Genomic DNA, 232,865 nt, shown 5'->3' on the forward strand with positions numbered 1-232,865 from the left:
TGTTACGTATGGGGCTGCATAGCTGCTGACCCCTGTCCACCGCCAAAAGTGCCAACAGTGGGCACACCGGGTGCGTGTGCGTCACTTGCCTGAGGAACACATGTGGAAGTTACTTTGACACACACCACATAACCAAGCATTGTTGCAAAGCATCTGTGGGATCTGCTGAACAAACAAGTCCGATCCATGGAGGCCCCAACTCACAACTTACAGGACTGAAAGGATATGCTGCTAACATCTTGGTGCCAGATACCACAGCACACCTTCAGGGGTCTAGTGGAGTCCATGCCTCAACAGGTCAGGGCTTTTTTGACAGTAAAAGGAGGACCAACACAATATTAGGAAGTTGGTCATAATGTTATGCCTGATCGGTGTAGTGCATACTTTTTAATGGTCACAAAGCAAGTTTAAATTAAAAATGTAGTACCTACTGACAGTATGCGATTTCAGACACAATGTATGAGATTTTTGTTAAGTGTGATCATTTAGAAAAGTAAAGTAATGGCACACCTCTCCTCAACCATCACTAATTTATCTAAAACAGGCATTATGCATTATTGGTCACACTTTATTTTAAGGCACAATTCTTGCTATTAACAAACTATTAACTACGACTTTTGCCCCAATGAACTCCTAATTTGCTGCTTATTAATAGTTAGTCAGGTAGTTGTTACATTTTGGTATTGGGTAGGATTAGGGATGTAGAATATGGTCATGCAGAATATGTGCTTTATAAGTACTAATAAACAACCAATATGTTAATAATAGTCATGCTTATAAGAAACTAGTTAACAGTGAAAATCGGTCCCCATACTAAAGTGTTACCGCATGATCTTATCTCTAGTATTAAATTAGTACACTTTACTGAAAGACTTATTCATTGCACTTGTCATATACTAAAATATACATTATAAACACAAGTCTATAAAATGTATGTTTTGTTCTTTACATTGTAATGATCTGAAGCTCATTAGCCTTTACTAGAATTTGTGTTCTGTCTTCTGTGGCACCAAAAAAGGCATTTGCCTGAAACCACAAGCCTTGTATTAAAAGCATGGATGAAAAAAGACTAATTGCAAAAAATAAAATAAAAAAATAAAATAAATCACACTCTGTGTGTTCTATCTGCCCTTGGATAACATGAATGACTTTAAACGTCATGAAGTTATTTATCTCTATCTGGATGGTCTCACTCTTGTGAATACACCCCTTAATAAATCCTATTAATGTGGTGTGCAAATTGCTTCGCTTCTTGGTGTGAGAAACAATAGAAGTGGAATCCATATATTTGATGAGAGCAATTAACTAAATAAGCAGTACCATAAATCTGCAGTGACTCCATTAAAGCCATTATGGGGTATAAATCAAAATGTCTATAGGTAATGACACCATAACATAGAAAAAGCATGTGCAAGATCATTGAAATGTTATTCATCGTCATGAAAAACGACTTTGCACATTTCGTCTAATTACCGCAAAAGCTCATACACTTCTGTTAAGATTTTCATGTGTGTCCCTATGATGTCATCAAATATCAACAATACTAATTGTAAGTGTTTTGAGTGTCATGCTCACTTGCTTTGTGAACTAATTCGAGCTGGAAGTCTTAAATCCTAGCACATAGATGCCTAGGTCATTTTAGTATTTAATTAGATAATGTATTAGCAAACACATGAATGTTACATTTGGACTATACTTTGAATTAAGGTGCCTTGGCGATCACAAATCACTTTTACAGCTCCGATGATATGATTTAGCTCTTCATTTGGATACAGATCTTGCTGCTAATCAGGTTAAGATTAGGATTTAGAACAGTTTATCACTTTTGACCAATGGTTAGCATGAATGTGTATGCATGTTAGTATTTTGCTAGAATGGGCTAAATGACTTTGGCGTTTGTCCTAGATTCACTGGCTACGTCTTTTCTTATCTCCTGGACCAGATCTTGATGATTCATCCACTGGACTGTGAGTCTGGTAGGCCTTTGTCAAGCTGGGTTAGAGCTGGTGCCAAAACTAGATAAGAATCAACCAGAAACCACATTCCAAAAACCAGCTTTGTTACCTTTGATCAGTCCAGTGTGGTCTGGTATCATTTTTACTTTTGACTCACAGACACTGGCCAAGTGCTTTCCTTATCACCTTTTTGCCTTATCACCTTCGTCATCTACTGTATCCTTCCCCAGAACTGAATTCTACAGCGCATGCAATTCATGGGAAGTTGGACTGTATAGGTCAAGACGCAGATTCCTCAAGCGATCATCACGTTTTGATCAAAGTCTACAAACCTTTGTAGATTCAAACTCAAATGAGCCAAACTCAACAGCCTATTGTAAACAGAATTTCTCAAATAAAAGTTAGTTAACAAAAGTCACCAAGTCAAAGTAGTTCATTCCTTGCATGGCAACAGCTTTGTGCGTCCGGGCTTCTCTTGTATTAAAAGTACACATGACAGGCGGCAAAATCGCGAGAAAAGCTGGATGTACACCAGCAACTACACATTATTTAAGAGTATTCTATTAGTTAGGGTATTGATATAGGATCTGTTGTTGTCAAGCAAGTTTCATCTCTTATATATTGTCCCTCATAAGCAGTAGTACAACAACCCTATTAGCAAGCTTAATTGTTATATACCAGTTTGACATAGAACAAAAATAGAAAAGTTTTGTCAAAATACTCCCTCACCTTGCTTGTCTTCCAAGTGGACGTTTCTCACTCCATATAATGTATTCATTTTTAAATGTAACATTAACATGAGAGTAATGCAAACATAGCCTTTGTAAAACTGTTAAAGCAAAACATAAATGTGCCAAATAAATAAAATAATGTAAATGACTTTATTTCCAATGTCGACTAACAGCAGCAGTATTGTTTAGTCAATTAGTCCAAGTAGTTTTTCTTGAAGCTTTCATTTATATAGTAGCACTGTTCTAGATGATTGTCATATAATGTTAACTTAACCACTAAAAACATAAAAATGACAACAACATACACTATTCACAACCATAAAACATGGCATGACCTATCTAACATCAACCACAACCAGCACATACATCATCATAGGCTAGGTAAAAGATGACAGATGACATTTCTAAAATTCTCCAAAAGTACTGATTTCAATCAGATGAAGATCATTCCAAAGCATGCACACCAAAACATTTTAGACCTCAGGATGACTAGAAAATTCTGGTTTGATATTCGTAAAGTCCTTGTTGGCATCAGTAATTTAGTAATATGGAAGGATGCTAGCCCATGCAAACCATAAAAAAAGTAAAATAAGTAGTATAAAAATATATTGTATTCTTTAATTGGGACCAGTAAAGTGCTGACAGAACTTGCCAGAACAGTATTTTGAACAGCATGGCGCTAAGAAAGAGTAGACTGACTTGACTTTTGCTTTCCTTCTAAACAGCAAATGGTCATACTTTGTTTAGCCTACCACAATTGACAGCAAATGGACTAGAAAAGAAAAGTCCTCTGAACTTCAACAACAGTTATATAATATTCAGTCTGGTACTTATTTCGTTTTATTTAATTTGCAAAATAAAATGATCACTTTCATTATCGCTTAATCTGAATGTTACTGTGCGTTGCTATGTACACTATATAGTTATCATTATAGTTATCATTGATGGTGTGAACGGGACTTTAGGCGGAGATTATTTCAGAATTGATGCCATATCACTAGCAAAATGGCATTAGTTATCATTGAAAAGTAACTGCACAACCTTTGTACAGGAGTTCATTTGTGTGGTGAAATAGTTTGATCCAGGCCTTATTACATCCCACTCGGAAATGTACCAATATAAGGTTACATCATCAGTAAACCTTGACATATGAAAACCTTTCCTAATTGATTTGCTTTTGCTCTTTATTTCTCATTTGTCAATGTAACTGACTTCTTGATTGGTGAGCAAACAATTCTCAGTGTTCTCAGTCCCACAGGCAAGACTGATTCTGCTCTTCAGACACTTACGAGCATAGCTCTGGTGACTACGGTGGTGTTAACAATACGGGAGGACAGACTGTCGAAAGTGGATGAAACTCAATGAGCAAATAATTACATAACATTTGACAGCAAACACTGGCAGCTGTAATGTGGTGTGCTGATGGTTCCATGAATCATCTGCTAATCTGGACAAATGGTGGAAAGGTGGAGCTTATCAATTTATTTAGTGGTGCATGCTAAGCAAGCATATCTGTTATCATTGACCAAATGTAAAGTTAGGGGTTTCTTTTAAACTCTGTGACTTCTGGGAAGAAATTGATTTCCACTGAGTCTCTAAATCAGCTGAGAGAATAAGACATTTGGGTCAATGACATGACGCTGGAGCAATTCATTTTTCTCAAAACTTAATGAATTATAATTCATAATTCATATTTGTAAAACAAAAATAAAATAATTATATAATAAAATAAAAATTATATAATAAAAAATAGAACAATATATATATATATATATATATATATATATATATATATATATATATATATCTTAAGACAAACATTACATGCCACTGAATTGAAACCTTTCTTGAAAATATATTTTTAACAATCAGGATGTTTTAGAAAAAAAATTAAACCACATGAAACCAACATACAAAGAGTACATTTCTAAAAACTACTAAGAACTGCACAGCGGTTTTAAACCATTGTTTAAAAGATATATATATATATTTTTTTTTTAATCTAATCTTGGACACAATTTTTTTTATTGACCCATCTAACAACCTTTGTGAAAAACCTGAATGGTATTTTATGAATTTACTTTTAACGTGTACAGAATTTCTGAAGGGGCATATAGATTTTTAAAAACAAGTGGAAACATGCAAGTAAGCATGTGCTTTTTTCATCCAAAGCAATCAAAACAACAAATAACAGATGTGTCTGTGGCTCCCTTACTTTTTATTGCATGGAGTTGGAAATCACCTTACTTCCAAGGCCCTGTATTGTGTGGTAGTAGCCAAAGCTTTACAGTGCTAAGTCCTCTTATTCACAACACACACAGATGTAATCAAAGTTCATCTTTTTAAATAAAATCTTGGCAATACGCAACTGGCTTTGTTAATACAGTGTGTGTGTGTGTGTGTGTGTGTGTGTGTGTGTGTGTGTGTATAGTTATACAGATAAATATCTGTAGTAACATTAATCCTCAAATCTGTAGATACTGTCAACAAGATATTATTGGATTGAGTATTTCGAATACTTAATCTGAATATTTTAAAAACATACCTATTTTAAATGAAAATTATTGTTTACAAAATTACATTGAACAGCCCAACCTTACCATCATTCCAGAATAACATTTAATTAGCGGTGCTTGCTAGGGCAAGCATCGCTATGGCTGTTACTCACTTAGGGCTAGACATTTGAACAAGCCTTGTCCTACATTGTTTGTGGTACAGACATGAATGATGCTATGACACAAATGAGTGTGCTATTGTGACTTACTCACAATTTTCACCTTGTAAATGATAAAATGACCAAGACATATCTGAAGGCCAGTAGGGTGGGCACTTTTGACTGACCAAGTCACGTATGGAAGCAACCTCACTGAACACCCTGCCAATACTCTAGTAAGGTTTTCACATATGAGCGTCACTTATTTTTTTGCATTATTTAGTTTTTTTTTAATTATCCTGACATCATTCTGTGATTTGGTGGACTAAGGAGTGCATTACTTGTAATTTTCACTTTGTGGCACATAACGAGAAGCTCACAATGAGTAAATAATCATTACTTTATTATAATGATTACTTTAACAGCATGACACTTGGCAGATAGATTTTTTTACTTGACTTGACTTGACTTTGCCCTCAACTCTTGACGATCCCAATGGTTCTGAAAAAAGTGAACTTTGACTAGTGACACATTTTTTTAGCTTCTGACAATGTCTTCAAGTATTTTGCAATAAGATAAAAACAAATGGAGACTTTACTGAAATCTCCTTCTACTCAGATTATTCTGCTGAGAAAAAAAAAAAGGTCTTTGTAATCTTGCATGTGTCTCCTTTACAGCTTCTTAGAAGAGGTCTTAACAATGTCTCACACTGTTTAGATACAGTCATGGCCAAAAATATCTGCACCCTTGGTAAATACACTGAACAAAATTATAAACGCAACACTTTTGTTTTTGCCCCCATTTTTCATGAGCTGAACTCAAAGATCTAACACTTTTTCTATGTACACAAAAGGCCTATTTCTCTCAAATATTGTTCACAAATCTGTCTAAATCTGTGTTAGTGAGCACTTTTCCTTTGCCGAGATAATCCATCCACCTCACAGGTGTGGCATATCAAGATGTTGATTAGACAGCATGATTATTGCACAGGTGTGCCTTAGGCTGGCCACAATAAAAGGCCACTCTAAAATGTGCAGTTTTATCACACAGCACAATGCCACAGATGTCGCAAATTTTGAGGGAGCGTGCAATTGGCATGCTGACTGCAGGAATGTCCACCAGAGCTGTTGCCCGTGAATTGAATGATCATTTCTCTACCATAAGCCGTCTCCAAAGGCGTTTCAGAGAATTTGGCAGTACATCCAACCGGCCTCACAACCGCAGACCACGTGTAACCACACCAGCCCAGGACCTCCACATCCAGCATCTTCATTCTCCAAGAAGGCACAACAGCGCCTACACTTCCTCCGCCGGCTAAAAAAAAAGAGCAAGCCTCCCTCCACCCATCCTCACCACTTTCTACAGGGGAACCATTGAGAGTGTGCTGACCAGCTGCATCACTGTCTGGTATGGGAACTGTACTGCAGCAGACCGCAAGACCCTACAGCGGACAGTGAACACAGCTGCAAAGATCATCGGTGCCCCTCCATCCTGGACATTTTCCTTACACGATGCTCCAGCAAAGCCAAAAGTATTGTGAAGGACTCCACCCATCCCTCCCACAGTCTCTTCCAGCTTCTACCATCAGGAAGACAGTACCGGAGCATCAGAGCCCGCTCTGCCAGACTGCTCAACAGCTTTTTCCCCCAGGCTGTGAGAGCCCTGAACTCAAATCACCCCGCCCCTCTCTGAAACCCCATACAAACCCCTCCTGACCCCCCAGGACCCCTGTCTAATCAGCATCTTGATATGCCACACCTGTGAGGTGGATGGAGTATCTCGGCAAAGGAAAAATGCTCACTAACACAGATTTAGACAGATTTGTGAACAATATTTGAGAGAAACAGGCCTTTTGTGTACATAGAAAAAGTCTTAGATCTTTGAGTTCAGCTCATGAAAAATGGGGGCAAAAACAAAAGTGCTGCATTTATAATTTTGTTCACTATATGATCAAAGAAGGCTGTGAAAATTAATCTGCATTGTTAATCCTTTTGATCTTTTATTTAAAAAATTCACACAAATCTAACCTTTCATTGGATAATAAGAATTTAAAATGGGAAATATCATTATGAAATAAATGTTTTTCTCAAATACATGTTGGACACAATTATTGGCACGCCTAGAAATTCTTACGAGTAAAATATCTTTGAAGTACATTCCCATTCATATTCACAATTTTGAGCACTCCAGGGTGATTATGAACATGAAATTATCCAGCCATGGCTTCATGTTTCACAGAAATATAATTAGGAAGGAAAACAAAGCCCAAATTCCCTTAATCATCCATCACAATGAGAAAAACCAAAGAATATATTTCTGATGTGCAGCAAAAGATAATTGAGCTCCACAAATTAGTGAAGTGGCTTTAAGAAAAGAGCTAGAGCAGTGAAAATTCCCATTTCCACCATCAGGGCAATAATTAAGAATTTCCAATCAACTTAAAATGTTACGAAACTGCCTGGAAGAGAACGTGTGTCTGTATCGTCCTAATGCACGGTGAGAAGGAGAGTTTGAGTGACTAAAGACTCTCGAAGGACCACAGCTGGAGAATTGCAGAAAATAGTTGAGTCTCGGGGTCAGAAAACCTTAAAAAATTAATTGTCAAACAGCACCTACATCACCACATGTTGTTTGGGAGGGTTTCAAGAAAAATTTTCCTAGCTCATCCAAAAACAAACACCAGCATATTCAGTTATCAGACCCGACTGGAACTTCAAATGGGACTGGCTTCTATGGTCAGACGAAACTAAAAAATTAGCATTTTAGCAGCAAACACTCAAGATGGGTTTGGTGAACACAGGGATAAAAAGTACTCCATGTGTACAATGAAATATACTGCTGTATTTTTGATGTTGTGGGCCTATATTTCTGTTGGAGGTCCTGGACATCTTGTTTAGACACATGGCATCATGGATTCTATCAAATACTAACAGATAAAAATTAAATAAGTGACTGACTCTGTTAGAAATCTTATAATGGGCCATGTTTGGATCTTCCAACCGTACAATAATCCAAACACAAACCTCAAAAACAACACAAAAATGGGTCACTGAGCACAAAACCAAGCTTCTGCTATGGCCATTCCAGTCCTCTGACCTGAACCCTATAGAAAATGAGTGGGGTGAACTGAAGAGAAGAAGCACCAACATGGAGCTGGGAATCTAAAGAGTCTGGAGTGATTCTGGATAAAGGATTGCTCTCTGATCTCTTGTCAGGTGTTCTCTAACCTCATCAGGCATTATAGGAGAACATTTAGAGCTGTTAAAATGGCAAATGGAGGTTTCAAAAAGTACTGAATAAAAGGGTGAAATCATAGTCTGTTAAGTAAACTGTTTCTAGTCTTTCTGCAGAGAAGTTCACTGAAGACCAGTAAAAGCAGGATCCAGATTAAGGCCATCTTTACATAGTCACTTTCTTAAACTGTCACAGAACTGAAACCAGACCACATCACAATCTCGCACCCATCTGCCTCACTCCTCTTTCCATGGAAAGCATCAGCTCATAATCCAGAATTATGTGGCATTGCACACATCTTTGTAAACAGAGAAAACAACATAAATCAAGGAAAGTGAAAGTCATTTGACAGTCAGTGTCCATGTAGTCAAAACATAGCTAAACAATGATCATAATATCAGATTATCTAGATTTCTGCTCACCCATGCAGAAGCCACCGCCACCGTGCTAGTGTGGTTGTGTTCTGAGTGGCTTTGTAGTATGTTGCTTTGCAGTTACTTAGCATTCTGGGTAGTTGCTATGGTCTCTTAGATGGTTGCTTATTGGTCAGTCAAAAGAGCCCACTCTAAACTCAGATATTTAGGTGTTGTTTCATCGTTCCTCATATGGTTGATGGTTGCATGGGCATTGTTAAGGTATTTTGAGTGGTTTTGTTGCAATCATAAGTCCAATAACTTGCAACGGTAATAGCACAACTCTACTCAAGAAGACAATATAAGGTAATATTCATGTCTGCAGGACTAATGGTGTGGTATGTAAGTTAATTGCCAAAGTTTAGTTAGGAGTATTTTGAAAACTGAGTATGAGCAATAGTAATAATGATGCATGCCTTCTTTCGAAACCAGCATGTTTTTAAAGTTATCTGGTTTGATCTCTGCAAGACTGGTACACTGGAAAATGTTTACCTAGCCAGAGAAAGCAAACATAGTTGACTGTCATGTGTTCTGTGTTGTTCTAAGCAGGAGAAATATGTTGATACAGTTGCTCTGTCTTAGCGACCTCCAGCCTTCAAAGGCCTTGCCTGTTCCTTGAACAGTTTGTTCCAAGAGGCCAAAAGTCAATCAAGAAGCAGAGCACTGGGAAAAAGTGGGTAAGGGAGGAAGAAAAATAATTACTACATATTCAACCCCTGCTTTCCCTCTTTTCTTCCTTTCCATTTCCATCTTGGCACTGAAAGCTGTGGCTCTTGCCAAATACAGCTAATGTGTGTGAAGCATGAATGGTCACACTCAGTGCAGAGTCTTGCCGTGCACTTAATATAGCTGTTCTCCCCATAAATGACTAATTTCCTCTGACAAACTCTAGTGTGCTTTGCCTTTCTGTTCTCTCTACATGCATGCTGAACGCTGAGTGACTCGGTGATGTCATTGCTGCTCCACCCAGCGTCCCTTTGCTTGCAGTTCTGGCAGGAGAAACCGGTTTTACTGCAATTTTATATAATTCTGTGGTCACATCATTCAAGAATGCACAAAAAGGGCTGACTGGGGACATGAGCTAATGATGGTATAGCATTCAACAGCCTCTGAATACACCCTGAATAAATAAAAGCTGCAGCATGTTCATTTCACAAAATGAAATAATCTCTTTCATGCTAAGCAAATATTGCAGTTGGTTACACGAAAGTTAACATGTGATGTAAGAATGCATCAAAGAATTTCATTGTATTACAATCTATAGAACACATTTTAACATATACTGTGCCTCAATGACACGTGGCTCTCTTGTATCTGAAAAAATAAAAAGCACCATATTGCCACCTAGAGGTTGTATTTTGAAAATGATTACATAAGCCCATTTTGAGGAGACATGATAGCTATAAAAATATATAGGTATATATATATATATAAAGCCAACAATTAATGTTAAATACTACACATCTCCCTAAACGTTTTTCATATAAGAAACAAAGGCCTATATGCAGCAACAGCAATAATGGCGTTAAGATATTGAAAGAAATTAGTTATAATCACCTCTGTTACTCCCCTGCTGAAAAATTAATCATGTTATCCCACTGTATCTCAGTTAAGAGCACACTGAGGAACTCCATGGATCACCCTAACTCTTTTATGTATTTCATTTTCATGTATTTCAGTGCATTTACATGCATTACACCTCTTCAAATAATTTAAGATAAGAAGAAAATTGCATATTCCTTCCTGTGCAGCAGACTCTTTAGCAAGACCTCAAGCCATATCTAAAAGGCCACTGCTCATGGCAATCAGGTGACAATTGCAGAAATTAGGGGGACAGTCTGTTCACTTGACCTTTTCTGTGGAGAACATTATAGAGATATATGAGCAGGACAACAGCAATGCGAAGGTCATGGCAATTTGCATACCCTCTTAACGTCATGACTTCCATCTGGAGCCTGTACTAAACTAATAACATATTCAACACATGATTCACCTTGTAGGAATAAAAATAAACTTTGTTTTATAAACTAGACGAATTGGCAGTGAGATTGTGGACAGAAGGTTTACGTAGGCCTACCTTTTAAATTTATTAGTCGTCAGCTAATATCCCCACGATGATCTTATTTTTCAATCAACTGTGATTTGAAACCTGATTGACAAAAATGTATAAAGCTCATTATAAATAGATTTAAAAATAAATAAATAAACAAACAAATAAAAAAAGATCATTCATACTAAAATATTAACAGGCATGCTTCATCTTATAAGGTAATCACAGCAGTGCTGGTATTCAGGCCAACAGTTGGATTGTGAGTGTGCTTCTTATACAACAGCTCAATAAACAAAAGAAGTTAAGTATCTTACATTTACACACAACTTTGCCTGTTACTTTTTGCTCCCCCAAAAGCAGATGAATAAATTATTCAAAGACTCACTAAGTCAGTCACGTGTCCTCACACTGCGTAACGATATAATTTATATTTAAAAACACAGTTGAATTCCTACCACTGTATGGGAGGCGCTAACACAGCTAAGCGGAGTGAAACAAACATTGAGAAGTTTTGGACTTTTTATATTGCACTCCTTGAGTAATTAAAAACAAACAAAAAAATAAAAATAAAAAAAAATTAAAGGAGAAACTCAATAAAACAATTTAACGTAAACGTTTCTCTTACTCAGGCAAAAAAATAATGAATATAATATTTTGGTAATAACAGCACAACAGCACAACACTACCGAATTGCAAAACAATTGAAAAGTAAAAAAAAAATTAAAGTCGCAAAAAAAAATAAATAATAATAATAATAATAATTCAGATGACATATAAAATGATCTGTTAAAGATAAAAAATTTCAAAAAAACACAATTAGAAACAGATTTTTTATGTATAACATAAATAGTATTAACTGTAAAAGTGAGTTTATACTAAACGGTGCTAGGAACAAGACTTTTATTTTGAAAGCCGTCACAGATGGAAGCCATATGTAGGGAAATGTTCACGTCACTTCAACTACAACCTCACTTCATAATGTTGCTGCTAGCTAGTGAAAACAGATGATTTTTATTAAATATGTATTTCGAAAATCAACGGTTTTTATTTCAGGCTTCGGCGCTGTGGGTCAGCAATACATGAGCGATTTTAGCACCCCCAAAGAGCCTTCAGTTGTGCGGTTATTGTCGGTTTCAGCTATCTAAATAGGCTAGCACAGAAAGACACAACAGCTTTTGTTTCTCAGTGATGAGCTCCTAAATGGATAAACAGTGAAAGATTATAACACGCACAAAGACATAAACGCACAAATAAGAAGCATGGATGAAAAATACAGTAGTAATGTCATCTCAGGTGGGAAGCTGGGACGAGTTGAGGTTCCAAATGCCAGGTAAGACAAGAGTCTGTAAATATCACCCTAAATACTCATAAATAACAAGTACTGTGGCAGTACTATGTTACAGTGATGTTATGAGGTGGTGATATCAAGTTACTTTGATATATACTGTAGCACTGTCTTGTGTGTTAACTGTATTTATAAACCATGGTACCTCAAAAATAATGTGACTTTACCATCATGTTAATGTACAAAATATAGTATTGCCTGGATAACGTTTACAGTACTTACATTTTATAGAGTCTATTCAAAGTCTTCCGAGATAACTTTCAAAGGTGTAGTTTTACACTACCATGGTGATAATACTCTGATAATTTAAATGTGCATTAGAAATGAGGGATTATCAATTGCTTATGGAATTACTTTGTTTGGCAGGGTGCTTCAAAAACTACGCTGGTTTTACCATACTGCCATGTTTTAAAAATTTACTGGTTTGCTGATGTGGTAAACCAATAGATGGCTTACTGAAAAGTACTATAGTATTCTTTAAATTCCTTCATGCATTGTATGATTTCAAAGTACTTTAATATTACTGTGATGCATCACAGACAATGTACCATGGTATAGCCACAGCACTTTATTGTAAGATATGTGCTTTGCCTTGTTTTGTTTACCACATTTAGAGAAAACTTTAAGAATACCATGATGGTAGTTTCCAAAATCAGTGGTATGCAGTGGGTTTCATGCTATTTTTATGGTACCGTTGTAGTTTTTGGTAAGAGCCGCACAATTTTGTTTGTCTGTTTTTACTTTTCTTCTTTAACTGAATGTTTTGTTTTCTTATTTCCAGACTGACGCGGTACATAGTATTACTCTACTTTACCAAGCTTCTGAAGGCTTTTGGGATGTTTGAGTCATATGATCTCCTCAAAGTTGTGCATATTGTACAGTTTCTCTTTATTTTGAAAATGGGGTAAGGAATGACATCACATAATGAATATACAGTATATGTCATGATTGTTTATTTACAGTATTTGGTAGTATAAATACCTCCTCTTTTCTGCTTAGGTGTGCGGTGATACTGGTTTTCTTTCAAAAGCCATTTTCATCTGGAAAAATGATCCCCAAGAGACAGGTAGAATGTTCTTCTCATTCTAGGTTAAATGGCTCAGTTTTGAAGTTAAGGGTTAGTTCAGGGTTAAGGGTTAAGGGTTACTCGCCCTCATAACTCTTTTGTTCATCTTCGAATTACAAATGAAAATATTTTTAATATTCTCTCATCCTTTTAGTCCATCCATTGAAAGTCCACAAAACCCAAACTTTCACACATTAAAAAGTACAAAAAACATTGTAAGATTGATCCATATTAAGTAGTATAATCCAAGTCTTCTGAACGAATATGATCACTTTATAGAGATGACCTGATTGAATTAAAGCTTTTATATTCATATAGCTCAACCGTACTTGATTGACGTACAAGAACAAACCTCATTGATTTTTGTGCAGTCTTAAAATGCTCTAAAAATGCTAAGCAAGCACATTTAAGGGTTTTACATGCTGTGTGATAAATCTTGGTTCAAATCAAAAGGCCTCATGGAACAGCTTACCTCTTCACATTAGCTCTTGTGCCACTCTTAATGCATTTAAATCTCATTTAATTTTTTTATCACTTGCATTTTACTTCATTTTTGATGTATTTTATGCTTGGTTTAATAACTCTAGGTTGTATGAATGTGTTAGATCCTGCTATGTAAAGCACTTTGTGTTGTTTTTAAATGCGTTATATAAATGTGATCCATTGGTTGATTGGTATTACTTTTACAACGTTTTATGAATATTTTGAAGCGTCAAAGTTTTGGTTGTTCCAAAGAAAAAAAAAATCTTGTCATGACATACCCTCCTCAGCCTCTGAAAAAGCTTTTCTTTTCAATTTAATACCATTTAATGTTTATTGTATTAATTGTTACAGCAAAAATGGCATGTAATTCCCATTCTGGTTCAAAATGTTATGGAATAAGATGGATTGAAAATGCCATTTCATGTGGATTTTGTGCCTATTGTGAACATGTTTAACTTCTGATTTCAGTGGATTAGAATCCTCAAGCATGCTGTCATGAGCTGTGTCATCTCCCTTTTGGGTTTTTTTGGGTTGACACTCTGTGGACCACTCAGGTATGTCTTTGGGCTAAATCTAAAAAAAAAATCATCTTCCTCCCTTTGTCCTGCTATTCAACAAGCATTTGGGCTAAACAGATGTGATTTCTTTCAGGACCCTTTTGCTGTTTGAGCATAGTGATCTGGTGGTGATCTCTCTCCTCAGTGTTCTCTTCACCAGCTCTGGAGGGGGACCTTCTAAGGTCAGAACTCTAGAGAAATCAGAAGAACCAACTGAAAACTCAGCTCTTCCGTCAGCACCTAACCACATCCTGTTGAAAAAAAGAAATGAAACAAATTCATCTTCCCTTTAACTATTCCTTAATCCCTCTCTTTTCTAGTTTATACTATTCTAAACAATATGTGAAACTGTATTTCTAGTGCTTCTCGTGTTTATTGCCTCTTTGTGATGAATCGCTTGTATTCCTCAGTTGTTAGTCGCTTTGTATAAAAGCATCTGCTAAATGAATAAATGTAAATGTAGAATGTTTCATATATTCCAGCTGACACATTTCCCTGTGCTCTTTTTTTTCTAGACAAGGGGTGCTGCTTTCTTCATAATTGCTGTGATCTGCCTTTTGCTCTTTGATAATGATGATCTCATGGCAAAGATGGCAGAGCACCGTATCCTTTAAGGACCAGAAATGTGTTTACTGTTGTTATTATATTAAGGTGAAATTTGTAATTTTTTGACACCATGCAGGCAAAATGTCAAAAATAATTGTTGTTTTCAGATGAAAATGAAAGTCATGTCAGAGGTGGAACAAGTTATTACATTTTAATGAGCATTTTACTATTTGGAATGGAATTTACAGTTGAACTGTTCACAATGCCATCATGAGTGTTTATTTGGTAGGGGTGTAACAATCCTCTCTAGTCACGATTTGGTTCAATACGCGATACTGATCTCACAATACAATACTCTCACAGTACTTTTCAAACAAAGCCAAAATAGAGTTAAAGTGGTTGCTTTTAAATTATTACTTCTAATATATATAAAAAGTTTACAACATTTGGTATTACATCCTGAACTTGATGACCCTGGTCCTTCTCCACCATCCACAGGGCAATGGTGACACCAGAACAGAAAAATTCATGATTCTGCTTAGCTAAAATTACAGAATTTAATACACACATGCTTGCACTCTGTCCCAGACTACATGCGTTTTAAAAGTTTGTAGTATTGCATTTATTGAATAATGTATTTAATTGATTTATTTCCCATAATTAATGCTAAATGAAATCTGTCTAAACTTTAATTTTGGATGAACTTCACACACTATATAGAGAGAGGGAGAGTCACCCTCACAGTACATATTGTTGCATTTTTATATTGCAATATATTGTTACACCTCTAGTATTTGTCCATTTTTACTTGTTATGTGGTGTTATCTACAACTGTATACTCCTCAACTCTTATTTCTTATAGCCGAGGGACACCATGACAGTGCTCTTACCCATGCACTGTACACAGGAATTGCATTTTTAGGTGTGGCGGACCACAAGGTGTGTTTTTGATTTTGATTTTTAAGCTTTAAATGCTGTTCCTGAGTGTTGTGTCATTGTTTACTGCAGTACAGACTCATTTTCTCACTGATATTTGCTCAGATGAAGGATCTGCAAGATGATATGGTGATTAACTTTCGTTTTCTGAGCAGGGTGGAGTGGTTCTTCTGGTTCTAGCTCTGTGCCTGAAGGTGGCCTTCAACACAGCATCTAGAAAATTATCAGTGGAGATTGGGGGCGCAAAACGCCTATATGCATTATCTAACCTGGTGTCCGCTGTAGTTCTACTGCCCTGGGTCATAGTGCTGTCTGCAACCACTGAGGTAAGAACCAGCAGAAGCTTTCTTTCTAATGCAGTGGTTTTAGTTCTGTTTCTCGCATGAGAAAGACTGCAGCCTTTAAATGTGTTCATTTTGTAATTTATGTTTTAAGTTTATTTGATCAACTTTTTTTGGTGTACACTAGTATGACCTCATAAACAGACATGGACTTAAAGCCACAAAACTTCAATTCTGATTTCAGTGGGAAATCAGTGTACCATATTTAATTATATTGAACTCATTATGAACATTTTAAATGATACAGACAGTTCTGTAAATTGTTGATCTTTTTAAAAATGAAAATCCTCAGAGTAAGGTGGAATCCTGGTCTGGCCTCATCTTGCCGTTCGCCATGATCATCTTCTCTGTGATGATACTGGACTTTTACGTGGAGTCCATCTGCACGGCAAAGCTGGAAACCTCACGCTGCGCTCGATATGGCTCCATCTTCTTGTTTCTCAGTGGCTTGCTGCTGGCAAACTTCTGGACCCACCCACTAACCGACCAGCTCAGAGCCATTAGTAAGCCAGGCCAGCAGAGTAGCACTGAGCATGTGCTATCTGGTGGAGTGCTGGTCAGCGCCTGCTTCTTCGTTATGGGTAAGTCAATATCTCTGAAATAGACTTAATGTAAAGAATGTCTCCCATCATAGAACCAATCTGAGTTTGTGGTACAAAAATCAAAGTAAAAATTCTTATAACAGTGATATAAGTGTTTACTGTATTGTACTGTATTGACAATACTTTTTCTAACTGAATGAACCGTTTGATGTTTTCAGCTGATAGCATTCTGTCAGCCCCATCTTCAAAGGGTCAGAAGGGAACTTTGGTGGGTTATTCCCCTGAAGGAACTCCTCTGTACAACTTCATGGGAGATGCGCTCCAGCACACGTCCCAGTCTCTGCCTCGCTTCATCAAAGAATCACTCAAACAGATCCTGGAGGAATACGATTCACGGCAGATCTTCTACTTTCTATGTCTCAACCTGGTATGTTAGCTCATATTTTTATTAGATTTTGGTCAATGAGTGTAGGAGACACTCAATTTAAGTCTTTTAATGTTAATAGCTCACAATTTTTGTTATTTCTTTAAAACAAGTCATATTTACAGGACATTATTGTATGATTCAAATGTTTTAGAGTACAGAGCATTGTGGCATTGAAATGTAAACTGTCTATCAGCTTTAACTTACCTAGATTTTAATTAATGACCTATTTTAACAGTCTATATTAACTATCATGTTAATCTTGTTTCAGGCCTTCACATTTGTGGAGCTCTTCTATGGTGTGTGGACCAACAGTCTGGGGCTGATCTCTGATGGCTTCCACATGCTGTTTGACTGCTCAGCTTTGGTTCTGGGGTTGTTTGCTGCCCTCATGACCAGATGGAAAGCAACCAGGATATATTCCTATGGGTAAGGTTGTGCTAATTTGAAGAAAAATTCCATATTAGCGCTTATTTGCTATACACTTGTATCCAATTAGACTGGTTTTGTTTTGTTGACGATAAAAATACTCAAGAATACCATAGATTTTAAGGTGCAACCACATGTACTATTGCTCTGTGAAATGTCACAGACAAAATCCCATCATTCAAATGGGAATCTACCATTTCCAGATTTCATTTAAATTTCAAGTTAGTCACACTGACCAACAGAAAGCTGCTTGGTTTGAAAGTGACTTATGTGTGAGCTGAACCCATTTTAAAACACGGGCAATTGTTGACTTTGTAAATGGCTACAGAGAAAATCAAAATGACTGGGGATCTCACACTGTCAGACTTTCAAGTTGTTCCGAACTGAAACTCGCACATTGTTAGTAGATACATGACCACAGTGTGTTTTAATGCTGTACACTACCTGATATTCTGTGAAATCTGTGCAAAATGTGCAGAGTTGCTATGACCTTCTGCAACTAGTACAGACTCGGGGAAAAATTGAATTTTTGTGTATTCCAGATTTTATAGTGAAGGAGGGAGAGAATAGATAGATAGTCATTAAGACTTGGGAGTGGATTTAGTAAGCATCCACCTAGAACACATCAGTAACCACACCGTAATGTGCTAAAAGCCACTCAGAACACTTAGTTGTAGCATAGCAACGGTAACCCCATTGTGGCGGAGGGTTTTGGATCGCTTGTGGATCTCACACAAAATGTAGTTTGCTTGTGTAATTACTGTTTATTGATTTTTGTTTTCATGAACCAATTCCCCTTTTTTTTTCAAATATGATACTTGAAGTTCATCACTTTTGAAAATGTAATTGTTGTGGAGTCATGACCATAGATATATATACGTAGATGCCTCATTAGCGACTGTTTCTATGGGCCACGGTATGTTAGCCATCTGCCATTTTTGAAACGTTCTGCGAACCCTCGAACGCAAGTTGACTGTGTGCATCTACAACAGCAAGTTATACGTATGTATATCTTTGAATATTCATTGATTATGGTGAATGACGTCAAGTTGACTGTTCCAAAATGGCGGACGCATCAACGTATCTAGCATATCTATGGTCATGACTGTGTTTAATCTGTGAACAAGGAAGTGGTAGTTCTGATTCTGATTATTATCCAGTAATCATGATTGATGGAAAAGTCATGGAAACTCATTGGTGCAGGAATCCTGATTGTTGAATACGATACAACTGTGTTCTGTCATTTTAATGCTGTTAATATTACATCTTGTCTCATTTCAGGTACGGTCGTGTGGAGATCCTCTCTGGGTTTATCAATGGCCTATTCCTCATGGTCATAGCTTTTTTTGTGTTTGTGGAGTCCGTCACCAGAGTCATCGATCCACCAAACATCAACACAGACATGTTAACAGTATGTACAGCTAACCTCCAAGAAGACATTGTTGTCAGGATTGACAAAGATATTGTTGCCCATAAATGGGTTTTGGTTTAAGTTAAACAAACAAAAGTAAGGCAGAGTTAAGTTTCTCATGTGAATCCTGTCACCTCATGCTTATTCATGTTCTTAATCCATTTGTTCCTATAAAGCCGGTGTCGGTTGGTGGACTCCTCGTTAATCTGGTGGGCATCTGTGCCTTCAGTCATGCACACTCCCATGGGGCCTCCAAAGGTAGCTGCTCTGGACATGACCACGGCCACTCACACCATGGGCATGGGCACGGGCACGGAAGTGCAGAACACAGCCATGGAGGACATGGACATAGTCATGGAGGACACGGCCACTCTCACGCCCACGGGCATTCCCACGGGTCTGCTGGAGGGGGAATGAATGCTAATATGCGAGGTGGGTCTGTTTTGAGTGCATGTGTATGTATTTATTACATACATGATAGGGTTAGTTCATCCAGATGTGAGAAGTCTATAGTCATTTATCAATCCTGATGATTTTTCCTATTTCCTGTTTGCAGGAGTATTTCTGCATGTTCTTGCTGACACGCTGGGCAGTGTTGGTGTGATTATATCCACTATTCTCATCAGACAGTTTGGATGGCTGATTGCAGATCCCATTTGTTCGCTCTTTATTGCCACACTGATTTTTCTCAGTGTCATTCCTTTATTAAAGGACGCCTGTGAGGTTCTTCTCCTGAGAACGCCACCTCAGCATGAAAAGGAATTTAACTTTGCACTTGAAAAGGTATAAATAAATTTAAAAAATACACTACCGGTCAAAAGTCTGCAATAATTAAGTGTAAATACAGTAAAAACTGTAATGTTGTGAAAATAGCTATTTTCTATTTTAATATATTTTAAAATGTCTTTTATTCCTGTGATGGCAAAGCTGAATTTTCAGCAACCATTACTTCAGACTTCAGTGTCATGTTATCCTTCAGAGATCATTTTAATATACCGATGTTGTGTCAGTTATTATTGGTGCTCAATTATTAATATTGATTCTCATCATTATCAGTTTTAGAAACTGTTTTTGCTGCTTTACATTACATATTATTTAATGCTTGCTTGCTTGTCACAGATTCAGAAAATCGAAGGAGTTTTATCCTACCGTGATCCACACTTTTGGAGACATTCCGCCAGTGTTATTGCTGGAACCATCCATCTCCAACTCATGTCTGATGTAGTGGAACAGCGAGTTATTCAGCAGGTATGAATGCTACATCCTAAACATGGACTGTTTGCAAATTTACATCAATTTGTTTGGGCTTTCAAAAACTTGTATTACCATTTTGCCAAAAGGCTAGACATTTAATTAGATGTAATTTTCTTTTTCCTTTTTATGTATTGATTTATTACTTAGAATTAATGACTTTTTATATTTGGTTATTTCCAATATTTTGTTGTGGACAAAAATATCTGACCAATTTCTATTGTTTCTACTGAAATTCTTCTCAGGTGTCTGCCGTGTTGAAAGATGCCGGTGTTAATAATCTGACTATTCAGTTGGAAAAAGAAGCCTACTTTCAGCACATGTCAGGCCTAAGCACTGGATTCCACGAAGTTCTAACTATGACGCAACAGATGGAGTCCATGAAATATTATAAAGATGGCACATGTATCATGTAAACTGCTTTTTTAACACATATAAATATTAAGAAATAAAGGGACTGAAGGTGTAATTTTACTCTCCTCGTCTTTTTTTTTTTTGGTTTTTAAATGAACTTATTTTACGATGTCTACGACAGTCTTGTTCCTAACTGTTATAAACACAATAAAATATTCTATTATATTATGAACACAAATTTGCTTTTCCGTTTTTATAATAAAATGTTTTGTTAAAATGTTTTATATTACATTCTTGTGACATTCCAATAATTTCTATTGACAATCACATTTTTTTTTTTTTTTTACATCACACATAAATATAAAATTTTATTATACACTGTAATACCATGACAAAAGTTACATATCAGAGATAAATTAAGGGAGTTAGGAAAGTTGTGTTGTATGTGTGTATATATATTTTGATTTTTTTTTTGTGTGTGTGTTTTATTTTCGTTAGGGAATTTAGAGGGTATATTAAAACTAGTTATTTTTGTTAGTTATTTTGGCCTTGTCCACTCCTGAATTTGTTCCCTATGTTACTATTTTTCATTATAAATTTGTTAATAAATCTACTCTTTGTTTGATACAATTTTGGGAGTGAGCGCACATTTCGTGTTATGGCCAGGGGTGTTGAACTTAGTTCCTGGAGGGCCAGAGCCCTGCAGAGTTTAGATGCAACCCTAATTAAACACACCTGATCCAGCTAATCAAATCCTTCAGGCTTATTTGAAAGCTACATGGTATGTGTGTTGGAGCAGGGTTGGAACTAAACTCTGCAGGGCTGCGGCCCTCCAGGAACTGAGTTTGACACCCCTGCCCTAGACAATTGTAACAGAAGAAACAAAAACCTTCCATAATACCCATTTATTTTATTTTTTTTTTTTTTTTTTTGTTAGAGTAGTGTTTAAATGCAAGGTCTTTGTAACCAAGGCATTAGTCCTGATATGTGGGTTGGCTGGGAATATGTAATCATTCATTAATAATTATCACAATTTTCTAATAGCATGAATGAAGTTTATGAAGGAAACTCAGACACTGTATACATGTCTCAAACCACCACAATATATTACAATGATACAAACATAAATAGTTTTGACAGCCACATTTACAGGGCCCTGAGAATTAAAAGAATACATGACAAATGAACTGGTCAGAAAGCTAAATGTCAATGTCTAGTGTGCAACAACATATCAACAGAAGCACTTATTGTCAATAAAGTGTTTCAGTATAAGCTAATAAATGCATTAGAGTGGTATGTGCAGTTGTTTAGGTGCATGCAAATTGTATCATTGAATTATAGTAACAGTAGCAGTAAATAGTATAATCACTTAACATATTTATTAGCAAAATAATTATATTCTTCATAGAATTTTTAAGAGTAAGTAGTAATAAGTATCAAGTAGTTATAAACATAAGAGGAGTGTAAATTGGGTTCTCATTGTACTCAGTTTAAGCAATACTGTACAAATATAAATTATTTAGGAACATATTTTGTGGGGTGAACGTGTAACATTATTTAGGTAGCGAAGTTGCAGGCAGCCACCACGCTCTCCGCATCAAAAGATGGCAGTGGAAAGCACACAAACTATAGTACACTACAAGAAGAACATGTTCGACTGGTATCCCCGCCCCTGGGCGTCACGTGGTCATTAGTTGTCCTGGTAACGCATTGAAAGCAGCTGCGACTGAGCCAATCATATCTCAATGATTTTCGAACCCAGCGAATCACGTTCGAAAGAGCGACAATTTAAACCACAGTGTAGAATCAGTGTTACATCGAGCTCGCTTGAGTACAATCAATCAGTTTGTTCATCGAGTCGCAGCGGCAAGCTTCTAAAAAAAAATAAATAATGGCTCTCCGTGTCACAAGGGTAAGTTGTTTTTAGAAGGATTTAGGATATTTATGTTTAGACACAATGTATTTATTGCATGAAGCTGAAGTTCACTCTTTCTTGTTGATTTTAATTGGTGTAATCCCGGAAATGTGCCTCTTACCTCGCACGTCCTTATCTTACTGTGTTTTAACTTGTTAATAGTTCAGTAAATTACATGATATTCGAAAACTTACTGTGCAAGCTCTGCGTAAACGACGCTTAAAGGGCGTACTTTTTTTTTTTTTAAAGGGCATGTTTAGCTTGTTACTGGTCTGTGCTACTATGCTTTCCCTCCTAGTGTACCTAGTAGGTGTGAGATCAAGATGGAGTTCTTTATAATTCAAACTTGGTCCTGCTGAATCTTAAATGGCGAAATGTAGTGCGAATGTAAGTGACTAGCTAAACCAACCTACTCTTTATGCAAGATTGGTTTGTGCTCCTCTCGCAGAACACTCGCCTGGCCAGCAGCGAGAACCAGAGCGCTCTGCCCGGAAAAGCAGCTGTAGCCAACAAGCCCGGACTCAGACCCCGGGCTGCGCTGGGGGAGATTGGCAACAATCCCCAGACACGACAGGCTTTGAGGAAGAAGGTAACAGCATTCTGTCTTTTCTAGGAAGAGGATTTGAATTGTCTGTCTCTGTCTAACCCATGTTGTACTCCTTTTTAAACAGGAGGTGAAGGTTGCACCCAAGGTGGAGGTTGTGGCTGAGAAGGCACCTGTGGTTCAACAACCCAAAAAGGAGTCCCTTAAAGTTCAACATGACGTTCAGGTGAGCAGTAGATGAAGTACTTATGGGAAAGAGCAGCTTGCTAAACTGCGCTGAAGGGAGGGATCCACTGATGCTTCCCTAATACCTAACCTCCTTTGTGACCTTGTACCACAAAACCAGTCATATGGGTCAACTTTTTAAAAATTGAGATTTGTACATCTGAACGCTGAATAAATAAGCTTTCCATTGATGTATGGTTTGTTAGGATGGGACAATATTTGGGTAAACTATTTGAAAATCTGTAAACTGAGGGTGCAGAAATCAAAATGAGAATCACCTTAAGTTGTCCTAATGAAGTCATTAGCAACGCATATTACTAGTCAAATTAAACTGACTTGCAGTAGGAAGCTTTACAAGATCTTCATAGAACATTTTCTTTTTATTTTAAGTCAACTTTGCCCCATACAATGTATTGTTGGCTACTGCTACAAATATACCCGTGCTACTTATGACTGGTTGTGACCTTCTTGTATAGTAAATGGTGTCATGTCAGTTCCCAAGCATATTTCAATGGGTAGGGCTAGTGCACATTCGGTTTAAATTGAGTGTAGGTTTTTAAACCCTGCCTTCTACACTTGCCACCGTGGCTGAAGTTGCTGGTTTAAGTGCAGTCTCACTCCAATACAGCACAAGGCAAAATGCCAATCTAAAAGTAAGCGGTCACTGGCAAGTCTGCTATATTAGAATTAACTACTTTCGCTTTGTGAAACTTCCTTCTGAATGTAGGTCCTTAGGAAAACTTGCTCCCTGCTGTGTAGTTGTAGTATCAACCAGCAGGGGTCAGTGCCCACTGTTTTGTGGCTGTAGTGTTTAAATTTGTAAACCTGTCCTGAATTAAGTTCGTTTTCCAGTTCTACCTTGCATGAAGCTTCACTTGTGTGTTCTGTTTCAGATTGTGTCCGAGCCCTCCTCTCCTGTTCCCATGGAGACCTCTGGCTGTGCTTCGGATGATCTGTGTCAGGCGTTCTCTGATGTTCTGCTTGATATCAAGGATGTGGATGCAGATGACTATGATAATCCTATGCTTTGCAGTGAATACGTCAAGGACATCTATTTGTATCTGCGTCAACTTGAGGTTTGAAAAATATATGCTGTAGTTTCAGATTGTCTTATCTTGTTTTTGGCGAGGTGTTGAGGTTGGTTTATTTTGTTCTCCCCTTTTGTAGACTGAGCAAGCTGTTAAGCAGAAATATCTTGACGGAAAGGAGGTTACAGGAAATATGCGTGCAATTCTTATTGACTGGCTTGTACAAGTCCAAATTAAGTTCAGGCTGCTTCAGGAGACCATGTACATGACTGTTGCAATCATTGATCGCTTCCTTCAGGTGAGTCCCCTTCCTGTTTTGGTTTGTCATGTTGTCTTGAGCACTCCTAAATGGCCTCCACTTGTCCCTCAATCAGGATCATCCAGTTCCAAAGAAGCAGCTCCAGCTTGTTGGTGTAACAGCCATGTTCATTGCCTCAAAGTATGAAGAGATGTACCCACCAGAGATTGCAGACTTTGCCTTTGTGACTGACCGTGCCTATACTACTGGTCAGATCCGGGAGATGGAGATGAAAATCCTCAGAGCCCTCAACTTCAGTTTTGGGAAACCTCTGCCTCTACAGTTCCTTAGGAGAGCCTCCAAGATTGGAGATGTAAGCTAGTTTACCAGGCTATTTTTAGAAGCACTTCTGTTAAGTTGCATGTTCTCATGGCATTAATACCGTTGTTTTGCAGGTTACCGCAGAGCATCATACACTGGCCAAGTACTTTCTGGAGCTCACCATGGTTGACTATGATATGGTCCACTTTCCTCCCTCCCAGGTGGCTAGCGCTGCTTATGCTCTTACTCTGAAGGTCTTCAACTGTGGTGACTGGGTGAGTTATTGGGCAGTGTTTGTGGGGTGTGGCTTTTTTTTCCCCCCACCCCTCCTGACCATTCCTATTGACACTTGCAGACCCCTACTCTTCAGCATTATATGGGCTACACAGAAGATGCACTGGTTCCTGTGATGCAGCATATTGCCAGAAATGTTGTGAGAGTCAATGAGGGGCTTTCAAAGCATCTGGTAAGTGGATTCAGCCTGACACAAAGCCAGCCTGCTTGACTGCTTGGTTCAGGTAGCTATTTCTAGGAGACTTGTTAATGTGACCCCACTGAAGATTGTGCTTGCTTCTCCAGGCTGTGAAGAACAAGTACTCCAGTCAGAAGCAGATGAGAATTGCCTCAATTTCTCAACTTAAGTCATCCTTGATCAAGGACCTGGCCAAGCAGATCTCATAGTGTGGGATTGTTGAAGAGACTTAAGCACTATGTGCTGCCTTGTAAAAATTGTAACTTATGCATGCTTTTACTGTTGAGACTTTTATCACTTGTTTTACAGATTTCATCTGCACTGCCATGTTCTGAGTAAAGGACCTTTTTAAATACTGATGGATGATTCAAAGTGTTTATGCAACTTTGTACATTTGATTTTTCAAATAAACTTTTAAAACCTAAGCATGTCTTTCATAGTAGTCACTAAGTCGACTCGATTTGCAAGTTAATTGTAGGTTTTTTTTTTTTTTAAATTAAGTCCCAAATTGAAATCAGGCTGGACTTCTGAAGTAGCACTTTTGCAGCAATATCATTTAATCTTAAGAGATTATAACTGTCCTATGTTTCTTTTCTTTTTTTCCTTTTTTTGAAGTTGAGATTCATTATGCAACACTGCATTTGCCCTTGGGGTAATGATTCCCATCTCACTTCATTTTTACATACTCCCATATAAATTGGGAGTGGGATTTGGCTTCAGAGTTTATTGTTTGGTGGGTACCAGACTAGTAACACTTCATTCTCTAATGCAAAATTATAGTAATTCAATCATCCACATGGACTTTCTCTTGAGCCTGCCTTTTTTTTTTTTTTTTTTTTTGCATGACATTTTAGAAACTGTTGCCTGGGAATAACAGCATGCATGTCTTTTGCATGTTGATTTTCCTTCAAGGAATCTTATAGCCCTTTCTATTGTATCAGGAGACCCTTGTTGGGGCCTTGCTTCCTTTCAATTAGCCAAATCCAACAGCTTGTTTGGGTCTGCAAGCATATATGGCAGACTATTTTAGTTGTCGCTTTTTGTTCTAGAGAATTTCAAGGTACTCCGAAAGTGCAAACTGTTTTACAACGTAAAACTATTCCATGATTTCGACTGTTTTTAACAGTTAAAGGGAGCTCTTCGGAGACGTAGTGCACCTACTGGCCTGTAGGGGGCGACCGTTCACTTTTAATCATGTGAGACGCTTTTCTCAGACGTAAACAAGGGTCTCTTTACAATTTTATATGATTGAGTGACCACGTTTACATCACTGCTTTTTAACGTTTATTGCTTAAGTCTTTTTACGGTTTAATTGTACTGTTTAAAAACTATTTAATTCAACCTACACATTGTGAGCCCCTCGTACTGTACATACATTCAGCGTCAGTCTGAATGGACGGACCCCAAGGACATTTTATTCTATGATCAAGTCATTCATTGGAAGCCATAAGAAGCTATACTATGCTATGAAGCGGTTTCATTCAAGACCTTAATGAACATCACAGAAAATATAAACTTCTGACCAGTTTAGGGTGACTGTCTCTCTGGGTTGGCTGCATTTCCAACCGCTTAAGCATCGTTTTCTCAGTTGCTTTGGCTCAATTCTCAAATTAGATTTTGTCCCTTGAAACATCACAGTTAGATCTGTGAACAACTGTTATTCATACCAGATTTGAATTTCTTATTGAAGAAGCCTGTAATGTGTTTTGGCACATGTGAGCAAAAGATTAAGTACAATTTGCCCGATAATGAAATGTACATGGCTTGCTGATCAAAACTGATGAGCCGATTCTCATTGAAATTGTCATACTCTTCTCAACTTCTAAACCGCCTTTCGTTGTGTGAGCATCAAAATAACCCATTCAATTGTCAAAATCTATCAGATATAGGCTTCAAATATTTTTAATAAATATCTATGCGTGTAATACGTTGCAACAAAAATAAATGTGCACTATACAAACAAATGTGCATATTGATTTTTCCCAGTAAACTTTTAGCTGCTGTTGAAAACTCTATCTAAAAAGTGCAGTGTGATATAGGGCTGGGACAATAAATCGATGCAGAATCAATCCATGGATCGAATCTACATCGATTTGTCGTCCCAGCCCTATATACAATAGCATTAAGCTATACAAAAGTATGTTTTAACATACTGTAGACTGGTGGTAATTGACAGCAGCAGCAATGTAAAATGTCACAAAATAAATCGAACCATTAATTTGGCCAAACGATATTGTAATAAATGAATTGTATTACAAATCCTTACAAACCTGCTCTGACCTTATATATATGAAAAATACTCTTGTTCCAAAAACGTTCAAGTAAAGACTGCTGTCTTTATACAGCTAGTTGACTTGGGTTTTTGGCTCAAAACCACATAGGTACTTGGATACAATATTACTGATGGCAAACACTGTATGGCAGCTCATCAAAATCTCCCCTATTCAGGCACTAGGATATGCACAGCTGCCACTTCCCATATTGACTATAAGGCTTCGTTCTTTAAGAGGGAAGGGCTTATCTCCTTTGCTCCACCCTCAGTGGTTGTGCTCCTCAGGGACCGGTGATAATGAGTCTCAGTTTCTCTGGCAGGCTGCGCTGGTAAATGCAGGTCTGAGCTGAGAACTCATTCTTGCACGCTGAGGTCATGACTGGCCAGTGAGATCAGTTTACAAGACAGATTCCTTGTGAAAAGAAGAGCCATAGGGCTGCAGTTCAACAATTTAGCTCCAACACTAAAATGGATGTTTTATTGTGCACCGTTGTTTGTCTGCATAACACTATCACAATAACGTTTCCAAAGCAAAATTATCATATAAAGGAAATTCGCACAAGCACACTATACTTCACAAATTGATTTGACCCTGAAATCAGTTCTTTATAATTGTTAATGCCCAATAAAGACTCTTTAAAACTTAATTTTTTTTTTTGAAACAGTGAATAGTAATATTGCAGAGTACGATGTGTTTCTTTCTTGTTGGTCATGGATCTTTTGCCAAGAAACATAGTTCTAACCATATCCTTAATAAATATTATGCCATCATAAAACAAGGATATAGCCTAATTAATCCATAAAACTGATATTTTTGTCACACATGGCCTGGCAGTTTATGTGCACGCTCCAACACAATGGCATTTATGATCAGATGAGTCTGACTCAGGTCATATCCTGACCCTTTGACCTTGTGATTTAAAAAATATATATATTTAAGGAATAATCGGGCCATTGAATTAGTAAAGTAATAAAGCCCAAAGTCATGGGTTACGGTGAATTTAGAAAAGCTAAGGGGAGTTATTTAACACGACACAGAGCCCCCTTCATTTGAAACCACGTCTTTGCAGGACTCATTGCTTTTGTAAAAATGGCTAATCCATAATAATATATATACACAGCAACAAAAATGTATTATATACGTAAAATATATATTTTATTCTTCCACCAAGCAATGTATTTCTGATGGCAGAACGGCTTTGAGCATGGCTCAACCAATCATAGTCAAGGACAGAAATGATCCGTTTTATGCTGAAAAATGCACACCCAAGCTCGTGATGTGGCCACAAAGTGCAGCTTATACCATGCTTACCACACCTCAAAACCATTGTTTATATTTCAAGACATTTGTCCGGTTTTTGTCATTAAAATGCTCTTGTGTCCCAAGCCTCCGTTACTAATTCTAGAGGGAGTAATGGAGGCCTGAGCCATTGATATGCAGACTATGCAGTTACCTGAAAGAAATAAAAGGTAAACATTTTTATCATATGATATTTCTTTGCTTGGTCACTTGTCTTTGTTGGTTTTGGTTCATTTGCTGTTGTAAGGACTTTGATATAACAAAAATAATTTGCCCGGACGATGTTTAGCTGTAATGTAGTCAACAGACCTGGAAGTACTTCATAGTTGTGCGTTTACCGAAAAGCAATTGAACACACCTTGGAACTTCCGTCAACCAATCAGAATCAATCATTCAAAAACCCAGTGGTATAAATATTATTATTACATATTTTAACTAATATATTTTTTCATACTCAAGACCTCTAAATTTAGTGATAAATGTCTGTTGCAATGTTTAATATGAAAATAAATAGAATTTGGTTACATTTTAGGTGTCTTGTTCAGCTGATAATTACATTTTACTCCTTTTCATTGTGTTTATTCAAGCCCACTTCATGTAGGCTAGCACCTCTGACAATTTGGAATCTCAATTAAAATGTCTAAGTAATGAAATCCACTTTCCAGAGACTGCACCTTGATTATGTAATTGTAAACCATCATCCCACATTGAGTTACACCTCACATTGTCATTTAGCAAATGTTTTTATACAAAGTGATTTATAAATTAGAAACAATGCAAACAACTTATCATAAGAGGTAACAATATTCAGTATAAGCATCGAGTTCCAAGTATAAGCTAGTGCACAAATTGGAGGACAGTTAGAGGAAGTCATAAAATGTAAAAATTTATATTTATCACTTAATAAAATCACTTAAATTATCATGCAATTTACTTCTTAAATAAATTTGTCTTTTTGTGAATTTGTATCTCTCGGCCTAACTGTATGTCTCAAAATTACAACTTTGCTTTTCAAAACTGTGACTTTATTTCAACGTAATTGTGACATTTTTAAATGATTCTTAGAGGGTTTTTTTTTTTACAGAAAAACAAGATAAAAAATATGGAATAAAAAAGTTATTCCATATTTTTTCAGTGAACAGAAAACTGCAGTCTCCAGGTGAGATTGATTACTCTTTTCTCTCAATCTATAAACAGACCTCAGGAACCCATGTGAATGAGGTGCTGACACAACCATGTGGAGTGGACGGAGAGACACTAATAAGAGCACAGCTGGCATCTGGGCCGCAGTCTCTCAGAGCCTGGAAACCCATGCATAAATAAACACCGAGGCATTCATTTTCACAATTTATAGATTTTCAAGTAAAAGCTCGATGTTCTTCCTGAACTTTACAGACCTGTGCTGTTCTATGGCACATGAAGGGAATAAAGTGTTCTTTTGTGTCCAAGCCTCAGTGTTTGGTTTCTTTCAGGTGTGAACAGACATTAAGACTGCTGTGTTCAGAAGCATCATGACTGTGCAAAAGGCCCCTCAGTGTTTGATTCTGAACTTTAATATTAAATTTAACATTCATTTATGTATTATGTATATAAATCTACTCCATTGTATGCTTGTCCCAAAGACATCTGTTGTTTGAGGTATTTGTCTAAACTATTTTCTGTACTAACTGACAGGATCTATTGCATAGAGTTTAATTTTCATTTAACACGTTAGTACTTATTAGCAGGTATTTGTTTGATTTGAACATTCAGTGTGAGTAACTTGTCATGCACTATAAAAGATACCTATTATTGTGCAGACTGTTGAGGTATGCTTTTATCAGACTTTTTCACTTGCCAGATGATAAAAGAGAGCGAAAGGTGGGCTCTTGATTTGAACCAGTATGTAATCACCTAGCAACCATCCAGAAGCAGCTGCATAGCAACACGTATAACCACCTTATCAACCGCATAGCAGCATCCTAGCGTCATGCACAAGAGAATACCACTGCAATGTACATGATTAACTATGGTTTACCAATGTGTTTTTGTAAAGGTATACATGAAAACTGAGTAAGCAGTTCCAAAACCTTCATTTGGGGGAAGGAGAGCAAAGTTTATAGATCTAAATGGGTGGCATTGTATTGACTACTTTGACTCTGCAATGACCCCACGAAGAGTTGTGCAATCACGGATGTATTGTTGAATCATGGCTTGAATCATTTAGCTGCAATCCCTATATATAAACACAGATGTCTGGCACCTCTTCTTCAATGTGAGTTGAGATGTGGTAAATCATATTCTAGATCAAAATGTACAATACATTTTCCCATCTTTTGCATTTATGGTGAAGAAACATTTACTGCCGCTAAGTTAATGATAAGGAGATATAATGATGTCATAACATCACACTTCTTGGACATTAAAAAAAGTATTTAGTGATAATGACAAAGTTCTCACCAATTCTGCCTGATATTGTCGTGATTGTTGAAAAGCTGTTGTTTGTTTGTTTGGTTTTTTTCTTTTTCATTTGCTTAACACATCTCATTACTTTCATCAATCTTCAGAAAGAAGCGTTTTTTTGTTTATACTTCCATACAGTCAATTACTACTCAGGGTCACTTGGTGATCCTTGCTGTCATCTGGGTCATGTGCTATTTCCAACGTGATCTCATGGCAATTCGTACATATTTTACGAGGTTTTACACGAGGTTTAAACTCGATTTAGCAAAAATCGTAAACATTTGTACGATTGTTTTGCTAAATCATATGTAATTTAGAAGTTCCCCAATTTGTATGAATTTGTACTAATAACCTGACTTAACCCCGTCCCTAAACTTCCCCATCACTGGGATCTAGAAAAATCGTAAAAAAATAAAATAAAATTCATACAAGTGAGGTCGTACGAATTAACCACCTCGTAAAATACGTACAAATTGGTCTTGAGATGCCGTTGGCTGTTTCAGACATGATTCAAAATAATTACTACCTTTCATAAACAAAAGATCTATTCATTATTTATCAATGGATATTCTGTCTAAAGCTGCCAGCATGAATGATGCAATCCTTAATTCATGAATTAATTTTCTGAAAGACACAACATCTCAAAGTTTATTCTTATGAGCCATAAGAAAATCTCTCTCGTTTGTAAAACACCCATCTCAAAATGGACACCATAATAAAACAATCAAATTTCCTCTCCATTGTATTTTGTTTCTGTACACCCCCATTGTCTTATTTTAGACATATATGCCTTGTAACCCGATGCAGGAGCTTCTGTCACTCACACCAGCGTGATTTCATTAAAGCAGCTCAAATAATACACCAAACTCAAATGACCATGTCAAACATTTGAGGGATGGGTGCTAATTCAATTCGGTTATACCCCAGCCTTGACTTCATTTCCCAAAATGTCTTGTTTTCCCCTCACGCACACATCAGCAGCAGCACTTATTGATTGGATTCAGTCAATAAAGGCTAGTTTCCTCTATTCTGATCCTAATGCACTTAGGGAGAAGGTCCCTGCCTGCATCAATGCTGCCAGGTTATAACAGAGCTGAATGCAGAGCACATAAATTATTCAGGAGCCGTGCTTCTGCCCAGGCCTCCATTAATGATGTCACCCAACCCCATGGAGCCAGACACTGTCCCGTGGGATGTTATGCTTGATACTGCTGCTGTGGGGGTGCTGATCTATAGGACCCCAAGCCTGCTATAGATTTCCTACATGAATCAACACAAAGGAAATTCATTTCTAATAAACAATATTGCAATCACAAACAATATATCTTGTCAGGCTGTTTTTTTTTAACATTTTCCTAAATGTAAAAATTGTTTTACAGATTTTTATTTTCAAGCTTATTCTATCAAATCTCCTCATTAATTGTTGTGATTTGTCCTGGTTCTAATTTGTTGAACCTGTGTATAAGATAATGTATGGTTGTATTGACTCTCTCTTTCCAAACATATTTTGGTAACAAATTATTTGCTTTTTACTTATCTAAACAATAATAATGTTTTCTACAAGATCATTAAATTTGATTCGTCATAATGATACCTTCTATTGATGATTTGTATCAGTCTATCATTCTATACTGTTGCACAAAATATTATATAAGACACGAAGAACACTGTCATTCAGCAGATCTTGCAAGATAGTCAGACTGTCAGATGGTGGTGTAAACAGTTAACGGCAGCAGAGCTGAATGAATTGTATCTGTCAGTCTGCTTAGAGTTCTGGGAAGTCAGCTGAAGGTATTCTTCTTGGACATGGAAAATCAACATAGAAAAGACTAATATTTTGCCAGGAGCTTTTGCCACTGAATCAGAGGGCCCCTGGATCGCCAGGCAGATATTAAGAGCTCAGAACCTCCAAATTATTGGCTTGAGCAGTGATCCATGTTCTTGTTCTTTATAATCACCGGGAAACCCTGGAAAACCTTTTGAGTTGTTTCATTTTATGTGCATCCCACATGGAGTTTATTCCAGTGGTTTATTAAAAGTGTAACCATTTCTGTTGAATTGTCTTTCATACAGTCTAATTGAGCAAAATTTTAACCTGCAGAGCAAATCCTAGAAATGCCTGTTGAAACTTAAGCAGCCATGCTGTAAACAGTGTTGATTTCATTTATGCAACACATGATTTTCTGTAGAGGTTGGTCTACAGTATTGTGAATAAACACAGCTATAAACACATTTAAGAAGGAATGTTAGTAAAATAAGAGTTATTTAAAAATTATTAGAAGAGAATCGGGATATTTCTGATATCGCAGGCTGTTGCTCAATAATGTGGCGCCATATGCCCAATGAAGCTGTATAGATATTGTTTAATGGGTTTTCAATGGTGTTAGTACAATTACATTACAAATCAAGATAATGTTACATATAACCACTCATTTTAGACAGAGAAAATGCTTATTTTAGTGCATACAATCTCAAATGTATCGTTTTTTGGATTTATACCGAATGCTATGCACTATTTGTCATTATAAATGAATATGTTTGTAATGTCATTATAGGTCATTATAGTGCCAGCATATCAGAGCGTTTCCAGGAGTCCTCTGTTGAACACAGCTCTAAGCTGTTGAATACCAAAGTTATTGGTATGGCACACAGCCATCCCAATTAGAATCATTTGTACTTAGTATTCACTTAACATTAGCCGGATTTTAACAATTGTTTATTATCGCTTTCCTAGAAAGCTCTACATTTTCCTTCAAGGAGACAGACGAATAACAGAAGAATAAAATGTTTCCAGATGTCAGATTTTATTTTTTAAACTGTAAAAAGGGTATAATTACTCGGAAAAAAAAAATGTGGGGTCTTTTCCTAAGTCATTTTCAGTCATTTTACATGGACTGGTGTTTAGGTTATCTCCATACACAAACTCTTGCTGTTCTGGCATTCTTGCAAATCATTAATCTACTTTTAAACTCACAATATATATCGTTTTTTTCTTCAACAAGAGAAATCCTGAGAGAATTTAATTTTGAACACATACTGAACATTAATCATGAGTCGTCAATTTCATGAGCAATAGCAACTGCTGGAAGTGTGAGTTTAACTTTATGCAAGTGAGCAGTAATGGGATTTGGGGTTATCCAACGGCGGTGCGGACGCTGACCAACTGCCTAAGGAACACCTACTACCAACCAGAAACTTTTGTAATGCAACAATATTGTTACTTTTTGTTACCTTTTAGTGTGGCTAACTATGAATAGCTTGTTGTAATTACTTTGAATTATATGTAGCTTGACAAAGTTTCAAAGTTATTGGCTACTATATAAGGTTACTTTATAAAACACTAATATACATAATAATATCCACTACACAAAAATGTTGGTAGAATCCAGGGCTCGATTTTACAGGAGTAAGTTTTGGGGCCCCAGATTTTTTTTTTTTTTTTTTTTTTTACTGCAAAATATATCAATATCAATAGTCTATATTGTCATTCAAAATTCTATGAGTTTGGACATATTATTATTCACCTGCTAGGCTAGATACAAACTAGAGCTGGTGTAATCTTTAGCTGTCTCACAGGTTAATGATATTAATTTAATGTGCCATCATATTTAGTGCTCTGCACTTTCACAGGGCCGTGGGACACACAAATAAAGTTGACGTGTCTTACCATATAAGAAGCAGAAGCTCAATAGAATTTGCAAAAAGGTATCTGTCCTACAGCGTTTTCTGCTTTAATACTGTGGTATGCAAACATATAATTAAAAGTGAACAAAAGGGGGTGATTCCTGTTCAGTGGAATAACTCATATTGTTAAATTCATGGAAAATAGGGTAACCAGATTGCAAAACAAAATACATGGTGGACATATGGTTTAAATTTAAGGGCTCATGGTTACTTGTTTACATTTCTTTTGTAAACAAAGCTTCATACTAAACTTGTGTCGTAATATTCAATTAAAACAACATTCGCATGTTCTTCTTTGACATATACAGTGGGGCAAAAAAGTATTTAGTCAGCCACCAATTGTGCAAGTTCTCCCACTTAAAAAGATGAGAGAGGCCTGTAATTTTCATCATAGGTATACCTCAACTATGAGAGACAAAATAAGAAAAAAAAAAAAAAAGAAAATCACATTGTAGGATTTTTAAAGAATTAATTGGTAAATTCCTTGGTAAAATAAGTATTTGATCACCCACAAACAAGCAAGATTTCTGGCTCTCACAGACCTGTAACTTCTTCTTTAAGAGGCTCCTCTGTCCTCCACTCGTTACCTGTATTAATGGCATCTGTTTGAACTTGTTATCAGTATAAAAGACACCTGTCCACAACCTCAAACAGTCCAACTCCAAACTCCACCATGGCCAAGACCAAAGAGCTGTCAAAGGACACCAGAAACAAAATTGTAGACCTGCACCAGGCTGGGAAGACTGAATCTGCAATAGGTAAGCAGCTTGGTGTGAAGAAATCAACTGTGGGAGCAATTATTAGAAAATGGAAGACATACAAGACCACTGATAATCTCCTCGATCTGGGGCTCCACGCAAGATCTCACCCGTGGGGTCAAAATGATCACAAGAACTGTGAGCAAAAATCCCAGAACCACACGGGGGACCTAGTGAATGACCTGCAGAGAGCTGGGACCAAAGTAACAAAGGCTACCATCAGTAACACACTGCGGGGACTCAAATCCTGCAGTGCCAGACGTGTCCCCTGCTTAAGCCAGTACATGTCCGCCCGCCTGAAGTTTGCTAGAGAGCATTTGGATGATCCAGAAGAGGATTGGGAGAATGTCAGATGAAACCAAAATAGAACTTTTGGTAAAAACTCAACTTGTCGTGTTTGGAGGAGAAAGAATGCTGAGTTGCATCCAAAGAACACCATACCTACTGTGAAGCATGGGGTGGAAACATCATGCTTTGGGGCTGTTTTTCTGCAAAGGGACCAGGACGACTGATCCGTAAACGAAAGAATGAATGGGGCCATGTATCGTGAGATTTTGAGTGAAAACCTCCTTCCATCAGCAAGGGCATTGAAGATGAAACGTGGCTGGGTCTTTCAGCATGACAATGATCCCAAACACACCACCCGGCAACGGCGAGTGGCTTCGTAAGAAGCATTTCAAGGTCCTGGAGTCGCCTAGCCAGTCTCCAGATCTCAACCCCATCGAAAATCTTTGGAGTCCGTGTTGCCCAGCGACAGCCCCAAAACATTACTGCTCTAGAGGAGATCTGCATGCAGGAATGAGCCAAAATACCAGCAACAGTGTGTGAAAACCTTGTGAAGACTTACAGAAAACGTTTGACCTCTGTCATTGCCAACAAAGGGTATATAACAAAGTATTGAGATGAAATTTTGTTATTGACCAAATACTTATTTTCCACCATAATTTGCAAATAAATTCTTTAAAAATCCTAAAATGTGATTTTCTGGATTTTTTTTTTTTCTCATTTTGTCTCTCATAGTTGAGGTATACCTATGATGAAAATTACAGGCCTCTCTCATCTTTTTAAGTGGGAGAACTTGCACAATTGGTGGCTGACTAAATACTTTTTTGCCCCACTGTATTTGGTCGACTAAGCCTTCTCGTCAATTAATGATTAGTCAGCTGATGGGGAAATCCCTAGTTATGAAATGTAAATGATTGGCTAAAGAGATGTCTTTAATCTAGATTTAAACTGGGAGAGAGTGTCTGATCCACGAACATTATTTGGAAGGATATTTCAGTTTAGGAGTCTAGGAGCCAAATGTAAAAATGTTCCTCCTTTATAGTAGACTTTTGCAACCTTAAAGAACGGGTTGTAGCATGATAAAAGATCTGTTAAACACAGAGAAGCTAAAACGTTTAGGCCTTATAAGTAAGCAGCAATATCTTTCACAGGTACAATGAATTTCAAAGTGAACAATACATTCAACAGATGAACAATGAGGTGCAAATTTTATTTTGAAATTTGAAATTATTATGAAAAAATGCCTCTTTCTCTTCATTGAACAATGCTCTGTAAATAACTGTTCATTGGCATTCTCAGTGTAAGAATTTCCATTATCATCCTCCACTCATTATTTTGGATCTATTTTTATTGAACAAAATATGTATGACAGAAATGTTGTGTTTTCTCTTTCTCAGTCAGCATACTGAACCTCCATTTAAGGTTGCCTGTCGTCTCTTTTACCGTCTGCATTTGACAGGATTAGCATTTTAGCACAACATGCAGATAAGGGTCACTCTCGTCTGATCATGGCAGATTTTAATTAGAAAGATGCAGAAGGTTAATTCCTCTCTCAGTATACCCCCTCAGATTGAAGGTCATGCACAATTAAAATGTTCTGTAGCCTATTTGTTTCAATGCAAAAACAAGTTTTGAGAGTTAATGTAAAAATGTGCTTTATATGGTCACATGTAAATATCCAACTAGCATGGTTGGACTGAGTTTTGATTTTAGACAATAATAAAAAAAGGAAAAATGTAAATAAAAGGATCACCAGGACATGGACAGAGAAGAATTTAATTTTAAACCTCACTGATCATATCTTGTCTGAGTCTGAAGAGAATATTTTAAACAAAGGGTTATCATTTGTTCCTACTACACACATGAACCCTTTCAGACTCAAAATGGAATTGTTTACATTTTTCCATTCTTTAAAACTGAGAGACAGCAATGCAAAGGGTCTATAGCCTACTCCTTTTAAAACAAAGAGCACTTTCTGCCCTCCAATGTCTAGTGTGGGATGTTGACAATCTTCATCTAGGAAAAGTGAAACCACATTTTATTGGCTGAGAGCAACAACAACAGAATAACTAATAGTGGTTCTTCTTCTTCTTCTTTTTCTTCTTAATTAATGTGCCTTTCTTGTTGTTATCTTATAATAAACATCACCTCCCCCATGATATGCCCCATGTGTTATTAATCAGGTGAAAAAAATATATTCGTCACCTCCACTGTTGTGTTTGACCGCTAACCAATGACAGGAGACAGGAAGCACAGATTAAACGGGTCACAAATCAGCTAAATAGTTGTGAGGGCTGTAGGAAAAGTAATTGGATGTACAGAAGTGTGGCTCTAATCAAAGCCATAAGGTTAAAGCGGTTAGCCAAGAGTGTGTGAAGGAAGGGAAAGTCTGAACAAATGCTGCCAAAAAGGATAATAGATTCCTTATAACGACAAAATGATGTAGAAGGCCACAGACAAAGGTTGATTTCCCTTTTGTTGCATGGCAAAATGTGTACTCACAGAGAGTTTTCATTCACACATCATTGACTACAATTTGGAATTCTGTCCATTAATTTTGTTAAAAGATTCATACAATGAAAAATCTAACTCTCCTCATCCTTCATTGTTCTGAATAACAGGGGGAGTCCTGCCCCCAGACCCTCACTATTGGTTGAGCCAAACAAAGTATTGCTTTAAAAATGCCTGGCCACGGTGTTTACTCAGAACCACAGTGTATTAGTGATGGAAATGGACTTTTTTTTTTTTTTTTTTTCATCAGTGATACCAAAAACAAGATGGAAAATGTAATTGTTTCATAAAATAAAATCAAAGTCAATCATGTCAGCCTTTAATCTGCTTGAGATTGAGATTGATGAGATGAATCTGTCATAATATTATAATGGATAAATTAATTTAACTATGTAATAGTCAAATGTGTCACGCTTTTCCTGTAAACAACACACTTAACAATGACTATACATCTGTCCGTTTCCCAAACTGCTAATCCTATGAAAGTGGTCTTTGTAAATTATTCGCTGAAGCATAAAGAATTCAAAATGCCGTTTTACAATAGAGTACTTAATATGATGTTATTATTTCAGGAGCTTGTTTTCAAATCAACTACAGTTTTTGTTATATGTTGATACTTGTCTACGATAAAATATAAAATGTTTGGTTTCATTTTACACTTTCCCATCAGCTAAAATTAGATGCCATTTAAGTCTGAGTAAAACTGACTAAGGTTAATGAATATGGCAAGACAAAATATTGATCTTTTAAACTATGATAATAACTATGAACTATGGTAATTCAGCATACATATGACTTGTAGTACTCTCTGCATTATAAGCTAACATTGTAGAAAATATTTTAATTTGGAAAAAAAAAATACTTAATGCTAAAAACAATCACTTACCTAGTAAAAAAAATTATGGTATAAGCATTGATCACGACACCCTCAGATCCCATATTCAAATGCAACACAAATGAAAGAGAAGTATGAAAAAGGAAAATGTTAAATTAGAACAGACGAGAACAGATAAGACCTTAGTAGAATAATCTTTTCAGCATTTAATGGCATCAGCATAATTAAATAGCATCAAGTTTTACATCCTCTTTACAAGCAACACTAGATTAGAGAAGGCGAATCTGACTGCATTCTTTCCGTCGTCCCAGAAGACCTACACCTCCCAGCATGGCCGATACACTCTTCCCACCATGCACCTCATGGTGTCCCTTTTGATGATGGCGATGCTCGGGCTCAGGTCTGTTCCGACATCTCTGCGCTCTGTGCTGAGAAGGCTCTCGGGGAGACTGAGATGAGGGAGTCCTCTGTTCAGAGATGTTAGGGTCCTCAGCAGATTGGAGTCGGTCACCACGATGATCCTGGAGTTGCCTGGTCCAGATCTCAGAGAGTTCTCCTCCAAGCTCTCGCTCAAGCTTTGGAGATCTGGCTCCATGTCTTCAGCTTTGGTCATGGGGGTGGCAGCGGTTCTGAAGTAGCACTCGGACAAAAGTGCAACAGTGATGAGGACGGTACCAACGGAAAGCTTCATTCTTGATCCTGAGTGTTTCTTCAGTGGTTCAGTTGCTGTCTCCTGTGATGTCTTGCAAGCTGGTCTGATGATGGTGGTACCTTGGTCCATTTTTATAGGCCTACCGGCCATAGTCTGCAATGTGCCACGTTATCCTTAGATTCACCATTGTCTTGGTTTCTCATGAGTATATGGCTATTAACAAAAACACAAAACCTCATTGAGAACCAGATGAGACCACTGACAGAGCTCAAGTGTTTTGTTTGGTGGAAAGTTGATTAAGATTTCCTGCAACGTGGCTTGTGTTCAGCACACAGACTGCAGGGTTCCACTGAGTGGGTATCGTAAGAGGGGATGTAATTCCAGAATCCTCACACTTTGAAACAATATGAGAGGATTACAGACCTGTTGAAGAGTCCAAGTCAATAATAACTGTTTTCTCATTAGAATCACATGAAAAAGTCATCAAAAGAGGCTCTAGCTCTAGTAGCTCAAAATAAAGATCAACACCCAGCAGGAGGTTGTATTATTTAATTTGGAAAAGTGCTGCTGATTCTTGACAATGTTGCAGGTGTTTCAATTTGTATCAAGCATCATGTTAGTGCAGCCTGAATGGGGCTCCTGCTAGTAAATGCTGTATGATACAGAGAACATTCATTGTACTCTGAATAAACTCACTGAATGAACCACACTGGCTGTTCATTGAAAACATTTAACATGGCAAAGAAGGTGATTTGTAATACCTTGGTTGTTGTATTCTAGTATTCTGGTACATACAATAACTAAAGTTTTTACCACCTACTAAACAACATGACCATGGGGTGGAAATATTTTTCTTTTAAACATTTTCATTCTTAGGAGTAAGATTAATGTTTACATCACCACCTAAAAAAATATGTTTAAAAAAACAAAAAAACAATATCCAAAAAGAGCAGTTTTAGATTTTGATAACTCTTTCTTTAATCTTCAGAATTTAATCTTCCGTGTCTAATGTACCCAGTCTTTCTTTCTTCTATCTTCTGATTTTTCCCAAAGGATTTTTAAGACTTCTATATTTAAATTCCTCATTTAAAAACACAGTAGTCTCAAAATTGTTCTCAATAGGATAATCGCCTTTTTTTGTGTCAGTTGAATTCAACTTTGCTTTTTAAGACAGAAGACCTTCTTCTGGCCCTTTGACTGGCTTAGTCATTTTCTATAATCAAAGGCCATGTCACATTGTACTGTGAAAGCAGAAATGTCAAAAATAATTGGAAGCAAGGCCTCTAATAGGACATCTAACAGAACAAGAGAATCTAAAGTAAGAGATTATTCAACTGTGCAAAGTCTTGGGCTCATCTCGTTGAGAAGATGAAAGACTGCAAAATAATAAATATGCATTTTTAAGGCAAATCTTTCATATCAAGGACTACAGAAACTAACAAGTGATATTTACAGAACATCCTACAACACAAGAGAACATCTAAATGTATAATTTAGTGGCCAATTAATTATTCTTCCATTGCCCACCCCAGTAATGAAATGTATGATGATTCATATCTTCCCAATATACATCGCCCTCCCCAATAATAAAATGTATGAAATACATGATGATTCATATACTGCATAAACATTAAAGGTCAATTTAAAGTGAACCACTGTACTGTTCCTGCATAATTTCCCTTCTCTGTAGTTTGTCCGCAGTGTATCGTTTGATTATCTACCAAACAGTCATTTCCACTGAGGTGAGCAAAGAGAGCAACTGTGAAACAATAATGAGGCTTGGAACCATGGGAATAGTGTAATCACAGTTGGGATAAGAAAGGCTGGTTTCAAACAAAAGACCTGAAAGTATTCTAAACTGCTTTAGTAATATGCAAACAAGCTCATCTGGTGAGCATTAGGAACAAGGTGGGTGGATTTTACTACTAGATGGTCTGTGGGCTCTAAATGTCCTTTCCTCTTGTTTTGGGGGATTTTGAACAAGGCTGGACTCCTTGCCACCACATTTCCTCTCCCAAAGGGTGTTTCTGTACATGGCAATATGACGAAATGTACTTTCTCACTCAAAATAAATAGAGAAAAATTCATAGTAGAGTTGATTGATTGTGCAGATGTACTGTGAGGAGATATTACTTACTGGTTGTTCAAGATGCAGGAAACACATTCTCTTGAAGAAAAACTTGTAAAAAGACACTTTGAGCATCTACATTTGCATACGTTGTATGCAATTTTGTAGTATAACTACAGTGCAATTAACGTGATAACTCTTACGTTTAAACACCTGAATGATGCACTTATTTAGCTGAAAAAAGGTTAAATTAACATGCAATATTGAACACTTTGTGTAGCTTTTATTGCGGAAGGAGAGGTGCTCTCAGACTCTGATGACAATATAACCATTTAAAACTATGTTATGTAATATAAGGTATAGTTTAAGTGCATAGTGTGTCATTTGGGACACTACTACTCTTTTTGCTTGATATGTGCATGATATTTTAAGGGCCATTTACACCAAGAACAATAACAATAATGAAAACTATATGATGTCTATATTCACATCCACACAATAACAATCTATTTGTTTTAAGCAAGTGCTGCAGTTTATGTCATCTGCGCTTTAAAATCTTGAGCTCTTTAAATGGATTCCGATTGAGCTCCAACACCTGTTCCAAGCCTTCTTCCACTGATTGTGTATGGGTAACAATGCAGTGAGGAAAGAAGCAGAAATCATTTTCAACAGTCTTGAATTTAAAGCGCTGTGGGATGCTGATCTCACTTAGGACCAAAGGGTCCTAAAATCGGGAACACGCAGATGATTAACTCTGATCACAGCTGGGTTTTCTCGGACCGACTTGGGTATCGCACACTATGTTAAAAAGACTTGGGACCCAAAGTAATAGATTGGGATCTGACCTTGACCTGGGTGACTTTTTAAAAATATGGACACAAACCTGTACCCTCGGCTTCCTAGTTCCTTGGGATCTGGCTGGTCCCGTGAAGACCTCTTGTCTCGTTACTCTCTCTCACCACATAGACTGGAGACTCAGAACAAGAAGTGTCTGTTGAAATGGTACATATCCCTTTCTGGTGAGGAGGAGATTACAGTTTGGCACTTTTCCATTTCAGTTCTGTGATTGACTGCTGGCATCAGAGTGTGGAACTCATTTGCATAGTCCAAAACACACAGTTAGAAAAGTGTCCTGAAAGTTTGGCATTACTCACTTACCAAACCACTACCAGAATACCTTTGGCGATGTTCTGAATGCATAAACTCCAATCATGATGTAAAAAGATCAAATTGGTATAAATGCATTCATTTGTCCGATAACAGCCATTTTGTGTAAGATGTTATACTACACATAGCTGCCACCGAGAATGCCTATTTCACTGAATAAGTATGAAATCTGTTGTAGTTTGCATCAGTTTCAATGCATAGTTAGTATGGATTTGAATGAATCACTGTGGCCTCGCTTTGTTTCATCCAATGCTGCTGCATCCTGAGGTTCTAAGGAATTTTAATTGCGGTCACAGGCCAAAACCTTAGGAATTATTCTCTTGATGGGTGAAAGGCAGAAACGGCATGTGGACCAAATGAGAAATCCTGTCCTGCTTGACAACAGTGGTCTTCTTGCCCTCTAAAAGGTGTCTGGCCATTGTCCTAGCATCCTTATTTTATGGCATTTTGACCATTTGTTTGTGTTAGTTCACCACAATCCAATCAAAATGTAGCAAACCTTTCTCCACTGCTGCAGTCAGAGAAGGATTTGGAATGTGCTGTTCACCTGGCAACCACCCACATCACCTTAACACCAGGTTTTGCACAAGCAAAACTATTACTCACATTTTCTTCAGGATGTTTAAAAAAACTATTTATTGAACATGTTTGTAACATCTTTACTGAACATATTTTTAATCATGTAACATTTACTTTCAGACCGTTTACTTAATCTTATCTTAATTCTTTATGCTATTAAGAAGCATTATTTTAAGAGCTGTGTGTGAATAGTTTGTGCACAGATCTGATGTTTGGGCACAGTTTTGTACAACCATTATTTTAAATGACTTAAGATCCTGACTGGGTTACCCAGAACTCAATGGCAAGTCTGATTAAAGTTATACTGGCAGATGTTGATTGAGCCATGGGGATTGTTTGGGGAAAATCCTGAGTGAAAACCCTCACAGTCATCTCCTCTAAAATGTCCCTGTCCATTAACACTTGATTTAGCTTGACAAACAAATCTTACTACATGCTCTATGAGGCTCAATGTGAACTCTAATTATGAAGAGAAAGGAAAAGGAAGCAGGAAGCAGATAAACACGATGGGTCTTCCCTTGACTGTTGATGGAAAAATCAGTGAGAATGTGGAACCGAATCATGATGACAGATAACTTGCACCAATATAGAGAGAAACAAAACAACAGCACTATGATATAGCTTTCATTTACTTGAAGAAATGGAAAAATTTTCTGAAGATGAGGTTTTCACTGGCCTCAAACTCTCTATTATTTTTCTGTTTCATGAGATTATTTCTAATGCACTGAAGCTGTCTCACTAGTGCATTGTAGTGCATATCTCAAATTGTGAAGCTTACGGAGAAGAAATCTCACCTGCATCACATTTTGCATTATTCTGTCATTTTGTACCGAGTTGTGCAAGTAGTGTGTTTACAAACATCATTCTAAGATCAATTAAAACATGGTTTCCTTCACATGGAAAACAGTTAAGTCAAGTCAAGTCACCTTTATTTATATAGCGCTTTTACAATACAGATTGTGTCAAAGCACTTAACAGTATCAAATTGGAGGATAGAGTGTCAGTAATGTATAATGATAAGATTAAACACTCAATTTTCAATTTCAGTTAAAGGCATTTCATTATTGAATTCAGAGATGTCATTGTCTAGCTCAGTTTAGTTTAAATAGTATCTGTGCAATCAAATCGGCGATAATCGCTAGAAATTAAGTGTCCCCAACTGAGCAAGCCAGAGGCGACAGCGGCAAGGAACCGATCTGTGACAGAATGGAGAAAAAAACCTTGGGAGAAACCAGGCTCAGTCGGGGGTCAGTTCTCCTCTGACCAGACGAAACCCGCAGTTCAAAAGTTTATATTTCTATTTTAATTTGTTGCAATTTCTAACAATAGTAGTATTATGTAGTTAGGTATTTTATTATATTTTAGTTATTTTTGGTTGATATATCTGGGGATATGTCTCTGAGGGTCATCTGGGTGTCCTGGTCTCCGCTGACGATCAGGGCTGTAGACATCATCTCTTGGTGCTGATCCACCATCTGATCGGATACGGACTGAGAAACAGACTAGGAAAGAAACAGACAAATATTAGCGTAGATGCCATTCAACTTACGATGTAACGAGTACATCGTGTGTTATGGGGAGTGTTCGGTTCGGTTGATCTAATTAATGCAGCCTAACAACTTTAACGGATTTGAATACTAGAAGCGTATTAGTGTGTTATGTGTAAGCCAGGCTAAAGAGATGGGTCTTTAATCTAGATTTAAACTGACAGAGTGTGTCTGCCTCCCGAACAGTGTTAGGTAGACTGTTCCAGAGTTTGGGTGCTAAATAGGAATAGGATCTGCCGCCCGCAGTCGATTTTGATATTCTAGGTATTATCAAACGGCCGGAGTTTTGAGAACGCAGCGGACGTGGAGGACTAAATAAACAGTGAATGTTTCTTTATGAGAAAAAAAAAAAAAACAACGTTCAATTTGAGATAATACTACCATCCTAAAATTCAAATACATAGTGTGCACGTAAATATACTTACTTTTTTGCCTGGATCCTAGGAACCTCCTAGAACAACCGAGCAACCATATACTTCCGATAAATATTGTAACTTTATATCTGTCCTTGACCCTTTGAAGACACATTGTTTAGAACATCATTTTTTTTACACAGGCATATTGTACATATAACCAATCAAAGATATATATATATATATATATATATAAAACATTGTTTATATTAAACAGTTGCATAGTTCACATTGCTTTCAAGATTTTCTTTTAGATAGCTTCCAAATATGTTTTAATGTGAAAATCACTTTAAAATAAAATAACAAGCAATTATAATAATTTCAAATATAAATACATTTTTAAAATAAGGTCCGAATAAGAAACACCTTAACACTGCATCAGCCATTTACGTTTTGCAGGGACAAACACTATTCACATTTTCTTCTGAAAATGTAATAATCTAGTTCAAATGGCTTATTTGTCAAATAGATTTGTTAGTTGTGGAGGTTTACAGGTACTGGCCCCTGTGTATCAAGGCATGTTATGGTTACTGTTGTCAAAACAGTTCTCAGTATGTTTAAAAGAGTGCTTCTCTCATGTGTGTGTCCTGGGCAGGTGTTTGTGGGTTGGTTTTTGGTTATTTGAGGACAGCTGCAGGCCATATGCTCATAACAGAGCTGTTTCTACAACTATAAATTGAGGATGGAACAGTTGAAGAATTTTAACCATGCTCTGTTTGTCTATATCCAGCTGGACTGTAACCCTCCCTCCGGTGAACATAACTGGAGCAGGGCTCTGCAATCTGTTTAGAGATCAGATTAGCTCATGTTAACGATTGTAATGTATGTGATTTTAATTGTCTGTAATATTTGTGTCACTAGCCGCACTTGTTGTGTTTGCCTCCACCACAGTAATATTACAACACATGCTAAATGCTCGCATGGAGAATATTTCTTAAACTAAAACACAGCCAGTTTTTAGGATTCAACCAAATTCTTCTCACTCTTTGCTTTCCCTGGCACCCTGAGCACTCATAGACCGCAGCTGAAGGTGTTTGTGTGCTATAGAATCGGCCCGTTAACAGTCTTACCGCCACACCTCACCGTCCCAACCAGAGAAAAGAGTCTCCGAGGTCGTAGACTCTGCTCTGAAATGTGCACACCAGCTGACTATATCAGTAGCTGCCAAGCAAAACACAAGACCCTGGCTCAGGGGCCGGAGGAAAGGCAACTTAGCCTCACTTTGAGAGGAGACAGTGCTTCTCACATAACCTGAGCCACCACTCAGCCCACAGCAGCAGAACTTTGCTAACACAAAGAAACAGGCAGCACTGTCGTCCGAGCTGAAGTGTTATTCCAGCTAGGTAAATAATAGAGCTCCCTTCTTCGTGTGATGAATAGCGCATATCAACAGCCAAAAATTCTATTATGTTCCTGAGATCCGTGTGCAGCAGTTTGCTAAAAGCCAATGCGGATGGAAATGAGCAAACTCATTCTTTTACGTTCACATTTTATTCACTTTCTGATTATATCTGAAGAGGAAATACACAGCCGTGTCCTTTAAGGGTGAAAGAAAAAATTCTAAAGTTATAATGTTTATAAGTATGTGTTTTGATAGCTCCTAATATTTTACTGTATCGGCTGGCTTAGGGACCATGTTTATTGATATCACAATAATAAATGTGTCAATTCTGACATTTCAGAAACCATGAAATTGTAAAAATACTGTTGTAAATACAGTCCATAGTAATTTACATAGTAATGCTCTCCCTGAGAAGGTACCACAGTGGTTTAGTGAAGTAATAAAATACTTTTCCAAGTTTCAGTTTTTCCAGTTTGCTCAATAATGTTTGTGTAACCTTCATCGGTGGAATCCAGAGACTCTAAAATCAAAAAGGAGGCATATTCACAGTAAAATGCACATTCCCATTGATAGAAACCCAACGGGTTTTTGTTCAGGGCATAGGCTACATTTTACATTGGACACAAGGTGTGGACTCAACATACAACGTACAAAAGTAAACAAAACAGTCATACTTAAAATCATGTTTTTGTGGATGAAGAAAATTTTGAGGATGAAGGGATGTCACACATGCTGTCTTTTTTGGAATCTGCCTAATTTGACAATTTAATACTGATGCAGTACAATAGAGTTTAATTGGACTAATGGCCTTTGCTGTCATCACCAAAAATCTGATGAGCCTATTTTACTATCCTAACTACACTGAAAAAAGATACGTTGGGCCAAATTGCAAAATACCCTAATTTGTTAAATATGCAAATGTATTATTATTATTTCTCAAATTGTATGGTTTAGTTCAAACTGAATGTTTTGATTTCATATTAATCAAAAATCATTACTCTTTTAAAACCCAAACACATTTATACAAAGTAAAAAGATTTTATATTAATTTTAAAGATCATGCACAAGTATGTATTTAGTTGCATTTTATTATTTACATTTAGCACAGACCTGTGACCAAACTGTGATCCAGTATAAGTTCGTAGCATAGTGGCATCAGATCACATCAGCTAGAAACTAACCATGTTCCAAAACAAATATACCAGCTTAAGATGTAGTTACCAGAAAGAAACCAAATTATGAGCAGTCAATGCTAACTATGAACTGTGACTAATGGTCAAACATTGTTCTGGATGTAGTGGAAGCAGGAAGCAACAGAATCATTCACATTGCTGCTGTTGTAACAGATAATGGTTCCAAGAGTTGTATTTGGATGGGGGGCATGTCAACAATATGAACTGATGTTTTTGGAAACAAAACATTTTTGGAACAAAAATACTGTTTTGCATGGAAGACCAGCTCAGGCCCCAGCTCCAGGCCGAGACCTGAGTAGGTTGAGTCGAAACTGAGACCTGGTTATGGTCTGAATGAAGTATGAATAAGCTTTTTGGTAACACTTTAGAATACTGTTCCATCATTAATAAATAACTACACAAGAACACATGAGTATTGCAATATTATCACTCTAGTAACTACTAGTTACAAGCAACTCTGATTAATGAATTAGTAAGTAATAGTGCTTAGTCGAATGTGGTAGTTCACTATCAGCTCATCAGTAACTATTTTTTTTCATACCTCCCCAAGAACTACTGTATACAGGTTGATAATTAATATGAATAATACATAATGTATAATTCATTCTCAAGTACAGGTCATGGTAACACACTAGTAATGACTCAAGTATTACCAAATTCTTCAGAAGGAATTACTAATTATTTGGATCAGTATTCTAAAGTGAAGATCATGATAACTCCCGAGTAATGACTGAAATCATTGTAAGCTTTTGAGGTTTTTGTAAAGTACTGAATAGTATATTCAGGTGTTACTACATCCTTCTAAAGGAATTAGTAATTTTTTGGATCAGTATTCTAAAGTGAATAACATGATAACTCCCTAGTAATTACTGAAGTCACTGTGACCTTTTGAGGTTTTTGTAAGGTCCTGGTTAGTAATTCATTTTGCTAGATTTGGTATCATTTTGCTAGATTTGGTACACTTAAATCATTACTAGTGGGTTACCGTTATCTTAAATTTAGAATACTGATCCAAATAATTAGTAGTTTCTTCAGAAGGATGTAGTAACACTTGAGTCATTACTATCCAAAACCTTACATATATCTCAAAAGCTCACAATGACATCAGTCAATATTAGGAAGTTATGATGATTTTCACTTTAGAATACTGATCCAAGTAACTAGTAGTTCATTTAGAAGGATTTGGTTATGCTTGAGTCATTACTAGTGGGTTACCATGATCTTCATTTTAGAATTAATTATTCATTATGCATAATTCACATTAATTATGAACCTATATAAAGTAGTTCTTAGGAGTTCTCAGGATATATTAAATGTATCTGCAGTGTTGTAGTCCTCAAGCTTTTGAATCCATGGCAAGACCAATTCCATGAAAATGTCTTAGACAGTGTCTGAACTTGAGTACTACAACATAGCAAAAATGTCAAGTCACATTCATTTATAGTGTTTATGACATGTATTTATACAATACAGATGGTGTGAAAGCAGCTTCACAGTAATAAACAGGAAAATAACAGTGCTAATGTTGCAGAATTCAGTTCAAATGTTGGTCTCATCCAACAGTTCTCATAAGTGCAGCTGAATCAGTAGCATAACTATTAAATAACTATTCATTGTTTTAATCCCAAACAAATTTTTTGTGTTGAAAAATTGTTGAATTGACTAAAGTAATGCAATATTATTTCCACACAATTTTGTGTAGTGTTTGCTAAGGCTCAGGCTCTTAGCAGCCACAAACTGTAGAAGTACCCTGGTAATCAACCAACAAACATTAGCATCATGGTGGTAAGTTTTGCATGGACAAGCACCACTCACAATATCTTCAGAAAATGAACCTAGTAGATTATTCTTCTGTAACCAGTTATGACTGCTTATGCCCTCCTTTGACCCTCTGGTGTGTTCAGAATATTTACAACCAATGTGAGGATTAGATTCTTCAACTAAAACAGCATGTAAACTACTCATGTGGTTACTCCAGTGCACACCTCGGATCACTTCCTCCTGTCTTTTAACCTCAACGTGGTTCCTGCCACAACACATACCCCTCCACATGTCACCTTACATGACATGCTCACTCTCACCCTCTCGGCTATCTGCTATGGTTTCATCTTTGCTTCCTCCCCTAACCAGTTATCATTACTTGATGCTCACATTGCTACTGACACTCTCTGCTCCCTCTCTTCCAGGCCAGCCCGTACCAGCCCTTCTGCCCCCTGGCTATCTGATGTTCTCTGCAAGCATCGTTCTAAACTCAGGGCTGTAGAGAGGGTGTGGTGCAAATCAAAAAATCCTACTGACCCTGTGACAGCAACCAGTCTGACTTCAGAAGTGGACATTCAACCAAGACTGCCTTGCTCTCAGTTGTTGAAGCCCTAAGACTGGTTGTGGCAACTGTGTACCACAATGGAAAATGCCCCAAAAAGTTGTTTTTCTATTAAATTATGATTTTCTGCCATACACACATACAGACACATATACACATGCACACACACACTCATCGTTACAGTCACTGAAGGCCAACTCATCCTCATTGTCATCACATGGAAGAGCCAACTCTGCACACTTCCTATTGCCCTTTCAGTGAAATATTGTTGGATTCATTTTCTGAAAAGGATAAAAAAAAATTATTATTCATACATAAATACAACTATACTACAATAAACACTTCAAATAAATAAATAACTGCAATCATATTATTGATGTTAATATCTATAAAAAATCCCAAATGGGGAAATACATTACTTCAATTCCACTGTGGTACAGCATGCCATATTGCAACATTCATATTTTCCGTAGTGGTACAGCGTTGCCATGTGGCAACATTGAAATTTTCTCAATTTACAGTAAAACTATGTTAGACAATGTTGATTTGTGGATAAAAATATGTAATTTACTAACCAAAGATGATGCAAAAAAATCCCCCTTGAGAAGAGATGTTCAGAAATGAGGTTAACAGAGCAATTTCTGGAGCGCTTAAACAGGTGCCCTCCATATGAGGGTGACAGAGGGGAAAAAGTGTTTTGGAGGAACATTCAAATACTATTTTACATAACAGCACATCATTGACTACCTTAAGGCCGGCCCTTATAATTACCATATTGCAATATTTTGTATTTTTTTCAGAATGACAAGGAAATAAGTAGAAAATAATTGTTGCTATATTATGGCGACTCTGTACCATAGAGGGTTAAAAAATGGCCTGTTTGAAAAATTCCAGTCTGGTTTCCGCCCATTGCATAGTACAGAGACTGCCATGGTAAAAGCTGTCAGTGATCTGATATTACTCTCTATAGGTATTACTAGTGTCCCTTTTGTTGTTTCAGATCTTATCTCTCTGGGAGCACTCAGTCCAACTTCAAAAATTTCAGATCATACTCTTCATCTGTTACCACTGTTGTTCCTCAAGGCCCTCATTTATTTATCATTTACTTACTACTATTGGTTGTATTTTAAGGAAATATGGCATTAGTTTTCATTGCTATGCGGATGACACCCAGCTATACTTGTCCTCCAAGCCAAATTCTTCTTTCTCTCTTTTGGATTGTTTAGAAGAGATTAAATCTTGGTTTTCGTGCAACTTTCTCAAGCTGAATAGTGACAAAACAGAGGTTCTTCTTGTTGGCACTAAATCCAATTTGTCAAAATTCAATAGTTTTTCACTCTCTATTGATAATTCTATAATCTCTTCATTTTCACAGGTTAAGAGTCTATGTGTCATCCTTCCACCAGGAGGGAAAAGCTAAGGTAAAAGTCTGTGAAGTTGATTTTGTGCCTTTTTGGGATGGTACTCCAATGCACCATTCACTTGCAGAAGCTTCTGGAGGGCACATAAGTCTGAATTAGTGAATTTAGTTAAAGGGGGGCACTAACACTAGCACGACCCTCTAACACTAGCACTCTCTATTCTATTTCTATTTTGTCTATTCTATTTGTATTCTACTACTTGCTTCATTTCTATTTTAAAAAAACAATGAATGCTCTAAAACTAGCATTCTGGATTTTTTCTGTATAATAAAAATGACCCTATATAACACTAGCATTCTCGATTCTTTTTCTATTCTTTCAACTTGTTTTCTTATATTTCTTTATTTTTTTAAATGATTCTCTAACACCAACACTAACATTCACTATTCTTTTTTCTATTGTATCTACTTGTTTTCAGTTTATTTATCATTAAAAAAAAAAAAAAACAAACTTAAAGCTACGTATAATGCATTAGATGAACCGAGACTTTTTATATATTATTATATATTATATACTAATTATATATTATTGCTCTTCTTTTGATTTTGATTGCTTCTGTTGTTCTCATTTGTAAGTAGCTTTGGATAAAAGCGTCTGGTAAATGTAAATGTGAGAATGACTAAACTCATTAAAAAACAGTTTCTGTAAGTGGTGAATTTATGTGTGTATGTGTGCATCATTATACCTCTCAATGTCTGACACTGAGTGCAAAACCGCAGAGCATCTAACAGGAAGAGAGGAGGGGTTCAGGTGATGAGACTCAATCAGCTTCTGACCTGTCTGTCCATAAAGCAAAGGAAGAATTAATTAAGGTTGGCTAAATCTGATCCCAGACCAATCCTGCCAGTATGAATGACCACACATAGGACACACTGTGAATTCTGGGTGGGGAAATGTTGTCTTAAGCTCCTGGAGCAGTGAGTGTTAGAAATGGTGCAGTTTGAGAAAGTCTTACACATACTCTTTGGCTAATAGACGTGCTATTTTTAAACTGGGGCAAATAGTAATGGCGTTGTGCTTTGGGAGAACCTTGTCACTGGGAGAATCAACGTTTTGAAGCTGCTCAGTGGCCCAGAGGTAGTGATGCATTGACAGTTTTAGAGAACATGGTTTGTTGAGTATGGTAGGTGTTTGGTGAGAGAGACTTGGAAAAAAAATGACAACACCAAGTTCATGGAAATACTTTCCAATACAACATACAAAGCCCTTAAAGCTAGTTTGCATCTCCCATTACCATACATTATCAAAAGCTTCACAATACATTTCTCCTAGAAATGCCTAATATGAAAAAGGAACACTAGTTTTGATGCAACTTGGAAACAGTACTAAAGGGATCAAATAAGTATCTGCCAAGATACTGAACAAGCTGAAATTGTGGGAAAATTACTTGTGCCTATTTTGTGTCCATTTGGACTTTATTTGATTCTTATATGATCTTATTTAGCATCTCATGAGATAGGAAATGAGTGTCTTTAATTTATCTTTAATATCTGAGATAAAGTAGAAACAAAAACGAGAACTCAATGAAGTCTACACACCAATGAAAGCAAACAATTAGCACTACAATTAACCTTGTGTTTCTATATGTTTTAATTAGGGTGTCTTATTTTTTTTCCATATGAGACAGCAAGAATCAAAACCCTAAACGTATAGTCATCTGAGGAAATCTGTTTCTTTATGCTTAAGATCTTTAGAGTTGTGTCTGAGGTGGCTATAGTGAAAATGCTTCTATTTTGCATTTAATTTTAATTTTTAATGCACATCTTTAAATGATATTTTTAGCATAACGGTTAAATTTATTGAAAAAATTCTGTTTATTTTCAAGTTTAAATGAGATTTTGCACAGATTTTCATTGTGGTCTTTGAAAGTTCAGAATAAGACACTGATTTAGGGTAGAGTGTGGGAAAACGGCCCCACGGGGTAAAAGTTTGTGCTTCAGCTTCAGTGAAGGCAGCGCATTAATTTAGAGGTGATTAAACTGACTGGACCTATAGGTGTTAACTGTTTGAACGAACACCAGCCAATAAGAATCGAGTAGTAAATAGACACACCAACTGCGCTGACACTAACCACAGTCTAAGCTTTAATTACATTCAAAAATACCGTAAAAAGATATAAAATAGAACACAGTCTATGTCTGAATGACACACATCTACACCGCATGAAGTTGACTCTAACCGAATTTATGTCTCCCAATCAAACTGGTCTCAGAGTAGCCTGACGTTTTCACTCATTGATAACAGCATTTTAAGTTTCTAGACGAAGTCTACATTGAATAATTCAGACGTCACGTCATGCCTATGATTAAATAGAAATCGGCGATGAGGAAATTCCCTCATGTGGAAAAATGGCGCTTAACATTAACGTTATTCGACAGAATGCATCTGGAACCAAAATAGGAGCACAACTTGACAACAGTCAAGCAACAAACATAACTACACTAATGCACCTTCAACTAAAATGAGACCTCAAATGTAAAAATCATAAACATTTGGCCTAACGGTCCAAGTTTAAAAACACACACATTTAAATTAAGCTTACTAACAACGACGGTCAAAACAAAGTTACAAATGCCAGAAACCAATATTGTTCAGAAAATATGCATTTTACCTGTTTATTTTTGATCTACCACATCCATGAACGATTGCTGAGTGATTCCCGCCGTACAGCTGCTCCACTGTGTGCCGCCTCGAGGAGAGGTATCCTTCCGCCGCTCGGGATTTCCTCTAGTTCCAATATTTAAAATCTTTATCATAAATGTCCGTTTATTTTAACAAAGAATGTATGATGATATGATAAAATAAGTAATTCTTAAGGAAGGATGTAACTCATTTGGGACCAGATATCACCGTTGACAGTTTTTTTATTCCTGTAAAAATACTATTTAAAAATTATAAAATTACTATAAAAGTTCATCTGTTAAATAAAAATGCATATCTATAAGTTTTGATGAATTCGCGATTGTTTTTTTTATGTGAAAACAAAAACAAAATGTCTTTTAAAAAAAACCTGAACATTTAAGGTTATTCAGAGTTACAGGGTTGCCATGTTATTTTACACAGAACATGTACATTTACAGTCTATTTCTGTAATTTTATAACCCCCCCTCCCCATTTAAAAAATACAGGAAAAAAACGTAAAAAATAGTACAGAAAAATTCTGTAAAATTACAGATTTTTTTTACAGTGTACATCTAAACATAAAAAAGGGCTTATAATTGGTCTGAATTTTATAGATTCTGTGTTTTGTTTTCTTTCTCTTGGTCACTAACCTCAGTTCAACAGTCTGGAGCCCACTGGCTTGTGGTTTTGGGGACGAGTTCAGAGAAAGTACTAATACATTCAGCACAGTGTACAACATTAAGTTACTGTCTGAAAGTGACTTAACAGAATGCACCAGTTCAACTTTCTCCAAATGTTTTCCAGATTCCTGGATGCAAGTCCTATCCATCTTTTGGGGAAATGCCTGGTGACATCCCACTGAGTGATGTGAAAACTGATCCACCATACGCCAATGATTTCATGTCTCATACAGATGTAGCATGTAGAGTAGGACAGGCAGATTATTGAGCACAGATGAGGATAGACAAATGTTATAGTTTAAAGAACAAGGAGAGAAATGATCCAGTTGACATGGGCAATGGTGTCCCAATGCAACTACTCTGTTTCAAGTTGTTGTTATTCATTCATTCATTCATTCATGCTACTTGGTGAAGTGAAGGATTATAGTGAAGCATAATTTCTGGAAAAAAAAAATCTCCCTCGTCCAATTTTATAGATGTGTATAACTATTATAACTATATCTATTAAAACTATATATAATGTTTATATGTATCCTAATTACACACAACGAATACACACACACACACACACACACACACACAATTTATTTAGGTTTTCATCGTTTAAAAAAACCTGAAATAATAAAGTATAAGAACAAAGTAATGCAATAAAATGTATGCATCGTTTGAAAAGATAATTTTTCCAAGGTTGTGTAAAGTGATCTTAATGTTACAGAAAGAAAGAAAGAAAGAAAGAAAACTATTTTTTATTTATTTTTTTATTCAATTGTCCAATGGAAATCAAGTTTGTTTACGTTACCATGGTGAGACGCACAAGCAGCGCTCGCAGGGTCTGTGCAGAGTTGAGAGGTGAAAACAAAAGCACATCGACAAGTGCGATTAAGTTAGTTTAATAATTTAAGCCTCAAACTAACCCAGGCTGTTGCTTATCATACAGCAGCGTAACGCAAAAGAACGTGAGTGCAATGACTTCAGAGGTTGATGAGGAAAATAAACCGGGTGGAAGGTGTTTACTGGGAAACTGGGTTGAGGAGGTATGTTTCACACAGCATGTTTAAATGATCCTGCAGACTGCGGCTTAGCAAAGTTTTGTTTGTCATCCTGTTGGTACATCTGTAGTTGCAGTATGAACGCTTATATATTATCACACTTCACCTTTACAATGACATGTTACACTTTTCACTTTTCTTCTTTCACGCGTTTCAGAGGGCTACTGCATTGCTAGACAGGACCGGGCCTAGATCAGGTGTTCATAAGTACGGACACACAGGGATTCTTACCTTGGACGTGGCTGCTAAAGTACAGGGGATCAGTACATTCAAAGCTACTTTCAATTCTCCTAAAAGCCTTGAGGTGCGACACAAAGGTAGGTTAAAATGATACAGGTGTTAATAATAAGGATTTTATAAATTCATAAATAAACATTTGCTGAAACAGAATGATGTATTTATGTTTTTCAGCTGTTTTTAACAGATGCTTCTGTGATGCATTCTTGACAAAACTTATGTCAGCCAGTAGGGTTTACCTCTGTGATGCACGTAAATTAGCAGAACATTTGATATGTTTTAAAGACAAAAAAATAATTAGATAAAACATGTGCATAATCCACAAATGTAACACATAGTAAAAATGCAGAACTGGACTCAGGAATAGTGACGGTTCTGTCAGCTGACCTAGGGATTAAAAATGTCTTTTGCATTATTAAATTCATTTGACTTGTTGTTAATTAATAAAATTCCTTTTAGTTCTTCAGTTTATATAGTACTCCACAGAGGTCCTTTCAAATAAAAGCCCTCTGTTCTTTCTGCTGCCTAAATCGTAGTAATAAATTTCACTGTTGTTTTCATTTTAGGAAGCCGGGCTGAACTTTTGGAAAATGACCTCATCAAAAGAATAAGGTAGCTAAATAAACAAACATTTACTTTAAAGTTTAATGTTTAAGGACCTCATTGTGTGTAAAACGCGAAAGACATTTTATGATCCTCCCACATTTCTTGTTTCATGTGTCAGTAGAGGAAACAGTGGGAGAGGGGTGATGTAAGAATGTTTGTGTCATGGTTAGATTCATAGTTCAATTAAATCATTTTATTTTTTATTTATCATGCAACATTCTAATTCATTTTTTAACATAACCTTGACAACAAGTCTCAGACCTCAGACAAGTGGTTGCAATATTGTTTTTAAATTAAAAGAGAGAGAGGGAGAGAGAGAGAGAGAAAACTGAAAAAAGTGAGACAGTACCTCATACCCATAGAGCTGGTATAGGCGGGCATGAAAAGACAAATAATCTTTAATAGAAGAATTTCATTTATCAACAGCAAGTTCACATTAAACCATTTTAGCCAAACTGCTTCACTTTCTAGAAAAACAATCAGTGGATCTAAAGGTGAATGCTACTTTATTTATGCAGTTCTAACATAAAGTGCAAATATTTAATCTCATTTTAAGCATCATAATTCATTTCTTGTTTTTATATAATCCTAACATATTAAGGCTGAGTTGGCTCTTCCTCTATGTCAGATCACTGTCACTGTGAATAAATGTTAAACAGACGTGCATACATATATTTCAGTCTGTTTTGTTTCCACCATCTGTTGATTTAGAGAGACTCCTTCTGCTTCACTTAGTCATGAGTCATTACTTCATTATCTCCAGACATCATAGTGACTGTATTTTGCAATATTAAAAACCATTTTCAAGCAGATGAGCTTTATTAAACATCTAAAATCAATAACAGGATGTCAAAATTTTCTTTGAAACTTTTTGGGCCTTGAAGCAAATATGGCAGTTTGAGTACTTCTAGGCTACATGTGTCAGCTGAACAACTGCCATTGAGATGAACAGATTTCTCTCCCCAAGTATATTAGAACTCCTTGATTGAACCAACTATGCAGTTTTTTTAACATAACACTGCAATCTATTTAACAGAGATCAGATACATGCAGAGATGAACGCAGAGCCTCCGGCCCCTGAGTTGTGCTCTGTGACCAAAGCAGACTACAAGGCGGAGGGCTTTAAGTCTGTCCGCGCACCACTGACCACAGTCTGTTTCTGTTCACCGTAACCTTCAAATATAATATTATTGCTGTGACAGTACTTTTCCATATGTGTGCACTGGTGTGTGTGAATTTGTGTGTCTTTCGGCGTTAAACAGCTTGTCTCTTTCAGGATCATGATTACACAGCTGAGCAAGCCATCACATTTTGGAGTGATAACTGTCAGAAGATTCAGGTCAGCATCTACTGTGAAGTTTCAGTCAATATGTTTATTTCTTGCAGCACTGGAGTGGGTTAATGAGTAATGTTTTCTTTTTACAGGGTGTGACAGCAGTTAAAACTAAGGATCATCCATTTAAAAGAAATGCCACTTTTAGTACACCGATCGGCGAACAACTAGATCAGCTCGACGACACAGTGCTGTACCCATCAAAAAATGATGCTTTGTGACGAATGTAAAAATATCCACATTTGATCATTTCTTCTTGATCTTCTTTCATGTTATCATTTTTGTCGAGTTTATAACCAACAATAAAGTTGTGTAATGTTTTCCATGCCAAGTATGACTACTTGTTTTAATGAAGAGCAAGTGACTAGTTAATTCTTCTCTAATAAAATAAATGTACTTGTCTTTGTACTACTTTTTCACTCTGAGAGAGGAGAGCTCTAACCACTTGCTGATGCTCTGTTTCTTTGGATCAGGATGGCTTACTTTCACACGGCTGTGCTGTCAATCAGAGCTGCTCTGTCGCTGCATTCCTCTTTCATGCTTTCAGCAGGGATTAACGTTGGGTAACTATGGCAACAAGTAATTTTAGACTTCATTAATTCAGTGTTTCCCTTTGTTTTCACAAAATTTGTTTTCTCTGAGGAACTTGACAGAAAGTCTTTGACCTGGCTCGATTCCTTAACAATTTAATGTTGTTGCTTCAAGGTTAAATACATTTAAATTATAGTTTTTAAGTTGTTCATTTAGATCCATTCTGTCATGTTTTCTGTGCCTTGCCAAAATTCAGTCCCAGAACAGTGTCATTGTTTTTATACCGTCTTTCTAATGAATTACACTGACTCCCAAAGTCCTAATTTGAAACCATCAGATAGTGATTTTGACTTTTAGTTAAGTAAGCTTTTTTTGTAATGAACCATAATTATAAATTGAAGGCTACAATTATATTTCATAAAGCCCTGGCCAAGCATGTTTATTACTGAGTATATCAGTGCAAAGCTTTGGAGGATGACCTCTTGGCAACAGGACTGACTGTGACAGAGCTTGCTAGTGGGCGGTAATTAAGAATCGTGGGGGCGAGAAGCGGCTGTGAACATGAGTGCGTACACACATACACACACACATGCACTCACACACACAGATGCAGTCCACTGAAGGCACAGATGCCAAATGGATTCTTAATGATCAGACTACGACGTCATCCCTATTTACCACCAAACTGTTGAATGAGCAGTAATGATCAGGGAGTTCTTTAATGAGCAGACAGTGTATGGATTCAAAGAGAGAGTAACACTTAATGCTTTATAATATGGAAATACTGAAAATGTTGTTCTATTATTTTTTTAAACTGACGGTCATAGTCCTACATTAGTAGGAACCAACCATCAATTGGCAGCTCTCTTTCAGTAATTAGATAAAGCCATTGCTAAATACTAGATAGATAGATATACTTAGTTTAGATAGTTTTCAGTATTTTGTTCTTTTAGGTTGTGACTAATAAGATGATTGTATCTATTAAAAGTATGGATAATTTAAAAGCTGACCTGTATGAGATAAAATACAATGATGAGAAGAAACTGGAGTATTTAGCTTAAGAGTTGCAGTTAAGGGAGCTCTGAGAAAAAGTGAGATAATCAAGTGTGCAATTTTCTTTTTCTATTGTGCTAATAAGCTGCAAAGCCCATTGGGAAGGTCTGTTGAGTGAAAAAGAGCCCTTCAGGAAGGATTCATTAATATTCACAATTCTTTAGAAGAAGAGATTTTGCAAGTAATGACAACACAAGAACCTGCTTTTAATTCAGTTTATTGAACAAAATATCTTACAATGTCTTGGATATACATATATACAAATATTACATTCTGATAAAACTTCACTCTGTCCTCAGTCTTAACAACCATCATTCAATGCATTTGAACGTGTTAAGAAAATTTCAAATACACATCACAAGTCTCCAAAAATCTGAATATAGAAAGCACAAAAAATAAGAATTTCACCTGGAAAGATGTACTTAACCATCAGCACATGAAAACATATCTGTAAAAAAACAACAACACACAGCTATACAATTTTTGCAGTTTTAAAGCAGGTATGAAATATACCTGAATTGACCTCCCTCAAAAGGTTTTAAAATGTGTTGTTCCATGCAAGAGCGAGAAACCCTTTCAGACACAGAACAAATATATGAAACAGTGGCTCTGATCCTGGTGACTTCCTGTCATCAACAGTGCTCTCAGATAACATAGACATCTGTCTTCTCTCCCAGAAGCCAATATGTTCTCATTTTGCCTTTACCCTAAAAGAGGAACAGCACCGATCAATAGCATGCATCAATGAGCACTCAGACAGCTCGCTGGAGGAACTAATCAACAATGAGCAATACGCTCTTTCTTAATGAAAATCTAAATAAAATGTGACCCTGGATGACAAATCCAGTCTTAAGTGTCAATTTTTCAAATCTGAACGCTGACTAAATAAGCTTTCCATTGATGTATGGATAGGATCGGACAATATTTGGCTGAGATACAACTATTTGAAAATCTGGAATCTGAGGGTGCAAAAAAATCTAAATACTGAGAAAATCGCCTTTAAAGTTGTCCAAATGAAGTTCTTAGCAATGCATATTACTAATCAAAAATGAAGTTTTGATACATTTACGGTAAGAAATTTACAAAATATCTTCATGGAACATAATCTTTACTTAATATCCTAATGATTTTTGGCATTAAAAAAAAAACGATAATTTTGACCCATACAATGTATTTTTGGCTATTGCTACAAATATACCCCAGCGACTTAAGACTGGTTTTGTGGTCCAGGGTCACATATTAAGAATCCTGCAAAGACGGACAGTGGACAGTCCTCTATGGTGATCTAAGCATTATAAGACTCAGATTGGTATAAAAGGCCATCATCAACACAATAAAGTTCATATTTCACAGGACTTAGGTTGCATTGCATGTGGATATTTCGTCATTTGAAAATCTGAAAGTTGCTGGAAAAATATTGCCTATTCCAAAAATACTAAACGATATACAGAATTTCTATTGAAAGCATTGTGTGGAGCCAATCTTCAAGGATTCAAATAGAATCAATCAAAAATCTTCAAAAGAACTGAACAAAATCCTACTGGATGAACTAATATACTGCGGGATTTTAAATAATTGTCATTTGATATTGTTTAATCTTTATCATAATTCTATTAAGGGTTTTAAAATCATGAAAGATTGTGCTCTAAATGATCTGACTAGTAGTTTTTCTGTGTTATGTTGGAATTTTTTTTAAAGAAAATTACTCATACAAAATAGCTCACACAAACAAACTTTTTTAAACAAAAATTTTTTTAAAATAATTCATGAAAAATATTTATTCTTTCAAATTTTTACATGGTTTATCTTTTCAGAAAGCAAGCATAACTGAAACTTCCTACCTTCATCTCCACATCTCCTCGCAGCTGGAGATCGAAATAGCCAAACTCATCCAGCACCTCTTTGGTGGCTGACGACACATGTATCCTCAGAGCTGTGGAGGAAATCATAATCATAAACAGGGAGATAAAAATTGTCATTATTTACTCGACCTCAAGTTTTTTTTTTTCTGTACAATATAAAAGGACATATTTTGAAGAATGTAAAAGCTGCTAATTTCCATACAACAAAAACATACAGTGAGTGAAAATGTTCAATAATTTAATAGCTTAAATTGCACCATACAAACTGTTGTATGATTTCAGAAGGCTGTATGGTTTACTTTTACAGTATAATACCTTATGTTTTGGCCACTGTATGCTGTCATTTCATTTCCGAGTGAACTATCCCTTTAAGAGCCACAAACACTGATATATAATAGAGATCAGTGGCCACAGCCAATCAATATAAATGCACAGCTGTGAGTGAGATGACACCTTGATAAAAGACGATTCGCCAATTATAAGAATGGCAACAGACACACTACACAATGACCAAACTGGCCTGTCTATAGGAGGAACAACATACTGCTCTTAATCTGAAATATGCTCCATAATGTGTGGGTTCCTTATAGCTAATTGTGCATTAAGCTCCAACAAGCGGTAAACATATTACATGTTATAAATCAAACCGGATATCCGATACTGGTTCCTTGTCACTATTTATTAATTATTAATAAAGCCCACCTCAGGAAGTGGACTGTAAGTCGATACTTGTGGTAAGTCTCAATGAATAACAGCTGTTACTTGCAAATATGTGAAACGCATATTAAAGTACAAGTATACAACACTATTGAGCAGCATTGTCCCAAACCCTAGTGAGCTGCCTTGCTGTCTACTGTCCACATAGGCACCTACCTTCTATAGCATCGTCCTAACCAACATGTGACACTGAAGACTAGAGCTGTACTGTATTTAATCAAATAAATGCAGCCATGGGAACGGTACTGTATAACTGCTGTTTCTTTCAACTCTGCGTTCCATGAATACAATTAATCTCTGTTGACACACCATTGATGTCTTAAAATACTGTCTAGGTAGGCAGCTCCCTAGGTTTTCGAACAAACATTGCACCACATATAATGGCAGGTAATATAAAAGTTGCAACTTTTGTTTATGTACTCTACTGTCCAAAAGTTTGTAGCAAGATGTACTGTTTTTGAAAGAAGTCTCCTAAGCTCACCAAAGCTACATTTATGTGAACAGTAATATTGTAAAATATTATTTAAAATTAAAACAACTGTCTTCTGTTTCAATGTATATTAAAGTGCAATCTTTGATGGCAAAGCAGAATTATTACAAACCATTACTCTAGTCTTCAGTGTCACATTATCCCTCAGAATATGCTGATGCTCAAGAAACATTTCTTATTATAATCAATGCTGCTTGATATTTTTTCAGGATTCTTTTAATGAATACAAAGTCCAACAGCACTTATTTTGTTTTTTGTAAAAATATAAAGGTTTTTACTGTCACTTTTGATCTATTTAATGCATCCTTGCTGAACAAAAGTATTAATTTCCTTCACAAAAAAAAAAAAAAACTAATAGTATTTAAATATATCAAAATCACAAAACAAGGATTAGTCTCATTCTGCATTGTCATAAGCCGGGTTTCCATCCAAAGTTAAAAATTTAACTTATGCGCAAAATTGGAATATCGCATAAAACATTTGCGAACAAGCACCGTTTCCATCCAACGAGTCAAAGAGAACAAAATCGTCACTTCCTGGTAAATTGCTACTAAATAGCCTATAGAAAACTAGGATAAGCTACTGAATATAATAATTTTCATATATGAAAAATTACTTGCGCCTCAGAGCGAGCAGAAGAAGCACAATAAATTCTGTCATTGCTTTCGGAGGTGAATGCTGCTGTTTGGGAACACAGTCATGTAAGACAATTATACAGAAATACTTTGATGACAGACTTTGCTCAGGCATTTCAGAACGAACATAACAAAATTTTAGATGCTGCGAACGAGATCAGTCCGCTGCTAGTCAAGTTATTCCGTTTCATAGCGCAAAGTCGCATGACTTTTTTGATGCGCTGGGAGGAATTTATTCGCAAAATGCATTTCCATCTCCTATTATTTGCATTAACCCTTTTTCACACAAGTCAAAAACCACCTCAAGCGAGCGTAAAAACGTTTTTGCGAACTAAGGGATTTTTATTAGAAATTTGGCTTTTCCATCACTCGTTTCTCATGCGACACTTCAAAATACGCATTAAAGCAGGGTGATGGAAACCCAGCTATAGTGTGGAAAAAAAATCTGCATTCTGAACAAAGATCAAAAACATATTTCTGACACAAACCTTCCCCTGTTGACTCCATGCGGGATGCTGTGTTGACAGTATCTCCAAATAAACAGTACCGGGGCATCTTAAGACCCACTACACCAGCACAGACAGGGCCTGCTCAACATATACACACACACACACACACACGCAGCAGAGAGGGAGATTAATACACTGCAGGAATCCAGAAATTGCTTATACACAATCTTAATGCTTCCTGACAGGTTAAAAAAAATCAGCTCAACAAAAGCAAAAGGCTGCAATGAGATCACATATACTGTATATGACATAAGCACCTTATATCTCAACTTCATATCTACTTATATATAAGAGATGCATAGACATACTCCAGTGGAATCAGAAACAGAAAATATTAATGCTGCAAATAGCCTTACATACAAATCCTTTTTTTTTTTTTTATGGCCACGCAAAGAGACAAAGTTGACAGCAACCTCTGAACATTTTCGTATGGGATACAGTACAAATATTCATATGCATTTGTTATACACTTGGCCTTAACTTGCCATGATTTTCTCAAAAGTAATAAATAAACACTTTAAAGACTTAAAATTAATGAATATTATTAATGCAATCTGTGAAAAAGTAATAATACCTGTGTGGATTCCTATTCGCAGCCGTAGCTGATCGTTGGGTCTATGTCTGATTTTGAAGGTTTTAACCTGTTCCAGCAAAGCCAATGACATGCTGGCTATCTCACGTGCATGCAGCTTCCCGTTCCTTACAGGAAGACCTGAGACCACCATGTATGCATCACCGATTGTTTCCACCTGCAAAAATTAAAGAAGTTTTTGCACAATTCTAAGCCTTCAAAAAAGCTGATGAACGTTAGATGAAAGATGAAAGTATAATAAAGTATAATAACTAATTATAATACAATTATTTATGAAAAAATGCAATGATTGCACTGCTTATTAAAGACACTCACCTTATATACATCAAAATTATCAATGATGGCATCAAAGCATGTGTACAGATCATTCAATAGGGTCACCACCTGAATAGAGTAACAGGAAAGTATTTTATACAAAATTACAATTTAACAAAAAATTAAAAAGAAAAACATCAAGAATATACAGTTGTGCTCATAAATTTACATGCCGCTTGCAGAATATGTAAAATGTTAATAATTTTAATAACATAAAAGGGAATCACGAAAATTGCATGTTATTGTTTATTATGTTTATAAGAAGGCAACACAATGGATTAAGAGCTGGGGGTGGGGGGTAAACTTTTTGAATTGGATGATCAGAGTAAATTGTACTTATTTTGTCTTTAGGGAAACTTTTAAGTATTCATGTAGCTGTATTAAGTGCAGTACCAAGTGAAAAAAAAAAAAAAAAGTTTACACTCTCTGGCTCTTAATGCATTGTGTTGCTTTCTTGAGCAATATTTATACCACGGTTAATGGAAACCTAGAATCAGGCTGTTTATTAATTATTTGAATCGCGCTAACCTCACGTACGAACGGAGCGCTTATCAGCACAACATGACTGAAGCGCCGTTCTTTTAATTGAACACGAGCAGCGCTCAAATCACCCTATACTCTGTGCGCGTTCAGCAGCGCGCTCGAGAAGTGTGAGAAGATTTGCGCGAGCCATTCCTATCGCGAAGCTGATGGTAAAATATGTGATGTATTTGAATTCTATTGAGAAACTGCCACTTTAAAATGCTATGGAGAAAGTAGAACATTATCAAAAAAAAAAAAAAAAAGGCACAAACTTTAGACTGATTAAAAGAGGAGAAAACATAATCTTGCACCAGCACTAACATAATATTAAAATATTTTTAAACTACTCATGACCACCTTTACTATAATTTATCACTATAATTTTGTCTAACTTGTAGAATTTATAATAGATAATCTGTTAAGGGAATACATTTTTCCCTATAGATTTATATTACAACTGTGGCATGTTGTTGCTATTGTTTCTAAAGGCTGCTGTTTCTCATAACCAATTCAATATAGATTAATAAAAAAGTCATTATTGGCCTGGTAATGATTAATAGGCTAGCCTTATTATAACAAATGCTACAGTTAAGAACTATGGTACGTTTTCATAAGAGCAAGTACAAGTCAGAATCGAGAGCCAATGGGTTCTAATGATGAGTGATGGAAAAACCTGGCCTTCAGATATTCCAATGATGGCATAGATTAAATCAGTCTTATGAACTGTTAAGGAGTAAGAAATAAACAATATCAATATAAGAAATTTTTAAGTTAGATTGACTTCTCATGGCATGTTGAATTAGAACATTCTGTCAAACTATAGCCTAAGTGTCTAAATAATATAAAATACATTATATATCCTATGTAAACAAGTAATTGTTAACTAGCCTATTACTTTATTGCAGTTACGCAATCAACCAACTTTGCATATGTGGTGGATAGCACAAAAGACCATTTTACAAAAATAAACATTTAAGCAAACAAACAAATAAATAAACCTTAAGAGGGAGCATGACCAACTTTAACACCCATTTTTTATGAATTCAGTTAATAATAATTTATTAATAAGTTAATAATATTAATAATAAGTTATTATTTTGTCTTGTGGAGTATATATATATATATATATAAACATCCGTTATGTGAAATAGCTTAAGGAGAGTACTAAATAAAATTAACATGCAATTTTCGTTTGCATGTTATATGCAATATATATATATATATATATATACACACATCTTTATTTCCACCATTTGCTTTTATTACAGCTGTCAACTTCTTAGAATAGTTCCACAGAACTTATGAACAGTACAGGGGAATGTTGTGCCATCTGCCAATTGCTTCAAAGGTGATCTTATGTATTTGTGTTTAAACCAATAAACTATAGAAAAGACAGCTCAGAAAAGTTGCATGCTCCTTTAAATTATGAGATATTGAAGGCAATACACTTGACAATAACCCCACTAACCCACTATCTATAATTAAAATACAAGTACTATGAAAGTGCTGGATTGAACGAATAGAGGATTTCTTTGAAATCAGCTATAATACAAAATATGGTCAAAATTCATTAGTGCGAATATTCAGATGAGACTTCTCTTATTCCAGAAGTGTTTTTTTTTCTTTTTTCCCACCTTTTTTAGGTATGATGAGAACCTGACAGAAATAGTTCTACATCTGTGCCCCCCTCCCCCTTTTGAATTAGTTCAAACAGAATGTATAATAAAAGTCTATTGTGTCTGCAGCTCTGCTATGTCTCATGAAGGTTAAACTAGATATGACTGCTGTGATGTGTTTCTGCTTGAACTCTCAATGGTTCCCTCAAATTAAAATACTTTCTCCCCCCAGCCCCATTCTCTACCCCCATCCCATCCCTGGATGTACGCCCAGAAAGAGGCCTTACAGAGACATATCTGCATACATAGATCAGAGAATATGATACATTAACCATGGAGGCATTATGAAACTTCATTATGAAGGTGTCATGCTATAAACCTAATCAATGAAACGTTGCTGGATTTTATATTTATATATTTGAACAGCTGTTGAACTGCAATCACCATGATGGTTCAGTTTAGTTGTGTGCATTTGGTCTAATTTCAGAGTAACTTTCCAAACTCAGTTGGTCTGTGAGTTCAGATGAGAAGTCTAAAAAAAATCTGTAACAATAGCCTCAAAGGTTTCATAATTTAAAAGAGCACACAACTATGTTTCAGGCATTAATCTAATCTCTCACACTGATTCCAGAATTCATGTTTTAGGTAAAATTAAACATATTTCAAGATTTATTACATGGGAAATTAAGGTTACAACTGCCTTTGCATTTGTAAATTAAATTAAAATCTCCTCTTTGCTAAACATTATGGATGTCTGGCACAAAATGTATTAATATACGATCATCAAGTAAGAATATATGACCATCTTGGGGCAAAACCTCAAAAGGTGATCGTCATGTCAAAATACATGGGAATGAGAGGAAAGGAATGCCTTTCTGTGACTCAGACCAAACAAGCACGCCGCAGTCTGTATCTCTGACATTATGAAGTTTAGATATGTTGCTTGCAAAAGAAATGATGCATAGTGCTTAAATAATCATAAAATATTGTAGGATAGTTGCATACTAAATATGGTTATGTTCACTCCAACCACAGATAAACAGATCAGACAAAATATGAAATATGTGCACTGATCATTCATTTAGTTGTTTTTGCTGTGTAAACATTCCCAGTGAAAAATGCCAGATCATGGCAGTGTACTACATCTTCCACAATCTATTCATAACCAACTTAACTCTCAGTGAATTACCTCTAAGATTGTTTTTTTTAAATATATATATTAAGGTTTAAATTAAATCTCAATACAATATAATTGGACTGTATTTTATTTGTCTTATGTAACATATTTCTGCTTTATTTTTTTTACATTTAAAAGAAATAATATGCCATAATTTCCAGAATAAATCATAAGTATTTAAATCATAAGGATTTTTTTTTTAATCATCTGAAACTAGCAGCGACTTAAATTTCAAACTAGCTTATATAATGCATTTAACATCAATCACACAAAACATGGACAAGGCACAAATTTATTTGTATAGCACATTTTCAACTCTACAGTAGTTTCAGTTAAAAAATAATAATTTAGGTTTGCTGTTGATAATAAATGTGTTTATAATGAATGCCACTATAATATATATTTGTTTAATTTTTGTTTGAGTGAAGGGAAATAAAATACAAATATTTATAATATAATATAATATAATGTAAAGATGGTAAAAAAAATCAGTGAAACTTAAAAAATGGCACATAGAAACAGAAATCACTATTTCAAAAAAAAAAAACATCAAATGTGAAGTGTAACATGGGAAATTCTGGGAATGTCAATTCATGGTTCTTCACTGTAAGTTATGCAATTAATTGTTCTTTTTCACTTCCAATCTGCAAATGTACGGTCAGATCTATTAGTTATTCAGCGTATATTGTACGGAAACTTACTGTGAACAATTAACAGATTTTTACTGTTGGTTTTCTACTGTCTTTTACCATTAAAATCACAATCATTTTTACAGTGTGTAATATAATATAATATATAATTTTTTATTAGTTTAGCATTGAAGATACATTGAACATCAAGTATTCAAAATCTAATTTAAACCTAGAAGTAATCAGAAAATGTTAGGATAATTAAAAATTAATATGCAGACCTGTAATGGTGTACTCTCAGCAGACATTGACGTGAAGCCCACTATGTCACTGAAATAGATGGTGACACTGTCAAAGGCTTCGGCCTGTACAGTCTCCCCACGCTTGAGCTGCTCCGCCACTGAACTGTGAGAAGAATTAGGTTATGATGTGAACCATGAAATTGTTTTCCATACACGAGTCCAAACACAATAGCGGACATGCAGTGGCAAACTGTCAGTTATTTTAATAATTCATAGATGAAAACAGAAAATAATTTCATTTAATAAATCCTTATCTAAAAACTAAACAAAGGTATAAAGAAATCGAAATCGAAAATCAAGATCACTTTTGAGATCAATTAGTATGATAATTAATTTAATTTCAGAATGAATGAGCTTGGTTAATTGCTAGCTATTCCCTTAGAGAATTTAGTACTCTATAATTAGTCAGCTTGTCTGCTTCTTCTTAACCCGATCTTAACAGTTCTCACCGCTTACATAATTGTATGAAAAACAGACTTTACTCAAAGAACAGTAAGCCAGTTTTAGATGAAAAATATGGTAGAAGTTGCGTCATATGCAAGTTATCTAGTAATAAGAGAACTCTTGAACTAATAGCTATCTCTTCCTCAATCTGCAATTAAAAGTTTGGAAACTGCATAGTAAATATTACACAACACATTTCTTACTGTGGAAGGATTTGGTAAAGAAGATTTTCGGCTTTCCGTTTCTCCTCGAGGTAGGCCTGTGTTCGCTCCTCTACCAGGTTCTCCAGATTATTGGCATATTGTTCCATTCTGGACAGCAGGTTATTGAGAATACTGGTGCTGCCTTCTCTGTTGAGAAAACAAACAAAAAAAACAAACATTAAGACACCTGCTCCAACACATGTGTAATTACAGCAGATATATATGATTATAATTACAGCAGACAGATTACAGTAGAAGATTGCATTTATGTGAAATCACTGGTAACCCATTAATAATTTAACAAGATGAACTGGAGAGATTGCAGCATATGACTGGATATGAAAAAAGCATGAGAATTGTTCTGAACACAGAAAACAGGAACATGTACTCAGTTCTGCACTTAAGAGCTATAATGCAGTGTAATTCATAAGGAGTATAGCATAGTTGCATCTTATGAGGCGGTAAAATGCAGCACTTATGATAAAGTGTGGTCGATTCTGGTTGAATCATGTGCTGCTGGTGTGTGGTTTGCTGAATCATATTGTTCTATTTAGAGGTCAGTGCTCACTCCTACATGAAGCACACTCATACAGACCTGCAGGGCTGCATTCATCTAATGAGCCACACTTCTCAGTACTTAATTTTTGAAGTTTAACCTTAGGCAATTGAAAATGAGGACAATATGGATATATTAATAATTAAATTAATATTAATGTAATATATAAATACTCTAAATTATATTAATACATTTAGTCACAGTAATAATAACAGGAAATAATATATTGCTCATATTTAGGGGAAGGTTTCCCCTTTAGGGAACTCGCACTGCATCAGAAATGCCTTGGGAATGTCTTTGCATGACCACGCTCTGAAGCACGTGTGAAATCAGTCCAATGGAATGGCAAGACATCACAGGTGGGGTGACGTAGAGACCAGGAAGCTGAAAAGTGCATCAGGTGTAAACAGTAGAAAAGAAGAAAGCTGGCAAACAGCGCTGGTAACACTTTATTTTAAGGTCTCTTAACTAGTTGCTTATTAGCATGCATATTACTAGAATATTAGCCATTTATTAGTAGTAATTAAGCACATATTAATGCCTTTTCTACATGACCTTATTCTACATCCCTAATCCTACCCAATACCTAAACTTAACAACTACCTTACTAACTATTAATGAGCAGCAAATTAGGAATTTATTGAGGGAAAAGTTGTAGTTAATAGTTAATAAGAGTTCCCTATTCTAAAGTGTTACCACAGCGCTTTACTTTGTGTGCTCCTCCCTGCCCCACTGGCAGGGATACGCATGATTTATGCGTTGTTAATCTCAGAGCAGGGTTGCGGCAGAGCGGTGGCTGCAGTCATGGGGGTCGCAAATGGATATGGTGGATGGATTGGAGATGGGCTTCTCCCTTTCTTTGCCCTCACCCACCAGAATTAGTGTTCTCTCTTTCAGGGATCAGAAGCCTGCTCCATGGTTTCTTCCCACCAGAGGGAGGGCTTGATGCATCACCTGTCTTCCTCTGAGGAAGTCGATGTGGTGGGCATCAACCAGGATGAGAATGAAGGCATGCTAGCCTAGTACATCCAGTATTAGGAGGTGCTGGAGGTAGTGACTGTACGGTGGCCAAGCTTAAGATTGACTGGCCCACCAAAAAGCATCATCCCAAGAGTAAGGTGGAAGAACGCTTCATGCAAATTATTCTAATATAGTGGGGCTGAGGAAGCAGGACTCTGGGGCAATGCCTCAGGTAGAGGAGATGCTTGCAGGCTATCTGTCCCCTGAGTTGGTCGAGCGCTCCTCAAGAACTTAATGGCTAGGTTGTTTCTGCCAATTGATTGGCCAGCTTCGAGAGAATAGTTTGCTGCGATAGCTGGCACATAAAATTTGAGTGTGGAAGGGGCGTGCCCATTGTCCAGAAACTCTTGCAAAAAAGTCAGCACATTGGACACGTCACAAGAACCCAGATCCAAGCTTTGTGCTGAACACCAGTCATGGAAGACTGACTATTTAAGGGCGTAAAGGCATCTCGTAGATGGTGCTCTAGCCTCTAAAATGGTGTTGTTAAGTCTCACTGGGACCTGCACACGCTCCTGTCGAGGGCCCAGACATGAAGGCTCCACAGCTCTAGCCAGGGGTGGGAAATCATGCCCTTTGTGTCCAAGAGAAGGTCCTTCCTCTGACTGAAACAGGCGAGGAGTTGTCCAGGGGGCCACAGCTCTGATACAGCGATGCGTTACCCTGATGTAAAACCATCCCAGGTGCCAGGCGTGGGATGGGACACAGGCTTTGATCACAGAGGAGGAGGATGTAAAAGTAAGCGTCTTTCAAATCCACTTGTCAGAAACCAGTCCTCGGGACATATTTGTGCAAGGATCTGTTTCAGAGTAACATCTTGAATGGCTGTCTCATAAGTGAGCGATGCCTGAGATGCCTGCCAGATGCCTGAGAATGTGTTTGTGGCTGCCATCTCTTTAGGGGACAAGGAAGCAGCGAGTTTCGTTGTCTCACACCGAAGTCTGAGTCACTCTGAATCACTAACTGAAACGGGTAACCTCGTTTTATGATAATTAGAACCCAGCTTGAAACATGTGGGATGGCTTCCCAGCCCGGAGCTGGATGGCAAGTGGTTCTATGTTTATGAATGGTTGTTTGCCGCAAGGGGGCGAGGAACTTACTTTCATGGTAATGAGAAGAGGAGAATAGCTCTTTTGAGTATGTGGGTCCACCATCACAGCAGTAGTTTGCTTGGGCTCGCGCTGAATGAGAAGGACCTGCCTAGCCTGAATAAAACCTCCATCGCTCAGTGTTGAACGGAAGGATGGAGAGCGTCAGCTTTCGTTGAGGGAGTTCCAGCCTCAGCAGGAACGGATCCTTTCCTTTTCCTCTCAAAAGTGCTTCACTAGACTCAATCTCGCAGTGAGAGCAACCTCAGCATGTGAAGCACGCGGGTCGGCATAAGATCACTTAAACCTGATTGCTCAACCCGTGATTTCGCCATTTCTTCCTCCGAGGCAGCTGAGAAAGGAGAAACTTGAGAGCGGGAGGGGTTGGGTCACCTTCATTGAAGAAGGCGATCTGCGAGTGAAGCAGGGACAGACTCATGCTTTCACAGTAAAAGCAGCCTGTCTGAACGAGCACAGCCTCAGCGGCGCACACACAAATGTGAAGCTGTCAGCGATACATAAACATTGGTGACAACATTCTACTCCGAGCAGCCTAGAAGGATTGAACCGCTCAATGTAACGAGGGGAGTTGATCCTTACATGTAAAACATACTGGTGAATCAAAGTGCTGGGGGAGAGTGATTACGCGGGACCTGTGTGAGCTCAGTGAGCGCATAGCCTCTGCGTGGGTGCCACCCAGAAAGGCGACGCACCCATTGTACCCTTCTACACAAGCTCCCTGCACGAGCTACACTGGCAATGCGCCATTTGCAATGCTAGGAAATTTCCTCAGAAACATGCTCTTTTACTGCGCCAGATAGCTGCAGGGGAAGGCTACTGGCTTCTTCATCTGCCGGGGCTCTTTCTATGGCTGAGCTTCTTCCTTTTTCTTCTTCGGCTTCTTGATAGCAGAGCCAGCGAAGAGATGATCTCGTTGCTGAAGGAGAAAATTCTGATGAAATGGTGCTCGGAAACAACTTATATAGAGGTCGGCTCTAGTCTTTCTGGCGGGCTAGAGCGCCATTGGTTTGTGCAGCTACATAAACGTGAACAAATCAGGCTTCAGTAACAGAGTAAACAGAAGTTTACCCATGTGTGTTCAACGCAATGGGAGAGACTGTTTGAAAGAGAAGTAAAAATTTTAAGTCACTGGAATAAGGCCATAAAACATACAGAACATTTGTTCACAAGACTTTTGAGAAGTGGATGTGGTAGACTAGAGTTTACAAAATAAGGTTAAAATCATCCTGCTCACTCATTCACAGAAAACTTTGTACGACATGTTTTGTGTTAGAAGTGCTACAGTATATGCAAGGGAGTGACAATGGCCATGAACATTTAGTGATTCACACCTGAGAGACAAGGGGCCCTTCCCTAATGGGCCATCAGTGTGACTGTGACTGTGAGGCAGGTAAGAAAGAATGTGAGGAGATTCCAATAATGGGGGATTTTATTATTTGCATTTATTTAGTAACATTATCATTTAACACATTATAATCAAAATACACACAGTGAAGGTCAAAGACACATTACTGAGCACTCTGACCTAAACACAGAGACTTGAACAGTCAGACACCTTTGTGCCATTGCTGACAACAGATTCTGTTCATGTTGAAACAAGTAAATACCTGATATTTATAAATACCTGATAAATACCAGAAGTATTTGTTGCTTCTTTCCATGGATTCAAGAAAAAAACAACAACCCCATCATCAGTAGTCATGGAGTTTATTTTACCATATTCATGTAGAATATCAGCCCAATGTAGTTGAACAGCTTCTGATGTTTGTACAGCACTCTCAGAGAAAAACAGTGAAGTCTTCAAGGTATCTGGTAACCAAAAAAAAAAAAAACATCTGCTAGCATGACATCAGGAGAAATTATATTATTAAATTAGCAATCACTAATGTTGCCCAAAAAAAAAAAAAAACATGATTTTGTAGTCATAAACACAAACATGCATTGTATGTATTATATAATACAAAATCATTTTATATCTGAGAAACTAAAATTATTGTTAAGCATGTTATAAACATCTACATGTATTCATGAACAGAGTATTTCATAGTAAATATTGGTCTAAACATTCTCAGACTCTAACATTCATAGTGTTACAGTGTAAACACTCATTTCCCCTTCAGGAACTCGAGCTGCGTCAAAACGCTATGGGAACGCCTTCAGCGTGACCGCGCTCTGAATCACGTGTGTAATCTGTCCAATGGACGGGCAAGATGTCACGGGCGGGGTGACGTAGCGACCAGGAAGCTTAAAAGCACGTGCGGTGGAACCGGCGTCAGCTTTCTGTCATTCAGCAAGCGCTCTGTGTATGTGTCTGTCGCTATTTGTTGTGAGTCTTATTTAGTGTTGTCTGTCCCACATAAAATAAGCTCCACAATGTCTAAGAAAGAGGCAAAGACAACAATGTGGCAGGGTTGAATGAGCGCGGTTATAGAACAATGCCCCGGGTCGAACAGACGCTCGCGAGCTATCTGTACCCTGGTGCGGCGTCTCTAAAGGCTCCGACCTTGCCCTCCAAGCCGCTGCGCACAACTTCAGCGCTGGTGGGCAAGGGGTGCGCGGCTGCAGGTCAGACTGGTGCGTGTCTGCAGACCATGGCAGTGTTACAGGCGTACCAAGCCGACCTGCTCAAAGAGCTAGTTGAGAGTGAGGAGGTGAAGTCTGACGACATCTCAGAGCTTCGCAGAACCGCTGATTAGAGTTCCAGGGCACAGCGGTCTCCAGCGAGCACTTCTCTCAGTTTCTTCCGCCTGGAAACGTAGCGGAGCTGAGAGGCTCACCACCCCTTCGGGGGACTCTAGAGCAGCTGCTTCGGGCTTCTCCTGCCGGTCCTCCACTTCTGCTTCAGGGCACCGAGCTAGCAGCTCTAAGTACACCAGAGGCCAGTCTCGAGAAACTGGTTCCCTTAGTAGACTATTTGGCAACGTGGAAACTACTGCCAAATGTGTCTCAATGGGTCCTGTGTACTGTAGAGAGAGGTTATCGCATTCAGTTTGGTGCTCCACCGCCGCCCGTCAATTGGGGTTACTCCCACGCTGGTGGGCCCTGAGCAGGCTCTGGTTATGGAACAGGAAGTAGACACTCTCTTGAGGAAGGAGGCCATCGAGGTGGTCCCTCCTCACGACAGGGAGTCCGGATTCTACAGCCGGTACTTCATAATTCCAAAGAAGGATGGAGGTTTGCGTCTCATTTTAGATCTGCATCAGTCATGCGACTGAAGTTCAAGATGCTCACTCTCAAACAGGTGGTGTCTCAGATCAGGTCCGAGGACTGGTTTGTCTCCATCCTTCCCACTCACAGGAAGTTCCTGAGGTTTGCTTTCGGGGGCAAAGCATACCAATATCGGGTTCATCCCTTCGGCCTTGCACTCTCACCCCGCACTCTCACAAAGTGTGTGGATGCTGCTCTGGCTCCTCTGCGACTCCAGAGCATCCGCATACTCAATTACATCGACGATTGGTTGATTCTAGCTCAATCGGAGCAAGTGGCGGTTCGGCATTGAGATGTCGTTCTTGCTCACATGAAAGAGCTGGGGTTCAGACTAAACACCAAGAAAAGTGTGCTTTCTCCAGTACAGAGAACCACTTATCTGGGCGTGGTGTGGGATTCTCTCGTGGCATATCAACTGCCTGGAGATGCTGGCCGTGTTTCAAGCACTGAAACACTTCCTCCCAGACCTAAGAGATCGCCATGTGTTGGTCTGCGTTCGCGCCCCTTGTACAAGCTGGTGCACCAGAGGCTTGTGTGGTCCCAGGACAGACTTCTCTCACTGAGGGCAGTCTACCTTCCTGGGCATCTCAATGTGGGAGCAAACATCCTGTTGAGGCAGGGGCCGAGGTCCGAGGTGGTGAAGCAGATATGGAGAGTGTTTGGCCAGGCTCAGGTGGACCTCTTTGCGACTCGGGAGACATCACAATGTCCCCTCTGGTACTCTCTGACTCCTCCAGTTCCACTGGGGCTGGATGCTATGGTACAGACTTGGCCGAGGCTTCGTCTGTATGCCTTTCCCCTGATCACTCTGCTCCCGGGAGTTCTGGAGAGAGTGCACCGGGAAGGAGTCCGTCTTCTACTAGTAGCCCCATTCTGGCCGGGCCGAGTATGGTTCTCGGACCCGATTTCTCTCCTCGACGGCTCTCCATGGGAGATTCCTGTCAGGAGGGATCTCTTCTCACAGGCGGGGGGCACCATCTTTCAACCCCGCCCGGAGTTGTGGAAGCTGTGGGTGTGGCCCCTGAGGGAGCACAACTCATAAGCTTCCGGTATCTCAACCGAGATTGTTGAGACCATCCTCCAGTCCAGAGCTCCCTCAACAAGGAAACTGTACGCCCTGAAGTGGAGATTCTTCACTTCATGGTGCGGAAGACAGCCAGCTTGACCCAGTCAACTGCCCAGTACAGTGCTGGAGTTCTTGCAGGCCTGTTTCTCCGCAGGGTTAACCCACTCCACCCTGAAGGTCTACGTGGCGGCTATAGCAGCCTACCACGCCCCTCTTGATGGCCAGTCAGTGGGTAGACACCCCCTAGTCACACGTTTCCTCCACAGTGCGCTGAGGCCTCCAGTATGGTCTCGTGTCCCTCCATGGGACCTGGCTGTGCTGCTAGAAGCTCTCTGTGGGCCTCCCTTCGAGCCTATTAAGGAGATATCTGATCGCCATCTCACTATCAAGACTACCTTCCTTCTGGCACTATCTTCTCTTAAGAGAGTTAGAGATCTGCAGGCCCTCTCAGTGGCCCCTTCCTGTCTCAACTTTGCGCCCGGTCTGGCCAAAGCTTTTCTGTACCCTTGAGCGGGGTATGTCCCTAAGGTCCCCTCCTCTACACCATGGCTTGTCGTACTCCAGGCCTTCTGTCCTCCACCCTTCAGAGAGCCCGACCAGCAGAAGCTTAATTGTATGTGTCCAGTGCGAGCACTGGACACATACGTCCACAGAGCTGCCCTGTGGAGAAGGGAGGACCAACTGCTAGTATGCTATGGTCCCCCTAAGAGAGGTCGTCCTGCTACAAAACAGACCCTCAGTCGGTGGATTGTGGATGCCATTTGCATAGCTTACAAGTCCTCTGATCTCTTCTCGCATTCTGGGGGTCAAGGCTCATTCAACTAGAAGTGTGGCGGCCTCCAGGGCCTTTTTGGCAGGTGTTTCGATGCAGGACATCTGCAACACTGGCAAGACCCCTGATATTCATCAGGTTCTATGGCCTAGATATGCGAGCCACTCCTGGCTCTTCTGTTCTCTCACCCTAGCTGTGCTCCATCCACACTAGGCAGGGATTTGAAAGTCTGGCGGCATGGGCACCTCGTTCCCATAGCGTTTCGACGCAGCTCGAGTTCCTGAAGCGGAACGTCTCAGGTTACACATGTAACCATGGTTCTCCGAAGGGAACGAAACGCTGCGTCTCAGGGCCATACTTCCGGCATCCCTGCGAGCACTAGCTTCATTCCTAGAAGCTGACGCTGGTTCCACCCCGCCCGTGACGTCTCGCTCGTACATTGGACAGATTACACATGTGATTCAGAGCGCGGTCACGCTGAAGGCGTTCCCAAAGTGTTTCGACACAGCGTCTCGTTCCCTTCGGGGAACCATGGTTACATGCATAACCTGAGACGATTACTTTTACATTGTATTGTTTTATATTTTATAGAGCATTAAAAAACATCCTGGTGTCATGAGACATTTAGATGCAATGAAATGACATTTCCATATGTTTCACTTGATTTCATACATGTAGTCAGGAATTTACAAAGAAGTTTAGGAAAAGTCTAACTAGTAAAATGTTACGTCACAATAACAACTAACGCAAGTAATAAAAAATGCCTTACTCATCAGAAATGATTTTCTCCATTGGCTCAAGCCGCGCCACGCTTCGCATCGCGTTCTTCTTCTGAGGTAAATTCTGGCTAATTCTTCTCAGCACATCTTCTTCCAAAAATGAAAAGTATCCTAGATGAATATTTCTGCTTTGTCTACGGAGGTGATGTGGGTGTTTACATATTTGCATGTCTCACGTGGATGATTATTGTAAGAATAGCACGTGCGCGTGGTCATGATCACATTAAAGATAATGAGCTCAGATGGGGAAAACTGTGCCTCGCGTTGGTTTCATAGAGATTACGTTATCTGAGAATATTTGTTTTCAATATGACTTGCATTCACACATAGACATTTCAAGCTTTCTATACATATACTTATCATGTCTGTGAGGCAAGTATTCACTGAGATTTAGGTTGTTTTATGTACGTGTCTGTGAAGAAAGTTGACAGAGACCGAGATGGCAGAGAGCGCACCCTGTTTGTTTTCTTTATTTCACAAAAGCACATTGTTTTGTTGTTATTATAACTATACACAAATAAAAGTAGACCATGTGCAGTTTCAAACGATGCCTTAAGGCCCTTTCACACAGGACGCGGAATGCGCTGCGCTATGAAACCCATTCATTTGCGCGCGCACCGCGGTCAAAGTTCAAAATAGTTAAACTTTTGCCGCTGCGCTCTGTGACGTTTCCCCGCGCGGCCAATAGAAACGGGGCATCCAAACAAGCGCCGAACTCAAAATGGATGAACAGCTGATTCTCTGTGTGTCTGAATTTCCAGAGCTATACGATACAAGTTTGCGGTCGTATAGGGACATTGGGAGAAAAGCTGTGTCATGGAGACACATTTCCATTCAAGTTGGCATGTCAGGTGTGTTTACATGTTTTGCTGCTGACCGAAAGGTGGAACAACAATCCAATGACTAGAAGTATAGAACTCTGCTAAAAATTTTGAAAACTCCGCCTACTTCGCTCTGGCGAGCATAGCGCAAATCGCCTTGTATCTGAAGGGCTGCGCTGAACCCAGCGGCAGGCGCAGCGCTTGTCGCGTCCTGTGTGAAAGGGCCTTTACTTTTATCTGTACAATCAAAAATGACAGAATATTTTTAGTTTATTTCACGGTCATCAAGAAAAAACATGCTATAGTGACGGTTATGTTCCGTTTTATCGGCTCTTAGTTGAAGCTCCCCAGCCCTTCCCGGTGCCTTCTCAGAACAGTTTGGTTTGGCTATGCGATTCAGTTCGGCTATGCGATTCAGTTCGGCAGACATCTGCCGAAGTTTAGTGGCATTCTGTTTTCCACAGTGCAAGTTGAGCCACTGTTCTTCGAGCAGGAATCCCGACCATTCTGGCGAAGGGCATGATAGAGCCTGCCCCCCTGGCCAAGAGGAAGAAAGGGTTTTACAGACCCTACTTCATCGTGTCCAAGAAAGGTGGGGGACCCTGAGGGTGCTGAACCAGGCCCTTCACAAGCTCCCGTTCAGAATGATGACCCTCAAGCACAAGTGCGACCCCTAGTGTCAATTTCGACACTTCAAACAAAATATTTTACAGCCATCTATGCAGTACCTTCTTTATTTTAAAGGGATAGTTCACCCAAAAATGATAATTATATAATGAATTACTCATCCTCACGTGGTTCCAAACCTGCAAAACCTTCGTTCATCTTTGTAACACAAATTAAGATATTTTTTATGAAATCCGAGAGCTCTTTGACCCTCCATAGACAGCAAGGGTAGTACCATGATCGAGGTCCAGAAAGATAGTAAAGAAAACTAAAACAACTTTATTCAACAATTCTTCACCTCCACGTCATCCTAGGGCACCATTTTGGAGAGTACATGATGCATGCGCGTCCTTTTCCTGCACGTAAACAACACATGCACGTGATGCTGCTTTCGCGGACAGAAAAATTTACCTTTTGGACCGTGATTGTAATAGTACCCTTGCTGTCAGGAGGGTCAGAGAGCTCTCGGATTTCATCAAAAATATCTTAATTTGTGTTCAAAAGATGAACAAAGGTTTTATGGGTTTAGAATGACATGAGAGTGAGTTATTAATGATATAATTTTAATTTTTGGGCGAACTATCCCTTTAATAAAAGTCTAGTTTCAATTAGATCCTCTCATCCTCGTTTTCCCTGACCCACAATGACATCACTGGAACAGTATTGAGTTTAGATGTAATTTATAGCAGTTCTCCTGCAGATGACTGCACAAGTCTGTCTCCTTGCAATGCACTATAGTTATTTACGATTACTCCAAAGCACTTGATCGACAACGATTTTCAGGTACTCCTCAAGTTAATATGCTTTTGCGAAGCAGCCTATAATTTTAAATTGGCCCGTACAATCCGTTCTGTGATCTACTTATGGCTTACCATGCTTTTGGGAAACAATGCCCTGGTTTATACTTAGATATCTGATATTTAAACTTCTCTAAACTCCAATCACTAACAGTCTAAAAATGTCAACAAGATCCATTTATATAATGAAGACTGGGCTTTAAGGTCCTCCTTTACATGAAACATACCAGGCTTTTTAGTGGAACTTTGTCAATGTCTGTCAAGTGCCCCTTTGGGGAATTAAACATAAAGCCTTCACTCGAATCAATAAAGGCTGTTTATCAATGAGCTGTCAGCTCTAGGACAGATGCTGAATTCTGTTCAAAGATACAATGCTGCTTCTACTTCATGTAAATATTACAAATCTAAGTAACGTGTGGCAGTGTGCAGTGCTTACTTGTTAAATTTTGCAATAAAGATCTTGATGTGGCTGAAGTCAGGCCTTTCGGCAGGGTCTTCAGCCCAACAGCCGTCCATTAAGATGGTCAGCTCCTCACAGTGCCTGCTGTTATCTGTGGTAGGTCTGAAGTATGGCTTCTGGCCATTCCGCACCTTCTGGATTATCTCTGTAACAAAACCAAACCAAACCCTTGTCAGTCTTGTGCAGCAAATCAGTTTAAATGTACTTGATCTTTGGGGCTTTTACCTTTGGGACTGAGATCCATGCCTTCAACATAAAATGGGCCGTTCCTTAGTGCTATCTCCTGTAGTATGATCCCAAAACTGTACACATCTCCTTTCTGGGTTCCTTGGGGCGGATACCTATCATATATCAGCAACTCTGGAGCCGACCATAGCTTTTCTGAAAAATCCGTTTGGTAAGCAGTCACTAAGTCTGGTCACATTAGTGATTTTATCAGCACTGCATGGGCAAAAGTCAACTGATGCTTCATGCATCAAAACAGAAAACTTCAATAGATTCTTACTTGCGTACAGTGCATGTGAGTCTTCATTTTCACAACACAAACGGAAGCTTGCCAGACCATAATCTGCGATTTTCAAAACGAATCGGCTATCCACCACACAATTAGATGATTTCAGATTGCCATGGGAGCCAATGTAACTGTTATGCAGATAATTCATTCCCTGGGAGCACAAGCATTAAAGAGAACATTATGTCTTTACCCACAGTTTATGGGGCAAATAGAATAGAATACAAATTTTATGTTAAATGTGTATTCCATATTATATTTCTTAATAATACTTCCTTGTACGCTTAAAGCTTTAAGAAAATTACTGGGTTGACAGAAGCCAGATAACATATTTCATGATTACCTTTGGAAGACATAATAGAGAAATAAAGATTAAAGTTTATTGTCTTTCACATTAAACAGCAACTGTATTTAATTTAATACATACATAAACTATATTATATACTGTATATATATATATATATATATATATTTTAGTGCTGTCAATCGATTAAAAAATTTAATTGCGTTAATCACAGTCACGGGCTGTGATTAATCATGATTAATCACAAATTTAAAATACTAGGATTTACCTGTAAATGTGTTGAAAAAGAAATGCATGAAACTAGTTTAAGGAAACAGAACCTTTCACACTTCCGCCAGGTATGAGACATAATCCTTATTATTCTTTTATCATTATTCTTTTGTTTTTATTCAGCCATTATCAGTCTTTATACTGGCAATAAAACGTTTACCAAGCCACATCCTTCAATCCCATTATCTATTATCAAAAGTATTTCTAAATAAATACAAAAAAACATTTTCTTGCGACCTTATGAAGTATTATGACAAAATGTATTATGAAGAAGAATTGGACCTGTTCTGCAGCTGCATTAGAGCTAACATTAGCATCATGCTACATAAGACAATTTATGAGATTAATAGTATCTATTTTAATTTTTATTTGTCTATATACACTTTGAGCGGCCGCGGTACATTAAAAAAGTAGCCCAAAAAAAACGCAAACCACGGCTCTGTAATTTTTTCCCGCGACTGTATTTTCAAAATAGTCCACTTGTGCCGTTACCCTGGCAACACTGGTTCGCTGCACCCTCATCACACAATGATAGATAACCTTCCGATGATGGGAAGAAGTTGGGGTAACCTTATCAAACGATTAATCTGCGTTAAAAAAATATTAACGCTTTAAATTTTTTTGATTAATCGCATGCGTTAACGCGTTAACGTTGGCACCCCTAATATATATATATATATATATATATATTATATATAATATTTAATGCATATATAAACTATATATATATTTAATACTCAGGATCAACAACTTAAGGCAAGTATGTCTGTCAGCCATAAATTCAGGTGGCCTTGGCCTACTAAATTCAGACAAGTTCTATTTTTAAATCAAACAATGCTTTTAAAGCATTTTTCCATCTTAAAAGCCAAAATATGTTTTGTGCATTTAAGCGACAGTTTACTTTGTCGTAGTTGCAGGCCAGTTTTCCAGCAAAAGCCAAATGCTTTTATGTGCCTGGGCTCTCACGTACCTTTGACACTGAACAGAAGATTGGTTTACTTTAATGGAGGGAGAATTTAGAGAGAAATTATTTTCATATATCTTTTCCATGCTATCTTTGATGCCAGGATATTTTCTTTTACTAATGAGGCTCCTCTCAGAAAAGCAAATAATCAAACCAACACTGCTTTATGATTCTGTTTCCCATCTGGCTTTTTCAACAATACATTAGACATTTTAAAAGGCACACCATATTTACTGGATTACAAAAGTATTGTTTTTAATTTATAATGTTTTTAGTACCAGAACACATTTGACTAAACTAAACAATATATTAAAAATATGTGTGAATGAATAGGGCTGATGTATGTTCTGTATGCACATTAGCACGTTATTAGTATTCTCACAAACCTTCACAATGTCATTAATCAGTGAGTATCGAAACATCCAGTCCAGGTTGATGCTCTCATTTTCAAGGATGTCCTGTAAAAGAACAAACTGAAATTCAACACAGCAAAACATCTGAATATACAGACTTCATTTTTGTACAAGCAAATGATTATATATATATATATATATATATATATACATAAACCAAATAAATTGTGATGTGTTAATATCTTGTGTGAATGTTTTATACATAATTACAAGTATGATCATAACAAACAAGGTCATTAATATGGAAATGAAGGAATTGTAATAGAGACAAATGTACAGTTGCCTACTTCCCAGAAATGGACAAAACAAAATGCATTGAATGTCATCCTTTTAATAAACAATTCACACTGCCTGCGATCACATAGTAATACTAATAAATAATTAACAATAATGTTGTTGGTTAACTTGAGGGTATTTACCTGTAGACTTCCCCTGGGGCAATACTCTGTCACAATGCAGATGTTTGGCGGATCGATACAAGCGCCAATAAACCTCGTCAAATGGTTGAACTGCACATCTCTCATCTATTAGTAACAACAAAATGAGTTCTGAATTATAATCTGTATGATGCTTGACAAAATTTCACTCATTCTGAAAATCTAAAACACCATGGCTAACAATAAAATAAAATAAATGTTTTTCAAGTTTCCTCAACGTTTTTTTTTTCTTCAGACCATGTCTATAACAGCGTGGCAAAACATTTACATCATGGAGCTACAGTGAGTGGCAAAATCTATATGAGGTCATGTAAACTTTTCTTAGCATAACTTTTGACCTCCATACCACTGAGGGCAAATGTCAGTGGGAACGAAGAAGGAAGTTTCCACTGCCCCATCCTTACATCCCACCCCCATTTGTCTTTGACTGGCCATTTATTTCACTTTGTCCCGACAGCTAATCAGACCCCCAGGGCTACGGTCTGCAGGGATGACACTTCAGGGATGACTGCTGTTTTACCACACATTCGCCAAGCCATGCAGCCCCTCACATTTCCCATCAAAGTTGAGCAGGTTAGAACTGGCCACAAGTCAGCTGGTGTTATCAGCTTTCCTTCAGAATAAGGCCATCATAATAAACTTAGGCTTCAAATAAGCCTGTTATGGTAAGCATGGACTCACTGCATGTTTTTTTTTGTTTTTTGTTTTTTTTTAGGCTCAGACTCAATCACGGTGGTCTCAGATAGACAGAAAGAACAGATTTGGCCTATGACCATAATAGTATACAACAATATCATTCCTACTATGCATAGTGTGTGAATTTTCTGTATGCACAGAATACCCTAGATGTCCAAAAAGTATAGAGAGCACTATTACTGTTTACTGAGAACAAAGTAGTACTGTATCCCACAATGCAATGTACTCAACTTTGTATTGACCTTCCATACCCAGTGTGACAAAAGAACTGTAGCCAATTTCAGCCATGATTTGGTTTGTGATGGTTTGTGGTGGGCTGTGTGGTTTATCAGAAATTATCTGTGTGAATGTATAAGAGTGTAGCGGTGATGCTTTTGAAGGGGATGAATAAAATAAAATAAAAAAAACATTACTTTAGAAAACATACAAACTAACTGCTAAAGCCATAAAAATGTGTGTGTGTGGGGTGTTTAGGTAAAAATTCATATCACAGTTATAGTGGCTGTTGGGCTAGTTGATGACTGTGACCAATAGTTACTATATATATCATTCAGATTTTAAAAAATTGTGTTCTACTTTATTTCTTTAACAACCATTTCCTGACAATGTCTAAAGTCAGTACATCCTTTCCAAAACACCTTGTAGAAACCCTTTCGACGGCCTCATATTGGCTTCCCAGCCCCCTCCTGCATGTGTGTGTATTTATGTGTGTAGAAAAGGGGGAGGGTGGGTATGGGTTTTAACCACCTTGAGCAGCAAGGCTGTCAAGTGGGGTCATAAACGATGGTCTAAACACATACATGACATGCATACCTTGTCTTCTTTTCTAAAATAAAGACACATATTGATGCAAACAGGGATTTAACAAAAGACATACACTGAACTTCTCTTGTGATTTAATGTGTTCTCTTACATGCTTCAGTTCAAACAGCACTTGTCTGGTGAGCTCAATCCTCTTCTTGTTCACATGTTTGATAGCCACCAGGTTGCCCTGTTGTGAAAGGAAATAAGTATTAAAGATAATAAGATCTGAAAGGTAATAATAAACTGCCATGATGGAAAATTTACAGTATATCATTTATCATCTTCTTGTAGTCTTATAGCTGGATCTCAAAACATTATTGCTCAGAGGTGCTCTTTCATAGCTGATGAGACAAAATGAAGCTTTAAGTCATTTATTTTTGCATTTTAGGGAGAACATCTGAGGCAAAGTTACTTGAATGAAAGGTCAATGAAACTGAGAACTCCATTAAGGCTCCTGAGCTATAAAATAACCTTGGAGCAATAAAAAAATTCTACTTTGTATGTGAACAAAGTAAAATGATCTCTTTGACCGTCTATACTGATACTGAAATAATGGAATGCAAAACAATGAATTTGTTCCTTTGCTTTGTCCTTGTCAATGGCCACAGTGACAGCAAAAATATTCAGCTGGCTCAGTGGACATTTGATGCCTCAGTGTCCTTTTTAGCTTACACTGTGGGACAAAGAGGTGACAGTGACTTCTTTGTTTATACAATGTACATAAATATTTCACATTTCCTGATATTTAAAGCTTTCAGAGAAGTCCTCTAATAGTTCTTGGTTGGTGACCAACCAAATATATTTTATTTTGTTTTCAGACATGGGCTACGTTCCAAAAACTAGTGGGCTGCCTACCTAGACAACAGGTAACAAAAATGTGCTGCCATATTACATTGCTCTCTGGAGTACTTAACTGTGATTGGTCAGTAATGGCAGTCTGCAGTCTATATTCTTCGATAACGACACTACACTGTATAACTGACAAAATATTAACAAAATAACAGGTACAATAATGTACAGTCTTGCCACTTACTACACAGCTTTTCACCACATAAATAATTATGGGGACAAGAGATATTCATTGTCAGTCGCAATATTCTGTGTGTTATTCCCCCAAAACAACCGTCGTCATTAGCAATGCCAAATAACACACCGCTCATCTGGACATTTGAGGCTGGCACTTCTTTCACGTCTATCATATTACACCACCATGCTGTCTCTTATTTCATTCAAACTCAACTGCTATCATCTTGCGCCTCACTTAACATAACATTTTATGTCCTCGTCATTAATTATGTGGAGAAAAGCTGTGTAATTAGTGATACAGCTGTGCATTATGCCTTAAATGTCTGTCTTATCTGAACTTTTGTCTAGTCTCAAAGCTTTGTTAGGAATAGTTTTTCTTTGCAATAGCCTTGCATTTAAAGAGCTATTAAAATATTTCAACACAAATCAAATTTCATGTCTCATTGTTTACTTCTGAAGTCACAAGGGAAAATGTATTCAGCCGGTTGCTATCACAGAATAAACCAATTCGGAGTCAGGGTGTATTCAGCGATAACAACCAGCAGGATGTACATTATCCATTACTTATACAATATTACTATGTTATTATATATATTACATTATTAGATCAACGAAGGTGTCATGAAGCTTAATTACAAAAAAATTCTATAATACACCTGTACACAGCAAAGTCTTTTTCCTCCAGCTTATTTTACAGCCATTTTAACATTTGTGATCCAATTATTGCAGCATAGCACACATAGCAATGAGGATCGACTTTAGAAGCTGCATTAAAGTGTGATCTTAAAGCAACACATTGAGTTGGTAGTGCACCCACTCTCCATTTCTCCAGTGAATACACATGTGTGTGGGTGTGCAGCAGAGGGAGAATGTCAGAAGAACTCAGGCGCACCTTAAAATAGCCTGTTTTTGCAAATAGCTGATATTTTCCATGCGCTGTTATCAAGGACCCATAGCTGGAACCTCTCTGAAAAGGAAATACAGAGAGAATGCAATACTAACACGCATTTAAGACAAAGTAAATTCATTATGCACATCAGAGAAGAAAACATGTATAAGGTGGGCTCCAAAAGTCTGAGACAACAATTTCTGTTATTTAGATTTGATACAATATTGTTTGTTGCAAATTATATTATCAGCATAGGATTTGGAGTGAAAAGTTTAATTTTGTTCAAATTTAATTGTTAAAATGAACAATTGCCTCCTTTTGTATACAGCTCACATGGTCAGTGTCACAGTTTGTCACAAATTTGATTAATCTAAAAACAGTTCATTTTAATCATTTTAAGATTAATATTTCATCATTTCACAAAACTTAATTTAAATTTTACTTCTAGGTTTAATGGAAAAAAATCCTGGTACTTTTGGGCTCTACTATAGTTTTAGATGACTAAAATATACAAGAAATATATCTGAAGGTGCATTTTAATTCTTCACACCAAAAGTTTTTTCCAAAGACTCTGAAAATGGACATTAGCTTGATTGAGTTAAAGTGGCACTCATTAATATACAGAATAAAAAAAGAAAAACATTGAACATTTAAGAATTAGACATTTTTGTACGAGGAGAAGAAAAGCATTAAAAGCTTCATTTAAATAACATCAGGGGAGTAGAATGAATCATACATTCAGTCCAATGATGTGGAACAAATTTGGAAAGGGATTCTGAAATGTGTAATACTGTATACGGCGGTCTGGAAAATGCATTGGCCTTCAAAACGCATGTTCCAAGTATGAGGCCAAAAGAACCTAATAAAAACCACTGTATATGTGTTTGTTTGTGTGTGTGCATGTGTGTGTGTTTACTAAGAAAACAATAAGTCTGCTAATAATCCACAGCAGATCATGATACATGATGTGTTTTGAGTAGGAGACCACGCAGTCAAACTGGAGCAAAGTGTTTAATACGAGTCTGCTACTATAAAACTGAAGAATGTGCAATGTGTCAAGAATGCATAAACTATAAAGATTTTGGGTTACATTTTATTTCGATAGTCCACTTTAGACATTCTACTAACTATAAGTAACTTTGTAACTACATGTCAAGTACATGTGAACTAATTCTCATTAATTTGCAACTACATGTCTACTAACTCTCAGTAGGGTAGGTTTAGAGTTAGTAGAATAAGTTGACATATACTTGCGAAGTTTCTCATATGTTGTGGACCCATCGAAATAAAGTGTTAGAAGATATTAAGCAGACAGTCTACTAATACTCTAATGACTGCTAGTTGACATGTAGTTGCAAAGTTACTTACTGTTAGTAGAATGTCTAAAGTGGACTATCGAAATAAAGTGGTACCAGATTTTGATTTCTGATCTGTGTCTAGTTTATTCCAAATTTATTGAAATATTACAGGGTATTAAACCCATGAACTGTTTTGGCAGATTGTAAATAGGAGCAAACCTGTGAGCTTGTCATGAATTTGATTATTCTCTATTTTAAAGAGGAAGAGAATTCAGATGAACTAAATCAGGCTACCTTTTGTGACCAGCTAACTGACTAAGGAATCATTGTAATTCCCAAGGAATGCCGTTTTAAATGGATATGGCAAAACAGTGCCAGGAATTACAGCCAAGTACAAACAGGCATTTTTATGAGATAAATTAAAACCATATGGACATGGGCTGAAACAGGAGGAAACCTCTTTTATTCAACGTTGTTTATACAAAAACAGAAACTCAAAGACATTTCGTCTTTTAAATATAGATTTGATCCTTGCTCTTTTCAAATGAATTTTAGATTTGTTTTAGAGGTGGCCAGCCGGAAAACAGATCAGTTTTATGCAGCTTTATCCAAAGTATGAGAATACCAGAGAGCACTTGTACCTGGGAAAGAGTGAGACGGCTGCCTGCACGTTTGTGATATTTGTTGGGACTTTCAAACTGCAGTTCCTCCCACCGTATCCTCCAAAGCATCCCAGCTAACTCTTTCTCCAACTTTAGTTTCCTAGAAAAGAGCAGATCGAATTAAAGCAATGGACGACCAGTGCAAATAGAAAACCGTGTTTTGCCAACAATAGATGCTGAACTGATTTTTCATTTTCCAGTGTTATTATGCGGGTGCAAAGGTTTTCTGAGTGGTTTTTATGTTGTTATATGGTTGCTAAAGTCTTCAGAGTGGTTGCTAAGGAATTGCTATGTGGTTGCTAGGGTGTTCTTGATGGTTGCTTATGCTTGATGATTTTCTTTGTCCCATGCCAAAAGATCCCACTCTCAGGTCTCCATGATAATATGGTCTCTAGATGTGGCTCAAATCGTTCCCATCGTATCTGTGGGATTGTGTGTGTGTGTGTTTTAATATAAGCTGCTGGATTTGAGATTTTGGATCTTGTCTGTACATCACAAACGGCGCAGGATGAGCGACAGGCTGAAGTTTAATACTTTGGGTTGGGGTTTTGAAAAAGAATAGTAAGAGTGATATGTGCCTTTGTAAGCACCGTGAAAATGTTTTGGAAATACCATTTCATTTTGCACAATTACTTTAAATAACCCTTACACTAAAAGGTAAGATAACCGGAGGTAAGATAAAAATTTAAGGTGGAAACAATTTTTGCAGCAGACTGAGTTGAAGTTTGATGGGGCGATAAAATGTGAGCCAATCTTGGGGTCACTGATGTCGTGCCCTTTCCAGCATATTATTTTTAAACGCAAGTAAACCAAGCAGTTCAGCCAGCCATGTGGATAAATACATGGGCAACTTCCAAGTGAATCAACACATCTGGAAGAGCTCTCTGAGGACCTGCTATTTCTCAACAGCATCTATTCACAGCAAAGATTGCCTTTTTTATTACAAATCAATCTCTGAATGTTTCATGGATGTGGTCTGAGAGTTGCGAAAGGAGGATATCAATGAAGAGAATCGTAATTAAGTTTCAGAGCACTCAAAACAAAGTACAAGAAAATAAAGCAACCCCCACACATTCCACTACAATCTAAAAGGTGTAAAACACTTCCAGATGGCAGAGTGTAAGTACTGCAGCGTCTGCATTTCAACAGGGTTTTACTCGATTTAAGAGCCACCCTGGTAAGCCCCAAACATGCACCTTTATTTGTTTTTGTGGAACAGAATTTGGAGGCAGAGGTGGAAAAAACCTCTGCAGGATCTTTATATTAAAGAGCCAGGGTCAAAAATTTATGCTCAGCTGTTTGTCAAAGGGAAAATCCTTGTTCTACAATGCTGAAATTCTTTGAAGCGTCGACTGAAGGGAACATCGTAGATTGGAAACTGTTTGGATTGAATGGCCATAAATAGTTGGTTTTACAGCACAGCAGTAGAAATATCCCGAATAAGCCATATAATAATGTATAGGAAAGTGGGTGCAAACAGCATGTTTCTATTTTGAAAGCGTGTTGCTTCATATTTGATGTGGTAAGAGCGTGTGTAGCTCTTAGGAATATTACATTTTCACATTTAAGCTGTTTTTCTACCAACATCGCTCACTGCAAGTGTATCTGTGGCAGTTTGTTTTTAACTTTCTTTCAGAATGTGCACGCTAGTTTTTTACAAAAGTAGTCCATCTCACTAGTGTGCTACATTCTAACTGTAATCATATAATTTCATATAATCAATATCACTAATACAAACACTAATAACTCAAGCAAACAATCATACAATCAAGGTCATTGATTATTTCTCCTTTGACACTGCTTTCAAATCTCTTTAACATATATACAGTATTTCATATATAGGCTATATACACTGTAATATATATATATATATATATTACAGTGAATAATGACTTAATTTTCCTCTGTTCCTTGAGTTCCACAAAGTATTTAAAATATATATATATATATATTATTGTAGTACTTCAAAAGACTAAACAGAAATATAATCGCACAATTCATATTCATTCAGTTCATTTTTGGTGTCATGTTTGGAGCTGGATCCACCCAGGGCTCCCATCCAATGTCATTGTTTAGGGGGGGGGGGAAGCAGCTCCTTTCTTAAAAATATTTTTTTGCATTTTTTAAATTTAATTTAATAACCTTTCCTTTAAAAGTTTGCTTTTAAGGCTCTCAGTCACGTTCAACCACAATATTTATATTGACATTGTGAGATATAAAGGTTTTGCCAAATACATAATAAATATAGACTGAAACATCCTGTGGTTAATATTTAGCTAAAATAATTAATTGTAGTAATTAATAGAACACGTTACATCAAAATATGTTTTCAGGCCAAGGCAATATGTCATATTAATTACAGGACACAAGTCCTATTTGGTCATGGCTTCCATGTAAAAAACCATCAATGGTTCTTCTTATTTGCACCAGCATGGCGCCTTTCCTGCTAAATGTTACATTCTTAGTTATATCCATACCTTTGCCAACAGTTACTACTGTAGCACCAAGGTTAGACAATGTTTCATTAATAATTGACATTCAAAAATACATTCTTGGTAGAACATGGTAGGAGTGCCATGAATTTGATTTCCAAAAAAATGCATTCAATGTATATTACTTCTGATAAAATAATCTGCCAAATGTATTAATGTGAGGTTAACATCTATGATATTTCCTTTCAAAAAATCAAGCAGACAATTCGAGAGCAAGCAGCATAGCACTTCCATTGCTCTTGTTACAAAGCTTCATCATAGCAGAATGATGTCAATCAGCTTATATTCTTACTTGATACATGCTATGTGTGAGTGGGTGTCCTTAAACATAATTTCCATTTTAGAGACATTTTGAACCAAGTTCAGATGAGAATGACAAGTCCAAGAATAAGTCTACCTCTGCTGCAACTGCAGTATTTATTCTAGTAGCCGTGAGGAGCTAACATCAATATTTGTCTCATAGTGTTGACTAAACTGGACATGAGCCCATTTATATAACCCACGAGTCAGCTTCTACAATTCCCTTTTCCACAAGGTGTCGTTCCAGACTATTCAGTAGTATCCGCTGATTTTAGAAAAAAAAGGGAATGCGTTAAAATTGTAGACTGTTTTAACAGACCTTACGGAATGAAGAAAATTGAAAGAAAAATAAAAGGAAAAGTATATATCTACACGCACAAGACTTCACAAAAGATTTTGTTTTTTGACTAGGGCTGCCCCCTGATAGTCGACTAGAAGAGGCTTAGTCGATCAAAATTTCATTAGTTGCTAAATCGCAGAAAAAATCCACAGGAAGTGGTGAAGTCACAAAGTCTGTGACGGACAGATGGTCTAATGTGGTAATTACAGTACATCAGTCAGAACATCCAAATGTTCATTTCGATCATCCACCTCAAATGTGGCTTATCATCTGAATCATGTTAAAGTAGCAGCACCATTACATGGCCGCTAGCTCTAACATTAACCTAGAAAAATGTCCATAATTAAAGTGTTTGTGCAGAGTGTGGAAGCTGAACAGTAGCGCGCTCACTGCATGACAGCTAACTTGGAGGCGCTGGTGCGATCATTTCGGTTGATCAATACAGTAAACATATATCAGTGAATTATTATAATGTTAAGGCAGTCTTCTTGCTGTTTTTTTCCTGACGCATTCATAATCATTACTTCTGCCGGTGCACTGTGGCAAGCTTTATGAATGCGCTTGAGCACTGACAGGCTATAGGCAGTTAAAGGACAATATGGTTCATTAATATAAACGTGTGATTAGTTGACTAATCGCTTAAAATGAACGACTACCAGTTGACCAGAAAAATCTTTAGTTGAGAGCAGGCCTAGTTTTTGACACGTGTATGTGTGAGTGGAGTATATGCACACCTGAGAAGCGTGACTTAAATAAAAATTTACATTCTGCTTGAAACACCATGTTTTCACTGATTTAAATTCAAGTAGAGTTGTGGATTTGTTTAGGCTATACATTTTTGCACTAAATAAGTAAAACTGACATACTATGTGATGCATGCAGTTACAAAATTACAAAACCAAACCACCCCCTATTCACTTAGAAGACGCTTTAATCTATAGTGACTTACTCATAAGCGCTAATAATATCAATTATATGAAAGCAGACTATAAACAGGGTTTTCTATGAATTCTTTTCTAATTGTGTCTGTCTGTATATTATTCCACCCTTAAGACTAAATACTATAGATCTTAAACAAGTCAAAGTACATTTAAAGTAAAATTATTCACCAACTTAAATTGTTTGGTTGTTGTTGTTGGTTGTTTGCTTTTTTTTTACTTCTATGATTTATAATTATTATTATTATTAATATTATTATTATTATTATATAGGGATACATCAATGTTGTTAACTGATAACTGCAGACATTTAACTAAAACTAAAATTTAAAAAGTGAATTTGTATGTAATTTTTTGATAATCATCTTATCTTGTATCAGTTATAATCCAAAAAAAAAAAAAAAAACTCCAGAAATATCTGTAGCTTACTGCAGAAATTGAGTGCCCATCATTTATAAAATAGTACAAAACCTTTCTTGCTATAAAATGCCTACAGAAATTTCATTATGATTTCAGGTAATGAAAAGCCAGACCTCTCAGCACTGTTTAACATTTTTAAAACCCATTCCACAGATTTTCTCCCAAAACCAGTTCAGAAAACGCAACGTCCACAGATTCCATCTGGGTCTAGTCATAATTGAGGCAATGAGGTCAATAGGACAGCCTAGTATTTATTGAAAATATTGGCTGACCAAGTGAAACAAGCACTGAAATATTTAGACTATCTGCATTTGCCTCAGAAAATGTTTTCACTCAAACAACTGCTGAGCGGTTGCTCTGGCAACAATCGTGTAAATTCCACTCTGGCACCTATAGAAGCCTTTCCCGTAAATCCTCTGAAAAAAGAAACTGCTGCAGGTTTGAGCAAGTCTTCTTCCTGTGAACCCTTAAATAACACCTCAACATATTGTCATTAATATGAAAACTAAAATAATTACGGTGTTCAACATATTGTCATTAATATGAAAACTAAAATAATTACAGTAAAACTTGCAGTAAAAAAAGAACATACCTGTAGATGAGAAAACTAGAGATTCCAAAAATGATGAGGGCCAGTCCAGACCCAACTGCTACTATTCCAAGGACAGGAAGATGATCTGAGGAATTCAAACAACAGTTATAGAAAACTTTTGATTCAGTAACTGACTTGTTGGGTACGCTAAGGAGGAAGTCACAAAGAATAAATCAGGCCCGCTGATAGCATTTATTTTAATTTATTTGATGCTTGATTCACTTAAGAAATTATGCAAATGGCTTAATGGCGAAAACATGCCTACAAAATGTGTTACATGCAGCTTGCACTGTACATTTCCTGATTTTGAGGGGCTGATCTAAGTGCCAGCTTGTGGAGGATGCAACGGACCGGTCAGGTTTTACTTTAGTAGGACTGCAAAGCATCATTTCACCACTGCGATCCAGGCACTTGGGTTGGCTCTTTAAAATGCTGAAAGTGAGCTCATCGACATTGCGCATCTGAATATATGCCAAGTTATACCACTCTTTTCCACCATTTGATGAATCACTGCTGATACTATGAATAGAAAAGGTACCCAAACATCTTTTTCCAATGAAAAAAAAAATAGCAATACAGTTTTGTGATGTAATCTACAGTGACACTGATTAATGTAGAAAGGACATGTAAAGTGCTTGCTCTCCGGCTGAACGCTGAAAACTACATCATGTAGAAAGTCCACAGGTGACAGGTTGAGTCAATCAAAAATAAAACCAAACTTAAAACAATTTTGATTCAGTTGAACCCATAAAATTGAGTAAATTGAGTAAAGTGTCAGATATGTGAGTTTACATGAAAAAGGTCACTACCTTCCTTGCATGGTGAGAATCCACATGGTGGGTAGTCCAGGGGTGGGCAACCCTTTGGCCACTGAATTCTCTCTGTTGGGGACCACAAGATTTCCTTAATGGTCCCGTTGTATTGACCAACAATCTGTGTAACAAGGAATAATCATAAGTATATTTACAGTATCATTTAGAGTAAGTGGAAAACATTTCAGGGTAAGGCCGGTGTCACACTTCTGATAAAATAAATATGATTTCACACAAAAAAGTGCAAAAAATTCACAGAATAAGCATGTCTAATGTGTTTTAACAAGAATTGGAGTATGTCAGAAAAGAAAATGAAGAACACAAAAATATATAGGGAAGAGCGGAGCACAAACTAACACGTGTGGTTTAAATATTTCCACACATGCTAGCATAACCAAATTTACGGCATTTACTAGTTGCCATATCAACACTATAATAGAGAGCCAATATTCACAAATATTTTGAAGATATCACTAAATATTTATTTTACCATAGTAAAAGTACATTTCTGGCTGAAATTAATTTTTTTAACTAAATTTTTAGTATTCATTTAAAATGGGACAAATCTGCTATTGTTTTAATCTCCAATCTGTTATTTATCAGTTTAGAGCATTTTTTAATGGTTCGCTAAATAGCAGAAGACACCAACCAAATTTCAATTCCAGTTGCGCAGATGGGGAGCACTGTAACACTGCATTACAATGTGCCCCGCTATTATCTGACATTAGTGATATTTGTTTAGTGATATTTTTTATTAGATCAGATAACAATTTTAGCTGTCCTATGGCCATGTTACAAAGTGCCCCTCACATATTACGATGTAACCCACCTACGGGGCATGTTGTCACATTTCCCTTTCATTCTTTTGGGGTAAATAAAGAAAAACATATACACTGTAATTATGAAGCAAAGCAACATATTTGTACTAGACGTGTATGTAATTAATGCAGATAAAAAAATTATACTCTGAACCCCACTTGGATTTACATAAACTGAGAACGTCAAAAAGTGTTAGGTTGTGCCCCACGCTCCTCTAAGATTGACTATAGAAGATTTGCCAGAAGATGATCAGAGCTGTTTTTGTTGCTTACCTTTTCCATGCAAACCCCAATGTTAATAAACTTTCAAGACTTAAAACTTTCAATTTTACAACTGACCAGCTTCTAAAAACAAATTTATAGCCATCGTTGTAAAGAAATAGATACCAAAACCTGCCAATCAGACTTTTTTTAATCTATGGTTTGTGGTGGAAAATATTTAAACTACATGATTATGGTATATGATGTTTTTTCTGCACATGATTCAGAGTGTGTATATACAACACTGAACATATTGGTGACATAAGGGGTAACTATAGCAACAATGCATGGATAACTCAATCGCTTTGTTACCAGCTAGATCACCATTAGTTTCTTTTCCTATTTTTGTTGCAACAGACCTCTCTAACTCAAACAAGCCTCCCGGTACATTTATGAATGAACAAGTCAAACTGGAAAATGAACAAAACACTTACAAGCACATGAACACATGCTTTTGATTAGGACAGAATGGCAAGTAAAGGATTTAATTTTTAAGCAACACATTATTTGGCATACGCCGCGCCAACCAACCACAGCCACATCTACAGTAATTATGGAAAATGTGGCAAGTGGGTTAAATTAGACTGTTGTTGTACATATTATGCTCAAATCTTTAACCATTGTTATTTATTGTCACCATATCTATCAAAAAGATTTTCATTACGGAAAAGCTACATCATTCATAATGTTACTTCTAATGCTATCAAAAGCAGACATCACAAGTACTATTGCTGATACTGAAAATTTCTGAAAATTTAATTTGGTAGCAGCAGAGCCCTTTTGATTGCAAAGGTAAACTACAGTATTTCGCTGTGGTTGAAGAAAAAAATATTGTTTACAACATTTTGTACACTAGAAAATGTGTTGATGCCTAACAGCCAAATTCTTATATAAACAGCATTAACTGTATTTCCCAAAACAGAGCAGTTTGTCATTATTTATGTTTAAATAAGAATCCATTTGTTCTGTATTCATGGGTTGACTGAATTTGTGTACATTGTACTTACTGCGTATTGTCCAGTTTTCAGGTTAGTCATTCCCCAAAGGCTAAAGTCTGTGTATCTGGCATTGTTCCGATCTGTGCTAACAAGGCCAGTCACCCCTGTGATAAACAAACACAAACCCAGGGATCAAATAAACATTTCTTTTTGAGTGTTGCTTTCAAAGTTATAAAGTAAAAAGGTCACATATTGTTCCATTTTTGTGGGAGGAAGCACTTTCATATGACATTTACTAGACTTCTCATTTGTTTTATGCATGAACTGTTTTTCATATTTTTATAAATAAAAATTAAAAAGAGACAATTGTTCATACAATACAAAGAGCATAGAGATTAAATTAATGTGGGTAGCATGGCTCAGATCTTTTGTTCCTGGAAGAATTTGATTAGATTTTGTGGACACTGGAATCTCGTTTAAATTTCTAAAAGTGATGTGTGAAAGTTTAATATCTATTACATTGCTCTTTAGAAGATATCAATTATGATTGGTCTTTTATCAGTATTTTCAAAAAAGTTAAGAACCTGAATTGTACAAAAAAAACTGAAAAATAGAGACCCGTACACGTAGGAAAAGAACAATGTATTGTGGCTGTGAAGAGAAATGTTGAGAAGCAAAATCATGAGATATGTTTTCAGTATGTTTAAACATTTTACTGTAAAGACTGAAAAAATACTGATTAAGAAAAATACTTTTTGCAGTGCATTCAGTATTCTGCCTATTCCTGTATGTGTTTGGCACAGTGTGTGTAGTTTCCTCCAGGGAGAGGGCTCAGCAGATGGGTTGTGTATTAGAAACAGATTTTCCATCCACAAGCTAGTTGGGACATGCTTTAAATCAAGGACTCTGACCTCTACACTCCCTGCAAGAGAGGCTGCGAGTTTACCGACATCAACCTCAGAAGAGCTCTTACAAGTCCTCTGCTCACTTTAAAAAGAATCTGAGCGGAGTTGCCAAAACACTCCAGCTTGACACTGCTGTTAAAAACGTTACTTGTCATCACATCCTCAAACTGTGAAGGGCTTAAATGTTGTAATCTGCGATCATTTTATTGAAATGAATGTCAAAGCATTATAGGGTCATATTCTGAATGCTTTTGTCAAACATATATCTTTGAATTGGTAAATCGAGAACACTCAACACACCCCAGATCCTGCGGTTTTGCATTCTCACAGTTATGTTGATTCCATCATTCTGAGACACGCCGTCTGCTAACGCTTCACTGAGGGCTTTTGCATATAGCACAAAACCATCATGGAAACAGCCGGCAATAAAATCCATCTGAGGAATAGGAAAACAGAGATTTATTACAGGAAAACATCAAGAAATCTAAAACTACATGTCATCCTGTGCAGACATGGGGAGCGTATAGAGTAAGATATGCCAGTGAAGGAGAAATGAGACGAGGTAAATCTAACAGGGCTGTCCATTGATGAAAAATGTAGCTGAATTAATTAGACCTAATTTATCAAATTATAGTATAAGAAAGCATCTAAACCATAGAAATATGACTTGTCCAAAGCATTTTGTCCAATGTCACAACTTGCCCAGCTATTAAGACATCCATTGTAAGCTGAATAATTTACCTTTTCCAAGTAAAACATAACTGTAATTTCAAATAAATGTTAAAAAAATATGTATTCATTTTTTTTTATAATTAAAAATACTGTCACGTTATCACAAATGTTCACTCTAACATACAGTGGCATTGCATTAGACAACAAATATAAAGTCAATTAAATTCCATTGAAGTTAATGAAGTTTCAAGCCATAAAGCAACAGATTCAAAATTCCTCAGTGACTGTGTTATCTTGAAGAGAACTAACTTCATTCATCTACTAAAAATCACCTTGGGAGAGGCTGGTTAAAAGTCATTGCAAAAATAGCTCAGTAAGATTAAGTTAGTTAGCTCTAGAATTTGTTTGCAGTTGCCAGTTGCTTTCAGATTTTGTTTCTAATGCAATGACATTTAGATATTTTAAGTGTGTTTAAGAGCTTATGCGTCCAAATATATTTTAGAGAAACTGCAGATGCCCTATTCGGACGGGATTAGTTTTACAAGGATAGATGGAGTAATGTCATTTTTACCTCAGGACGTCTGTAATATTAATGGCCAATTCGCACGGGATAAGAAATCTCGGTTTCACTTTATTTTGATGGTCCCTTTAACACATTCTATTGACTATAAGTAATGTTGCACCTACATTTCTACTGACTCTCATTAGAGTGTTAGTAGTGTATTAGTTGACTGATAGGGTTAGGGTTAGATTAAGTTGACACGTTCTTGCAAAGTTACTTATAGTCAGTAGAATATCTGTTGGGAGACCAACACAATAAGGAGTGAGTAGATATGAAGCAAACAGTCTACTAATACTCTTATGAGAGTTTGTTGACATGTAGTTGCAACACTACTTAGTGTCAACAGAATGTTCAAAAGGGACCATCAAAATAAAGTGTTAACGAAATCTCTGTAAAACTAGCAAAAGTGGGAGGGGTAACTTGATTTGCGCTACGCTGTCACCTGCTTGTCGTCATGTACGTTGCTTCCTGATATCCTCGTTCGATTGGACCTAACTGTTTATATCCAATCAAAATGTAATAATTTAATTAATAAATCGTTCAACCGCACCTGTGATATATATATATATATATATATATATATATATATATACACATACATACAAACACACACACACACACACACACACACAAACAGGTTAGGTCAAACGATTTATTAATTTAAATTCTGTTGGTAATAGGCACTAAAGCCAAAAGAAATTTTGTGGCTTTCAGCCTTCTTTTTGATCTGAATGGTGTGTGGAAAACTACTTTTAAACAGAAAATGACGAAATATTTACGTACATATTCACAGCTGGTCTATTCGGACGGGATTAGCATTACCTGAGGTAATTTCTCCGGACCTTTTTACAGAAGGTAAAAGTCGCCGTAATCCTTACTGACATTGTCTGTAATGATTACTGAGATGGCGCATTTGGATGGGACTGAAATCACTGAGAAGCTCTGGTAATAATTACTTTGACCCCACGTTCCCATGTAAAATTAATCCTGTCCGAATAGGGCTATTGAAACAATTCATGATAGACTGGATTGGTATTATATAATTGGTATAATTATTGCTAGCAGAAATTAGATTTTTTTAACATTCTCATAAATTGCAGTACATTTTAGCATGTACTCAGAGGCTTTAAGGATTCATTTCCTGAATGTTTTCATTTGGCAGCTACGTGTGGATCTAGAGTTTCGGGGAGTTGTTTCCGACTTTTGTCAAAGGGTACAGCTGATTCAGGAAAATGGGACTGACATGAGGAAGCCAAACTTATGATTCAAGTGCTTTTAAGTGTCATATCTGATCTTGCGGTAAAAGGAAACACAGTTTAGCTCCCGAAAGCCTATAGAGCTGAACAGAATGCTCAACATTTTTAAGGGAGTGGGCCAAAAGAGAACTACGCTAGTCTGTACAAATGTTTTGATTAAATTTGATGTGACAGATGGCTGTGCATATATGCCAAAACCTGATCTTGTTTATGAGCAACTCACCATTGAGTGTTCCAATTTTACATTAAAATCCTGCATTGCTCTCTTGTGGAGTTCTTTGCGAAAAGCGGTATACTCAGGGCTGTCTGGCTCCCGGTACGTTACAATGAACACAGACTAGAGAGATGGAGAAAAACAGATAGCTAAGAGTCATGAAAAGAACACAACAGGATTACCCCTAGGCAAATACTCATTTCTTGACATAAGAAGTCGCTGAGCATTTTACCTACTTTTTTTTTTTTCACTCATAAAAACTCACCAAAAATGTACATTCTGTCATCATTTACTCACTTTTATGTTGACATTGTCTTGTCCTGTGCATTATTCTTGACTTGTGCATAATTTAAGCTTAGTGTGAAGAACAGACTAAATTTTAAGTCATCATTCACTGATAAAACTCATTTCCAGAAAGTGATTAAACTGAATCATTGAGTCAGCGAACAAATCATTCAGACTGGTTCAGACAGACTAAAAATTATTATTACACAAGTTAAATTGTAGTCTGTTTTTCACACTAAGATATTGCATAGCACTTACAGTATAGCACAAAGTCATATAGACCATTTTATGACACATTTACGTTTTTTTTTTTATATTGTTTCTTTTCAATGTAATTGTATTGAAAATACATAATTCAAAATCGATCATCTTGTCTTTGTGCATATTTCATCTGGTCATACTTTTAGCATATTACTGTATGATTCATAGTTTTAAGTGTTACATAATGTGAAGGCCTTCCTTCTACCAGAGTTATCTGTTATTAATATTTTTAACTTTCAGTGTCCATGCATTCAGTTCATAAACAATCAAAGAAACAAACAAACAAATATCATAATATCATAATGTCTTACATTTTAAAAGACTCCAGGGTTTTGACACTGACAACTGCATTATGATTGATATATTGATACCTTGACATTACATATACATGGTCACTGTCTTTTCATACTCGACAACATTGTCAGAGTTGTCAGTGTCAAAAAACTGGAGTCTTTGAAAATGTTAAGACACTTTAAAGTGAGTCATTCTGGAAAATAATGTTCAGGCATTGAATGCTCCATTAATGACAAACTGATGTCCTGAAAGGCAAAATAATGTGGTAGCAAAATAAATTACTGGGATAGTTCACCCACAAATTAATTTACTCACTTATTTTGTTCTAAATCAGGGGTGTCAAACTCAGTTCCTGGAGTGCCGCAGCCCTGCACAGTTTAGTTTCAACCCTGCTCCAACACACAAACCCTGTAGTTTTCAAATAAGCCTGAAGGACTTGATTAGCTGGATCAGGTGCATTTAATTAGGGTCGAAACTAAACTCCGCAGGTCTGTGGCCCTCCAGGAATCGAGTTTTACACCCCTGTTCTAAATGCATAAGACTTTGGTTCATCTTCAAAATACAAATCTCTCATAATTTTTTAAAGATAAAAATGTTTACTGTAATATTAATTATTAATACTGTAATATTCATATTCATTTATTAAACTGTGAAACGCTAGTTGGCCCTCAGTGTTCAAAAGAATAAAAACATTTATCGAAAGTCTGTTCAATAAATGTCTAGCAACAACATTCAAGCTAAAAATATATATATATATAACTTGTTCATCACATTAGGATGTTGTGTAATGCACATTAAACTGCCAAAGGAACAGCTCCAAATCAAGTTTAAAAGTACTCTCTAATTGGTCCCTACGCTGTTTGACTCAATTATCTGTCAATAAACATTTTGTAAAGACTGAATTTAAAAAGCTTGACAAGAAAGGGTACATTTAATGGCACAAAATTATTTTGATGGCAACTTTCAAGATGGTTTAAGAAAAAATAAATAAAGGTGGTGCTGATGTTTACGTTTACACCCAACAACACATACAGATATATATCCTCTGTTGTACTTGAGTGCAAATATAAAAGAAAACATAATGTTACATCTTTCATTGTCAATTAAAGTGAGGTAAGGTGAGGGTTGGGTGGCCCCAAAGATGTGTATCTGGAGGCCTCATTGCACCCAAGCCTTCTTTTCTGAAAAAGTAACTTGGTTTATTGTGTTAATCAAGCATTTTTAATTGTTCTTCCAAAGGTAATATTTTATGTAACACACATTTCTTGTTTCTTCAGTCTAGCTGCATTAACCAACCTGAAGAGAAATGACTGCAAAAACACTCATTTAAGTAAATGGAAGCCTAATGGATTATTCACAATCAAAGCAACCAGGAAGGCTTTTCAGCTGAGTATTAGTTCAATTAATAAAACCTGTCAAAACAACTTTGCAAAAACCTTCAAATTTAATTCTGCATTAAAAAAGTACATTAACATAAAAAACTAAATTACTCATCTTGAATTATAATGTAAGGTAGAAAACAATTTGAAGCTACTCAAGCAATCTCAAATGCAGACAAATGCCACTGGGGCTGTTACTAAAGCTCGGTAGTTATTATGGGAATTATTAATTATACCTGGAATAGCTTGACGGGGTCATTCCACTGTATCTCTGAACCCTGCCAGGGCACTGGAACATCGCCACTTAAACTCTCTGCAAACACATCGAGGTAAAAGATAGCGTAGTCCTCTGGGTTCTTCACCTCAACCTCAAAGAGCTTCATTATTTGGAAAAACGTCTGTAGAGGCCCACAGATATACACAACTGCAGTAGAAAAAAAGGAGAAAAAAACACTTAATATAGAAACAAAATGTTTACTTTTTTAACATAAATATAAATGTTACTCTTATGATATCCTAAATCATGCACATTTCTGGGCTCCCTCCTTCAGTGTAAGTATATTTGAGTTGCCAGTTTCATTGCAGTTAAGGGAAAAAATTGTCTGATGATGTCATTTAAAAAGGTAATAGCATGCCTGTCCTCAGTGCCACAGTTTGATGTCCCGTCAATGTCTGTAACACAAATGGTGTGGGACAAGTTGCGCCAAAGTTTAATACTTAGGGGTTTGGGGTTTCTTGCGATCATTACCAAAAGTATGAGCAACAGTGCACTGTTGCAAGAATAATTCTGTCAAAATACTGTAAAAATGTAAACATATTTACAGAACAAACTGTAAACTTTAGTTTAAATATGTAATTTACACAAAAAAGACCTTGTTTTGTACCTTTAACATATTACTGACAACCACCGTAATATCATGGAGAAAGCCACATGATAAATCACAGTTCATCACAAGTTGAGTTAAGTACTAAAAGAAGGTACAACGTGTCATATACACACAAATAAAAAACACCATAATGTTAACACAAACAAATAATGCAATAAACATTAATTAAACAACATAAGATGTAACATAAAAGCCTAATATACATAATTGGGTTTTTACTGTAAAATTACATGAAATGTTATTAAATAAATATTTTTTTCCCCAATATAAAAATGGAACATACCAATTAACAAGTTTTTACTGTAGAATGTTTGCATTCTTTTTCAGTTAAAATTACAAATCATTTTTTTACATTGATGCTCGCCTTAGCAAGTACCATGAAAATTTGCTGGATGCACAGATGAAAATGATTTGTGGGTTGCTCCTAGCTCTTAAGAGGATGGATCGAAGCACTGGGGTGTACTCTTGCTGCATGGCACCGTATTGATGCACACGTGCAATCTTCTAAATATGTGTGTGTATGTTTTTCTTGGCGTCTACGCTATGGGCATTATTTCCATTAGCAGTGTCTTTCGGTACTGCTTCTGCCAGCTCAGGGGCCAGACTCCCAGTTAGCAGACATTTCCTTAAGTGTTAGACCAAAGCCGTCCCCAGTCTGCCTCTCAGCCCCCAAATCCTCAGCTCTTCCAGCATAGTGTAGACAAATGCATGCCAAGTAGTCCTGCTGTCTCCTGGAAGCGCTCCAAGACAAATGTACAAAAAGGCTAGGAAAATGTTCAGCGGTGTTATAGAATTTATAAGGATCTGCCTGGACCTGGCTGATACAAAGCCCATGAAAACTGTTGGAGAACATTTTGTTTCAAAAGAGTCTATGATGAGGTTCTGAAATGTGCTTGCGGTTTTTGCGATTTGTTGAATGTTTGCACTAGGTCGTTTTGTTAGTCGTGCCAAAATCATTTGTTTGTTTTGTGCACTGCGCAAAAGATGCTCAGTGGTGCTTCGTTTATTCGAAATTGTCACAACTGGTGGCAAACAACACTGACGTCACTGTTTTTGACTCTTTGAAAATATGCTTATATCAAATGAAGAAAAAGAAAAGATGTGTTATTGATTCACTCGATCATTTCAAACATGTCTGAATTTGATATGCCGTGGATATGAGTTGGATTTTTAAAAAGGACAGTATAATTCCCTTAATTGCAGTCTTTTCAAGAGTGAAGCATGCACACTCTGGTCTATTGTTTGTGCGTTAGTTGTGTGTTTGGAGCTTGTGTAGCGTCCCGCATCTGTTATAGATCGTTCAAAGATTTGAGCAACCTAATGCTCGCTCTTTCATACACACAACACACACACACTGTCTCTTATTCAGCTATTGGACATTTGGTTTTAATCTGCTTTCATTCATTTGAGAGGCAAAAATATGTAGGTTTGAGAAATGTAACCTTTAGAAATGTTCTTATCAAGGCTTTCAGTGATTTATGACATCTAATTGTCAGAATGAACTTTTGCCATTATAAAAATATCATTTAAATTATGATTCAGAAACAGATTAATCAGGAAGGCATTATTATTATTGCTCACACTGAAGATGAGAGTTTGAATCCAGCTCGCAAATATTTTCTGATCCCATTTCCCCATCACTTCCTGTCTCATTGCTATGTGTCTATCCAACAAAGAGGCAAAAAGGCCACAAAAACAAAAAAAGGAAGGAGAAAGGGTTTGTGATGACACTTCACAGCCTAAGGCGGATCATTATCTCATCAATGCATGGAATGTGAGTTCACAAAGTGAACAAGCCCAAACAACAACAACAACCAAAAACATGAATTAATCTGACCTCAGGGTCATAGCAACTAAACTCATTGAGGAATAATGGGAGAGAGACATTCTGATTTATTCTCTTATTTTGAGATCCCTTTGCAATTTATTTCACAGGACTTTGTCAGCACTTCAAACAGGATTAGACTGTGAAATGTTGTATTATTAAAAGAATAAATTATCATCCTCATTGAAGGTTATACACATCTGAAATGGATTATGCCTCTATACATATGAAATCTATATAAGACCAATATATAAAAACCAACCAATCTAGACTGAGACTTTCACACAATGTGGTGTGATTTTAGTGCTTTTAAAGTGATCATGCTTTTATAAAACATAAGACACTTTTCAGTTATGTTCAATAAACAGACAGATATATTAATAATTATTAATAATCAGAATGAACAATTTAACTAAGTTAAATAGCGACAGTTTCCTTTTAACATAGCCGTAGGCTCTTATTATTAGTAATTACATAGTTATGACAATGTAATTAATGCATGTTTTAGGGTTTATATGCTTAAGCATGCTTTTAGACCACCAGTCTGACTTTTCATAACTTTCTATACTTTTTTTTTTTTTTCTTTTTTTGAGACTGTTGAGAGATGGGGTAGAGGGGGCAGAGTAGGATACGATATGAAATAAGTCAGGTTTCAAACGGCATGGGTGCATTAGCAGGTGTTTTATCTGTCACAAATACATCCACTACATGCCCTGACACAGTTTGTATTATTAAAATGTTTTAAAAAGCTTATTTCATATTGGATTCATTACCTTAGCATTACTGAAGTTAAATCCAGAACAAAAGGTCATACATGGCGCTGTCTTGCAATATGTTAATAAATGCATCTTACCAGTGAGTACAAGACATGGCTAATCAGGATCTGGGAGCAGCCAATAAAGCTAACAGTAAAACGGCAACTGCAAGCAATTAGCCATAAAAGTGTTCTAAATGTTCACACACTATAACAGGGTAGTTAAATGTCATAACAATCTAGGTATGTTGAACTGCTCCCAAAGACTACTAAACGATAAGGTAAATATCATCAGATAAAAGTCATGTGCTGATGATATCGCTTATTTTGGTGACGTACTTACTTTAGGAAACACAGGCTACTGCACTAATAAACCAAACATGCCAGACTAAGGTTATGATCAGAGCAGTAATCTGGGGGCAGTCTAGTAAGAGTATAAAACTATACATCACTGTAATACAACCTTCTTTCATTTTTTTATCTATTGATGTTGAGGGATCATATTCTAAGTATTCTTTATCAACCACTGCCAAAGACGTGGCTGTAAATGACAATTATGTCTTTGTTAAAAGTTGTAAGCAGCGTGAGGCTTTCCTTTGCCTTGCATGTTCAAAGGAGACACTGGAAGACGTGGATTTGTGTTGCCATGGCAGTGTGGATTCAGCTACAAAAGTCATTGATCTGACTTATTTAGACTAAGGGATGAATACTCCCTAACTCACATAAATACTACACTTCTGATGAAGACACTTAGCGTAGAACATGAAAACATTCTTCTTATGATTGGATTTGTAACATTATAATGACGAAAACTTAAGACTTGAGCCTTTTATGTTGTGCAAACCTTTTTCGTAAATTACGAGGAATTCCAAATCATGAATCATTCAGACATTTTAAAACAACTAAGCTGCAAGTTCATGAGTAGTCTTTAGGTCAGTGCAGAAAGCATTTCCCACATCTGATATTTCATGGAAAACGACTTAACTGGAAAATACAATGCAATCAGTCAATTTTTTACAAAAATGATATTTAAGGCACATGAAATACAAAATGGGAAACAGTGACACCATCTAACCAGTAAATGTGGTCTGATACTGAATGGACTGCATCTTGCCTGCCAGCTGCAGCTGTTTTCAGCTTCTAACCAGACAAAATCTTCTATTGATTTTATGTGTCACTGAAATCAAAAGAGCTGCACTGCGGAGATAATAAACTTATCAATACGAAATATTTTGTGCTTATGTCAGTGACAGGTTGTATCCTAAATATGTCCGCAGTTCAACAAGTTTTATTTAACAAATATTTGTCATCACAGAAACTAGGCGCATGCAACACTCGTGCCCCGTCAAAAATGCAATGCATGACGCCCCCGTTTAACTTACCAGTAATAATGGCCTAATTACTTTAAAGTGAAGATATCTGAGCAACTTTCACCTGACAAAACAACATTATTTGGTACAGCTCTACAATCAAAGAAACACTGCATATCAATTCACAATTGTCCTGATGCTGGGAACAAATGGAGGGGTGGGTGAAAGGGGCAGGAGGGGTGAAAATTATTACGTTTATAAGACCAAGGCGACTTTACATGTATTTATTTATTAAATATTTGTATGTGTATATATTTAGCAAGAGATATGAGAAAACAATAGTGAAAGAGATATATATATAAAAGTCTAAATGTGAAAATCTGTTTATTTGTTGCAACACTCCATTATTACCGAGTGCTTCTTTTTCTGAGCACTCTCATCTAAAATGTTGTTGTCTAAAAGAACAAAAAAACAGTGAAATAAAACATTATTTAGTTGAATTATTCAACTGTGATATCATCATTTTATAGTAACAGCATTTGGTATTTCTTAACATCCGTGTTTAAACAAAATCTAAGAAATCTGGACTTAATGCATCATATCCTTTAGTATCGTTACACAATCAGTGTTGACGCACTACAAAGTGACCAGCTGTATGCTTTCTTATTTACTATTAATTTATTTATTTTTTTTAGAAATTAATAAAAGTGCATTAATATATTGTAATGTTTAATATATTGTGCTGTGTGAATCCTCAGAGACTTAAATAAAAATAAGACACTAATATCGAGTGTAGACATACATGCATAATGTGCTCTCCTCATTCCATGCATTATTGCAGTTCTGCCACAATAATTATGTTTGACAGCTCAAAGTGTTATGGGAATGTCAAGCACTGTAACAAAGCAAGGAATCAAGCCACACTCTTGAAAATAATGAATTTCAAGAGTTCTCTGCATCACCTTAAGTTCAACAGAGAACCCTACTTATCAAGAATCATTTGTCTCAATTAACACAAAAAAAAGAACATTTGAGTTTTGGTTTCTGGGGTCTTTGAATCACCAATTCATGTGTGGTTTTGTAAGGAATTTAAAATAAAAAAAGGTCTTAATTTATTCTATTGTTTATTCCTTTTTTTTTTTTTTTTGCTTAACAGTATCTTTTGAATTCTGCCAACACATTTCAATAAGTTTCAGTTCAGAACTGTAAAAAGAAGTGTTTGGTAGGTAACTGTACACAAGGTGTCCAAAGATGTTGACTACATTGCTTTATTAACAGTGAATAGGGTGCATGCCCTCCTGTTTTGGTGGTGCTGTAAATAACTCACACAGGGCACCACAGGGCCAAAAATACAGCCCGGGGGAACACAGGTGGTGTCAGTCCTAAACCAAAGCTATCAATGCCTGATTGTAGTCTTCAGATTTTTAGATATATTGGATCAAGACTATCAATGAGGTTGCCGTGGAAGGATGCTTTAAGCAATAACACAAACAGGCTTTATTGATTAAAGAAGGTAAACCATGTACGTGTGTGTGGGCGGGAGGGGTAACAGGGACCGAAACAGATAATAATACTGTGGTATTTTGATGTATACGGTATTTTCCAAGTTAAAATTGTGATGTACTAATGTACAATAGGATACAGTATGAATAAAATGCAAATAAACTGAATCTAAATGTGTATTTTTATCTTTACAACAGAAAGTTATAGAGATCATTTCTATATGAATAAAGCCTTATTGGAGAATTCTGAATTTTTCACATATACTGTATAAAATATAGCCTACTGCCATGTAACATAAAAAGGTTTATGTTACTGTTTAATGTGGTAACTTCTAAATTAACCTTACATGAATGTAATTTCTTAACTGTAGGTTTGGGTAAAAAATAAAGTTAAACCGACACATTATGCACATGTTGGCTATAAATATGTATGTGTAGGCTATATAGGCTATTGTGTTTCTGACTGAACATTTTTGTGGGGTAAAGTAGGCTATAAATCAGATTGAAATGTGTCCTGTATTTTTGACTTGGCCATTTGGTAATTTAAAATACATTGATTGGAGTGGAGTAAAAAAGAACCATTGTATTGCAATGATTTGCTTTTTTTTCTTTCATTTTAGTGGCTTAAACATAGAGACTAATCGAGCTGAATCTAAACTTACTTCTCCCGTTGTCCTTTATAAATGTGATGATGTCTTTATAATTGAAAGTCTGCGGATCTTCGTAAGGGAAAGCCTCCACGGTGATGTTTTCCTCTCGCAGAAGTATGTAAATGCCCTCGGAGAGGAAGTAATGAGGTCGGTCGTCTTGTTTGAGGTCGTGGAAGATCATCAGCGCGCGACTGCTCCAGTTAAAATAAGCGTGCAGATAACTGACAAAGTCTCCGAGTTTCGTGGTGGTCGGGCCCGTCCTGAAGATAGTTTTAAACTCGTCCGACTTATCAAAGCCATACGCTGGTCCTCCCGCGGTTATCAGGGGGAGCTTCCAGTGGGACGCGAACCGTCCGACGGACGCGACCGAGTACGTGCAGCCGGGTCCGATGAACGCGTCTGGTTTGTTGTAAAGTTTTGTGTCCACGGCGATAATCTGCGCCTCGATTTCGGAGCATGAACCAGAGGAATCCTCTGTGCTGTAGTTCAGGAGGTTGATGGTGTGTCCCCTTAAAAGTCCGCTCTTCTGGATTTGCTCTTGCGCCATCCGGATCGCGGGGAGGACGCGCGGCGATGCCCACGAATACTTCAGATTGTCAGGCAGCATCACCGCTACGGTAATATTCCCGTTTTCTGTTCTGCATCCCGGTACGAGTACGTATATAAGCAGCGCAATGAAAAAACTACATCCCATCTTAAGTCCCGATCCCATCTTAAGTTGACAAACAAATCCTAGTGTAAGCGCGCCAGGTAATAGGATTTATTCTTCTCAAATCAAACTTCAATAAGAAAAATCCTCTGTTAAATAAAGAGTACGATCCATTCGTGACGCCTTTCTCCCTTGTAGTCCAACTAAATTGCTTGACAGAGACTCCTGGTGCTTTGTGTGATGGACTCTCGGTGAGAGTCAGTGCGCGTGTGCTCGTGTGTGAAGAGCCAGATGAGCGCAACTTCACCGCGCGCGGCCCTCGCGCTGCCCCTACACGTCATGACAGCTACTAACCGATCCTCTAGTTAACGGCTCCCTCTGTCTGCAGGTCAAATATATTCTCCTTCAGTGAGTTAGGGTGAATTTCTGTGTTGAAAATATTCATATTCAGTACGTGAATTTCATGGCTTTGTCACTTGGCAGCAATTCTAAATTTCCTAGTTATGTGCTTTTTCACATTTGGCTCCCAAAGTCTGGAATAGCCTTCCTGATAATGTTCGGGGTTCAGACACACTCTCTCTGTTTAAATCTAGATTAAAGACACATCTCTTTAGCCAAGCATTCGCATAGTGTATCTTCAGTTACATCTGATTAAATGCACATTTTCATTCTTTTGCTTGGGTTGAACACATCATTTTTTGCTTAGTTGGAACAGCAGCTATGCTAATTTCTTTCTATTTCCTTCTCTGTTTCTGCCACGGGATGCCAATCCTAGGAATTACACAAGCTTCAGTCTGGATCCAGCCCTTACAAAGACCTGAGATGACCAAACACCTGAGAAGAGATGATACCAACCCCCAGAAGACCTCAGATGATGCTGACCCTCAGACAACATACAAAACTACCAAATTTTGCCATAAGTTTGATTGCAACATATAATCATTGCTGTTAATAAGTGTTCACCGCCTGTTTGATTACATGACATTAACTAACTGCTTGATTTTTACCGTAGCCTACATTTCTGCCATATGGACATCAACTTGAGATAGTCACCACTGATAAGCTATTACTAAATATAATGTAGAAACTTTACTTTTCTGTAAAGCTTCTTTGCAAGGATGTGCATCGTGAAAAGCGCTATACAAATAAACTTGAATTGAATTGAATTTGATCACCCAATTAGCCTAATCAAACTTTTTTCAACTCATCAATAAGCCAAGGAGGAAATGATTAAAGCATTTTTAACAATTAAAATGCTTAAAATTTAATGGAGGTGGGTTGGGGTGGTGATGACAGCTCATTGCGACAAGTAAATTTGAATATCATAATAAATTCATGCAGAAACTGTAAACTGTATTACTATAGCCTACATAACTTCATCTAACTAATGGTTATCTTAGGTTTAATTGTATAACCCAAAATGAATGTTTTCAGAATATTATGGGGATAAAAAGCTATTTGTTGGGTAATAGTTGTAGATTTTCCGAATTATTTTTACAAGATAAATATATGAAAATTATATGAAAGTCTGAGACACAAAATGCTGAAACAAAATGTGCTACATTACAACCTGCCTTCGCTATTATATTTAATTATATGTATATTGGCACTCGGGTTTATATTCTGCATTTTACAGTACTTTTTGTATGTGGCACTTTACTTATACACTACAGTTGTTGGGAGCATGTTGGTACCAATACATTTGTGCATGTTAATGAGACTTTTTTTTTTCTTTAATCAAACGGTAATAGTGGTGAGGAAGTTTGCAACAAAAAGAGATCAAATCCCTCTTGAACAGTAAACAGTGGAATTGCCATTTTATAAGCTGCCAAGAGAGGTCAGACAAGTTCATTTGAAACTAGGGAGGACCATTACCACACACACACACACACACACACAAAATCTCAGAAATAATAAACTACACTTAAAAAAAATCACTAGTTAGATCACTAGTCCGAAGTCAACATTCATGGAGGGATTAGACACTTCACATCATTTTCATGTCTTTTAGAGAATTAAAACAGCACCTCTGTGATCCAGAATCAACAAAAACTCCACTGATCTCCAAAGAGATGAAAACTGCAGCATGTTTGCCATGAATCCACTTTCATCCAAGGCCAACCCAGATGCATAACCTGGTGTCAAGAGCACAATCTTGGACATTAAGCAGTGGAAAAAGCAGTGTGGTCTGATGAGTCAGCTCTCATCCAGTTTCATACATTAGGAGAAAGTCAGAAGAGGCCTACGGTTCACATGCTGATCATCCACTGCTGCCCCAAGAATCGCCAGATTAAAATATTTGAACCTTTAGGGCAACTTCTGGAGCACAGAGTGCAGAAAAGATATCCGCCTTTTTTCACAGAGACCTCAGGGTTCATTTAAAGCAGTTGTTCTCAGCTGGATTTACACTGAACATCAGGTGGTGGCCCAATCCAATACCAAACATTCATGCTATGCTACTCAAATGCTGCTGTCATTAAAGCAAAAGAGGAACAAACCAAATTAAGAAATATAGGAACAGCATATATTCAAAATAGAAGTATTTACTATAACTATAAATTTAACACATCCTTGCTGCATAAAAGTAGTAATTTCTTAAATAAATTTTAAAAATTTAAAAAAAGAAAATATATGAATAAATGCTGTTCTTTTTACCTTTTTATTCATCAAAGAATAGTGAGAAAAATGTGTCACAGGTTCCAAAAAATATTAATCAATACAACTGTTTTCAACACTGATAATAAAATAACATATTAGAATGATTTAGAATAATAATAGCTGATGAAAATTGCATCACAGGAAAAAAAATAATAATAATAATTTTAAATTGCACAATATTACAATATTATTGAATTTTGGCTGCCTTGATAAGAACAAGAGACTTAATGACTTAATAAAAACATTAAAATTCTTACAGATCCCAATCTTTTGAATTGCATTACACACACACACACACACACACACACACACACACACACACACAAAGAGTACATATCAAATTTAACCTTTAATTCAAATTATGTTTTTATCAGAAATTATGTAGACATATAGTGTTGGGAAAATGCATTCGCCCTTATTCTGATTTCTTCTGTTTTTGTGTATATCACATACTAAATTGTTTCAGAAATGAGAGCTAAATCTAACATAAAACAAAAGCAACCTAAGCAAACACAAAATACTGTTTTATATGATCATATTAATTATTGAAGCCAGCTAAGCCTGTGTGAAAATGTATTTGCCCCTGTACTTACAAATTCCATTCTGTTCAGATAGACTAGACACAATCAGATCTGATTACTGACAACCTTGTTTAATTAAATCAGCATTTAATAGAACTTTTTCAACAACATGAAGTTGGTTTAAATGTCTTACCTAGTAACACACTATGCCAAAGGTGAAAGAAATTTCAGAAATGATGAGGAAGAAGCTGATTGTAATACATTCTGGGAAGGGTTCTCAAGCGCACCTGGATTAAGCAGCAGGACAATAATCCAAAACAGAGGAGTAAGTCTTATGAATGGCTCCAAAAAAGCAAAAGTTTTGGAGTAGCCTAGTCAAAGTCATGACTTGAACCTAATTGAAACACTGTGGCAGGACCTTAAGTTCCTATCTTATCTTATCATTATACATTACTGACACTCTATCCTCCCATTTGATACTGTTAAGTGCTTTGACACAATCTGTATTGTTAAAAGCACTATATAAATAAAGGTGACTTGACTTGAAAACCCTCCAATGTTTCTGAACTATAGCAGTTATGCAAAGAAGAATTGGCCCAAATTCCAACACAACACTATGAAAGACTTATCTTCAGTTATTGCTGCTACAGGAGACACTACCATATTTTAAGCTTAAGGGGGCAAATAGTTTTTCACATGGGTGATAAGTGTTGGATGACTTTTTTTTTTCTCAGTAAAAATTAATTAATAAAAGCCGTTTACTCTTGCTTTGTTTTATTTTGCATTTCATCTGAAAATCTAAAACTATTTCTTATGAAATACACACAAAAAGAAAAAAGAATCTGGATGGTGGCAAAAACATTTCCACATCACTATATTTTGCATACAAAAAAGACTGCAAGATGTGATTACAAAATTTGTCATTTTATTATTTTGCACAATGAACCAACCAGGATAATTTTGTGTTTTGGGACACAAGTTATGAGATGTTTTTCTGACCTCCACTCATTGGTTTCTGACTACTGAGTGGTCTTGGGCAGCCTGTATACACCAGTGGACACAATAAGCTGGTGGGCCCTGACTTTCTTCTGCAGGAAAGCCTGCAGCTCATTCACATCCATCTCAGTGACCCCAGATCCGGCGGCCACAAACATTCGCAGCATGGAGTGGATCCTCTCCAAAGTCATGCTCTCCAGGTTAGTCAGCATGGCCTGAATGTAGGCCCAGAACAGCTGAGAAATAAGGGAAAACAGTTTAGCATTACATGGCAAATAAAGGTCCTGAGCAGTGTAACATTATTGCGTTATGACAAGAGTTGTAAGTGTATAAATCACCTGTAGTTTCTCTTCTCTCTGCTCAGACTGTGTTGCGGTGTTAGAGTCTCCCTCCTCATCACTGTCTATGAGCATGACACTTCTGTCTGATCTCTCTCTGCAGGAGCTTGTCTCCTGCACAGTATATCGACCTCCGGCTTCCTCCCGCAGCACGCCCTGCTGCTGCCACAGCGCCAACTTCCTGCGCACCATCTCTTGCGGCACGCCTAGGACACTACTCAGCTCTTCCAATGTCCATGTACCTAATAAAGGAAAACAAATAGTAATGGGACTTCAGGCCAACAAATAATCAAGACTGTGGCATGCATTCACACACTAGGTAGTGCACATGCTCATAATGCATATGACTGCTGCAGGCATATTTTTATAGGTCAAAACCTGGAAACCAGTACAGGGAAATAAGGTGTGCGGTTAACACAATATCAAAATATTTTCACGTTTTATTCTACTACATAAAATACATCAGTGATAATGTTATTAACAAGTGCAACTAAATGGAACGCTAGAGGCTGTCAGGGACATTAAACATTATCATGCCAAACAAGAAAAAATTGTCTACCCAGTTGTCTGCTTTCACACTCTTTTTGTGTTTATAATCATGGTTTTGTAAACTATTTTACCTCAAGCTTTCAGGGCAAATGTTTTTGAAATATGGAGAATCATCATCAACTTTTGTTGGTCACAGAGCTATTTCTCCAATGGAAAAACACTATTAGGCTTTCTGTTGAGGGAACCAGGGGTTGGCCTATTTTGGTTTGAGTCCAGTCTGTGTCTGATCCCATTCCCACTGATGTCTCCCAAATAGTTCCAAGTTGCATAAAGTATTAAAATCCTAGCAAAGTCTCATAAAGGCATCACAAGTCAGAGTGTATTGACTGTATTGTTGTTCACCCAAAATGAAAATTCTGTCAGGTTTTCAAAAGATTTCAGTGAATAATGACTTTCAGTTTGCTCTTCATACAAAACTACTGTATGATAATACAAAGCTCAGAATATTTTGCACAACATTTATTGTACTTTTTTGTCATTTTTGGAGTTGATTTTCACTCTATGTGGAAAATAGCAGGCATTTAGGTAAATAACTTTCTATGCATTCCACAGAAGGTTATACAGATTTGGAACAACCTAAGGGTGAAAAAAATATTTTGGTGAATTAATTCTTCACACCTTTGTCCTGGAAGTGTAAAATGATGGCAGCATGGATGGGAGTCACTGTGAGGTTTGCGATGGTTCTGTCCTCCAGCTCCACATCCAGCGTAACAGAACCCAGGTGAGGCTTCCACCTCAGAGTCCTCATGGCCTGCAAAAAAATAAAAAAAATAATAAAGATATGACTTTAAGCATTTTGGTAATACTTTAGAATGGGGACCAGTACTCACTAGTTGCACATTAGCATGCCAATTATTAACATATTGGCTGTTTATTAGTACTTATAAAGTGCATATTCTGCATGACCATATTCTACATCCCTAATCCTACCCAATACCTAAACTTAACAACTACCAAGAAGCAAATTAGGACTATATTGAGGCAAAAGTCGTAGTTAATGGTTTGTTAATAGTGAGAATTGGACTTTAAAATAAAGTGTGACCAGCATTTTCAACAGAACATTAGAATAAAGAAAAATCATCAATGGCATGATTTGGAAATCATGAAGAACTGAAGAATCTAAACAAACACTTGTCACTGCATTGGGTGAACACTTGATGCTCAACCAATGGACTGGGAGTACCTTGAGTTTTTCAAAGCGGTGTGTGTAGTCCTCCATGGCTTTAGAGACGACCGCAGGCAACTCCATCTTCTCCTCCTTCAGCTGGGGCCAGAACTCAGATGAGATGATCATGGAAGACAGCGGTAATGTAGACTGCTCCTCTACAGGAAGACGACTCTCTTCCTCACGAATATTAGCGTTGATCCGCCTAGAGTCTGCTACATCCTGCAGAGAAAGACACGTTCAATAGTATAAATAGCTCACGTAATGGAAGTAAATCCATTTGAGGTCACATATCATGATAACAGGATGACGGATAACTAAGAGAAGTAAATATGTGGACTAGAGCTGAGAAAAGCACAAAACATACCTTTAACATCACCTCACAGTAATGCATGTGGGACTCGCCAAACCTCAGTTTTAGCAGCTCTACGTTGCGAATCTCTCTATAAAAACAAATACAAAGGGAATTAAATTACACAAGTACTGTACATATTACAACCCAAATTCCGGAAATGTTGGGATGTTTTTTAAATTTGAATAAAATTAAAACTAAAAGAGTTCCAAATCACAAGCCAATATTTTATTCACAATAGAACATAGATAACATAAATGTTTAAACGGAGAATTTAAAAATATTATGCACAAAATGAGCTCATTTCAAATTTGATGCCTGCTACAGGTCTCAAAAAAGTTGGCACGGAGGCAACAAAGGGCTGAAAAAGCAAGAAATTTTGAAAAGATTCATGCTGGTCAGCTGACGACGTCTATTTCAGAGAAGGCCTTGTGTATTTCAGCTGAACAATGCAAAACCACATACTGCAGCTATTACAACAGCATGGCTTCGTAGTAGAAGAGTCTGGGTGAATTGGCCTGCCTGCAGTCAAGATCTTTCACCAATAGAGAACATTTGGTGCATCATTAAACGAAAAATATGTCAAAAGACGACCACAAACTCTTCAGCAGCTGGAAACCTATATCAGGCAAGAATGGGACCAAATTCCAACATCAAAACTCCAGAAACTCATAACTTTGATGCCCAGACGTCTTCAAACTGTTTTGGAAAGAAGAGGGGATGCTACACCATGGTAAACATGCCCCCGTCCCAACTATTTTGAGACCTGTAGCAGGCATCAAATTTGAAAATTTGATAAAATTGTAAAATTTCTCAGTTTAAACATTTGATATGTTCTCTATGTTCTATTGTGAATAAAATATTGGCTCATGTGATTTGAAAGTAAAATTTATTTAAATTTAAAAAACATCCCAACATTACCTGAATACGGCTTGTAAAAACTAGCACTTCTCATTCTCTTTTGCTTTAAAATGTCTTTGATCTTTTGTTATAGATCATTATAATATGAAATCATCAATTAAATTTCCAAATATTTCTTAATATTTAAAAAATATGCGGCGGCACGACTGGTCTTCAAGGAACCCAAAAGAGCCCATGTTACACCTCTCTTTATCTCATTGCATTGGCTACCAATCGCAGCTCGCATCAAGTTCAAGACACTGATGCTTGCTCATAGAACAACCACAGGCTCAGCACCCGCCTACATGCACTCACTATTAAGAATCTACATCCCTCCAGAAATCTGAGATCTGCTAGTGAGCGACGCCTCGTGGTACCATCACAAAGAGGCTCAAAATCACTCTCCAGAACATTCTCGTTCACCATTCCTGGCTGGTGGAATGATCTTCCCACCCATATTCGAGTGCTGGATCCCTGTCAATCTTCAAGCAACAGCTGAAAACTCATCTCTTTCGACACTACTTGACTTCAACCTACACATAAAAAAAAAAAAAAAAAAAAACTTTCTCCTTACTTATTCCTTCCCTTGCTAGCTTGTACTTATTTAAACAATGCCTGAGACTTGGTGTTACAAGCACTTCCTTTGTCGAATTGCCTCTTCAAGATGAATCGCTTCATGTGTTCCCCAAATTGTAAGTCGCTTTGGATAAAAGCGTCTGCAAAATGACTAAATGTAAATGTAAATGACTAAATGTAAAAAAAAAGCAGTGTAAAAAACGTTTAAAAACTGAAGAAAAAAGACTGGTCTTTACTAAATTATTTCAAAATATTATTTTATATATATATATATATATATATATATATATATATGAAAACATCCAATTTATTTATTTATTTGTATTCATACTATTTATTTATTGTATTTTTCCTATTTGTAGACTGTTTGTAATGTTGTGAATTCTCAATAAAATTTGATCACAATCAATGTAAAGTAAAGAGGCTGTTACTGAAGGACGGAGCAGTGCAAACTACTTTGGACTGCAACAACAAACCAGCAGTCAATGAGCAAGCATTTATATTATTTCAGTCATAACAAAGGGTGTTCACACACAGCAGTAAAAATGATTTGAGAGGATATGACATGACTGCTTTAAACCAAACCAAAGTTAATAAGATGATTTAAGAGCATTAAGTGAAGGATTATAGAGGGAAAAGTGTATATGTTCATGTTTGCAAGGTGGGTTACCTGGCTGTGTTGTAGTTGAGTTGATGCAGAAGTCGGTCAGCCAGTACAGTCTTGTACTCATTAATGAAGATCTCTTTACTTCCATAAATGCTGACCAGCAGACTGATGATGTCAGAAGAGCGCCGTTTAGAGCCAGTTTTATCTACAGAGATAAAGACAGTGAGAGAGACCTGAAATGTTGATTACCTGTTAGGACCCAAATTTCTGTCACTGCAGACTACATTGACTTGTATGTATTCTGTATTGCTGTATGCTACACACATGCGAATGGCTGGATGCGAAACTGCATCTAGCATTATTAACTTTTTAGAATTGATTTACTTTAATATTAATTATATTTTTTATAAATACTTTTATTCAGCAAAGAATCCTGAATAAATGTGTCACAAATTCCTCAAAAATAAATAAATAAACAAAATAAAAAAAAAACAGCTGCCAGTTAACACTAACCTGTGAGAGCATCAGTAGGATCTGGAGTCCAGTCCTCTGGATCACTCCCCTCATCTTCACTATCCTGTGTCTCCAAGGTAACAGGGTCAGCTCGAGAGAGTTCATTGGCTAGATCAGTACAACCTTCTGCGTCACCCGTCAGACTGCCCACTATTTGACGCACAGTGTCCTCACGCGTTCTGCAATTTCAAACATTACAACAAAGGATTAAATACTTCATTAATGGAACTGGTTTACAATCAAGCACAACTATCTTGAGACATGCAACCCCAGTGACCTGAGATATCTGCGAATGGGTTGGCAGGCCACTTGCAAGATCACCATAGAAGGGTCGAGCTCTCTTAGAGCTTTGATGGCAGAGATGTAAACAGTGATAATGTCAGATGTGTGGACTCCTGAAGTGGGAAAAGAAAACATGAAAGTCAAAATATTTTCACACAAGAGTATTTAGCAATGTCTTGAATCACTGACCTGGATGCAGCAGTCGTGTTTCAAAGGCTGATTTGAGGGAGGCAAGAAGCTGCTGTCTCTGATTGGTCCGTTCCAGACAGAACTTAAGATCCTCAATGGCAGGAATAGACTCTGGAAAATCTGCACCAATTAAGCAGAAATAAGCAATTTCCCGTGAAACAACCAAGATGAGATTACATGTAGTATGCCACATAAATGGAGTTTTGTTCTCACCTCGTATGATGCTGAAGAGCTCCTCGATCCTCATGTTTACATAGATACGGCAGAAGAACTGGTGCATGTGACAGTGCCAGCGCTGGAGGAGAGCATTGGCTGGCTGACCCCTTGTGCCATCACTGCCTACCTCTTCCACCTTACTGGCAAACACCCTGCTCAGCCATCCCAAAACCTGCCCCAACCACTGGAAACAGTGATTTATTAGTGTTATTTAGATGAGCGTTCATCAATAAGACTAAACACAGTTTCTTAATTAACATTATTTTAAACAGACACTTTAAGCTTGAATATTAAATTGTAAAAACAAAAAGCAAATCCACCATATGCTTGAGCTAATTTGATTAAAATCGTGCTTATGCTCACAAATGAAAACAAATTACTATGAACATTTAATCAATCTATGATACGATTTTGACAGGCACATATTATGTACTTACAAAAGTTATTACAATGACTAGATAATAACTATGTAATAACCCTGATCCTAAACTCAATTTAAACTAGTTACCTTGTATTATTCATTCCTTTTTTGGTTAAGTACACTATATATGAACATAGTTTAAAATTAAGTGCAGCTATGATTCATACGACTGACTGTTTCTTAGCCAATCAACCATTTTAAATAGAAAATTTCTCACTAATTTGTGTAGTGGAATAAAGAAATGAAATGTTATTATCTTCTTACATCTAGACAACCCCTACCCCATATTTGTGGGGTCTATTGCATACGACTGCTGCTCATACTTTGGGTTCGGGATCTGCTGAACATCCCCAAACCCCTAATAAAAAACCTGTAGTGTTTTTACACATGTATAACTTTTCAAAAGATCAAAAGTTAATGCAGGGGTACGCAACGTCGGTCCTGGAGTGCCGCTGTACTGTAGAGTTTAGCTCCAACCCTAATCAAACACACCTGAGCAAGCTAATCAAGGCCTTCAGGATTACTAGGGCTACAGGCAGGTGAGGTTTTATTTCAGGGTTGGAGCTAATCTCTGCAAGACATCGGCACTCCAGGACTGACATTGCCTACCCCTGAGTTAATGTAATGATATAAATTATCATTATTTAAACCTGCCACACATCAGAATTTGCACACACTTCTAGTCAAGTTGGCCGAGGTTTTGTGTTGACAAATCAACCTCATTTCAAATCTACATGGATCAAGTTATACATTTCGGACTCTTAATGGAATTTTTACAAAAATTTAAATCCTTGTGCTTAATTCTAAGCATCAACATTCGAGATCATATAAAATGAAACGTCTTCTCTTTAGCTGGATGAAAGGTGTGTACATCATTGAAGTCTGTGAGAAAAGAGCTCTCGTATTCTCCCCTGCAGCGCTGCTCCATCCTCTGCTCTATCAGCTGGTGCAGGATGCTGGTCACGGCCTCTGAGCTCACACGCTCCAACAGCTGTAGTGTGGAGCTGAAATTAGCAAAGACAAGACATTTATGAAGACATTGTACATACTAGCAATCCACCTCTCCAACAAACTTACACTGGGATATATGAAAGGCAACAACACTGCTTGTGCTATTTTTGAAGTATATATCACACAATGAGTGGAATAAAGAAAAAACGCAAACAGCTCAACTTGACCTTCTGTAACTAGTGTGATGAATGAGCCAGAACTAATATCAGCCATTATCATCAACATCTCTTGACTCATTTGATCAGACTATCATAACACATCATAACATTTTTACAAGAAAAGAAAAAAAAAAGAAAAGAAAAACTGGATTAAAAGTAGTAATTGTTGTTTTAATAACGTGCAAGCTGACATTATTGAGAATATCACTCATTTTACAAAAAAATAAAAACACAATGTATTTGATATTCTTCCAATTGTTACTGTTTTGCAGTAATAGATGTGGATGTCTATGAATGTTAGCACACACATTCATGTTTTATGCTACTGAGTATATAAGAATTTTGAAGTTAACTTTTTGAGTCCATTTCATTAGATAAAATATTGTAAATCTATAAGTAAAATCCATAGTGCTATTGTCTGTTGTGATACTGATTAAGATGTGAAACTAAAACATTTTGCACATTGCTTCTCCAATCTCTTTTAATGTGTAAAATATAACATACTATATAAAATACTACTTGGAAAACTGCATGCTATTATTATCATACTGCATGCAATCTGTTTTGGAAAGCTTGTTAGTAGTAAACAGTATGTACTGTATAATATGTTGCATGCTAGTTTTCCATTCCAAACATTGCCACAATTTAACTTATACAGACAAACAGCGCTCTTACACCACAGCAACATTATGTAAGTAATGACTAAACAACAAAGGAAAGGGCAGCATCTGTAGTATTATCAGAATGGTACTTCTCTTCAACTCACAGTATGTGGCTGAGCTCTTGAAGCTGCTCTAGAGCTACCTGACACCAACACAGGTGAGGGAGGACGGCACAGCCTGGGCACAAACCGCCTTCATCATGTTCCGCTGTGCCCTCCTCAGCCTCCACAGCTTCCCCTGCCTGACTCATGTGCACAGAGAATGTGCGGCTGTAAAACTCCAACACACGCTCTTGCAGCACAGGTGGAGGGGAGAACAGAAGAATGGCACGAATGACAGAGAAAGCTCTCTCTGTCAGACCACGGGCCCCTGGACCAGACAGACCCCCACGGCTCTCGTCCTGCCATGAGCCCAGTCTCTCAAGACCATCTTGAAAAATAAAAGAGGGAAAATAAGATTAACACAGAAACACTGGACAGGATGAATCTCACAAAGAAAAATCAGGTCACAATTCCCCCTAAAAATCATTCAAATTAAAATTATAAATAATACATTAAGACATCAGGGCCCGTATACACAAAACATTTTATCTTACACCTAAGAGTTCTACTAAAAAGCAGTAAAAGTTTTTAGCTAAGAGTTTTCTCTTAAAACCTATTCACAAAGCTGCTGAGAGTCAAACATTTACTAAGGAATAGAGAGAAGTCTTAAACTAAGAGTAAGGGCGGGGATGACCTCGTAGCTATGGATGATGTCAGCATGCTTACTAACTAGGCACACAGTGATTGGCTGATAGTCTCTGTCAGAGATTTATTCATAGAAATATTGCAGAGCGCAATATTATGTTGTCATGTTCAGATAAAGGTTTAAAAATAAAAATTATGCACATTCAAATAAAGATTTTAAAATGCCAAGTGTCACTAATTAAACAAGTACATGTTCAGCTAATTGTCAGCCTCTTACATGTGTGCTTTTCATAAACAATTAGTTTCTAAAATGTTTACGTTCCGAGGCACATTGCCAGCAACAGCTATTTTACTAAAAAAACAATAGAAACCATCACAGATTTTGTAATGGTTTTAATGGTAACTGTAGTGGTGTCTGTGGGTCTCTACTGGTAATTATTCACCTTCTATTGTTGTCTTGTTAAAACCACTAAATCTTAATGGTATATGTCCCAAAACACACTACAGGAAACCATTTTTTAATGGTTTTAATGGTTAAAAGTTGATGGTTTGTAATGTTTGCTTTCCTGTAGCTCAAATAGTAGAGCATGGCGCTAGCAACGCCAAGATCATGGGTTCGATTGCCAGGGAAAGCAAGAGCTGATAAAATGTAAAAACTGTAACTTGAATGCAATGTAAGTCGCTTTGGATAAAAGTGTCTGCTAAATGCATAAATGTAAATGTTTGTAATGATATTTGTAGTGGAAACCATTAGAATTTCTGTGATGGTTTGTATTGTACAGCAGGGAGGATAGATTGTGATTTGGTCTTAGTGACTTAGGAGTCCTCTTCACTACTCATAAGGTTTCACAGATTTAGGAGCTAGTTTTAGCGCTAAAACTTTTTGTGAAATACTCTTAGAGCAAACATTTAGGAGTCCTAAATTTAGGATTGACACACCCATTATTTTTAAGATTTTCTCCTAAATCAGAATCAGAATCAGAAAGAGCTTTATTGCCAAGTATGCTTGCGCATACAAGGAATTTGTTTTAGTGACATAAGCTTCCAGTACACAGAGACAACAACACACAGACAATAAAAATAAGATGAGAATAAAAAATACACACATGTAAATATAAATAGACAAAAATTGAAAAGTAAATAAATTGTACAATTATGCTATAGATGATAGAACGGAATAGAATAAGATGCAGGGATGTGCTAGGATGGAGGTGGTAACAAATAAATATAAGGTTATTGCACATTTTTATTGCATAATGTGGGGAACATTTAACTGTTCATAATGTAGATTGCCTGGGGGAAGAAACTGTTCTTATGCCTGGCTGTCCTGGTATTTGGGGCTCTGTAGCGCCGGCCAGATGGCAAAAGTTCAAAAAGGGGATGACTTGGACGTGAGGGATCCAGAGTGATTTTCTGAGCCCTTTTCCTCACTCTGGATGTATACAGTTCTTGGAGGGAGGGCAGGGAAGCACCAATAATCCTTTCAGCAGTCCAAACCGTTCTCTGTAGTCTTCTGATGTCTGATTTTGTAGCTGAACCAAACCAGACAGTTATTGATATGCACAGAACGGCTCGATGACGGCTGAGTAGAACTGTTTTAGCAGCTCCTGTGGCAGGTTAAACTTCCTCAGCTGGCGAAGGAAGTACAACCTTTGTTGGGCCTGTGAGTGTGAGATGTGTGTGTCCCACTTCAGGTCCTGAGAGATGATGGATCCCAGGAACTTGAATGTCTCCACTGCAGCCACAGTGCTGTCTATGATGACTTAATTTCTAGCGATTATCGCCGATGTGATTGCACAGATACTATTTAAACTAAACTGAGCTAGACAATGACATCTCTGAATTCAATATTGAAATGCCTTTAACTGAAAATTGAGTGTTTAATCTTATCATTATACATTACTGACACTCTATCCTCCAATTTGATACTGTTAAGTGCTTTGACACAATCTGTATTGTTAAAAGCGCTATATAAATAAAGGTGACTTGACTTGACTTGACTGTGATGGTGAGTGGGGAGAGTGCAGGGGGGTTTCTCCTGAAGTCCATGATCATCTCCACTGTTTTGAGCGTGTTCAGCTCCAGGTTGTTAAGACTGCACCAGACAGCCAGCCAGCTGCTCAACCTCCTGTCTGTAAGCAGACTCGTCGCCGTCCTGGATGAGGCCGATAACTGTAGTGTCGTCTGCGAACTTCAGGAGCTTGACAGAGGGGTCTTTGGAGGTGCAGTCGTTGGTGTACAGGGAGAAGAGCAGTGGGGAGAGAACACATTCCTGAGGGGCACCAGTGTTGGTGGAGTGGCTGTTTGACATGAATCTCCCCAGTCTCACTAGCTGCTGCCTATCTGTCAGAAAGCTGGTGATCCACTGACAGATAGAGCTAGGGACAGAGAGCCGGGTTAGTTTGGTCTGGATGATTGTGTTGGGATGATGGTGCTGAAGGCCGAACTAAAGTCCACAAACAGGATCCTCACATAAGTCCCTGATTTGTCCAGATGCTGCAGGATGAATTGCAGTCCCATGTTGACTGCATCATGCACAGACCTGTTTGCTCGGTAAGCAAACTGCAGGGGGTCCAGTAAGGGTCCAGTGATGAACTGGATACAAATCGGCAAATTATGAGCTACTTTTAGCCTTAAGATGTTTTGTGAATACGGGCCCAGAACTTTTTGGATTTCACATTATGGAAACTGAAAATTCAAGGGAAAAAATCTCAATGTCTAGAAAAAAAACAATGAGTTATTTTAACAACCCGTAAAAGTTTGAAAATACCACTTACCACAGAACTCCATTTTTTTAAATTCATTTTACAAAAACAATAGCTTAAAACTTGAATAGCTCTGCTCACGAATACAACAATATGGAAATAACCTTTACTGTACCCTCTGATCACAATGCAAAAAAGTGATGTTTTCATTCAGTATTTTTGTCGTTTTCTAGTTGAAATGTCTAAAGATTTATAAATCAAGATACATTTACTTGTTTTCAATTGATCAAGTTTATAATTTGAAGTTTTCATACCCCACTGACAGATACTTATTTGTTCTAGTTTTAAGCATAAACTCACTTAATATTGTTCTGTTTCTCAGCTTTCATATCTTTATTTTGCAACTCAAGTAAATATATAAGGATGTTTGGATATTTGTCCTGGAAAACAAGAGGAAATATTCTCTTTTTTTGTGGCGCATGAACCATCTAATGCCACGACTTTATGAATTTAAGACTTTCAGCTCTAATTTAAGACCTTTTAAAGCCTTAATTTGTGGAGGAGTGTATTAAAACATTTTGAGACAATTTTAAGACCTGCAGGGCCAACTAGAGGGCTCTGCAAACTTCTAAGGAGTCAACAGGATGACTTATTATTACATGATGAATATTATTAATGCGCATTGATATTATTATGCATTAATATATTAAAACAAGCTATCTTAATAAAAAAAAAAAAAAAACAACGAATCAGGATATGTACACTGAAATATTTATTTTTCCCTCAATAACTAATATTTTTATTGAAAAATGTACAATTCTTTAAACCTAAACTGAATTGTGGCTAATTTACCTATATTAACGCTTCCAGCTTACATCAATAATACTTATTACTATAGAGAGAGAGAGAGAGAGAGAGAGAGAAAGAGACATCTTGATTTTTGTGTTTCAACCAGCAACACAAAGTACACTTTATGTAGTTTAGTGTAGTTTGTATAGTTTGTATAGTTTTTCTAATAAAATGAAGTCTGCTATGACACAACTGCAACAATAATAAAACACTATACCTGTCTAACATCTGTTTTTCAAATACACATAGACTGTTAATATGTTAATAAACATTTTAATAAAACAGTTGCCACTGAGTAGGGTGTGACATACCGAGGAAAGGTTGGAGCTCTTGGAGAAGGTTTCGGAAGGCTTCTAGTAAAGCTTTTGCCCTGTCCCTCTCCTGTGACTCCCCCTCTGGCTGCTTGAGCCCCGTCCAGAACTCTGGAGCAACAGAAGTAGTCAAACGCACCTGCAGAGTCTCCAGCAGCCAGCCTTCCACATACTGCCCCAGTCCATGTACACCCAGCAGGGCCAAGGCTTGAGAGAGAACCTCATCAGTCGAAGCATTTGGTAGCACAGGACACACCTAGAAAGTTACCGTTGGGTTTCAGCTTTTGGCACTCAGAGGTACTTCATCAATGCTATAACCATGTCCAAGTACCAAGGCATTTGTTTGTTAATGTAGCTACCATCAGAAGATGAATTTAGCTTAAATTTGGATCAGAAGCGATTTCACCATTCGTTTTTACCGCCTAGTTAGACTGTAGTATATCTAACACTCACCAGTGCAGATGTCACTGTGTCCCAGGCTGCTGAAAGTCCCTGCGGCATTGACTGCGCCTCGTTCATTCCTCTCTCAGGCTGTAAACAATAGACATATATCCTGGGATACAACAATGTTCTGTGCTGTTACCATACGTGAATTTTCATTTTACTCCGTGACTGTTTAGTCCAAAATCATATGATCAAAGCCATTTAAAAGACCCTCTTTAGATATTATGCCAACAAATTATTGCGCTCGTCTTCAAACGCCTGTCGCGCGATGATGACGACACGCTGACGTTGTTCGTAGTAATAATAATAAAAGTAGAGGTTTTGTGGCATTGAATAAATAAAGCATTAAAAAATAAAATAAAAAAAGTAGTAGTAGTAGTAGTAACGACAACAACAACAACAACAATAATATTAATAATAATAATAAATAATAATTATAGCTACAGGTAGGCCTAATGCGCAGGTATTTATATAAGGTAGGTAATATATAAAATGTATCTGATGATATTGCTTTTGTTGTTGTTTAGCTTTTTAATAATAAAAACTATTTTTATTAGTGCTGTCAAACGATTAATCGAATCCAAAATAAAAGTTTTTGTTTACATAATATGTGTGTGTACTGTGTATATTTATTATGTATATATAAATACAAACACATGCATGCATATATTTAAGAATAATATGTTATGTTTATATATTAAATATATTTATATATAATATAAAATATAAGAATATGAATATATAAATGTATAAACGTAAATATTTTCAAAATATATACTGTATGTGTGTGTATTTATATATACATAATAAATATACACAGTACATATACACATATATCACTTTTATTGTGGATGCGATTAATCGGTTGACAGCATTCATTTTTATAGGGCGAATTCCAAACAGAAGTGAGCATCCCTATGCCCTACTCCCTTCGAAGGGCAGAGCCCTTGAAGTGTGTTCTTTGAAGGGTGTAGGGCATTACTGTCTCATATAAGCGTTTGGAACTCGCTTGGTCAAGGGAATGACGGACAAAATGTTACCTTGACAACGCTGCGCGAGCGTGCAGTATTCAGCGCTCCAACAGTTGTTGCAAATACATATTTCTTCTTATTGTTATTATTTTATTCAAATATTGTCTAACTGTGTCTTATTTACTATTAAACTTTTTTCAAACTAAACTTGCTTAAACTTGCTAACAATACAGTCTTAAATCATATTTTTATCACTGACGAAAATATTTTGTATTACATAAAAATAAAGAAAAAAATTATTCTACTTACGTTTGTATGTAAAGTCAAAATAAACCCCAACTTTGCTTTAAAATGCATCGCAAGATCTCCTAAGTGAAGACCACATGATCACAAACGGAAATCACTTCCGTGAAGTGACCATCGCATGTTCCCTTCACTAACGGACTTCTGGAAGGGCCCTTCGTGAAGGGAATCAGTTGCTCACTTTCGTTTGGAACGTCCCTAAAATGGCGTCCCCTTCCCGAAGTGCCCTTCAAGGGAGCAAAAAAGCCGTTTGGAATTCGCCCATAAAATTTTATCCTAAATTCTAAAATAAAAGTCTAACGGAAGCCGACGCGATGACGCTTCTTTAACGTTCCCATGGAAACAGGAGGGAGACTTGACTTAACCGCTTCTGGACTACTGGAATGTTTTCTTTAAAGTTACTCCCCTCGCAGATGTGTTCTATTTAACGCCCGGTAAAGTTCGTGGCTTGCTAATTCAAGCAAGAATCTGACTCAGAAGGTACAAGCAGCACACAGACTTCAATGCTAAGTTGCATGAAACGCTTTTAGTGATTAAACTAGTGCAGGCGGGCCTCTTCTTGTAGTTAGCGAGCTAGCCTGCTAATCAGAATGACCCAGCAAGGAGCTGCGCTGCAAACCTACAACAATGAGCTTGTCAAGTGTAAGTAGCCAAGATGTATATTTTTGCTTTCGGGGGAACATAACGTTAGATTTTCTTTTTGATATCATTTTCTTCTAGTTGTATGTACTTGTCATGGGTAGAAGAAACTTGTATGCAGCTCGCCTACGCTGACATTTGTAGTCATTATACTAGCTTAGTAGTGATTAGAAGACTAGTGTGACACCTGTCATCCTGTGCCTTTCTTCTTTTCCCGAAAGAAAAGCTTTTATAACTAACTGAGGGCAAAGAAGACGTGTGTTTTTGTGAGAGACATGAATATGGTGTTTTTTAAAGCTTCAGTGGTTTAAAAAAGGTGTTTGGACACTTGTATGTCGGTGTCATTGCATTAAATAAGTCATTCAGAGCAGAGGTCAGTTTTCTTTTCAAAGTTAACACAGGTTTCCAGCAGAGTAACCACAGTTCATCACAAAAACTATGAACATGATTCACCAACATTTGACAAGCAGAAAGTGTAACAAAACATTTTCTATATTCATTTTGAACATTACATCTGTTCTAGTTTAATGATTTAAAATGAATAAATTTCAATTCACAAAAAGTTATTTTTTGAAAAACAAACTTTGTATTTCATATTGAAGAGAAGTCTCTTATGACAGCTGCATTGATTTGATCCCAAATACATAAAAAGAAACTGTAATATTGTGAAATATTAAAATTTTAAAATAAATGTTTTCTTAATATACTTTAAAATATAATTTATTCCTGTGGTGGCAAAGCTGAACTTTTAACTTTTCATCCATTACATTAATTTTTAAATTAATTTAACACACACTTTCTGAATAAAAGTATTAATTTCTTTAAAAAAAAAACCTGCTGACCCCAAACTTTTGAACGGTAGTGTATATTGTTACAAAATATTTATATTTTAAATAAGTGCTGTACTTTTTAACTTTTTATTCATCAAAGAATCCTGAAAAAATGTTTCACAGATTCCAAAAAATATTAAGTGTTTCCAACGTTGATAACAGATCAGTATAATAGAATGATTTCTAAAGGATCCTGTAACATTTGAGACTGGCGTGGCTACTGAAAATTCAGCTTTGCCTCCACAGGAATAGATTATATTTTAAAGTATTTTAAGATATATATATATATATATATATATATATATATATATATATATATATATATATATATATATATATATATATATATAAAACAACAGTTGTTTTAAACTGTAATAATATTTTACAATATTACAGTTTTACTGTACTTTGATCAAATAAAGCATAGAGAAGCATAAGAGAGTTTAAAAAAAACATTAAAAACCTTACTGATCACAAACTTTTGAAAAGCAGTGTATATATGCACACACAAACTGTAGGGTCTAGAGCTGCAAGTTTGGGAAATGCGCTGAACAGATGGCCAGTCCATAAATACATTTTTTTGTTTTGCAATCATTGAACATGGTGTGATGTATTATAATTCACATAGAGTGACCTGACAGCTTGAATCAGTGGTTGATAAAGTCCTGCACATTATTGCTTCGATTAGTAGGAGGAACTGCTGAGCAAGCCCTCATCTGCAACTTATACACACTCCCTTTCAGCTACCACAACATGAATGTAAAGAAATGCAAGGAAAACACTGAGACACATTTTCGGCATGTGCCTGAAGCTGCCTTTTAATGTCTTCTTTAATGTCCCCTTTCATTCTCCTTGTCTTTCTCAGGCATAGAGGAACTGTGCTCCAAAAGAGAAGAGTTAAACCGGCTGATCCAGCAGGAGGAAGCAGAGAAAAGTCGTCTGCAGCATGATATCCGTGTGCTGACAGAGAAGCTGAGTCGTGTGAACGAGAGCCTGGCACGCCGCCTCGCTGCCCGCGCTGACTTTGACCGCACCATCGCGGAGACCGAGGCTGCATACATGAAGGTAAGGACATGTTTTTAATATTTCATGTTCTCTTCATTGGGAGCGATAGGAAAAACCAACAACTAGCTTTATTAAGTTGAACAGGTGAGAACTTAAAGTGCCCCTATTATAGATTTTTGAAAATGACCTTTCATGCAGTGTGTAACACAGCTCAAAGTGAATAAAAACATCCTGCAAAGTTTTAAATCTGAAAGTGCACCGTTTATAAACTTATTCTTTGCCACAAGATGCCGCTTTTGGAGCAGCGGTAAAATAGCTGTTTCCACGGTAACGCTGTACACAAAGCAGCACTGCGCTCACAAGCGCTGCTTTATCAGGCATTACAGGCATGATGAAATGAAAATGAGACCAATAGGACCAATCACATAAGATTAGCGTCACGCAAAGGAGGGGTTTGGAAAAATAAATCATTGAGCGAATCGTTTGGGAGTCGTTGAGCAAGTAAGGTAAAAATAAATGTACATTATAAGACAATGAAAGTGTTTTTTGACCTTGCATGCATGTCAACCTGTTGTTGGGGACTCCTAAAACCAAAATATGAACCTTTCATTACCTATAATAGGGGCACTTTAACAGTGAAAGAGGATTTGAAAATTAATATATTTAAAAAAAAAAAAAAAAAAAAATCAAAACCAAATATCTTAAATGAAACTTGTACAACATTTATAAAATTAATTAATTTAGGTACTTAAAATGAAAGACAATACTAAAATTGGCTAAGCATGATTATTAGCTGATTATGGCCATGTACACACTGCAGCTAAATTCAGTTTTCAGTTCACCTTTTAGTGCTTAATCCTGTTCTGTGAACACACCGTTCAGTAATTTATGCAAACAACAACCGCATTCTACAACCGCATTGACTCCCAAAAAATGTAGGCAGTGATAACCGCATTTGCAGAAATTCTATTCCGTGTGTACAGAACCAAACTGAACATCTAGTTAACATGTTTAATTCATTAATAATATAATAAAATTACATATGTATGTCCCACATTTTTGCCACAATACCATGGTGCAGTTAGTGTTACTTACTACAGTATAGTTCATGGCACAATGGTTCTTGTTTGTCAGTGCCATTGAGAACGTCAGCACTGTTTCATCTGGCTTTAAACTAAATCACATTTCAACGCATTTGCTGTGGCTGCGCTGCCATATGCCTGCACTGCTGTTTCATTCCTCTTTTGGTATATAAACATACACATATATATAAATGCGTATATGCATAATATCTGTTATTTGTCATTTTGAAACCGACGGGGTATTATCAGTTCTGTTAATCAGCCAGGAAGACATCGTCTTAACATGGCCATATATGAGCAGATTAATCATCCTGGTCGATATACTGGTTTGTCAGTACATTCAAACTTTAATATAGTCAATTCTACATCTTAAAAAGATCTAGCCTCTTTAGTGTGTTTTTAAATAATGTTGCCAATGTTTGGACAACAGCAGAAAAGAGTTGCATAAAGCAATTTTTATTATTATGTTTTGTTTGTTTGGTTTGGTTTAAATGTAACTTTTCTAGCATTTGCCAAACTGATGAACTTCAGTCTTAGTGCATATTTTTTTAATCTGTGGTGTTCTAGTTTGACTAAACCCCTCCTCTCCATCTCTCTCAGATTCTTGAAAGCTCTCAGACACTTTTGAGTGTTTTAAAGAAGGAAACAGGGAATCTGACCAAAGCCACTGAACCAAGAAGTAGCAAAGATCATTGAATAATGCTGAATGTTTCTATTTGTGTGTGTGTATATCTATATTCCATTGTTCTCCTCTCTCTCTCTCACTTCTTCTCTTTCATCTTTATCAGCCTTCCCTCTTGTAATCACCACACAAAATCAGAATGTGACTTCTCATTCCTATTTGGAAGTTCTGTATCTAATGTATAGGTTTATAAATTGTTTTGATATAGATTGGTGTTCAATGTAATGTTTTTATTTAAATGTAATATTTTAATAAAGATATATTGTGAATTTTTGATGTTTCAAAAGGGAATTTCTTTATGTACATATTAACCTTAATATAAACTGTGAACACTTCATAGCCTTCATTTGTTTATTTGACATTTCCTTGACATTTTTTCTCCTCTAAATTCATCAAAACCAAATTGTACATTTAATATTCTCTTGATGAAGAAAAAAAAAGGATGAAGAAAATTGACATACAGTACATTAACCACCAGAGCAATGAGCAGCTTGACTAGAGTTACAGGAACTAATGAAGCACTTGAAGTGGCATTACATTTTGTAAGACACAAAAGCAATAGTTCCCAACCCTCTAAACATCTAATATACAACCCTCAAGAATATTTCATGTTTGCAAAGAATATCTGGAGGAATTGTTATAGACTGGAATGTGCTAAAGTGACATACTGAACTACAATGAACAGTAAGACTTCGTTGAATTCTAACACTTGGTGAAATAGCCTTATTTGAACATTCTCTTGCATAAAATTTGCCCTTAATTATGTGACATGAAAAACCATGGGTTCAAAGACTTTGTTCAGACAGGCGGCAAGTTTCAAACACACTACCGTTCAAAAAAAAGGGACATGTCTCTTATGCTCACCATGGCTGCATTTAGCAAAAATACAGTAAAAACAGTAATATTGTGAAATGCTGCAACCTGAAATTATTTTAAATTTTAGTATATTTAAAAAATAAAAAATAAAATTCCAATGATGGTAAATGTTACGAGAACAATCAAAACCTGACGTACACAAGCTGACGTCTACATTATACCAGATATTGACTGTTTGAACAAATGGATCCAAATTCACCACCTTCAAAATAACAGCACAGACAATCGGTCCTAAAGACTGAATTAGGAAACCAAATCAGAATTGTGTGCAGTCAGTGTGAACAAAGCCAGAGTCTTAAAAAATAATTGTGCAGAAAATATTGATCAGCAGTTTTGAGCTGATAGCTGGTGCTTCAAGTCAATGTTATGCTACCAATGGATACACATACTATTTTTTGTGAAATAAATTACAGTATGAAACTGATATTAGATCCCTAAAAGGCATTATTCCAACCAAGAGCTGCGTAAGGTGCAAAATAAAGCAAAAACAGAACAGTGCAAATGAATGAATACAAAAGCACAGGACTAAGATGTAAGCTGTCCTAACAACACTCATGTAACGTTGTACATGATGTCAAATTATCAAAAAAAAAAATCCAAAAGCACCTTAGTGCTACTGCTTGCCCTGTGACTAAAAATATGAAAAAGTGATAAAAGATGCATGAAATAAATTATGAAAACTTCATCCTGGAGTGTACAAACTATACATCAATACTGGTCGGAGAGGCTGAGGAGACACGTCAGCAGATACGCCAAAGTCATTTAACAGATATGACACACTCAAGTCAGTTGGCATTGTGTGCATGTAGTCTTCATGTTTCGCACACACACGTGGCCCATGCATACAGCGTGCCCACTCACAAACTCACAAACTAATGTTTCCATCATAACTAAAATTGACCACTCCCCATACGTACTGCAAGAATGTCCAGTTCAAAACACATAAACCGAAGCACAAATATTGACAAACTGATGCAACTTTGCACAGCATAAATCTCACAAAGCCTGTCAAGAACACTTCCAGGTCATATTTCACTCCAAGAGTGAGGGAATAATGCTTGTGTTGCATTTTGCTTAAACAGTATTTTGAGGATTATTAGAAGTTGAATTAGATACAACCCATCCCACTGAAATTATCATTACCATAATGTAAAAAAAAAAAATTAATAATACAATGAAAACTGTAATTGCAGTATTTTTTTTTTTACTGTAAAAACACTAGATTATGATAATGAGCATGTAGCATGTAGGTTATGAGAAGGAAGGAAACGTGTAAATGTCATAAAAATTTAATATCACAATGGTAGTCCTAAAAACAGACTTCGTTGTATTTATGCTATAGGGGTGAAATTTAACCTGGGCATGTCTTCACAAGATTGACTTGCATTTATGATTGCATTTGTGATCCGAGTTAGGACTAAAATGTGGAGTGATTAATAGATTCTATTACCATAAAAAAGAAAAGCAATATTGGATGTGTTTACCAGCTTGCCAATTAAAAGCTGCTCTTTAAAACAGACCTAGGATCACTAAGTCAACACTAACATGTTGTTAGCATTTCAGCTGTATAGTATATCAGCATGTGCATTAGAAATGCCTACCTTGAACGAAACACAGACATACAAAGGGAAACATATGAAACTAAAGTGGAGGACTTCTATAGTTTGGGAGTCATGTCAATACAGACCTACACATGCACATACAAAAACATCACAAAGAACACGAATTGTGGCACCCTTTTACCAGTCATACGTAAGTCACTTATTTCATTTTTTGTTGCTCCACCCTATTATTGTCTCTTTCTGGAGTCCCATTACACACACTCCAAGTTTCCTTCTCTATTTTAAGAAAAGTCTCTCATCTTTCTCTCTTTTAGAAATTTGGTCACTTTCATGAGGTGAGGATTACATACGTAGAGCAAGTATGTGATGGAAGAGTGAAATTCAAGAGTGGAATGGCTGCTTGAGCCATTTTCCATGTCCATCATAATCACAATCGGTGGCAACAGGAGGTTAAATGTGAGTGACACATCCGCTGTGTGGATCAGCAATGAGGACAGTCCTGCTGTTGACGATGATGGTGCATGGGCATAGAATACGGAATGTATGTTTCCGTGCTGGTTGCTACTGGTCCCATTGTTCCGGAAGTTGTTTCTTTGCATCCAGGCTGGTGCTGGCAGGCAATGGTTGGTCCCGTATTTTCCAGACATCTGGAAGGTTTAGAAGTAGAGGGCTGGTTCACTGCTGAAGTCTGACAGAGAGGAGCTATCAGCAGGTGTCAGCTGGTGAACAAAAAAAAAAAGAGAGAGTATGCATTGATGAACTATGGAATTTTGTCAGGATTTGGTTCTTTACGGGACAACATTAGGCAAGGCAAGTTTATTTATATAGCACATTTCATACACAGTGGTAATTCAAAGTGCTTTACATAAAAGGAAGTGAAATAGTCATTAAAAATAATCATAATAACAAGAAATTAAAAATGATAATCACAACAATAAAAACAAAGTGATTTAAAAATTGATTTAAAAAGAATTTAAAACATTTAAGAATAGAAAGTGATTATATATAGTGTAATCAGTTCGGAGTAGCACAGTGCTCAATCAACAAATGCACAGCTAAACAGATGAGTTTTGAGTCTGGATTTAAATGTGGCTAATGTTTTAGCACATCTGATCTCTTCTGGAAGCTGGTTCCAACTGCGGGCGGCATAATAGCTAAAAGCAGACTCCCCTTGTTTTGTATGAACCCTTGGTATTTCTAGCTGACTCGATCCTAATGATCTGAGTGGTCTGTTAGGTTTATATTCAGTGAGCATGTCTCCAATGTATTTAGGTCCTAGGCCATTTAGAGATTTATAAACAAGTAAAAGTACTTTAAAATCAATCCTAAATGTAACTGGAAGCCAGTGTAAGGACCTGAGGACTGGTGTAATATGCTCAAATTTTCTGGTTCTAGTCAGAATCCTGGCTGCAGCGTTCTGGATGAGCCACAAGGGTGGGTTCAGCGCAGCCCTTCAGATACAAGGCGATTTGCGCTATGCTCGCCAGAGCGAAGTAGGCGGAGTTTTCAAAATTTTAGCGGAGTTCTATACTTCTAGTCATTGGATTGTTGTTCCAGGTCCGTAGCCAGCTTATTGAAAGGGGGGGTTCTTTTTTTTCAAAAAGTGGACCTTTTTGCAGTTTTTCTCCTTCTTTTGTATTTAATTATGAGGTTCAAATTCCGGCTGTATTGTAAACAATGGCGTTATCTATATTGCTTATCAATTTGAGCCTGAATGAGATGCAGAAGATATTAGTGAAGAGGATCGCGCAGAACCTGTGCAAGCACGGCTTTTAATGGTATGTGGGTTTTGTTTTGTTTTTTGGTTCATACTTTTAGATACGCTGTCAGTTGTAAGTGCTACTGCTTCTGTTAGCTTATAATATACGGTTTTATCCTGATTTAAGCTTTAATACAGCACGCGGCAACCGCATCGCAATTCATATATGAATAGATTTTTATGTGCACCCCTAGTTTTCTCCTCCTCTTCTCTGCAGCAGCACAACATGGCCTCACCCCCTTTGCTGCGTGTTACTGGGGGCGGGGTTTATCTGGGTCCGTGACGTATCGGACCCGGGAAGTAACTCGTTGTAGTACCTTACCAGTCGTTTTTGCAGGCATTAAACTGCCAGAATTTTAAAAGACTGCATTGAACTTTCAGCTTTGTAACTTTGCAGATATTGTTTATGCTCAAACAGCAACATTACACAGTAAGTAATGTTAAAAAAAGTGAAATCGCAATCAACCACCCCTTTAAACTTTGATGTGAAATACAGTAATCAATACCTCAAAACATCTGGCTTGTTCAAGAGAGATGTGCTAAAATTACTGGAAATACATCTGCGGTCACTAATATTAGTTTGGTCAAAAATAACTGACAATAACACAACCCCTAAAATGTTCATAGGAATACTTAATATTTTAGGTACTACAATTGAATGTTTGATAAGATTTTTTCATTTTTATTTTTGCATGAATAAATTACATTTGCATGAATTTAATCAAACAGTAAAAACAGTAATCTGTTTAAGTGATAAAGCTAAATTTTCAAAGGATTCTAATATGTTGATTTTATACTCAAGTATTTTTTGTCTTATTATGACAGTTTATTATTATTATCACAGTTAATATTTGTTTAATGTGCTAAATATTTTTTTGTGGAAACCGTGATGCTTTTTTCAGGATTCTTTGAGAAATAAAATAACAAATACAACATCTGCATTTATGTGAAATAGAAATCTTTTGTAACATTATAAAATGTCTTTACTGTCAACTTTTGAATGGTAGTGTGCTTCTTGTTTGCAGTTTCTAAATGTGCTAAATGTTTGCCTAAATGTTTGTATGGTTATCTTTGTTACCCTTTGTGACTTTAAGAGTGACTCTTGCATTCTGTAGATGCACAGAACAATAATAATAATTGATGGGATTTTAATGACAGTGTCGTTCCCATAGAGGCCATAGAGAATTGGGGGAGGGGTATTTTCGCTTGGGCCAGAAAGCAAACACCCAGAACACCCTAGCAACCAACCAACAATTCCTCAGAGATCACATAATGCCCTCATTTTACATGGACAGGAACCAATATCATGTTCTTCTCATTTTACACCACAATTGTGGACATATTCTTATTTCTCACCATGACCCCTTCTGTACTCTGTGAAGTATCTTCCCCCTGGTGAGCAGACTCATCAAGCTTGTGTTCTTGCCAGGCATTAAACTCCACCGAGTGTTTAGGTGTGTAACTGGAAAGATCTGAGGACAAGAGAAGAAAGGTATTAATGTCACTCCAGACTACAGAACTATCGAAGAAACTGTACTCCATTTACTGTACACTTTAAATATAAAGAAAATAATATACAATGTATTAAAATAGAATATTAATTTTAAAAATGATACTTATCTATTATATATTACAAAATTATACACCATATATATATATATATATATACACATTTTAATATTATAACATATCTCTAATATACACTTTCCCTTGTACATTTATATATACATTTTAACCTTAAAAAAAGCTCATGCCCATGTTATTTGTCAACTATCCAAATGCAATAAATGTAACACCTCATGACTGACCAGCAGGTGTCAACACTGTTCAACACTGTATAGAAAGGATGAACCTGAGAGATCATCTTAACAATCACCATCATCAATTCAACCATTATAACAAGCATTACTACAATATAGAAAGTGAATGTCTGCTATGGAGTTTCTTCATCAAACTGACCCCACTTCTTGCAAGACCACAAGAAACAGAACCCAATTTTCATAGTAAACTTCACTGGACTTCTAAAAGTTGCATCGCAAAATTCCATATATTTAGTGCATAAAAATAGTGTGTGAAATGGATCCATTTCCTGTTCACCTCATCCATGGTTGCTGTGCCTTCCTCTCATTCTATCCATTTCCTATCATTCTTCTCGTCTTACTCACCCGTGGTGTTGTTGGAGTGAGTGGGTGAGCTGGTGTAGCTGGCACGAGGAATGCTTATCCTCCCTGCAATGATCCCTCCATCATCATCTCCTCCTTTTTCTTCTCCTTCCTCCTCGTCCTCTCCACTGTCCCACACACTGCTCTCAGACGGGTATTCAAAAGTGCTCTGCAAGCTGGACTCATTGAAGGATATTTTCAGCTGTGGTGGAAGCAGAGGATCGTTTGTTAGGTTTCAGACCAATCATAAATAGAAATGCATGGAATCTACTAATGCTCTGCAGATTTCCACACAATTGGAGTGGATAGTGAAGGACATGTCTAGCTTACATGTGAACTCTTTCGACACTATTTAAAATGTACCTCATAAAGAGAAGCCAAGATCAGCAAGCAGTGAGAGCAGTGATCTGGGCAAAGTGTGGTGACTTTGAAGGAGATAAGATATAAAATAGTTTGGATTTGTTCAACATTTTAACATTTTTAAAGGGATAGTTCATCAAAAAAAATGAAAATTCTGCCATTAATTATTCACCCTCATGTCGTTCCAAACCTCTTAGACAAATTAAGAAATTTTTGATGAATTCCGAGAGCTCTCTGACGCTCCATAGACAGCAAGGATCCTAACACATTCAAGGTCCAGAAACGTAGCAAGGACATTGTAAAAATAATCCATGCGACATCAGTGGTTCAACCGTAATTTTTCAAAGCTACGAGAATAATTTTTGTGCGCAAAGAAATAAAAAATAATGACTTTATTTAACAATTCATCTCCTCCGCGTCACCCTGGCGCCATTTTGGAGAGTATCCACTGAACATAAACAACGTATGCTGTTCTCTGTCTGCAGCAGCATGCAGATATGTTGTTTATGTTGTTTACGCTTTGATCTGAATGTAAACAACACATCTGTGTGGTGCTGCTGTCACAGAACAGCATACGTTGTGATACTCTTCAAAATGGTGCCAGGGTGACACGGAGAAGACTAATTGTTTTGACTAAAAGTTGTTGTTTTTTTCCTCTTTTTTTTCCTCACGTGGATTATTTTAACGATATCCTTGCTACGTTTCTGGACCATGATCGTGTAAGGATCTATGGAGCGTCAGAGAGCTCTCGGAATTCATCAAAAATATCTTAATTAGTGTTCCGAAGATGAACGAAGGTCTTATGGGTTTGGAACGACACGAGGGTGAGTAATTAATGACAGAATTTTTATTTTTGAAAACATCACTACATAATTATTATAATTCCTGTTTGTGTTATGTTGTAGTTTGAGGACTTTAAATGAAATGTGAAATGAAATGTAAAATGAAATGTGTAAATTAGTAATAACGAAGTATAAGGTAAGTCCAATCTGGTTTATGGCACATAACAGCAGGTCCTGACCAAAATAAACATTTGTTTAGCAAAACTTCACCAGGCCTGTGCGCTTGAGATTTATCTACACCAGGGATCTATGGTAACAAATAGAGACATTTTTTGACTATTCACATAATGCAAATGAAAGGGAAATGGTGGAACAAAAATTAAGCATTAACAGACAACATAGTTTCCTTATTGCTTTATTTGTTTCTCACTCCTTACTATGGTTTATTTAAGTTTTACCGTTTTGATGATACCTGATAATCTAGTCAGTCATGGTCATAAATGCTGACACATATCAATGCTGGGAAACTCAAATGAACTAAAAGCACCCTTACGGAAATAGCGTGACAGTGGAGAAGCATCGTGATACTTTCAAATATAACATGGCACTGAATGATTACCATATTCATACTATGTACTAACATTTAAATTAATCTCTGATACAATGCACCTATTGTGTATAAACAAGGTAATACATTATACTTGTACAAAAAAAAAAGAACCTACATGAAATTACCTCCAGTATTTCTGCTATAATTATGAGACTTGTTTTTAATCCTTTTTATTAATACAGAAATGGGGCAATAAACAAAAGCAATTATATATCCATAACAAAATTAATATTAATCCCCCTGGTTTAAAAAAAAAAAAAAAAAGTCAATAGACTTGAAAGTGGGACTCTTTTGAAAAACTATCACCTGGAAACCACCAAGAACAGCCTAGCATTCACATATTAACATACTAAAAAAACACTCAAGACTCGACAGCAACGCTCTAGAAACCACCTACAACATTATGTTAATCTTATTAAGGGCGTATCAGACAAATAAACACTGTGTTGTCGGATTCAAATTTAATGTGAAGGGCAACTAGAAGATATTATACCCTAGTAAGTATATGGTGTTCTAAAGCACCCTGGTCAATGTCTGTGCCCTGTGTGTGTGTGTGTGTGTGTCAGCGCTGTCCTAAATCTACTCTAATCTCAATCACATGTCCTTCCTCAACAACATATACGCACGCTTCATTTACGAACGCTGTGAACGTGGCTCTACATGTTTCCACATGGCACACCCAGTAAAATGACTGGACAAAGGCCACATGTAATTGGGTGATGTTTATTTGGTGTAATAAACATTACATTACATACCATCTAATTGTTAACCATCATGTGTTTTTGAATTTAGCCTGTCAGTTTCCTTTCAGTTTCTTTCAATGTTTCTCTGGCCTATTTTCAAATATATTCTACCATTCAAAAATTATTTATTAAAAAAGGACATTTCAAATTGATCAGAAACAGTAAAGACTGCTATATTATTGCAAAAAAAATCTAATACATTAAAAAATATTGTTCTTTTAAACCATTCAATGAATGAAAATAATTATAAATGTACAAAAAATTTAAATATCTCCACAAAATATTAAGCTCCACTGCTGTTTTCAAATCAGCATATTACTATCAAATTATGGTTGAAACAGGGTTGCCATTAAACTTTTGACTACTGGGTGTGTAGTCAATTCTGTCTCTCTCTTTTTTATAAAGTTTTTGCAAGAACGAACATGATACCTAAAAGATTAATTCTCTACATTATTTGTTGTGCTTCCTGAAATATATACTGTAGTCTGTAATTATGTTCATTGTCCTTTAGCAGCAATTACAGCCTTTTGCTTGCACATTGTTTTGCACATTGAAAGTTTTGCCTAATCCTACAGGCAAATGCAAATATGTTCCAGCTCTAAAGTTAACGATGAGTATCTGTGGACTACAATTTTCAGATAATACTACTGATTTTCAATTAGATTTCAGTTCAGGCTTTCCATAATAATCACTTTCCTTGATCCATTCCTTCACAGCCTTTTTGCTGTGTGTTCTGGGTCACTGCCCTACGGGAAAATGAATCTTCACCCAAAATTAATATCTCTGGCTGACTGAATCAGGTTTTCTTTACAGATTTGCCTGTATTTTGGCTGTGTCCAAGTTACCCATGACAACAACAGCCTTTTCAGTTTCCTCTACTAGAAAGCAACTCTGATTCTGCCAGTTGCTACCATAGTTGATGCGTTATTTGGTTGTTTAGATGTATCTGTTTTGCACCAAACATGCAAGTCTCACGTTAATATGGACCTCATCAAATCACAAAACTTTTTTTTCGGTTCGCCACATTCTCCCTCAAGGTCTAAAATGCTGGCCTATCAAAAACATTTTTCTTAGCTACATGAAGTGCTATTAATCAGGCTGTCAAAACTTCACAAACTTGTTTCCACCTATAACAAAATCTTTACGTTATCTGATATTTCTAATTTAAGGTTGTTAAAACAGAGACTAATGTTTTTGTTTAGTTTTTTCCTGAAGAAAATAGCCTTGCAAAACTCACTGCAACGATATTCTACCTCTTTATTAAATCAGTTCTGTTCAAAAAGCTGCATAATCTGAGGTATAATGCATATTTTTGTGCAAATCAAGTTAAATTAACAAGTTTAATACTTTGATTAAATCCCTGAAGAAATAGTAATAGCAAAACTAAAAAATTCCACTTAAACATTTTTATTTGATTTTGCAGCACAACAAATCATCCGACACCCTAGATTTATTTCTACACTGAGTTTATCTCAAGGCATTCTGTGATTGTCTTAGCAAAGGACATGATGCTGCCTCAGAATTAGGCAATGCAAGGTATCTTAGAAGACAGAGTTAAGAAGTCTAGCTTTTGAAACTCATTGTCTCTTAAGCATCTATTCTGTCATAAATGCAATGGGCAGCTCACTAGGTTTTGGAGCAGCAATTACATTACATTTACATAAATATTTAAATTTAGCACTATTCTTAGCATTAAACACTTGTAACCATAGCCATTTTCCCATTCAACTACTGTAGTTTCTTGCTACTAAACCTACTGCTTTCTGAGGCACACTTTACCCAAACTCTGAATAAGTCACTGGCAGTAACAAGCAAAGTTTCCAGTGTGGAGTTATTTGGTCATTCTTGGCTCATACTGACATATTTCCTGACTATTCAGCCAGTGTTAGAAATTTAAGCACAGCATGATATGCTGGCAGTTTCAACCATTTCCCATCACAATTCAGAAACACAATTCATAAATATACTTCAAAAAAAATAAAAAATCTAAAAATTATTTGGCGTAAGAAAAAGTCAAATTCCATTCAAGCAGTTCAATCGTTATATGGAAATATTTTCAGAGAAGAAAATTCACCATTGGAAATGATGCTCCATATCCACTCCATATTTTGCTCTCCATGCATATAAAGGAAAATAAAAGCTTGAATTACTGAGAAAGAGTTTACAGTGGTGGATTTCAGACTCTCCTTATTTTAACATTTACATTTATAGATGTAGATAATAACAGTCATGATAGCAGCTCATTTCATCCTTGATGTTCAGATTATCACAGAGGTTTGTATATATAAATATGGATGAGTACTTAAAGATATTCAATTTCAGAAATTTCCTTACTTGCAATTAAAATGAACAATCATTTAATTAATAACATTACTTTATTATTATTATTTAATACATAACAATAATAAATTATAATAGTTTAATATTTAATAAAATACGATCAGTTTTTCCAGTAAAATTGAGTGAACAAGTTCACTATCTTATCTAGTTATCTATCTTTTGTGTTAATCATTTTAAAACAGCCAAAAAGGGAGAGACAGCAGATCTGTTAGAGCAGAATTTACTAGAGACGCTGTCCCGATTTGAACCGGTTGAGACTGCATAACTACACACACACACACACACACACAAACACAAAGTACATACTGGGGGTTTCTCCCTGAATTACAACCTTTGGTTGGCAGCAGACTGTATATGCAGAAGCTGTTTGTCTGTGTTTGTGTGTTTGTGTGTGTGTGTGTGTGGGGGGGGGGTGTTGCAGTCTCTCATTGAAGTGTTGAGCAGACTGAGCAGATGCCTGATTAAAGCTAATCTGCTGCCAGGGTGTTTAATATTAGAAATCCCTCAGTACAGTACAGCTGGTAAGACCTACGAAACATAAACACACACACACGCACACATATGGTTTTATAAGTGTGTGATGTGGGCGATCCAGTGTGATAAATGTGTGTAAATGTGTGTTTCATATAATATAGGAGATCAGAATATTTCATTCACGTCTGAAACATTTCATTTGCACTATAGAGTATGAAGAACTGTGCAAGAAATCCAATGCACACACACAGTTGGAAAACAGTTCCTTCATTTCATAGTACAATATAACTCCCATGATCTTGCATATATATATATATAAGTATAATATTATTGGTTTGGCAGCAGGTAATATGAAGGTGTGCATGAGAAATGTTGTAGTCACAGCATCAAGGACTAAGTGCATGCTTTCATCGATGGAATGCCTTTAAAATCTTTATCAAACTGAACACCACCTCTCAAGAGCAACAGCACTGTAAAGGCACGTATGTGTTCTAACATTCTCACTGAAAGCGAAAAGCATCCAACAAAATAGTTTGAATACTACCTAGGTTATATTCTTGTTTCTATGTTCATCTTCTATTGCACAAGGGTTTGTGGGTAATATAAGCTGACAGCAAGCTAACAAAAAGCTAACAGCATTTAGGCAACTTTGGCCAATGTCACTGAATTATAAATTGGGAGATGCTAACTGTAATTTCACATACTATATGTGACCCTGGACCACAAAACCAGTCATAAGTGTCAATTTTTCAAAATTGAGATTTCTACATCATCTGAAAGCTGAATAAATAAGCTTTGTTGGGATCGGACAATATTTGGCTGAGATACAACTATTTGAATATCTGGAATCTGAGGGTGCAAAAAAATCTAAATACTGAGAAAATCACTTTTAAAGTTGTCTAAATTAAGTTCTTAGCTATGCATATTACTGATCAAAAATTAAGTTTTGATATATTTACAGTAGGAAATTCACTAAATATCTTCATGGAACATGATCATTACTTAATATCCTAATGATTTCTGGCATAAAATAAAAGTGGATCATTTTGACCCATACAATGTATTTTTGGCTATTGCTACAAATATACCCCAGTGACTTAAGACTGGTTTTGTGGTCCAGGGTCACATATAGGACAGATATGCAAATAGCCAGCATGTTATTGTGGTCACAGCTTAAAAGATGAAAAAATGGAAATGGAAGAGATTTTATCACTTTATCTCGTCATGCCTGGTTAGGACACAGCTTCTGGGTGTGCATCAGAAATTACAACACATTGTTTTGTTTGTGGATAAGAAGAATGTTTCTACACATTAGTCACAGTATAAATGAATTGGATACGAGTAGGTCTGATGGAATCTCCATATTTCTACAAAAGCCAAACGCACTTCATCCACAATGTGTTACATGTTTGTTTTATTAAGAAAAATACGATCATATTACCCCAATTTTACATTCTCTGCACTGGCTACCTATTAAGTTCCGTATCAGTTACAAAATATTACTACTTACTTTTAAGGTCCTAAATGGTTTAGCTCCTGCGTACCTAACTAGTCTTCTATCACGCTACAATCCATCACGCTCCCTAAGGTCACAAAACTCTGGACTCTTGGTAGTACCTAGGATATTAAAGTCCACTAAAGGAGGTAGAGCTTTTTCACATTTGGCTCCCAAACTCTGGAATAGCCTTCTTGATAATGTTCAGGGTTCAGACACACTCTCTCTGTTTAAAGCTAGATTAAAGACACATCTCTTTAGCCAAGCATTCGCATAGTGTATCTTCAGTTACATCTGATTAAATGCACATTTTCATTCTTTTGCTTGGGTTGAACACATAATTTTTTGCTTAGTTGGAACAGCAGCTATGCTAATTTCTCTCTATTTCCTTCTCTGTTTCTGCCACGGGATGCCAATCCTAGGAATTACACAAGCTTCAGTCTGGATCCAGCCCTTACAAAGACCTGAAATGAGATGGTGCCAACCCCCAGAAGACCTCAGATGATGCTGACTCTCAGACAACATACAAAACTACCAAATTTTGCTATAAGTTTGATTGCAACATATAATCATTGCTGTTAATAGTGTTCACCTTCTGTTTGATTACTTGATATTAACTGCTTGATTTTTACTGTACATTTCTGCCATATGGACATCAACTTGAGATAAGCTATTACTAAATATAATGTAGAAACTTTACTTTTCTGTAAAGCTGCTTTGCAACGATTTGCATCGTGAAAAGCACTATACAAATAAACTTGAACTGAATTGAATTGAATTATTAACAGTTTTGTTTTTTCTTTAAATTGTAAAATAAATGAATTGGATACGAGTAGGTCTGATGGAATTTCCAGATTTCTACAAAAGCCAAATGCACTTCATCCACAATGCTTTACATGTTTGTTTTATTAACAGTTTTGTTTTTTGCTTTAAATTGCAAATTTTGTCATCATGTAATCATTTAGGATCTGTAGGCAGGAATACACACTGGATGTATGGCCAGTTCTACATGAGTTCTACATTATCAAAATTTCAAAATTGCTCTCACAAAATGCATGATTGCGATGCAGTTGCGATTTTGCTAAATTTATTAAAATCCAGAGTCCACAACTGTAGAAGTCCATTTCTACTAAGCATTTACTAATTCAGGATTATTCAATGAATACAAATGTAACAGCATTCACCCAAAATAGAAATCTTTTGTAACAATACAAGTCTTTATTATCACTTTTTATCAATTTAATATATCCTTGCTGAATATAAGTATTAATTTCTTTCCAAAAAGAAAGTACTGACCTCAAATTTTGCACGGTAGTATATATTGTTTTCTTTTAAACATATATCAGGGTTTATATATATATATATATATATATATATATATATATATATATATATATATATATATATATATATATATATATATATATACATACATATATATTATATATATAAATATATATTATAAAAGTTATACATTTTATAAATTAGAGATTATAATTTAAAGTATTTTAAAATAGGAAATGAAAATCATTATTTTAAATTGTAATAATATTTCACAATATTATTGTTTTTACTGTATTTTGATCAAATAAATACAGCCTTGATGAGCATAAGAGATGTCATTACAAAACATTAAAAATCTTACTGATCCCAAACTTTTGAATAGTAATGTATATTTCCAAGTTATGATTAAATTAGAAATGTGACCCCACTGTGTGTGCACACTAAATGAAAACATACCATTAGATTACAGAAATATGTGCACAAGTCACAACAATGTATTCAGCCGAATCCCATAGATTTTCCCCCAAAATCAGCATTGAAAATGTGAAAAAGTGTGCAGAACTAATGTGGGCCTAGATTTGAGGCATGCTCTCATTTATGGAAAGGCTTGAAATATTAATCAAGCCTAACATAAGCACTCATGAACAACACTGTTGTTATGGTGTGTAACGCTGCCTGATATGGGTGGTTTGATAAATCATTGGCAAGTATAGGGCAGAGGGAGGGAAGGAAGTGTTTTGGAAACAAAAAGGCAGAGATACCTAATTTGGGATTTCTAATGACAGGATAGAAAAGCTGCGGTCTCTGTTGCTCAGCGACAGGAACCACGGCTATTTTTAAAGGAGAGAGCAGAGGAGGAACTATAGCAAGAGCAAGAGAGCATGCAAAGAGCGAGAATACAAGTATGCTATACTCTCAGTAGTAAACGGTGGGAGAGACAGAGAAAGAAGATTCCTATCAACAGGTCTATCACAGAAAACCAGGACAGGAAAACATGGCTGCCTGTATCAAGACATAAATCATCTGTCATATCATTCTTTCTGTGATGACCTACAGTGGTCAGCTGGTATTTTTGTTGCAGCTTGAGCCTATGGTCAAGATCTATTTGAATAAGATTAGTATTGACTATTTCAAGCCTGACTCTCAAACAACAAATTAGCATATGTGCAAACATCCACGCAAGTCAGCACAAGCACAAATATTTCACACAAATGTCTTTCAATTTGTGTCATTTAAAAGAATATTTCAGGTTAAAATGAATTCAAGAGACAAGTCACCCATTAATGAATCTGGCATCAGGACTCCCATTATAATTAAAGCTAAAGTGAATTTAGGCATTACAATATTATAATTTATTTAAAAAAAAAAAAAAAGAATATTAGTTTGATATTAAGATTCATGTGTTATTAAATGTATAACTTTTTAGAAATTATTAATGTTTTCAAAGATTAACTTGTGTTTAGATGACAGAAAAGGTCATCTAAATATAAGGTGAAATAAGTGTGCACAATAAAAGTTCCAATATATATTCAATATCTAATCTATATACACTAGCGTTCAAAAGTTTGAGGTCAGTAAAAATATGTTGGGTTTTTTTGCATTTATTTAATCAAAAATACAATAATATTGTGATTGTGAAACAGTTTTACAAATTTAAGTTAGTGTTTGCTATTTTTATCTGTTTTAAAATGTAATTTATTCCAGTGTTGGCAAAGCTGAATTTTCAGCAGCCATTAATTTAGGCTGCAAAGTCATTATTAGTGTTGAATACAATTGTGCTGCTTAATATTTTTGTGGAAACCTGATTAATTTTTTTCTTTGATAAGTTCAAAAGAACAGCAATTATGTTTAATTTTAAAGCTTTTGTAACATTATAATATAAATGTTTTAAACTGTTACTTTTTTGTTGAATAAAACAAAATGGGTAACATTTTACTTAAAGCCTTTATGTATGCTGCATTATAAAGGGTTATTCAAGTTTATAATGTATTATAATTATTCATAATGTGCATTGTAATACATGATATCTTGTCATAAATAATTATAACTGAATTTAAAATGCATAGTGTAACAATGAATCGATAAGTGTTACAATGTATTATGGTAACAATTACTCATGAGATTGGACAATGCATTATAAGGTGCATTACAACAAGGCATAATTATTGCATTAAAACTACTTTTATAATGCATTATACATAAAGGCTTTAAGTGAAGTGTTACCAAAAAATCTTACTGACCCCAAACTTTTGATTGGCATTGCATTGTACATCCCTATTTATCATAGATTTATTATTATTTTTTAATCATTTTTGAAGCTTGAAATTGTTGGTCCCCATATTCACTGCTACTACATGGAAAAAAAGCACACAATACATTATTCAAAACGTGTTCCAGAGAAAAACTAACAGCATATGGGTTTGGACTGTTTCTTTAAGGATACAATTAACTTAAAAAGCAACAATGACACTGCTGTAACACTTTCACATTCACACAGACTAAAACTTTCTCTCTCTCTTAAGTTCTCTCTGCTACTCTCTCAGTCTCTCACACACATGCTGGAGTGACTCTTGAATTAAACATGACAGTGACAGTGGCGCTTTGCAGTCTGAATTCTAATTACATCGACTCTATTGTAGACACTGCAGCCATGTGACAAGCAGGCACACACACTCTCTCACACACAGAAGTGGTCCATATGGGATTACACAATGGCGTCAAGACTGTAGGACACATCATTAAATTATCTGAACTTCAAAGTCCATGACACAATGGTGCATACTAAGGGCAAAGTAAAAAACACACAACACACACAGCTGCTGAAGAGCCTGTGTCTGTCTGCAAGGAGAACTTCCTGGAGGACACCAGTAAGGTTAAGAGAGGGGAGGCGGGGGGAGGGGGAGGGGGAGGAAAGGAGGAAGTGAGGATAAGAAGAGAGAGAGAGGTGTGGTGCATGATGGAGACGGCATTCTGACTGGTCAATAATTAAACATGGTGGACTTTCACACTCCTAGCAGGACGCACAGGGAAAGAGGTATGTTTGTAAGACACACAAGAAATGTGTACTTTTTATGGACTGAAATAAATCTTGCAAGCTAAAAGAATCTGCAATGAGAGGTGTAACCTCGAGCATAAGGGAAATTTTGGATTACATTTTTTAACTGTACACTGCATAATAAAAGTTGACCAAACAAAACAGTTGTTATGGGTCCATGACAAATACGAGTGCCTTATTTATAAAAAATAAATAAATAAATTCCAAGGTCAAAAGTATTTTTTACAAGTATCATAAATTGTAACTGTATAAATATTATTACATTCTTGGGGAGTTGCACCACATGACATTTAACAACCTGAACTAACCTTTCCTTAACATAAAAAGGTCAAATTATCTCTTATACAAAAGGTCAAATTATTAATATACATATTGTCCTTGACAAACAGTAAGGATCTGCAAGGGTCCTCTATATGACATAATTTCCTGTTTGTTTGTTTTTTAAAGTACATTATTCCAACCTACTTAATATGGTTTATTTTCGAGAATTACTTTGAAAACTAAGGCATTTTAATATCAGGAGATACGCTGACATGCTGACATTATGCCCTCAAAAACAAGTAATTTTGCTTGCCTCATGGACTCAAACCTCATGGATTGAACTGCTCGATATTAATAACTTTTGCAATGTCTTTTTAAACTTTCTGAAGCTTGAACATTTTGGTGAAATGAGGGACAAAAACTTTTTTGGGGTGAGTAAATGACGGCATAATAAGTTTCATTTTTGGGTGAACTATCCCATAAGTTTGATTGCTCAGAAAAGTGAATCCACACCTCTCCTCAAACAGCCACACGATTTGTGCCATTCATGCTCATGGCCACAATTATTGTGGTAAGTGTACCAATATAAGTAAGACTTTAAGCACCTTGTTCAGAAAGGCTGTGGCAACATGTGAATAATACACTAATAAAACCACTCTCCACAGCCTCAAAGACAAACAGAGAGATGGGAGTTATAAGCTTAGAGTGTACTAATGGCCAACCAACACTTATGCACATCAGCATAGCCAGCACCTGCGTAAAAACCCCCGCACATTTTCTAAAGCTGGGCCATGTCAAATTAAACCTTCAGAGGTTCATTAAAACACTCCTTCTTCAAGGGCTTCAAGAATGAGCAGACAAACATAAAAGCTAGTATTAAACCTCTGACATATTTTGCCTCAGGCTTTTAATAATATTAACTTTCTGTGAACACACTATAAAAATAAGCATTTTCATCTTCAGATCAAAGATCAAGTTATAAATGTCCTCTGTATGCTGACTGGATTCCTGTATATGCAATGTTTGATGAGCACAGAGGAGCATTTCATGTAGAGATTCATTGTCAGACAAAACCAGTCAACAATGCACACATTTTTAAGGCTATTGTCTCCTATTCTGTCACATTCTTCCATACCATTAATACAGAGTAAATGTGGCATCCGATTCAGCAAATATCACATAATCTTTCCCATGAAATCAGACCTTGCTAAGCTACACACATACATCTGCTGCAAAAGACATATGAGCTTTTAGTCTGAAACTCAGTCAGCTCATTTTAATTATATGTATTATTTACCATGGTTCTGCACAGACCTGGGTCTATAGATAGGTTCTTGAACAAATTCACCCTCATTACTTAAAGCAAGTTTAACCTCAAGGCACAAGCAAAATTAAAGGTCATAACATCATGACTAATCTATACACCAGTGGGATCCAGTGAAGCCCGGAGCATAATGAACTGTCCCAGGACAGACAATATGCTAAGAGCATTGGTGAGATTTTGGCCCAACCCCCTCAAACCCCAAAAGAAAAGACAAGCCCCTGACAGACCCCATCCAGGCTTCTCGGGCTGTTTTAGACCATGATGCTAACAGTGTAAGATAAAACACTGTACAATAACTATGTAATAACACAAAAGATTTTACATGGTTAGGGCTGTACAATATCAGAAAAAAACTTATAAAATAAAATATTATATTACATTACATATACATCACAATATTTTGTTCACAGTATAAAAACACATACTTTAATAGTTACATTTGGAAGGAATTCATTATTCTAGGGTGATTTTGTTGTGGAATGCATTTTTATTCAGAAAATGTTTTTGGAAATGTAACACTTTATTTTAAGGATAAATTCTCACTAGCTGCTTACTAGCATGTCTATTACTAGCATACTGGTTGTTCTTTAGTACTTACTGTAAAAAGCACCTTATTCTGTATGATCATATTTTAGATCCCTCCCCATACCTAAACTTAACTGAACTATTTGGGAAAAACTTGACAAATTTGGATTTTTACATTTGTACACTCTACACGAGAATAAACTCAAACCATAAACTGAATAGAGTTTTATGAGTATGCACAGGCAACCATTTCATTTAGAAATGTAAAAAACACAGCCCTGGCCTCAAGAATATAAGGAACTTTTGGAGTAAGTAGGCCATAAAGACTCAGATGCACATGGACACAGTGAGTGAATTCCAAACAAATGACACGGCCTTGATGTTGCCATAATTTCTGCTGCCCTGTCTAAGCTCCAGACCAGAAAAGGCTTCAGTGTAACCTCTAAAACCCATCAAAACAAAGGTGTGGCATGAGCCAATCCTCAAACACGTAACAATCACCCACAAATACAACAAAGAGCGAGAACAAAAGCAGCATATAACCTAACCCAAAATGGGCCTGACCGTCTGGATGTTTCACAGAGGAGAGGCCCACGACATTCTGCCAATGATCAATTTGGCATGACTTCATTATAGATTCAAATGTATGCAAAAAAAAACTTTCAAGAGTGTAACCTCACAAATGCATTTCAAATTGAGGTAATTGAAGAAAATGTGAGTGATGCACACCTTAGGTCTTCAAGGCCCATTCACACCAACCACGATGACTACAACAAAAACTATATTAGCAGCAGCCACACTAACTGATGATAACTTTCTGTTTCTGCACACAGCAGTTATGTCATCTGCAACTACAAATGCTCAAGCTCTTTAAAGTCGGGTGGATTGTGATTCTCATCATTCATCAACTGATATTATTACTCTGTGTCGTTTTTGTTATAGCTATGGTTTGGACTTCCCTGTTCTCATGGAATTAGAATGATTATTAACACTTTATAGTTATAGTGTAAACGGCCCTGTAGGGTGATGTTCACCACATTGTAATGAGACACGTTTTGAAGGCACAGGACGCACGCTTATACAGAAAGAAAAAAAATAAACTACTTTTAACTTGACATGGTGTCTTAAAAACAGCAAAGGTGCAAGACTTCAGCATCATAAATCATCAGAGTACACAATAAACAAAAACCTATATGAATAATGCAGGAAAGTCAGATATTCATTTTCTTGACATTTCCTGTTAAAGCACAAAAGTGCTGCTTTAGCAGTACAAGTGATGCTTATCAGAGAAAGTTTACTGTGCAGAGTCTAACTCAACTAGCTGTCAGAAGTCTAAAATCCCTGCAGAGAAGCAGTGTTTCTAATTTCATCCCCATTGGATTTATAGCTAAAATATTAAAGCTAACAAAAATTAGAAGAAAAAAAAGTGAAACTCGAACTGACAAACTCGAACATCCGGAATCATTACACCTTTTAATACACGCTATGAATCTAAACCTAGTTTGACATTAATCAGCAAAGGCTCCATGACTGTTTGAGAGAACCACTATGCAGAGGAAACGGATTGTTGCTGCTAGTTTGGTTTCCTGTTTTGAGATCGATTTTGACTGTGAATGGCAGCATGTTATGTAACAAGTCAAACAAATCTCAAGTACGGCCTTGCAAAGACCTTTATTAGACCTCAGTAACTCCTAGACTTGACTCCGAACAGAACACATGACTCATTTTCCTACATAAATCACCTGACCTTCTCTGGCAAGTTTTTTACTGCTCTTTACATTTGGTTATAAACTAAAGTTGCAATGTGAGCACATACTGCCGGCTGTGTCCAAGTCCCAAACTATATTTTCTATATCACTTGCAGATAGCATTTTGTCCTTCAAGTTGCCCTTCTAAATTTGTGAATGTCATTTCATTAGAAACAAAGTATCAAACCAAGCGGCTTCTATTGTTTTCTAAGAAACGACACTTTTCTTTTTGAGATGATTTCTATTTAGCTGGTGTTTTGGTTATTTTGGATATATGAAGTCAGCTCTCATTAAGTTCACACAGGTGTCCTAACAGAGTAAGCCTATGTGTAGTTCATCACATTAATGGTATATCTTTTTTTTCTTTTTCTTTTTTTTGCTCAAGAAGTGTGCTTATACTGTTTTTATTTAAAATAAACGCTGCTTGCCATTTGTAATTTGAAAGTGTGTTATGCTGAGTGATATTGCAAATTAGTATTTATTATCATAATCATAAACACACTTTTTTGTAGCTCAGATAATTTTACAGTTTAATGCATTTTGTTATTCTTCTTCTTTAATGCACTTTGTTATTTACCTATTGTGGCTAATAAATCAGAAGTCTTGCACATTCACAGAAAATAGCTTCCTTCCGTGTTGCAAAATAAGATGGTTAGCATAGAATCAAACCAGAAAAGTTATTACTTGTTTGGACTGATGTCTTGCAGGAGGCATCTCAATGTAACCTGCATGTGTCGTGACCACTACAAAATCCACGTTTTATGAGATGTGTATGGAACATCCAAACAGCTATGTTGAAACATCTTGAATGATGCATTGTTTAAGAATACGGTGAACCTTTGAACAGGTCATAAACACCCAACAAACATGTCTGAAAAACCTCTGTAAAGCCTTTTTTGTGTATTTGCACAAATTTCAAACCCAAAAATAAACCGGTAACACTTTGGTATAGGGACCAGTTTTAAATAGTTGTTATTAGCATGCCTATTATTAACATATTGGCTGTTTATTAGTACTTATAAAGCACATATTCTGCATGACCATGTTCTACATCCCTAATCCTACCCAATACCTAAACTTAACAACTACCTCACTATTAATAAGAAGTAAATTAGAAGTTATTGAGGCAAAAGTCATAGTTAAGGGTTTGTTAATGGCAAGAATTGAACCAGAATTTAAAAATGTATTTAATCAAGACACTTGCCAGGATGGAAAAGTGCATTCTTCTTAAAAGGATAGTTAACCCAAAATTTATAAAGTTCGGCTATTATTTACTTACCCTTATGTGGTGCCACAACTCATATGACTTTGTTTCTTTATTGGAATGCAAAATGAGCTATTAGGCAGAATGATAATGAAAGGTGACTGGGAGTGCCTAATGTTGCCTTTTGTGCTCCACAAAAGAAAAAATGTGATACAGGTTTTGAATGACATCAGGATGAGTAAATGATGACAGAATGTTTGTTTTGGGGTAAACTATACCTTCTAAGCCACTTCATAAAAACATCCTATTCTTTAATATATGTCTAGTAAGTAAATGACCAATGTAGATATTACGCTAAATATCATACTATATTTACCTTTTTTCCTGTTGAGCCAGTCTTCGAGAGACAGGATCGCCCAAGGGAGAGGTAGCCCCCAATGACCTCTATCTCCTCTGCAGCAGGGTAACGCTTTTTAATCAGGGTTCCCAGATGGGCATAAGGGGCCTGTGGTGTGCTCTGAGACTCACTGACGACTTCTGGGTTCTCAGCAGGGCCAGACTGGGCCTCAGGCCTCCGTTTCGGAACAACTGTAAACGTATTTCCTTTGCGCCTCTGCACTGCAGGGCTCAGGACGGGTGGCGTGGTCTCCACGACTATGTCATCAATGTTTGTGATAGGCAGCTTATCAACCGGAGGTTCCTTTGGAGACGGGACTGATTTGACGGGTGAGCCAATTGAGGGCGGAGAAACTGGGGCTGGAGAGGTGGGTGTGGCAGGAGGGGTATGTTGTGGAGACTCTGTTTTGGCTTCTATGGTCACCTTTTCTGTAAGCTTTGGTGTGGAGGGTATGAAGGAAGCGGGCAAGGGGGTTGGCACTGCGAGCTCTGAAGCTGCCACACCCACCAGGGGTCGTGGGGATGGGGGGGAAAGGACAGGGCTGGATGGGGCGGTGCTGCCAGGTGACGAAATGGCCGCACGACTCTTGGGAATGACGGTGAAGGAATTGCGAGACTGGAGTCGCAAGTTGGCGAGTGCACGGGCCTGTAAATCACCAGGCGGAAGGAGAGAAAGATTCGGGCGAGGAGACGGGCGGATCTCAAAGCTGGGTGATAAGGGGGGCGATGTGGGGCTAGGAGAACAGTCGGCACGGGCACGGTGGCTCTCCGGAGAGCATGGCACCTTGGCTTTAGAGGCCCCATCTGTGCTGTCCCAGTCTCGTTCTCTAACAGGCTTGGACGGAGACCTCTCAGTGTCCTCCTTGGGATACAAAGTGACACTTCGTCCCCCGCTCCCCTCGAAACGTCTACGTGAGGAAGACACTAACTGAGGGGATCCAGAAACGGGTGTACTACTCCCTGAGTCACTAGGAGAGGCGTGATGGTTGCTCATGGAAGACTGGACATTTTGGAAGACCTTGCTGTGTGGAGAGCTCGCTTGCGGAGACACTGGGCATTTTGGCACCACATCTGGCTTGGGTCTGGAGCTTGGCCTGATAGGACTAGAGTCCAAGTCCAAGAGGTTTTCCGTGCTGCGTGACTTGGCCTGCAACTTGCCATAATTCCTGTCAAATTTCTGTAACATGCGACTCACCCTTCCTTGCCCCTCCAGCGGGGCGGACGCCGGTCGTCCCAGCGTGCTGAGGTTCTCCTCGCTTTTACTAAGCGCAGTATCGTAAATGACGACTTCCTTCGCGCGTATCTCCGTAACCGGACTACCTCTCCGGTCTAACAGGTCATTGAGAGAGCTGTATCCGCTCACCGTGCCGTTCTGCTGCAGTTTCGATGCATGCTTCAAACCACATCCTTCCGAGAAGTACTCCGGGTCGGATTCAATAATGATGATATTCTCAGCGCGTATAGTCCGTATCCCGGGAACGCCGCCGTATAACTCGAGGATGTGCTGAACCGGTCGCGCGGCGTTCTCTTGGCTCTGGCGCTTCTTGCGTTCTTTTTCCAGTTTAATGAATGGGTTTTCCTGCAGCGGACCCAAGCTCTCTTGCAATACCAGGCTCTCATGCGCTCCGTTGTCTCTCGCCGTTCTCTCCTCCGTGTGGCTCGGGTCCGCAGATGGCCAGTGCTCTTTTGTTTTCACCGGTGACAGATCCGGGCTTTTGGTCGCGCGCTTGGCAGCGGTAATGGTATAGTTCCTGCTAGAATGTGCGCTGCTAATATCATCCTTGCTTTTGCTGGCCGTTACCTCGCCGTTAAGTCGAGATGCGACGGACTCGGCACCTGCTCCGGACCCACCGCCCTTCGCCTTTCTCCGCTCAAGGATCTCGCGTTTCCAGGCCGGCATCCTCGGGCTCTCCTGCCCTGGCTCTTGGCGAAGAACGCGAAGATCCCCGCCCGACATTATGGGAGAAACGGGTTTTATAGGGGTACGTGTGAAACCAAATAATCTCTCGCCGTACCTGCAGCGCCTCTTCTTATTCGTACTCGTACATCATTGCAGCCGCAACAATGTATCCTGCATGATGATGATGTGCTAGTCTACCGACACGACCCCGCCCTCGGAGTGTGACGTCAGATTTTCGTCTCAGGGTGGACACCTCATTTGCTCATTTTGATTTGAGGCACACCTTTTGTTTGAACATATGCCCCGCCCCCTACTTTCTACTATTGTGAAGATTAAAGCGAGCCCTGTCAGTCAAACACAGCGAGACCCGCCCATTTCATTTCTTTAACCCTTTCATTATTTCGGAATGGTTTATATTATGAATGGGCAAAACTGCAAGCTGTTTCGAACAATACACAATACGCAAGATAACATTTAATGGAAAATAAAATATTTATTTCCTGTGTTTGTGTGCGTGAATAAAACGCATTCTGAATTTAATAAATTATCTGTTCTAAATGTTATGTAAAAATAATATAAATAATATCAATTGCAATAAATTATACATAAGTTTTTTCATAAGAAACAAAGCAACAAAAGGTAAGACATTTTAAACAATTAATTAATTTATTTATTTATTTATTAATTTTAATTTTCAAAACGAAGGTTACGGAGAGTTGTAATGTTCCCTTGACCATGGCGTGGTGCAACTATTTGTCGCTGTTATAATCTAGTTTTAATTCAGAAAAAAAATTAAATGAAAAAGAAAAATGTACAACAAAATAAATAATATATGTGTAAATACATGATTACAGTAGACCTACTGTTTTTCGAATGCAACAAATGCGAAGGTGACTGACAGGATCAAAACGGATTGTTTGATCAAATAAATCTGATATTTTAAAAAAGTAGAATATGCCATATAATGACGTGGTACGACTAATGTCCTCGTCACTCTCATAATCCGGTTTTAATCAGATTAATTAAAAGGCACAGAAATAAAGATTATAGCAAGGCATCATAAGTACAGCGCGTCAAGATATTTATAGGCTGTGTAGCCTATTATGCACCTGAGCATTCTGTAAATTTAGATAACCTCATAATCAGGAAGGGACGGCAGGAAAAATTGTTCACTTGAGATTAGGGTGTACGACCTTTAGAACAGTTGTTGACATTTACAGCCACAATGAGTTGCAGTAGGTACTGCACGTCCAGTGCATTGTTTCAAAAATGCCTAAACATATGTACAAGTAAATTATTTTATGCTATCTCAAACCGAGTGCAAAGTCCAAAATTAACATGGTTTATTATTTACAATAGCACAGCCTTGCTAACAAGTAATAAATATACATGTTTCCTGTGTATCTAATATGAAGTAACAGGAAGGTTGTTTATTAGATGTCCTTTATCCTTTTGGTTTAAAGGTGCTGTATGTAGGATTGACATTGGTTGAACTAGGTATTGCAGTTCAAATTCAAAATATTGGAGATGGTTTTTTCACCCGGCCCCTCCTCCTCAGATTTGACGCACACGCAAATTGCCAGATTAACGACACCAACAGGAACAACCGCACATGCCGATGAATGAAATTAAATACACTGCGTTTTCCGCCAACTGGCAACCCGGGGTGCCGAAATACAATTGGGTAAACTGGCAGTGGGCGGGTTTCACAAACCATAACAAACACAGACATTCCGGGCCGGAATGCACATTTTCAAAGGAGAATAACTGACTGTAGCATTGTTTTTCAGATAAACAAGTATGTTAACTTAGCATGTTTCTTAAATATCTGCAAACATATTATGGTATTTTTATACTTTAGTAGAGACAAAATCCTACATACAGCATATTTGTATACTGTAACAAGAGTGTTGTTTGCATTAGATGTCAGTTATCCATTTAGTTTACGATAGAATATTGCTTTCATTTCAATCAGAGCTCATTTTCTATTTCTCTTTAGAAGATATATATTTTTGAAAACATGTTTCACTACATCCGTAAGGATATGTATGTGATGAATTGGAAACTAGCTGCTCTTTAATGATATAACTGTACCCCCAAACATCATAAAAACATTTTATAAATGTATACTTAGTGAAATTGCATGGTTTGTCCTGAGTGGGGCTCTTTTTAATGAGACAATAAAAAATTCAGGATTAATTCAATCTATAGTGCCATCTAGTGATTATTAAAGGACCTACATATATTTTATTTTAACATCAGTTTATTTTGAATTTTCCTCTCAAAAACATCAAACATCCCACTAACTTTTCTAAATAAACAAATAAATTTAGGTCACTTCAAGGCATGGTCATAACAAACCAAGGAAGATCAAGAGTGTTGAATGTTGATGGTTTATTTACAACTGTACAAATAACAATAAAATGTATTAACACAGATAAAGCAACATTGATAGTATTCAGAAAAAATCCAGACCAAATCTCTCATAGCACTTAAGGAAAATAATAATAATCATCAAAATTGCACATTATTTTAAGCATTGTTTATGATGCCATGTTCACATGCTTGAACCATTTGAATATAAAAAAAAATAATAATAAAGTTCACAATGATTTTGCAGTACACAACGATTCACTCCTGGTTTGAATGACACCTGCAGGAGTCCTTTTCATTCGCATAAGTCCACTGACATGTGTGCAGATGGTTTGTCCTTTAATTGACACGACAAGCACGAATCATGAGCAGCTGCAGAAGGATGAAAAGTGGGGAAACGATAAGCCCGAACCACAAATCACTTGCCTGGTTCTGTTCGGCCAATTTCTGGCATAGCAGCACCTCACACACCAACTTGAGGCTGAGCACGGTCAGCACCCACAGCAAGCGCAAAACCGCCAGCCGCTTCTCTCCTTCTTGATAGAGGCGGATGGATACAATGGCTGTGAAGTAAGTGCTGAGGCCATCAGCTGCAAACAAGGGTGAGAAGACAAGCCACCAGCTCATCTCAAGAGTCTGCTTGTCCACGTCCATGTGTAGGGCCACCAGCACGCTGAAGACCAGCAGCGCGCCCAAGTGGAGGAACAGCTCGAATGTGGCAAAGCCCAGCCATTGCACCAGCTCTCGCAGAGAGAACAGCATTATTAATGGGACACAACTGAGTGTTGTTTACTAGGAGACTAAGGTCAAAACACTAGTCTAAGAAACTGTGAGTGAAGAGAAGCATTTAATGGGCATTCAAGTCTATGAAAAATCCTCCACTGATGAGTGTTTCACTATTTTGGCAGCATCATGCTCTTTTGGAGATGGACCAGGTCCACCTTATGACTTCTGATGCATTTGACTCTGTCAAAACCTGAAAAAAGGAAGAAAAAGACTTCATTATCAAGACTAAAATCAATTCAACTACAATTCAAGTTTGGAAAACATTGAATGTAAAACACTTGGTTCGATTGTATACTGATTAAGTCCCATTGCACATGTCCAAAAACATGCTTGACTGTATTCTGTAACTATATGATTAACATTTAAATCAATACAGACGCCAATATGGCTTAATTCACTATCCTCAACATCATAGCTATTGCATCTTTAATATACGCCATAATCCAGGTAAATACTATGCAGATAAACACTTTATTAGTCGATTAACGTCCATCATTTTGCGGAATTGAATGTGTAAAGTATAAACAAGCGAGCTGTCAGTTAGCATATGATGACGAGTATTAAATGTGCTAATAATATACTGAAAAAACCTTTTACCTCACAGATATCGTTCACAGTGATGGTTAAAGACAAATATATAAACGCAAGCTACATTTTCAAAGGCTCGGTAATGAACGGGTGGGTAGACAGCGGTGGATAAGCAGCTGTAAAGAACACAAGCTAGCTGAGATGAGCTATTTACCTCCAATAGGAGCCCAGGGAAATATCGCGAGATCTCAAATGCGAGTCGTGAGAAATATCGCGAGATCCTTGAAAGAGTATTTTCTACGGAGGCCGAGAGCCAGAAAGAGTACTAAAACGACAGAAAAGGGATAAGCGCCAGAATGACTACTAGCTTGAAACTGAGGAATGACACAACGGGCGGGGCTTATCTGTCCCAGTCTCTTTTACTTTTAGCTAGGCACTCACTATAAACATACAGTTTACTATTTTAACTCTTTAATTTCTTTTCTATGATGCATCATTAAAGTTCACCACTCTGGTACATGTTATTTTTCTCCGCGCTATCAATTATAGGCGTGTGGTTTAATGATAAAGATTAAACATTATATAAAGCTTGCATGAGGAGGATCTTTTTTATTTATATCTCAGATACAAGAGCATGGCATTTAAATATTTATAAGATATATAGTATAAAAACGTATTGAAATTTGTAGCTAAATGAAGAATTTGCCTTTCTGGGCCATCAAGCGCCACCTGCAGGAATACAGTTTCGTCTGACAGGAAACAGTTTGACTGCTAGCAACATTCTCCTCTCAGAATGAAATGCACATGCGTTTGAGGTTCGAGGAGCAATACTTTAGTTAGCAAGGTCTCGGTCATTTACGGTTTCCCATTAGCGGTGACAAAACAAAGTAAGTTCATCTCAGTTGTATACTTTTACGTCTTTTAAGAAATGCTTGAATTATTCTGCCTTTTACAAGCTTCATGTTTCTGTAACATTTACGTTATACAGTATTATGCAGTGTTGAGGACGATAACTATTAACTAAGAGAAACTTAGAGATGTTAGACCGAGAGCGTATGAAAGTACTGCTTTTGAAAGTTTTTGAAACGATTGTTTAACCTTTTCACGATTATTGACATTTCAACATTTCGCTATGAAAAATTAGTCATGAGTTCAACTAATGCAATATGCATGCTTGTATTATTAAGGTCTCCTGCTTTACCATTGCATAAAAAAATGTTTAATTTGCATACATCTATTATTAGTGTACCAATAAATAAATAAATAAATGAATATAAAAAAACACATAAGTTATACCATGTACATATTATGTTTGTTTGAGTAGATAATTGATTGACCATAAATATATTTTATGTGCAAAATGAGATTTTCTTTTATTTAAATATGGTTTCTTAAGCCGGTGAATGAATGGTTGTTGTCTGCAAAGATAATTTCTGCATGCTTGCACCTTTTGTATGGCTAGAATGTGTCAGAGTCACTCTTTGCTCATTCATTCAGAAGATTTATTTTCATAAAATCATTGGACAGAATAATTGAATTGCTATCAACCACTCTGAATGTGTCTCAATCAGAAATGCTTCTTACTGTGAAGTTTTCTTAATTGATTTTTCCCCCAAATAAATATTTTATTGTCATTATCACTATTTTTAATGATTAATGATGTAAAAGTCTGTTATGTATTCTTAATGTATTAAGAATTATTAGTTTTACTTCTAGAAACAAACCATAACATGCTTTCTATTGCTGTTTTTGTTTTCAGGTGAATTTATTTTTTTAATATTATTATTATTATTATTTTCTGGGAAAAAGAGATAAAGCAAATGATTAATAGTATTTATTTCTGTAGCATATGTATCTATGATTCATAATTCTGCAGTTATGTAGATTGTGTCAGTAAGTGTTTGTCTTCTGTTTGAATCTACAGGACGATGACACAGCCAGCAGACTCTATTCTACACAGCGGTTACTTTCACCCCACTCTCCGATACTGGCAGACCTGTGCTTCAGACCTCAGACCAGACAACCTCATATATCCTATCTTCATTACGTAATGACTTATCTCTATATATTTATTTGAGGAGCGTATATAGGTTCAGGAGTTATGTTTTTGTTAAAGGTTTGTATTTGTTAGTTAGTTTGAATGAGTAGAAATAGTTACTATGTCTCTCTCTGAATGATTTTAACAGTGACAGTCCTGACGCAGTGGAACCAATTGCAAGTCTACCTGGTCAAGCGAGGTATCATTCTTCACATTTTCTCATCTTTGACATTTTAGAGTTGTGATTTACAGTGTTACTTCCTGTTTCGTGTCAGTTAGTCTACTGAAGTACTACTACTTCTGTAATCTGTTAACATAGTAACAAGTATCCTTGAATTTGCTATTGGATTAAAGAATCTTAATGGATTATTATTAGAGTTAAAAAAAAAAAAAGTATCAAGAGGACTTTAACCTTTACAGAGTGTTGTTTTTACGGCTCAGGACATATAAAAATGTTGGATGTAGATGAATACTGTTTACAATTCTGAATTGTCTAATTTCATTACTTTACTTTCTATCAGTACGCATTAAATAAACATAGAAATAAAATAAATGTACAATTTAGGTTAAAGGTTCTAATAAAATTTAAATGTGTCAGAATGGGTACATTTTAGCCTAAATTAGGCTATCACTTGATAGGGGGTAGCAAGTTTAATAGCTATGAATTATGATTATGCTATGAATTAATTGATAATGTATATTAGTTTAATCATTTTTCTTTCAGTTATCTTTGATGTTTTGAATGAATTTCATAATAGACTCTAAGGAAATGTAACTTTTAAATGTACAAGATGTGTATGATTGATATAACAAAGATGTATGCATGTAAAGTTTGGGCTGGTGTTCTGAGATAAGCTTCAGGCAGGGTGGAGCTGGAGGTAGCCAACAAAGCACAAAGATAAACCAAGGATCCGTTTATTCCGAGTGGTTAAGTCCCCTTTGCACTGCATAAGTAGTCAGTGTAAGTGTCAGGAGGTCTGGTTATTTTGTCATGTAGTATAGATTGTGTCCAGAATGGGATGCTGTTATTCTGGTTGCTGCATACTTTTAAAAACTAACTACTGTGTGAAACAATGCATATTATGCCACAATTAACATTTAGTAATCCACAACATTTTGAATTCAACATCAAAGACCATGCCATACTAGGATGGTTCATCCATATTAAATGCAATGCCCAGTATGGCAGCTCTAGTAAAGGAAGTCCCATCTTCTAAATAAAAGAGCCAGCTGGCAATTGTTAAAGTAATCATGTCATTGCAGCTGCTGTTAGAAGAAAATGGGTAATGTCTTGAAACTTGTGCTTAGAACTGCACATAACTATATATCATATATATAGAAAAAAACTCATGCCATATTATTGTTAAGACATATGATGTTCTTGTGTATTTTTCAGATATGGTGTAAATAAGATAGAGGGTTTACTTCGTCCCCTTGTGGATAAAGGCCTGAAGTGTGTGCTGATTTTTGGAGTTCCAGCAAAAGTTGCGAAGGTCGGTGAGAAGTTTTAGTTATATTTCATTTATATTACAGTTTCAGTAATATTGTTATCAATAATGTAAGTCATAGTATATTATGAAGAAATTAGGGCTGTAAAGCTATTAAAACTATTTATCAAATTAATTACACAATGTGGTGTTTAATTTAATTAATTGCACATCAAATTTGACTAACACTTTATCCAGAAAAGAAAATTGAATGTCATTAATGTGCTAAATGAGAGCGGCATCAAATAGACATTACAAAAAGTAGCTTTAGAAAGAAAGATTTTATTCGATTCAACATAGAATTTATTACACATAAAGTTTTAGGCTACAATGGCCATGATTTTTTTTTTTTTTCAGAAGCTGCATCTGAGTCAGACCGTTTATTGCAGCATAGATGTAGCATAAATGCATTCACACTGCAATTAGAATTGCATAAATAATTCCATGAGATTTTAAATGGGTATTAAAGGGATAGCTCACCCAGAAATGAAAATTCTGTCATCATTTACTTTGTTGTTTCAAACCAGTATGACTTTCTTTTATGGAACATAATATATATTTTTTTGTACATACAATGAAAGTCAATGGTAAGCAAAAAAATTTGGTTAACAATATTCTTCAAAATGTCCTCACAATTCTGACTGGCATTTTGTGGTGATTACTGGTTCTGTGCAGATTTTGAACAAGCCTATTGGTTCACCCGATTCTTTCAAATCACTGGTGGCGGGTGCAGCATTCAATTTTTTCCATGCAGAGTGAATTTTTTTTGCCTGTGCATTTATTTGTGCATTAAATTAGGTATGTGTATTTGTATAAAATATATGTTCATTTTGTTCAGTGTAATAGTGAATCACAGCATGCCTTGATGCTGTTAACTCAATGAGAGTGAAATAAAACTCTCTGAATCTAAAGACACTGTTGTGTTGTCTGGCTCCCCTTCACTCCTCCACTCTTCAGCACACCGCACTCACTTTTGCAGCATTTTTCAATACTGTAGTGTAGGGCTGTGCGATTTGGGGAAAATATCTAATTGCGATTTGTGTTTTTTTTTTTTTTTTTTTTGACAAATATTGTGATTGCGATTTGATTTGCAATTTTAATTTTGCAAAGTCAAGCTTCAGCTCAATATTGTCAATAGTGTGCAGCACAGTATGGGTATTGTTCTCTGCTGAAAAAAACAATAGAAACCATCACAGAAATTCTTATGGTTTCCATTAAAACTATTACAAAATTCCTTTTTGTAGTGTGTTTTGGGCATTATTGCAATAGGAATTACTGTTGTTCTATTGGTTCCCATCTGCCAGATTACATCCCACCAATAGAATCCATCAAATGCCAGTAGACACTATATTAAAACCAATACAATTCCCATTATAACCCTTAAATCCATTACATTTTCTATTGTGTTTTGGGAGGGGTTCTATTGTTTTTTCATCAGGGAAGATTATAATGGTATTACTACTTTTACAGAATTTACTTTATTACTGAATTTCACCAGAAAGAGTAGTTTATTTTGTGTAAATAAAGAGCTGTATTACTTTAGTCAATTATTCAAGTATTACATAGGTTACATAGGCTGATTTATTCATTTGAAAGTATTTGGTATTTTAAGAACAAGTGGAAAATGTGCTGAATGTTTCATTTCATCCAAGTGAAATTAGCAAAGCAGTTGGACTGAATTTACATTTGTTTCAAACGCGGAGCCAGGCGCGAGTTGACACAGGTTGCGCGCGTGTGTCAAGCCTCGTCTATCCTGCCAGATGCGCTGCGGTGCGGAGCCGGGCGCGAGACCGCGAGTATAAACGAGCATCACGAAACAGGCTGCGAGTGTAAACGGCTCGTCCGTGAGACGCGGGATACGCGCCGCGTGGGGCAGAGAAGAGCGAGTATGAGAAGCATTCAGAGACGCAGCCTGTGTGTGCAGTCTTCTGAATTGGGAATAGCGAACATGCATTATAAACTTATTTCAAATTAGAATCTGTTGGGGAGATAAAATGTGTAAGATAATGTTCATGTACTAATAAAGACAAATAAGAAAATGTATATTTTATTCTCCAGTACTAAAAGCATAAGCGAAAAGGGAGCTATTTTGCGTTGTGGCATAGCTCTTGCAAATTAAACGTTTTTTGTTCGGTGTCTGTCATTTCCAAGCCGAAGTAATCTCATATTACATAAAATTTTCTTTAGTAGGCCTATTATTTTGCCTGACTATTGATCTGACCTTGTAGATGCCATAATCCCACTCGCGCGCGCTTTCTATTTTTTATTTTTTTGTTTGTCACTCAAGGCTGGTAGTCATGCATTTGCGTTGTATCTGGAACAGAAAATATCGCGTCCACATCGCAGGCTTTGCGATTAGTAAATCGCAACATCTCAAATCGCGATTGCGGTTCGATTTCGATTAATCGCACAGCCCTACTGTAGTGGGAACTAACCGGTGCTGAAACATGGGGTTTCATGTTCTTTAAATGCATTAATAATTTCACTGTGTTATTTTTTCCATAACTAATTGATTAAATGAACTAATTAAATTAACAGTATATCAACAGCCCTAGATTGTTTTGTTTTCTTAGGATGAGAGGGGCTCTGGGGCGGACACAGATGACACTCCTGCGGTGCTGGCTGTGAAGAAACTGAGGAGCGCATTCCCTGATCTTGTGTTGGCCTGTGATGTGTGCCTTTGCCCCTACACCTCTCATGGCCACTGTGGTTAGTTTCAGTACTGGATCTGTTTGCTTTTTTCTTTTGCTTTTTTTCAGTTGAAATGGCCAATATTGTAAGCCAATAATTATTTCTTGTTATGGATCACAACTAAAAATGGATATTACATTTTTTATTCTAATTTGTCTTAATAAATTAAAAATAAAACACTAAAAGCTAAATTGCATCAGGTGAATTTAGGCATCATAACATTATAATGCACAGTATGAAAAAAAGTTTAAAATTCTAAGAAGCATTAAGATTCTAAACATACATTTAAAAGTGCTATTAAATTATAATTGTTTTAAAAAATGTTCTTAAAGAAGTGTTTGATCATGGCAAAGGCAATCAAAACTGCCAGTGAAACCACAAATTACACTTTTTAACATAATTAATTGCCTGGTATTTTTAAATAAACTCTTTACGGTGATACTACCATAGTGTATGATTTGTGACTTTCTCTATGGTACCTTTCAGGAATGCTGCGTGAAGATGGCAGCTTGGATAATGCTGCCAGCTGTTTGAGGTTGGCTGAAGTAGCTCTGGCTTATGCTCGAGCAGGTTAGTTCTAAATTCTATTCATATGTAGCCAATTGCACATAATATGTGCATTTTTGAGTAATAGGCCTAAAGAAGTCATCTTCATCATATTCTGTCAATGCTTTTTTCTTCCTCTAGGATGCCATATTATCGCCCCTTCAGATATGATGGATGGACGAATTGCAGCCATTAAGCAAGCTCTAATCGCCAACGATCTTGGCAACAAGGTTGAGAGAAATCTCACTTCTGGGTGCAAACAAAAGTGTTAAATTGAATACAGCAGATACTGACTTAATCTCTTTTTCCTTTATTAGGTGTCAGTGCTGAGCTACAGTGCTAAATTTGCCTCATGCTACTATGGACCATTCAGGTAGTGTACTTCTAATGATTCCCTTTAGAATGCAATAGTGGACCACCTTCTTAGTTTTTATAAATTTATAAATGATTTTATTTATAAATGATTTAAATTTGTAAACCAATTTCAAAAATGTCTCTTTTTTTTTTTTTTTTTTTTTTTTTTTTTTTTCCTTTACATTTGAAGAGATGCTGCACAATCTAAACCTGCTTTTGGAGACAGACGATGTTATCAGCTGCCCCCTGGTGCCAGAGGACTAGCACTGCGGGCCTGTGTAAGAGAAAATCATTCAAATTAAATAGACTTTTTTTCTCCAGTGTTCACACATTTCCTTTTGAAACATGATCTAAATTCAGAAATGGGCACTTTGACTAGACCTGTGGTGTTTTGTTTTTTTTCCCCCTTTTTTTTTTTTATTGTATGGAATGCTCCAATTGAAGTATTAGCAGTATATTAATTAGAAGTACATGGTTTTCTTTCTTTGCTGGTAGGACCGGGATGTGAAAGAAGGTGCTGACATGCTGATGGTGAAACCTGGATTACCATATCTTGATATTGTGAGAGAGGTTAAGAATAAGGTAATAACTTTTTTGCTACTTCTTGTTATATTCCGAGATCATTTTCTTCAAGCTCAGAAAATCTTATTTTACATTGTACAGTGCCAAAAAATATTTGGACACTTTGGATACTCCACCCCAAAATGAAAATACTCTCATAATTTACTCACCATCATGACATGATGTATGACTTTTTTCTTTAGTTGAACACAAAGATTTTTCAAAAACCACACAAGGCAAATGAAATTTCCTTGTTACTCATCTCATACAAGCTTCAGAATACACTTACGTCACGCTTCACAATGTGCTGATGTTTACATCAAGCATGAACTCATGAACCTGAGTATGACCATATGCCTGAAGCAGTGCTTTATAGTTAAAAATGAGTATTTTCTCACAAACGCCTATTGTTTTGCTTCTCAAGACAGTGAGTCATATGGTCAAATGGATTACTGTCATGTTCGTTTTGTGTGGTTTTTGAAGCATCAACTTTGGAGGTCCTGTATACTGATTTCCCTTTAATCCAGTAAAAAAAGTATCCCTTTAATGCACTCTTAAAAATGCATGAGTGTCTTTGCAATTTATGATGAAATATCAAACCTGTGTTTAACAAAATATAGCACAAAACTTTCTGAATGCAAAAAGTATTTGTATACTTAGCAGGCCTACAGGGATGGCAAACTCTTGGAGACTCTTGCTCTTGGAGGGCCAAGAGGTTCAGCCTACAGGTTCAGCTTCAGATGAAACGCACATGAACCAGCTCAGCAAGATCTTTAAAGGAGCAGTTCACTCAAAAATGAATATTTGCGGGAAATTTACTCAGGCCATTTTATGTAGATGAATTTGTTTCTTAATCGGAACAGATTTTGAGAAATTCAGCATTATATCACTTACCATAGGATCCTCTACAGCAGTGGTTTTCAGACTTTTTTTAAGAGCGACCCTGTTTTTTTCTTTCTAAATTGACGCGACCCATATAAATATAAATATATATATATATATATATATATATATATATATATATAAGAATGAAAGAAAGACGGAAGGAAAGACAACTGCGCTACAGACCGGTCTCGAGTCCCACCGTAGAGCTCTGGAAGGATGCTCTGTTCCAAAATCGAATCTGTCGGTGCTTCTGAAATAAGTGAGGGTGCTTGCCTTCATGCACATCTATTCTGACATATCATATTTTGTCCAGTCCATAGTTATGATTATCACAATGTCATTGCGATTTCGAGAGAATATGCGGATGTCACTTCCAAAAATTTTTTGCAAGTATGCCACATTGGTCCTCTTAGCAGCATGAAAAACAAGACTTTTATTCAAATTCTGAATGGAGAATAGGCTATATACAGCAAAGAAAGCGCGCAACGTGCGCTTGCTTAAAAAGCTGCGCTCATTTCAGTTTATCGCGATCTCTAATCCGCTATAATCAGTCTGTCAACACGGCACAATTAATCTCTTATTTACATCACCTCTACATTTTGTTCATTATAATCAGAGGATTCGCATCGCAATCTTCCAGAACTCTGGTCTGAACAAGAACACTCGCGTTCTGAGCGGTGAGTGGATTCTGACTCACTAAAGCTCCTCTGATTGGCCATTGCGTTATAGAAATCAACAGATATGTCTCCGATTTGATACAACGTACAACGCTGCAAAACAGAGCACAAATACACATTTGATTCTGACCTGAGGCGGCTGCCGGTTACTTTCGTTTTGTTGTTTGTTTATTTAGTTGCTTCTTTCCTGGGTCTTGAACTTGGTTGCATACATACGTTTTCCTTAAATCATCCTGGCGACCCATTTTTTAAGTCTCGCTACCCAGGGTTTGAAAACCACTGCTCTACAGTGAATGGGTGCCGTCAAAATGACGGACACAGTCCAAACAGCTGATATTATCCATAATATTGCTATCTGCAAGTCATCTCTTCTGAATCAGGATAGAAATATGCACAGATCAAGCACACTTTATAAACAAACAGTTCTAAACAAATATGTGAATTTTGATGTAAAATGCAAAAAAGGGGATGCTGTTTTCACTTGAGGAAGTGTTGTTATGGATTATGGTCTGGCATTTTGGCCAGAAGTGACGGTTTACAGTTAAAATGCCTTAATGATTAATTTGTTTGTCACAAACATGCAGCTTTTCACTTTACAAGACATTAATTGATGGACTGGAGTCGTGACGATTACTTATGGATTATTGTGATGTTTTTATCATCTATTTGGATTCTCATTTCTCAAAGTCTTTTCTGATGAAGAAACAAACTTATCTAAATCTTTAATGGCCTGAACATTTTTGGGTGAACTGTTTCTTTAAGTTAACGTTAACATGTCAGGAAGGTGTGTTGGAACTGAACTCATCTGGACAGTGGCCCTCTAAAAGCAAAGTGCCTCAAAGCACTCCAAACAGTTTGCCGCAAAAACGAAACAATGTAATTTATGGGTCTAATGTTTTTTGCTAGTCTTAATACCTTTGAGTTCTCTGTCTCCCATCAGCACCCTACTCATCCGCTGGCCGTGTATAATGTATCAGGCGAGTTTGCCATGTTGTGGCATGGAGCTGAAGCTGGAGCTTTTGACCTGCGCACTGCAGTTATGGAGGCTATGACTGCCTTCCGTCGAGCAGGTGAGAAGGGGGTCAGGGATAAAGTAAATTATTTGAATCTGTTGAGGCCAGGTTCTCAAAATGCATACATATAACAATTGCAGTGCTTTTGGGAAGGACCTTGGTCTCTTTTACTTTTTAATGTTTTTTTAATGCCTCAAAAATGGATGGTTTACAGGTAATACTAAATACTCTTTAAGTATTTTCACACTATTTTTTTTCTTTCAGGAGCTGACATCATTATCACCTACTACACTCCACAATTACTCACATGGTTAACAGAGTAATATGTTAGTTCTCCTATATGAATGAACTTGGATAATACCAAATCTACTGTCTCACCCTGACACTGAAAATTAAATCTGATAAGCAAATATTACTACACAAATCAACAAATCAACTTTTTCCGCATTGTTTTTTTAAATTTGATTTATGTATCTAGATATAAACACATTAAATCAGCTTTGGTTTTTATACTTTTCTCTAATTTTGGCAAGCTTTGGTATTTTTTGTATGTTAAATTGGTCATTTATTTCCTAAATGTGTTTGATTACATCACAGATTTGTTGTCATTTTAATGTGCTTGTATAACACTGGAAATAGACCTCTGGGGCCCGTTCTTCGTACGTCGCTTATTAGATCTGAGATGATTTGAAAGATTCCAGATCTTCTAATCCTGATAACTGATCTCTGGCTAATTTGGTTCTTCAAACGAATTTGCGCATTAGATTAAAATATCTGGATTAAGTTGTCTAAGATTACTGCGCGTTCTCGTGTTCCCCAAAAAGGGCAGATGTATCGATCCTCGAAACCATGATCAGCAATGCAGCGATTGGCTGGCGGCAAGACAGCAACATAATGACATCAATTCATTAAAAAAGACACCTGACGAAAAACTTTCAACGTTTATAAGGAAAAAGCCAAGCGAACAAAACTACATAAATGTTATAGCCTAATAGATAAATGAAATGTGCACTGTTTTGAATTTATTTGTAATTTTTTTTTTTTTTTTTTTTTTTGAAATTTACAATGAAATTTATATTCATGATTTCTAGTATTTGTACAGGCTTTACATTTTACAACATTACATTTAATGTTGTAATTAGCAATTAATTTAATTTCATCTTTGAGGCAAATTTCTTATGTGACAGCATTAATTAAAGCTGTTATTAATTAAAGATCCAGTTATCTGCATCTCCTGTACTCCATCAAGCCACTCCCATAATAGCTGGCATCACTCATATTAACGATTCAGAATTTATAGCATGTGTGTAAGACTCCAATACAATTATAAAGTAATTATTTCATCACTAATAAATTTTTCAATGAGTAAAACTGGCTGTGTCTATAGTATTCTAGATTACACAACATCCTTATATTATATTATTATATTAATTTTTAAATTATTATTATTTTAAATTATTGTCCCTGGACCAGTAGGGTACTCTTGTAATAAAGTAGCGGTGGCTAGGACAGCTTTTAAGTATCAATTCTGCTTAAAAAGATGCGATCTAATCCTGTTTACATGAAATAAACCTGCTCCCGAGCAGATTTAAGTTTACGGACCCGTTACTATGACAGCAAGTCTAAGATGAGCTTGGAAGAAACAAATGATCCATGATCAAGCAAAATCGTCAACAATCAAATCCAGCTAATTGAGTTAGCGACGTACGAAGAATGGACCCCAGGTTTGTAATTACAGCTGTTTAGTTTTAAAATCAATGTACTAATAATCACATTAACATAGGAAGTCCTGTTGGCATTTCCACCATAAGTTTTACATTGTTTCATGTAGTGCATCTTCTAAATGTTTATGAATAAAAAGATATGAATAAAGCAAGAGGTACACATGGTAAGCATATTTTTTTTATTATTATAGTTTAATAAACATTGTTTCCATATCTCTTATTGACCACTCAGTTTTTTATTATGCTGATAACAGGTTATCAGAAATGCCCATCCCCTTCATAGAGTTTACAGGCAATTCATCATTGCTGTCAGTATATGAAAAATATTGGAAATAAGTTTTAATTCCCAACAGTTTCAAAAAGTGCTGATTATATAGGAGCCACACTGAACGAGGAAGGGTGACTTGGTAGAGGTGCCCTTGAGACTGACCAAACTTGGTGTCCTGCAGAACAAAGAAGAATTTAGAAGTACCTAAACTTTTATCCGAATCCCTCTTAACTATTTGTAAAGTAATGTCCATAAATTACTTACTGATAGCATGTCACCCAGTGTTTGTGGCTCTTTTTGAGGATGTAAGACATGAAGCCAACCTCTCAGCCAGGTAAGAAAACCCTTGAGAGCACATAAATAATATTTCACATTACTAAGCAACTGTGTGCTCATATTAGTACCATTACACCCACATTTCCCTGCTAAAAAAAAACAAAAAAACAATAGAAACCATCACAGAAATTCCAATGGTTTCCATTAAAATACCATTATAAACATGCTTTTTTCCAGTAAAACCATTTTTGGGCATTTTTCCAATAGGATTTAATATCCCACCAATAGAATCCATCACATATCAGTAGACACCATTATAGTTTCCATTAAAACCAATACAATTCCCATTAAAACCATTACATTTTCTATTGTGTTTTCGGCAGGATTGATAAAGGAACCAATGGAACCCAATGGAACTGTTGGCTAAGAATAAAAAATAAACAATAAAAATAAAGAAATGTACACGATGTGTACTGGATTCCTATTGGAATATTTTGGATGCAGTCGTAAAGTACATTATACTACGGGACAATATACAATAAGTGTGGTTCTGATAAATAAATATGATACATCTATTATGACTGGCTTATCGGGCTTTTTTCCACTACCTTCTTTACGGATCCTGCTCATGTAAAGTGATATGAGCAGTGTCAGATTTCTTATCCATACATGTTCTTAATGAGCCATTAAGTTAGATGTTGCAATAATAATAATAATAATAATACAATCTTAGTAGTCTGTTTACATTATATGTAAACCTGCGTACATAATATAACTCGAAAGAGTAAAGTTTCTAATAATTAAAAAGAAAGATAATTACACTGTTAGAGAGTTAAACTTACCTCTCATAATCAGTCATAGTAACATAGCTGATTTTGTCTTATCCAAATGGGAGCTCTAATAAATAATCTACTGTACCTGAGATATCCTACGAGACACTGCACGTAAATATTTTCTGTGATCGACTATTTTGACCTGGCCTAGTTCAACACGTATTGCATCGGCGTTCGATTCATATAGACTAGGGATTGTGCTAGTCGTTTAACCGGAGCTGAAAGGAATCGAGGATGATATCTTCTCCTTAGGTATAAACTTGCAAAGTTCTCCACAGGTTGTGGCCTTTGGCAGGTAATGTAAAATTTAATTAAACATTTATCTGGAATATACATTTGATAAAACGTGCCCTTATTTGTTTATTTTAAGGTTTGGTAATGAGCTTAGCTTGTGTTATTAGCTGCTTTAGCTCCCAAACAAAAAATAACAATATTAAAATAGCAGCATTGTATCAGGCTTATTATTTGCACTTCAAACTGTATATTGCCATCAATGCGAGGTTACATAGATGAACAAAACTTTCCCCCCTTTTATCATATTGTTATGATAATATTGTCTATCATGTTGTACCTGTTTTGGTTGCTTGTATAAAGAAAATGACTGGTCTGGAACTTTAATTTAGGTTGAGTTAAATTTAAAAACAGGCATACAAGTTTAGATAATGAAATGCCTTTAACTGAAAATTGAGTGTTTAATCTTATCATTATACATTACTGACACTCTATCCTCCAATTTGATACTGTTAAGTGCTTTGACACAATCTGTATTGTAAAAGCGCTATATAAATAAAGGTGACTTGACTTTAGATGTTAAATATCTGCCATAACATAAAAACAATAACCAAAACCTGTTACCATATGGGTGCACTGCTAGAAAATAACATAGACGGTAGTATATCTCACTTTATAAATTTGCTCTAATTTTGACCTTCTAATTTAGTCTAGAATGAATGAATAAATAATTAAATAAATCAGTTTGGATGTGTGGGTAACCCAGAATTTCTGAATCGCTGCATGCCTGCAAATTACAGTTATTTATTTATACCTAATTTATCTTTCATGATAAAACTTTCAATTTTGATCTATAGTTTTAAGTCTAAATTGATTAAATTGTAAGTTTGAGTTTTAGTGTTTTTTCATATTAAAAACAGACAAAACAACAAAACTAATTATCAGAATTTGTGCAATAATGCACCCCTTAAAAAGATTTTGTCTTATGTTTTGGCTTTCAACATTCATTAATGCTTACCATACTCATTTATTTTTATGTGTAAAAAAAGTATCCTTTATGTGCTAAATGCTCTTAGATCAATTGATTCAGATCAGTTTATAAAAACAACAACAACAATCTATAGATTAAAAAGTGATAGCACAGTCTTTTTAAGTCTAAAAAAATACATCTAAAAATAAACATCTGGGTGGAGAAGGAGAGACTGTGTTACTCAGTCTTAATTTACAGCTGTCAAATCTTAAATTAGAATAGAGAAATGAGAGGGGTGAGCCACACTTTTTACCCACTATAGTGGATGGATTTGCAGGTAGGCTGTTCTTGAAAGATGGACTTATGATGGACTAGATACAGTTATTTATTATCAAATCGACCAATAAATGCCATTTTGGTGGATTTAAAAAAAGAAAACAATGTTGTACTGCTGTGCCTTCAACACGAAACAGTAGTTATCAATAGGTAAAGAAACTTGTTTGATATATTGTTTAGTTAGTAAACATTTTTATGTAACAGCCAATCTTTCACAAGTTAGAAATATGCAGTATTTTATGTTAACACACAAAATACTGTTAGACATAACCATGAAATAAACATGAAAATGTGATGTGTTCATCAGGTCACTTGCATTGATAGTATTTTTCACAGTCGGAGACAGTCATTTTCAGTTGCATATGCAACCACTACATTGGTATTTTTTTATTTAACTTGGTTTAACCATGGTGACCACCTTGTGTCATGGTGCACAATAAATTTGGGTTTTACAGTTCTTTATGAATACATCTCATCTCAGAATGGTCCGACACCTAGCCATATTTTTTTTTAAATTGTTGTAGCCTAATTAGAAACAAAAACATTTAACAATTGCTTCTGTGTAAGGCATGTTCACTCTTGTAGTTTGGGTTGACCTGCGACATTTAGTCCTGGTTCGTTTCACGCTGTCATTAAAAAAAAAATCAGCTACGAACATAAGAATAGCTTTTAAAATGTGTACAGGAGTCAAAACAGTGCCAGGGATTCCTTTGTTGCACACACAAAAATCTGCTGCAACGAGACAGCAGTTCTGACACCTGTAGTGAAATGTAATGAGTTTTTGTTCATTTAGATTTCTTTAGCCTGTGTTATGTCCATATTTCAGTTGAACCGCACAAGTGTTCCTTTGGAAGTGGACTGAGACCTATTGTGGGCCTTCATCCACTCATTTGGTGAATGCACTTACAGAGCAATCGTACCTTCGTACATTTTAATCTAGCCAAACCTGCCAAGTGTAAACAAACCCAGTTAATCTCAAAAAAAAGACCTGAACATTTGGCAAATTTATACTGGGTGAATAAGACAAGATGTCTAGACGTATGTGTCCAGGAAACACTGGAATCTGCAAAAGCAAGTTTGGCAGGATCAGAGGATTTAAACATTTGTTTTTTATTTCAGATATCTAGTTTTCATAAAGCACAAACAGGCTTTTGTTGTGCGTTGTTGCTGTGGTTTATGTTTTTGTAGTGCCTTTCTAAAACCCAAGGCTGCTTTACAAAATTATAAAAAGAAAAATTGACAGATAGCAAACAAAGTACAATTCACACACCAAAATCTTTGAGAGAGCAAATTAAGACCACTGTGCTTAATTGGTGTTTGCCAAGTTTCTGTGAGCAACAGCACAGTTATCAACAGAGATAAGGTCGCGGAGAAAAGTTATTTTACCAGTTAAATGAACGAATGTTTAGTAGCGCAAAATAGCCTTTGTTGATGTAATCGGTTAAAAGTCATTGTTAATGTTATGTTTTTTCAGGATGTCAGGATGGCAAGTGGCCCTGGCTTGCCGGACAGCCTGGTGCTGGAAATCTTCTTGCATCTCCCTCATAAGGCAGTTCTGAGCGCAGGGTTCACCTGTCGTCAGTGGTTTGCTGTGTCGCGGGATGAATTTCTCTGGAAGGAGCTCCTCTACAACTACTACTGCATCCCACGCTCAGTGCCTCGCCACCCTGGTACTGCAGCTGCTGAACTTTTATATAAACTGCATCATAGGCAATGAATTCATGTGTAAAATAAATAAGCACACACCTTCAGATCTGTGGCCAAAAGTATTTAAGTGTTTATTTTGCAAAAACAAAGTGATATATATATATATATATAACAGTGCATTTCCTGTGTGTGTGCAGCGGCTGTGTCGTGGTACAGGGAGTTCAAGCGGCTGTATGACTGCATTCCCTGTGTGGAGGTTCAGACTCTGAAGGAGCATCATGATCAGGTCCTGCATTTGGCCTTCTCTCACCGTGGACATCGCTTCTCTTCCTGCTCAAAAGACTGTACCGTTAAGGTAAGTAAGCCTACTGTTCGCTTCATGAAGATGAAAACAAGATTTAATTTTTCAAATTTCAAATGTTTACACAGTATTTATGATTTATAATCCAGCAGATAAATGATGAATGACAGAAATTATTTGCATGTGCCAGTAATAATAACATGCAATCTCTATGGTTATATGCAAAAAAAAAAAGAACATCTGGATAGTTGGCATGTCACAGTACTGCATAACACTGATGTTGTTCCACAAAATTTGTTATAATCCTTAATAATTATTCAACCTAATATGACATATTAATAAATTGATTAATTAAATGTTCCTAGCACAAATGAGGACAGGTTATGCATTTAATAATTTAGACATTTTACGTGTTATTAAACTTAAATATTTGTTTAAAAAATTGTAAAATTAATGGTTTTTACAGCAAGATGAAACAAACATTTTACTTTACATTTGTCTTTAAGACTTTTTTATTTGCCTTTTCTAAAACCACAGTTCCCTATATGCAAATACAACATTTAAAGGGGCCCTATTACGCCCCTTTTTACAATATGTAATATAAGTCTCAGGTGTCCCCAGAATCTGTTTGTGAAATTTCAGTTCAAAATACCCCACAGATCATTTATTATATCATTTTGAAAATGCCTATTTTGAGTGGAAGCAGAAACACGCTGTTTTCGTGCATGTCTCTTTAAATGCAATTGACCTGCTGCTCCCTGCCTCTTTTTCCAGAATAGGGCTGTGCCTGTCAAATATACAAAAGTTTATGTTAAAAACAGTCGGTTATGTCTGTGAAGATAAACAGCTGGGAAAGAAATTGCATGTTTATATTAAATCTGTGTGGCAGCAGCGTAATATACAGTAAATAAATCAATAAATCCACTGCTCTCTTGTCTCTTCTGAGGCTGGGACTCTAAATAGTGTTCTGTACTCGTCAGTGCAGCCAAAGACAGAACAGTAAGCATGCTTTGCTCGAACTTTCGCTGTGGCGTTAGAACTGCTATACTGATGTTGCTTGCGAAAACAGGAACTTGCAGATTAAGGGGCGGTAACATTATAAAAAGATCCCTTTTCTCTGTCACAGGGGGAGCGAAATCTCAGTGGCTCGTTTTTTCACAAGCTTGCAGAAAAAGGCTTTCCAAAAAAATTTACTGGGTTGTTCTTTTTTCACATTTCTGGGTTGGTAGATACACCAGGGACCCAATTATAGCACTTAAACATGGAAAAAGTCCGATTTTCATAATATGTCACCTTTAGACCAAAATTTGATGATAAATTAAAAAATATATATATGTTATTTGTTATTCACTGAATAATAAAAATTCACATAATGTGCTTTTACAGCTTTGGGACACGGAACGATCAGATGGCACCATCTCTTTGGTTCACAGCTCCAGCATGCGGCAGTTTAACTGGGGCTACACTCAGTTCTCCCAGTTTAACGTCGATGACACACTGCTGCTGGTGTCGGGGGTATACCTGGGCCCACATCAGTCCTCTTCTGGAGAGATTGCAGTCATCAGTTTGGGTAGAAACAGCTGTTACAAACACCAACTGCACACACCCATTGTAAATAGATTTCTAATTGATGTTGTTTTGGATCCATAGAGAACTACACTCTGCTGTCCCGTGTGAGAAATAAGCCATATGATGTGTTTGGCTGCTGGCTGAATGAGACTCACCTGATCTCTGGTAACCTGCACTGGATTGGCAACATGACCTCCTGCTCTGTGCTCTGGCTCAACAAAGCCTTCCAGGTCCAGATGTGTTCATTTCTCTAAGGCCTTAAAGTGATGTGCATGATGTAGTTGTGTAGTTGATGAACTGAAAAAATATTTCCTACTGGCCATGAAATATGTTTTTCAAGGATAAAACAATGTTTTCTGTTCATTCCATAGACTTTGTCACAAAAAATGACCCATCATAATCTTCCACTTATTTTCATTTCGGTTAATTAATTGTAAGAATCTGTAGCCAATAACACAAAAAAAATAGCTAAACATCTAATGGGTATGGATTTATGTAGCTATTAGATAATTTCTTTCTTAATTATTCACCCCTCTCCATGTTTAGGACATTGAGTCAGAAAACGTGAATGTGGTGAAGCGTCTGTTTAAGATCCAGAACATCAATGCCAGCACTATCCGCACAGTGATGGTGGCCCACTGCCGTCGACACGACTCTCCTGACCTCCTTCTGGACTATGAAGCTCAGTCAAAGGCTCAAGCTCAGCAGACACAGCAGCACCAGCCTCTCTTCTTTGATCTGGGAAACACAGACAGTGAAGAGGAGGAGGATGAGGACAAGGAGGACAAGGAGGATGAGGAGGATGAGGAGCGAGGAGAAAAAAGAGTGTCAGCACATCTGCCCTCATTTAACCCGTCTGGGATTCAGCATGTTATACACGTAAGAACCATAGGGATCACTGCACCTACATTTTAAGCCACTCAAGATGTTTATATATATATATATATATATCATTAGGAATTCTATTGTGTATCCATTTTCAGTTGTAAAGTCTGTTTTCCCATGCTTACAAGATATAGAATACATTGATCTTCTTGGAAAATGGGAAATGTTTTCCTTAATTTGTTTTCCATTTTTGAAAATGTTCTTCCGCAAGAAAGCATTGGATATAGTGCAAGTTAAAATCATTAAGTATTGTGCATAGTATTTTGGATGCACATCAGTAGATGACTGCAAATATTCAAATATTTATCAGTGAAAAATAATTTTATCAGCTTTTATTAAACATGAAATCTGAATTGACATTATTTACTTGAATGTTCCCTGAGCAGTTCATCTGTCCATGTTAATTGTGGTAACGCTTTAGTTTAGGGACCAAATCTCTCTATTAACTAGTTGCTTATTAGCATGCATATTGGTTGTTTATCAGTACTTATAAAGCACATATTAATGCCTTATTTTGCACAACCGTATTTTATATCCCTTAATCCTACCCCATATCTAAATAACAACTACTTTACTGTAGTTACTAATACAAGTAATTTTAATAAGCAACAAATTAGGAGTTTGAGGCAAAAGTCATAGTTAATAGTAAGAATTGATCCCCAAACTAAAACAACTGCCACAAATGCAGCTGAAATGAAATATACAGCAATCAGTATTATAGCAATAGATTAAACGTGACTTTGAATAAGCCATGTTTTAAAAACATCTCTTCGGCTGTTATTGTATGTTGTCAGTTATATGTGCAGTTTCTGTATTCGCTGGTGTTAGGGTCGTCAGAGCATAGCTGCTCGTGAACGAGAGTTGGAGACAAAGGTGGCCAGGTTGATGGGCAGCAGACGCACCAAAGCTCCTGATCCGAACCTGGTGTCTCCCTCAGCTCATGGAGAAGGAGAGGACAAGACCTACCTCCTCTTCACCACCGGCAGCCTTACCTACTCGCCTCACCAAATAGGTGAGAATGCGCTTATGTCTCCAATGGGATGATTACTTAACCTGCTAATTCCATAAATGCCTGCATGTTTGTTTGTTTCAGGCATCAAGCGGATAATGCCTGATCAAATGACGACATGCGGTCCTGTGTTAGGAGAGGAGCGCAGTACAGATGAATTCTTCGACTCACTGGATCATGTGATCGACATTCACGGCCACATCATTGGCATGGGTCTGTCACCTGACCATAGGTGTGTGTTGTGCAGGGGTAGAGGACTAATTTTGGACTAATGCAGTTTACTCAGCTAGTTCATACAGCCTTTCAGATTCTAAAAAGGGAATCACTTTGTGTACAATATTATCTGTGGTGCTGTGAGTGATTACTAGGATGTTGCTCTTCCTCGAGGGGGCGCAAGCAGGCTTAGAAAGTTTTATCTTTTCATATTATTAAGGTGCAGTAAGTAATATTGACAGCTAGCCATTAAAATGGGTACTGCAGTCCAAATTCAACATATTAGAGAGTGTTGCTTCTCCCACCCCCTCTTCCTCAGACTCAGCCGTGTTTCCTAAATATATATACATGTTATAGCATTTTATTCTCAAGTACAGTCAAAAAAACGTACATACAGCACCTTTAAAGATACTGAACAAGTGTAATCATTTCAGTCTATTCATTTCCACTTCATCAGTCTCTAGTGGTTTAAATAAAATGCCTAAAAGGCCATGGAAAATCACGAACAACAACTCCTGAAAACCCTGCTGAAATCGAAGCATTATCAAGGAAAACAACCGTGTTTTTCTGTTCACAGGTACTTGTATGTGAACAGTCGAGCGTGGCCGGCAGGCTGTGTCATCTCTGACCCCATGTCCCCTCCACCCATCGCAGAGGAGATAGACCTGCATGTGATTGATCTGAAGAGTCTTCGAGAGGAACGCCGCAGCCTTCGAGCCCACCGGGCCTTCACACCCAACGATGAGTGCTTCTTTATCTTCCTTGACGTCAGCCGAGACTTCGTCGCCAGGTAATTTACAGCCCAGCCACCTGTGCACATTTTATTCGCAGTAGTGAATTTATTTATTTGGTCTGTTAACCAGCGCTCCACCCGGCAGACATTTGGAATACAGTAGTGCTGGGCGGTATACCGGTTCATACCGAATACCGGTGTTTAATTTTCTTATGATATGAATTTTTAAAATACCGCAATACCGGTGTTATTTAAATAACGCTCAGAACGCGACACTATTTGATAGGGGTCTCTTTTTACTATTGCATTGTGGTGAGGACACAGCTGTGTATGTTACTAAGTGTGAAAGTTCTGAAGCTGTAGAACTAGTAGAACGTGATGACACAGAAGAACTCATCCACAATATCCACCGCCCGCTGCAATCAGCTCCCGCGTCTCACACACGAGCGCGACTTTAGCACTATATTTAGCAACTTTCAAACCCTTTTAGAGGCTTTTTTCCATAGAATATACAAACTGACAAACCTAGCGACTTTTTTGGATAAACCTTAGCTATGGTTCAGTTGGAAGATGTCTCCAGTGCTGCCCCGCGAGCACGAGATCTGACTCTCCCGGCGCAGTGTCGTGTCTCTCTGCGTCTGTTCTGTGCAGCGAGCAGCAGAGAAGCACCGCATTCAGCTGGCCGTACCACAGCAGACTCGTCAGTAAATGAGTACAAAACAGCTTTTCCAAGCACTTGCCGCTAACTGATTGTTTGGAATTATAAATAATGAGCATAGTTCGTCTGTTAATATTATGCACTTTTTTTTTTTTTTTTATTTAGTTTGTTACTCAGACGCAGGCAGTGCGCTGCATGAGACAAAAAAGTAATATAGCCAAAACCACCGCATAGCCACTCTTTAGTGTAACGTTAGATGCATGGGATTTTATCAGACGATGTTGTGATTATAAATGAGAGTGACTCCTGGTTAACATGTATAAATGAGTCGTGTTTAGTCACTATTTAGTGTGGAATTTTTGTACAATATTAGCACATCATGACAGTAAAATAGGGCATTCTAAGTCAATCTACTGCAGTTTTTCTTCTCTCAATCAGTAGAAAATGTGGTTAACACCCAGTCATGCATGAAAAAAATAAATACCGTCATATACCGTGAAACCAGTATAATTTTGAAAAATACCGTGATATAAATTTTTGGTCATACCGCCCAGCACTAGAATACAGTACATGCTATTAACCAGAGTAAAGATGCACTAGAAGTCAATTCTTTCACTGGTTGATATAACACTGGTCTTGAACTTTATACCGACAAGCAAACAGCATGGGTGCAGCATCAGGAAAATGTTTTTGAAAAGCAGGTTTTTTTATGTTGTGGGAACTCCGTCGAGCTTGCAATTACATTCAGGTTTTGACATGATGAATGCATATATAAAGTAAAGGCAAATTTCAGTATTTTTATTTTTTTGAGGTTCTGAAAACCTCAGTCAGTCATATCAGCAGTGCTAGATGTGGTAATGATAGGTACCAGTAAAATATGGCTCCATACCGTTATTGAAGCCAATAGAAGTGACTTAGACAAGCTGAAATTCTACTGCACCAGAATATGAGCAAGAACCTATAAACTCAGGACAACACAGTACTACAGCTAGGTGATATATCTGATATTTTTCAGACCTTTTGATATGTATCTCTATTTAGGCATTGGCTTTGAAATGGCTTTAAAGAGTAGTATTTTCATTTTCCTCCTTTTTCTTTTTGCAATACTCTGCAAGATGAGAATTTTTGATGTAAATGTTTTTCAAAAACATTCTAATTTACTTCATGTAGGATAATCATTTTAAAAACCATTTATACACTGCATGACTTTTGGAGTCGTCGAAGCAGTCTTCAGATATTGGTCATGGCCGGGACAGGTTTCACAGAACATTGTGTGGAGTAACAATCAAGTCAGAGGGTGTCAAACACGTTTGATATGTTTAACTTTTAGAACACATAATTTTCATTTGTCTCTGGTCCTTAAGAATAAATAGCAATATTTGAACGACACTAAATAACTGTTCATTGAACTTATTTGAAATGGATCATTTAAATAACTCCTTCACAGAAATGAATTTGAACTTCCCAATTTCATCCAAATATCTCTGTCATACTTACGATCATGCATTTTAAAATCATGGCAGCATTGCCCTGCCTCACACAGACTAATACTATTCAATTATTGCTTTTTTTTTTTTTTGGTACTCATCTGAACCATTATTAAATGCTTGACAAACAAATGATCAAAACGGTTGAGTCATAATAACTACCCTAGAAATGTTAATTGTCTAATTTAAGTAATTGTCTGTGCAGCGGTGCAGAGGACAAGCACGGTTACATCTGGGACCGGCACTACAACATCTGCCTGGCTCGCCTGAAACACGATGACGTGGTCAACTCAGTGGCCTTCAGCCCAGCAGACCAGGAGCTGCTGCTGTCTGCCAGCGACGACTCCACCATTAAAGTGTGGCGCTCGCCACGCATGGTGCGCCTCGCCGAGGCACCCCAGCGCCCCCCTCGGGCTCGCAAACTGCTCTCCTCCTTGCTTGGCCGCAGAAGTGCTAATCTGAATGGTAAACCCTGACCTGGACCCTGGCGGGCGTAACGCAAGAGGAAAGCACCACAGAAGGACACTCCATGAGCAGAGGGACACGTGTGAGGATTCCACAGTGGTCTCTATGAGAAGAACAAGGATACGTGCATTCTTGTGTGGCCCTTTTACAGGATGTGCCGTGACCAACAGATAGCCGGAAGATGAGAAGCATCAAAATAAAATGGGCTCTTTAGAACTCCATACTGGTGAAAGATCGCTGATGCACATGAAAACGTAGGAGACGGACATTAAGATGACGTGTGACTTCAAGAGCAAAGAACCAAGGCTATCAAGGTCACATTCACATATACGTGTGTAATTTGAAAGCCCATTTAACTCTGTCATAATGAATGAAGCACGTCTGCACGTTTGTACTTTTATTTAAGTATTTTGTTGGCACCTTTTTTAGTAGATGTTATGCAAGCGACCTGATGATCAGAACAAGGACATGGTCAAATTAATTAAATACTAACAGAGAAAAATCTACGTTCTGCTACAATTTTACAACACAACTATGTCACTGGTGTTTCATCTCTGTTCCAGTTTTTTGTAAAGGAGGAGCAGTTTGATTTAACTTTATTACAGAATGACAATGCAGATGTTTATTCCTAAGCTACCCCATATAGCCTTTATATCCACTGTGCAAATGGATTGTGTCATACAGGTTTTAACGATCATACTATATTGAAAAGGTACAAGCATTTGGTTTTAACAATGCACCAGTGCTGCACCTCTGTTATGGTGGCATATTTATTTTATATTTATCTAGTATGACACATTTCAAGAGATTTTGTTTAGGTTGGACCATTAAAATTACCAAAAAGCTAAAGGAAAAAAAAGTTCAAACACCGACCATTTTATTTTCATTACATGTTTATGTAGGTGAGCTTTGTGACTTCATAGCACTGAGGTACTATGCAGAATCAGGGTGCTTTGCTACTTCATATCCGTAAGCATGTTTACCTCACCTTTCGGTGTCATAAGCTCACATTGTTTACTAGCATTAAATATTCAGCAAAGGTGCTCATTTTTGTTTATAATTTCAGATGTCATGAAAAAGTGACTCTAAAATGCTCCTCCATGCCTCACATATATGGTCTACATGTGTGAAGCTCAGCTGTAATGTTACTCATGCTTATGACTTTTTGTTCATTTCATTTTGGTTCCTTAAGATTTTATTTATGCACATCAAGTGATTTCAATTTGATCTCCTTGTAATAATGTAGTTTGAGCATTCATCTTTGTGGTTGTGGTGTTGTTTTGTTTTTAATGGACCTGATTCTCTGTGTGACGTTTGTTTGAGCTTGTGCATCTGATTTTCCCATCTGCCCTTTTGCTATTTGACATCAGTAGATTTTGTACTGTGGAATGTGTAAAATTTGTTTGGCCCATTAAACAATTTTCCTTTTACCAGATGCAATGTGAATTTCATAGTGTTTCTATATCCCACGTTTGTATTTTTACTCAAGACTAGGACTGGATAAAATATTCATAACTCTTTAGAGAACTAATCATAAGCGGTTTATTGATGTTACAAATGGATATATAGCATTTCAAACAAATCATACATTGAATATATAAGAATTATTAGATACTGAACCCGACACAGTAGTCAGATGACAGAAGAAACAAACATTTTATTATAATAGCTCTCTAGTACTATAAATTCATGCTAATAAAATAAAGTGTATATTAATATGTAAACAAATACAAAAAACCCCACTTGACTGATCTGCTATATAACTGATAGATAAAATACAATTCAATAAATGACAGCTAAATAGTAAAGAATTTAATTTTAAAAAGAGCTACATATTGATCAGATTTTGATATTTTTTTCTCTCTCTCGCTTTCCTCTTTTTCTCTCCTTTCCACTAAAACAACCATGTTTCAACAAGTACTTGGAGTTATTTACCAGCAGCAGGATTTATACTGCAACTAATTCACCTTTTAACTCAGAAAACATCCCATGCTAACCTAGTGTATAATGATGTTACAGAAAAAAACACCGGTCCCTTTTATAAGGGTTTGAAGCTGATCAAACGTCTGCATCTCTTATCCTTTGTAGCCATTCAATGCTCAAACCCAAACAAAAAGAGCCGGACCCAAGATCAGATGATGTTTACAAATGGGCCAGTAATACAGTGAATCTAAGCACTGGTTAGTCAAGATGCATTTTCAGCCCTGCTAAGGTTTCTAAGTGAATTTTTAAATATTGTAGCCTCACGCACATGCTGTATCCAAGAGCTTGTTTAAAAGAATAAACACAATGATTCATTTCTATAATCTAAATGATTCACACAGCTTCGCTAATAGGTTTCACAGGTTCTCCATTATTAAGATAGTCAAATTAGTAAAATAAAAGCAGACTGGTGACTTCACACCAGGAAAGTCCACTAGTTCACATGCTTTGGTCCGGACCAAATAAAATGTTGATTTTTTTTTGTTTTGTTTGGTGCGGTTCGCTTTCACACTGCCCTTTTTGCAAGTGAACCAGAAATTGTAAACAAAAGCACACGTGTGCCAAGGTCATCCATTCATTGGACAGAAATTCTCAAGCAGGGAAAAACAGGAAGTGCAAAAACAGGCTAATCATGGAGATCTTTCTTAGTTAAATTTTTATTCTTTTACTGATTTGCTGTCATGAGAAAAACGCAATATGAAGAAACTTATGAGCATCATATGAGACAATGTCATACAATGCTGTAATTACGACTTGCCAAAAATAAAATCTATAGATATGAAATACTCAAAGCATATCAAAATGTTAGTTTAAATATTTAACCTAAATAAATGTGCACTATTAGGTGCATATCCAATCGTTTGCACCGAGAGTTGAAGCTGAAGCGCGCTTCAGGACATCAGTGGAAAAATTAAATACGCAGTAATTGTTGCTCATAAAGGTAATAATAATAATAATACATCGTTCGGAACTGTAAAGGGTATATTTTTATGTGTGTGCACTCACAATATCAAGAAAACGTGCTTTTCTAAAATAAAGAAAACTAAAAGGATGCGCTTCTAGTCAAAAATGAACCGTAACTCAGTGAATATTTCCCTTACAGACATGAATATATCTATAGAAAGCTTTGAATTACTACAAAACGAAATAAATCATATCCAAAACAAAACGAAAATAAAAGGATAAAATTAAAAAGTTTCTGAGTTAATGATTCTAATTGCATTGGGGATGAAGGACCTCTTAAACACATTTTTACTTGCTAGAGGGACTCTATAACGTCTACCTGACTTCAAGAGCTCAAACTGCCTGAAAAGAGGATGAGAGCCATCTGCAAGAATAACTCTCACCGCCTTCTTTGTCCTTTCTACCTAAACTTGTGTTAAGTGATTCTGAGGCCTGCCAATTATTTTTTTGGCTGAGGATGCAATTCTGGAAAGTTTGTTCTTGAGTCTGCAATTTAGATGCTCATACCAGACAGAAAGATGAAAGGTTAAAACACTTTCAACAATGGATTTATACACAAGTTCCAAGATGTGCTTACAACAGCACAGGGGAGAGAACACAACCTTGTGGGCAACCATTGCTCACAGTGAGCACATCAGACATCACCCCTCTAACACAGACTCTTTGTGGATGACAAGAAAGAAAATTTCTAATCCAAAAGGACGAGCCCTTGATTAATATTAAGATCCACTAGCCTTTTTAAAAGAAGATGCGTCTTCATTGAATTAAAAGCTGAACTGAAATCTACGAATAGAATCCTAGCATATCCTTTAGGATTTGTAAGATGTTTAGTAACCGCATCGTCTGTGCCGCTATTTCTCTTATATGCAAACTGAAGTGGATCTTGCTTAGAGGCCACACATGAAGTTAGATGACTAGCTAAAACTCACTCCGTAGTTTTACATAATATGGCATACTTGCACCTGGCTTTTATTGTATTGTCATATTTCTATATTACATACATTACTAAGAGTAGGTATAGTTAAAATATTTAAATATATATTTATATAAAACACATTAGTACACATTATATTTTGTTTTAAATATTCAGATACATATTTATTCGGTTATACCAAAATAGTGCAATTATTGGAGTGGAAGTCTGTTTGAGCACAGCCACTCCACATGCACATAATAATATTGCTATAATTGAATTTATATTTCTCAAAATAAATCAATATATAATATGTTATTTTCATTTATATTATTATTTATATTATATCATATTTAAATTTTTTGGCTTCCGCAGCTGAGATATAATAATAATAAACAACAACAACAACAACAACAACATCTATTATTATTATTATTATTATTATTATGAATAATTCCAAAGCTTTATAAACCGGTGAGGTCAACTATGGCTTTAATAAATATGGTGTCATCTCTCAGATATGAGCTTTTGCCTGCCAGCTTGGCTAGAGGGCAGAAAAGAGGACAACCACTGGCTATGTTCATCTCACTGATGGGTCTCTGGAAGGATGTGGAGCTCACGTCAGGCCTAAAGGCATCAATGATGTGCTCTCTGTTGTTCTGGTCCAACAACATCAATGTCACCTGGAAGGAGAGAACAGGAGAGTGACAGGAATTACAATCCATGTAATGCCAAGCTCATGTTCTGAAAGCCTGTTTCACACTGGATTCACAAGCAGAGTGAAGGCAGCACAGGAGCTGTTTGCATGCAGAACAGGAGCAGCATGCTTTCACACTGGCTGAACTGCAGTGTATCTTCCACTCGGTTTTTCAGGTGTTCTCCTCTGACCACGTGCTTTTATTGATGGGCAGCATATTTTGCTGTGATGCGAACGTGTTCCCTTCCTACTGTCCTGCACACATATGCATATAAAACGCTGTGTATGTAATTTATATTACGAAAGTGATCTTAAAGTTATACCTCTAGCTTTAATCCTTTAAAACAGGCCATTGAAGTTTGGGCAAAAACTCCTATCCTGGCAATGGTGAGTTTTCATGTATTTTAAATTTAGTTTTTTTTCCACAGCACAATTTGTTTCATGGCAAAAATTTTCAGGGGAATTTGTTCGTTTTCATGGCAACTGAGGTCTATTTTAACCAAGAACAATGCACTGTGGCTTTAATTCAATAAAGACGATCACAGCACTGCCACTTCTGCTTTGCTCCTGCTACACCGGTGCATGCAGTGTAAATGCTCTAACCTGTTAAAATAGGTGCAGAAAAAAATATGCGCCTCTTACGTTATGCATGCGGTGTGAAACAGGCCTAAAAGATAATGTAGTTAGACACTTCACATACTTGCTGTAAAAATAATGGTAAATTAAGCACAATTACAAGTAACTAACCATAAACCAAACCCTAGCCCAAGCATAAACCCTATAGCAAGTTCATGTAGTTATATTAATTACATGTAGCAAGTAATATTTCTGCTTACATGTAGGCATACCCTGTAGCAACATCACCCTAAAATGGTGTAACCCAGAATACTAAACCTTACATAATACAACCTCTCCACGGCTTAGTATTCTGGGTTACACCATTTTAGGGTGATGTTGCTACAGGGTATGCCTACACGTAAGCAGAAATATTACTTGCTACATGTAATTAATATAACTACATGTACTTGCTATTCTCCGTAACAGTGTATTGTACATGTAATATTCAATACAATATATTTATATAAATTGTAGAGTACAACAGAATAGCCACAATATTCAGTCCCTGTTATAAAAGTCTGCATCCAAACAACACAAGTGGTACTGTGATGCTTTAGTCAGTATCACATCACTAAATAAAAATATGAAAAGGAAAGACCAAGTAAAAGCCCAAAAGAGAAAGTAAAATAGCATCAGATCGTTTACCTTCTGGCTAAAGGGCCACTTCAGCAGTGCATCATATTTGCCCCTCATGACCACAAAGAATAGAGAAAGGTGAGTGCCCCGGCCTGTGCCGTCACCGTTCAGGTAGAGTCGCAGACACATCTTATACCCATATTTACTGGAGTAGAACGCTAGAAAAAGAAAGAAAAATGGTAAAAGCTGGGTCAAAACTGAATGTGAAGAAATCATTCCCAACAACTCAAAGACTCCCAAATATTTAAAACTGCTTCTCAGATTGTTTAATTAACAGATTGAACTGAACTTTACTTTGACATAAGAGACAAATAACACAGAGTTTTTACATGGTTAAAAATATAATGATATAATTAAAAAAATAATTTATGCCAAGAATAATTTAAATTAATTGATATAATTGAAATGATTTAATTGGTATAATTATATCACTTATATCAAGTTATCAAGTGTGTGTGTGTGTGTGTGTGTGTGTGTGTGTGTGTCTGTGTGTGTTTATACACACGTTGAAAAGTTGAGGTGGGTAATATTCTCAAAAATCTACTTGAAACAGTAATATTATAAAATATTACTACAACTTAAAATAGCTGTTTCTTTTGATATATATTAAAAAGTAATTTATTTTTGAAGGCAAAGCTGAATTTTTGAAGGCAAAGCAGCCATTACTCCAGTCTTCAGTGCCACAAGACCCTTCAGAAATTATTCTAATATGTTGATTTGAGGCTCAAGTAACAAATAAAAAAATAGTGCAGTGCTGCTGAATAATATGATGGAAACTGTGATGCATATTTTTCAACATTTTAAACTGCGTGTAACATTATAAATGTTGTCATTTTGTATTTCTTACAAAAAATAATCCCCTAACTTTTTCCAGACGATAGTAAGCAGAATGTCTAAGTTTTTCAGTAAATTTCAGGTTGGCTAGAGAGACCACAGGGCTCTTGAATGACAAAAGTGAAAGTGAGCAGTTCTGGGAACAGAGGGAAGATCCAAATGTCATAAAAGGACCATGACTAGTCAGCTACATAAACAACCTTCAAATAAGCTTGAAAAATTTCCAAGTCGGGGCATTGTACCACAAAGGGTCAAGGCCCTCAGAATGAAACCAGACAAGTTGTACTTTCAGTTTACAAAATGCAAATATTTTGTATTGACCCTAGAACATTCCCAGGACACTAGATAAGTTCAATCATCAGCATGTGATAACGGTGTTGAAAATAATTTTCAATTATATTATTAGAATTGATTATTTTCATATAATCACCCCTTTTATAAGTCAATAAATATTTACAACAACACATAGAAATATTAAAATACCAATAAACAGAATCGACTAAATGCAGGAAATGCTGTCAATCAAGCTTAACCTGTACTGAACCTGCAACAGTCCTTTAATTTGATCTTAGACTTACCAGGTGAGAACATGGCAGGTGCCCGGCCCCCCACTGCCTCTTGTCTGCGACGAGAGAAGTCTGCTATTTTCCAAATGAAAACTCCATCGTATGTACAAAACTGCAGCTCCCGCAATGTCTGCTCTGATTCTGCTAACTGCAGATCTCGCATGGTTAAAGTCCGTTCTAGCTGTCGCACCTTCAAGAGTCACCAAACACAAATGAGAAACATGGTTAAGAAACCGCCAAACAGCAATGTTATTGTAATAATGTAATTAGATACTAACATTTAAAGGAGATGGAGATAGATAGATAGATATATATACACACACATAAACCTTTATTCTGTGTGTCTTAGATTTAAGAAAGTTTGCGAAACTGGTATCAAAAACTTATCTTTGGTTCAGTAGTGTCTATGGTTCTATGATAATTACCATACACCATATAATAATCCACACGACTCCAGTCCATCAATTAACATCTTGTGGAATGAAAAGATGTGCATTTGTAATAAACAAATTAATCACCAAGGTGTTTTTAACTTTAAACCATTGCTTCCAGCTAAAATACGAGAATATTCCATCTATATTATTATTTTTATCTCTTCTAAATCAGGACATGTCTGTGGATTTTTTGATGCGAGAGGATCTTACAAACAAGCAGCCTTCCACATTACAAGACATTAACTGATCGACTGGATTACTTTGGTCGTTTGGACTCTCATTCTGACGACACACACTCACTGCAAAGGTTCTACTGGTGAACAAGTGCCGTAAAGCTCAATTTTGCAAAATCTTTTCTGATGAAGAAATAAACTCATCTAAAACTTGGATGGCCTAAGGGTGAGTACATTTTCTGCAAATGTTCATTGTTGGTTGAACTATTCCTTTAAAAGGACAATTTCTGTCATCATTTCATCTTAATTTTTGGTTAAACTACTCTTTTAGCTCAATAATCAACTGATCAGTTATTAGAAAGTCTTGAATGATCTCCACTTTGTGTCCCATATGAATGAAGACTCATGGCAGAGACAGCGGAGGCTCTTCTGCTGGAGGAAGAAAAACGCGTTCGTGTTTCACAGAACTGTTTTGTAGTAGCTTTTTTTTTTTTTATACAAACTGACTTTCAAAGCTATTAAATCAGAAGGATGGTTTACCCAAAAATAAAAACAGTGTCATTTACACACCCCCATGCTGTTCCAAAACCTGGATGACTCAGTTCTTTCCATGGAAAATGCAGAACTGTGTCCCAGCCGCATGTAACGCAACAACGCTCAAGGTAAAAATACCATTAGGGGTATAGTGTGCACTTAAAGCAACAATTGTGTAGCTTTTTACCTGTAAAAGTTTCATAGTAGTACCTTAAGGATACATATTACTAATCTAAGGCACCAATATGCACCTTTATGTACATCTGTTGCACATTTATCTAAAAGGAATGCTTCAAGATTTATTCTAAAAAAAAATTAAAAAGGCATTTTTTAAAAGATTTTCAGTGAATGATTTCAATTTCAGTCAGTTACTCGTATCATAGTTTCAGAAGTCGTATAGACCACTTATCTCTGTATATTTTTGGAGATATTTTTATTACATTGAAAGTTCTTCAAAATTTCTCCTTTTGTGTTCCATGGAAGGAAAAAAAAAAAAAAAAGCATACATGGTTTGGTACTACATGGGGGAGAGTAAAATATGACAATGAAATTTGTGCAAACTATCCCCTGAAGTAAAATGTTACAACAGCATATCATAAAACAAGATCGGTCAATACGTCATATAATGTGTTACCTGCAAGGTGAGAGCCTCGCATCATGCTCTGACACATAGCAGAGCATCAAAACCATCTCTGCTGTCCGAAAGAAAAGAAAATCCTATAAATCCAACTTAGAGAGTGTTTTATCTGAACTATTTAAGTCTATAATTTTCTGCAAAGTGTGTGTAGTACCTTGTTTGACAAGTTCTCTATCTTCTCCTGGTCTAGCCGATGTTGACGGGATAGTGCCTCGAGGGTGAGGGCTGAGCGCTCCACCTCCCTGTTCAACACACACGCTATGTTCTCCAATGCTGTGACTTTCTGCTGTACACCAGGACCACCTCCTCTTCCTGCATTATGGCCAGCAGCATGAGCCCCCGCTGGAGATGCGTCTTCAGGTCCGCGATACAATCCCAGTCCGGAATCTTCCTGCCACTCTCCAGCCCCCTCGGCCCGCAGGCGCACAGAGGACAGCACGGCTAGCATGAGACGCATATGCTCCGTCATACTGGTCTGCTCATGCTCCTGCTGCTTACCATTGTCAACCTACGCAAAAATATTTAGATTAATACTATATTAAAAAGGGTTACATAAAATCATGTAAAAGCATTTCTTTGATGTTCAAATTATTTATTCATTTTGAAAAATGTCCTGTCCTGAGCAGGCCTTCTTGAAAATCAAATGATTTTAACATTTGTTATATAATAATTAAAAGCTTTTGTTAATGTTGCTGCTATTGAGGTGTGATTCGGGTAAGATTAGGGGCAGGTTTGGTAGTATGGGTAGGTTTTTGGGTTGGTTAAGGGGTCAGCAGTTTACAGGGATCAATTTGATTACTATAAGGGAACATGGTTCAATCTGTTTATATTACATTGCTTTGATAAATGAACAAGAATTTACTGAACTGTTTTCTTCTGTTAATGTATGATTCAAGGAATATTCTGTTTAATGTTATACAGTAGTATACCAACATAAGTGTTGAGACATAAGGCATTCAAATTACGTGTTTTATGTCTTTAGCAAGCATTTAGCTAAACTTAAATAACAGCAGCTAAAAGTCCAATGCCCATAAAGGTACTGAATGATTAGTGAATATTTATAAACATTTAAAAATAATGAATAGTCTCAACTTTAGACTGGGTACTGCAAACATTTATTAATAAATGATTTGTAAAGATGTGTAAATGGTAGAAGTCTACACAACAAACAAAGACCCAATATATGACCTTTACAGACTTTAATTATGAGTTAACAAGTGCTTAAAATTACTAAAATAAGCTATTTTTTCACAACATTTGTAAATGTAAAAAAAGAGCATTAGGTAATGTGAACTGAAGTTGAATGAATAATTTCTTCACATTCAAAACTACAGTAAAAATAAGCTTGTAATTAGTGTTGTCACGGTACCAAAATTTCAGTATTTGGTACCGATACCAATGAAAATCCACGGTTCTCAGTACCACATGCTAATTAAAAAACACACTTTTTAATAATAAAGTCAAACAAAAATAAAATGTACAAAAATCAATGCCATTCTTTATACTTATTTAAATTGTTTCAAGTTTTTCCGCAATTAATAAAAGTATGAAAAACAGTAAGCAGTAAAGTTTCACCCAGAATTAATTTTTCTTTTAATTAATGAAATTTAAACATTTTATTTTTTTGGTAAATAAAGGGGATATGGAAGAAATATTGTATGATTATTTCTTTAAAAATAAATATTAACTTATTTCAATAGTATCACATACATTCTACTAAATAATAGTAATATATTTCTGGCACAATGTCTTTAAGATAAACGTTTATTTTGACGTGAATACCTTTTATTTTTATGTGTAGCTATATGATATGACGCTGGTTTTACTCAATGAAACGGTAAAATGCTCGTGAAGTGACTCAGAGCAGTTCTGTAGATGTTTATGTATTTATGTCCTCATTGAGACGGCAGATGCTGAAATCACCACGATCATCACGCGCGCTTCAGTGTGTGTAATAACATTTTTTTTTTTTTAAAACGCGCATCTCTGCCATTCATTCATTCACACAGAGACTCGCAGAACATGCGGGATTCATATCTGAATCGACTTTTGCGACTTAATATTTACTAGTCCGTGTCGCGATTTGATTTAAGTGTAATGACCTACTTTTGATTGATTCATCCAAACTTTGACAAATTCCGTGGCATTGCGTGCTAAACCGTAAATTCTGTTGTTATAACTGGATTCCGAGACTCCGTCCGCGTTCTCTGCATCGCGGAAATCATCGGCCCGTATGCGTCAAGAACTGGGTTGACCGGGTACTCGGTACCACCGGTACTTTAAAAAAACCTGGTACCGTGACGTTTTCATTTTTTTTTAGTACCGACTTGGTACCGAAGTACCAGGTCTTTTGACAACACTACTTGTAATCATTGCATAATTTCTGTTAAATTCATTAGTAGATTTTTAAAAAGTGCATGATCATAAGAATTGAACATTATGACATTTGTAAGCTTTTTAATTTACATTAAATAATGATATGTTAATCATTAGGTAATGTTTAATAAGTTCTTTAGTAAACAATAACAAGCATATTAGTCCAAAATACAGTCACACAAACAGTTTTTCCTGGTAAATTACCATTAAGAGATCATAGACCTTTCCAAAAAATACCTGTAAATTCGTTCTGGCAAATCACCGGTATGAGAATTGTAACATTACCAGTAAATTACCGGTAATCTGCTCTGTGTGAATGCAGAATGAAGATTACTGGTATGAGCACATGAGTCAGAACACTGTGACATAAGACGGTGGTCCAATTCAGAGCCATTGAATTTCAAAATTCAATCATAACATTGTAATGCAATGACGTATTTACTGAATGTTTGACACAAAAATGAAAACATCAACAAAAATACTAACCGCAATACTGTATTCCTCCATGTTTACAAACACAACACCAGGAGGCGCAGCAGTTTAGAGGTAATTTCTGGTTAATGATGTCACAGAATTTACTGGTAATTTGAAACTGATATATGAATGGTGCTTTACTGGTAAAAAGACAGAGCGTCGTTGCCTGTGTGAACAGTGAATTTTTGTATTAACCAGTCAAGTCGTTCTGGTAATTTTACGGCAATTTACTGGTATTACTGTGTGAAAATATTATCTAATATTTCAAGCTATATGAATATATAATAACTAATGATTTGTTAAGAATTATGTAGTGTTTGTTAATGAAAGTTTCTACTGCAGCTCTTTATTTGTCAGTTTATTCGCTGACCAGTAGAGGGCACATTCTTTAAAACACAAACCAGTCTAAATGTGAACTGGAGAAAATATTTAACTTCCCTTAAAGTCTTCAGAGGTAGGCGATACTTCATTTGAACTTACTAACTGTGATCTCAACGATACAGAACAGAGGTGTGAAATTACATTACACCAGTTCCTTACCTTACTTAGTTTTTTTCATCTGTAAAGTATTTCCCCTAATGATACATTTAATACCTAGCAATGTCATCGAGTTTGGGACTTTTCTAACCCACACTTCAGACTATTTAATTAGTTTGGTTCTATTTTAAAAAAGTGTGAGAAACCAAAGCATGATCTGAAAGACTCAAACAGATGCCATAGTTCTAAGTATTGTGACCAAATTATTTCAAGGCTTTTGAACCTTATGAAGCATTTCAGAATAGCTAACAGAAAGTAACAAAACACCACAAATGAAATAAAATACTTTCTGTTGGCCAACACTGCAACACTAATTTCTCAAGAAGCTAATAAACTAAGCAACCCAGAAATGCTTGGCATTTTTTCTATGCTGCAAATAGGCAGTAGATCTCCTTTGAACAATAATTTCTTGCACAGCCTCAATTCTATTCTGAACTTAACTACATTTATGAGAAACAAATACACACCACTGCCCTGCAGCCAATCTCACTGAACTGGCACGCCGACTTAGACTTTGCACAAGACTTGATGTGCTCTTGAAACTGAAAAAAAAAAAAAAAAAAAAGAGGAGGGAAAAAAAAAAAAAAAAAGTCAACATGATTATGACAACAAATAATTAGAAGCATTGTGTGAATGAAAAAACATGTTTTAGAGGCTAATATATATTTAACAGAGTGTTTACATTCATACTGACAAATACTGTAATTCAAGCAGAAACAATATATGGCTGAGAACGCAGACCAACCTTCTCTCTGGGGATTTTCTTTTTACCACAGTCTTTGCATTGCATGGGGAATTTTTGACATATTTCATCATGGGCCTGTGACACAAAAGAGTAGGAAGGAGAATCAGCAAAGATAATCAACTATTTTGCTCACTCTTTGTGCTTGAACCCCTATGCATTTCATTTACATTTCATTTGCATTTTCCATTTCCTCTGATTCTTTTATTAATAATAATTTTAATAATTGCAATATAGTTCTTTTTATTTTATGTTTGTTAATAAAAAGAACAAAGATGCAAATAACAAACAGTATAACAAATACAATATATAAGAAATAAATTAAATAGTGCTTTACATTTTTAATTTTTTACATCCATTTAAAAACATTCAAGTAAGAAATACAGAAAATTACTGTAAAATTACTGTATAGTCTTGGTGTACCAATTATAAATAAACTGATTATTATTAAAACGACAAAAATTACTCAGTCAAGATCAGCAAGTGATTCCCTCTATTCTTTTGTTGTTTGGTAAATATTAGTGACACAGACAGCAGCAGGTTTTTTATATTAAGACTTAATGTTACACATCAGATCCCCCCCAACTGACTATGTTTACATGAATACTCACCAACAGACAGATATTTTTTAATAATTTCTGGATGTATCTGACCGTTTAAGTGCAATACATCTTTAAAGAGAACTGAATTTAGGAAAGAGGTGGCTTTTTGTGCATGTGCTTCAGCTGTGTGTCAGACAGCGCGAATAATGCATTGAGATATTTTCATGGCTTATTGCATTGAACATCTCTTTTTAACATCAAGCACATCCCATACATGCATGTTCTTTTGTGAAAACTGAAATGGAAACATTAGATGCAAGTGCTTTGTTTTTTTTAATAATAGGGGTACTTTAATTACAATAAAACAGTACTTTAATATGCATGATAGGTCTATTTAAGAACATTTTTCAAGAATTGATTCTTTTATTTTCACATCAATATGTGGAGTAACAGTTATACACCACAATTCTAGTTAACACAGCAAACATTAAAAGTACACAAACTACAGACCAATCAGTGGTAAACTTAAGAATAGGCCACTTCTAGGATGTGGATTACCTTAATTTCTTTGAAGTTAAATGTGACCTTGCAGTATTTGCAGTTCAGGGTTCTGGCCTCGCATTCCCGCTCATTGTGACGGTCTTTCTCACTGACCAAGATGAGTGCTTGACATGCTTCACATTTTACACGTTCAAAGTCGCAACGGCCTTCATGCTGACCCTAGTGAAGAAAAGAAGTATCTGTAAATGTCTATCTTAAATGCTATGTTGAAAGAAAAATTACCACATTGTTGCGTACGAGTCAACTCTTAAATTGTGCCCCATTCAATATTATCTTGAGAATATGAATAGCTTTTATAGCTGTTGTTCATGCCTTTTATTCCTATGAGATGCATTTCCTGTTTTTAAGTTACTAAATGATCACAAGACATGACTGGCTGAAAGTACATAATGACCTTGTGGACAAGACAGTCACAAGACAGAACAAGTTCATCCGCAGAAGAATTTATACTAATTTGCATTTTCAGAATTCTGAGATGTAGGGTGAATTGGGGTAAACGGCAACAAAAGGGATAATTAAACATTTTTTGATGAATGTCGGTAATAATTTCACCACCACCAACGCATCTAATATTCTCTCCAAGTTTCCATGCTCACTTATGAAAGTTAGCCATGGTTTTAACACGAATAAAACCAAAAAAAAAAAAAAAAAAAATCATGGTTCTTGTAGCCATGGTAACCGCAAATTAACCATGGTTGTTAACTTCAAATAATAATATACAAATTATTAAAATAATATTTTTGTGGTTATAAAAACAAACCTAAGCCAACAACAGCCTTTAAAATGACTTAAAATGCATTATATAAAAATAATGAGGCAACCCTGCTGAAAAAAAAAAAAAACAATAGAACCAATCACAGAAAATTGTAATACCATCACAAATGAATCACAAATACCATTACAAAAATTATAAACCATCAACTTTTAACCATTAAAAAAATATTTTTCTGTAGTGTGTTTCTGTAGTTTTGGGACATATTCCATTAGGATTTATTGGTTGTAACAAGCCACCAATAGACGGTGACCAATTACCATTAGAGACCAACAGGGTCCATTTTCCATTAAAACCAATACAAATTTTGTGATGGTCTATTGTTTTTTTTCAACATTACATGTTATTACAAATGCCTGCAAGGACGATCATATCCTTGTTTAATAGGCTATTGACCAAACATTTAATTCAAATATCCACTTAATCTTTAATTTTTGGACCCCTTTTTGCTATAGATGACACAGCCTCTATAATTTCTTCAACAAAAAACATGTGGACATCACAACCCTTACAAAAATTAACCATGGTTTTCGTAGTAAAACTGCTTAAATTTTCTTTTGCGTGATTTCTGAATGCTTGAGACCATAAAATTAAATCAGACAACTGTATTAATAAAATAACAGCCATAGGTAACTGTCTAGAGCTACAATTGTAATTTGTAAATAATAGAATTTATTTACAATTTATTTATTTACTTTTATATTTTATTAAAGTTATATTTTGACCCTTATAGTAGGTGTTTTTTTTTTTTTTACTTCCAGAATACTTAGAGGGGCCACAACAATACAATCCTACTTAGGGCACCCATTTGGCCAGCAGCGGCCCTGGGTGTGTCTTTGTGCAAATGTCCTGTTTAATTATGCAAACTTTATAAACGATAATGCTAGAGCTAAGGCCAATTCACACTTACACTGACCGATGACCAAGTACAGAACGTAACTTCTCAGACATCTCAAAACCTGACAAACACCGATTCAACATGTTCAATCAGTGAAGAGAAGCGTCAACCAACACCAACATACAGGGGTAACGCACTGATCAGACAAAACCTGACAAACGTGTCCGTTGCCATTTATCTGCATCTGTCAGTGCAGTGTGAACTGGCCTTTAAACACCAAGGGTGTGGAAAATGTAATGGCAGTTATATCTGTTTAAAAAAATAAAAAATAAAAAAAGATCGGAATCAAGTCAGTCATCACATCAATTTACATATCAAAGAAACAATCTGAGATAAATTTTCTAAGAACATGGTCAGACTTTAGGGGAATTTCTTGCTTCATTTCTAGTTACCATGTGTTCACACCAGATGAATCAACACTGACTGGATCTGACTAAACTATGAATAATACTCAACACTGACTTCATCACTAAACACTGACCCTTTTACCAGCTAAACGGTAGTAAAAAACCAAGTTACACTTGAACAGGTTTCAAGTTTTCAGAAACAATACTGAAAGTCAGAATGGAAACTTGGCAAGAGTTTTTGTCAGCAATATAAATAACTTGAACTTTAAGCATTACTCTCATCTTACACAATCACATATACTTATAACACTATATAACCACCAGCTCTCTGAATGCCTTAAACTACTCAAATCTTTTCTTTCTTTTTTTTTTTTTTAAAACTCTGAAAACAGTTCACCAAATATACAACAAAACCCTTTTTCAATACAAAAAAAGCCTTCCAAGCTTAATTTTTAAATGAACTAAATTATTTCCATTATCATTACACAGAAGGGTAAAAGGTTATTATGCTTTTAGCATAGTTTTAAAAGACAACTACTACACTAGCAATTTTCAAAAGCTTATTATCTTCTAACACTGTACATGGTAACACCGGTACTTTCCAGGCAGCCTTGGGACTTTCCACCCAACCCCCATCTATAACGCTGACTTTCATACTCACAGACATGGGCGGATGTTTTTTTTTAAACCGACAGTATATTTTTCATCAGCTTATTTCCTTAACTGTTGGGTTAGACTTAAAAATGTTTCAAGAAAATGTCATCATAGTAGTTGGCATTTAGAAATGTAAAACATTTTATGACGGATATGACAAGCCAGGTGAACAATGTTCTTACCTCATACTCTTTCAATGTTCCAGACCAACTACATCCATCATTTGGGCATTTGGCTGGCAAGCCATCAATTTCCCTTCGTGCTGCATTATCAGGAAATGCCTATGGGGGAGTCAAAGACCATGGAATTATCTTCATTAATGAATACCTTTAGAAACTGTATTCCTGTAACTGTTAAAGTGCCCCTATTATGCCTTTTCGAATATTACCTTTCATGCAGTGTGCCATGTAGCTGTATGTGAACAAACTATCTGCAAAGTTGTGAAGCCGACAGTGCACGATAAATAAAGTTATTGTCTATAAAAAAAAAAAAAATTAAAAAAAAAAAAAAAAAGTCGGCTCGCAATCGCCTAAACGAGTCGTCAGGAATTCGAATCTTATTCTGTTACGGCTATACGCCACGAAGTAATACATTTGCATAATGTCCGCCCACATTCTACATCGCAAACAACTTGCTATTGCATCTTATATTTACCACAAACTTGTTAACACTTACAACTGAGAAACGTCCTGCTCCAGTCGTGCTTGCGAATCAGTCTCTCGTTTATCAGCCACTTCAACCGTTTCATCATCAGACTCCGGCTCGAATTGGTAAGGTACAATCGATACCATCTTCTTTTCTATGTATTGGCAAGTATGGCAATGGGCGTTTCGTTTCCGACACACGCTGTACGCAGGAGACCAATCACAAAGGACTGCGCCATCTGACCAATCACAGCAGTGAGGGCTCACAGAAAGGAGGGGTTTAGAGAGACTGATTCTTCGAACTGCTTCACACGAGTCGTTTACGAATAATTTTTTGACCTTGCATGCATGTAAACGCGTTTTAGGAGACTCATAAAACAATACTAGCAACCTTAAAAATGGCATAATAGAGGCACTTTAAACATTACACCAGTGCATGTACATTTGCCAAGAATGTATACACTGAATAAGAGCTAGCAGGAAATTAAAAGAATGATAGCACTTACTACTACAATATTGAGTATAGATGTTGCCTCTTCGAATATACCCTCAGCACGACAGGCTTCGCAGGGTATGGGCCCCGAGCTAATGAAGAGGAAAGATTTTAACAGTAAAGATTTTAACTTTAACAGCACAGCCTTCAAAACAGAATAAGGCAAGATCAAACTTTAAGCACACTATAAACACCACAGTTTTGGGAAAGCATTAATATACAGCCTTCTCTTACCTGAGGGCTATTTATTAAGTCTACCCAAAGAAAGCTTTCAAGCTTAATTTGCAACAAGAAAGTAGTGCTTTGATAATTGAAAGATTGAAGTGAAAGCAGCATGTGCGCAATAATAATTAAAAGCGAAACATGAGGAAGGAAAAACATATTGCGCCAAATTGTATGTTCTCATTTACATCCTATACTGGCTGACACAATATAAAAAGCTTCAAAGGCTGTATGTAATGCTGTGCAATTAATCGAATTCGATCATGCGGCAGTTAATACACAGAGCCGTAGTTCACCGACAAGCTATGCTAAACTGCGTTCATAATCGAAGGCGATTCGTCTTCGATTATGAACGCGATATTGCCTAGCTTGTCAGTGAACTACGGCTCTGTGTATTCACTGCCGCTCCATCTGAAAGCAGGTGATGGCGATTTACTGCTAATCACGAAACCGGCTTTACTGACGAGATACGCATGATAATCGAATTCGATTAATTGCACAACCCTAGCTGTATGCAAACTGACATTTATCTGAGCCACAAGTAAATGATGGTTAAAGTTCTTCCATGCTTATACCTATATCACTACAGCCAGAGGCACTTTTCAGAGTAAAGGTAATAAAATGGTAAAACAAATACATATAAAATGTCAACATTTCTTGCAACTGAAAATGAAATAAAATGTAAAACTTTCTTTAAATTCTTGTATTTTGTAGGTGGATGGTGAACGATATTTTGTTATAATACAGATTTTAACATTTTTACATCACTGATATGTCATATCAATATACAGACAAGCCTGTACTGACAATTTTCACAGCAATCTTGCTTACCATGAGGGGAGATAAAATGACAAACATAATCTAGTCTCAGCCTCACATGGACCCATTGGCCATTCACAGAGCGCCTCATTTTTTCAGTGGTGAATGAATCCCTTTTGTAAAATGTGCGCGTTCATGAATTTTCCTTCCTTACAAATTCCGAGGCTTATAGGTGAATGAGCATTTTATCAGTTGGACAAGTTGCGGTTTTGAGTCTGAATTAACTGGCAAGTGGATTGGAACTGAACAATTCATTTCAACAAACTAAATAAATTCAGTCAAATAAATTCAATTAAATGATATTTGTTAAAGAACCATCAGTGAATGCACAAAAGGGTAGCATTTCCAGCTGAAACAAAACATTGAAAAGAGGACAGGGTTTTATTTTAGCGCTCCTCCTCTCCATCTCTCGCTTGCGCAAACTAACAATTAGTTACTGAGTCAGTAAGACACCGTTTGTTTTTTCACTTCATTTTACTTCAAATTAGTTTTTAAACAAAACACAGTTAGATGTAAGCTTTTTAGGAAGACAGAAAATAAAAAAGGATGCACTGCCAAATATATTGGATTCGCAACACACAAGTGTGAGTAGCAATGTCACTATCTGTCTGTTACAGATCATTTGATTGTAATGAGTATTCATACATTTTTAACCAAAATGTCCCATGCTGTTTTCAGAGTACATCACAGCAGCATCCACCTATTGTTTTAATATGCAAAACCATTACCCAATCATGGCATTAAGTGTTTACATCCAAGTATTGAATGCGGCATGCCTATCAAAGCAGTATGTTTCAGAAAGAGGGTCAAAAACAGGATAGAAAATAACCTTTTACTTCTAAATAAGGAGTTGTTTTTTTGTTTTGTTTTTTAAACATACTTTAGTTTGGGGATCAACTCTCACCATTAACTAACTATGACTTTTGCCTCAAACTCCTAATTCTCTGCTTATTAATAGTAAGTAAGGCAGTTATTGTAACGCGTTTCATATTGCAAAGGTGGTGTAGAAATTGACCCTATTATGCCCACCTAATTTACAGATATGTGAATTGCCTTCCAATTTAAAATGTATTAAATCAGGGGTTCTCAATCTTTTTTACTCCAAGGCACACCTTCTCTCAGAATCAATACCGCAAGGGCCCCCAACCTTTCTATTCACAAAAGCCTTTGTATTCTAGTGTCATTACTTTTTGATTCCATGTAACTGTTTTTAAACAAAACAAATTCAACTGTTCAACATTCAGTGTTCTTTTTTGCAAACATATTTTGCAAAAATGTCACTGCAGATATTCTTTACAACTTCAAAGTACATAATGCTTAAACTTTAACAAATAAGTACAAGTCAACCTGCCATACCAAACAAAGCCACAGGGAGATGTCAAAGGACTGCATATAAACTACTATACGGATCCATTCAGAATCACTAATGGCGCTTTTCCACTGCGTAGTACGACTCGGCACGGCTCAGTTCAGCTCGGTTTGCATTTCCACTGCAGTTTAGTACTGCTTTAGAGTGGGCGGGATTATTCACGTGTCATTATAGTTGCGCCGCCTCTACTGCCGTGACCCCTGAAAAGCGTTTTAATCCCGCGTCGCACCATCAAGCTCTCGCTGGATCCGCTCCCCGGCTATCAACGAGAGGACAGTCTACTTCCTCAACAGACAACGAAACAGCCATTCATTTCTTCCATGTTTTAATTTTAGTAGCCTAAATCCCCTTTATTTACCAAAAAAAAAAAAAAAAAGTTTAAATTTCATTAATTAAAAGACAAATTAAATTTGGGTGAAATTTGTTTACTGTTTTTCATACTTTTATTACTTGCGGAAAAACTTGAAACACAATTTTAAATAAGTATAAAGAATGGCATTGATTTTTATACATTTTATTTTTGTTTGACTTTATTAATTAAAAAAAATTTTGTTTTTTAATTAGCATGTTTTTGTGTTTTGCTTTGGTACCGAAATTGGTACCGAGAACCGTGGATTTTCACTGGTATCGGTACCGAATACAAAAATTTTGGTACCGTGACATCCCTACCAGGTACTGTACCCAGTGGAAACCCCCCAAAAGTGAGCCGTACTGAACCGTACCGTGCCGTACCATGCAATGGAAAAGCACCATAAACCAAAATACAAATTAAAGAAAACATTCTGAATGTGTAGAAACTCAGCAAACTGAAGGTGGTCGTCATCAATGAATAGTTCCTATGTCACAACAGGCGATCATGTCTGTGTTAGTCTGATGCCCATATATAGCCTACATAAACACCACTGATCCTCACAAACTTCTCCAAAACACGCTTCTTTGGTGAACATCAGCTATAAAACATTCGCTGTAAATAATTTTGACAACTACGTGAATATACTGAACTGTGTTCAAGCACAATTACGATGTTACAGTGATCAGTGCAACGAGAGCGCAAATACAAGGTTTGTTTGCGCATCAATAATAACGGACACACGAGTGCTTAAAGTCCACCTGTAGTCAAAAGTTATCCCTTAAAAGTCATCTTTGATCGTCAAAATGACACACTGAAATGTTTTTTCTTGTGAAAATGTTCTCATGCCTTAAAATAGCTTGAATGCAACTCTACACCCTTGCCTCATTTACTATAAGTGGATCTATGACTATGCAAATTAGTCCCACCTCCACTCAGTCAGACCAGCCAGGGCCTCCTGATCCACGGATAATGACTGATAAAATTATGTTTTTACTAGCGGACAACTACAGTGGATACTGTAACATTCGTTAAAGTTACTTACTAGACGATATTTTGTCCTCAAAATGCCTCGAAGACTCGAATGCAGCCAAGTTTGTGATTCTAATTCGTGCCTGCGAGCATATGCATGTAAAGTGCAGATGTCGATGCAGGAGAGGTGGGTCTGACTCCGTTGCCACAGGTTATTATTCAAGTTAGCGGTTAAATTCACATTAAACCACTGTTTCGTGGGTTTTTGCTCTATTTTATTTTTGGCTTTGTGCTGGTAATCCTATTGGTATATTGTGCATGTGATCGCTATAATTTATACTGGATTAACCTGCTGCCTTCTCGCTAAAATCTATCCCTTGACGTGATTGGTTATTGAATTTTGTGACGTAGCAAAAAAAGGGCCGTTTCAAACTGCGTTTTTGAGACAGCCTATGGAAAACTACAGTTTTAAGGAGAAAATACTCAGCAATGGTGTTGATTAATGGATTGGCACTTGGTTTGTCTAAAAGCAAATTTCTGGCTTGCTGTATCCAGCCAAGAGCTGTAGTTTGCGTATCATAGGCTCATGCAGCGGTCTGGTGTTTTGAGGCACAGTTCAGTGTATTTCACCCAGCGTGATGAGAAACAGCTTGAGCTGCTCCAAAACACAGAATGTTAGAATATGTAGAATGTTATTTATTTATTTTTTACATTTACATTTTTTTTTATCATATTAATCAAAATTAGTAAACTGAATATATTTTAATTTGTTCCCCCTATGGAAACATGGAAAACAGCCCTACAGTCCCTATATATATATATTTTTTTTTTTTCCCTCAGCATGCCCAGTTTGTCCTCACAGTGAAATTTGTAGATGGGTAAAGTTAATGAATTCAAAGGATATATTCTGAGCACAATCAATTAGGCAATGCATTATATATGACTTTCAATTCTTTGTGGACTTATTAGATACAATAGTAGTCAGTGGTATTTCCTTATAAGCCTTAAGTTATTTTCTTTATATTTATAAATTATGATTACAGGCAGACAGAGCACTACATGATTTTCACTTAAGACATTAAGACAAGTCTTCGTTTAATGCTTAACAGTTTAGTTCTATTTAATAATAATTTAGGTTTTATTTCATTTTTCTTTGATCATCAATCTTCTATACAGATTCTCAAAACAGAAAATGTAATTTACATTCATGAATTATTTTCTTTTTTCCTTTCTTTTTTTTTGAAGCACATAAATCTTGTTTTCAGACATAATATTAATTATATCTAGTATTGTCAAATGATTAATCGCATCCAAAATAAAGGTTTTTGTTTACATAGTATGTGTGTGTACTGTGTATGTGTGTATAATATTTTATTTATATATATATATATATATATAAATTACACACCGATGAATGAATATATTTAAGAAAAATGTAACGTTTATATATTAAATATATTTATATATAATATAAATTATATGACTATAAATATGTACATGTACATACACATACATATTTTCAAAATATATACTGTATGTGTGTGTATTTATAGATACATAAATATAAACAGTACACACAGATATATTATGTAAATAAAAACTTTTATTTTGGATACGATTAATCGCGATTAATCGTTTGACAGCGCTAGTTGTATCATAAAAAATACTTGTCCTAATAGTATAAAATCACTATAAAGTTGACAAAAAACTATAGCCAAACGACTGACACCAAGGTAAAGCTCACCAAAGATTGAAAATATCCTAGGACATATCCACAGAGGTAAGTGAAGATAGTATATCCAGATTGAAGGAGAACCCTTTGGGTTAAGAGGCAAAAGAGTGGATCAACATCAAGCGAAAGGAGGGACATTTTTCCATCTAGCTACAGTGCAGTGGTAGATTAAAGGGATTGGGAATGTCCATGGAGAGGGTGGCAATAAATGCTGAGCAAGAGGCAGAGGGTTGCCCTGGGTACCTGGTGAGTTGTTTGAAACAGAACACACAGAAGCGATGTCCACACTGTGCTTGGAAAGGTTTCCTAAGAATCTCTTTGCACTGCTGACATTGATATTTTGGTTCCATGGACACAGACAGCACTTCTCGAGATATCCCAGGTAATGTGGAGTCCAATGACGAAGGTAAAGATGGACGTGCCATTGCCTTCCATTTACCCACAGTGCCAGCAGTGCTGATCATCTGTAAAAAAATAAATTAAATAAATAAAAGCAAGATTTAGCAGAATAAATGGCAGACGCGTTTTAACACCTTTGTATAAAGTCAACATGAAATTGCATTTACAATTAATTTATCTTCCATTATGAGAAATATTTATGAGTGAAAGAGGACATTCAACCATATAAAAAAAAATTGTAGGGTTGGACTTGGAAATGGAGCCACACCAGAATGTGAAACCGATGTTAATTTTTTACTTCATTAGAAAACACTATAATATAATAAGCCTGCATTATTGTGTGCACAGTGTAACTAGTGTACAAATCAGACACATTAAGTTATATTTAACAAATAGCCCAACAGACCCCTCACCAGACAACTGGAATTGGTGCCGTGATGTCTGTGAACTACCCCCAGGCCACTGGTTACCACAGCAGCAAGGAAACATTAAAATATAAGATTTACAACTCCAAGGAATTTAGGGAGAGTTAACTCTTGCTTAATTCCCCAAAAATGGCTCACTGACCCCCTGGAGGTGTGACCTCCACAGAAGTTAATGGAAACTATCAGAGTGACCTCACTCTTCTTCTCTCTGGTCACTCTTGGACCCTTCTTTTGGTTGCTGTGTGGAAGAGACTGGAGACATCCAGTCCAACCGCGATGGGACCTCCTCCACACCAGCAGGACTCAAAAGTTGCTACACTCCACCTAGGAGAGAACTCTCCCAACCACCACCAAGTCAGAATAATCTTTGGAGTTCGTCACTCTTCAACCCAGAAGAACTTGACTCCAACACCATTGAACCATCAAGACTTTCATCCAAGACTAGAGATGCACCAATTGCAATGTTCTCAACCAATTTCAAATTCTGATTTTTTTTTTGTGTGTGTGACCTGCCGATACCATTTTTTGCCAATTCTGATTTTTATACTTTATAATGATAGTATACTTCACTTTTTTACACATATGCGAGGGTCAGCGGTATGCGAATTGTCATCAGAATAGTACACGGTCATTGCACACCGAGTCCGAAATTTTCGCATGTTAAAAAATAAATACGACCTCACGTTGTGTCAATCAAGTTTACACACTGCCTCCAAAACTTTTGTCCATCATAAAAAAATTTGGATCAAGTTCGATTTTCTGCATTTTCGCATCCGTAGCAAGCATTTTGATAGGAAAGGAGGACGAACACGAAAAAAAAAAAACGCATATTAAAATTTCGGTCTCGGTTTGCAAGGACCTTAAACTTTATCTCTTGTAAATGCAATACTTCGATCTAAATAACGCGATTAAGCTCATAATCGGAGCAAGCTTAATTGTATTAACAAAGGTGGCATACTCCAATTTTAATCGAAATATAAAGGCATGTAAACACAATCGCATTATTGGCGCTCTGACTAAAGTGTGCATGTGCTCGAGACGTACGTATGACGTGACATGCACCTGCAGTAATACGCAGATTAGAAACGTAAATTCTTGTCTACATCTGCTCTGACGGTGAAATGACAGCTCACTGAGGGCAGGCCTAAGGTAAGAAACCAGTCCAGTCTGTGCTGAAACACTACTGTCAATCAACAATCGTGGGAGGGGCCTTCATTTACTTGCCCCTCTTCATCACTTTTGCTGTAATTCTCCTGCATGGACTCGTTTGCTAAACTGAACATCCATTCAGAGTTCTCTCTCTCACCGATGGTCCCGACGCCAACTACCGCCGACGTGAGCCCAACGAGTGGAACACACCCAACAAACTAGCCCGACAGACGCTCACCAACGGCCTGACGCCTAACAGTTGGCTTGGTGTGTCCCGGGCTTTACACCCCTAGCAGTTAAAGTGTCATGAAACCCCCCTGTTTTAGCACTGGTCGTTCACACCTCAGATTTCAAAAAGACTCAATAAATGAGCATGTAAAGCTTTGCAAAAGTGGGAGTGTAGAAGGTGGGAAGAGGGGAGAAAACCAATAAAACACAAACCTACAACACACTCATTATACAGTGCATAATTAAGCACGTTGATATTCTGGTCTTTTTTCTTTTTTTTCCAAGCAAATTTTACCAATTCCAAACCACATCAATCAAGCGAATATTAATAGTATATTAATTTACTATTAATTTTGTGTTTAATCATTTAAAAGTGATATATGGTTGTCCATGAAAGCTGGAAGTGAAAAACCTCTTATATTCAGGTGTGCATATGTCAGTTATGGACGTTCTGTTGCGTTTTCTCCCTCATGTGCCCATATTTGGTTGTTCTTGTTCCTGTCATCATTAGCTCATCATTAGTTGACCCTCCTTACCTGTCTGTCCTTCATTAGCACTAGGCATGGGACGATAACCGGTTTCAAGGTATACCGCGTTTTGGAAAATTCACGGTTTCAAAACCACTAAAATTTTCTGTTATAACGTTCCTGCGGTATGCGCAGTTTTTTTACGTGTCGTCAAAGACGGAAAGTGCCGGACTCCCTCAGTTGTGAGCAGTGAAGTGCGTAACGAGTCACATGACTCCTCCTCCGGATAGCGGTCAGTGAGAGTAACCTGTGTGTAGGATGATGGCCGCATGAGGTGAATCTCTGGAACTTTTTCCCCCGTCGAAAAACAAATAACATATTCTTGATTTTAAGGCATTTCACAAAACAGCCTAACTTTTCTGGAATTGGGGTTGTACTATAGTTTACTAATGTTCTAAAATATTTTAAACCAAAATGTGGCACAAAACCTTCAAGTAGATACTGTACGTCAGCACACGATTTTTCATACAAAAACTCAATATAGTTTGGTCAGAAACAAATACCTGAAACAAGTAGGCCTATGATTTTTATATTCTGGAGATTGAGAACTTTTCAACCATGACACAAGACTATCTGTTATGTATGATGCTTTTGCAGTTTTCAAGTAGATTGAGTCATTTTTTCACGCTATGAAAATGGAGCACCTTTAATATTTCAGATGTTAAAATTTAAAAGCAATTGTTAAGAGTTGGTCATCACTGTAAAGCTTTAAAATGACACCTATTTTGTATTGGTCAAGCAAGTGCTTATTAAGTACCATGATGATAACTATACATCTTGGTTTTACAGTGAATATAACAAATATGACCAACTCTAGTCTTAACAACTCTTCGCCACTACCCCCCTTGGCCTGGTAGCGGACCACTCGAGTGTAACGGAGTTAAATTGGTACTTGTATGTCCTTTTTGGAGCTTGTCAGCCACAAGTTACTATCTGCTTCAACTGTTAAATAGCAGCTTGAACATTTAGTAAAATATCACCTTGTGTGTTTCACAAAATTCATAGGAGGGAGGAGATTTTTTTTTTATTGTTCTTATTTAACTACTCCTTTTAATATGAAACAAACCCTTTCTTAATCTATTAGTCCATTTGCTGAGGTAAAGTAATGCTGTTTTCCATATGGTCTAACATCATTTTATAAAGAAAGTGCATTATTTAGAAAGTGATTGCTATAGATCTTAAGCTATGCACTGGATAGTACGTTTTTACCTATTACAATTTCCTTTTAGTCAATAAAGGAAGTATGCTGTAGGAAGTATGATCAGCTCTGTTTTAAACCACAACATCAACTCGCAGACTTGTTCAACGTTTTCTACCTTAAATTGCCCACAACTTAATTCAATTCAAGTAAATAAAAATCACAAAAATTCCGTGTTTGTTCAAAGTCATATCTAGTCTAGGCCTAAATGATAGGTTGCGTGTTCACCTGGGTGTTGACAAAAATATGTTGCCGAGTTACAGCCACTAAAACATTCAATGTTATTAATTATCAAAACCAACAGATTACGCTAGAGGACTTCATCAAGTGTCTTTATAGCTACCACAAAAACGATCTAAACCGATTCAAATAAATCAAACGGCAGCTGAGAGCAATGTATCTTGTTTCCTGACTCTCCCAGCGAGAGTAAAAATGGCAACTCACTCGAGCACCCGCACACTACACGTACACTGCCCAACTATAGGCAACGTGTTACAAATTCGAAACAATACGATCAACGTGAATCTCAAAGCAACTAAAGAATATGAAAGTTACTCACCAAATTCTTCCAAATACTGTGGAGTACTTCCAAAAACTAACCGTCAATGGTTGTGTAAGTACGTGTACGTGTGCGCGTCATCATACACGCCAGCAGATAACGGCAAACCATGTGACCCTGGATCACAAAACCAGTCATAAGGGTCAATTTTTCGAAATTGAGATTCATACATCATCTGAAAGCTGAATAAATCAGCTTTCCATTGATGTATGGTTTGTTAGGACAATATTGGGCGGAGATACAACTATTTGAAAATCTGGAATCTGATGGAGCAAAAAAATCTAAATACTGAGAAAATCGCCTTTAAAGTTGTCCAAATGAAGTTCTTAGCTATGCATATTACTGATCAAAGTTAAGTTTTGATATATTTACAGCAGAAAATTTACTAAATATCTTAATGGAACATGATCTTTACTTCGCATAAAACAAACATCGATAATTTTTACCCATACAATGTATTTTTGGCTATTGCTACAATATACCTGTGCAACTTAAGACTGGTTTTGTGGTCCAAGGTCATATATTAACATTTGAACTACGGCTGCACGATTATAAATCGAAAGCAATTTCCATGCACATTTTGTCAGTAAAGCCGGTTCTTTAATTAGCAGTAAATCTCCATCACCTGCTGATGGAGCAGTATTTACTACACAGAGCCATAGTTCACTCACTGACAAGTAACGCATAAAAAAAATAATTTCACAATTATGAAATCGAAGAAATTATTCGCCATAATGATAGCTGTTTGCGTAGCTTCTCAGTGAACTACGGCTCGGTGTAGTAAATTCTGCTCTTATCTGAAAGCATGTGAAAATACCATATTTAATAACGTTTTTACTTCAAACTCACTTCATAACATCAGTCGAGTGTTTCAAATAAATCCTTCTGTGAGATGATGTGGCTTCTTACACAGAATACTATGAAATATGTTGCGTGCCTTATTCTAAGCAGTGACAAAGGCATTGCATTATAAATATACTTTATTATAATGAAAATTATAATAACTCAGATAAACCATATATTGTCGTAGTCTTGTATTTATAAGTCACGTTGAATCAATGAAAGCACTTAAATGTTCTGTTTATTCAGCTAATGTTAGGCATTTCCTGGGTTAATTTCTTCTTCGGGATGTATTTGGAGTTTCTGCACGAGAGCGCCCTCTGGCCTTCAGAGGGAGATTTACTGCTGATCACAGAACCGTGCTTCACTGAAAGATACGCACAACAATCAAAGCTTTTGCCTGATCGCGATTTCGATTTCACTTCGATTTATAGTGCAGCCCTAATTTGAACCATCTGAATTGTTTTCATGGCAGTGAGTATTTTGCGTGCTGTTTATGTGTTCGGGCACCTCACATTTTTGTAGGAGCACTCTGAATAAAAAAAAAATAAAAAAAATAAACTGGGCAGACTAGTCTAGCTAGTCTGTCTAACCGTTTCTCCTCTTAATGTCATCCATATTGCTATGAAATATGGCATTCTATGTAGAGTTCAAATGGGTTTTCGTTTTGTGTTCTGCGATGACACGTGCATATGATGACAATGACAATTTATTTACATAGCATAATTAAAAACAACCCACGCTGACCAATGTGCTTTACAGTAACTAAAACCACAAACAACAAGAATAAAACAAAAGACAAAAACAATTAAAATAGTAATAGAGTACCATAAAAGAAAAGCACTTCAACATAATAAAAACAGTAATATAAAATACAATTGAAGATGCTTCAAGTATTAATTAGTTCACTTTCAAATTAAACTTTCCTGAGAATTTACTCATCCCCATGTCATCCAAGATGTTTATGTATTTCTTTCTTCAGTCGAAAAGAAATTAAGGTTTTTGATGAAAACATTCCAGGATTTTTCTCCATATAGTGAAGTTCTCCAAACGGTTGAAGGTTAAAATTACAGTTTCAGTCTAGTTTCAAAGGGCTATAAACGATACCAGACGATGAATAAGGGTATTATCTAGCGAAACGATTGGTCATTTAAAAAAATAATAATAATATTTATATGCTGTGATGCGCGTTCATGACGTCATGTAATACGTAATTACGTTGAAAAGGTCACGCTTGACGTTGAGGAAATTTGACGTCGCCAAACATTGGGTGAATTCTATGAAGGTAAAATGACGTCAAAAAGATTTGCATGCGCAGGGTAAGATTTGTGAAAGTGTACATAAGATAGCAAGCGTAAATTAATTTTGCATTCGCAAGAAAAGAGTTGTAAAAGTGCAAATTGCATTTCAAGCGTAAGAAAAGAAGATTTGCAGCCTTTTACTGTTTTTTGTAAGTGTATATCAAGTATTGTGAAACTGAAACTTCATGCTAAGGCAAAATAAATATGATCTGTATTCTTCTGACTTCCATTTTTCCGCGCTTACACTTTTGGCACTGTTGTTTCGCCCAAATACAGCCAAAAGTATTGCAAGCCTGTGCCCTATGGCAAGCCGTTTTAACTTTTATTCATTCTCAGGATATGACTTCTTGATATCAACAATTCAATTTTCACTAGTTAAAATGTTAATTCTTGATATCAGGAATTAGATTTCCACTAGTAACAATGGTTATTTTTGATATCAGCAATTACATTTCCACTAGTAACAATGTTAATTCTTGATATCAACAATTAGATTTTCACTAGTTAAAATGCTAATTGTTGATATCAAGAATTAAATTGTTGATATCTGTAATTGTATTTTCACTAGTTAAATGTCACCATAGGCTGCCATTCAAAAACAATTGTTGATATCAAGAATTAATTTCTTACTAGTAACAATTTAATTCTTGATATCAGAAATACAATTCTTACTAGTAAAAATGTCTATTCTTGATATCAACAATTTAATTCTTGATATCAACAATTTAATTTCTGATATCAAGAATTGAATTGTTGATATCAAGAATTGGGAGGGTAATTTTTGATATCAACAATTTAATTGTTGATATCAAGAATTAATTTCTTACTAGTAAAAATTTAATTCTTGATATCAGAAATACAATTCTTACTAGTAAAAATGTCTATTCTTGATATCAACAATTAAATTCTTGATATCAATTCTTGTACGCAGTCAATCCGTTTTGCAGTTCTTGATAAGGTTGTTTTCACTTGCAAAACACTGGGCGCAAGCTTGCAATACTTTTGGCTGTATTTGGGCGAAACAACAGCGCCAAAAGTGTAAGCGCGGAAAAATGAAAGTCAGAAGAATACAGATCATATTTATTTTGCCTTAGCATGAAGTTGCAGTTTCACAATACTTGATATACACTTACAAAAAACAGTAAAAGGCTGCAAATCTTTTTTTCTTACGCTTGAAATGCAATTTGCACTTTTACAACTCTCTTCTTGAGAATGCAAAATTAATTTACGCTTGCTATCTTATGTACACTTTCACAAATCTTACCCTACGCATGCAAATCTTTTTGACGTCATTTTACCTTCATAGAATTCCAAACAGAAGTGAGCATCCCTATGCCCTACTCCCTTCGAAGGGCAGAGCCCTTGAAGTGTGTTCTTTGAAGGGTGTAGGGCATTACTGTCTCATATAAGCGTTTGGAACTCGCTTGGTGAAGGGAATGACGGACAAAATGTTACATTGACAACGCTGCGCGTGCGTGCAGTATTCAGCGCTCCAACAGTTGTTGCAAATACATATTTCTTCTTATTGTTATTATTTTATTCAAATATTGTCTAACTGTATCTTATTTACTATTAAACTTTTTCAAACTAAACTTGCTTAAACTTGCTAACAATACAGTCTTAAATCATATTTTTATCACTGACGAAAATATTTTGTATTACATAAAAATAAAGAAAAATTTAACTAGCTTATTCTACTTACGTTTGTATGTAAAGTCAAAATAAACCCCGACTTTGTTTTAAATGCATCGCAAGATCTCCTAAGTGAAGACCACATGATCACAAACGGAAATCACTTCCTTGAAGTGACCATCGCATGTTCCCTTCACTAACGGACTTCTGGAAGGGCCCTTCGTGAAGGGAATCAGTTGCTCACTTTCGTTTGGAACTTCCCTACAAATGGCGTCCCCTTCCCGAAGTGCCCTTCAAGTGCGCAAAAAAGCCGTTATATTTCATCTGCAGCAACACTGTGAACTTTTATAATGATACGTTTGGTCATTAACTTTTAAATGCATCATTATGCAAACACATGAGCAGAGTTCTCGGAGTGAAAGACCCGCGATGTGCTGCTTTATTTCTCTCCAGTAGGGTAGGAAATCAAATTAAACGAAATGTGGATGATGTTAACTGTGATAAGATGATTAACAGGGCTGTTTAAACAGTGACAGGATGCATGTAACTAAGCAACAGAATGTCTGTTAAAGAGGCAGTTATGATGAAGTAGTCCCAAAGCCTGCCTACTATTCTGCTACATACTCAAAAGTATGTACTTTTTCTTCACAAAAAGAGTACATACTTTTAGGGCATAGTATAAGTAGGCGAATTGGGACACAGCAAATGTGTTTCTCAAACGGAAGGCTGCATCCTACAAAGGTTGCATATCTCGGCTGCCACGTCATCAAACGTCGCTGAAGGCCATCTCAATCGGAAGGATCCTTGGAAGACAGCCTACGTCTCGCGTCCTTCTTTCAGCTGAATTTGAAGGATGCATGGGATGTATCCTCCGCGACCTTCAATCACCCACAATCCTTTGTACCCATTTCATTTCATGAAAATAAACTGACGAAAAACGAATCAGTACTGAGCTTGTCTGAATTTATTATGAAATCTAAGACAAAAATAATGTTTTCGGACATGAAAGGATAGATGTTATCTTTTGTTTTGGTGTAAATTACTTAAACGCTAAACTGCCAATAATTTATGCCACAGGGAGATCATAGATGGCGGTTTTTCATTGTATTGCATTAACAGAAAGACAAATAATATAAAGATTTGTAATACAAAGGTTTTTTTTCCAAAACTATGTTTTATTAGTGTTTTTGTGCCCTGACGGATAGGGCGGAAACATATGTGACGTAGCCACGCGCACTTACTAGAGCGTCTCATTCTAGCGTTGAGGACGAGTCTAGCCTACAAGACTCTGAAGGACTGAACTAGGAAGGACGCAGCCTCGCTAGGATCCAGCCTTCCATTTGAGAAACACCCATAATATACGTAGACACCTCATGACATGCTGGAACCTAATCCAGCGTCGCCGCCATATTGGTTGGGTCTCCTCACTCTATGCTAGCACCGGAGTCAACGAAGAGCGAGCAATTTATGCCCGTATTTTGTGCAGTTTACTGTTGCAATAACCCGCGCAGATACCAGATCGCGTGGGATTACCTTTCACAAGTAAGACTGAACAATAATTTTGGTTATTTTACCATTTATAATATTATGTCATCGTAACTAACGTTACTTACGTGTAACATTATTACAGCAGGAACTGGTACTCTCTCTCATTGTCTCTTGCTGTTTTTTTTCTGTTCTTCAACTTTCAGAGGATGTGTTCTTACTCGGGGAGCACATAGCAGAAACCCAATTCAGAATTGAGAACCATCATTTCATGCTTGTGTCATTTGTGGTCAGTGGCGCCTGCAGGTGTGCGGCTGTACGCACTGTGTGTACCATGAGCGCTCAGACTGACCTGTGACTGGAGATGGCTGTGATTTGCCCCGCAAACATTTCAGCAGTAAATTATAGCCGTATTTCTGTCGACTGAACCAGCCATTCCATTAATAATGAACGTATCAGTCTTTTGCATGCCAAAGTCCATTTCTGCTTATAAACAGGTCAGGTTAGACTACCACAATTAGCTTGTAGCCTATTTTACAAATGGGAATACAACGAAAGTCATGACAATGTTTTACATTCAAGCTACCCGTAAAATTTATAGTGAAAAGTTCTTTAAAATCATCTGGAATGCAATAAAGTAATTTTTACAGCTGTTAAAGCATTTTGCTGCATGGATTAAAAAATAGGCTAATAAATAATTAGCATATCATGCAGACAAAATTACGTTGCAGAAAATCCTTTAAATGTAAAGGAATTAAGAGCAGAGCAACGTAAAAATCAGAAAAAATATAATCGGGCCTGTTTTAGGCTTTTCCTTATTTTTATATTTTAGACTGTGATGAAAAATGGCTTGCCATCTCCTCATTGGACTAGCCTTTAGAGAGAAATGCATCTTTACGGTTTACATAATTTTTGTTTTTGATTTGAACTATTTCGTTTTAAAGTAGTAATTTAAAGCTTTATATAGAGATATTTATCATATTTGTGACTCAATTCATTGAGTTTTGGTTCATCATTGTGAAGCGCTCCTGTTCAAGACGAGACGGCAAGCTCATCTGTTTTCCTATTTATTTTAATAAAAGCACAAGGTTTTGTTGATATTGTGAATGCACACAAATAAAAGTAGACCCTTTAACAGTTCCGAATGATGTATTACTCTTACCTTTATGAGCAAACATTATGGCGTATTTTAAGTTGTGTGTGTGTGTGTGAGAGAGAGTGAGTGTGTGCGTGTTTGAGTGTGTGCGTGAGAGAGAGAAAGAGAGATAAATTCATATGAACAATCAAACTTGTTTCTTTATTAAAATATAAAATTCATTCCTTTATACATTTATCAATATGCCATAGCCTACCATGTCTTTGTTAAAGAGCATAATACAAAGTCTTTTAGCATGAAAGCACGTATTTTTCAATGTGTGACAGCGTCCTGTATCATAACTAAATCTGTGCCGTTTGTAACAAACCAAACCGTGTGAAAATCCGGTAGAAATTCGGGGAGTTATGATTATTGTAGTTGGGGATACACATTCCTCAGTAGAAATAAATGCAGGACGGGCGCATTGGAGACCCATCCAAGATGGCGGCCGCGCTGTACGTCAGCTCCAATAGGCAGCGTCAGTCTATGAGGCGTCTACGTATATCATGTCTATGGTCACCAAACATTTCAAGAACATTCTTCCTCTCCTGAAAGATTCGTGCACGTCTCTGTCTCCTCAGCACCATCACAATCCCCTACTGGCAACTCCTAACCACTTGAGAGACCTCTCGAGTTGTCTTAAATAACTGGAAGAGTAAGAGTGATTGAAAGTAGGAGTAAATTTCATGAATTCTCAGCACTTCAGACTAAAATGGTACTTTGAGAAGCTTGATAAATACGGGCCCTGAGCTCATTTAACAAATGCCAAACTAGCAAAAAAATTTCCAGATAGGAGTGATGCTTGTCATCGCTGCAAGCAATCTCCTGCCAACCATCTTCATATGTTCTGGAGTTGCCCTCGGCTGACAGACTTTTGGTCAAATGTATTTGATACACTTAATAATGCTCTTAACATAGACTTAGACCCTAACCCCTTGAGAGTTTCTTTTTGCCATTTCCTCGAGACCTGATTTGACCGTCTCATCCCGCCAGGTCATCACCTTTACTACTGTTTTAGCTAGATGAGCTATTCTCCTCAAATAGAAACATGTCATCCCCCCATCGCATGATATGTGGATCCGAGAAATATTTTGCTGTATAAAACTTGAGAAGTTAAGATTCTCGCTTTCAGGATCTCTCAAATATTTTCATAAGACCTGGAAACCTTTTTTAGATCACATCTAAGGCTTACTTTGTTCTCCTGATACCAGCGCTAATACACATTAATTAACTTCTATTGGAAAGAGGGAAGAGTGATTCTTGAGAGAGAAATGTTCATTTAATTTTTATGTATTTTTTTATCTCGATTTGTTTATTTAATATATTATTTAGTTCCTTATTTATTTTATTTTTTTCTTTATATTCAAATGTCTTTTGGGTGGAAAAAAAAAAAGAAAAAGAAAAAGCACGGTCACCCCTACATTTCAACCTTAACTTCGGAATCGACAAAAGTCTCTATTTTGATGACCTGAGTGATCTGCCCTGCTGGAAAAAAAAACTATAGAACCCTGCCCAAAACACAATAGAAAATGTAATGGTTAATGGGAATTGTATTGGTTTTAATGGAAACTATAATGGTGTCTACTAGTATGTGATGGATTCTATTGGTGGGATGTTAAATCCTATTGGAAAAATGCCCAAAACACACTACAAAAAGGAATTTTGTAATGGTTTTACTGGAATAGCTAATGGTTTATAATGGTATTTTAATGGAAACCATTGGAATTTCTGTGATGGTTTCTATTGGGCTTCTATTGTTTTTTTTAGCAGGGTGGTTGAACAGTGCTCAGTCAGTAGAACAGAAAGGTAAGATGGAGCCATACCATTTAATGATTTGTAAACAAAAAGTAACATTTTAAAATCCACTCTGTAGCATACCGGCAACCAGTGTAATGAACGTAAAACCAGAGTAATATGATCCCATTTATGAACACCCGTTAAAAGTCTCGCTGCTGCATTTTGGACTAATTGTAATCGGGACATAGCTGAATGACTAATCCCAATGAAAAGAGAATTGCAGTAGTCCAACCTTGAAGAAATAAAAGCATGGATTACTTTTTCAAAATTTTTTAAAGAAAGAAAAGTATTTACTTTCGATAAAAATATGATCCACTCTGTGCTATCATGTCTCTGGATTGAAGCAGACTGTGTGTGCTGCGGCGGTTTGAGTGACACAACGTGATACCACTTCATTTGCCCCAATCGAAAGTATATTTACACTGTCTATATCATTCCATATCCCCTATATAGTGCACTGCGTGCCATTCACTATACAGAAGATACTAATTGTGTAAATACAGGTGCATCTCAATAAATTAGAATGTCGTGAAAAAGTTCATTTTTTCTTGTAAGTTATTTCAAAAAGTGAAACTTTCATATATTTTAGATTCATTGCATGTAAAGTAAAACATTTTAAAAGTTTTTTTGTTTTAATTTTGATGATTAGAGTTTACAGCTCATGAAAGTCAAAAATCAGTATCTCAAAATATTAGAATAGTTACATTTGAGTTTCAATAAATGACCATCCCTACAGTATAAATTCTGGGTATCTCTTGTTCTTTGAAACCACAATAATGGGGAAGACTGCTGACTTGGCAATAATCCAGAAGACGAACGTTGACGGGGCCGTTGAATGCTTGAATCTGATTGGCTGCCGAATGTTCTAAGGTGTGCAATTATTTTCAGGGAAACGCACAGCGAACGTAGTTCCAGGCAGCTCTTGACCGCATTACATGACCATATCACTTCGCCAAATGATTTCTGTTATTTCAAAGGTCTTACAACAGCAAAATAACCAAGACCCACAACGACACTGGCCAAATAAATAAATATAGTAAACAATATGATATTCCTGCTCACAATAGCGATTTATGTCTTATATACAGATTTCCTGTAGCTCAAATAGTAGAGCATGGCGCTAGCAACGCCAAGATCATGGGTTCGATTCCCAGGGAAAGCAAGAGCTGATAAAATGTAAAAACTGTAACTTGAATGCAATGTAAGTCGCTTTGGATAAAAGCGTCTGCTAAATGAATAAATGTAAAAAAAATGTAATACAGATTTTAAACTGGTGTGCTGTTAACTGACCAAGTGTTGGGCGATATGCTCAATTGTCATATCGTCCTATCGTCAGCCTGTGAGATCGCTGATACACAATATTATCGTGATCATTTATTTAATTATTTACTTAGTTTCATTGCTGGAAAGTGAACCAACTCACTGAAACTGAACGGTCACTGAAACTGATCTTGGCCACTCTTGTCAATGCTGTTTATACCAGTGGCGCCGCAGCACATTTCTGAAGCATCTCCCCGCTGCATCACTAAAGATAGGCGCCTACTGTATTTTTGACAGACAATAAATAATAATAATAATAATAACAATAATAATCATCTTGCATTAGTCAAAGGCATCAGCAACAGCTTGCTGAATTAGTTGAACAGCGGACACTTGTTTTTTAAGTAGGCCTATTAAGTAGGCCTTAACTAGTTCTTATTACCTGCCATCGCATCATCCAAGTGGTGGTGGTTGAGGAGAGACCCCCTATATAATTGTGAAGTGCTTTGGGTGTATAGCAATACACAATAAAGCGCTATATAAATGCTTCATTCATTCATTACTAGATATGGGTACTTATTCTATAGATACTAGTACCTATTAAATATATACTAGTAATTATTCATTAGACACTAGTACTTATTCATTAGATAATACTTATTCTCGTTGGATACTATACTATATACTTCTTTCCTTAGCGGCTAGTAACTATTCTATTGTTACTAGTAACATTTTTTATGACGTAACACTTCTACGCTTCATCACGCTCCTGGCGTTTTAAAAAATGCGGTGCCCCCATTGAAGACATTTGAAAAAATACGCTAGCCTCTGGAATAAATGCTTTGTTAGACACACGGCCTAAGACTGTGTGTAACATTGTAGGGTCTGTAGATTTGCATTAAACAGACAGAGAAAGAGAGAGAGAGAGAGAGAGACTGACTGAGCATGTGCGATTACCTATGTCTGTCCTTACTCAGGTCAAGTCAAACATTTCATGAAAAAAAACTGCCATTAGTTGTCAGAAGATGAAAGTGATATTGTTGTCATAGCATCCTTTCAGCATTTAAGGGGATTTCCCATGACTGGCATCAGAGGAGTTCAGTGCACTAAATCAATGTTTGCAATATATTCAAAATTCTGCTGCAAAAATTTTTACATACACCAAACGGTCTGCTCATATCACTCCTATTCTTTTTAACCTCAACTGGCTACCCGTGTCCTCTTGTATCACTTATAAAATTATTCAGCTTACCTTTAAGTCACTTCACGGTCTTGCACCTACTTATCTCTCTGACCTACTTTCTCCATATATTCCTTCTCGTCTACTTCGATCATCTGCAGGGGAACTTCTTTGTGTTCCGAGATCTCACCTTTCTTCTATGGGAGGGAGATCTTTCTTTTTTATGGCTCCTAAACTTTGGAATGCATTGCCCCTGTGTCTTCGGTCAATAACCACACTGCATGAATTTAATCTGAATTTAAGCCAATATTATCGGTCATTATCTGGTTCTTCTTAAACTGTTATGGTTTAATGCTGTATCTGATTGTTTGCTGTATTTGACTATCTGTATTATTATTATGGTTTGCAACTGCAACCGCATGTCCTGGACTTGGCAAATGTCTACTGTCCATCTATGTATGTATTGATTGCTTATATTGCTTCTGTCATTCTGAAGTGTCTTTGAGCTTGGGAAAGGCGCTATACAAATTAAACGTATTATTATTATTAATGGCATTGTTCTCTATGAAGTAAAACATCAGCTTCTGCATTACCAAGGTAACGTGTTGATCATCGATCGAGCCTTATAAAGTAGTGCTCAAAGATAAATTAATTTCAAGACCTTGTTTCATTCATGAATAATTCTGCATTTTTAACGTTATTAGTTGACTCGCTCATTAACAATATAACTGCAATGAGTGACAGCCTGTCTAACATCTGACGTGTCCTAACTACAGGCGACAAGATTCCAGCGTCAAACATTTTGACTGTCCACACCAAACTTGACAAGACAACGCGACACGACACGACAGAATCAATCAAATATCACAGCCAATCAAAAGCATGTGTGGGTGGGCTCTCTGGAAGAGAGTAATGCACTCGCAATGAAATGGATAGGTTTATGATCTAATTCATAAATATTAAACCTTTTTAAAATAATTAAATGTACATACTGAGTGACCCACATCTGTCATGTAATACGCTTGTTGGTTTGCATTGAGTTCACAGTTGAGTTCACAGTTTAACGTACATCTAATCTATTTTCAAGATCTGAGGTAAACTATCTATTGTTGCTTTCAATATGGCTATAAAGGTCATGCAAAATGATATTCAAACTCACATTAGACACTTTTAACTTAGAATAAAGCACATATAATCAGTACCTGAGATTATCACTGTCATAGTTTGTATGTTGTTGCTCCAGCTGTGACGTCGCGGAAATAGAAACCATTTCTAAAATAGACATTTTGCGTGTCGCCGTAGTGGCTAGTTAGGACAAAAACTCTGATTAACATGGAAAAGATACCCCTTATGTAGTTAGCACACAGTGTAAGGAGAACAGAGACAAGTATACCTGTACTGATACTGCTGAAATATCAACAAAACTGTTAGAAAGGCTTATCCAGTTAGATTTGAGAATCGGAATTATACATTTCCTAATAAGCTTAAATATAAAGCTAAATAAATAAATGAATACATAAATGCATATATCGCATATTGTGATACTGAGCAACTCAAAAAGGAAAATTTCTTCACGGTGACATCCTGGTGTAGCATGACAATAGAGACTAGTACCAGAGGCAGATGAGAGGGTCTGACTCTGTATTATTGGAGAAAGCATAACGGCTAACAGATCATGTGTGCCTTAATAACCAATCACATTACAGCCTTGAAGTCACTGAATTTCAGTCAGGGTTGAGTGTAGCCATTTACGGATACCATAGGAATAAATGAGAAGTGCCACCTGTCGCAAAAAGTCAGTGACTTCTCTTATAAAACAGCATTTTTTTGTGGTAAACTCTAAAAATAGTTAAATACAAAAGTATTGTTTAGCGTAAAACATGTTGAAGATCAGCAGTTAGGCTGTTGATTCATTAAATGATTAAAAAGCGGTTTATTCAGCTTAGTGAAGCATCTCCTCCATTGACATCCATTAAAAAAAACAGCCTCTGGTCTCCTTTCCCACATACTGCCAGACCGGAAGCGTTAGCTTTAGCCGTTTTAGGCTTTTTCGGCTAATAGTTGCAGGCTTGTCTTCTAGTGGCTTTGCTAGTATGTTTTAAGGATTCGGGCGGCTATAGGTTAATACGGCTTGCCATACACGCTCTGTCACCAACACGTGCAGTCCCCATGTAATCCATTATGCGTCGTCTGTCGGGTGCTGTCCTTTTAAAAACCTCTTGCGGATATTATTGTCGACGTTCATATGGAGGTATTTTTACATATGGAGGAGTGTTTTGTTTTAGAGTTTAAATAGTTCCATAGTTATATGTAATCTGCTCAACTGCATAGAATACCCGTATTTTACAGCAAAAATGTCTGACCTTGCTAGTAGCTTATTGGCTAACCAGTAACAACAACTTCTTGTACAATTTGCGGCAGACAAGACGCCTAACCAGTAACGTTACTGTGAAAGCGTTTATGTTGATCTGTTATCTAGAACAACGTTCTTCATCATCTACAAAATGTGCTAGTTAAAATGCAGTGTTTGGGGTTGCATAATATTGCATGTCAACAAACGACAGTTTTAAATGACATTTCACCGATTATCATACAGCTGCTGACAGCACCAAATAATTTATTTTAACTAACAAACAGCATGTAACTTTTGCGACCTTATTTCAACTCGGTTTAGTAAAAAATAAAAATAAACATTTTACTTACTCTCTTGTCATTCCAAAACAGGTCATTATTCATTATAGTAATGACATATCGGCGGATAGGCTAAGTGTCATGGAAATAATTTAACTACGTAATAAAGTAATTCTAATGGTCTTAAAACAGGCTTCATTTTCTTTATACAAAATATAAATCTTTCCATTTTTTATTTTTATTTTGGTTTGAAATATGATAGCCTATAATGATATATTACAGTATAACCTACTCTGAGGTATAAACTTGTACCCTCAACAGCAAGGAGGTTTCTGAGGCTACATTTTGTAGTAAATTAAGTTAAAGCTTCATGACATGATGAGTAAGGTTGCAGGTGTGATAGTTAATCTTAGTACTATGGATTTAGAGTAGTTGAGTCTGTCTCAGGATTTGAACCTCAAGAGCTATCACTCTCTCTCCTACACTCAGTACTCACCGGACAGCAGTACACAAGCTCAGATTCAAAGCAGTACGATGGAAGGTTGTATCCAAGTCATATCCCAACAAGTTCTGTACAGAAGGCTGTTTTGGCTTTAGGTTCTGGTGTGGCTGCTCTGAAGAACCCCTACAGACATGGTGAGGCTGTTAATTTAAAAGTCATTATGTTAGGCTAAATATTAGGCTGAATGTGATCTTTGCATGATGTCACCCTAGTAATGATCACACTTCCTGAAGACATTTTCTTTAAATAACAGCTGTTAGTTTCTTTTTCAGTCTTGGTGGAAAGTCCACAATTGTTTTGGTGAAAAAGATACTGATAAATAAAAACTCTGTTATTATGGATTCTTCAACCTAAATGTAATCTGCAGACCTGTTTGAGGGAAACCTTCAGAATTCTGTGGAATGGATTTAAACATGGTAAAATATGGAGACAGTTTTATTTTTACATAGTTACACAGTTATTGAACGTGCATTCAAAGTAGACAAATTATTTAATATACAAACACAAGAGATGGGGAATTTGCAGATAAGCTTAGGTGCCAACTGTAACCAAACATCACCCTGCTTTAACAGGCCCAAAGGTGTTTTTGTTTATGCCGAGGATAATATTTTCTAAATCGTGTCAGTAATCCCCATGATTCAAAACTTTTATGTATACTGACATGTTTTACCAAAACAGATATGGTTGCAGTGCTTGGGGAAGCCACAGGGCACCAGGCCCTGATCAAGTTAAGGAATCGGATGAGAATTGACCCTGAAGGTTACACTATTCTCAAGTATGTCTCATTTGTTTACTCTGACAACTGTTAAAACTGTTAATGGCTCCATCATTCATTATTCAAACTTTCACTATCTTTATGTTCAAATTTTGTTTCTAGAGAGCGTCCAAGGATCCGTCTGTCTACGTTAGACCTCACTCAAATGTCTGCTTTGCCAGATGGGACTTTAGGAAGAGAGTATCTCCGTTTCCTAGAAGAAAATGTAAGACAAATGAAAAACACAGAAATTATCACTTTAACATTTACCAATAGGTCAAATTAACCATTGTTATCTCAACTTTTTTCAGAGAGTCACCCCTGACTCAAGAGCTGATGTAAAGTTTGTGGACGATGAGGAGTTAGCGTATGTCATGCAACGATATCGTGAGGTCCATGACCTATTGCATACCTTGCTTAGTATGCCCACCAATATGCTAGGTGAGCGTTTGATACCATAACAAAATATGTCCACTTTTCAGGTGTGTATAATTTCCACTTGTTGTGTGTATGCCTATATAACTCTCCCTCAAAAGCTTTTGGTTCTGTGTAAATACGATGCTGCATCAGAGCTATTTTGTCACTGAAGTACATTGAGCCAGGGGTGCCCAAACCTGTTCCTGGAGATCTACCTTGCTGCAGAGTTCAGCTTCAACCCTGAACAAACACAACTGAACCGACTAACTAGGATCTGAAGGAGCGCTTGATTGTTTGATCAGGGTTGGAACTGAACTCTGCAGGAAGGTAGATCTCCAGGAACAGGGTTGGGCAGCCCTGCCCTAGATCGTTATCAATAAATACTTTTTGTGATTTTTTTTTTTTTTTTCGATACATATCAGAAATGCATTATAGCATGCATTTTTCATCTCGTGAAAAACTTTCCTGTTATTTCTTACCCACAGGTGAGGTTGTTGTGAAATTGTTTGAAGCTGCACAGACTGGTCTGCCCATGTGTGTTCTGGGTGCAACGCTTGGACCCCTCCGTCTGTCTGTCAGGTGAGTTAACATGATAGGCTATCTGTCTGTGTACAGCAGCATGATGTCAGTTACTGTAGGAATGGTCTATCATTTTAACAAACAAGCATAAAACATATAAACAGTAATGCTCTTACATTGGAAACTCTATGGAGCAAGACACCCTGTTTTAAAAGACTAACCAATAGGACAACTTCAGAGCTTAATAACACATTTTAATATGGAATAATGAATATAAATGCTTTAACAAAAATACAAGCTTCACATATCTTATTGTAAACCTATAGAATGTCTTGCCCCTTAGACTTTGATTGTAAGTTCATACTGTCCAAGCGGTTAACATTGTTGTGAGGCAACATTATTGTCTGTGGTAACTGACAGAATGACAGAGATGTAATCTGTAGAGGTTAAGTTGCAATTAAATTAGAAGATTCCTTTATGCAACCAGTGACAAGTTCAAATCAGTTTAATTAACACAGTGATTAAGTGCTGAAGTGTGTTCAGTCATATGTTTATAATATGACTGAACACACTTCAGCACTTAATCACTGCAACTGCATCTCAAACTGTAAAACTTTGTGTACCAGGAATGCAGTAAATCTGTATGTCCCCTTCTGCTGAAATTTCTGTGATTACAACCAACATTTGTCCTCGCTGAGTGTTTCCCGTTCTTATGTTCATGTTTCATTATGGCCGTTATCTAGGTTTCATTATTATGACATCCTAGTGCTATCGTTCTTTGCTTTCATCTAATACTGTAATACACTGTGACCAGTTTTATAGTTTTACTGGTTCCCAGGTCACCACAAGGATATTACAAACATCCTAATAAATATTTGTTAATTTTGTATTTCTTCCTGATATTACTAATATAATGATATTAATGTATCTGGGCAGTAAAAGTGATGTTATTTCTGGTATATTTCAATCATATTATATAACTTGTGCTGTTTTTTTATGATTTTAAAATAAAATCATGTGTTCATCATATGAATCATGTTACAGTATGGGTAAATAAATACAATTTTATGTGTGTCTCTATGTTGATGGTGTCAGTCGTCTACAGTTGCTGGTTCAGTCTCTGGGACCATGGGCTCTGCGCAATGGCGGTCGTGCCCGATGTGTTCTGAGCATCTTTTCGAACGGCGCTGGGAGCAGAACCTTGATGAGTTGAGACACGAATTGAACATTGATCCACCACCTGTCAATCTGATCCCATCCAACGAGAATACATCCTCAAACTCTTAGTACACTCACCTGTGTAATTGACGGAAATTTGTACGTTTTAGCTTGTGGGAGAGCCCCACAAGGAAACTACATACATTCTATTGGCAACAAAGATCACCTTTTCCTTCTTCCTCCTATGATGGGAAATGATGCCTCAAAAAAAAAAAAAAAAAAAAGTAATGTAACAATGTAAAAATACTATGGCATGAATAGGGAAGTAATTAGGTTGTTCAGAAAGAAGATGAAGGAAGTTTAATATAAAACATTTTGTAAGCATCTATTCACTGTTGATTTATAGAATTATAGGAGCACACTTGATACTAGAATGTTCATTGTTGCTACTACAGTGGAGTTAAACCAGCACATGAACAAAATTGTGACATCCTTATTTTTTTATTTTGAAAGTTTTGATGATAATAATAATACACATTTTATTGCTATTTATATTTTGTCATTTTGTTTGTTTATTTATAATTAAATATTATCTCAAAATAAAGAAAGAAAAATAATCCGTTTGATCAGATATCTGTGATATTTCTTTAAATTCTTTTCAGATATTTCTTTAAATATTTGGATTTGTCTTTTAAAACAAATTAATTTTTATACAGTTAACAGTGCAAAGTGAAAACCGTGCAGTAGTCTGCATTCAGATAAACATAAAGATGCATAATATAACAATAAATAAATGTTTTCATAATATAACATTTATTTTGCATCCATTTCGAATTTGCAGCAGCAGTGTAAAGTCTGTGGTGGACCAGAAGAAAATGAATATTGTCCTCTGCTACCATCTACTGGGGACATAGGTGTTTAAATTGGAAGGTGCCTGCTAAGAGGCAGTTAATTTTTTTTTTTTTTTTTTTTGAAGTGTATAATTTTTAACTTTAAATATTTATTTAAAGTCTGAATTCCCAAGTGTAATCATTATGTTATGTATGCAAACTGTTGTTTCCCAGGAGGCCAAAAACCTGGTTGTGCATTTTTAAAGATTAAGAGAAGTTTTATTATTATTATTATTATTTGAGCCACAATTACTGAATATATTTATAAGATTTTGGCTGTTTAGTTCCAAAACTTTCAACTAAATACCATAATAGTACTATAAATGTTGCCCATACAAATCATGCACTATGATCCATATCTTCTGAAGACATGCAGGTACTTTTATGTCGTTATTTAATGCAGATTTTCCCTTACATTGTAGCTTTTCAAACTCTTTGGACAAATTTGGATTCAAACTTGACGTCTTAACCAGCTAGTGTCTCTTGGCGCTCTTTTTTTAATTGTCTTTTTTCACATATTTTCATCATATTCATCATAAATTAGATATGATTTGAAAGCTTAAATACTCAAAATTCTTCCTGTGAAAAACGTTTTGAAATTGGCCATTGCGTTACCATGGAAATGGTACTTAAAAATCTTTTAGCGGGCTCTTCCCCCTAGTAGGCGGTGTCATATGTCCTATTACAAAATGTACTACAATATTTTAGAATCAAATTTGTTTTATAATTTTGATAAAATACATATTAATGGAAAGCTCTGCGTCTCAAGGTTCCATATTTGGTGGTTAGTTTCTAATAGAAATAATATTGCAACAGAAATTTATAAATTTGAGAAAGGAAAATAAAAAATCAACAAAGTTTTGGTGTCATCTGCTGGCAATTTTTTGTTATAACGCTTAAATAAATCTCACAGGAACCTAAATTTTTTATCAGCTTACTTATTTAGACACAGCTTTGATTTTATAGCACAATATTTAGTACAGTACTTTTTCTTGACAGTAAACTTCTATAACTATTCAAAACTTGTTTTAAATTTGAGGAATAATCTGCAGGTCTGTATGAAAAAGTGTCCTTGAACAGTAAGTAGACTTCCTATTTATATTTAGACTTTCTTTAGTACGTTTGTATGTAATACTAATA

General features: G+C 36.6%; 13 protein-coding genes and 2 long non-coding RNA genes across 17 annotated transcripts; 7 read left to right on the forward strand and 8 right to left on the reverse strand.

Moving 5' to 3' along the window:
• Window positions 1-11,961: 11,961 nt before the first annotated feature.
• On the forward strand, window positions 11,962-20,961 carry slc30a5 (solute carrier family 30 member 5). The gene is made up of 16 exons (XM_058777617.1): window positions 11,962-12,366; window positions 13,163-13,285; window positions 13,381-13,447; window positions 14,399-14,484; window positions 14,582-14,669; window positions 15,003-15,090; window positions 15,896-15,972; window positions 16,125-16,295; window positions 16,603-16,891; window positions 17,071-17,279; window positions 17,548-17,705; window positions 18,987-19,116; window positions 19,293-19,548; window positions 19,673-19,899; window positions 20,236-20,364; window positions 20,613-20,961. The coding sequence occupies exons 1-16, from the start codon at window positions 12,296-12,298 to the stop codon at window positions 20,781-20,783; spliced, it is 2,340 nt and encodes a 779-aa protein (XP_058633600.1). The 5' UTR covers window positions 11,962-12,295; the 3' UTR covers window positions 20,784-20,961.
• A 1,523-nt stretch (window positions 20,962-22,484) lies between these two features.
• On the forward strand, window positions 22,485-25,889 carry ccnb1 (cyclin B1). The gene is made up of 9 exons (XM_058774457.1): window positions 22,485-22,633; window positions 23,085-23,225; window positions 23,308-23,406; window positions 24,299-24,481; window positions 24,573-24,731; window positions 24,808-25,044; window positions 25,127-25,267; window positions 25,348-25,458; window positions 25,572-25,889. The coding sequence occupies exons 1-9, from the start codon at window positions 22,613-22,615 to the stop codon at window positions 25,671-25,673; spliced, it is 1,194 nt and encodes a 397-aa protein (XP_058630440.1). The 5' UTR covers window positions 22,485-22,612; the 3' UTR covers window positions 25,674-25,889.
• Window positions 25,890-39,858: 13,969 nt separating this feature from the next.
• Window positions 39,859-40,631, reverse strand: pmchl (pro-melanin-concentrating hormone, like). The gene has a single exon (XM_058777036.1). The coding sequence runs from the start codon at window positions 40,351-40,353 to the stop codon at window positions 39,868-39,870; it is 486 nt and encodes a 161-aa protein (XP_058633019.1). The 5' UTR covers window positions 40,354-40,631; the 3' UTR covers window positions 39,859-39,867.
• A 9,097-nt stretch (window positions 40,632-49,728) lies between these two features.
• On the reverse strand, window positions 49,729-54,963 carry LOC131541769 (uncharacterized). The gene is made up of 3 exons (XR_009271581.1): window positions 54,868-54,963; window positions 52,942-53,036; window positions 49,729-51,116 (listed from the first exon to the last, which is right to left on the reverse strand). It is a non-coding gene; the product is annotated as an uncharacterized LOC131541769 (long non-coding RNA).
• Window positions 54,964-56,373: 1,410 nt separating this feature from the next.
• spag8 (sperm associated antigen 8) lies at window positions 56,374-59,513 on the forward strand. 2 transcript variants are annotated; one of them, XM_058775921.1, is made up of 7 exons: window positions 56,374-56,592; window positions 56,765-56,924; window positions 57,411-57,456; window positions 58,487-58,601; window positions 58,727-58,789; window positions 58,876-59,009; window positions 59,257-59,513. In XM_058775921.1, the coding sequence occupies exons 1-6, from the start codon at window positions 56,524-56,526 to the stop codon at window positions 59,002-59,004; spliced, it is 582 nt and encodes a 193-aa protein (XP_058631904.1). In that variant the 5' UTR covers window positions 56,374-56,523; the 3' UTR covers window positions 59,005-59,009; window positions 59,257-59,513. The 2 variants fall into 2 exon arrangements, with proteins under 2 accessions (XP_058631904.1, XP_058631903.1); XM_058775920.1 differs by lacking the exon at window positions 59,257-59,513 and having other exon boundaries at window positions 58,876-59,114.
• A 1,061-nt stretch (window positions 59,514-60,574) lies between these two features.
• Window positions 60,575-111,510, reverse strand: npr2 (natriuretic peptide receptor 2). Its single transcript, XM_058775919.1, has 22 exons — window positions 110,587-111,510; window positions 103,883-104,070; window positions 101,437-101,550; window positions 99,024-99,159; window positions 97,888-97,982; window positions 95,799-95,922; window positions 94,990-95,074; window positions 89,887-90,007; window positions 87,951-88,025; window positions 86,142-86,219; window positions 84,515-84,619; window positions 84,069-84,140; window positions 82,139-82,298; window positions 81,859-82,014; window positions 81,610-81,778; window positions 70,381-70,527; window positions 69,713-69,836; window positions 65,488-65,556; window positions 65,155-65,329; window positions 64,560-64,658; window positions 62,209-62,300; window positions 60,575-61,074 (listed from the first exon to the last, which is right to left on the reverse strand). The coding sequence occupies exons 1-22, from the start codon at window positions 111,284-111,286 to the stop codon at window positions 61,012-61,014; spliced, it is 3,147 nt and encodes a 1,048-aa protein (XP_058631902.1). The 5' UTR covers window positions 111,287-111,510; the 3' UTR covers window positions 60,575-61,011.
• Window positions 111,511-113,932: 2,422 nt separating this feature from the next.
• Window positions 113,933-128,612, reverse strand: anapc2 (anaphase promoting complex subunit 2). The gene is made up of 14 exons (XM_058777530.1): window positions 128,342-128,612; window positions 127,889-128,144; window positions 123,442-123,766; window positions 122,378-122,510; window positions 121,083-121,269; window positions 120,870-120,989; window positions 120,676-120,793; window positions 120,399-120,577; window positions 119,949-120,090; window positions 117,818-117,893; window positions 117,469-117,672; window positions 116,904-117,036; window positions 115,737-115,978; window positions 113,933-115,634 (listed from the first exon to the last, which is right to left on the reverse strand). Exons 1-14 carry the CDS (start codon window positions 128,405-128,407, stop codon window positions 115,422-115,424), a joined length of 2,394 nt encoding a protein of 797 aa, XP_058633513.1. The 5' UTR covers window positions 128,408-128,612; the 3' UTR covers window positions 113,933-115,421.
• Window positions 128,613-129,889: 1,277 nt separating this feature from the next.
• On the forward strand, window positions 129,890-134,107 carry ssna1 (Sjogren syndrome nuclear autoantigen 1). Its single transcript, XM_058776596.1, has 3 exons — window positions 129,890-130,248; window positions 131,941-132,140; window positions 133,763-134,107. The coding sequence occupies exons 1-3, from the start codon at window positions 130,197-130,199 to the stop codon at window positions 133,856-133,858; spliced, it is 348 nt and encodes a 115-aa protein (XP_058632579.1). The 5' UTR covers window positions 129,890-130,196; the 3' UTR covers window positions 133,859-134,107.
• A 74-nt stretch (window positions 134,108-134,181) lies between these two features.
• Window positions 134,182-158,909, reverse strand: tprn (taperin). Its single transcript, XM_058777637.1, has 4 exons — window positions 156,785-158,909; window positions 140,207-140,405; window positions 139,398-139,513; window positions 134,182-137,001 (listed from the first exon to the last, which is right to left on the reverse strand). The coding sequence occupies exons 1-4, from the start codon at window positions 158,759-158,761 to the stop codon at window positions 136,939-136,941; spliced, it is 2,355 nt and encodes a 784-aa protein (XP_058633620.1). The 5' UTR covers window positions 158,762-158,909; the 3' UTR covers window positions 134,182-136,938.
• Window positions 158,910-161,081: 2,172 nt separating this feature from the next.
• On the reverse strand, window positions 161,082-162,617 carry tmem203 (transmembrane protein 203). Its single transcript, XM_058776598.1, has 2 exons — window positions 162,461-162,617; window positions 161,082-162,053 (listed from the first exon to the last, which is right to left on the reverse strand). The coding sequence occupies exon 2, from the start codon at window positions 161,837-161,839 to the stop codon at window positions 161,417-161,419; it is 423 nt and encodes a 140-aa protein (XP_058632581.1). The 5' UTR covers window positions 161,840-162,053; window positions 162,461-162,617; the 3' UTR covers window positions 161,082-161,416.
• A 517-nt stretch (window positions 162,618-163,134) lies between these two features.
• On the forward strand, window positions 163,135-174,529 carry alad (aminolevulinate dehydratase). The gene is made up of 12 exons (XM_058774562.1): window positions 163,135-163,278; window positions 164,316-164,438; window positions 164,578-164,628; window positions 165,826-165,922; window positions 168,490-168,625; window positions 169,094-169,177; window positions 169,295-169,383; window positions 169,471-169,526; window positions 169,698-169,785; window positions 170,003-170,089; window positions 172,571-172,700; window positions 172,908-174,529. The coding sequence occupies exons 2-12, from the start codon at window positions 164,320-164,322 to the stop codon at window positions 172,964-172,966; spliced, it is 996 nt and encodes a 331-aa protein (XP_058630545.1). The 5' UTR covers window positions 163,135-163,278; window positions 164,316-164,319; the 3' UTR covers window positions 172,967-174,529.
• Window positions 174,530-174,554: 25 nt separating this feature from the next.
• On the reverse strand, window positions 174,555-175,893 carry LOC131540104 (uncharacterized). Its single transcript, XR_009271177.1, has 3 exons — window positions 175,754-175,893; window positions 174,900-174,980; window positions 174,555-174,810 (listed from the first exon to the last, which is right to left on the reverse strand). It is a non-coding gene; the product is annotated as an uncharacterized LOC131540104 (long non-coding RNA).
• A 7-nt stretch (window positions 175,894-175,900) lies between these two features.
• On the forward strand, window positions 175,901-187,683 carry fbxw5 (F-box and WD repeat domain containing 5). Its single transcript, XM_058774558.1, has 10 exons — window positions 175,901-176,039; window positions 178,756-178,951; window positions 179,126-179,283; window positions 180,616-180,799; window positions 180,880-181,028; window positions 181,345-181,677; window positions 182,512-182,695; window positions 182,777-182,924; window positions 183,483-183,695; window positions 185,989-187,683. Exons 2-10 carry the CDS (start codon window positions 178,765-178,767, stop codon window positions 186,257-186,259), a joined length of 1,827 nt encoding a protein of 608 aa, XP_058630541.1. The 5' UTR covers window positions 175,901-176,039; window positions 178,756-178,764; the 3' UTR covers window positions 186,260-187,683.
• Window positions 187,684-187,880: 197 nt separating this feature from the next.
• traf2b (Tnf receptor-associated factor 2b) lies at window positions 187,881-215,093 on the reverse strand. 2 transcript variants are annotated; one of them, XM_058774560.1, is made up of 12 exons: window positions 214,707-214,802; window positions 214,225-214,341; window positions 209,983-210,203; window positions 204,290-204,368; window positions 203,322-203,420; window positions 200,466-200,627; window positions 199,369-199,443; window positions 199,091-199,165; window positions 195,391-195,744; window positions 193,471-193,648; window positions 192,068-192,216; window positions 187,881-190,790 (listed from the first exon to the last, which is right to left on the reverse strand). In XM_058774560.1, the coding sequence occupies exons 3-12, from the start codon at window positions 210,201-210,203 to the stop codon at window positions 190,572-190,574; spliced, it is 1,611 nt and encodes a 536-aa protein (XP_058630543.1). In that variant the 5' UTR covers window positions 214,225-214,341; window positions 214,707-214,802; the 3' UTR covers window positions 187,881-190,571. The 2 variants fall into 2 exon arrangements, with proteins under 2 accessions (XP_058630543.1, XP_058630544.1); XM_058774561.1 differs by lacking the exons at window positions 214,225-214,341; window positions 214,707-214,802 and adding an exon at window positions 215,074-215,093.
• Window positions 215,094-226,862: 11,769 nt separating this feature from the next.
• Window positions 226,863-231,466, forward strand: coq4 (coenzyme Q4 homolog (S. cerevisiae)). Its single transcript, XM_058774499.1, is given in 8 exon segments — window positions 226,863-227,105; window positions 227,975-228,121; window positions 228,666-228,762; window positions 228,865-228,967; window positions 229,053-229,182; window positions 229,644-229,737; window positions 230,773-230,849; window positions 230,852-231,466. Coding segments are annotated over 8 exon segments (831 nt in total). The 5' UTR covers window positions 226,863-227,035; the 3' UTR covers window positions 230,965-231,466.
• The last annotated feature ends 1,399 nt before the right edge of the window (window positions 231,467-232,865 follow it).

This window comes from Onychostoma macrolepis, chromosome 05 (genome assembly GCF_012432095.1).
Source record: "Onychostoma macrolepis isolate SWU-2019 chromosome 05, ASM1243209v1, whole genome shotgun sequence".
NCBI lineage: Eukaryota > Metazoa > Chordata > Actinopteri > Cypriniformes > Cyprinidae > Onychostoma > Onychostoma macrolepis.

Bases quoted from the DNA above. Each gene is read 5' to 3' on its own strand.
- slc30a5 (XM_058777617.1), top strand. From the start codon at position 12,296: ATGGATGAAAAATACAGTAGTAATGTCATCTCAGGTGGGAAGCTGGGA. The intron at 19,549-19,672 runs GTGGGTCTGTTT...TCCTGTTTGCAG, and splicing joins AATGAATGCTAATATGCGAG to GAGTATTTCTGCATGTTCTT. The intron at 20,365-20,612 runs GTATGAATGCTA...AATTCTTCTCAG, and splicing joins AACAGCGAGTTATTCAGCAG to GTGTCTGCCGTGTTGAAAGA.
- ccnb1 (XM_058774457.1), top strand. From the start codon at position 22,613: ATGGCTCTCCGTGTCACAAGG. The intron at 22,634-23,084 runs GTAAGTTGTTTT...CTCCTCTCGCAG, and splicing joins TGGCTCTCCGTGTCACAAGG to AACACTCGCCTGGCCAGCAG. The intron at 24,732-24,807 runs GTGAGTCCCCTT...TCCCTCAATCAG, and splicing joins TCATTGATCGCTTCCTTCAG to GATCATCCAGTTCCAAAGAA.
- pmchl (XM_058777036.1), bottom strand. From the start codon at position 40,353: ATGGCCGGTAGGCCTATAAAAATGGACCAAGGTACCACCATCATCAGA.
- spag8 (XM_058775921.1), top strand. From the start codon at position 56,524: ATGACTTCAGAGGTTGATGAGGAAAATAAACCGGGTGGAAGGTGTTTA. The intron at 56,593-56,764 runs GTATGTTTCACA...CACGCGTTTCAG, and splicing joins TGGGAAACTGGGTTGAGGAG to AGGGCTACTGCATTGCTAGA. The intron at 56,925-57,410 runs GTAGGTTAAAAT...TTTTCATTTTAG, and splicing joins CCTTGAGGTGCGACACAAAG to GAAGCCGGGCTGAACTTTTG.
- npr2 (XM_058775919.1), bottom strand. From the start codon at position 111,286: ATGGGATCGGGACTTAAGATGGGATGTAGTTTTTTCATTGCGCTGCTT. The intron at 88,026-89,886 runs GTACAAGTGCTC...TTTCCTTTTCAG, and splicing joins GCCGTCTCACTCTTTCCCAG to AGAGGTTCCAGCTATGGGTC. The intron at 70,528-81,609 runs GTAAGCACTGCA...TTTTCTCAACAG, and splicing joins TTTATTGCAAAATTTAACAA to AGAAGGCAGCACCAGTATTC.
- anapc2 (XM_058777530.1), bottom strand. From the start codon at position 128,407: ATGAACGAGGCGCAGTCAATGCCGCAGGGACTTTCAGCAGCCTGGGAC. The intron at 128,145-128,341 runs GTGAGTGTTAGA...GTAACTTTCTAG, and splicing joins ACACAGTGACATCTGCACTG to GTGTGTCCTGTGCTACCAAA. The intron at 117,673-117,817 runs GTATGTTTTGTG...CTTTCTCTGCAG, and splicing joins ACTGTGAGGTGATGTTAAAG to GATGTAGCAGACTCTAGGCG.
- ssna1 (XM_058776596.1), top strand. From the start codon at position 130,197: ATGACCCAGCAAGGAGCTGCGCTGCAAACCTACAACAATGAGCTTGTC. The intron at 130,249-131,940 runs GTAAGTAGCCAA...TGTCTTTCTCAG, and splicing joins CAACAATGAGCTTGTCAAGT to GCATAGAGGAACTGTGCTCC. The intron at 132,141-133,762 runs GTAAGGACATGT...CATCTCTCTCAG, and splicing joins CCGAGGCTGCATACATGAAG to ATTCTTGAAAGCTCTCAGAC.
- tprn (XM_058777637.1), bottom strand. From the start codon at position 158,761: ATGTCGGGCGGGGATCTTCGCGTTCTTCGCCAAGAGCCAGGGCAGGAG. The intron at 139,514-140,206 runs GTGAGTAAGACG...TCTTGTCCTCAG, and splicing joins TCACTCCAACAACACCACGG to ATCTTTCCAGTTACACACCT. The intron at 137,002-139,397 runs GTGAGAAATAAG...TTTGTTCACCAG, and splicing joins AGAGTACAGAAGGGGTCATG to CTGACACCTGCTGATAGCTC.
- tmem203 (XM_058776598.1), bottom strand. From the start codon at position 161,839: ATGCTGTTCTCTCTGCGAGAGCTGGTGCAATGGCTGGGCTTTGCCACA.
- alad (XM_058774562.1), top strand. From the start codon at position 164,320: ATGACACAGCCAGCAGACTCTATTCTACACAGCGGTTACTTTCACCCC. The intron at 164,439-164,577 runs GTAATGACTTAT...TGATTTTAACAG, and splicing joins ATATATCCTATCTTCATTAC to TGACAGTCCTGACGCAGTGG. The intron at 170,090-172,570 runs GTAATAACTTTT...GTCTCCCATCAG, and splicing joins TGAGAGAGGTTAAGAATAAG to CACCCTACTCATCCGCTGGC.
- fbxw5 (XM_058774558.1), top strand. From the start codon at position 178,765: ATGGCAAGTGGCCCTGGCTTGCCGGACAGCCTGGTGCTGGAAATCTTC. The intron at 178,952-179,125 runs GTACTGCAGCTG...GTGTGTGTGCAG, and splicing joins CTCAGTGCCTCGCCACCCTG to CGGCTGTGTCGTGGTACAGG. The intron at 179,284-180,615 runs GTAAGTAAGCCT...GTGCTTTTACAG, and splicing joins CAAAAGACTGTACCGTTAAG to CTTTGGGACACGGAACGATC.
- traf2b (XM_058774561.1), bottom strand. From the start codon at position 210,203: ATGATCAGCACTGCTGGCACTGTGGGTAAATGGAAGGCAATGGCACGT. The intron at 200,628-203,321 runs GTAAGAACATTG...TTTCTTCACTAG, and splicing joins GAACATTGAAAGAGTATGAG to GGTCAGCATGAAGGCCGTTG. The intron at 193,649-195,390 runs GTACTACACACA...TGACTCTTGAAG, and splicing joins TAGAGAACTTGTCAAACAAG to GTGCGACAGCTAGAACGGAC.